The sequence below is a fragment of the Mus caroli genome, unplaced genomic scaffold (genome assembly GCF_978045245.1).
Source record: "Mus caroli unplaced genomic scaffold, Mus_caroli_1 scaffold_13, whole genome shotgun sequence".
Classification (NCBI taxonomy): domain Eukaryota; kingdom Metazoa; phylum Chordata; class Mammalia; order Rodentia; family Muridae; genus Mus; species Mus caroli.
This window is the reverse complement of record NW_028227268.1, coordinates 18145077-18433434: the sequence shown is the minus strand read 5'-3', so window position 1 is coordinate 18433434 and position 288358 is coordinate 18145077. Positions and strand designations below refer to the sequence as shown.

Sequence of the window (288358 nt, the reverse complement as noted above, 5' to 3'; positions counted from 1 at the left end):
CCTATTCAGTCAGCAACGTGCTCCTCTGCCGTTGCGAGTTACAGGAGGACTCCCAGAGTTATGGTGAAAGGGCTTGATGACCTGTGTTCAAGTTCTCCTGATATGACATGCCTCTGCCTTCACGTTTATAGTCCTAATTTTATATTTTAGCCTATTTCCTTTTATGTATATGGTGTTTTGCCCGTATTTCTGTGCACAAGCCGTGTGTGTGCCTTGGACCTTCCTAGAAGAGGGCACTGGATCTTCTGGAACTGTAGTGTGTAGTTAATATGGCTGTGAGCCACCATGTGGTGCTGGAAATCAAACCCAGGTCCCTTGGGAGAGCAGCCAGTGCTCTAACTGCTGAGCCCTCACCCCAGGCCCTACGTCCTTGCTTTAATTATGGGACCTGAACTGCTGATGCAACACAGTGCAGTGTGAATACCAGGCTAGCACCCTGGCACCAAATGACAGGCCCAGCCCCCAGTTGTTTCTAAGCCCTCAACTCTTCTGAAATGAGGTAGGTAGGCTACACTAAGACTTCACTGGAAACTTGCCAGTCTTGCTCTTTGTACACACATGCAGAGCTGGCTCCAGATTCTTCCCAATGCTATCAAGAGAACAGCTATCTAGGAGGTTGCGGCTCCAGCAAACACATGGCAGTTTACCTGGGAACCTTCAGAGCTGTTCTGAATCAGGTCTGGGATGTCTTTCACTCTCTACAGCTGCTTCTGAGACAGCTCCCTACCCAGCCTATGGCTCTGAAACAGTGTATATGAATGAATGCTCCTAGCCTAGGAAACAAAGGGGTAGTCAAGACAAAGAATGCCAAGTGCTTCTTTAAAGTTTCCTAAATAAACCTCAACTTTATTCAGCTGATATGTTCTGAAAACAAGGGGTGTAAATAAATTGCCAATCAAAGCTATTTAAATTCAACAAGGCAAGCTAGCTTTTGAGAAAAAGCTTGAAATGAAACCTGTAAAACCTGCTATTTACTTGGTCCTTAGATTTAGCATTCCTTCAAGTGGCCATACATGGAGAATACATCTATTTTCTTAGTCTTAGATTCCTTCTGGCACCCTACTTGCTTCAAACCCTGTCACTTAGACTACTGTACCAAGGTGCACACACCATCTGCTAGCTGCAGCTTCTGACAAGCTCTGCTAAGGATGCAGGCCTCCTCCACTAGAGGGCATCCCACTCAGGCTAGGGGCCCTTCCCTGCTGGAGCCTGTAAGGACAGTTTGCCCAATCAGGTCAGAGTCATCTCACAAGGCACTGAATGGAAATTTGAGGGAGGGCAGCCTGGGCAACCAGCTCAATGCCCCTTGAGTCCAGATCCTCTTCGTCCATTACCTGCCCCCAGGCAGTAGCGCTGACCTCACCACAAATTCATTCCAAAGGGAGACCTGGCTGCGAAGGTGGGACATCAAGTTCACTAAAGCCAAGGATTGCTACAAAGGTGGAAATCCATTATGTACTACAAAACACTGCTCCAACAGCCAATGAAGGGCAGGGGCTAGGGCCTTTGCTGCCCACATTTTGAGTTCAAATGGCTCAATTACAGCTTGTACATCTTCCAAAGCATGCTGTCTGGTGGGATCTTCAGGTGCCAGGGGGCACAGGAGTCAGGTCTGTGCAGTACAAACTCTATGGCCAGCCAAGAGCCCATGCCCATCTGCCTCCCCAAAGTGAGATCCAGGTGTGGAGATGCTGCAGGTCTCCTGTCTCTAGGGCCACTGTTTCCACTCTGCAGGACTAGAGGGGGCACATTCCACCTTTCTGACCAGCTATGGCACATTTAACCTAAAGGGAAAGAGCAACAGACACTGCATCTGACCAGAACTGAGCTAGTACCCAGGAAACTCAAGTTTAAAGTGTGTACAGTTGATAAAGTTCCCCAAAAGGATGCCACAGATGTACCCGAGAGACCAATACAGCTACACAAGGGGAGGGGTGAGATGTAACACCTACTGTGAAGAGGGAGACAGGAGAGGACGCTTAAGCAAACATAGGAAGTAGGTAGGGCAATCAAAGGAAAGATTAATACTGACCAGTTTCCAGTTCTTCGGAGTTCTGGCGTGGTTTTCCTACTAGGAGGCTACTAAATTTAGAACTGTTTGGGTGGACAGGGCCTGTGACTGATGAACAAATAAACTCACTAGATCGTTCTAGTACTTGCAGAGATTAATACAATGTGTGCTCAAGATACATTAGCTTTCACACAAATTCTGCATTGCGCCAGGTACTGACACAGCCTCAATCACGGCTGGGAAAAGTAAAAATGATCTGGTCCCTGAAAGTCTCACAAAAACACACTTCCCAGGGACATCCCCAGGGTGGCCTAAGAGGGCTGGGGAAAATGGAGGCTTAGCTGATTGATATATTGCTAATATGTTTCAAGGGGTAGATAGTCAAAGAACTTGAGAGGGCAGAACTAGATGAATCTGCAACTGACAAGTCGCCCATTGCTCATGGCTACTTTCAAAGTGGCAAAGGCCCATCCGTGAAAGCCTGGGTGCAGGTGCCAAACTACCGTCTCTGAACTGTAAGAGCCAACTGCTGTATTAACTGGGAAACATTGGTGACTCAGGGCTTCCGTGTCCAGACTGAACACTCCCTGGGACACTGCCAGCTTCACTTCAGGAAGGACAAACACCCAGCAACCATGGCATGGAAACGCTTGCATTATCAGCAGCAGCACTGATGTCTCTGCTTCCCTGGAGTAGCTGCTTCCAGGAAAGGGTGCTGGTGTTAGCAGTTAGTCACCTCCATGTCATGTTTTCTTAGGGGTTGGGGCTGGCCAGTGGCAGAAGCAATGATGTGAGAACTGATCTATCCCAGAGGGCACAGGGAAAGACCTCTCTCCTCATCTTCTCACTTGTGCTCCAGCCCACTCCATCAGGAGTGAATAGTGTGGACAGTCCAGTGTGCAAGCTTCACCATGCACGCTTTCCAGGGCAAGCATCAGCTATGTGGACAAACCACAAAACCCAGCCATCCCTCCCCGAATGAAAGCCAGAGAACAGGGTCTTGACCCACTTCCTAAGCACCACACATCTTGGTGACCCAAGGTCCTACTCCCCAGATGTCACAGAAAACAAAGCAGGTTTGATACTAAGCCACGATTAGTCCTGGGGGAGAGGTGTCTTCACAGTTAAGGCATACATTTCAAAAGGGCCTCCCAGCCCACTTCTTGCTTGCACATGCGCACTCAGTGGGAAGGCTGTCCAGTGCTGGGTACAGCTGGCTCATGTCAGGTACTGTACCACGAGGAACATAACTGCACAAGTGAGCAGCATCCCACCGATCATGAAGTACTTGTCCTGGAAGGCCCGCTTCTCAATCAGTCTCATCACTGTGTTGGACAAGCCCAGCATGTTAGCAATGTCAAGGATCTTTTTCTGAGTCCCCTGGAGAGATGAGAAGAGAAAGAAAAACAGAGATCAGCCTCACTGTCAAGGGTGGTTAAAGGTCACCACAAGCCAGGGTTTTACTAGCAGACACTGTCTTCTTGGTCATGCCGGGGGAAGAGGAAAGAAATCAGCATTCACCAGAAATAGACAGATTCATTCTACCACGGCCAACTAGTGTATGGTCGAAGGCTAAGAAGAAGCCTTTTATACAAACGGTGCTGGAACTGGCCACATAGCATAGACATGCAGCACCCATGTAGGTAAGTAAGTACAGTTCACGTGTCAGTAAGACAGTGAACCTGGATTCACACTGCATACAGAAGCTGGGGCTAGGAGATGGCTCCGCGAGAGGTGTTCTTGCTGTACAGGCATAAGGCCCTGAGTCTGGATCCCGGAATCCATGTAAAACACCAGGTGTGGTTACGCCTCCAGCCTCACTGCTGTACGGCACTGAGACAGGAGGATTGCTGGGGCTTGCAGGCCATCAGACTCAGTGATGGGCAGTGTCAGCGAGTGATGGAGGACACCTGTGCATACTCGCACATTATGCTACAGATACACGTCTTGGCAATAAAAAGGACCTAATTAGCATATGTGACCAAACATGTCATAACATGAATGAACTTTTAAAACAGAGGAGGAGGCACACACAACAGTATAAATACAATCATATAAAGTTCACCAATATTACAAGAATTTCTCCAACCTTTGAAACTACTTTTTTATACCTAGGTCAATTCATGACAACTGAATTGCATACATATACCAGCAGACAAATTCCTCTGCTAGTCTAAGATAAATTACACACAAGTGGTTTTTCTGGAGCTCATTAAACTTTTAGAGGCAAAGTGGCTCAAATGGGAACAAATACGCTCAGAAAACTACAGGGGAAAACTAAGCAAGCGTGTTAAAGATTACTTACACAATCCACTGCACCTGATTCTTAATATTATTTTTGCTTGTTTTCAAGCTAGGGTCTCCCTCAGAGTCCAGACTGGCCTGGAACTCATGGTCCTCCTCCCTCAGGCTCCCCAGTGCCAGGATTCTAGGCATGTGCTACATACCCAGCCTTTCCCGGCCTTCAAATATACAAGTGTCTACCATGTGCATCCAAATTAATATTCTTACAATAGTAAGTGAAGAGCTGCTTCAGACTGGAGCTACTGTGAGAGGAAGGGCCTGTGGCAGAGGTGTAAGGTGAGCAGAGGGCAGACGGCAGACTCCAGGCAGACCAGACAATTCAAGTCTTGCTAGGATCAGGTCACTTATTCTTTATTATGTTCTTTTTTGTTCCATATTTGCTTGCTCCACTATTTTGTAATTAAGGCCAAGGGGTTCGACTAGTCTAAGCATGCTAAACTACACTTCAATGTGTCTTACTCCAATATTCTTACTCTTCTGAAAATAAATACAACTAATCTTTCCATACAGTTTAAATATATATATTTATATATGTGTGTGTGCACCACATGCATGCAGGCGCCTGCAGAGGTCAGAAGAGGCACTGGATGCCCTGGAACTGGAGTTAACCATGACGTGGCTGCTGGGATAGCTCTAATCTGCTGACAGAGCTGCCCTACATACCATTATTTCTAAGATGAAGCATAAAGCAGCTGACCCTGGTCCAAGGATCGCTATAGGACTGATGGATGAGTTACTGAACAGTGGTGAGAAGCAGCAGTTATTATTAGTAGGTCTTCTCCAGAAAGGCCTGAGACCCTGCTGGCACAACAGCTCGAAGCAGGAATTGCCACAATAGAGATCTTCAACCATGAGCAGTTCTGTGGCTCACAGCTCCAAGCAGCTCCATGTTAGCTTTGTGATAATGTCTCAGGCCGCTCTCATTTACGTACAGTGTATAAGCAAATGCGGCAGAGTCGTTTTTGGTAGCACCCTTGCCTTATGAGCTGTCCTACTGCCCAGCCATGATCCAGCTGGGAGCAGTGCTGCCGTCAAGGGCCCAATTGCCTGAAATGTTCCATCACTACCAGTTTCCTAAAATCTCTGCAACGGGCGACACACAAACATTACCCAAACACACAAAAGCAACAACTGGGCTTGTGCTCACGAATCTGCCTGTGAACACTTGGGAAAGATCTTCTATGTTCTTAAAAGCTATGTGGGAAAACTTTCTCGGCTCCCTAGCTCCAGCAATCCTTGATAATGACCTGTCACTCCCTAGAGTGACTCTTTAGGGCTTCTACTGAGTAAGTTAAAGTCAGTATTCACAAGGGAGTTTCAAGTGGGAAAGGAAGCAAAGACAGAAGTGTGGCAAAGGCTAAGCATGGTGGTACATTCATTTAGACCTAGCAATTGGGAGGCAGAAACAGGCAGATCTCTCTATGAGTTCCAAGGCTAGCCAGGATATATAGAGAAATCCTATCTCAAAAAGAAAGAAAGGAAAAAAGAAAAAAAAAAAAAACAAAAAAAAAAGGAAGGAAGGAAGGAAGGAAGGAAGGAAGGAAGGAAGGAAGGCAGGCAAGCAAAAGAACAGAAAAAGCTCCTTCTATAAGCACATAAACACTGCCCTGTGCATCAATCCACTGTCTAAACCACTGGCCTGCTCGTTCTTGTTGCTTTCTAACTCTTAAGTGTATATTCAGTTTCTGATGAAGTAACAGAACGAGGTACAGGGTCAAGACACATGACACCCACTGTGCTTAGAAAGATGGTCCAGGGCTGGTGAGATGGCTCAGTGGGTAAGAGCACCTGACTGCTCTTCCGAAGGTCCGAAGTTCAAATCCCAGCAATCACATGGTAGTTCACAACCATCCATAATGAGATCTGACTCCCTCTTCTGGAGTGTCTAAAGACAGTGTACTTGCATATAATAAAAATAAGTAAATCTTTTTAAAAAGAAAGAAAGAAAGAAAGACGGTCCAGCCTTCAGCCCCACATTCATTTTCTAAAAGGAACACCCATGAATAAACTACTGAGAGTAGACATCAGCTGAAGGAGATGTAAAGTCACCTGACAAGGATCAACAAACCAACAAGCCTCATCAAGGATTCTGAGCCAGCAATGGTGGTGCACACCTTTAATCTCAATGTCTGGCATGCAGACGCAGGCAGATCCCTGTGAGTTTAAGGCCAGTCTGGTCTATATAGCAAGTTCCAGGCCAGCCAAGGCTACATAATAAAACACTGTCTCAAAAACCAAAGAAAGGAATATTGGGCTGGGGATGTGGCCCACTGGTAGAGTGACTGGTTAGCATGTATAAGGCCTTACATTTGGTTCTCTATATTGCAAATAAATATAAAATGGAGATCTCAAGTCAAATCGGTCTTCTGCCAGAGGAAAGTAGACAAAGTCTCATGAGAGTGAGAAAGTGAGAGATATGCTGTAAGATCCTGCCTTAGGACGGAGTACAGACTACTCCGTGGTCATGCCTTCCAAATCACCTCCCAGTGACCATCAACTCCACAAAGTACCTATTTCCAACCATAAAAATCAAAGTAATTGCACCAGGGCTTTCATGCTCCCCTGTTCCTCTCAAGTGGTTTAGGAAGAAAATTCCCTGGCCCAGGCAGGGAGAGATCAAGAGGCAAGATGGGCAGAAGGAGGAATGCAGAGAAAACGGAGTCAGAAATCATAAAGGTCAAGATCCACCAGTGAACGGGCTTCCCGGCAAGCCAGCTCTGCTAACAGCACATGGCTTCCTCAGTGACCCCGGCTTCTGGAGGAAGCTAACACTCCATCCAGAACCTCAACCGCACCAGCTCGGCATTCATGCCATACGCATGCCATATGCATGCCTTTTATAAGTCTTGACTGTCCCTGAGCTACAGAAAAGGGCAGTTAGTTCTCTACAAAAAAATAAAAATAAAAAAGGCAGGGAGCCCACTGCAGAGACTGGGGTAGACTTTCAGTGACTATTCTGAAGGGGGAGCACCTCCTGCGCCACTGCAAATATTGTGACTGTCAACAGGAGGTGCGCTTCAACTGTCCTGTCTCTTCCTCTCCCTGTAAAGATGGTGGGAGCTGCTCAGAAACACGCTGGAGTCCTTCGAGCAGACAACTGTGCTCCAGTGACAACTAAGATAACTGCCGCACTTCCAGGGACTGTTTCTCACAGCCCAGTGGCTGGCAGTGCTTCACCCTAGGGAACCACACCCTGATAACAAGGAGAGCCCACACCCCCAGAGCCATCAGGGCTGACACAGGAAAAGACTCAGGCTGAAACGCCATGACTGACAGCAATCTATACTGTTTCTGTAAACCACTCCCAGGGGTCAGGGTCTCAGCAGTACAAACAAGGCAGGCTTCTTGGATACCTGTGGCTATGAGAAGCATGTGGACCTCCCTGGGCACTCCACAGCCGAAATCCCAAAGAAAACCACCTTAGAAGACTGCCTTCTTAAAAGAGCAAATCAGGGCTACACAAAGAAACCCTGTCTCGAAAAACCAAAAAAAAAAAAAAAAGAGCAAATCTAAAGACGCATTTCTCAGCCTGTCATTGGTCCCCTTACAGCAAACTCAATTTCATGCAGAGTCAGTAGAAGGGCAAGGCCCTAGCTATCAAGAAATGCCCCTGCGTTTGTTACACACAATGGGCAAACGTGTAAGTTCAAGGGCTTGGGCTTACTGTCACATGGGGGCTGGGGACACAGAAACAATACAAACACAGAACTAAACTATAGGACAAGGACGAAATAAAAAGCCTTCTCTCTAGTCTCCAGCAGGGGCCCCACCTTCAAGGTCAGTCTCTGGGCCCTCAGTCCCTCCAGAATACTGTGCCCGCCTCCAATGAGGTCATCCATGCCGTGGTGAATGTTGTGGAGGGAGGAGTTAAACTGCAGTGATTCGTCCATGGGGATGGTGGTGTCAGAGTCCTGTGAAAGAAATGCAGGCACTTGGTTAACTTTGCTTGCCACTCAGCTCCTGGGGGCTGGGCAAATCTTACTACACTGCCTTTTTGGCCAAGGTCAAGCCAGAAGAACTAGAGGGACAAATGCAAGAATCAGAGAGTCCAACAGGGGAGGAAAGCAAAGCAAAGGTGTGTGTAAGGGGGCGGGGCCTGCTCGCACGGCAGCAGAAGAGGTAACGGGCCCATAACTCTCCAAATGAGCTCTGCTGCAGTGTTGCTCTGTTCATCTGCTACGACCCCACTGAGGAAAATCCGGTTATTCCTTCCAGACTTCATTCATTTCTCCTGAAGGTTTTTTCTGGCTCCTCTCAAAGACAGCTTCTCAAATGTTCCTTTACAGCAGTTCTTGCTCGTGCGCTTTTACATGTTTGCTTTTGTTCTTTAGCTATTTTATCTATAGCTTATCCCTCTAATTAGACTGAAACTACGGATCAAAGGGGCAGTGCTTTCTACTGAAGCCTGCAGGGTGTTCAGGATGGGAACAAAGTTCTGAGAAGGCAGGAAAAGGTTGCTAAAGAAAGGCAGAGGAAAAGAAAAGAGGACTACAGACTGAGCACAGTCTATGTGAGATGCCTCAGATCATAGACTTTGCAGACTCTGGAATGGATTTACCTACTGAGCACTCCTTTGGACCCTGGCCTTTCCGACTGAAGATGCCCTATCAGTACAGACCAAGCCCTTTTACTTCACAGGCACATTTCTCTAACTCACACAGCTTGCTGGGACTTTTCCTGTTCTCCCCATTTTGCAGATGAAGAAGGTGAGGCCCAGAGAGATGGAATAACCTGTCCAGATAGGTAGGACCCCAGGGCTGGGTGCACAGACAACTCTCAATTTCAACTACACTGTAGACAAAAACACTGAGAGCGAGCCTGGTGGCTCTAACCACACACCGATTGGGCTGGGGAGAGGACCAAGTCGTCACCCAGCAGTGATTGTCTCTCCTTCCTGCTGTCTGATCAGCACAACCTCCTGCCAGGCAGTGCCCCACCACCATGGAGGCCCCAATTCCCACTGGCAGGTGATTAACCATTTGTTCTGCTGCTCAAGTTCAGAACCAGCCCTAGGTGACAGTTTGAATCTCCCTGCTAACACAGAAGCTCCTGAAAGGAAGAAGCCATGTTTAGTACTCTTCTCAAAGGCTTTACTTGGTATCTTGGTGTTAACTCTAGTGTTTTAAGAGAACCGATGCCTCCCCTTTTCTGACAAGCACTTACTGAATGGCTTTACACAGAGACCTGCCTTGCCTTCCCATCTGAGAAGGGAAGGGTGCGAGTCTGCTCTCTTTAGAATGGGGAAAGTGACTTGAAGGAAGTTTCATTTGGTGAGTCAGTGCTGCCTGGTGAGTGTGGTGCCACATCAGGCTGGCAATCAACAGAATAATCCTGAGAGGTCATGTCTAGCCTACAACTGCCTGAATGTGATGTAGCATGCCGTATGCTGGCTTACTCAGAGGCTTACAGCACTGGATGTGTGAGCTGTTAATCACCACGGCCTGCCTGCCCACCTGCTCTACAAACACAAACCTGTGAAGCCCCAACCTGAAGCCCTGGAAGAACCGCACTGCAGCATGGCATGGAGCAATGGCTTGGTCATCTGCCAGTGGGAATCGGGGCTTCCGTGGTGGAGGGGCACTGCCTGGCAGGAGGTTGTGCCAATCAGACAGTGAAAGAGAGCACTCACTGCTAGTGATGACTTGGCTCTCTCCCAGGCCCAGTCTGTGTGCGGTTAGCCACCAGGCTCGCTCCAGGCTTGCTCGCAGTATTTCTGTCTATAGTGTGGCTTCACCCACATATTAAGCAAGGAATTCTACTAGTGGATTTAGAAAGTGACAAACTATGAAGCCCAAACCCACCTCGTTTGGTAGAACATACTATGTGAGTCCCTGAAAAGGGCCAGGAGGTTGTACTTGCAGAGAATGAGCCTACTGAGGTTAGGAGACAGGGCAGGGCTTCTAAGAGATCAAACATGCAAAACAACAGGCTATTCCAAAAAGACTGAAGTCAAGCAATCCATCCAACACATCTGTTAACAAATTCCTCCAAATTGCCATTCGAGCCAGGGGCAGAAACATTTTAATGCATCTAAGGCTGGAGACACACACACACACACACACAGCACAATGGCACGTGCCTGGAGGCAGCTTTCTAATGCTGTCGCCTCTCCAGATGAGTTAGGCTCTAACCACCTGTCTCTATCTGCTCACAGAAGCATCTCCCCCATGTGAACCCCACCTCTGCAGTGGACTAGTCAAGCCAGGGAATTTTCGTCTCTGCCTACTGCTTCAGTCTAACTGCTTCCTCCTCGGGTTTTTGTGTTTGGAGAGAAATCCCCCACCCAGGCACGATCTTAGTGGCAATGCACAAAGTCCCGGCATTTCCACTTGGTCTCCTCCTGAGTCAGCTTCAGGCACTCCGCTAAGAGGTGATGCCTGTTACCTGCATTCAGTCCTGACCTGCCAGGCGCCTGCCAACCCCCAGAGTCTGGCTTACGTTAGTGGTGAAGGTGCGAGACAGAAGCTCGTCTCGCTGTCTCTCCTGCTGCTCCCTGACTTGGCGCCGGTGCTGAAAGTTCCTGAGGGCAGTCTGCAAGTGCTGGACATCATACTTTAGCTGGTCGACACGGCTGGAGTTAATAGAGACAGAGATTAAATCCTAGGGGCTGGGGTAGGCACACTTTGAGGCAGCCTGGCTCTATAGTCCCTTCTCTCCCAGGGCCCACCCTCACCGAGTCAAGCGGCAGCCTGTGGTTATGGTGGGTAAAATTACACACAGCTCCAGCTTTACTCAAATGTCTGCTGGGCTCTGACTTCTCAGGGAACAGGTGACAGGAAGCAGGCTTCATGGCCCCTTCCTGACCTTCCGAGGTTACACTGTACTCCTGGAAGAAGCCCAAGGGCAGCTCTAAGGTAGAGCAGCCATGAGGTTTCATGACACTTTTGGGAGTAGGGGCTCGAGTGGTGGTGAGGGTGGTTTCCCTCTGAGTTTCACGGTGGAGTATCAAAGATTCCATCAGTACTTCATTATAAGCAGACTGATGGAAGCGATTAGGAAAGAGTGCAAGTGCATTTCAGCCCAGCAGACGCCAGTGGGAACCAAACAGCAGAGCCACACTCCCTGGCAGTCCTAAGCTTTCAGTGACCAGGGGTCTGGTCACAAAATGCATATTGTCAAAATTACCTCAGAGAGACAGTAGATTATAATCACTCCCAAGGAAATCAGGGACCATGATCACGGGTGCACATACTTTTTAATTTGGAGGGTCTATTGCTTACATAGTACTGTGCATTTTAGGGAAGACTTTATCTTCACACAGACTTCATTTCTTTAGTAAGTACCCAGATTTTCAGAATATTCTATAGCTTCCAATGGGAGAAACGTGTGCTTTAGGGGCCTGAGGTATCCGAGCTACGTCAGGGATCGACACTCACAGTTTGGCATTCTGCCTTCTATTCAAAGGCTCCTTGCTTGACAAAATCTCCAGGCGCTCCAGATGGCTGAATATTTGCTCTATGCTTGCTTGAATCTCATTTTCTACTACTGCACAAAAGAGAGGAGGTGGGGGGGAGAGAATAATTGCTAGAAAAAAAGTAATGAACTTAAATTAAAAGTGATAAATGGTGCCTGGCCATGGTGGCACACACCTTTAATCCCAGCACTTGGGAGGCAGAGGCAGGCGGATCTCTCTGAATTCAAGGCCAGCCTGGACTACAGAGCAAGTTCTAGGACAGCCAGGGCTACAGACACAGAAAAACCCTGTCTCAACAAACAAAACAAAACAAAAAATACCCAACAACAACAACAACAACAAAGTAAAAGTGATATAAACATGTTTCCATAACACAAACTAAACCAAATATAATCCAAAAGCAATACAATGTACACAAAGATGGCTCAATATAAGGTCTACTGTGTCTCAAAGCATGGGTATCCTTATACCCACACATCCCTATAGCCATACAGACACACACAGGCACACACAGCTGTTAGTTGTCCTGTTTTTTAAGTAGAAGGCATGTCTGTAGTCATAAACTCCCCACTGTTAGAAAATAAAATGAATATTTAAAGGTTGCCCATATAACTCTGTTAAGTTAAATTTTCTGATATAGGTCTATTTGAGATTGGTCTCAGATATGGATTATAAACCCCTAGGAAAAAGGTTGCCAACTGAACTCCTTATAGTAATGAGGCTAAAAGAAAAATAAAAGGCACAAAGGAAAGGGAAGGTTAGTATGGAGATGCCCAGAGGCTTTCTGAAGGAATGGGGAGGCTGAGCTGTGTTAGAACTCTCAAAATAGACCACATAGCAATCGGAAAGACCCAGGAAAGAACCCGCAGAGGTAGAAAGCATGACGGTCATTTTCCTTATCCCCTTGATAAAGCTGTCAAAACGACCTCTTTCCACTTCTAATCAGGCACCAGTGAGATTGCTGGGAAGGCAAACAAAGGCCAGTGGGCAGAAACTCAAGTGCGCAGAGCACGCACCCAGGCGGTTGCCTTCCGCCCAAGAAATAACAGCCCCAGGACCACCCTCTTCCTAGGCCCTCACACCTGCAGCAAACACAGACAGTTTAGATTAGAGCACTGTAGGGTGCAGAGCTAAGGGAAGAGTCATGCTGGGGAGCCAGGCTGGGGAAAAAGAGGAAACGAAAGAGGCCTGGCCAGAGCTGGGCAGTGAGGAGACAAGAGCTTCCTATAGGGCCAGCTCGGTAAGGGGCCTCTGCTTGGAACAAAACCAAAAACCCTCCAACCACAACCCACATGCTTCACAGAAGGAGCTGTGGTGTGGGAACTGAACTAATTAATATTGCTAGTTGTCTGAACAATCCTACTAAGAAGCCAGAGTTCTCAACTCAGAAGAAATGGCCAGTTCCAGGTCAACATGTCTGAATTTTCAGACTAGGTAATTAGATTAAGACAGATGGAGAGAACTTCCATTCCCATAGGGCCATGTCAGGTTGAGTGGAAGGGTAATGGGGGATAAAACTGGTGGGACTCCAAAGGGCACAATCGGGGAAATCTATTGGCCATGGGGTTTTTCTGTCCATTCTAACAACAACTCATTCCATGCTGAGTCATTAAGCCCCCAAGGCAGAATGCAGTCAGGAAACCCAGCCCATTAGCCCCGTGTCATCAGAGAAAGGCCTCTGCTCTCCCTGGTTAATTACTCACAGTGCACAGACTGCTTGTCTGCCCTCTCCAGGCGTCCCATGTGCGACTGGATCTCCTGAACCTGCCTATCAAAGGAAGAGAGGAAATGAGTGAGACAGGCGGAATCACTAGCACCTCACTCAGGAAAGACAACTTTTTCTAATGCCATCTTACAACTGAATTAGGCTGACAGTGCTACTCAACTGTAAAATGTCTATGTGGCCCTTTAGGCCACCCATTTTGGCATCATTTTGAATATCCTAAAGCTAATAATACTGCTAGCATTTGGTGAGTGCTTACTGTATCTGAGACACTGCTAAGGCAATAACCCCAAGAGGAAAAGCACTATCACTGTTCTCATTTTATAAATAAAAACTGAAACCCAGATAGGTCAAGTAAGTTGCTCACGGCCACACAGCAGAAGATAAACCTCAACCAGTATCCAGCCAATCCCACTCTCTGCTCTGTGACCCAATGTGCTGAGCACTGGTCTGCCTACCAAGAGTCAAAGGGCAAGGGAGATAGAATCCTTGCCCTGAGAAACAATGTAATTAGGACCTGACAGGCCAGATAGACATGAAAAATCCCTGAGCAGATTTACAAGGAACCCAACACACACAAGCAGAAGCAAACAGAACGCTGAGGGAGGAGTGCGTGCAGTGCAGCCAAGGAGATGGGAAGGCTGGGGCTAAGGAAGGGTAAACTGAAGTTCTGTGAGTGGAAGGAGTTGTGTTTGCTTGGTTTTCAGACAAGATCTCCTTTACATAGCCAAGGCTTGCCTTGAACTTGTGGTCCTCCTGCCTTTGCCTACACAGTGCTAGGATTACAGTCATGTATGCCACCATGTAAGATTTGAATGCAGGTCTGAGCATCACTTTTAAGAAGGTAGAATGAGGTTTGGTGAAGAAAGGTTGGAAGACAATGATCTGCAGAAGGCATGCAAGGCATTTCACATGGGATAAAAGCAAAATGGAGTGCTTGGAAGACAGTCAGGGGGAGAAAGAGCAGAGGGGACCAGGCAGTGGAAGGACCACTTAAGAGGATGGCCTGAGAGATAGGCATCTCCTGTTTTGTAAACATCTTTCCAAGACAACAGGAGGAGGAGTGCCACCTCGTCTGGAAATATAACATATCCCAGAGCACTCTCTGGAGACTTTCCAGGCCAAAGTCACCTTCCAAACTCTTCCTAGTGGCTCCCCATCACTTGTCAGCCCTTGGAATGCTGTCTATGTGGGCCACAATGGCCTCCTGTGCTTATACAAGTTCTCTACATAGGGCCTATGTGAAAGAGGCTCATCTCCAGCCCTTAAAGGAAACCTCAACAATCTTTCTCTACTGTGAACATTATATACCATGACCTCAAATTTTACCAGGGCCAGCCAGGTGCCCCAATCTGGTTTCAGTGACTCTCTAGCCTTTTCCATCGCTTTCCTGTAAGTGACCAGAGAGCCAATCCAGCTGTCTAAGACTTCCTGAATGCTACAAGGCAAGACCTGTGGTTCCAAGAAGCAACCAGAAATCACAGCGAGAGCCCAAGACCTGTCAGCTGCTTCAGGAAGGGAGATGCAGAATGCTTTGGAAAGCGTGGGGCAGTGGAGGCACACAGGCTGATACGAGGATGCAGATGGAGGTTTCTGATCTATGGAGGGTAAGAACAACAGCAGTGGACTGAGGGTTGATGGGTAGGAAAAGTATAATTCTTATTAGGAGAAAGAAAGAGAACACAGGCAATGTGGTAAATCTGCAATGGTAGCTTAAATCAGATCATAAAACTGATTTCATTATCCACAAGAAAAGGAACAATAAATATAAAAAATAAATAGAAGCAGCTAAAACAACAAGAAAAAAACATAACCAACACAATTCTGAACAAGTATAGGAAGCTGAGTCTCATACCCACTATTAAGGCTTACTACAATCTAGGCCTGATGATACAGGCCTGGCATCCCAGCTATGTGGGAGGCTGAGTTAGGAGGACTGCAAGCTCAAAGCCAACCTAGCTGGGGCTATAGCTCAGTGACAGAACACTCACTTTACATGTGTCAGGACCTAGGTTTAACCCTCAGCACCAATTACAAAGCCATAATCATTATAACAATATGACGGCAGTGCAAAGGCATAGACAATCTTACCCTGAACCCAAGAGCAAAGACCAGGGCCCAGAAGCAGCCACATACTTGGGGACTTGGAGATATAAGTCAACTGGAAATGAATTAAATAAATTCTGACAGTTCAATTTATCATCTGAATAGAGAAGACACTTCATGGAATCCATCCAACAAAAATTTTCAAGAAGGTTTAAAATAAACATAAAAAATAAAATCTTTGAGCTTTCTAAAAAACAAAAAAGGCTCTTTGTGTGCAAGCTATCTTTCCTGGATAAGTGTAGCTACTACCCCCTATCAAAGAAGTCTCTCTTTATAGCAAATGGAAAGCACCACAGAAAACCACAACTGGACACAATGCAGAGATCAATAGATCATGTCCCGATGGATACATCTACTTCACAGCCCCTGCATCTATGGCTCAGGGAACATCAAGGACAAGAACAGGTAGAGGTAGCAAGCAGAAAAATTATAGGAGCCGGAACACCAGGAAGTTGGCTGTGAAACAATTTCTCCTAAAAACGGCTACATGAACAAGACCGGAACAATGGCTATATAAATGGACCTGTTGACATGGAAAAGGGAAATCTGTGCAGGGCTCCACCCCTAGACAAAGAACTCCAAGCAACTAATGACTGCTGGAAGAAAGAGAGCTAGAATCTCCCAGGGATGAGCCCCTTACTGACTGCCCAATGCAGAGTAGTCAGCCTGGAAACCACACAGACACACCAAAAACAGCCTCAGCAGCTTGTATCTACAGATATTTGTGCATACGCACCCATACATTTGTATTTAACAATAGTAACGAAAAAAAAAGGGCATCACTTTGAAAGTAGGTCAGCATGGAGAGGTTCAAAGGAAAGTAGCAAGGCAGGGCTGGAAGGAGAAAAGCAAAGGGGGAAAATGATGTAATTTTACTTCAATTAAAAATCATATAAAAACAATAAGACAATTTTAAAGGGTATGCATAAATAATGCTGAGTTAAAGAACCCTTAAGAAAAGGGTTCTTTCAAACCCCAAAGAAAAGAACAAGTGAATATGACTACAATAATAAAAGACAAACTATACTAGATGCATCCATCCACAAAGAGCAAACACATCTATCTGTGGCGGATATCAGGATTGATGTCTGAAATATATATGTAAAGACACCCACAAACTAAGAGGGAAAGTTTAACAAAGCAAATTCAAAACTGGCCAAAGGGCAAATGACAAAAAAGGAAGTAAGAGAAAATAAATTCATAAAAAAGCTGATCAACGTCAATGGTAACTCTGAATCACATATTAAAACCAATGAGATCACACCCCCATCAGGAATCTGGGATAGAGACCCAGGTAGGGAAACCACACCTGCTGGTGAAGTACTTCCAGAGCTTTCTGACAACACCTGGTAACATCTCTGCATACACTATAACCCAGCATTGCACTTTTAGCAGCAAGTCTCACAGAGATTCTGGTTACCATCACCAAATACATGTTCACCAAAGCATTTCTGTACAGGTCTATAACCAAAGCCACATATTGATAATAAAACCTTGGAAGTGTGTAACAAACCAATTATGTGGTAAAAATTGATCAGATTTAAAGCTATGGTCTTTGTTTATTCCATGAAGTCTGACATTTTACTGCCCCTTTCATGTGTCACATGCTGCCCTTATGTTGAAAATGTTACATGACAAAAGGCACATGCAAAATATATATACATAATTTTTGGAGACCAGGTCTCTCTATCATATAACTCTGTCCTAGAACTCTCTCTATAGACCAGGTTGGCCTCAAACTCACAGAGACCCATCTGCCTCTCTGACTCCCTAATGCTAGGATTAAAAGCATACCTATATTACCATGTTCTTGCAACGTAACTCTTTCTGAAATATCTAAAAAAATTCTTCAAAGTTCCTTGTGTTAAAGGGATTCAAAGGATCATGGATCTATTCAGTGAGAAACATATGCATAATTTATGTTGATAATATAACTACTGAAGTGTTGAAATATCAAGAAAGACTTCAGTAATTCAGTATATTAAATAGAAGCTAGTAGGATTAACGAGCTAGCTCAGTGGGTGACAGGGCACACTGCCAAGCCGGCAACCTGAGTTTCATCACCAGAACTTACGGTGGGAGAAAATAACCAAGTCCTGCAAGTTGTCCTCTGATCTCCACACTCTGGCTTAACTACACCTACATACCTATGTACACACACACACACACACACTACAATAAAATGTTAATAAAAGCTTGATCTAGTCATACAAGTATGGACTTAAGTTTTTAAGAAAAGATGATATTAAACAGAAAAAGGAAAACCTAGTACATTAAGTATCTGATTTGGGTAAATTAAAAACCACATAAAATAAGTAGCATATATTGAAAATCACTAACAAGGAGGGTGAGTAACTCTAGGGATGAGAAAAAAAATGTAGGTGTTTTTGATTCAGCTTGTTTCTAAGTCAATAATGTGAAGCACATATATTAATATGAATCCTAATAATGGGTGAAGTTACTCATGTCTGTAATATTTCATAAAGAAAATAACTAATAATAATAGTTTTTTTTCCAGATGGTAATGTAATGGTTAAGTTATGAAACTCATTACTTAAGTTATTCATTCATCCTCACATTCAACAAACAAATGGGCTACATAATCACAGTAGTCCGTGGGAAAGCGGGAAATGAAACCTCAGGTCGCCTACAGTGGGAAAGGACACATTGAGGATTATAATTATAAATCTTGGTTGGTTTTTAAAGGTGTTGGTGTCTTCCATGGTGTCTATGATAAATGGAGCCTGAAGGCAGTACAGACTGAGATTTGTGGCAGGTTAAACAAGACACCAGAGGATGCTCTTCAAATATCTGGAATAGACAAGCAGAAAAGGGTTTGCCTCCTGCTTCTGCTTAAGGGAGTCCCCAAAGCAAAAGGTCCATGTTCTAAGACGCCACATTTCAGCTTTACATAGGAAACAAATTATAAAATTACTATCTGTCTTCTAGAAGAGGAGGAGGAGGAGGAAGAAGAGAAGGAAGAGGAAGAGGAAGAAGAGGAGGAAGAGGGCGCCCTACATGTACAACACCAGGTCCATGGACTGTCCAGCCTTACAAAGGTTTTAATGAGCAGAGACAGAACTGCAGTCCTTTTCAAGTCTGAGAGTCTCAAGGACAGGAGACACAGTAGTAATACCCCAAGCTAAAAAGGATAACTTTTAAGAAATTACTGAAAAACATTACTGGCTTTCCCCATTTGATTTTTATTTGTAAGTCCTGTTTGGATGTAAATGAATTAGAAAAGACATAATCAATAAAGGAAGTCCAGTCTCTACATTCCATTCCATTCTAAGAAATAACAGCAAACACCATGGCAGGTGTGAAAGGCATGGAGGGAGCTAGTAATCTGGCACTTGGAGACTCTGTTTCCATTCAATTAGGAACCAGACACCACCTACACAGCCACGTGATAGGTGATCCCCAAATATGACTTGGTGGTGTAGGCCTGAGAGAAAAAGGCATCTCTGGCCTGTCTAGCATGGGGTCCATCATGGACTTGGGTGGTAATATAGCCAGGCAGAGAGCTAGTATGTGGCAAGCAAGAGGCACTGCTGTTGTTGGGTTTTTTTTTAAAGCTTTCCTTATGTCGTAGGAAGACTATTACATGAAAGTGCTCTTTAAAGAAGTCAGTGAATCTGTTGGTGCCAGTGGTGGTGCTGTCTATAATCCCAGCAGGGAGATCTTGAATTTGAGAACAGCCTGGACCACACACAAGTGCAAACGAAGGTCATAAACCTATCCGCCTACCTCCACCACAGTCAGTCTGTGGCCCACTACCTCTGTCCACCACGGACAAGAAACAGGGTTTGGGAGTTAAAGGATCTCAGCTGCAAATCGAGTTCAACTATGAAAAGCTGACAGACAATTAGCAAGTCGTTTTACTTCTTGGTGCCTCCTTGTCTCAACTCTCCAACTGAGCTGCTATGGAAACAATTATCTGAGAGATTATGGAACCCTTTGCCATATGAAGCTATGTAACCCAAAACAGTAACAAGTTAAACTGCTGTTGCTTTTAAAATAATGAGAGTGGTGGTATATCCTTAATCCCAACAGCTCAAGAGACAGAGGCAGGTGGATCTCTAAGAGTTCCAGGCCAGTCTAGTTTTCATAGCGAGTTCCAGGTCAGCCAGGGCTACAAAGTGAGACTTTACCACAAACAAACAAACGGATGAAGAAAGAAAAGGACGAATGAACAGAGGAAGAGAGGGAGGGAGGTTGGTTGATTGGTTGGGAGGGACTGGACCAGACAGGATGGGACAGGACGGGAAGGAAGGGAGGAAGTTAGTAAGTAGTGGATAGAGTGGTGCTCACCTGTCATCTTAGCACAAAGGACAAAGAAGCAGGTGGACTGTAAGTTCAAGGCCAGTCTAAGCTACACCACAATTTATAGGCTAACCTCAGCTATGTAATAGAATCCCGTCTCGAATGTACACACACATGCTCTTATGCACACATGTACACACACCCACACAACACGTACACGCCCACAGTTTTCACATGCACTTGGTGATTGTCACGTCTTCCACTCTACCTCTATAGCTAGTCTTTACCTCCTAAGGCAAGCTGACAAACTGATCTTGAGATAATAGTTCTTAAAACTAACTACTGAGTAAAACACCCAGAAAAGCCTGCGTAATCACTCCAGAGCTGTTTGTGTCTGAGACCTACTTACTCCAAACTATCTAAAGATGAGTTCCAGGACGGCAGCTAGACAACACAAGGGACAAATGTATCTTTTATGAACATGAGTACCCAAAATGGAAGCCTACTGGATTCTCTTTAAAGCTCATCCTAGTAGAATACTGCTAGTGTAAAACATCCTGTTTTTCTTTCTTTTTTTTTTTTTTTTTTTTTTGTTTTGTTCATCCACTCAGTGCTCAGGACGTTTCCAGTTATATGACTTTAAATAATCGATTTTATGTCAACGTACCTTCACAGTTAAGAGATAATCACAGAATTGGTTCAAAGTTCTAGTGAGACAAGTGTGTTCTGACACTGTTCTGTCAATTCAGCAACTAGAAGATTAACTCAGTGATCTCCTAGGTCCATGTGTCTTGCTATGGAAAGGATCCGTTCTTAGTAAATGAGGGCAATTTTCTGCCTCATTCCTTTTCCACGTGACTCACAGGATAGTCTTTTAAAATCTCTTCCCACACTTTTTTTATAATATGCAAATTGTCATTACAATGTAGTTTATTTTCCCCCACCCAAATCAAACATTTTGTTGACAAAAGTAAAAAGAGGGGGAATGGAGAGATGGTTCAGAGGTTAAGAGCACTGACTGCTCTTCCGAAGGTCCTGAGTTCAATTCCCAGCAACCACATGGTGGCTCACAACCATTTGTAATGAGATCTGATGCCCTCTTCTGAGGTGTCTGAAGACAGCTACAGTGTACTTACATATAATAAACAAATAATTTTTTTTAAAAAAAGGTAAAAAGAGAATAACCACCATCTTATTTCCATTCTTTTTGTTATGAGTTTACTGGGGAGGCAGGACGACTAGTTTATGTCATTTTTCAGGCCCACGGAATAAGATTTTTTTTCAGTGCTGTCATACGATGAATAGAAAGTTCTTAAACTAACATAGGTATGGCCCCTCATGGTGTCCAGCTACATAACACAGCAAGTTCCCAAAACAAAGGACGGTATGGAAAAAAGGACCCACCAAGGAAACTTAGTTATGAAAAGCTAATCTAAGCCTAAATTTCAATTTCCTTAAGGCTAACTTTGTAATCAGATATGACTAACAAAAATAGTCACTAGTTACCTGCACGTCTTTGTGTCACAAAAATAAGTTCTTTAAATATCCAATCAAGTACACAAAACACTTCTTTCGTACAACCCCAGACACTCCCACTTAAGCAATAGATTCATAGACACAAGCCTCGGCAACAGTTTTCTCTGTTCTCTAAGCTCTACCAACCCGGAGGACTAAGCTGGCAGGTGCTGGATCAATTGCTGTAACCTAGGGGGTGCTACCTTCCCTTGCCAATAGGCAGTCACGGCTTGCGGCCAAGAGCTACGGGGCCCAAGCCTTCGCGCCCCGGCCGGATCCCCCGCGGCTAAGAGCATCCCGCCAGGGGCTAAGAGATGCGGAGCAGCCCGAGCGGAAACCTCCACAATGACAGTCCCCAGAGCCCCGAGCCCCAGGGGCCGCAGCCCGGGCCGAGCCCAGCCCGCTCCCCGACGCAGCCCTCACTTGTTCGTTTGTTGGTATAGGGGCTCCATGACGCCGGCCTAGCCGGCCTGCGGCTTCCTCGGAACACGTCCTCACAACCCCACTTCCGGCTTCCGGTCTCAGGGCCCGCCCTGCTGAGTAGGGCGCCCGCGAGTGTGCCTGTCCCGTGGTGGTTGTGAGGTCGGAGATGGGGTTGCGCCGAAGGAAAGCGGGACGCGAGGGATGGGTGTGGCTCCGGGCCGGACCTCGCGGAGAGCGGCGGGGGTGGGTTTTTTGCTAAAGTCCAGCTTCGGGATTGAATCAGGTAGCGGAGAGGACGGTCGCGAGGCACTGACGTCAGAGCCTCCCCGAGAAGTCGCCGGCGACTCTCTACGTCGCTCTCCGCCCCGCGGTCGGGCTTGGCTTCTCCTTGGAGTGTGTAATTACAGGTCTGGGGAATCTCACTTCCTCACGGCGCGTGCTTTTCCTGCCTCGAACTAGTCCGCCCTCTAGTCTTCCCATCTCCGGCTCATTTTTAGTAAACCCACAGTGAGTGAGTGGTTAGCATGTGTCCTGTGTGACGTGGAACAACCAAAATTTCCCTGTTCTTCAAGAGGTTGGACTAGAGAAGGAACTCCGATCTGTATACAAATAAACATTCCAAATAAGTACAAAGATAATGGTAGAACATCCTAATAAATACAAAGATAATGAGCTGGGCTGGGGTTGTGGTCAATAGGAATTTTTTTTTTTAAAGACATGAAGGGCGGGTGACATTTGGGTTAGGCCTTGGAAAGGTTCAATCACTTGTCTTCACCTAGGCCCATCTCATTTCCATCCATCTAGGTTCTTATCTACAGTTCCTCCCAAGGGAGGAGTTGTTCCTCTTCCTTTGGTGAGCTGAAACTTGGATTTTCCTGTATCCTGCATCCCTCCCAGTTTTATGTCCCAAGAGACTGCCCGCCCATATTCATTCTTTCCCTAACATTACATTTCCCAGTTCCACTCCCATTTATTGAACATCTACTATGCACCATGCACAGATATGTGGAATAGGAACCCAGGTAAAACACATTCCTGATGTTTCGCTGTCTGTTGAGAAAGTCCTTGTTTTAAAGCTGAATTAACGTTTAGGGTATGACTAAGGACCATTTGCCTGGAGAAGAGCAGTAGGGGTTCATGGATCAAGAAAGCATGGGTATAGGGCCTTCAAGAACCGATAGAGGGTTTGTGGGAACGGTGCACTTTAGCTATGGTTGAGTAGCGTGGGGGCGAGGCATGATAAAAGGCTGTATCCTTAGTTTTTTAGTACTTTGCTGGTGAGGGATGCACAGGGAAGTATGTATATGTGTGCTTGCGTGTGTCTCAGTAGAATTGTCTCTAGCTTGTGTGAGGTCCCAGGTCAAATCTTTGTGGGTCTTTGCTCTATAGGCATTTTGATTTTAAATTATATTACAGATTTATAAGAACAGGAAAAATAAGTAATAGGAGGAAAGTGCCAGTCTTCTCCTTTGTTTTCTGCTCTGCTGAGGTGCAGTGAGTAGCTGCCTCCATTCCCAGCACCATGAAGCTGCCTGCCACCATGACTTTGCTGCCAGGATGGATAGTATTCATTTTTATAATATTCCTTTTATACAGCAAAGATTCCTTATACTATCTACTGTGGGCCCAGTAACTATACCTGTTCTTGTCCTTTATTTTTGAATGTGCTATTTCTGACCCCCATGAAAAACAAAAGAAAACAAAACTGTTATTATTTATAATGCCACAGGTCTTCAGGACCTGAATGCATCAGTCTCAGTAACTTTCCCTGCCTTTCCAATTCCTTGTGCCATTTGCTAGTGCTGACTGTGTTGGCACCCAGGATGCTGTGCACACTTCCCACTGCTGGGGATTACTGACCCAAACCATTGCTGTGCTTTGCTAGTGAAGGTATTGCCTGTACTGTGTACCGCGTCTGCTGGTGGCTTCTCTCCTCACTGTGACTCGGGCCTGAAGAGAAGCTACTTAGGAGAGAAAGAGTTTCTTCTGGCTCACAGTGTGAGAAGATACCATCCACCGTGACAGCAAAGTCATGGTGGCAGGCCACTTCACGGTGCTGAGACTGCAGGCAACAATTCACTACATCACAGCAGACCAGACAACAGAAAGGAGAAGACTGGCACTCTATTGGCTTTCTCCTTTTCTGTCTTATTTGGTCAGGGATGGAACCCATGGGATAGTGACACCCAGTGAGTATTCTCCCTTTAGTCAGCCCTTTTCTGGAAATACCCTAACAGATACACTCTAAGGTGTGTCCTCTGTGTTTCCTTTTTCTATGTGTCTATGTGTAGCTATGTGCTCTTGAGTGCAGATGGAACTCAGCTGGGTGCTGGGAACTGAACTCGGGTCCTCTAGGTGAGCAGCAAGTGATATTAACTGCTCAGATATCTCTCCAGCCCTCCCGGCTGTTTGTCCAAGTGGACCATCTAAAATATGCTACAGCAAACATTCACAAAAAAAAAAAAAAAAAGAAAGAAATCAAGTTAGGAATTTTGTAGGCTTAGTGTGCAGCAATATAGCATCTCCTGCATTCCTAGAATGTGGTTTTTTTTTTCCCCCAGTGTTTACTGCACCCTGGCTCCACACACTGAAACCAGTTGGTAGAGGCAGAGGGGGTGGATAGAGTGGCTCTGGAATAGAAGTCCCGTTCATGAAAGGAACACCTGGCTCTCAGCTGACAATTTGAGACTGACCCGGTAGCTCATGAAGTCATCACATTGATCATAGGTAGCAAAGGAGATTGACTGCAAAAGCCAGTCGGCCTTGGAAAGTAATAATATCGAATGGAGTTAGTCCTGGCCACTGCTGGAGGACTGCCAGCATGTGGCTTAAAGCCACAGAGGCCCTGCAGGCATATACACAAGTCCCTGTCCCGTGACACTAAGGGATGCAGTGGAATGGATGTTGTTTAAGCTGCTACATCCTTTCTAAGAAGGGTAGGAAGTGCATTGAGACAGTGTCGCATGTCCAAGATGGCCTCAAACTTGCTATCCTGCCTCAGTCTCCTATATGCTGGGATTAAGGGTGTGAGTCACCACATCTGGCTTAAGACACTATACTTTTAAGTGGTGGTAAAATAGATACTTGGCCTGAAAGAATTGATCTGGTCAGGGTGAGAAGGATCAGGGCTTATGAAAACCTGGTGATGCATAATAGCACCTAAATATGCCATGGGGGAAAAGCTGAGGAGGCAGCTCCGTGGCAGAGCACCTGCCTGGCAGGCATGTTCCTTAGACTCAACATCCAGGACCACAAAGGGAGAGGTGGTTAGAGATGCTGCTAAGGAAGAGGTGGTCTCAAACCAAGAGGCTTTCCAGAGGGATGGGAATTCAGCAGGACCTTAAAGTGCATAGACAATGTGTCATGGTGAGGCAGGCCAGGGTATCTCAGCAAGTGGAGAGGTAAAGTAGGGAAGGCCAGCTCAGGTGATGGTCTGTGAGAGTCCCTTTGGCTAAAGCAGAGGGTTTCCAAAGCAGAGAAGGCTGAGGTTGCCAGGAGGTGGGGGTGGGAGAGTTGGTGAAGCTACAGTCAGGAAAAGTGTCTGCCTTGTAACCTGGAGACTTCTGGAGGGTGTTGGGCCTCAGACAGGATGGTGTGGCCTTCATACTTTCAGACTTCTTCTCTTTGAGTCTTTGGAAGCTCACAGCTCTCTGATTGCCAGATTTCAAACACCCCTTGACACTTGGCCTATTTGTTCTCATTTGTGAGGTGGCAAACTTGGGGTATAATTATGCATGCCTATATGCACACAATTCAGGAAGCAGCAGCAGAAGGAACATAAGTTTGCACCAGTTTGAACCATACTGGGAGATCCTTTTTTGAAGAACCAAAAGCAAACAAACAAACAAAAAGATTTCTGGTCGGGCATGCTTTTATCCCAGTACACATTCAGGAGGCAGAGGCAGGCAGATCTCTGTGAGTTAAAGGTTAGCCATGGCTACATAGTGAGATCTTATCTCAAAAATCAGCCAGTCAATCTGGTCTGCCGTTCATTTTACCTCCAATGTGTTCTCTTTACCTCTGAAACCACTCGATTTTATATCTCTGGCTGTCTCCATCAGACCACATAGGATGATTCTGTTATCTTGTCAAGCCATCAGCACCTTCTCCTCCCTCTGTTTTCTACAAATCTTGTGTTTCTCAGAAAACCTTTCCAAAGCCCAGTTGTAGTGTCACACAGCGAGCCTTTTGATAGCTCCAGACTGCAGGACTATGTCTTCTTCCTGTCATGCAGGAGCCCACCTCAGCCTCATCAGCCTCATCCCTGGCCATGTGGTCACTCCTGCCAACTGTGATCATCACAGCTCTCCCCACAAGGGCCTCTGTCTTCGGCCCTTTGCATCTACTATTCCCTGTGCCTCTAACTCCGTTCCCTCTGCCTTAGGCCAGATCAATTCCCACTTCCTCTTTGAGCTCCAGCAGTGCCTTCACCTCCCCTGGAGAGCACCTTTGAAACTCAGGCTGTGGATCCTAACCAACCCTGCTGTTTCCCATGGTACCTTGTGCTTCCTCTTGGCACTCAGAGCAAGGGTCCACCATCCTCAGGGCAGATGTGTCTTTTGTCCCTGCTTGGCTCAGCCTAATAAGAGACAGGTGCTTATTAAACATCTGTCCACCAGCATAGGGTTGAGCACAGTGGTAGACTATCTGCCTAGAATCCCTAGTGTCACAAAAACAAAGTCACCGTGAATAGATTTTACTCATCCACCCAAGTAGTTTCCATGGCTCTATATTCCAGAAACTGAATTATTTGAAAATTGACTTTTAAGTAATTTAAAACTGTCCATGTCACAACGCTCTGGCTCTGCTCTGGCACTGCAAAATAAATAAATAAATAAACAAACAAACAAATAAACAAAAATCAGCAACCACAAAAATCAGCCCACAGGAGGAGAACCATCTTCTGTGAAAAGTCAAAACGTAAGATTAACACATTCTCACAGACTTCTCATTGTGTGCTCTCATCCCCTGCTGGGAGGCAGAACCAGCATCACCACCCGCTTGTCTACACAGAAGCATTGAGCTGCAGGGAGCTTAACCTGGCCCACGCTGACTGAAGACAGAGGAGGACCAGACTACAGTCACATGGCACCCTCCAGGCAGCTGCTGGATCATCGTCCTGCCTTATTGACTCGAAGAGCTTGTCACAGATAAACAGGTCACCTCTGGATCAGGTCTGCTTTAAACAATAGCTTTCATCAGCCCCCTCCTAAGCCTGAGAGACATGGCCTGGCCACCTCTGGTTTTGCTCTGACCCATTGGATTGAAGCTGAGCAGACAGTGAGGTTTGACAGATCTGACTTTGGGAGGCTGCAGTGAGCTCAGAAAAGCATGCATCCTCTCTCCAACCGAGGGCCACCAGGTGAAGGGGATGTTGCCCCGGGTGCTATGGAGGTGGGATGAAGTCTCCAAGGAAGCTGCCTTCTATGGAGAGTCTTCCCCAGATTGTCTCAGGTAGCCATAACAGCCAGAAGCAAGGCAGAGAGAAGGGAGCTGTCTAAGGAAATCCAGTGTATTGTAAACAGGATAAAAGGCATTGGGAAGCCCACTTACCACAGGCTAATGTGTCCCCAGGTCATCAGAGAGAGAGAGGTGGATGGCCTACCAGGAGCCCTGAGTGAGGGAGAGAAAATTCCTGATGAACCTGCTCACCTGTGTACAGGGCCAGGGCAAAGGTCTTGCTCTTTATTTTGCTAAATGATTCCCATGGCCCTTTGGCATTCAGAGGGACCACAGCTTCTAGGAAGAGTCCTCTCTTGACTAGAGAAATGGCCTCTGGTGCCTCCTGGATCAGGTAGCTATCTATATGGCACTCTTGGAAGGAATGCAAGTCTGAGGGAAGAAGATTTGACTTAGACTCAGGAGACTGAATGAAAACTGCCAATCAGAGGGCTTAGGAATAATGACTTGGGCCTGGGGAGTGGAGCTTAATGATAGAATATTAGCTTGCACATGGCACTGAGGCTGATCTCCAGCACTGGGAGGGAAAGCGCTATCAGTGCTTTCCAAATCCTTATTGTTAGTGTATATATCTCAAGGAAGAAGGCAAACAGGTTCAGAGGGACTGAGCAAGGTGTCCAAAATTGTTGATCTCGTGGCCTAAGGAATATTGCCAAATATTCCAGCTAATGGCCACAGGCGGCTGCAGAGCACCTAACCCGTGACTGGCACAAGTCACAAACTGAGTGTGTTTTCCTCCTCCTTCCTCCTCTCCCCACCTCCAGGAATCAATGCTAACCCCAAAGCCTTCCTCATTGCAGGGAGCAGAGGCTCTACTTCGGAGCTCCACCGCAGCCCTTGCTTTCTCCAATCTTCTTCTCTTTCTTTTTTAGAAATTTAAGCATACAGCCCGCATTTGCAGCTCCTCCAGCTTCCGTCAGTCAGTGCTAGCCTGGGGCACATTTTGTTTTTCTTTCTTAAGATTTATTTATTTTTATTTTATGTGTATGTGTGTTTTGCCTGCATGTATGTCTGTGCACCATGTGCATGCCTGGTGCCCACTGAAGCCAGAAGAGGGCATTAGGTCCCCTGGACCTAAAGTTACTGGTGATTGGCAGCCACCATGCCGGCACTGAGAACAGAACCCTGGTCTTCGGCATGAACAGCATTTTCTCTTAAAATGCCCAGCCAACTCCCCAGCCCCACCTTTGGCTCCTTGAAGGCATAATGCTATCTGTCTTCCTCCTCTCCTGCTCCCTCCTTCCCGGACTCACTGAGTCACAGGCTGCCCTCAGATCTTCAGACCCTGCAATCTCTGCAGAAGGCTCCTCTGAGATCAGGGTGGGGTGGGTGGACAATCACAAAAGGTTTCCTGTTGAACATGAATAAGGCTTCAGGACAAGATCCAGTGGAGGACACCCAAGGGCATAAAAGTTGCGCTCAGTTTCCATTGGGGTGACACAGGTGGCATGGGCGTAGGAACCTCTCTTCCCTCTCCCCAATGCTGTTCTTCTTGGGTTTCAAAATGGCGTTTTCAGTGACTTCTGCTGCAGAGCTTCAGAGTTAAACTAGCAGTCCCAGGGTGCGCCAACACCCCTGCTTCTGGGGCAACCCCCTTTCAACATCCACAGAGACAGCTTGTGACCCCCTCCCCAACACCCAACCCCAAATAAGGCAACCGCAAGCCCTGGTTGAGAAAGAGAAGTCTTTTTTCTCCCTTGCCCCATGCCCAGATGCCCCTCCAGGAGACAAGCTCCAGTAATGGCCATAATCTTGCAGCTTTGAAGGACGTACCCAGGACCCCTGAGGCATGAGGCCCAAAAGAAGCCCTCTGAGGAGAGGGCCAGACAGCAGCCATCCCTCAGAGGCCTCCTTCTCGCTGCAGGCCATGGGGCCAACATGTCCCAACACTGCCAGGCTTCCTTGCACAAGTCAGACCTCACAGAGTGAGGGGGACATACGAGGAGGGCGACACGAAGCTCGACAGGAGGATTGGGACTCATCCATCATGAACCGTCAAACAGCAGGGCCATAGCCTGCCTGAACGCTTGCCTAGTTAAAGGAACTTCTGCAGCTCACCTACCCCCAGCACCTCAGCCTCCCAGAATCAAGCACATTCCACTAAGGGGGGATTAGAGGGTCAGCAACCCAGACTGGCCCCCAGCCTGCTCTCCCACAGTGCTAGGACTGAACATCCTATACCCCCACCCTTAAATGGAGCTGTAGTTAGGAAGCCCAAGGCAAAATAGAAATTGATGGGGCCTTTCTGTCTGTTCCCTGTTTTAAATAGCATACTTTGAAAGGTAATCTTTATTACCATTGTTGTTGTTAAAATCAGGAAAGCTGAGTTCTGCTGAGGGTCTCCGAACCTTGTTTATGCCAAGGGCTGGGGCTGGAGGACAGGAAGATTATCTTACATAGGAATAGACAACAGAGGACCCGCTGGGGTGTCCTTCCCTCCCAGTCCAGCACCTGGACCTGTGGGCCTCCTGTTGCGGGCAGCCAGCCACAGATGCATGGATCCAGGCCTGTTTTATATGCCATTCCCCCTGCCCTGACTTCAGTTACACATGTACAGACACGGCCACAAAATAGTAAATGGAAGATTCAAGAGATAATTCCTGCTTTAGTTCACCTTTATTATAGTATATCGTATTGTTCTACTCTATGTTTAGTTATTGTTCATCACGTAATAGGCTAATCTTATCAATTATACTTCACTCGGTCTCAGCAGAAAGACAGTTGTAAGATAAACTTTACAATGTGTAACTTAATAAGAGAAGATACAGCATGTATAGGTTTCGGTACTATCTGTTTCAGGCTTCCATGGAGAACCCTCCCTGCCAGGTAAGACGGGAGGAGCCTTAACTAGGAATATGCCATCCTTTGAACAGCGGGGTCCCGTGCCCACTACTTGCTCACGGTCATCAGAAGGGTCTTAGGTTCAAATCCTGGCTCAGCCTGATGCTGTCTGTTGACCTTGACAGGCTATTTGGATTATCTTGACCACCCTCAAGCCAACAAGTGTTTCTAGTACATTCCTGTATAGAGGAGAGCCACCTTGCCTTGCCTTGCCACCAGAGAGATCTGAGTTGAACCAGGGGCTCTTGGGACATCGTTAAGCAAGTTTCATGACTACTCTTAAAGATTCCTTTTTATTTTGTGTATGTATGTATGTATGTATGGGGAGGTGCCCATTGAGACAAGAAGAGGGTTTAGATCCCCTTAAGCTGGAGTTTCAGGGGGTTGTAAGCCATCCAACATGGGTGCTGAGAAGGGAACTTAGGTCCTCTGGGAGAGCAGCAATTGCTACTAACCATCAAGCTATCATTAGTCCCTACATGACTACTCTTGAAGAAATTATTCCCCTCCACACTGTGTGTGTGTGTGTGTGTGTGTGTGTGTGTGTGTGTATGTGTGTGTGTGTTTGTGAAGGAGAGAGAGAGAGAGAGAGAGCTGAATGAAAATAAGTATTGGACAATATTCATTTTGATACAAGAGTGATGAGACCGAGATAGGTCTCATTCCTCTGTCTCCTGCCTCCCTCCTCCGTTACTCCATTTCTCTTGGAAGTTTCACAGTAAGAGTACCAATGATTCTCAGTGCAGATGTAGCTCAGGCACAGTTACAGGTTCATCTCCCAGGTAGTGGAGCCCAGGAGGGGGGGGACCCCATGATAGCCTGGCACACCCATGGCACTCAAGACTGCTTTTGGAAGTGAGGCTGCATAGCCACCTATAGCATCGATGCCATCTCTACATCCAAACCTGGACCATTCCACTTCCTGGACAAATGACCTCAGACAGGCTCAACATCCTCATCTGTACACTGGACATGATAATTGCACCTTCAAGGAAGGGCTGTAAGGAAGTCTATAGTCATTAGTACACAGCACACCAAAGATGTTCATTATCCTGGCAGGCCTTTTGCTTACCCTTTCCTATTAGGGAAGAGAAGCCCTTGCTTCTGTGTCTGTGTTCTTATGGGAGAGGCAAAGGAGCCATACTCCAGAAGGGGTATGAAGGTCAGTCTCTGGGCCTGGTCTACTACCCCACCCATTAGCTCTGGTCCCACGCCAGGCTTGAACTGGCCTCTCAGGAGTGGGGGCTGGGCTGGGCAAAAGGCACTGCTCAGGAAGGGAACGACAGGCAGGGAAGGATTTGTAACGCCCAGTGGCAGCACAAAGGTGGCGCAGGAGGAGCTTCCTCTTGGGGAGGAAGGGAGAAGGTCGGGACCCACATCCGGCCCTGCCCGTTCCTCCCTGAGTCTGTGGAAAGATGGCCTGGCTGCTCCAGTCACCGCTGGGCGGGCCTTTCCTTCACACTGGAGCTAGTCCCTTTGGAAGACCCCTGTAGACAGGCTGAGGCATACACTCACAGGCTCAAATCCTGTCCTCCCTCTTGCTAGCACGCACATGTAGACACATGCACACAGCACAGGGGCTGCAGGATGAAGCAGTTGATGAATGACTTGGCTGACCTAGGCTGCAAATACTATCTGGAGGTACAGAGGGCTGCTGGGATGATGCTTAGCTGCCAGCGTTCACTGTCCTAAAGTCAAGGTCCAGGCTCTATCTCTCAGTGTTTAGCATGTGCAAAGTCACCCTGCAGAACAATGATCTGGCTTCGAGGTGTTGTCCACCCTAGCTGGAGTCAAATATCCAAGTACAATCTTCACAGGGGACCTCTGGATTCTGTGACACAGGCTGGCTAAGCAGCCCATTCCATTGAGGCCAGTGAAACATCCCTCTTTATCCCATGTAGAAACAGGCTTTGGGACAGTGTAGAACTGTTGCAAGACTCCAGATCTAGATTTTTTATAGTGGGGTAGCATCTATTTTGTGTGTCAAGAAGTGAAGGTTTAAGGAGAGAGTCTCCAAGGTGATGGCAATCTGAGAGAGAGGCAGAGTTCTACAGGAGACCCAGGGCAAGGTGGTCTTTATGAGATCTTTGCTGGGACCTAGTTTTCCTATCATGTCCAAGGGAGGGGGGAAGCATCCCTCTGTTTTATGGGAAGGCTTCAGGCATTGAGTTTGGAACTAAATAACCTCCAGTCCACTCTGACTTTGATCAGAGATATAATGAGAACCTAAAGAGCAGATAATAGGGCTGAGTTGCTATAAGAGCTGGTGAGTTTTATTCACCCATCCACACATGCACCCACCCATCTTTCAATCTCTCCATCCACTCATCCACCCATCTACCCATCCACCCACCCATCCATCTATTCACCCATCCACCCACTCAGTCATCCACCCATCCATCTATCCACCCATCCACCCATCCATCATCCATCAATCTACCCACCTGTCCACCCGTTCACCTACCCACCAATCCATCCATCCACCTACCCATCCATCTATCCACCCATCTATCCATCATCCATCGATATATCCACACATCCACCCACTCAGTCATTTACCCATCCATCTATCCATCCATCCATCATCCATCCATTTATCCACCCATCTATCCACCTATCCATCCATCCATCTACCCACCCATCCTTCAATCTACCGACCCACTTATCCGTCCATTGACCCATCCAGCTACCCACCCATCCATCTATCCATCCAACTATCCATCCATCCACCACCCACTCACCTATGCATCCACCCACCCATCCATTCACCCACTCACCCACCCATTCACCACCCACCTACCCATTCACCCATTCACCCATTCATCCACTCATTACCCACAAACAACCTAGTTTGTTGTTGAGGGATGGAGACCCAGAGAAAAGAAACCTATAGTCCTTACTTTCCCAAGGATAGAAAATATTGCTTAAGATGCAATGTCTGAGGTGGCTTAAAAATAAACATCCTTCTATCTTTTTTGCCTGACTACCCTCTAAGTACTGGCCAGGTTGTGTCATGGTGTCAAGGCTACTGCCACACATTTGGAGATTCTAAGCCAGTGCTGTAAATAACGGAAGCATTAGAGGTAGTTTCTTCTTGTGACCACCTTCGAAGAAGTGTCTTTCTCACAGTCCCCTGCAGGTCCTCCATTAGCCCTCTTTGGCTAGAATGCTCCATCTGGCCATTCTCAAATACATCTTCTTGAAAGGAAAAAGGATGGCCACCTGACTTCAGTAAGTGGTTAGGGATGTGGTCAAACCCAGGATTCTTTTTTTTTTTTTTTTTTTTTTTATCAAGAGTGGGGAGTTAACTGTTGAGTTGGCGACTCACAGTGTCTGTTGGCATCCAGACACAAGATTGATGTGTTTTGTGTTTCTTTCCTGCCTCAGAAGCAGCATAGCTCACACATCCCTCACTTTCTGGGCCCCTACTCTTGATGTTTGTTTTTCTCCAGGAAGGTCTGCTTGGCCACAAACTGCTAAGTGTTTGTTGTTAAAACTTGGCCAAGTGAAAACTTCCTGCTGCAGCATTCTGTCGCACACACACACACACACACACACACACACACACACACCATACACCTCCCTCACCTACATGTCCACTGCATCACTAGGACCCCTACACTTTCTAGGGAAAATAAGTTCTGTGGCATAGGCTCTTCCCACCACAGATCTCCAGATCCATTCCCCACAATGTTTGTCAGAGTCCGTGTCTGAGAATCTCTTTCTCCATAGATAAGCTACTACAGAGACCAAGTTTGACTTCAGGGTGGGCAAATGGCACCCAAGCTCCTGTGTTCCTATCCTTGCCTGGCACAGGTACAGAGGCTTACAGCTGCACAGCATAGATGGAGCATAAAGGCCTGTGGGAAGTGATTGGGCTTCACTTGGGGGGCCTCTGCATGCAGAGCTACCTCTACTAGTCACACCCCTTGGGATTCTGCAACCACTATCTCCCCTATAAGCAATCTAGGAACACCCTATTCTGCCTGCTGCACCAGAGCTGAAACTAAGTCCTCAGTGCAGAGCTGCTGGCTCTGTGTAACAAGCCTGGCACATGCTGTTTGCTTCCCCAGTTGCTCCAGCCCCACTGCCTGCTTGCTGTGGTTTAAGTGGGCTGGCCCTATTCTCCAGACCCTTCTACTTCACCCCCTTCCTCCTGTCTTGTCTCAGAAGTCAGTTTGTTCTGTAAAGCTTTCTTTGAGGCCTGGAAGGCCTCCTTCCTTCTTTATTTGAAGTCTTTTCATTTCATCTTACCTGAGCAGAAAATACACTGTTACAAGCTCCTTCCCCAGGACTACATTGCAAACCCATGGAGACTTTGGACTGTCTGGATCCTTGGTGGCCCCCAGAGCCAAGAGGACAGAGTTTGGCTCAGAGATGGTGTTCAGTTATAAATCAGTTAGGGAGTTTCCAGCCCAGGCCACTTTTCTAGGATGACCTGGGAAAAAGAGCTCTAGAAAGATCTGTTGGAGATTAACTGGGAAGTCATATTTCCACCCACAAAGCCGAACATGCCAGCACTTCAAAACTCCATACCTATTAACAACCCTCTATTCCTTCCTCCCCAAATGCTAGGCAGACACTTCTCTATTTTCTGTCCCTAGGGGCAATGTGGATGCTGGTGAGTTGATGGCATTAATGATCGTCCCTATGGTGCCATTGCCTGGCACAGGGCAGACACTGGAGCTGGATGTAGGAGAGCGGAGGAGGCTGGATTGTCTCTGGGCTCCTGAGCTGAATCTCGGAGTTTTCCTGGATCTTCAGTTAGCTCAGCTCTGCTTTTTCTTCTTTGAAGTTCTTTGTCTGTGGACTGCCTCCCCTCTATACCAAGCAGCTGTAGGTGTTGGGCAGTCTCCTCGGAAACTTCTTTGGGAGTCGGTCTGGAGCATTTTACTTGAAGCTGGAAAGCCAAGTGAGGCCAAGAGCATCCCTAGCAAAGGGCCCGGCTCTTAGCCAATTCCTGGACCACATAGGATCTGATAGGGGTGGTCAGGCCCATGTTATTCGTCGTTCCACACACTGTCAAATGGGCCCTGAAATCTTGAAAGAATCAGAACCAGGGTTGCCTTACAGTGGGAAGGATGTCATCAGGAAGTCAGAGGGTAGGGAATCTGGCAGAACAGGTACTCAGACAGCAACCTGTCTGGCTTTTCTGCATCCGCACAATTAACCAGGCATAGTGGAGACCTGATTGCTGGATGCCCCTACCCCTCACCTTCAGGCTTAGGTCAAACCCTGCCCTGTTCCCCATCCTCTTCCTCAGGCACCCGAGGATCCAATGCATCAGGGAGGAGCATTGGGCACTCTTTGTGTCAAGTATTAGAGACTCCTGTGCCAGATGGGAACAATGAGACCTGCTCAATGCATCAATTCCTTATTAAGAAAATAAGATCTGGAGCCAGCAAGATGGTTCATTGGGTAAAAAGTGTTTGCTATGTAAGCCTGGTGACCTGACCTGAATTCGATACCCAGAACTCACCTAAAGAGAGAGAGAGAGAGAGAGAGAGAGAGAGAGAGAGAGAGAGAGAGAACTAACTCCATGAAGTTGTCCTCTGACCTTGACACATGTGCTGTGGCTCATTCTTTCAATTTCATCACTTGGGCAGCAGATCCAGATAGAACTTTGAGTTCAGGCCTGCCTGGTCTACATAGCAAGTTCCAGACTAGCCAGGACTACGTAGTGAAACCCTGTCTAAGCATATCTAGGAAAATCACAACCTTCCTGAATATCTACAGTGCAAATACAGAGGCCTATTAGGGTATTAAATGCACCATCCAAGATCAGAACCAAGAGCTGCAGCCTGCAAGGTGGGTACAACAGAGGCTATTCCCACCTCATGGCTGAAGAAGCCATGGTACAGAGGTTCCATGTCTTATAATACCCTATTTGCTTGAGGTCATTCCATCTCAATAGCTTGCATTGGTAGATCCCCGAGCTGCACCTAGTGCCTGGCTGAATTATTTGGCAGCACTTTGTAAAGGACCGGCTGTGTGTAGAAGTTAGTTATTATAAGTCGTTGATGGGGTGGGGAGCAGGGTATCCCAGTCAGCAGCCTTTGCATTGACCGATGGCTGAACCCAGTCTGGGCGCCCTGCCCTGGAAGCAGGGTGGTGTCTGGAGATGGATGGCCCCATGTCCTCTCGGCCTGGTCCTGCGGAAGCCTAAGGCCACCTTCCCGTGGGCCCGACTATAGTACAGGAAGGAGTTGCTACAAAGAAGGTGAGATCCAGCAGGTCCAGGCAGGTCTACTGTGCTGAGGCCCAGTGCTACTGGTGGCTGAGACGTCCCACTGAAGGCAGGCAAGCACATCCTGAGCCTAGGCTCCTGCCCGGGAGGCCCTGCTAATGACCCTGTGCATTCCGGCCTGCATGGCCCGGGAATTGGCTAAGGGCAGAGCCATTAGCTGGAATCCTCCCAATGCTCACACATCTGAGTAGAGGGGGAAAAGGGAAAAGTTGAAAAAGAGCTAATTATCGCTTTTATCAGAGCGGTGGGTTGATGGGTCCTGCCCGAGGGCGCCTGGAGCTGCATTAAAGATTAAACGCCAGGTGAGGGGGGGAGTGGGGCTGTCATTCCACAGGAGGGAGGCCAGCAGGCTGCCCCATAGAGACCTGGTGGCTTTCGGCAGCCTTAGATCTGTCAGCCGAGCCCTCTGTCCCAGAGCCCACCACCTCCACATTCCATCGAAGGACCCCCACGGCGCTCAGTGCTTCCGCCACTGTGAGAAGGGCGGCTGAAGTCCATGTCTGCTCCCTCGAGGGATGCAGGGTCGGGGCAAGCCTAATTACCCAATTGGTAGGTTTCCTGGCACTTGTCTTGGGGGACTTAATGACTCCTGCACGTCATCTAGTGACCTTGTCGGTCAAACCTACATCAGAATTGTATGGGGCCTGAAAAGGACCCGAGGACAGGTGGTCTGACCTTCCTTGTTATTACAGAGTACTGTGGTCCAGAGAAAGAAGGGTGTGGGTCAATCATACAGTAAGGACTTAGTCCCGAGAGGCTCTAAATCACTTAAGGATGGGGCTGCACCTTTGTTCTGCAGTTCAGTGAGCTGAGGTGATGGAATTAGAGTGATCAAGGCCAGGGAACCTTGTTATACCATTACAGCTTAGCAGTGTTTGTGGACACTGGGTTTTCAGTCAGTGTTTCTTGGTTGTGTGGGTGATCTTGATAGTTAAGAGAGCAGAGCAAGTCTTCGCCATATTGGTCATGAAGAATGATAAGGAATCAGGTGTGTAAGGCTCTCCCTTAGTCCCAGCATTCAAGAAGCAAGGGCAGGAGGAGCTCTGTGAGTTTGAGGCTAGCCTGGTCTACCTAGTGAATTCCAGGCCAGCCAAAGCTACACAATGAGACCCTACTTCTTCTTCATTTTTTTTAAATGAAGAAGAAAAACAAAACAAAACAAAACCACAAACCAAAAACCACAAGAAGAATGGATGGGGGAAGGGTATCATAATTTTAAACTCTCAGAGTGCAAGTGGGCACTGGGCTGACCACAGAAGGGCGGCATCAGAGTGCTGGCTGTGATGACCCACCTGAGTTAGTGTTCACTGTGTACTCAGTGAAGATGTCCACCAAGGGCTGGGGATGTAGCTCAGAGGGTAGAGGGCTTACCTAGCATGACAAAGCTCTGGACTTGACCCTCCATGTCACCTAAAACCAGGAGCAGTGCTGCATTTTTACAGCCCCAGCATTTGGGAGGTGGAAACCAGAGACTAAAAAGTCCAATATCACCCTTGATAAATAGAGAGTTCAAGGCCAGCGTGAGATATAGACACATGAGAGACAGACAGACAAACAGACAGAGATGTCTACATCTACAGAGGCACTTAACACTGGCCCCACTGGAGACCCAAGCTCTGCCTGGCTAACCCAGGCAGTCCTTCTGAAGGCCCTGCTGTCACCGGGAAGGACAGCCAAGACTCCTCTTCTTGTCTTGCTGACCATCATGCCAAGCTCTCTAGAAGCCCCTGGAAGAAGCCCAGGCTTGTGTCATCGATGATCTGGGGCTTCCAACCACAGACCAGAACTTAAGAAGAAAAGTTTTAATTTATTCTTTAAGAGTTATGTACATCTATCTATCCCCCATCATCTCCCTCTAGCTACCTTGGGGGTGTTTCTCCACCCAGTCCACACTCTCTTCTTTAACAAAACAAAACAAACAAACCTACCTAATTAACACTACACATAGGTGCACAGGTGTGTGTGCTGATTACCAACAGCTCCTCAGAAAGGGGTGGAGCTTTGCAGGCTCCGCCCCGTCTGTGCTGCAGTTGCAGATCTTGTGCTGGCAGCCAGGGCTGCTGGGAGTGCATGAGTGTTGCCGCATGTCTGTTGCAGAAGACAACATTTCCCAGGACTCCTTCCCATCTCCTGGCTCTGACAGTCTTTCCAGCTCCTCTTCCACAATGTTCCCTGAGGGAATGAGGGGATAATGATGTCACATTTGAAGCCACCCAGTCACTTATTCTCAGCACTTTGACCAATCATGTGATTCTGAGCTGACTGTGGCATACTGGGGGAAAACAAAGGCCTCTGACCAAGGGCAGCACAACTCTATGAGTATAAACATAAACGTTTAGAAGGCAGTTTGATAACATGCACCAGTCAGAACTTGATGGATTTTTATCCCTCCCCATGGTGACAATAGCACTGATGCCTTGTAGTCAAATCCCTATCTAGGACAAGAGGATCCTGGCCTTCCCCACCTCCTCACCTATACTGTCCCATGCTGATCTGACCTAGCCCAGGAAATGCCTGTGAAATCTTAATGAGTAAGGAGAGACTGTTTTTAAAAGGGATACTAGCCACATGATGGTCAGGGAAGTCATCCAGTATGATGCAGAAGTCTTGGAAAGTCTTGCTTTCTCATGAGCACGTGTGTGAGTCCTGGGCTGTACACTTTAGCTCCTGTGGTCCGCAGAGAGCCTTCACCACACAGGTAATTAGCCTTTTAATTGCACATATGATGACTTGATTATTCCCCTACTAGACTATAAACACCAAGAAGAGTTTTGTTTACCCATACGTCCCCAGCATACCGAAGGACAGAAAAAATATTAATTGAAGGTTAAAAAGAGAGGAGGGAAGAAGAGAAGGAAGAAGAAAAGGAGGGAGGAAGCAGCTTTTGAGGAATTGAGGCTGATGTGAGGCAGTCTTGTGGCAGAGAGGAACAGACCATCAACAGGCACAACTGAGACAATGGGCAGTGTAGGCATAGGGGAAAACGGCTCTGATGGTGGAAGCTTGGATGAGGATGCCTGTCTCTCTGGGGACAGAGGGGACATTCTCTATGACTGGGTGCAAAAGGCTTATCAGGAAGAATCAAGTGGAAAAGGGAGGACTTCATCTTCAGCAGAGATGACATAGTGAAGGCACAGAAGTATTGGAGATGCAGGCTTGGAATGCTGGCTGGGCAGGCAGGGCAGGCAGGGAAGAGCTGAGGTGCTGGAGACAAGTGATGACCAGCAGGAGTGTGCCGTGTCTAGCTACCAAGAGTACAGGGGGACTTTGAAACTCTGAGGCTGGGTGTGAACTTCAGTAGAAACAGGTGTTTTTCGATTTGGAGCCAATCTCTGAGTTCTCTGAAGTCCCTGTAGAGAGTAGTCCTCCAGATGACATGATCAGGGCTCAGAGAAAGACTACCACTGGTAGGGTTAGATCCTGCCTTGCGGAAGACATTACTGGCCATCAGGTTGGGTGGCATAGGAACACATCTCAAGGCCAGCAATTTCTCGGTTCTCTGTACACGAAAACTGTCAGTCTCTCAACTGAATGGATGACTTTAGAGGGGAGAGATTTGGGGGGCCTAGCTGGTGTACCTCCTTCCTGCTCTCTCTCTAGCTTGTGACTTTAGGCGTGGCATAGCGTTTTTCTGTGTTACATTTCCCAACCTGTAAAAGGGTGACAGGCAGATCCACCTCAGAGAGCTACAGAAAGAATTCAACAAGAGGAGGTGTGCTGACATACATACAGATAAAACACTCAGACACAGCCGGGCGTGGTGGCGCACGCCTTTAATCCCAGCACTCGGGAGGCAGAGGCAGGCGGATTTCTGAGTTCGAGGCCAGCCTGGTCTACAAAGTGAGTGCCAGGACAGCCAGGGCTACACAGAGAAACCCTGTCTCGAAAAAACAAAAAAACAAAACAAAACAACAACAAAAAAAAAAACACTCAGACACATACATTTTCAAAATATATCTTTTTAAAAGAGGAGGCTCATATAGTCCTTAATTCACTGGTGGGTCTATGAGATGGTGGACCACTGGGTCCACCAATGATAGCTTGTCTTTGTCCAGACCTCACATCCGATGCCCTCATTCTTTCTCTCCCTGTGAGATTACCCTGAGGTTACTTAGGGAAACTAAGGCCAGCACGATTGTGTATTTCTTCACATGTTCATGTACATGTGTGGGTTTATATATGTGCATAGCATGTATATGGAGGCTAGAATGAGATCTCTTTTATTATTATTATTATTTTTATATGAGCACACTGTAGCTGTCTTCAGACACACCAGAAGAGGGCATCAGATCCCATTACAGATGGTTGTGAGCACCATGTGGTTGCTGGGGATTGAACTCAGAACCTCTGAAAGAGCAGACAGTGCTCTTAACCACTGAGCCACCTCTCCAGCCCCAGAATGAGATCTCTTACATTCTTCAGGAACCATGCATCTTTTTTATCTGTTCATTTGATTTTGATAAAGAATCTCTTTCTGGCTAATTATACTAGATGGGTGGCTAGTAAGTCCTAGGGTCCTCCTGCGCCTACCTCCCTAACACTGGGATTACAAGTTTCTGTGCCTGGCTTTTCATGTGGGCTGTAGGAATCGGACTCAGATCCTTACACTATAAGCATTTTACCAGACGATCTATCTTCCCCAGATCCCATGACAATGCTCTTGAAGCTTGGGCCGGGGGAAGGCAGGCTTTAACAGAATCTATAAGGACTCACCATGGACAACATGTCCAAAAGAGATGTCACATCTGAGTCTTCAAGAAGCAGCCTCAGCTCAGGCCCTAGGCCCTGTGGTTTTGCTACAAGTCTCCCCACAGAATTCTACAACCTGGTACTCCTTTTAGACTGAGTGTCCCAAGCATGGTCCCCAGTGGGATACTGTCTAGGGATAGTGTCTGCCCAGGACAGGACAGGCGCAGGAGGACCCTAGGACTTACTAGCCACCCATCTAGTATAATTAGCCAGAAAGAGACTCTTTATCAAAATCAAATGAACAGATAAAAAAAGATGCATGGTTCCTGAAGAATGTAAGAGATCTCATTCTGGGGCTGGAGAGGTGGCTCAGTGGTTAAGAGCACTGTCTACTCTTTCAGAGGTTCTGAGTTCAATCCCCAGCAACCACATGGTGGCTCACAACTATCTGTCATGGGATCAATGCCCTAAGGATGCTGTGATTCCCTGGGGCTTTCGCTCCTTGTTCTCAACCTCAGCTGCTGTTGGCCTTCTGTGGAGGATCTGACCCCAGGGCAGCCCCTGCTTTCACTGGGAATCTCACTAAGCTCTCAACCTGAGGGTCTTGGACACCTTTGGCAAACCTCTGTCTCCAAAACCATTCACATCATGATTCATAACAGTAGCAAAATTACAGTTATGAAGTAGCAATGAAAGCAATTTTATGGCTGGGGTCACCACAACATAAGGAACTGTATTAAAGGGCCGCAGCATTAGGAGGGTTGAGAACCACTGCACTCCGGGAACTCACAGATCTGCATTCTTGCTCTCAAATCGCCCTCCAGCTGGGCAGCCCCTGCCCCTCGTGGAGTTCTTTAAGCAAAGATAGGAAACCACAAAAATGTTAAGCTGAGATGAAGGAACGTAATGGGCTCTAATCTGAACTGACAGCAGCATTATTAGCCAGCAAAGAGCCGCAGGAGCAGCAGGGATAGGCAGGGAGGGAAGGGGAGAGAGATGGAGGAGGGATGGGGACAAAGACTTGAGGATGAGGCAAGACTTTGGGGGACAGGGGTGGTGGTGCAGGCGAGGTTGTGGCTACTACATCTGGCCAGGAATGATGCAAATACTAGCTAAGAAGCTCCATTAGAGAGAACCATGTGTCTGGCACCATTTGAAGCCACTGTACTAGCAGATGCAATTTGCATGCTATAGGTGTTTGTATTCATTTCCATGTTTCATAAACGACAGAGAAAGCAAGATAGAGGGACCCAACGATAAAGAATGATGATTCAGGTGTCAAGGCTAGGGGCTGGCTACTCACACACAGTCAAAAACAAAAGTCCCTCTCGGGATTCAAGAAAATGCACAGTGTGTGCGCATGCATGTGCGTGTGTGCACATGCGTGTAGAGACCAGTAGTCCATGTCAATGCTTTTCTCTTCACTCTCTCTCCACCTTATTTCTGGCAGTATCTCTCACTGAACTTGGAGCTCAGCTGTTTAGCTAAAATTGGCTGGTTGGCCACCTCCCAGCGTCCACCTCTCCCCTCTGCCCAGCTCTCTCTGGGTATAGATGTACACCCCACCCAGATCTGACCTGGGTAGTGTGAACTTAGAACTCAGGTCTTCCTGCTTGCCTAGCAAGCATTTTTCTCAGCTCCAAGTAGTGCACTCGTTCAGAACCAAGGTGGGTTGAAGGAAGGGCTAGATGAAGCCCCTGTCTTGCGTTCTAGAAGGAAAAAAAAAAGATGCCTTTCCTAACTGCAGCTAAGTATAGCTCCTGGGGTCAGGAACATAGGGGTCAGAGGGCTCAATTAACCTCTTGGAAGACAGAGGTCAGAGGTCTCGCTTAGTCTTTTAGGGATCAGAATTCCATTTAACCACCAGGATCTAGAGGCCACGGTTACTAATAGCCGGCTGATGTCTACAAGGCTAGAAAGGAATTCTGAGTTAAGACACTACATTCACTTGGTTCCAAGAAGAAAGGGGGTGTTCATGTCCATCAGCCTTTCCTGCTGCACAAAGGTGGTCACAGCCTAGAAGCTGTGATCCGAGCGGGGAAGGACCCTGCTCAGTAAGGAGCAACACTCTCACCACCACACTTTGGATGCCAACACCTCCTGACCAGGCTGGCTTCTGGCTGCCGTCAAAGCTGAGGGGCTCTAAGCCCGGGACCCTAGCTACGTCTTTCTCTGTTTCTGCTGTGGCGACCACTCCTCAAGGGATCTGTTTAGGAGCCAGGAACGCAGAAGCCTGACATTGTGACCTTACAATGATCCCTTCACTTGCATAGGCCTCAGTTTCCTTATCTATAAAGTGGGGTGTGGCTGTAGTTTGGTGCCCCTGGTAAGTGATTGAAAGGTCTCAGAACCTGTCTGTAGAAAGCATTTTTGCCCAGCAGCACCAGGGTCTTTCCTGTACTCTGAAATTGATTTTCATGGCTACTTGTCAGGCCTGCAGCAGGGTGGTCCTGCCCCTTCCAACAAGGGGAGCCTTTTCACTTGATGAACAATCATGTGACTGAGGGTTTGGTCCCATGCTGGATGGAACACTGTTTTTAGAAGGACCAGGAGCTCCCGTGACCAGGACATCCTGAACTCCTATCAGCCTTCCTGTGCCAAGGGGTACATGTGTGGAAACTGCCCATGCTACACGGTGATGCACACACACCAGGAATCTGTCCATGGAATTAACAGCCACGTTTGGGCCCCTCCCAGCTTGCCCCAGCCATTGCCAATGACAGAAGCCATAACTAGGGAATATTAATTGCACTGGCCACTATACATGAAGGGCATCCTTTGTGCCAGACACTTTGTAGAAACACAGTTTATTCCCCTAGTGACCCCGCCCAGTTGGTTTTATCATCTTCCACTTTCTGCCTCTATTCCTCCTCACCCCCACAGCTCCCTACCTAGCCAAACCTTCCCACAGCTTCAGGCAGTGACTGGGTCCTTGAACCTCTGAGAACCTATTTTGACTTCCCTAGGCCCGTTCTGCACACCACTTTCCCTCCAGGGTTCCCATAGCCCCCTTTCCTCCTTTTGTTAAAATCCACTATATATGTCAGTAATCCCAGAACTCAGGAGGCTGGAGCAGAGAGATCATGAATTCAAGGATGAAATGAAAAAAAAACAAAACAAAACTCATCAGCCTTTTTTTTAAATCACTTTATTTTATAGTATGTAATCTATTCATATGGTTTGTGATTTCAGCGAAATGACAGGGGACCCTGTGGAAGCTGAGGCTCTGCCAGCCTCCTCCCCAGCCAGAGTTCTGTGGCCCCAGGTGCCAGGCTGTCATTTTGATTACACTGGTTAGTCTTGATTTGTTTATCTGTCTCAGTTCCTCAAGAGAAGGAATCGAGCTTGTCCCATTGACGGCTTCATCCCTCATACCCAGCACAAAATAAGCACACCACGTATGCCATCTGTTCGTCTGTTTATTCATCCACCCATCTGATAGACTCATAGAGGGAGAGACTGAGGCTGGGGGGATCATAGGACACCCTTGCTGCCATCCTCAGCTGTAAAGAAGATTCAAGGCCGGCCTGGGCTACATGACACGTTTTTTGGTTTGTTTGTTTGTTTTTTAATGAATGAGGCTCTGCGAAAGTAACTTACCTGCTTCACTCTAACTCCCAAGTCTATGCTCCCTGAGGAGTGTTTATCTGACTACGAAACCTATCCCAGCCAGGTATGTGGTGCACACCTTTAGTCCCTGTGCTTAGGAGGCAGAGACAGGCAGATCCATAAGTTCAAAGGCAGCCTGATCTACTGAGTGAGTTCCAAGGCAGTCAAGGCTATACAGAGAAACCTTGTCTCAAAAAAAACAAACAACAACAACAAAAACAAAAACCCTGCTGGGCGGTGGTGGCATATGCCTTTAATCCCAGCACTTGGGAGGCAGAGGCAGGAGGATTTCTGAGTTTGAGGCCAGCCTGGTCTACAGAGTGAGTTCCAGGACAGCCAGGGCTATACAGAGAAATCCTGTCTTAAAAAAAACAAAAATGAAAACCCTGCCCCATCCTCTGGAACATTTGGTCATCCCCTGTGAACTAGACTCTGATTTCACTCTTTAAGTGTGACTTTTAAATTAGGAATGTCACAGTACCCTTCACTGATTACTATAATGTGGAGAGATAGACTATTACATCGCCAAAGGCCTCTGGGACTGCCTTATCCACACCACATTTCAAAGGTGCCACAACATAGTATACTAAAGATGCCGTAGCTGCAGCCAGGCACCTTCAGGGCCTCCCTCTCCCGTCATCTCGTGGTCTCTGGAGCTGTGAGATCTTCTCTGGCTTAACCCCTTCCTGGAGAGGTCTCTGTGCAAGAGACACAGGTGCCAAAGCTCTGGGCTAACACTAAGGCTCAAGGCCAGTAAATCAGGGGAGCCAAAGGATGAAGGCTTCCAGACTAGCTCTGTCCCAGGCCAAGTAGTAAGTGCACCTTCCCGTAGGTCCTCTGAAGGACCTGTGGAAGGGGCAAAGGGGAGTCAATAAATCCTATGGAGGCAAGAAAGGCCGAGAAGCAGAGACAACTTGAATGGGGTGTCTCTCCTCCCCTGTGTCATCGCTGCTAGGGGCCCAGCAAGCTGCTTTCTATAGCAACACTCCCACCCCAGTGTGGGCACTTCAGGCTCAAGTTTTGGCCTGGCCTTGCTCCTGGTGCTGGAAAGGGAAGCAAGAGGGAGCAAAGGGAAAGGAAGGGGGAAGGGACAAGGACAGGGAACATGGGCAGTGAAGAGCCAGCATGTCAGGTGGGAACAGGGTGTCAGGTGGGAACAGGATGCCTGGTTTGCCTGGATGCTGCTAAGAGTTAGTGTGGGTAGAAAGACAGTATGGAGAAGATTCACACGAGTGCATGCATATGTTTGCCCTTTTAGTTATTCACCTTTTACAACGGAGAATGCCAATATGGAGAGACAATTGCTCACTGAGACATGTGCAAAAATGCTAAGAAATTAGAAGAGAGAGAGGGAGGGAAGGAGGGAAAGAGAGAGAGAGAGAGACAGAGAGAGAGAGAGACAGAGAGAGAGACAGAGAGAGAGAGAGACAGAGAGAGAGAGAGACAGAGAGAGAAATGAGTGATGGAAAAGATAGACAGAGACAGGAGCATTCCTGAGCTCACTGGCCAGTCACTTCAGCAGAAGCAAAGAGACCCAGGCACAGTAAGAGACGCTGCCTCAAAAAATGAGGTTTGGGCCTCCACATGCAAGTGAATGCTTGTGCATGCTCATCCACCCGTGTGCCCCCCTCACTCACACACATAAAAATGGGAAAATAAGATGGAGGGCAACTGAGGAAGACATGATGTTGACCTCTGACCCTCACGTGCATGGGTACATGCGTACATTTTCATAAAACATTACACACATACACATGTACAAAAAATTATTATTATTATTTTAAAATTATTATAAAGGGCAATATTTTAAAATATTAGAAACGTGCTGCAGAGATGGTGCCGGTCATGGAAGTAGGTACATTTCACTGGAGATGCTTAAACCAAGACCAGAACCGAATACAGAAGCAGTTGCTCTCTAGGGCGCCTCTAGTGGCCATTTGTTGCCATCACTGGTTTGAGCCCTAGCCTTGTCACACAATATTGCTGTGTGACCTCAGGGGAGTGATCATGCCCAGCTTTTTCAGCCGAGGTAGGGATGATTCCAACTTGGAAGGTTACCATAACCTGCGAACACAATAATGTACCAGCGGGGCACCTTGCAAGGCGCTTGGCATCTGCACAGAGCATGCTCAGAGTCACATCTTGTTGCTACTGTCAGCCGTAGCCACAGCAGCAGCTTCACCAATAGCTTCACCCGAAGACTAGACAGGCCTCTAGTCTTCCAGCTGGAGAAGAGCTGAGGCCGTTCGCCAGCGTCCCCCAGCCCTGGCCCCCCAGCCCTTGGAGAAACATGAGAAGCCGTGCTTGAGGATCTTATGTATGCCCCCCCTTAATCCTTCCTGAACTTGGGGTGGGGGTGGGGTGGGGGCGGCACCACTACCACACCTGCCTGACTCTGACAGTCCCGCCTCTGGGCAGAGAAAGCAATTTCAGAAATGACATGTTGCCAACAAGCAGAAATCAGTTTGTGAATTAAAATGTGTCGGCGTCAGGTGACCTCAGGCTCAGAGGGCTGGCTGAATGAAGACAGCTGGGATTAGAGGCTGTCAGCCAAAGGAGGGGCTGCCGAGGAAGGGTGCTGAGACCCGGGGCTACCGTTACTCTCCAGAGCCCTTGGCTGCCCTGGACTTGTTCAGACAGCAAGGCAGGAATCCGGACACTGGGCCAGGTCTGCCATGCATCTGACTAGCCCCTCTTTCTCAACTAGCCACTCTTTAAGGTGAAGGCTAGTGGGGATGGGGGCGGCATGGGTCTGGCTTGGTTCCCTAGTGCCAGCTCCAGTATAAACACACTAATATTAGGGCCTGAGAGAACTGGGGAGGAGCATGGGTTCCATAGCCCCGGGGGTATTTAGGAGGGGTGAGTGAGGAGGAAAGAGACAGAAGGCAACCAGCTTGCGCTCTGCAGGAATGCGAGCAGAGAAAAGAGCCCTGCAAGGGTGGAGGAAGGTGCTAGCAACTAACTGCCTTGAGTGTTCGCAGCTCCCTGATGCTCTTTCTGGTGCTCCAGGTCCTGGCTCGGCCATCTCTGCATTCCTAAGGCAGAGAGAAGCTTCAGCCCTGTTCTTCATTGCGGGACCTTGCAAAGGCATGGAAAATTTCTAAAATTCTAAATTCAGTCTCTTAACAGTCGTGTCCAATCTGTTGGCTGCATACACCCCAGAATGACTATCAGTATTTCCCCCAGCTGGCGATGAAGCACGTGGGGAGATTGCTCTGTGCATCTTCAGGATGCTGGGAAGTAAAGAAGTTGACTTTGGGGGCATCTCAGTAGCTTAAGGATTTAAGGTCACCATGGTGATGGGCACCAGCCTGAAGTCTCTCGAGTGGGACACAAGCTGATGGAGAGCAAGCCTGGCTCCTGGGTTTAGGGAGCTGTGTCCTTGGCACAGCATCCCAGCAGTTCTCCCTGTCTTCTGCACCTGCTACTGAAATCCCTTTGGGAATTCTTGCCCCATCCAGGACAAAGTCATCTAAGAAACTGGGAAGATTCCAGAGGAACGGGCTCAACTTCAGACATGAGAAAGGACCAAATCTTGGCCCTGACAACTCGGTCAACAAGTACTTCAGCTTCCCTGAACCTCAGTTTTCTAAATCCGTAAAATGGGAGGGGTAGTTTGTTTTGTTTTCTTTTCTTTTGCCCCACGGCGTGACTGTGGCGTCGAAGAAGAATGTCACACTAGAAGGGGAGAATGGAAAGCCCTTCCTTCATTATAAAAGGTCAGCTAAGGGCTGGGGAGGTGGCTCTGTCAGCCAAGTGCTTGCCATGCAAACACGATGACCTGAGTTCAATCCCCAGAGCCCACACTTAACCTCTCAGGAGCAGTGTGTCTTGTCTTCCTGGCACTGGAAGGTCCCTGTGACTTGGTGACTAGCCAGCCTGGCCTACTTGGTGAGACCATCTCAAGCAACAAGGTGAATGAATAGCTCCTGAAGAATGACATTTGAGGTTGTCCCCTGGCCTAAATGCATATGCATGTGCACGCTTGTGCACATTGGGTAAAAATGTCATTAGGGCTGGCAACGTGGCTCAGTGGGTAAAGGCACTTCCTGTCAAATCCGATGGCCTGAGTTTGAACCCTGAGATCCACCTGATGGAGGGAGAGACCCACCACCTGCAAATGGTACCCTGGCCTCCACATATATCCACCCCACTACACACATACAAATAAATAATTTTTTTTGAGACAGGGTCTCTCTGATAGCCCTGGTTATCCTGGAACTGGCTTTATAGACCAGGCTGGCTTTGAACTCAGAGATCTGCCTACCCTGCCTCTGCCTACCTAGTGGCAGGATTAAAGGCATGTACCACCACCCAGCTAATAAATGTAATTTTAATAATTGATTTTTTATTTATGTGTATGTGTGCCTGCCTATCTGTATATGCACCATATGCTGCAAGTACCCTCAGAGGCCAGAAGATAGGCTGGATCCCTGGAGCTGGAGTTACAGGCTGTTGTGAACGTCCCTATGTGAGTACTGGGAACTGGGAGCCAAAGTTAGGTCCTCTGTAAAAAGCAAGTGCTCATAACCACTGAGTCCCCCCCCACACTCTGTGTGTGTGTGTGTGTGTGTGTGTGTGTGTGTGTGTGTGTTCACAATAATGTAATTTTTGAAAAATGTTACCAGACATCCCAAGAGTCCCACAGCCTTGAGCCACCTCCTCTCAGAAGAATTGTGAACTTCAAAGGGAAAATGGTAGCTTCTCACTGGGGAGCACTGGCAGAAGCCACACAGTGAAGTGACAAGAGTGGAGCATCACCAGCCATGAGCAGAGCATCCGCTGGCAGCTCCTGACAGCATGGACAAGGAGAGGCACACACCACCCATGAAGCGTGGTGGAGGAAGTTAGCCTGCACCATGGGTTAGGCGACAATCACACCTCAGCTGGGAGATGGAGACAAGCAAGCAGCTTTAGTGTTGGTATGTAGGAGGAGGAATGATCAGGGTCACCAGGAGCAAGCAGGCAGGGAGTGCACTCTAGAGGACAAGGCTGTGGAAACCCTACTCGGAGTACAGTGCCCGAGTCTTGAGTGTATGCGGGAACAGGAAAGCTGTGCTATAAGTGACACTTGAGGTCCATCTGAAGAAGTGTGAGAACAGATGGTGTCCTAGATGGTATCACAGCTCTCAGATGTGATGCTGGTCTTGGGCGAGCTGGGAATATTGGAGTATCTTGGTGACTGCAAATTTGCAAATGAGTTGACAAAATAAACACACACACACACACACACACACACACACACGCAAACACACTCACGCACACAAGTGCAGGAAAGGATGTTCATCTGTATATTTATTTATTTTGGTGTGTTTGTGTGAGGGGCTGTGTCTTAGTTAGGGTTTCTATTCCTGCACAAACATCATAACCAAGAAGCAGTTGGGGAGGAAAGGGTTTATTCAGCTTACACGTCCACACTGCTGTTCATCACCAAAGGAAGTCAGGACTGGAACTCAAGCAGGTCAGGAAGCAGGAGCTGATACAGAGGCCATGGAGGGATGTTACTTACTGGCTTGCTTTGGGGATTACAGTTAAGTGATTGGATAAATCTCAGAAGAAACTTTGAACTTTGGACTTTTAACATTGTTGAGACTGTTATTGACTATGGGGACTTTTGAAGTTGGACTAAATGTATTTTTGCATTGTATTATGTTTAGGTATGGCCCCCATGGACTCATATGTTACAAGCCTATGGGGGCCAGGGAGTGGAATGTGATGACTTGTATATGTATGGCTCAGGGAGTGGCATTATTAGAAGGTGTGGCCTTGTCGGGGTAGGTGTGTCACTATGGGTGTGGGCTTTAAGACCCTCATTCTAGCTGTCTGGAAGCCAGTCTTCTAGAAGCCTTCAGATGAAGATTTAGAACTCTCAGCTGTGCTGCACCACACCTGCCTGGATGCTGCCATGCTTCCGTCTTGATGATAATAAACTGAACCTCTGAACCTGTAAGCCAGCTCTAATTAAATGTTGTCCTTTATAAGACTTGCATTGGTCATGGTGTCTGTTCACAGCAGTAAAACCCTAAGACAGGAGGCACATATGAGTGAAGGGACCAGAGCGGGACATTGGGTGTCTTCCTCTATCACTTGTTGTCTTAAGACAGGGTCTCTCCCTGAACCAGAATCACCATTTCAGCTAAGCTAGTTGGACAGAGAACCCCAGGATCTGCCTATCTCCATGCCTCCCCCAATACTGGGGTTTTAGACACATGGCACTATGTCCAGCTTTTAAGTGGGTACTGGAGATTAGAATTCAGGTCTTCATTCTTGCACAGCACATGCTCTTACTCACTGAGCCATCTCCTCCACCAAGACTAAGAGTTCTGTTTTGTTTTTTAAAGGGAGGATATCCTGGGTAGGAATTCCTCTAGTGATTTCACTCAACAAGCCCTGGTCCCCTAGTTCCGTAGAAAGAATGGTGGCTTTGGATTCAAAGGGCTGAAAATGGAGAGCCCCCAGGGTCTGGTTTGGACTCTGTCTGAAGTAGGAGCAGGAAAAGTCTCAAGTCGGGTGAGGAGGCAGAAGGCAACATGGGGCAGAAAGGGCAAAGAAGACAATGAAAGGTGAGTCACCTTGGCAGAAGGAACAGTTAACCACTCCAGCCTCACTTCTCCTGGCTGTGAAGAGGGATGAAGCTATGCACCAGGTGGGGCTCGGGTGAAACAGATGATAAAGCCCTGGACAAACTAAAGCCTGCTTACTGTGTGTGGAGCCTTCTGTCGTTAGCTCAGAACCAGCTGGAGTCCATGCCCAAGAGCACAGGGCCTCAAACATATTAGGATGGGGATACAGGGAGAAACATGGCTACCCTCAGGACTGCCTCCCTCCCTGAGAACCCTAGGGGCCTGAAGACCTGGGACAGGGCACAGGGTGGGTCTGAGCTCAGAAATAAGAGCTCTCTGCCCCGACTCCCTGCTTCTACCTCCCTTGTTCCAGACCCCCAGGATGCAATGGGACTCTGGGGCTAAAGCATAAGGGACCCCATCCATTATTGCATCTCTGTTCTTTTTGTTTGTCATTTCAGGTCCCAGATTCCTGAAGGCTACAGCTTTGTTTTCGACTACTTGCATTCTCCCCATGTGGCAAGCTGCAGAGTGGGGCCTCTGCTCATGTTTGGCCTAGTCTGATTTGATGGACAGCCTGGGTTGGGTAACCACTTTACACTAGGCCTCATTTACCCAGAATTCACAGCAAGGGGTGCATTCCTGCCCTACTTACCCAAGAGGAGACGTGGAGATGAGAGAAGGACCCCTGTTTTCAGTCTGGCCCTGTGGCCTGCTAGTGGCCCTGAGGAGCCTTCCCACCTCACGACCTTTACTCCTTAGCCGGGGCAGGTGGCAGCCTCTACTGGGCAAAAATATTGCCACAAGCCAAGACAAGAGAGAACAAATAAGACTGGGAGATGGCCCCATCTGGAAAGTAGTTATCGTGCACATACAGGACCTGAGTCCAATCCCCTGAACCCACATGGAAAAGCCAGGTGTAGTAATGGTACACACTGGGAAATCCCGCATGGAGAGGCCAGCAAGCATGGCCTACTTGCTGATCCCAGGCCAGTGAAAGACCGTGTCTCAAACAAAACAAAACGGGGGCAGGGGGGGCATCTTCTAAAACCTCCATGTGCACACACACCCACAGCCACGTACACGTGCACACACATGAACACACACATTACCCAAACAACAGCAATGAAAACGGAAGCACAGATAACCAGTGCATAGTTTATTGGTTTGTTGGCTTTCTCCTTGCCAGCATGTAAGCCCCTGAGGCTGGGACTTGCTCTTAAGTACTTCTGCGCCCTAGCACCCAGAGTATTCCCTGGCATTATCAGACACTCCCTAAATAATCAACGGGAGGGGGGATGGGCATTCCAGCACTGAACAGTGAGCTCCACTGGGGTTCTCCTCAGTGCTCAAACAGGAAACATGGACGTTTATGGGTGTTGAGAGAGGAAGCTTTGGATAGAAAGACAGCCTCGGTGTGGTAATCTGTCTGCCAGACAAACAGAGGGTGGCAGAATGGCTGGATTTCTCTAAGACCAGGAGACAGGTTCTCCATGCTCATGAAAGTCACACGGGAGCTTGTGTGACTTAAGGAAGGGCCGGGGGACAATGGGCCAATTGGGGATCCCCGTGCACTCTGTTTGGTGTCGCTCCCGATGCAGGCAGCCAGGTCAGGATGCAGGTCCCATTTGCCAGTGAACTGATTTTCAAAGAGAAACTTAGAAGTCCAGTGGGGACAAGTCACTTTGAAAAGACAAAACACAAAAGCGAAGAAACACAAATTATCCACAGGCGGCGGGAGGTTGGAGACCATAGCCTGGTCGTGGAGGTCAATGAGGGCTGCAGGACACCCTCCCTAAGAGTGACATCCACGGAGTCCTTGTCTCTCCAGGCTTCTCAGGAAGTCCCAGTCTTTGGGGACATGAGACTCAGCTTGCTGGAGAGACTAGCATGCCATCCATGGGGGAAGACCAGCGTCCCACACAGCCCGCACTCTTCCTCAACCTCTGGGTTCACACCGAGAGTGACTGGCTTTGACCCTCAGGTTGAGGGTAGGGCCACTCCTCCAGCTCCTGGGACACGCTCAAGTCGATATTCACTCATTGTTCTCTTCTGTGTGACTTCGAGCACAGGCCTCCGTCTCTGGGCCTGGGACGTGGTAACAGTGGCATGACCTCATAGGGAACCGGGGGAAACCGAGGGAGAGAGGAGAGAGGAGTGTTTCTAAAGATGGAAAGTGCTTTACAAATCCAGAGCTGCTCATCCTTTTTGTCTTTATGAGTGAAACCCTTGCGCCAGAGCAGAAAGGCCTCTGGGGCCAGAGGCAGAGAATCCACAGACTTCACAAGGAAGGCCCTGCTTGGTGTCACAGGGTTCATCTCAGGAGGGACATGTGCTTCCAGAGCTCCAAGACAGTGAGACACAGGAGCTGTGACCTCTCAGCTATGCGCATCCAGCTCTTCGAGGCCCCAGGCAGTCCCAGCCGTGTTTCCTCAGAGGCTTCTGGGTAAACACACAAACCCCCCATATGGTGCCCAGGAAATAGAGAAGCTATATAAATAACATAAATACTTTCCCATATATCTTAACTATATAAATTATTTTTTTTGAAAGTTACATGTATGAGGTAGGCAGAAATACCCTGTGAATATCTCCCTTAAAGTTCCAGTGTGGGGGTGTGGGGGGACCCAGCATGGCTGTGGTGGGATTTTAGGGGGAACGGGGCCTTGGAGAAAGAATGGAGAAGGGAGGGAGAGGACCTGACTGAGGGTGCCTTAAGGCACCGGTCTTAATGGTTGGTTAGCCTCAGCCTCAACTTCAAGTTCATCTTTAACCCTCCTCCACCCCTGGCCCTCCTGGCCATAGAGTCAGAGTACAGGTGATTTGGCTGTAGGTCCGGGTGTTCTAGTCCCCAAGTTTTGCCAGGCTCCATTCTTGCCTTGTACCCTCGAGCCAGAGCAGGATTAGGGTCATAGAGAAGGATGCCTTGGGTTGCCAAAGAACACATCTGCCTTCATCAGGGAAGTAGAAAGCAGCTCCCAATCTAGTTATCCCTCCTGCCAAGCTGTGGGTGGGTGGGCTTCTTTAGTCAGCAAAGTCGTCCCAGAGAAGGGTCTCAGGTCACAGTGGCTCCGCCTCTGGGCTTTCCGCCATCAAAGATCTTCCCAGCATGCTGCCCCGAGGCACTGAAGAGAGGGTAGCCCCTCCTGGCCCACAGACCTCTCTGCCACAGCGTCTCTTTCCTGGAGCTGGCAGGGCCGGTAGTGCCGAGTACCTGCTGAGTCCAAAGCTTCCCGTTCCCTTAGAGAGAGAGTAACCCCAACAGATTTCAGGGTGGAAGGAAGCTCACAGGAGGGTGCAGCACAGCCAGCCACATGGCCAAAGGCTTCCCAAAGGAGGTCACTTCCTCCTGGTTGGCCTTGGGCCCTGCCCTGGAGTAGCTCACAGCCTCCAGAAGTGACCCCAGTGAGGTCTTTGCCCTGGGCTGGAGGGACGCTGCACCGCTCCTTGGGATGTCTGTGCCTGGCCAGGCTGAGTGCGTGCACATGTGAGCCTGTACCTGTACACTACTTCCTCTCCTCTCACAGAGGGCCTTGATGGGGGCATTAAAAATGACCAAAGGATTCACCAGCAGTCATTTTGTTCCCCTGGTGGGAGCCCAAGTGACAGGCCATTAGTAAATGAGTAAGACCATTGAGGAGGCAGACTTGGCAAAGACTTAGCAATGGCAAAAAAAAAAAAAAAGCCTGTAAAAGCATCTTTGAGAGCAGGGGGTGGAAGCAGACGTGTGGCCCATGAGTCACTCATTCTTATGTGTCACTAACATGGATGGGGGCCTCTCCGTTCTTGGGGTCCCTGGTCACAGGAATTGGTAGGACACACTCCAGAGTGGTATCTCAATACAGAGCCTGTCATATCTCTTCCAGGCATATGAACCCTGCCTCTCTCCACCTCTGGGCTGTGATTAAAGGTTCCTTGGACCAAGGGAAAGAGAAAGGGTCACTGTCTCCCCACCTCAACCCTAGTTACGTTTATCTGAGTCTCACCGAGGAGACTGGCTCCTGCACCCTTCCTATACATATTAGGGGTCTCGTTGAGCAGAGCTCAATGACTTTGGGGGACAGGGGATCTCAAGACAAGGAGACAAGGTGACAGCCCTGAGTGCCAGGACGTAAGACTTCAGGGCATGGGCTCTGTGACCCAAGCCTGAAATGCATCCCTTGCTCCTAATAAACATTTCGAACAGTCTCCAGTGCACAAAGCCACAAGAGCAGGGTAGGCATGCAGCACCCAGAGCTCTCTGCCATTAGAGTGGGACCACAAGAGATCGGCCACGCCCAGATGGATGCCCTGACCCCACACTCCGACTGGCTCCCTCTTCCCCATCCTCCCAGTTTTTGGCCTTGAGATAGGAGGATGTTTCTCTCTTCCCTCACAGCATCATTCCTGCCCTACCCTGGTCCTCAAAGATTCCCCTTCTCAGTCTGTTCTCCGGCCCCAAGTCCTCCAGCAGGTTGGTGATCCTGGAACCAGGAGGCAGGGCTTTCTTTCTCTTTGCTGAGTGTTGAGGAAGGCAGAAGGGCTGGCCAACCATCTGTTGGGGAAGAGAGATGAGTCGCACACTCTTGCGCACGGCAGGTGCGCAGGTGCGTCGACAGGTGCGCGCTTGCGCGCTGTTCTGCGGGATTCCTGTGGAGGCCTAGCGCTTGCAGGTATACACGAGCTCCTGCTGTGCACACTGCTGGCACTCCACGTAGCAGCACCACTGCACCTGACAGTGGCAGGAGAAAACCACCATGCGGCTCTGGGTGTCATAGCCTCGCCCACAGCATAGGCTGCTGCAGCTGGAGTCTCGAGAACACACCCTGCCTGCCGTGCCCGGAGAGTACTTGCTGGGCCGGCAGAAGCTGGGAGAATCTTCCATGTAGACCAGGTCCCCCGGACGAGGAGCTAGGCCCTTGGCGGGACCACCTGGCTTAGCGGGGGCCCATAGCTCCAGACGACCCAAGGCCTCGTTGGTGGCACTGGACACCTTGACAGCTGTGTCATAGCGTAGCTTCAGCACCTGACCAGTCTCGCGAAACGGGGAGAGCTGCTTCCAACAGGTACGCACAGCACAGGAGCCTGACACACCATGGCACTTGCAGGTTGTTCTCAGGCCGCTCTTCACAGCCTGCAGGGAGAGCCAGAGTAGGGGTCTGTCAGTGGGTTTAAGCAAGCCGGGTTTGCTGTGACAGTTCTGCCAAGGAGTGTCAACAGAATAAAGAGTCAGGAAGACCCCCGTGAAGGTGACAGCACCAGGGTCACAATGACCCGGGATCCTCAAAGTATCTTTGTGTAAAATTGGAAAAGTTTTCCCTTCCTCTAAGCAGTGCACACCTAGGCAAGGGTAGTGTGGGCCCGATCTCAACCAACAACAGCTCTTCCCCTTGGCCCAGAGTTCTTCTGGAGTGTTCAGCCTGCACAACTGAACACAGCAGCCTGATTTCCTAAAAGAATTGGAGCTCCGACCCTTCCCTGCCCTCTCACTCCATAGACCTAGAGACTCATTATCTCTCATGGCTATGTGACCTCAGCTAAGCCCCTCCCCTTTTCTGGGCCTCCTTTCTCCTATTCACAAAATGGAGGAAGCCTGGTCATTGTCATATCCAAGTTGTCAAATGATGCTGGCTTTGTCCTTGGAATGGGGACACCTTTCCAAACACATTCCTATCCTATCGTGGCACGATGCCAAGCCTGGCTCAACCAGGATGATACCCAGGATTCTGTGCTCCTAGTGCTCAGGAATACGCAGAGAAGGTTCACAACGGGGTCTGAAGTTCATCCGTGTGTTGGGTGCAGGGCACTGGCCTCCCGTGGATCTCCCTGCCTTGGCACCATCCTTTAGGCACTAGGGAGGGTATTTGCTCACCTTGATGCCCACATGGGTGTTGTGGGCGTCAGCCCTCGCCCTCAGGTCCTTGCTTCCTCTCTTGGGCCCCAGGAAGTTGCTGAGGAACTTTGTGCTGTACTTCAGATTGTCACCACACACCCCCCACTGCCAGGCCTGCCGGCTCTCCAGGCCTGGGGAGTCGTCACAGGTGCAGCGCTCCATGCGCCCAGCACTGCAGGCCCTGGCCAGTGCATGCGTGAGGGCAGCTGCAGACACTGCATACAGGAAGGCTGTCTCCTTAAAGCCTGTGCAGGAGGAAAAGAAGCTTAGAGGCCATCTGCAGCCCTCCGAAGGCAGGAGTTATGTGGCATGTATGGCAAAGAGGTTGACGCAGTGTGAGCCTAAAGGCCCGGCTTCCTAAAGGCTATGTAAGGCTTTCCCTGTTACCTGTCCCTCAGACCCAAGCTGAAAAGCTGCCCCTTAAATGGCCTCCAGATTTACACCGAAGCATGTCCTCAGAGGGCAGCAGGACAGAGCTGCTAATCTCAGTAATTTATGCAAAAGAGCAACCTGGGCACCTGGGACGGGACCAGGATGAGGCTGAACAGTCATCTTGACTTCAGGTGCTTTTGTGACAAGTTGGACGACCTGTCTCTGTGGATCTCTAAGCTATCTAATGTCTCCCAAATGCCCTCTGCCACCATCTGTAGATGACTGAAAGGCAGAAGGGTCTGGGGGGGGGTCCTGCCTGACATCTACCCAGTACTGGGACCACCACTGTGCTCACACTGTTGAAAGATGCCCCAAACACGTTTCCCTCAGTCCCCCACTCTCAGTGGATCTGGGGCACTGAAAAACTGACGGGCCAAAAAGAAAGGGGAGCAGGCTGCTAGCTCTCCCTCAGACCCTCCTGCAACGGAGAGCTGGCCTAGAGTAGGGCTGGCCATCCCCGAGACATCACCACACTGTGATGTTTCCACTGTGCCTCCAGGTATGGTGGATGGCTCATACCTTGAAAAATTCCAGCACTCAAAATAAAACAAATTTCTGAGCATTTGAAGCAAGTTAGTTCCAGGCCAGCCTGGGCTACAGGAACTGAGTCCCCCCCCACCCCCCCAAACAAGTGACAGTAATAGAATACCACACCCCTCCCACCAGACAATGAAGTCACAAGCTATGACCCATATTCATTTCTAGAGGATGCACTTTCCAAGGGCGACTGGGTTGTGCTCAGCCTCTGCCTCCAGCCCCTTGTGTCGTGCCTGGCTCCTTGTGGGCCTCTGCAGATGCTTAGCAGATGGATAGGCAGGGGTGGAGAAGGATGAGGAAGGAGGGGGAGTCAGGTGGGAAGGAGGGGATGACACATCAACAGATGTGATGAACAGTGACAGATGAGCGTGTGGACAAAGGAATCTGCCTGACGTGCACATTTGGACCACTAAGTAGGTGGCTGGGGCCACCCACCTCCTCTGTCATCTCTTCCAAGAACGCTGAGTCCTTTCCTCCCTTGTGTTTCCTTTGTTCCCCTCATCTCCCAAACCGCCACCTTCAACAGACACTACTAACTCCCCAGGTCCCTTCTCAGTTGGGACTGTGCCCCAGTAGTCAGCACAACGAGGCCTGGGCATAACCCTCTCACCACCCACAACCTCCTGCCAGTCCTCTTCCTCCCTCGAAGTCCTCCCTGCCCTCCTCCCTACCTCTCTGGAGCAGGCCAGTCCTCCCCTCCAGGCTGCAGTTCCAGCGCTCCTGCCTGAACTGGAACTGACATTCCAGCAGCCCCAGGTGTGCAGCATCCCTCAGAGTCTCAGCCAGGCCAGGCTCCCGCCTGCAGAGCTGCTTCTGCCGCCTGGACAGCTTCAGTAGGTCACACTGCTTCAGGTGAGCACCAGCCTGTGCTGGGGCTGCTGCCGTACCCAGGCCTGGGAAGGGCGTCAGGACCTCACGACCGGTCAGGCTGGAAAGGGTGAGAAGGAAGATGGTGAGCCTTGGGGTTTCTGCCAGTGGAGGACCCAAAAGCTGAGCATTCCACAGGGATGGAAAGTGACTGTCTTCATTTTTGCCCCCTTGGGTAGCAGGCCAGTCCCACAGGGGTTATGTCCCCATCTTACAGAGTAAAAGACCAAGGGACTTATGTAGCAAGGATTGGTTACAGACCCTCAAGGCCAAGTTCTCCAGATTCTGCTCTGCCTTCCTTATCTACCCTCCTTTGGCAACTTGCCCAACTGGAAAAGCCACCCTGAGTGCTTAGTAGAAATACAGAGCCAGGCTGGGTGTGGTGGTGCATGCCTGCAATCACTGCACTTGGAGGGTCCAAGGCAAGAGAATGCTATGAGTACAGGGCCAGCCTGGGCTACACAGCAAGATTTGTTTCAGATAAACACAGATTTCTAAGACCCGCACCTGAGTGTTGTTTCCATAAGTCCATAGCAGGGCCTGGAAATCTGTATTTTTGGCACAACCAGGGAGCTGCTGTGTTGTGCAGGCATGGGAGATGTTGCAGGTAGCATTAGTCGATTCCTGGAGGGGAGTGTCACCTTGCTACTGGGGTTAAGCACAGGGGATGCAGACAGAATAAACACCCAGCCAAGGTCCCTGGATCCCTCTCTTCCCCTTGTGTTCTGTCGTTGCTCAAGTAAGCCCATGCCAGTCTAGCTTGTTCCCGGGTCCCAGGTAGATCATCAGCCATCTGGCCATGTGGTGCTTGGCACAAGTAGAAGTTTGGGAAAAGGAAGAACAAGAGAGGGAGGGAGGGAGAGAGGAAAGGGAGGCTGGGATCAGACTTCATGTTCTATATTCAAAGTCATCAATTCTAGAGTCAGGCTGCCAAATTCTAAGCCTAATCAATCCTGTCACATTCTAATGTCATCCTTGAAGCCTTGGCTTTCATCCATGACCCTTGACCCCCAGAGGTGCTATAGGGACTGCATAGAAAGCACAGAGCCAAGCCAGGCAGGCAGGCAGGCAGGCAGGCTTGCCTTCCCACCGGCTGGAGTTTTCTTCTCTTCAAGATGCCTTACGTTCTGAGTCGGCAGTGTCTCCCTTTATCTTGACAGGCATTGGAGGCTTTGTGTGGAGGTGATGAGGCGTGACTGGTCAGGGGCAAGGTGTGGTCCAGAATAAGAACTATATGCTCTGTCAGAATCTCTCTGTGACAGTGTGAGGTGTTTGCTGTCCCCGGCCCTGCTTCAGCCCCTTGTGGATGGGGTGTACACCGTCACCAGACCCAAGCTTGAGAAAAACCGCTTCTCTCTGGAAACAGTCGTCTCTCAGCCAAAGTGGGACCAGATGGGGGCTGTCAACATTTCCACTTGGATGTGGAACTTGCCATTTTTGTTCGTGTGCCACTGTAGCCAAGCCCTTGCATGGCCAGAGAGGTCCTTATCCCACAGGGTTCAGGGCACACGGCTCTGCCGCTGGAGTCACCTGCCTGAGCCAGGACATTTGGCTAGATGCCATAGCCGCTCTGTCTGCCTGGGAAATAGGAAGCCTCACTGGAAGGTGGAGGTCCTGGTGAGGCCCCAGGTGCCCCTGTAGATTCCAGGTCCATCAGGTGCGCCCAACCCGGCGTGGAGCCTATCTCCGAAACATTGAGCACAGACAGATGCTATCGGCTCCCCCGAGCACAGCCCGGACTGGGCTCCCCTCCCAGACACAGTGAGCACAGGGGCCCGTTAAACATTAATCAGGGGGCAAATGGTTAAGTTTCCAGTCCAGCAGGCCCTTACCCAGACTCCTCCCTGCAGCCTGGCAGGAAACCCTCGGAGCCTGACCCTGGGCAGGCAAGGATTGAGCAGAGCCTGAGGTCAGCTCCTGCTGGGGAGGCCCCACCTTGAACGGTTTCCAGTGTGGAGGGCAACTCCAGGACTGCTGAGAACACAGGTCAACAGTCATGCCACCTCCAAAAGACTCTCTTCTCCACACCAGAGGCTGGTATGGGGATACTCTGGCTCACACAGTTCCTGGTTCAGAGATTGGGACGTCCCTTGTAGAAGATGATTGACATTCCAGAGAAGAAAAGGGTATGGTGGGCATGTGGGCCAATGAGACTGCACATCCTTTTAAAACCTGTTTTACAGTCATTAAACAAACAAACAAACAAACAAAGCCCAATAATAACAACAGAGGTCTGAGGAAGTGGCTCGGTGAATAAAGTGTTTGTCGCAGGATCGTGAAAACGTGAGTTCAAATCCCCCGAACCCAATCAAAGCCAGCCATGGCAGCACATATGCAATCCTGGTATTCCTACAGTGAGATGGGAGTTGGAGGCAGGAGAATTTTAAGAGGCCAGTGAGCCTGGCACACGCAGAGGCAAAGAACGAAGACTGTCTCAAACAAGGTGGAAGGCGAAGACCATCGCCCAAGGTTGTCTTCTGACCCCCGTGTGTATACTTTAGTACACATTTGCCCCCCACCACACACACACACACACACACACACACACACACACACACACAAACAGGCACATACACACACGCACACACACACACACATACACACACAGAGTTAGGTCTGGGGATGTGCCCCAGCTGATAAGGTGCTTGCCTGGGTCCAATCACCAGTACTACAGAAACAGCTTTAACGTGGACATGGTCCACAGTCATCCTGAGCTACACAGCAAGTTGTAAAACTGACGTGTAACTCAGTTCTGTGGCAAACCGCTTACCTAGCATGAGCTAGGTTTGATTTTCAATATTCTAAAAAAATTAATTAAAGGAATAGTTATTATTATTATCTTATCGTTACGCTATTTTACACTATAACATATAATGCATTAAAATAGTGCATTCATTATATTGCTGTGGTACACATATGTGGTACACATACACATACATAAACATACACATAAAACACACGCCACTTTTTGAGTGCCTACTACACTTACATTACAGACATGTGATTGGGCTTTCGGCCACCAGTTCCTGCTGTGTACCATGATTGCCGTATGGTCTTTGCCCATAACTGTTTCACGTGACCCCGATGCTCTGGCTGGTTAGATCTGGTTAGATCAGCGATGAACTGATAATCCTAGCTGTCTTTTTTCTGGGAGTTTGGCATTTGGATAATAAGAACACACTCTCGCTTTCTCTTCCTTTCTCTCCTTTGCATGGCTGGGCTTGAGACCCAGAAAAGAAACAGAGGAAGCTGAGCCAAGAAGGGAGAAAGAGGAACCAAATTCTTTAAGGTTGGCAGAGGTGAGAGTGTAGGGAACACTTCCGGTCCTGGTCCCAGCGTCTCCCCAAGGGTCACCCTGCTCTTGCCTGGCACACTTTACACTGTGGAGTCATGGCTGGGAGTTGCTCGGTCTCCCTAAGGTTGTTGTCCTTTGTGGTGGCATGCTGTGGCTGGCTCGAGAGTAACACAATTCCACCGGCAGCACTCGTGGCTCTACAATGCTCCCACTCATCAGCAGGCACCTGCTCTTTAAATTCCATGTAATAGGCCCTGAGATTGATGGCTCCAGACGCTCAGTATAAAGTCCGTTAATTTTATTAGCAGTAATGACACTTAGTAGCGATTAATGATCGGGAAAGGCAGCCAAGCACACAGAGGCCTCCGGCCCTGTTGAGCCCCAGTCAACCCAGAGAGACTCTGGGAAGAGGTTCCCCAGCATTTTCATGGGGTCCCCAAAAGGGCCTCGGAGGGCACCTAGAACTCAGTGTCACTTTTTATGTGGTTTCTATGTTACATTTTGGAAAACAGTGCCTTGGAAGAAGCAGTGTCACCTTAGCAAAAGGAGAATGGCTTGTCTCTTTCCTTACAGGGTCAGTAAGGTCCCCTCTGCTCACCTTTTCCATTGTACCCAGTGTGGAAGGTTCTTCCTGACCCTGCAAGAATCCTGGGCATTCCTGGGCATTACAGATTACAGTCTTTGCAGTAGCCAGCTGCTGCAGGATCTGGCACACTGAGTTCTAGGCCTCCACCTTCCGACCAACCACATGTTAGTTGAGACATTTGGGAGTGAACTGGACAACTGAAGAGACTAAGGCCAAAGGGGTTTTGTAAGGACGGTGCTGACGGTATTGATCAGAAACTCACAGACAGGGAGTAATCTCACCTGTGACCAGAATTGAAATAACAAGAGGGGCTTGTGGAGCTTATGAGCTTGCTAAGTAGGCTTTGGGACAGTGGCCACAGCAGTTCCTTAGGACCTCTGCCTGACTCCGTGCTCCTGAGTCACTGGGGCCAGGACCCTGTCAGGCTGTCTGTGCTCTGGCCCAGCTGGGCTCCCACTCCTGTCTCCAACCACCACCCTGGCTCCTGACCTCTCCTTTTCCTTACAGAACAATAGCCCAATGACCAGTGTCCTGTTCATCATCAGTGCTGAGTCCCTCGGGTCATGGCGCAGGTCCATGGTTCCTAGTACTCTCACTGATGATAGACAAGAAGTATCCTTTGGCTTTGACTTTTAGGACATTCTCTGTCTAGCACTGGCCCTTTTGGTCCCTCTTCCTTTCACACTTTTCCCATCCACAGGTTTGGTTAAAGCTGCCCCATCATGATGTCCCTTCAGGAAGCAGCAGAAAACTACGAATAGACCCCAGGGGCCCCTCAATAGGCTTCAAAAGAAGTAGAATGCTCATCAGCATGGAGAATCCCAGAACCTCATGTCTCCCCAAAACGCTCTGCCCTGAGGAGTCTGGTCCCCGGCTTTCCTCTCATTCAGAGGTGACCTCGGGGATCCCATTTCATAAGCAAGCACACATGCTGACAAGGCCCCTGTGCCTCTGGGCACCTGGTCTGTGAAAGGAAGACAGTAGCAATCTCTATCTCTCAGAGTGGTTAATAAGATCACGCCATTTAATGCCTGGGAAGTCCCTAGAACAGTCTCTGGCACACAGTAAGCCCAAGATAAGGTTTTTATTATGAAGCACCAACTGTATACATAGTGCCAGATCTAAAAACATGGTCCTGCCTCCCAAAAATTCACAACCTGTAAGGAACTTGGTTGGACCCAAGAGTCACGTAAACTCTCTAACAGTCCAAGGATCCAGAGAAAGCAGTTTTGAATCATCCTAGCTGCCCAAGGAACGAAAAAGTAGCTGATCTCTCTCAGTGACAGCCTGACCTTGCCCAGGTCTGTCTCGCCAGCTGCAGAGGGAGGCAGGGGCACTCCCGGCTAGGGAAGACAGCTGTTCCTCCAGGTGTTTTCTGCTCCAGATGATCTATGGGTTCCACTTGAGGCTGCCCCAGGAAGTGGGTAGCTAAGTTGGGTGGGGAGATGCAGTTGGTGCCCACAGCACTAGATTAATGCCAGGGTATCTAGTTGGAGGGGCAAGGAGCTGAGCCTGGTACCAGGGCCCATGCCAACTACAGGTCGTTTTCTGCCTGAGAATCAGGAAAGCCTGGGCCGCCTGGGGCCTTGGCCTCAGCCCTGCAGAGCCCCATTAGATGGTCCTGATAACAGCTTCCGCTGTGGGGCCCTTTGCATGGTCAACACTCCCTTTGTGCTTTCATCTTGAGCATCTGGGGTGGGGGCATGCTGGCCCTGTCTGAGCCTCAGCACACTCCCACACCCCTGGCTACACCCCCATACTTGTGCACACTATCCCCCCCTTTTCCTCTTCCCAGCCAGAGGCAACTTCATGGGACAGCACCTGCCTGGACACTGGCCAGTCATTCTTAAGAGAAGGTATTCTAACAGCCACCTCAGGCTTCTCGCCTCCATTTTCCATGCCCTCCTGGGCAGCAACACTGCTCTTCATCTTTGGACCCTTCTGAGGCTCCTGGGTCACCTTACAATTTCCTCATGAAGACATCTGTATTTCGAAGCCTATTGGTGGGCACTCTTCCCACCTCTACGACAGTCTTTCTAGCCTTTCCTCCTGTGCTGTCTCATCCTGTCATTCACCAAGCATCCTTCCTGGTGGGCACAGACACAGAACCACTCATTATGCTTCCTCCCCCCCCCCCACTCCATTCCCTGTACTCTACACAACCTCACAGCCCAGAAGCCTAACCCTAGGGAAGAGAGCTGGCCACAACCTCCTACCTGGAGCTCATACTGATCTGATGCCTCCTCAGAGAGAAGAGAGCCTGACCCAGCTGTGGGCTTTGTTTCTGTACTTCCTGTCTTCCAGGCTGTGAGCTGAGGATGGCAACTGAGAGCCAAGAGCCACTGTCGGGGCTGAGTAGTGGCAGCCAGTCACAGAGAGAGCATTCTACATCTCTCTCGGTATCCTGACTTAAAGCCGCTGGTTCAACATCTGCAGAGGAAACACTCCCACACCCCACTCATCTCTCTGCACATCTGGCATGCATTGCTCAGGTGGCATAGTGGCCAGAGAGGTTCCCCAAAGCCAGTCCTGGGCTTAGGATCATTGGTCTCTGAAAATCTGGAATTACAAACATTTCACGGGGCTTTGGCTGGGTACAGTCTGACATCCCTGAGACTATGACATAGGAGGTCAGGAGTGCCTTCTCTGGCCCATATGTTTTGCCCTGGAGACTCCTGGGGGGTGACAGAGTCTAAGAGAGAAGGAAGGTCATGTGCCCATGGAAGTCATGTAGGATTTATCATCCCAGGTGTCCACGGAAAGGGTGGGATGTGACGCATTTCTTGGAAGTTTCTGCCTGAACATAGAAAGGTTTCTAGGAGGCAAAACTAGTCATTGTTGTGGCCAATGCCTGAGATGCCGGGGACACAAAACCCAAAGTGCTAGGTGTTTGAGAGGAAGGCCTCTCAGTACTTGGCCCGAGCCTCCTGATTAGTTGGGAAGACTGGGAGATAGGATCTCGATTAGGGAGAGGAAGACCCTCTATTGAAAAGGCTACTTTACTGGTCTGAACTTGAGTCTCATCAGCGGCAAGACAGAAATAAGGCTTAGAGCCCAGCAGTGGCGGTGCACGCTTCTGATCCCAGCACTAGTGAGGCAGAGGCAGGCCGATCTCTGTGAGTTCCAGGACAGCCAGTGCTACACAGTGAAATCCTGTCTGTAAACAACAACGACAGAAGAAATAAGGCTTAGCAGAAGTGTCCTGTGCATTCGTATTAAAGTGAGAGAATGTAGTGCTGGTGTATAAGAATTAAATTTTACAGGAGATGGGGAAGAGGGAGAGAGGGAGGGAACAAAGGAAGGAGGGAGGGAGGGAGGGAGGGAGGGAGGGAGAGAGAGAGAGAGAGAGAGAGAGAGAGAATGAGAATGAGAATAAATCCAATCTTTAGCGTAGCTCTAGAGACAAGCTTCCACAGCCCCAAAACATCTTTTGGGTTCACAGGCCCCAAACATCTCTGGGAAGAGCAGCATCAGAGATGCCCAAGGTGGATGCTATGGGGGAGGGGCAAGGATGCATCATCCCCTTTCCCCACCTCCATCCTAACTGTGGCATCCTGGCTCCCAGGCTGAGTGGCCCAGCTAGAGCATCCTGACCCCCTCATTAGCTTGGCAGGCTCCAGAGTGTTTCCTGACTCTGGCTGGCACCCTCTTCTCATGGGCCAAGGCTCAGGCTGGGAAGACCCATGCTTTTGAATGCTTGCTCTGGGTCAAGGACCGTCTTCTCTCTGTGACCAAGCGCTCAGGCTTAGGTGTCACTTTCCTCTTGCAGGCTACGGGGATACCTATAGCTACTACTCACTTCTCCAAAAAGGGGAGGAGCACCCACACCTGGCCAGATAGGCCCCCTAAATACTCAAGAAGAGCAAGAGTGGCCCTGGGCAGCCTGGAGGGGGAGGGAGCCCAAGATGTTCCCTTGGGAATGGAGCAGAACCCCAGGGGTGAAGCAGAGGGCCAATCCCCTTGGACCCTGATAGGCTCTTCTCATCCTCCTGCCAGGCCTGTCTCAGTCCTGCTGCCACATCCATCTTCAAGCTATCACTCCTGCCTGCCAAGACCTCGTGTCCCCTAGAAACTTTTCTAGCCACTGCCTTTGAAAAAACTTGATTCGATAAGGCAGGAAGTGGGAAAGGTGACCCCTGGGCACTGTGTCTCTCCCTAGCCAGGAAGTCCTTATTTGACAGTCCTCTCTCAGTTTCCATCTTTTCTCACAATCACATACATAGTGCCTTCAGTTCTACATGGTTGGTTTGCCAAGTTGTAGGTGAATTCCTTACTGGGGGCTCGCTGGCTTCTGGAGCCTCAGAGGCTATCCCTAGCTCACCTTTCCCTCAGTTCAGATGATTTTCAGACTCCTGCTGGCTGCATTAGCCCCTGTTGATCAGTTTGTGCTTCCTGTCAGACTCCCCAGGACTCATCCTAATGGCTTCCCCTACAGCCTTGCTCACAGGTTCAGGAGCACCACCTCTGAATTTGCAAACCTTCAGGGAAGACATTGGAAAAGGGCAGGGCTCTTCAGGAGCCTGCCAGCAGCCATACCCATCACCCCCTGCCCTCACCCTTGTTACTGTTGCATCCTCTGGCCAGCAGCAGACTTCAGGGCCTTCTGGCTCCGGCCACTCAGGCTTCAAGTGCAGACCCTGGGAGGTCTCCAGGAGCTGGGCCAGATCCCTCTGAACTTCACATCTTGAGGTAGATATGTGCTTGCATTTCCTTGGAAACCTGCCGAGGACCAGTCAAGAAGCTGACCCATCTCTTTCTTTCTTTAAAGCAGCTTGTGCAACCTCTTATGGTGGCGTGGTACCATGGGTTCACAAACCTTTATCAGTAACCCAAACTCTAGAAAGCTCAGTGAAACCCAGGGCCTTTGGCACCCTGGGGTAAACAGGCCCATCCCAGAGTTCAGACCAAAGAGTGTCATGGTCTTTATTTATCCTAACCTACTAGTAATCTCTATGAAAATTAACCAAGTGTCTATCTATCTCTAGGTGCTGGGCTCTATAAGGGCAAGCACACCATATGACCTCTGTAAGCTCAGACGTGTTTTGAATTAAAACTGTACCTGGCCTAGAAGCTATTGGGATGTCATAGCAGATCCAATGGCCTTGTTGTCCATCCAGCCTCAGAGATTCCAGCATTGACCAGAATATGCTGGCCAAAGTCTATCCTGGCTCCTTCAGTCTCTCCATCCTCTCTTCAGTCTTCATTTCCCCAATGAGGGGTCCCAAATGGAGGCAACCACTGGACAAAAGTTCTCCTCCTCCCCCAGCTCAGCCCTGCTGCTCACAAACTTGCCCAAAGTGGCTGACCCAGGAGCCTGAGAAGCAAGGCTTGCCTCTGTTCCTCTTCACATCCCATGCTGACAGAGAGAGGTCAGGGAATGGTACAGGGCTTAGTGATATGCAAGTGTCTATAAATGAGCAGTTGTAGGGGGTGCAATGGGAGGGGGACCAGCAAGAGACAGTGAGCACTATCTCCCTGGACAGCCACTGTAGTTCAGGGCTGATGTCAGAGACTATAAGGACAGGACCCAGGATCCTAAGGCCTCTGGCCACAGGGTTCTCTGGGGGGAAACTAGAGAAGTGAGTACAGGGAGACTTGGATAGCAAGAGCTGAGGGCCCAGTGTGCAGAAGGTGTGGCACATGAGAGTGAAGGACAAGAGCAGCGGTGGAGGAATGGGTGGAAAGGTACCAGGCCAGGGTACAGGAGCTGCTGGGTGCAGACAAGTCTACTGAGCGGGAAGAACGAGGCAGAGGCAAAGAGGTCACCCAGCATCCCCACAAACTAGACGGACTTCAATCTTGCACAGCTAGCCATGTGCTGTGTGACTTTGGGCAGAGCACTTGGTCTCTGTACGCTGTCTCCTTTGATGATATAACCGGCCTGGCACCTCCCTCCTGGGATATCGCAATGGCAACATGACATCATGTGTGGAAACTGGTGAGCATGGGAAAACGTCAGTTTGCTCTCAGTTGTAGGACAGCTGGGAGAAAGAGGTAGAGAGAAAGGAACAGATGTTGCCAAAAATGTCGCTTAACATGGAATGCTGTAAGGCAGGCCATTCGGATTCTTGCCTGCCTTCTGTCAGGTGTGAGGTACAGTAACATTTCATAGCACTTTATATGCTCCTTTGAAGGCAGGCAATGTAGAGGAATGGAACCCATGGTCTTGGCAAGTGCTCTACCATCATGTGCAGTGGTAGAGCAGCCCTGTATGCAATAGTTAACCCCCACAACAACCCAGAGAGAAAAAAAATCAGCCCATTTCCCATACCGAAGTGAAAATGGTGGACTCGTCCTATGTCATTTAGTAAGTTTCCGTGGAGGATATGAAGGTTGATCTGTCTAGCCTGGAGTCTAGTAACCCTGGCTGGTCTGGAACTCACTATCCTGACCCAACTGGCCTCGAGTCCACGGAGATCTTCCTGATGCTGCCTCACAGGTGCTGGGAGCAAAGGGGTACACGGCACCACATCCAGCTAGTCCAATACCCGTTACACTAGAGCAGGGCTTCCCAACCTTCCTAATGCTACGATCCTTTAATACAGTTCTTTATGTTGTGGTGACCCCCAACCATAAACTTACTTTCATTGCTACTTCATAACTGTAATTTTGCTACTGTTATGAATCATATTATAAATATCTGCATCTGCTGATGATCTATGAAAGGGTCATTTGACACCTAGCATAGAGTTGCAAGCCCCAGGTTGAGAACTGCTGCACTAGAGCCCAGCCTTGACCATTCTCATCTTGCTCAGGTTGACACCAATCCTAGCAGGTGATCTGGGCCATTTCCTGAGACCAACTCTGCCTTAGTACATGATCCCTAAGGCACGAATATCTCCTGCTCAGACGATGATCTTCCAGTAGGGGAGGATTCCTACTTTGCTTTCCCCCAATCCACTTCTCCCTGGAGAAAAGTTACCACACTCGCTGAGGTGCCTGGTTTGACCCAGAGCCCAAATCTAAAGCATTTGTCTTCAGGGATCACAGCTCAACCAGGGGCAGTCGGCCTAAAGTCCTTCCTTCAGACACCGTGATATTATCGGGAGGGTTGGCCTTTAATCCACCATCCCGCAGCAGGGGGATTTTCTTTAACTGCTTTTCTCTTGCCCTGTTTTACCTAGGACTCAATCCCACTTCTAAAAGTTTGGTAGAGGAACTGAATAAAAATGACAGTATCTAAACATGAAAAACACTTTAAAAAGATATCCGTAAGACCTAAACCAGGCATGGTGGTACTGGTCTGCCATCCACACACTTGGGGAGTAGGGGGATGGGAGGCAGAATTTTAACGACACACTTAGGGATATAGTAAGTTTGAAGGCAGCCTAGGCTACCTGAGACCCTATCTCAACCCCACACCCCTGTTCCCCACATAAGAGAACATTGCAAGATAGATATACACTGAGAACTACAAAATTAAAGCCCCACGCAGATGGACAGGATTGTTCATGAAGCAGCCCACCCAGTCCTTCGTGCATTGACTTCTAGACTCAGGGCAGTCACAGTAAACATCCAAGCAGGCTTTTGCATAGATGTTGGCAAGCTGATGCTAATGTGAAAACACGAGTAGCTAGAGCAACCTTTGACAGGAAGGATGAAGTTAAGGAATTTGTGGCACTTCGCCTCTGACTTACTATAAAGACCCACATGGGAAGTAGTGAAGTAGTGTGCCTGGATCCCTACCTCACATGGGGCACCCTAATTCATAGGTTTAAGTGTAAAGGAGGAGTTTGTGGAGCATCTGAAGAGAACATAGGAAGAAAAGGCATATGAGAAAAAGCTGACAGTGCACTGGGTGTCGAAGAACACCTAGACTTGGTTGATAGAAAAACAAACCAATTTAAAAAAATACATATTCTAATGATCATATGAATAAATGTTCAACACACCATTCACCAACGGGACAACACAATGAGACACCAGTACAGACCCAATAAGATAGCAACAATTGAGACTGATGAAGGCTGGCAATACGGAGCGACTAGAACGCCCATACAATCCTATGCAAATGGCATAGTCATGTTGGAAACTGCGCCCCTATCCCCTACAAATTAAAAATATTCCTACTAGGTAATCCAGCAATCCAGTCCCCCAGACAGTTACCAAAGAGCAAGGAAACATACGTACAGTCCACAAAAGGGGTGTACACAGATGCTCACACCAGCCATGTTGGGAATAGCTAAAAACTAGAACTAACTCAAACATCCATCAATTGGGGCGTCAGTAAAAAAATCTGTGGCATGCCCATATAATAGAATACAACTCAGGAATAAAGAGGAAAGAGCTATTGACATATATAACAATACTGATGGACCTCAATAAACATGATCAACAAATATATAGTAATTGTGGTCACTCAAAGTGATTATAAAAGTGTAACAATTTGAAAGACCTTGACAGTGTTTTTAAAATGAGTGTAGCATATATGTAATGGGAACTTGGGGGGAAATACAGGTGGTATTTTATTTATTCCATAGACCCACAAAGGCAGTACCTGAACAGCCCAGCAGAAAAAGAACCTTTAAACTGGCCCACTACTGATCAGTCAGGCTTTCCCAGGGTGCTGTGACAATCGGGGAAGGACGGAGCTCAGAGGCCAAGTTAGTCCTGGCTCTGAGATGTCCATTGTACCATTTTGATCAAGTCTCTTGTCTATAGAGTCCTTAGCACCTAGAGATTCCAAGTCTCCCCTCCTTGACAAACCTGGAAGTTCCGGTTTACCTAATGGTGTTTTACCTTAGACTGGATTGACAGACCAGCATACTGCTTCTACCTCATGGGTTCTGCACCTGCTAGGTCATGTCACCCAACTCAGTCCTGAGGTCACTAGAAGTTGCTCCTGTGCATGCTCATTTACAGAGGCCAGAGGGATGACTGTGGGTGCCGCCCTTAAGAACACTGTTCATCTTTGAGATATGGTCTTTCATTGGCCTGAAGTTAGGTTAGACTAGCTGGCTCAGTGAGACCAGAAGCCTCCTGTCTCAGCCTGTCCAACACAGATGGGACACTCCAGCACACGTAGTCTTTTTACATGAGTGCTGAGGTTCAAGCTCAGGTTCTCATGCTTGCAAGGCAAGAACTTTACTGAAGAGCCAGCCATCTCCCTACCTCGTGGATACAGCTTTCTAACTAACGTGTGGTTGGCTTTGGTGGTCCTTTGCAAGTGTGCAGCCTCTGCACTGGCTTCCTCTCTTCTCTGGGGTCAGATCAGAAACGGCTATGAAAGCAGAGCCTTTGAGTCTCAGGTCTGAATCCTAGCTTTGCCTGCTGCTGGCTACGTGACTCCAGGCAGATGTTTTAATCTTGCTGGGATCGATGATAAAGGACATCAGGACCTTGTCACTGATGGCAATGCCCATCTAAAGGGCAGGTGTGCAGACTGGGCAGTGAACGGTCCAGCAGGGTGCCTGTGCTCAGGATAAGCTTGTTCCAGCCACTTCCTGTCCCACTACTGTCCTTTAGGAACCCACCTGATGGACTAGAAGGTGCATGGAACCCTGCCCCCTCCCCCGTCTCACTGTTGAGGAAGGTGTGGCCTCGCTCACTATGGCCAAGAGGGTCTGAGAGAATTCATCAAGCAAGAGAAAGAGGCCACTCTCTAAGGCCCACCCTCTGCAGCCACTGCCTCCCTCAGGCATAACACAAGGACACCTTATGAGGCTGTTCCCTATACAGGATGGAGAACACACAAGGCCTGGCTTCTATCCTGTCCCTCACCAATTTGCTGTGTAACACCCAGTGACCCTCTGGACCTTTCTGGCTGGTTTTTTTTTTAAACCTACCTCAGAAATTGCTTTGAGGGGCCTCTGAGGGAAGGGGCTTTGTGCAGGAGGGATTTATAGACATCTGCTCTGCTTTGTAAAGTCACCATGGCCACCCACTGAACCAGGCTGTAGGCAGCAAAAGCCACTGCTTGCTCCCTGTGGCTTGGGAGGGGGACACGTGGGATCTGAAAAAATGGGGATAAGATGTGACCTTTTTTGAAGCAGGGGGCTGGTCATTCCTCACTCTGAGGTCTTTGACTGCAAAGATCCCAAAGAGATTGGTACCAAAATTGCTGTCACCTGTTCTGATCTCTGAATTTTCCTTTCATCAGGAAATAAAAGAAAGCATTTCATGTTATACTTAGAAATGAGACTTCAAAGGCGAGTGACCTAAGGAGGGATAAGCACACTGCTTCATGGTCTCACTGAAGTGGAGATGACTGGGAGCAAACACTGGTGCTAGGCTGGGAAACCTGGGCCAACTAAGTCACAAGAGAGTTTACCCCTGATGAGTCCTGCCCGTTCCCTGAGCCCAAACAGTTAACAGCATGAAGCCTGTGTGTGTACCCTTTCAGCTCTTTCAAGGAAGGACCCCAAAATCAACCTCTCTCTCTCTCTCTCTCTCTCTCTCTCTCTCTCTCTCTCTCTCTCTCTCTCTCTCGTGACATAACTAACCATCTCCCCTGTTACTTTCAAGATTGTCCCTTGCTCCTCAGGCCCCAGCATACCAGCCAGTGTGGTCCAGGCCTCCTGGTACCTCTCTCTTCCCACATCATGGGACCTTCACTCCTGTCTCCAACCATAAAACCCAAAGAAAGAAAAGAATCATGGCAACAGTCTGGGGTCAGTTGCTCCTCTATTCCAGCTCAGAGAGACTCTTGGGTCTGGGGTACCCAGAGCCCTCTTGGTTTCCTACCAAGCATTCCTCAATAGCATTACCTGAGTTTTTACTACGTGCTAGCTACTGTTCTAAGAGCTTTCTATGCGCTCCCTTCAGACACTCTTATCCACATTCTACAGGCCAGACACGCAGTGCCGTGAAAGTGGCAGGACTGAACTCAGAGCTTGTGTCCTCTCCCTTCAGTCATGCCCACTGGGGCAAGTTCTTGGTGATGAATATGTCTGCTGTTCTGGGCGTGGGTCAAATGGAGATACTGAGTCCCCGGGAACTGAATGGTAGTCCCAGATCATCAGCAGGGACCTCCACTAGGACTGAGACTGACCATCCCTCCCCATATACTTCTGGGGAGGTTGCTGCTTATAACCCAGGTACATTTTAGCCAGAGGTCATGACCTGGAAATTAGCCTACATCCCTTATTCCAGCCGGTGAGGTTGCCCCTGGACCCTCACACCCTGCGGTGGTTTCCTGACATCAGCCTCTGCTGTGCTTGGACTGTGAGCCTTGCCTGACTAGGGATGTAACTGGGAGAAAAAGGCAATGTTTTAAGTTAAGCATTTGGAGCCTGCTTTGGGTTGAGGTGATTTTTAAAATCCATGATCCCTACCATCACCGCCATGCCCAACCCTCACCAAGTATCTTCAATCCAGAGTCAGAGAAGACATTTGCAGACAAATGCCATTTTGCTTCCCTCAATTATTTCCCTTGAGGCTCCTGTCTCACTCTCCAGGTATCACACCACAAGCTATTGTTATTTTTCTAACCATGGACACCCCCAAATGGGCCTCTCTCCCTCTCTTTCCCATAAACCCTATCCATGTCGGCTCTGGGGGTTTAATTTGGTCGCACTTCCTCACCGTACAGTTCTTTAAGCATCTAACTAGTGTGCCCCGCGGTCCCGGGATCTCCCACAACCTTGGATCAACAAAACTCTCAGCTTCCTCCCCGCCGCTACCCACCAATCCCTCCACCCAGCCAGGTGTCCGGGTCCCAACTCTGCAGGGAGAAAGCAAAGGATACTGAAATCGTAAGCAAAAAATATAGCTGGACCGAGTCCAGGATGGGGACAGAGAGGGTACCGAGAAAGATCTGAAGAGGACATGAGAGCCCAGGACCGACGCTTGGACCGGCGCGGAGAAGGGCGTATCAGGGGTGTCAGGCCAGGATCCCCTGCGCAAGCGGAGCTCCAGTCTGCAGTTTGACAGCCGCCCGGCAGAGGAACCGGGAAGCGCAAGGGACCTAGACTTGGTAGACTGGAGAAAGGGAGATTAAGTCTGAGCACAGAGAGCGAGGGATGGAGATTTGGGAGCGAAATGCGCCCTCAAAGCGATCGGGGTCCACCTGAGCAAAGGGCTGAGTTCGAGGCCTCCCAGGGACCCGAGCCGGGGGCAGGGCATGCGGAGCGAAGGGACGCGACGGGCACTGACCCGAAGTAGGCGGCGGCGGCGGCGGCAGCAGGCAGCGCCAGCAGGCAGAGCGCAGCCAGGGCCAGCGCGGACGCGGGGCGCATGGTGCAGGCGGCCGGTGCACTCTCGCATCTCCTCCCGCCACTAGGCGCTCGTTGCGCCGCCACCAGACGCCCGCGGGGCTTTAAACCCGGTAGGGCGGAGCGCGAGCGGCCCGGGGAGGGAGCCTCGCAGCCGGCGAGCCCCTCGCCCCATAGGCTCCGCCGAACTCTGCCCGCCCTGTTGTGGGAGGGGCCAGCAGCAGGCCCCTCCCCTTCTCAGGTGAGTGCTCACCTGGAGCCGCGCCAACTCCGGCAAAGAAGGAGGACCGTGTGGGACCCTGGCCCTGGAGAGGATTGGGGTTCTGGGGACCTAGGAGGTGCTGCCTCAGAGATTCCGCCTCTCCCGGGAGAGATGCACGGGTGCGCGATCTCTGTATAGCAAAAGTTCGTGGTCGTCACTATTCTGTAGAGCGAAGTTCAGCTTTCTTTGCTCAGGGATTCCGAAGGCTGAGAGAGAGGTCCTGCGCAGAGTCCTTCCCCAACAGCGGGAGAAATTCATGTCCATTGGCTAGGAGGACTCTTGGACATAGAACCTCATACAGAGGGTACCTGCTCTTAAACACGAAACTGACAGCCATCGGCGGAGGTGTAAAGGGCTCTCATATGACGACAACGCTATTACTGGTCAAAAATTCACACTGAGGAGTGAGGCAGAGCCACAGAAGGAGGAGGAAGCGGACTCCCTAGATGCGTAGAAGCCAGATCTCCATCATATAAAACGTGAATCTCCTTAGTGTTGGGCCTCAATGCTCCCTGTTGCTTTAAGAAAAAAAAAAGTTTGACTCCAATTCTGACAACGAAGCAGGGGTGACATCAGTCTAGGAAGGAGACATACAACCAAATGAGCTTTCAAACGCCTTTGGGCATCTTGAACACTGAGCCAAATCAAGCAAAAAGCCACAATCTGGCTTTAATGAATGTCAAATCTTGGTGCAAAATGTCAAAGAGAGGCAGGAAGGAAGGAAGGAAAAGAAAGAAACTAGACATGGAGTTAGAACATTGGGTGACAGTGACCTTGGCTTTGTGGAGGATATCGGCCTGGAATGAGGAAGATTTATGCCAGTTCTGACATCAAGCTGTTGCAACAGAGGAAACTTGGCTATGGTGGTGAGCCTCTTTGAGCTGTTTCACTGTGGAGCAACCCAGTAGCCACATGGCCCTTTGCTACCACAGCTCTGTGGTCCTATCAAATCTGGTAGTCCTGTTTACTGAGGCTGCAAGGCCCAACATAGGCTTCAGAGACCTGGAATTCAACCACGTGAACTACGAATTCCAGACGTGAAACAGGGGGGATGACAAAGAACTGACAAGATTTTTGTGTAGATGAGATGTCAGAGAGGAGGTAGCGAGGTGTGGGTTTGTTATGCCTGCAGGCAGGAGCCCAGCCCCGTGGGCTGATGTTTACTCTGCTGGGGGATGAGGGATTGCTGCGTGATTCCTGTGCTTCGTTCATTGATTTCTGGGCTGTGGATGCAGGTGTCCCCTCCAAGGCTGATTTTAAGCCATCGTTATGGTCATGTGTATGACAGCATGGGGGAGACATGTGCGCGGTCATCTCAGCAAGCTGGCAGAATCTGGCTCTGTCTCCTCTATTATAAAAGTGTGACAGGGGGATCCAGAAGGCTCAGAGGCAAAGGGAGCTCAGAGGGACCTGTGTGAGTCCAAGAGAGTGCCGAGGACTAAGCTAACAGGAAGATATCAGCAAGTCCCAGCGGTCCCCACGGGCACCCTAGTGTTGGCAGAGGAGGAGGGAGGGAGTTCACCTTGGGTGGCTCCGACTGCCCTTCCTGTCCTAAAGCCCACAAGTACACATATGCACAGAGAAGACAAGATGATGGGAAGAGGGGACAACTATCCCCCAAGTGACACAGCTGCCTGGTGCTGTCAGGCTGAACTTGAAGGAGGTTGAAAGGAAAGCTAGATTCAACCCAGACCTTGGTGGTTAGAGAATGAGGCACAGGAAGTGCTCATTCCATGATCTTGAGTCCCAACAGCCAGGACAGTGGGCCCCCGCCCCAAGGCTCCTTCCTTCCCAAGTTAGGATCAGATCAGGGCTTTGCCTCCTAGACGGCTCTGAGCAGGAGACCTCCCAATGCTGCTTCCACTTTGTGGCCCCCACGGCTCTGCAGGGCACCCGAGACAGCTTCTCATTGCTGGCAGTAGGGATTCCCACAGCAATCCCCCTCCCTGTGTGTACATGGGACTCCCTGGGTGTTTGAACCCCAGCCCCAGCCGTGGTCTCGCAGGAGTCTCAAGTCCCCTGGGAAACAGGGGTAGTCATTGTCCTCAATGCATACATAAGGGTAGCAAGGCTTAGGGCACTGAAATAGCCTGTGCGGATAGCCTCGGCTATAGGAGTGGAGGCAGGAATGGAGTCCAGCTGTGGGGCGACTGCCAGCATTTGCTGTGGGTCAGGATGGCTGTGGATGACTTAGGAATACAGGTACAGCCTGATTCTCAGCAGCCTTTGAGTGACACATGCTTTCAGAGTCCAGTATGGGCTCCTAGGAGCTCACCCTCGAAGGAGACACACATGGTCTGGAGGCAGAGATGGGTGGTGAAGCAGATCACCTCACAATTGCAGCATTGAGAAAGGACCTTGAGATAGACAGCATTGTGCTGTGAGTGGCTTGTTCCTCTGCTCCCACCTGCAGCCCTGCCTTGCAAACTCAAGGGCAAAGTTGAACTTCAATCCCCTCTCCATTGTCCTCAGAACTGGGCACATGATCTAGCAAATATGTGCACACAGTGTCACTGACAGCTCATAACCTTGGTTCATGGGTCTGCAGCTTTTTTAAGGAAGCTACAGAGATAGAGAGCATCATGCTAACACATGAGTAGCATGCTAACACATGCTCACAGAAGCACTCCCTCCTTTACTGACACATGTTCCAGTGAGCATGCCATAAGCGCGCGCACACACACACACACAGAGGCATTCAGTGATACAGACCCCTTCTCCTACATTCACCCCACACATGTCTAAATTCCTAGGCAGACCTACAGCTGTTCTTTGACCCACACACGTTCACACAGGAATGCAAGAGAGGCATTCTTACCCATGCACAAGCAGCTACCTGTTTCTATGATCCAGCCCAAGGCAGCTACCGCTTGGATGGAGTATTCCCCTCCCATTGGAAACGTGCCGTGCGCGCGCGCACACACACACACATACATGCATGAACACACACACAACAACAACAACAACAACAACAACAACAACAAAGCCCTGGAGGTGAAAGCACACTACAAAGTTTTTCCACTCTACATTAAACTCAGCTGGAGGGGGCAGGGACTCTTCGGTTTGTCTTCCTCCTTGTCCCACCCTCCTTGCTCCAGGCAGACCACCTTCCTGAAACAAAGCCTCAGGAACCACCCGTGCCTGGCTCCCTAGCAAGAGCTCACCCAGAAGACCCTCTGAGCCCCCGCCAGGTCCTGAGCAAGCAGAAATGCAGCATCCCAGGTAGCCTGCTCTCTGCAGCCTCCCTCTCAGCAGCTGCTCTGGAAATGGACTCTGGATCCACAGTCACATCCAGAGCCCAACTCAGCTGCCAAGGAGACTGGTCCCAGGAGGTCCAAGGATACTCTGTGGCCTGGTCCCTCTCCTTGTCTTTTCCCCACCCTCCCAGTACCCTAGCCTCTCTGCTGGGGCCTCACTGTGACCAGTTTTGTTTTGACCATTCCCACCAGTCCTGGCCCCACAAATCTGAACTGCTTGGGCAGCGCCCTCGTGACCCCTCTCTTGCGTGTGACTCTGGGGCATTGTGAGGCAGCCCATGTGTCATCGCCATCCCCGTTATATGGATGAAGACAGAAGTCCAGAGAGTAGCTTCCTAGAGGTCACAGAACTCACTACTGTTTCCAGAACACCTGCCTGAAACAGGACCACAGCTAAGTGGGAACAAGGGTATCAGAATCCCCACGTAGGACACCCATACTACATCCTGAAAATGTGCCCCCCAAAAGGAGAAAGGACAGAGAGAAAGACCAAAATGTTAACGATGGCTGTGTTGAAGATTGGGGTATGGTATATGGATTGTATTCTCCAAATGTTCTATTGCAAGTATGGTTGACATTTATATTAAAGCCAAACTCCTTTACAAGGAGGAGGTGAGTTGGGGGTGTGGCTTGGGGGTGTGACTGGGGTGGTAGAGTGCTTTGCCTAGCATGCATGAAGCCTGGGTTTGATCTCCAGCACTGCATGGTGGTGGCACACACCTGGAGTCCCAGCATTTAGGAAATGGAGGCAAGTGAATCAGAAGGTTCAAGAGCATCTTCAGCTACAGCTATACAGAAGCTCAAAGCCAGTCTGGGCTATGTGAGACCTAAGATAGAAACAAGGAGAGGGGGAGAAAGAGAGGAGGGAAAGGTGTGGGGGGGGGGTCAGAAGGAATTGGTGGCAGTAGAACTTTAAGCACTGGCGAGAAAGTATTTGGAAAGGGCCAGTGCCGTGGGGTTCAGTCATCAGCTCTTCAAAGAGTCTTGTCCGTTTTGGAGGTGCTCCATCTTGCACCTAGCAATTTCAACTGGAGATCTTAGTACTTCCTTCTCTTCTGACTTGTTCCATCTAGATCATCATTCTGGTGTGTGTGTGTGTGTGTGTGTGTGTGTGTGTGTAGATCAACACACAGGCCCTCTCTCACTTGCCTGAGACGTGGCTAAATCTTTACCCTTAACCAGGGAGGGCTGAATGTGGAGGGGTGTCCTTAAACACCCCAAAATGGGCTGCTTCCATTGACTGGGCTTTCTCCTGGAAGCCTTGACCATTCTAGCCTTGGCTTGCTTGTCACTTTGACTTGAGAAACTTTATTGATACATTATAGCAGTGACCACCCATGCAAGGTGCATGGTACCCTTGAGTTCAGATGTTTACTATTCTCACTAAGCTGAAAGCCTGGGCCTTGTTGCTTTTCCCTTCCTTCCTTCCTTCCTTCCTTCCTTCCTTCCTTCCTTCCTTCCTTCCTTCCTCCCTCCCTCCCTCCCTCCCTCCCTCCCTCAATGCTAGAGATCAAACCCAGGGCCTCACATACACTAGACAAGCACCCTACCACCAAGTTGCACCTTGAGGTTCCTCCTATTTCATTCATACCCACAGCTCCTGTCAAGGAGGGTATGCACTTTGGCTTCAAGTCAAGGGACCTTTACGGATTAGAACAGTGGTTCTCACGCTGTGGGTTGTGACCCATTGGGGAGTCACATATCAGATATTTATACATTATGACTCATAACAATAGCAAAATTACAGATATGCAGAAATAATGAAATAATTTTTTGGTTGGGGTCACCATGAGAAACTGTATTAAAGGGTTGCAGCATTAGGAAGGTTGAGAACCACTGGGTTAAAATGAATGAATGAGCTGGGCAATGGTGGCGCACGCCTTTGATCCCAGCACTTGGGAGGCAGAGGCAGGCAGATTTCTGAGTTCAAAGCCAGCCTGGTCTACAGAGTGAGTTCCAGGACAGCCAGGGCTACACAGAGAAACCCCGTCTCGAAAAACAACAACAACAACAAAACATGAACGAATGAATGATTGAATGAATGAATGAGTGATCCTGAGCTGTCAAGTTTGACTTATGAATGGTTAGAAATTCTGCCCTAGCCAGGCATAATTGTTCTGACCTTAATCCCAAGACTCAGAAGGCAGAGGCAGGCAAATCTCTGTGAGTCTGTGGCTAGCCTGGTTTGCATACGGAGTTCCAGGCAAAACCATAGCTATATACAGTGAGACCCTGTCTCAAAAAAGAAAAGGAGAGAGAGGAGGTCCTGCCACGGTCTTGATGACATGAGCCAGAGGTCGAGCCCTTTCTTCTGACACAGTGAGAACATTCTCGGCAGGCCAGTTCTGTCCTCAGGGACACACATGGAGGTAAGAAGTGACCCGCAGGTAAAATCCCAGTGTTAGAGAATCTGCTCCATGGTTGCCAGTGGACTCGTACATGACAAGTGATATATATGTTTGGTCTCTGCCTGGCTACTGTGCCCACTGTAGATGAGTGCCATACCCCATCCCTGGTGGTCACTTTCAGAAGTGTCAGAGCCCTGCAGGATGCCTGGACAGACCGCATGCACTGGGGGCCATCTGTCCTTCACCCTAGCAGAGATTCTTCATGCAGGGCACTGTCTCCCACTCTGCCCACAGAAGGAAAGAAAACTGAAGGAAAGGCGAGGAGGAGAAAGGCAAGGACACCAACCACCTAGGAAAACAGAAGAAAAGGGCCAGAATGTACCAGAATCACCACCAGGTGATTCTGCACACAGGCGTCCTCTGTGCAAAGGACAGGTGAGAGGAAGAGGTCCCATGCGGATGCTCAGAAAGTCCCTGGAGCAATGCACTTCCTTCCTGCTTGCCACTAAGACCATTTCTTCTAGGTCATACTATCACATTGTTATAACTGCAGGTGCAAGTACATTTGCAAGAAGTGTTGTCAGCTACCCTGGCTGGTAGATGGCTCACACACATTCACACACACACACACACACCCGCCAGGTGGGCCTATGCATACCTGTAATCCTAGCACTTGGGAGGCAGAGGCAGGCTGATTTCTGTGTTTGAGACCAGCCTGGGCTACATAGTGAATTACAGGACAGCCAGGGCTACAATAGAACCTGTCTGAAAAATAGTACATTTCTGTAATTTTATGATGTATAATTTTAAACATTGTATATATAAATTTGATACTTTGTGTGCTTATGTATAATTTGTAACATTTACAATGGTGAGGTGTGACCCATCATGTACATAGTTGTTATACCATATTGTTTAAGAAAGAATGTCAAGCTGGGGGTGGGGGAGGGTGGTATGCATGCCTTTAAGTCCAGCACTGGGGAGGTGGAGGAAGATCACTTTCTGTTCAAGGCCAACCTGGTCTACACAGTGAGTTCCAGGATAGCCAGGGTGATATAGTGAGACCTTGTCTCAAATTTTAAAAATAAAAAAAAAGGAAGGAAGGAAAGAAGGAAGGAAGGAAGAAAGAAAAAAAGCCGGGTGTGGTGGCACATGCCTTTTAATCCCAGCTCTCGGGAGGCAGAGGCAGGGGGATCTCTGAGTTCGAGGCCAACCTGGTCTACAGAGTGAGTTCCAGGACAGCCAGGGCTATACAGAGAAACCCTGTCTCAGGAAACCAAAAAAAAAGAAAGAAAGAAAGAAAGAAAGAAAGAAAGAAAGAAAGAAAGAAAGAAAGAAAGAAAGAAAGAAAGAAAGAAAGAAAGAAAGAAGAAAAGAAAAGAAAGAAAAGAAAAGAAAGACAGAGAGAGACATTCAGCATAGATGTTTTAACAATGTTTCCTTAGTCAAAAATCTCCTGCTGAGCAGTGAGTCAGAGGAGGTTAAACCCATGATTGTCTTTTATGGATTACAGTCAGTTGAGAAGCTTAATTAATTAATTAATTAATAATTAACAAATACTTAACAGCAGCTGGCATTTCTATATAAGGATAACCTAATTTCTATATAAGAGTAAATGTGTTAGATATATTAACTTATTATTATTTTTTCTTTTGAGACAGGGTTTCTCTGTGTAGCCCTGGCTGTTCTGGAACTCACTATGTAGACCAGGCTGGCCTCAAACCTAGAGATCTGCCTGCCTCTGCCTCCTGATTGCTGGGATTAAAGGGGTGCACCACCACAGCCTAGCTACTATTAACTTATTTAATCCTCACATTTAACACACAGGAAACTGAGGCTCAGGTTGGCTTGTTTGTTGGCCTAGACCCAGAAACCTAGAACCCATGGAACTAGTGTCAGAGAATGTGTTTACCTGCTACAGTAAAGAGAAGAACATGCTAAATAAGATGATGGGACCGTTTACCCACTGTCCCGGGGAGGTTGTACAGGGCGATACTGAGATGCTGTTGTGTTTTGACCTGGATTTTGCAATGATTTTTCTGGTCCTTCTTTTCCTTGCTTTATCCACGGGGACAAGCACTTTGCCACAGAAGTGCTTGAAACACAACAGAAGGTGAGACTCTCGATCTGGGTTACTGAAAACCAACCTACCAGTGTCCACAGACATCGCTGTAATCCCGCATGTCTCCAATAGGAGTCGCTGACTCCAACGGGATGAAGCCTGGATTACACGGAGAGAAACTGACATAAACTCCAACAATGGATCCTTCTGGGATCTCAGTTTCCCCACTCATTAAGTAGATTCATCTCCCCAGTTCGCCATCCTTAGAAAAGATGGGGGAGAAATTTAAGGACTAATGCAACCGCTTTCCAACGTGACCCTTGTGTGTTCAAAACCCCATTACTTCCAACGTTTTGAGTATCACTCACAGTTCTAGAATCATTTCATCCTCTGCATAAAATAACTAAAACAAAATAATATAGACCAGCTGGTACTCTGACAGTCTCGGCAGGCTCTGGCTCGTCCTTGTGGGAAGTAGAAGCAGCCGCTTTCGCCCTGGTAAGGAAAATGATTATGAAGCAGCAGCATTGCTACCTCCTCTCTGGGTGAAAGTCTGTCACTCATACTTACTTGGTGCATGGGGAAACTGAGGCACAGAGAAACAAAATGACTTCCCCCAAGGACCTAGAGTCAGTAATTTCCTAGCAAACTAATTCCAAAACACGCAATTGAAAGGGAGAGCGTGAGAAGAAAAGTGGCCCGAGTGGACTGGGAGGGACAGGGAGTGGGTGGGAATACCTTTTCTGTTCTGACAACCCTGCAAGGAGCTGAGAGCAACAGTTGCCTAGGGCAAGGGTGGTCAACCTTCTGCAGGAGCGCCCCCTGCTGGTCAGCGGGGCCCGTGGCTGATGGCATGGAGGTAGATTCAGAAACACGCTTAAGGGCAGAGGTGGAGGGATGGATTTAATGCCTTCATTTTGCACAGGGCAAAGACAAAGCTTTAGGGGAAGTGACCCACTTAAGGGAAAGCCAGTACATTTGGGATCCCCCCCACACAATGCTTGTCTCACACTGTAAAGCGCCTCTTCCCTATTCCCCTCTCCAATCTCATAGTCTTTTTCTGCTAACAGACTCCTTTCCTGTAATCCGTTTAGCTTCACCAAAGACCCTCTTTAAAATGCTGTCTTCAACAGGAGGCATGGGGTGGAAGGGTAAAGGCATGAAGGCTCTTACCAAACAAAGAAGGTGTCATTTAGGAGAGGGAGCAGGCCAGAGAAGCCAGTTTCCACTCTGCCAGGCTGGCTTGCTCCCTCTCCTATATGGCAATCTCCTCTTTGTTATATGTGAGTCTTCCTGCCACAGTTGTACTAACCCCCTGGCTCCCACTGAAGGCAGCATCCAGGAGAGGGTCATGGTATCAGGGCAGGACCACAAGAAAGGAAGAGGCCAATAGCAGAAAGGGCTACAGAGAGAAATTGGGCCTCACCGTCAGCTAATGTCTCTGCGAGCATGACTTTCAGAGTCTGGCTCTCCGATTTGAGCCAGATTTTCAGCCTGTGCTTTCTAGACAGTCTCCCTGCCTCCACTGCTACTTGCATCTACTCCCTGTTTCTTTGAAGTTGCAGCCTTGGGTGGCTTATCAGAGCCACTCTGGCATCCCATGCCACAGCCATTTGTTTTGGGGGCTCAGTGCATCCCGATACATATGACTAAGAGGAGAAGGGACCTCACGCGTGTTGTTTGGACCTGTCAGATGCTGTTGGGCAGCTGAACAGTGGCTTTGGGAAGGTCACCTGTTCACACCCGCTGCAGGGGACTGTGGCCATGGGGACAGGGTTAAGTGCTGTGAATGCCCACAGACATGTTTGCCTAAAAAAATAAATGTCTGGCCTGCCTTATTATAAGCAATATTTGAAATCCATAAAAATCTACTTGAAGTTCTTTAGAAAAGAAAATCACCTTTGCAAGCTGGTAGGGTTGGTAAATAATGCCCTTTTGCCCGGGCCTCTCTGCCAAATTGTCAGTGTCAAACACAGAGCCCTGAGTTCAAGCCCTACCACCGTGTAAACCAGACATGGGGGCATATACCCGTAACCCCAGCACGGTGGAGACAGAGGCAGGAGCGGCATAAATTCAAGGCCAATTTTGTTGTTGTTGTTTTTAAACATTTATTTTCAATGATGGGTATGTGCATAGTAAGTCTGAAGCCTGGGCTAGATAGCCTACCTATAAATAAATACTGGCTGCGGAGATGGGCCAATCAGTGAAGCACATGCTATACAAGCCCTGGACCTCCAGCACCCACCTAAAAAGTCTGGTGCAGCAGCGTGCCTGTGTAATCCCAGGACTGGTGGGGTGTGGACACATGAGGATCCTTGGGGTTTTCCTTGGGGTTTTCTAGCTATGGATTGGTGAGTGCCAAGTTCTGAGAGAGCATGCCTCACAAAATAAGGGGAAGAACAGCCAAGGAAGAGACCCAATGTTAGCCTGCAGCCTTTACACACATTTGCACATCCACGTGAACACGTGCACACACACATACAGAAAAGATGGGGTTAATCTCCCACTGCAAACCTGACAGATGGGTTGGAAGAGGGGCTACTTTTGTTCCCAGAGTGATCTCTGAGATAGGAGGGGCTTTCTGGGGTTTGTTTGTCTGTGTGCTTGAAACATAATCTCACCATGTGACCTTTTAATCTTCTGACAATTCTCCTGCACATGGAAATCAAATAGATTTTCAGTCTCCTGGTATAGGATTACAGGTATGTACACTAAGCCAAACTTCTGCAGGTTTTTTTTTTTTTTTTAACATTTATTTTCAATGATGGGTATGTGTATGTGGTATGTGCATGTGAGTGCATTGCCTTTGGGGTCCAGTAGAGGGCATCAGATTCCCCCAACGTTGGAGTTAAAGTTTAAGTAAGCCCTTGGCTGTAGATGCTGGAAGTTGAATGAACTCTGCAAGAGTGGTATTTGCTCTGCATCCCTGAGCCTTCTCTCCTGCCCTCCTCATGCTGTATTTTTTTATGTGGTCCCTTGTGGTCTCTCCATCCGCTCCCTGGCTCTTATCTCCTCTCCCATATCTTACTTTCAATCACCAGGCTAGTCTTACTCTTTACCTCTGAGAAAACAGGCCAGGGCAGTGAATGTGGCAACTGTGCTCCTATTGTTTCTGTGATGGGTTTGGTGGGCTTTTGTTTCTTCCTTTGGTTGGTTGGTTGGCTTGTTGGTGTGTTTTGTTTTTAAAGATTTGTTTCTATTTTATGTACATGAGTGTTTACCTGTGTGTGTGTGTGTGTGTGTATGTGTGCCATGTGCAGGCCTGGTGCCCATAGAAGCTAGAAGAGGCTATTGGATCCCTTGGAACTGGAGTTACAAATAGTTGTGAGCTACCAAGTGGATGTTGGATCATCTGCAAAAGCAGAAAGTGCTCTTAATTGTTGAGCTATCTCTCCAGCTGCATGCCCCCACCTCTTTTCTTTTCTTTGTTTGTTTGCTTATTTATTTATTTTTGGTTTTTTGAGACAGGGTCTCTGTATAGCCCTGACTGTCTTGGAACTCACTCTGTAGACCAGGCTGGCCTCAAACTCAGAAATCCGCCTACCTCTGCTTCTCAAGGGCTGGGATTAAAGGCGTGTGCCACCACTGCCTGGCTTCTTTGTTTATTTTTAACATATGTTTTATATTTCCTTATTTTATTTTATTTTATTTTATTTTATTTTATTTTATGTGTGTGAGTGTTCTGCCTGCATGTACCTGGGTGTCCGGTGACTGCAGAAGCCAGAAGAGGGTTCAAATCCCTTGGAACTGTAGTTACAAAGGGTTGTGAACGGTGGTAAGGACGCTGGGAACTAAATCTGGGTCCTCTGTAAGAGCACCGAGCTATCTCTCCAGTCCTGTTTTTGAGACAGGGTCCATATAGCTCAGGCTGGCTTCAAACTTATTATGTAACCAAGGATAGCATTTCTTGCATTTCTGATCCTCCTGCCTCCACACTGAAGGTGCTGTGATCACAGTCATATGCCACTGTGCCTGGATTGTGAGGTCCTAGGGATTGAGCTCAAGGACTCATGTGTGGTAAGTGAGAATGTTACCTAGTGCTACCCCCTCCACCTCCTCTGATAACTTCCAAAGCATCAGGAAAGACTTAGAAAATGAGATCTTTTTTTTTTTCTATCTTCACCACAGCACAGGGAGTTGGAGCTATGACTTGCTGTTGCTGGATACATGCCCTCTCCCTTGGATGGAGGCAGATGTGTTTCATACACATGGGTGAGGCTGGTAGGACCCTACCTTCCACTTCACCCCTTGGAGTGATTCACAGGCAGGCTTCCCCTCTAGGCACTCCATTTCCTAGTGACAGATGATGGTCATCGCAAGAACATGCATGTGGTGTGCACAGATTCTTCTCTGTGGGGCATCTTCAGTGACGCAGAGCTATATGTGTCTACTCTAAAGGCACATGCCAGCTCTGTCTTCTGCAAGGTGAACAGACCATTAGCTGGTCCTATGCATATGCCCAGAAGGAGGCATCAACACCTTCCCGGAAAGCCATGTTCTGCCCTTTGGAATGACCCCCCCACACACACACACACACCCCAGCTTTGAAGGTCTAAATTCACACCTCAGCTCCTAAATGTACTAGGACTATGGCTTTAACCGGCCCTGTAGTCTCCCTGGGCCATATTTGTGAAGTACAGTAGCATGGATTATTGGGAAGCAAATATATATATATATATATATATATATATATATATATATATATGGAGAGGTCAGAGCCCTGCTGCCCACTGAGGCCCTCAGCTCATCCCTCCTCCAAGGTATTTCCCCCCACGATGGCTCCATGCTCCGTCTGAGGGATGTTGGGATCCGGCACTCAGGCATCGAAGCAGGGTTTATCCTGTATCAGAGGGGAGGATGTTGGAAATGGTAGCACTGTGACACCCTGGCAAGTGTCCTTTAAGCTAAGACATCCCGAAAGCAGAGGCTCTTTCATTTACTTTGCCACAAATGCGTATGCAGATGAGGAAGATGGTTCTTTGACAAACTCTAGCCATCATGTACAGAAAGATCTCTTCACCCACACATCCAGTTCTTAAATCATTCCAGGGGTCAACAAGCCACCCGCCTGGGTGTCGGGTAAAGGCCATCACTGTATCGCCCTGTGGTCTAGACAAACTCGCCTCCAGCCTGGCTCACAGGAGGAGGCCGGCCACTCTCCCCAAAGGCTCGTGTATATGTCAGGTGTCAGACAGGGCGCTCTTCATCTGTTTGTCCCTCCTGCTTCCTGAGCAGGTGATAGTTTTAATCATTGATGTCTGTTATGTGACAGGATTGAACTCTGCCCTCCCCTTATCGGGGCAATAAAATACAAAGCTATACAAAGCGCGTGCCAGATGTGTGTTTGTCCTTTGCCCTCAAAAACCTACCAGACACACAAAAAAATACAAAGAACAGCTGGTCCTACTTCTGGGAACATGACAAGGCAACGTGGTTCCTGAAACTCTCTTTCGTGACTGAAATCCAAACACAAGCAATAGGTGCAAAGGACAACCAGGGACCCTGCTTTTCCCTGGACTCCAGGTACCTTTCCCTAAGCACCCACCTTTCCTAGGTCTTTCCCTAGGATCCAGGGGGAGGTGTTTATTACTGGTCCAGTCTCTCTCGTTGCTATTTCTGTATTCTCCAGCAGGTGGCACTCTCATCCTTACCATTCACCCAGACCTCAGGTCCTAGGTCTTTCTGGGTACAATTCCCAGGAGACCTATGGTGGTCTAGAGCTGGGACCTTGTCATACTTCACTGTCTCCCAGGATCACTTCAGGGAAGGGCTATGGTTCAGAGAGGGTGATTCAAGCTTGCTGTCTCAGTGATATGAAGAGAGCATGGTGAAGAAGGAGATTGGCATCAGTGACCTACACACTCCCTTCCTGCTACCCTAGGTGGGTCTCTCCATCCTGTATTAAGAGACACTCATTGCCTCACTCCAGTGATTCCCAGCCCTGAGCTTTTTGGGTACAAACCTTGGTGACTTACCAGGGTCACTCTGGGTTAGTAAATCACTAAAGTGATGTAGATTTGAAAAGCATAGAGAGGGTGGCTGAAGTCAGGGAGGCTTCCTAGAAGAGAAGACTTTCATCTCAAGTAATAAAGCCATGATCCCAGCCCCACTTAAGACCCAGAAGAAGAGGGATTGGAGTGTGTGGCTCTACTACAGCCTTTGCCCAGCAGAGATGAGGCTATGGGTTTAATTCCCAGAACATGACAGGAAGGGAGGGAGGGCGGGAGAGCATGCACAATGTCTGATTTTGTTCAGTACTTCTCTCTGCCACTTTTCCTGACTCTTTCCCCGACGCAGCAATGCCTGGGAATAGCCAGAGCAACTGGGCAGGGGGAGGTGGCTGTGCATACAGGGATGCCAGCTCATGGCAGCCTCCAGTCAGCTGTGCCCCTAACAGCTACAGAGACAGCGGTGGCGGCAGTGGCAGAGGTTCAGCTGGAGAACTGAGAAGACAGCTGTTTTCTCCCAACACCAGCTCTGAGTCTCAGGGGGATTGGGGATGAGCCCAGAATGAGATTTGGTCTCAGCAGTCTTGGCCCAGGGGACTTCGGCTCTCACAGAAACCTGGAAGGGCTCTCAGCCCAGCTTCCACATGTTGCTTCAGGCCTGCTGATGGCCCCTCTCAGACCCAAGAGCCACAGCACCTGTCCCAGCTCGCTCAGGTAACGCGTCTCCCATGAACAGGCCAGGGTCTAGATCCTTGAGTTCTTATTTTCTCCACAATCCTCGTCTGTGTACCTTCCTGGCTGTGGGGTGGATCCCATCTGGCCACAGACCTGAGCACTAGTAACTACAGTTACAGTCTCCAAGTAGCTTGTTTTCTCCATGAATGAGCATCCCTGCTCCAGGACGCAGCTCCTGAGCCATCCCTTCTGAGTTCTCCTGGAGTTCAGACCCCACCCCACACACCCCCTCCAAGCCCCAATGTTTCACCCAGAACCAACAGAAATGTCTTTCCATGGAGAAACCATGTCACATCCCTGGGCTTGATATCCTGTCAACACTGCTGGCTTCCTGGGGCCCTTGCTGGTATGTGTCACCTCAGGAGTGGCTGGGGCATTTAAGTAGCTTGGACCATCACCTTCGGAATATCTCTCTCTCTCTCTCTCTCTCTCTCTCTCTCTCTCTCTCTCTCTCTCTCTCTCTCTGCAGGTCAGCCCCGTTCATCTGTAACCTCCACGAGGGGGAGGGTTAGGGGCACAAGAGGCTCTTGGGCAGTGGCGGGGGTGGGGGGGGCAGAGGCTCCCCTAACTGCAGAGGCTAGCTTTACACACCCAGCAACACATGTCCCCCTTTATGGCCCGGGTTTTCTCTCGGTGCTTAAAGGCTACTGAGAAAAGAGCAGGGCTGATTCTGGCTGCCTGGCCGTCTCCTGGCAACAGGCCTGGCAGGAGGTCTTTCTTTCTCCCCCCCCCAACCTCCCTTCTTTTCTCCACCCACCCCCCTTTTCCCTTTCCCCCCTGTGTCTTGTGTTGTGTATCATTAAAACTTCCCTCCCAGCCACTTGGCTGCCAGCAACCAGGCCCTTCTGGGGCCAGTTCCCTCCGGGCAGATAGATCAGCTGGCCCCAGGGGTGCAGGATCCGAGGGGTCAAGCCCCCAGAGTGGCAGCTTTGTGTGATGGAATGAGGCTTAAACTCCAGTTGGCAACCTTCAGTACATTCATGAGGGCAGCCACCACTGTGTGCACACAAGCAAGCACCACTGTGTGCACACGAGCAAGCACCACTGTGTGCACACAAGCAAGCACCACTGTGTGCACCCAAGCAAGCACCACTGTGTACACACAACCACCACTGTGTGCACACAAGCAAGCACCACTGTGTGCACACAAGCACCACTGTGTGCACACAAGCAAGCACCACTGTGTGCACACAAACAAGCACCACTGTGTGCACCCAAGCAAGCCCCACTGTGTGCACACAGGCACGTGTGCATGCTGCACTCCAGCTTTCTCTTACCCACTCCCTTCTGGGACCCTGGAATCTCTGTGACTGCTTGGAACATGCTAAGAGGTCCATGGACACCACCCAGCCCTGTGAGTAGTTAAGTACCTCTTGGGCTAGATATGACCCTCACCTATAACTAGTGTCCACAGAAGGCTGAGGTAGCCACTTCTAGGGACCCACAGCTGAGTTCCTGTTCAGTGCCCTGGTCTGTCCTGCAAGGTAAGGACATCAAGGATAATGACCATTAGTAATTGTGGAGAAATAAAACATCTAGTCTAGTTAGCTGTCACGACCAAAAGGACTCTTAATTAGGCCACATTAGTCTATAAGAAGGGTCATAGTCAAAGAGGGTAAGTGAGCCTGCAGCCCGACGACAGAAAATCGGCCGGGGACCCCTTGGCTCCCCACCCACATCCTCCCAGCTCTCACATTCTGATGGAGGACAACAGGTAGAGACTAACAGCTTTTCTGGGCCCTGGACTGTCTACCTTGTCTGAAGTCTACAGTATCTGAAGTAGGTATCTGAACTTGACCCAGCCCTCTTCCTCGCCTTCCTCTTCCCACTCCTGAAGAAAGCTTCTCACAGACCAAAGAAGTGATCACTGGCATCGCCAGGCTCCTCTGGACAGCTGAGAGGCCGTCACGCTTCTGCCTTACTGGGAATATCTGGGTCGCAGAGGCCTCCGTATGACCCATACTGTCACCCTACTTACTCGTAAGGCTGGATTGCTGTCCCCAAATATGTCCAATACTTTGAGACAGGGGGGAGGGGGGCTCATGGCCATGGAGATTCCAGATGCAGAGGAGGGAACTCAGTGCCACCCTTGGCTGTAAGGAACAGCCTCAATTGGGATTAGGAAAATTACACCATCTTGACTCACAAATAAATAAATAAATAAATAAATATTCCAAGACGGGATAATCAGGGCAGTTAATGTCTCAGCAGTGGCTCAAGAGACTCAGTTTCTCCCACCCTGGTCTAAAGTCTCTTCTTTGGTCTCAGTCAGTTGTTCTCACAGCATCCAACCAAGATATAACAATGCCCCAAAGCAGGGAAACTGGACAGCAATTTAGCGGACTGCTCACGCCCCTAAATACTTTCTAGAAATCACAAGTCCTTCAGCTGACTCCCCTTCGTGTCTCCTTTGAGTGGGTGTAGCCTAAGCCCTTGCAAATTGACTCAGACTCGTCAACATTTATCTCTGAGCCACGTGGGGGAGAACAAACTTGGTTCCTCCTGTGCCTAAATAAAGCCTCTGCCTTCACATATACTTTTATATACATATACATGTATATATATCATCTTAGTCAGGGCTTCTACTGCTGCACAAAACATCATGACCAAGAAACAAATTGGGGAGGAAAGGGTTTATTCAGCTTATACTTCCACATTGCTGTTCATCACCAAAGAAGTCAGGACTGGAACTCACACAGGGCAGGAACCAGGAGGCAGGAGCTGACGCAGAGGCCATGGAGGGATGCTGCTTACTGGATTACATCTCCTGGCTTGCTCACCTTGCTCTCTCTCTCTCTTTTTTTAATATATTTATTTATTATATCTTTTTTTTTTTTTTTTTTGGTTTTTCGAGACAGGGTTTCTCTTTATAGCCCTGGCTGTCCTGGAACTCACTTTGTAGACCAGGCTGGCCTCCAACTCAGAAATCCGCCTGCCTCTGCCTCCCAAGTGCTGGGATTAAAGGCATGTGCCACTATGCCCGGCTTTATTTATTATATCTTAAGTACACTGTCGCTGACTTCAGACACACCAGAAGAGGGCATCAGATTTCATTACGGGCGGTTGTGAGCCACCATGTGGTTGCTGGGATTTGAACTCATAACCTCTGGAAGATCAGTCAGTGCTCTTAGCTGCTGAGCCATCTCTCCAGCCCCACCTTGCTCTCTTATAGAACCTGGGACTACCAGCCCAGGGATGGCACCACCCCCAATGGGCCCTTCCAGCCTTGATCACTAATTAAGAAAATGCCTTATAGCTGGATCTCATGGAGGCATTTCCTCAAGGGAGGCTCCTTTCTCTGTAAGAACTCCAGCTTGTGTCAAGTGGACACAAAACCAGCCAGTACATTTACTTGCAACCATAAGTAACTCCAGTTCCAAGGAACCTGACCTCTGCAGGCATCGAGCATGTGGATGCTATACATGCATACAGGCAAAACACTCGTACATGTAAAATAAGATAAATCCAAAATAGTTAGTAATAATAATAAAAAGTAACTCAAAAGAACCTTCCTCCTCACTCAGTTCAGCTGCTGCCAGGAACCATTTCAGAGCCAGCAGGCATCACCACTGCAGGCGAGGGAACAGGCTTAGAGAGCATAGGAAACATGAAACATGCCCAGGGTTGTACAGTACGAGGCAGAGCTGGGCTCTAAGGCAACCACTCAGACAGTGTCTCCCTGGACAGACATCCGAAATCCCATAGGACAGATCCTGAGAGGCCAGCAATGCTAAGCAGGGTTTGCCCAAGGACCCCCCACACACACATACCTGTGACAGCTATAAACACCTATTCCAGGCTCTTTGCTGGTGAGGTAGCGAGGGCCCCGGTGACTGTCCACTGAACCATCTACCTGTGTTCAGACTCTTAACACCTAGAGCTCATTTCTGGTCCGACCTCAGTTTCCCGCAGTGGCTGCTGTTGGTCATACTTGTCCATGAAGAGATGGTTGGGGGCAGAGATCTGAAGGGTGCAAGCCAGGCATGATGGGAAATTGTCTGCCCTATATCCATGGATAAGACCAGGCTTACTCAATCCCCCCGTTTTTTTTTTTAATACTGTCCCCACCAGACTCTTCTCCCAGGAGTCTGTCTGGCTCTTAATTTTGCTGTTTAGAAACATTTGATTTTCTGAGGTATGACTCTTCCAGGAGAAGGTAAACCTCATAGACTCAGAACCTTGGGGCTCAGGCTTGCTTACCTGGGGGTTACCCACACATTAATCCTTCTTAGTGAACAACTAACTACACAGAACAGCTATGCACAGAACAGCTATGCACAGAACAGCTATGCACAGAACAGCTATGCACAGAACAGCTATGCACAGAACAGCTATGCACAGAACAGCTATGCACAGAACAGCTATGCACAGAACAGCTATGCACAGAACAGCTATGCACAGAACACCTGGGACCTCTGTAATGGCATGCACATGCGTGCACACCACATACACACACATGAGAGAGAGAGAGAGAGAGAGAGAGAGAGAGAGAGAGAGAGAGAGAGAGAGAGAGAGAGAGAGAGAGAGATCTTTGTGGCTGGAGGGGCTGTCAAGTCTCAGATGCCTCCAGATGTCAGTGACTTCCGGTCAGGTTGCTATGTTCTCATCTCAAGCCATCAGGAAAGGTGGGTGTTACCTTGAGGAAAACTGAACCCAACCCTGGGGTGGACAGGTCTCCAGGAAGCATTAAAGTGCCTTAAAATACCACACGGAACATAAACCCAGGGCCCTCTCATCTGGGATCTCAACACCCTCTCTAGGTCTGTCAGCCCATTCGGTTCTTGGTGCCAGAGTTCTCCTGAGTCCAGTTTGATAAAGGGCAGCACACAGCAGACAGGCTTAGGTGTGCCATGTGTTAACTCCATGGCAGTGTTAGGGGCTTCTTGGGGGGAAAAAAAGCTGCTGGCCAGAGCCATAGGGTAGGGGTTGGCCACTGATGGGGGTGGAGAGACTCTCCAAAGAGATGCTGACGTGGAAGTCCTACAACGGGGTGGGGGTGGGGGGGTGGGGGTGGGGTGGGGGGGGGTGGGGGGAATCTGGCCTCTGATACTAGGACATGTTAGGGGGAGAGGAGTGCCCTTGTCACAGAAAAAAGAAGAAAGCCAGTGTTTTTTTTAACCATCCAAGTCAGCTTTGTGTGGCATTAACATCTAATGATAAGGACTCCCTGTGAGATAGCTAAGTCCTATTCTCACACCACAACTGAGGGTACACTCAGGGAGCAGCTACCTCCTCTGGCAGTGCTGGCCTTCATTTCTTCTTCCAAAGGACCCCTTCCAAATTACCCTGGGGACCTGGCACTGCTGTTGGAGGATCACTGGAAAAAGGGGACACCTGACATCTTCAGGTCTGGCAGACCTAGACCTAGAAAGGATACCTGTTCTGGGTGGAAGGCCTTGGGGTATCACAGGGTCCACTCCCAGAGATGCCAATCTGTATCCCATAAGCCAGTCTGCTGACTGTCTCTAGGGCCTGCAAGTCCTCCCAGGTGACTCAAGGGTGCCTTGAGCCTCTAAGTGGAGCACACTTGATCCCCAGGTAAGCTCCAAAATTGCACAGTAGATTAAGGGAATTCACTCACAAGGATGCCTCTTTAGCTGAGATCCCCAAAGATCCAGGCTGCATAGGACCTGAAGGCTTGCTCACTTCTGCTTTCCAGTCAGCAGCAATGTAGCAATGTAGGAGCCAGGCAGCACAGGGAAGGCTCTGAGCTCTGGGACAGACACCTGCATCTCTTTGGGTGCTTGGATCCCCCCACTCTGTGGCCTTTCTGCAGGCCACAGGCTTCGACTTCTGAGTCTTCACTTAGGATGATGAGGCCTACCTGCATGAATGGCATCGTGTCTAATTTTTGTCTCCGCCAACCCCTCCATGATCCTCCTACTTCCAAGGCCACCTTCTGCTGTCTGGTCTCCTAGCTGTCTCCAGGAAACTCACCCAAAATCGTTCGAGAGGCTCCTAGGGTTGTTAAGAGACCCTTAAAAGCTCCCTTCTCCTGGTCAGAGGCCTTGGAGTCTCCCGTTCCCTCTGGTGTTCTGAGAATCTCTGCTTCCAGTCCCTTGACCTTCCTTGCTTTGCCCACAGAGGTTTTCCTCCCTCCATTCCTACATTAGGCTAGATTGGTTCTGAGCCCTCACCCCCATCCCACAGTTCCCAGGGGGAACAGTCCCAGCAAAAATACATGGAACTCAGTGCCTGGGTGGGAGATTTCCCCCTCCCTCCTCACGACAGACTGGCAGCCGTATGAGGGCGGGTGGGGGTCTGGCGGCCAAATTCTTTGTCTTCGAGGTGCCTCAGTAGGGGTCCGGTGGAGCAGCGCAGAATACACACAGCCTCTGACCGATAACTCCTGGAGAGAGCGCACTTCAAAAGGAACCTCCGGGCAGCTACTGAGGTGGGGGTGGGGGTCCCCATCTCGGGTCTGAAGTCCCTGTCAGTCACACACAGCACGCAGGCTTCCACGTGCCACATCTTTTGCTGCAGGTCCTGGGTCCCAGATGCCTTCCCCTCCCTCAACCAGGAGACCACCCTTCCTGTCCAGGGCGAGCCTCATATCCACCCTCACTAGCTGGTTTCAGAGTAAAAATAACCCTTTCCCGCCATGTGCAGCCTACCCTGATCTGATGTTGGTGCCTATCAAGAGAGATGATGTGTCTAGGAGATACTCGTGGCAAAGGGGCTCCCTCATTGCCTGGGCAGGGTCCATTCCTGCGTTGCCACCCGCAGGCAGGAGGAAGAAAATTAAGCCTGTGTTGAAGGAAGGACACCTGGCAAGAGAGACGAAAGGACTCCGGAATCCCCTCCTCTGGGGAACTTTCAAGTGGGGGGGAAATCCCCACGCAGGCCTCTACTCTGCGGCAGCAACATGCGCGGCCACTCCCCGCTTCTGGTCCCCTCCTCCTTTTCTTCTTGCACCTTTGCCTGTTTGTTTCCTACCTTCAGAACAGCACCTGGGGCTGCCTCGGGCTCTGGGATGCCTGTAAGAGGCACCTGCATACACACAGCCCTTCAAGGGACGACCAGTTTTAGCCACACCAGGACAGCTTCCCACGCATCTCTCAGGCAGCCAACATCTCACCCAAAGCCACCAAGAGCCTTTGCCCCGCTCTCTTGGGCTGGCACCTGTGGAATCTTAAAGATCTAAATGACCCCCAGAAGCCCTCCAGATTAGCTCTTGCCTCCACACCATAGCAGTGTGTTGGAGGCCAGAGAAAGCAACGTCCCTGTTTTCAGAAACACTAATTTTGGACTGCCCCCCCACGCCCCCCACGCTCTGATGCAGGACTAGAGATTTAATCCGCATAGATGTTCAGCGGCCTATGGGGAGCCCCCATGGGATGAGCAGCAATCAAGATCTCAGCTAAAGGCTACCTAGTAACCCAAAAGCCTGTGAAGCAAGCTCCTTGACAGAAGCCTAGGCCCCAGGCTTTGCATTCCCCAATAGTGGCCAGCCCCCCCTCCCACTGCCCTCCCAGGTGAATCAGAAACGGGGCCTCAGAATCAGCCGTGCCCCTTGGGGAGGAATCTTCTGGGAATGCCCGGCCCCCGGGGGCATTTCTAGGGGTGCTTATCTCAGTACCATCTACCAGCTCTACTAGTCTTCAGCAGGTGGGGGATTGCCTGCTGTTCCTTAGCCCTCCCCACTTCTCCCCTTCCCCTTTCTCCCCCCACCTCTTCCTCTGTCTGGGAGTTCACCCCACCCCCGCCCCTGTCTCAGTGTCTCTATCCACTTGTCTCTCTCTATCTCCCCTTCCTCCCCTCTTTCATCTCTCCCTCTACCCCCCTCCGGAGAGCCGAGGATCGGGCTAGGAACTCGCAGAAGCTGTGACAAGCCCAGGCGGCTCTCTCGACCCTTGGTGCCCCCAGGGGCCAGTTCCTTGCTCTCCTTACACCAGCAGAAGCCATTTGCCGAGAACAGACCAGCAGGGGCAGTGGATCCGAGCTGTGGGCACCAGCCTGCCGGATCAAAGGCTAGGAATGTCTGCTCCCCGTAGGACTTCCCTCGATCCCATCCACCCCTAACAGCAAGAAAGCCCGCCATTCCTGGCTAGGCAGGTTTAGGTGGGCTCCTTCTCTTCACCATCTAAAGTCCCACCATGGCTTCTCCTTGGGCTTGCTTTCTAGGTCCCAAGCAAGGAGCATTTCAAGGGCTGAATGTCTTCCGTGTCCGGGGAGAGAGGCTGAGGTACCTAGGTAAGGGGACTGAATCCTAACAATCTAGGTATGATCGGGGCTCAGACTTAACTCCCAAACTGTGGAGACCTGGTAAGAAGAGTGCCCCTTGGAGGCCTGAACACTTCCGCTTGTATAAGAGCTTCAGTAGGTCGTAGGGTGAATCTGGTGTCTGCACGGGACAACGCTTAAACACCAATCGCCAGGTTTTAGTTTCTCATCCGTAGAAGGGTAATATAGGTCAGAGACCTGGACATAGGGGAGGTAGATGTTCCTGAAGAGCCCTCGCCCCCAACCACTACTAGCCAGAGCTATACCGTGTTTCACTCGTCCCAAATGCTTCCACCCTAAGATCCAAGAAACTGCAGGTACTGCTGAGGTCCGGCCAGTACGCCTGCAGGAGGAGAAAGTGACCGAATCCTCCCGCAGGAAATGCAAACGGCGGCTGGTGTCAGTTGCAGGAAATGCAAAGGCTGCAGGAGGTCGCGATACCAATCTGACTCTTGACAAAAGACTCAAATGACACTAGCTCTGTCCCCCGGCGCCGCCGGCTGGCAGACCTTCAGAGCCTCAGCGGACTCTCCCGCGCGCCCCGCGGACACCCTGGAAGCGACCTGCAGCCGGGTGGCAGGGGCCGCCAGCTCGCGAGCCCGAAAAGGCTGGAGACTGGGAGGGGTTGCATTTTTCTAGCCCCTGATCCCAGTCGCGCGATCTGGAAACAACCCCTTTGCTTTCTAGTCTCGATTCCTTACGGGCCCAAGTGCCAAGGGATCACTGTTACCCGACAGAAAAGGGAGCCACCCATCAATGCCCAAGCCGACCCCTTCACCACGTGAACGCCGGGTCAAAGCTCCAGCTCCCTAAACCTGGCTCGCGTGGACTGGGAAGGGGGTGTCCCAGGCCAGCAGAGAATCCAGCGTGCCGGGTCCTCCCGAGGCCTCCGTGCGCCCGGGGCGCAGGCTTTGCCCAAGTTTGCCGGGAGATGCCCTTCCCAGAGCCGGAGTTGTGGGCCGGGCGGGAGGGGCCCGTGATTGACAGGCTGAACTACAGACTCATCTCTTACCTTAGGCCGCGGGCGCTGATTGGCTGCTCGCTGACATCCTCAAACCCGGCTGCTCGGCGCTGGGCTCCGGAGGGGGGCGGCTGCGGGTGGAGGTGCGCCTCTGACAAGCCCGAAAGTCATTTCCAACCTCAAGTGGACTTTGTTCCAACTATTGGGGGCGTCGCTCCCCCTCTTCATGATCGCCGGCAAACTTCCTCCTCGGCGCTGCTTCTAATGGAGCCCCACCTGCTCGGGCTGCTACTCGGCCTCCTGCTCAGTGGCACCAGGGTCCTCGCTGGCTACCCAATTTGGTGGTAAGACTTGCCTCTTGTCTGCCTGCGGCCCCGATCTCTCGGCCGCGCCCGGGGACGGTGGGAGGCGCTGGCCGGGTCTGGGCTGCAGCAGGCCTGGGGCTCTTTTCTCCTTGCTTCCCGTTAGCCCCCCAGCCGTCCACCCCTCCTGGATCTTATGCTGGTGTCGCCTTCCGAATCCAACTCCTGGCTTCTCGGATAATCACCATTTTCCCTGCTACCCGCCGCAGAGGCGGGAGGGCTCTCCCTACCCCTGAAGGTCTCTCGTTCTTAGTCTTCACCCTCTCCCACCCCAATTTGGGGGTCCCGAAGAACCTTCGTTTGCTCACACTTGCATTTCTGTGCTGTCCCCGCGGCCCGGCCACTCCTCTTCTCCATTTTAGGGTCTCCGTGGGTAAAATTATCCTGTCCTTTTTCGCCACCGCACCTCTTCGGTGTCTCGGTCAAGAGATTTCCCACACACACAATACTCGCGTTTGCCTTCATATTTGAGACCCTAAGGGCTTTGGGAATCCCAAGTAGGGGACTTAGGGGGTATTTCAGTAGATTCTCCCCACTCCGTTCTAGATTAATTTTGTGCCTCTGAAGTGACTATAGAATTTGCTGATCCTAGATGCCATTGCTGATCCGGGTGTATTCGTTCCTTGCTTGTCCATCCCGGAGAAAATCGAGGAGGGGGCTCTTTGAAAATGTACTTGTTTGGGAGGGGTAGGCTTGCTGTTTTTTTTGAGCGAAAACCTAGTTCTCCATGTCAAATTCGTTGCTTTTGGAAGACGGGGAAGCTAGGAGAAAGGGCGAGGGAAAGGGGAATTCTGTCCCTGAGAAATACGGATACAAAAGGCATTTTAGTAAATAAGGCTGGGCGAGCAGGCGGAGTACTTGGAGCTGATGGGTGTGTGAAGGGATTCACTGGAAGATAAACCGCCTTTTGGAAGCCCCAGCTCCAGGGACTCCCCTGTTTTCCAAGCCTCATTGCTGCTCCTCCTCTGTAGGTCCTCCGGTGGAAGACACTAAAACCAGTTTTCTAAATTACACCCCAGCCCTCTCAGTCTCCAGCCCCCTGCATTCCGGAAAACTTTAATAAAAGAACCCTCCCCTCCTGGATAGTGGCTAGAGGCCTGGGGGGGCGGGGGGGGAGGTGAGGAGGAGGAGGAATTTGGGACCTCTCCATAAGAAGGAGACTGGCCCCTGGGGTGAAAGTTAGAAGTGCTACCAGGGTAAAGTGCTGCCTACATGGCCCCCTCCCTGTCTGCTACCTGCAAGCCTGCAGTATGAGGCTCAGAGCTTATAAAATACTGGGCCACACCCCAAGCCTTTTTCCAGATGCTTTGGGGTGTCTGAAGGCCAGGGGAAGGGGCAGTCATGAACCCAGGCACCCAAGCCATGGCCTGCCCAAGGTTCTGTTTAGAGGGTCCAGGCGTTGCTCCTTAGGTTGATAAATACGCCAAGGACAGACCATCTTTCTTTCCTGTGTACTTGGGCTGGTCTGGGGCTCCTGTGTGGAGTATATAGAGCCTGTGCATGCTGGGGTCAGCCAGGGATTCCCGAGTGAGGTTCTGCCAATTGGTGAAAGGTTGTCTCCGGACGGACTCTCCTTCCCCCAGCCAAGGCCAAACTCTGCCTTCTCAGGGACCCTGCGGCGGGTGCATAGGAAGAGGGTACCTGGAGCCCTAGGGATGGCATAGAGGAAAGAGGAGAGAGTGGGCTTGCTAGTTCTGTGAACTGGAAGAGAACACTTCCTGGGGCAGTACCAGTAGGTTAGATGGTGGTAGCAGTAGCCTCGGTGTGTAGTAATGTCCAGGAATATCTAGGTAAGGTCCCCATCCGACAAGAAATATTAGGAAAACCTGGAGGGCAGAGACAGGCCCTAACATAACATACATGGCCTGTTTGGGGGTTGAGGGGGGACCAGATGGCTGCTTTTGTCTGAGCCATAGAGAGTATGTATGAGTATTTTTGAGATGGGTGACGGTTGGTCAGTGCCTGTGGCTACTACCTCTGTGTGTGTAATACAGTGTGTGCTCTAGGTCAATGTCCCTAAGTGTCTGTGTACCTGTATGTCTCTGTGGGTAGAAGCTGTTAGTGCCTGAGACCCAGGCAAGTGTTTTGTGCGAAATCTTTTGGTGTGTGCCTAGGGGATCTGCGGCCCACAGCAGGGTATGCTGTATCTGCATACAAGTATCAGCAAGTGGCTGGTTCTGTGATGTGACACAGAAGTCCAGAAGTATTTGTTGCTTGTGTAAAGGGGGACCTCCTAGCTTTTGCCTATGCTACTGGACATGGCGGTATTTGTGTTTGGACTTGTGTGCTGTCTGTGCATGTGTCTGTGTGTGTCCCTTCTCCCGCGCATGCCTTCCTGACAGCGTAAGGGGGAGGCCCAACAAATGTCTTTGTGCGTGAGATCGGTGTTCGTGGCATGACCAGCCTTGGTTGGAAGTATGAGAGTGAGCCTTGTTGATACCTGGCTGAGGGCTGTGTCCAGGCCCCACTTCTGATCGTGTCCCCAAATGTCAGTGACATAGTTTTGTGCCAGTGGTTATGCGTCTGTGGTCATGTTTGCTGACACCTGACTTGTGGGTGTGAAGAATACCTGAAAGGGGTGCTTGGTGGACATCAGTGGCCCTGAGGGGAAAGACAGGCAGGAAGTGGAGGTCGCAGAAGGTGGCTGCAGACACAATCGGTCTGGGATCCCAGCTGGGGTGGGGGCAGGGCCTTCCTTGGCACCATCATGCCTTGCCTGCTTGAGGACTGGGGCTACGGGCCTTCCCTCTTCTAAGGTCATTTCCCTTTCGTCTTGGAGCTGGGGCATGAATCACTTTCATGGGGCTGGAAGTAGAGAGTGGGTAGGCCTCAAATTCTCGATTCCCCTCCTCTGCCCCGAGGCCGGCAGATTCCAGTCCTTTTAGCGTTTGAGTCCATGACTGCCTGCCACCTCTTTGGCCCACCCGGCTCTCACAGTCACCCAGAGGGATTTACAGGGGAAATGGCTTAGCTGGGATTTCTGTCCACATCACCTCCAGAAAGGACCCCTACTCCTAGTAGCCCGACCCTGCTCTTCCTTGCAAGGGCCCCAACTCTGAGAGAAGGTGATGAGGAAGGGGCTCTGAGGGGCCTCTTACTCTAAAAGGAAGCCCTGTACTGCAGAGCCTCCCAGCCTGGCAGTGGCTGCATTGGAGCAGGACCAGTGACAACCAGCCTGATTTCTAGAGCGCTCCTTCTTAGTACAGGTTAGCTCCTGGTAAAGAAATCTGTCTTTCTCTTTCTTGAGGAATAAGGTCGTCCTATGGCCTTGCCCTGTGCCATCTGTGCTCCATAGGAAATGCCCTGAAAAAAGAGGCCTGGTTGGCTGGGTGGTGTTTGGCAGCTCACTTCACACTGTGTGGCTGAGGACCGGTGATTCCTCCCCACCCCACCCCCTTTTGGGGGGGTCACTTTTCTCACTTTTTACCCCAGGGGGGGTTACCAGCCTACCCAATCTTGCAGTTTAGAGGGGAAATGTTTTGCTGAGGGCTCCAAGCCTGTTAGGGCGCCTGGGTTCTCATTGCACCACTCCAGAGCCCATCCTCCACCCAAGCACCTATCTTAAGCCCTGCCTCAGTTTCTCCATGTGTCACATCCTGCTACCTCCCCTGCTTAACGCCCACCCAACAGCCTTCTCTCTGAGGCTTGGGAACGAAAGAACGTGTTCAGTCAAACCCCCGTGGGGGTCAGTGGGCTGGGCCCAGGGAGGCACCTGGAGACTGTGGGGGAGGAAGGCCCCAGGCCAGGTGTTAACACTTGTAACAGGCAGGAATTACAGCTGGCTGGGGCTACGGCTGGTGAGCCGAGCTGGCTGGAGGCTGTTGATCCCACAGACAGTCAGACAGACAGACAGACAGACAGATGGGAGATACCAGATCGGATGGCCAAGCTTTAGCAGGGTGGTCGCTCTTCCAGAGAAGATCTTGCCGTGGGGGAATTCGTCTGGGGGGGAAAACGAATGATGGGCCCCTTGAAAATGAGTTCACAGCCCACCCCTATTGTGGGCGGGGCCTTGTGCTACAAAGGGAGCGCAATTTGGTGGTAGATCTGTTGGTATCCTTCTAATGGCGTCACACATTGCCACACAAACAACAAACAAGACAACTGGTGAAACGTCAGCTAGTATCAGGAACTGTGTGTGTCCTTGAGAAAAGCGGACTGGACTCTATAGGGAGGAAGGCGTGGGGTTGGGGTTGGGATAGTGGTTGAGGGGGGACACAGCTGTCAGAGGAAAGTCCTCCCCTGCACCCCCCCCCCAAATCTCCAAGTGTCTTATTAACAGCTTTGGGACCAAGAGGTAAAAGCTGGGTGTGGCCCACTTCTTAACACAGATTCTGAAGTCCTGGGGTTTTGGATGTCTAAACTGCAGTGAATCCTGGTGTCAGAAGAGGTGACCTGGGAGCCTAGGCCTTCACAAAGCTGGTACCTGCTGCTGCTACCCCACTGTAAACTCAGCTAGAGCTCTCCAGGGCCCACGCTCACTCACTTCTGGGCCTCTGCTCCAACCTCCATTAAAGAGTCAAACAGAGGGCCCCAGGTAAGAGTCCCCAAGGGACAGACTGGTCCAAGGAAGTTTTCCCCACCCTCTCAGGGCAGAACTCACTGCTTGCAGGAGGACGCAGTGGGCTGGAAGGTTAGAGCAGTATTCATTGGCCTCCTACCAAAACCGCTGAAGAGAAGGCCATACCCTACATTTACCCAGCACCCCCTTTTTTGTTTTGTTTTGTTTTGTTTTGTTTCGTTTTGTTTTGTTGAGATAGGATTTCTTCATGTAGCCTTGGCTATCCTAGAACTTATTCTGTAGACCTGACTGGCCTTGAACTCAGAGATCCTCCTTCCTGCTTCTGCCTCCTGAGTGCTGGGATCAAAGGCACCTGGCCAGCACCCTTCTTGAAGGCTGGGCCACCACATGTTCTGTTCCTATATATTCCCTCTGGGGAGCTAGAAATGTTTCAGCCTGGAAGTGGAGTTCTGAGCTTACCATCCATTGGCTGTGTGACTGAGGGTGATTCTCTGTCCTTTAGCTCCCCACCTCTCTCTTGACTATACTAGGAGGTGTCCATTCATCTTCTTAGAGCCTCGGGGATATGATGGGGACTCCACAGCAGATACTTGGGACCTGCCTGAGTCAGCGCACCCCTTGATTTCTGTGACTTGGTGTACCTGCCCTAAGCCCCACTTTCTACCCAACACTGCCATGCCTTCTTAATTCACTTCCAAACCTCACGTAAGGACTCTCTATTCCTCTATCTCTGGGCTGCTGGCAAAATGACCTCTCCCAGTCTCAGTTTCCCCATAGGAAAAATAAAGTTATGGCCGCTATCCCATGAACATCAGTGATCAAATTCAGGCCCCAGAATGCTGCCGGTATGCAGGAAGTACAGTTCAATGTTTGAACCTCGGTCTGGCCCTGAATCCAGACTTGTCTCTTCAAATAAACCCTCCGAGATTGGCCCCCATGGCTCTCATTTCTTCTTGTTCCATGTGCTTGGCACTGGTGCCCACAGGCTTTTAACTTCCTTCAAAATCAGAAGTTCAGCTTTTTAAAAATATTTTTTATTGTATGCACGTTAGTGTTTTCCTACATGTATGCCTATGCAAGAGAGTTGGATCCCCTGGAATTAAAGTTACAGACAGTTGTGAGCTGCCATGTGGGTGCTGGGAATTGAACCCTGAACCTCTGAAAGGACCAGTGCTCTTAACCACTGAGCCATCTCTCCAGCCCACTGAAGTTCAGCTTTTTTTTTTCTGCCTAGGGGAGGAAGGATAAGGTGGACAGAGGTGGTCTGGGGTCTCCCCTAATCCTCCTGATACCCCACAGTCTTCTAAGCTCGGAAACCTCTGTCATCTCCAGCTGGAACACAGAGCTCACGGGCCTGGTGGGGAGGGGTAGGCTTGGGGCCCTGACTGCTGGAGCAGCCCCAGCACGGGGTGAAGTTGCTTCTGGAGCTGGGGGATGACTCAGAGGGTGATTTATAGACGGAAAGCAGAAAGCTTGGCTCCTGGCAGAAGCCTGCTGCTTAATTACATTCTTTGGGGGGTGGAGGTATGTGGGGCGACAGCAAGGGAGAGACTTCTACCTCGTCCCCTCCGGGCCTGGTACCTGTGATGTCCTAGCGCCAAATAGGGTTCTTCTTAGAGAGTGCGTCCCCTGTACTGAATGCATGGTTAGCCACCGAGAAGAGGAAGAAGTGGGACAGAATCATCGGAAGGACAGAGTCCCGAGGGGACCACCCCAGGGACAGGCTGATGGAGCTCACGGGAAGAGTGGGATGCTGAGAAAGATCACTGAACCTCCACCCTGCTTCTGCTGAAGAATCTCTAAACCATCTGGGCCTCTGTGTAGCCACTCTCCACTTCCCCTTCGCGTGGTTGCCTGTGAAGACCTTCAAGTTGGCTTCTTGTCCTGTGGCTTGGGTCCTGGTAACCCATGGGTGCAAGAGACCAGGCCTGGAACTCAGAGACTAAACTCTGCGTTAGATGACCTGTTGCGTGGAAGTGTGATGACTGCTGCAGAACTGCAGAGGTTCTGATAGCATCAGCCTCGTGCTGGAGGGAAGGAACTCCACTAGCCCTGCCTTAAACTAACTTCTCCGGGAGCCCTACAGCTCGCCTGGCTGCCTGGTGACAAGCTTTTGAGAGGGACTTCTGTCTGCCCATCCTGACCAGTGTAGTGACTCCAACACAGCCCCAGATACTGAATTTCTGGGTCAGGGGTCCCAAAAGGTATAGGACAGGCAGGGGTAAGGATGCCAAGGTCTGTAGCACCTGGCTGCCTGTTTGAGCTTGGTTAGTACAGCTGGCAGGACTTGGCAGGGGTCAGGATGGGGACAGCAGACGGCTCTCCGGTTCCCCCTGAGGCAGGCCTTCTCAAAATGGCCTCATTAATGCATGTGGAGTGAATTCCAGAAATGTCAGGTATACTCACACATCTAAAAGAAGGATGGAGACCCAGAAATGTTCTGTGCTTGGAGAGACAAGAGGAGTCAGAGTGAGAGATGGTTTCCAGGTCCGGGATCCAGGGGACCTGAACTGTTGGACATGGTTTTCCTATTGCAAAGTGATGCTCTGTGCTCAGGACAGTGGATGTTTGCGTTTTCTGTGCCTAGTGGGAGACTGGGAACTGATTCCAGGACGGAGTAGAGACCATAAATTTTATATGTGAGCAGCTTTGAGGTGCAAGCTGAATTGCCAGCCTTCCCAGACCTCAGTTTTCTCATCCACTAAATGGGCAATAACATGCCTTCCCTGCCCATGGTACTAATGAGAGCAGACGGCTCTCATTGCCAGAGTCAGCTCAGCAACTACCATTGTTAGAAGAAGACCAAGATCCCCACCCCCTACCCAGAGGAGGTACAAGGGTATCTGTAGTGGATCCCCAATCTCTGAGTAGAATCTCTGGGGAGCAGAGCCCTTGCTTGGGTTTAAGACCCAGTGAAGGCAGGTGTGCTCCAGTTTCCGCTCTGGAGGTCCACGAAGAGCACACAGACCTGATCCCCACTGAGACCGGGTTAGGAGGTCTGGGTGGAGGTGACGGCAAGGTAGGCAGCTGGAAGCATTCTCTCAAAGCCTGAGGCCATCAGGAAATCCAAACACCCCCCAGGGAATGCCAAGGAAACCCACAGCGGCATAGCCCTGTTCCCTAACTGAGCTAGAGAGACATGAAGAGAATGTCCTGTGTCCCTGTGTTGGCAAGGGGGGTGGGAGCAACAGGACCCTGTGACCAGGTTTGTTGGGAGGGCCTTTCTGCCAAACCTGCCCCTGAGCACAGAGTCCCACTTATCTGTCGGAGCCAGCCGGGATCAGCAAGGAAAACCAATCTTCCAGAGCCTGCTATGCATGCAAATGGGAACTTGTGACCATGTGAACCTGCACACCGCCTCTCTCTAGTTCCTCCACACTTCATAACGTGGCTTTCCAAGGGTGTCATTCTGTCCCTCTGAAACCTCTCATGGTTCTGATCCAGACCCCCTTTGTTTTATTTTGGCCTCTACCTGCCTATACAACATGCCTTTCAGAACCCCTCTCCCGCTCCTTCCTCAAACCGAACACAAAATAGAACAAGAACCTCTGCATGCCTCCTTCCTCTGAGCTGGGGAAGGCAGTAGGACTTGACCCCTAGGTTGGCCAGGGCTTATTTCTGCTCTGCCAAGCACAGGACCTGGCTGGCTTGTGACATGTAGCTGACAACCCTAAACTGTGAAGGGCCTTCGGTGTCTCTAAGGCAATGGGACCCTCCTGAGCAGACTGTCGCAGCCGTGCTGGATGCTGAGATGTCTCCACCCTGTCCGTTCCCTTGGGCTTTGTTGTTCCTTCGCAGCCCAGATTGAAGAATCCTATGTATGTGTAAGTGCTCCTTCTACGCTCACCCAGCTCATGCTATGCATATAAAAGTGGTAGGACCCAGGAGCAAGTGCCCTTGCATGCTGTGTGGCTGTCTTTAGAGACCTAGAAGATATTCTTCCAAAACTAACGGTGAGCAGCTGCTTTGCACAGACCACACGTGGTGGGAGAAGACGAGAGCTCACTACACTTTTACCTCGAGAGCTGTTCCTTCGAGAGTGTGGATCCCACTCTGATGAGTCTAGGAACTCCGACTGGGATCTGGCATCTGTCACTGGAGCTTTCCTGCAACTGGTCAGGTTGTCCTCGACTTAGGATGGTGCAGTGTGGCCATGCAAGTTTTTTGCTGCCCTTGGACCAAGAAGGGCTAGCATTGGCCGATCATTGGGCCTCTATGCTCTTAAATGGTAAATAGACAATGACCTATAAGGTCACTGCCTACTACCCGTGCCCTCATCCTCTGGGGTTCCCTTTTCTCCTTGGCATCTGATCTTCACCGTGTGTGTGTGTGTGTGTGTGTGTGTGTGTGTGTGTGTGTGTGTTGGGGAGAAGCTATGTATGCATTTGTGGGAAGGGGGTAGCTTATTCATGTGTGCATTTGAGCATGGAGCCAGAATAGAACCTATGGTGTCATATCTTGGGTACTCTGTTTAGCTTTGGAAACAGAGTCCTCTCACTGAGACCTTAGGTTCCCTGATTAGTCTAGGTTGCTTGACTAGTGAGCCTCAAGGATTTCCCTGCTTCTGCCTCCCTAGCTCTGGGATTACAGGCACACCACCATACCCAACCTTTTCCCTTGGGTTCTGAGGAATGATCTCAGCAATTAGATAAGCCATCTTCCCTCCCCAGCCTCAGAATTCATGCCCATATTCTAGCCCTGAGTTGGTGTTTCTGGGCTGTTGAGTCTTTCCTTGACTTTCACAGCTAGACATTCAGCACTATTTCCTGCTGAGAAGCCAGAATGCTCTCTCCTTTCTTATAAAGCATATTTCCTTTATGCATCAGCCATTTAGGAACCCCAGAGCTAGACTTGATACTCGATGTTTGCACCTGTGCTGACCTTGGGTGACACATTCATCTTCTCCTTTGCCTGATCCAGGGTTTTCATCTCCATTCTGCGATTCATCCAGAAACATTTTGTATTCTAAACTCCTTGCGGGCAGACCCCATGCCTGGAGCATCTAGAGTTCACCATGCTTGGTCTCTGTGTAGTGGCTACTGAAGCTCCATAAATATGTTTTGGCCATCAGACAGGACGTTGGCTGCCAGCTGTGCTGAATTCTTTCTGAAAAGAGGCAAGGCAGAGGAAAATGAGAACGAAAAATTCATTTTGTCAGCATGGCAGCAGTATGCCTGTGATCCCTGCACTCCAGAGACTGAGGCAGGAGGATTGCAAGTTTGAAACCAGCTTGGGCTATACAATGAGATTCTGTCGCCACAAAAGAAAGAAAGAGGGAAAGGGGTGGGTGGGGGAGAAAAAAAAATGGCTGTTTCTGAGAAGCGGCTCTGAGCTGACAGTTTTGAGTTGGGGGAAGCGCATTCTGTGTCTTCCCCAGAAATGTTATCTCAAGGGATGCTGTTTGCAGGGCTGACGTGCTTTAGTCTAAGCTTGAAGGTGTCATCCCACCTCTTGGGAATCTCAAACATTGTAGCCAAGAATGACCTTAACCTTCTCCTCCTCTTTCACTGCCCCAGTGCTGGGCTTAGCCCGCACCACTGTGCCTGGTTTTATTTGGTGTTAGGAATTGAACCCAGGGCTTCATGCATGCTAGGCAATCACACTCTACCTGAGCTACGCCCCAGGTTGGGGACTTTGTGTCTATGATGACTGTGCCTTCTCTTTGTTTGCCACCCCCCCATACCTGTCTGTGGTGTTCCCCTTGGGAGATAACTAATTGATGCTCTTGATACCACTTCCTAGGTGACACACAAGTACCCAAGTGCCCCCTTCCCTTCTCGCCAGCAGCTATTGCAGAACTACCACCCTGGAAAAGTTCAGGGCGGCATGTGGATGAGAGAGAGAGAGAACACAGGAGACCACACTCAGGACCACACAGGGTGGCTGGCCTCTCTCAGGCCAGGCGTTCCCATTGGCAAAGCTGTGGGGAAGACCCCAAGTAGAACTGGATTAAGCCACATCACTGCTGTGGCAGGAGCCTCACAAGAAGGAGAGGAGAACACTCACTCATGCATTGTGGTGCCTTTGACCCCAACACTTGGGAGGCTAAGACAGGTAGATTTCTATACCTTCAAGACCAGCCTGGCCTATGCGGGAAGTTTCGGGACAGTCAGGGTGATGAGAGACCCTGTCTCAACAAACAAAAATAGAAGTAGAGAGGAGCTTCAAGGTAGGGGAGCGCAGCCCGCTGACCACCTGGCAAGGCTTCAGTTCACCTCTATGCTCCTGCCCTTAGTTGGCCCTAGACCCATCCCAGTCCCTTGACTTCAGCCAAAAAAGCATCCAAATCTACTGTAGGTGGACCTCCATCTCAGAAGCTTCTGCTGGGTGAGAGATTCCAGAACTTTCCAAGGATGACCATGACTCTGGCATGCCTTTGAAACTAAAGCTGCACCCTGTCTCCAGAAAGTGGGCAGCCAGGGAGCAGACTTTAATCATCAGCGAGGAATCTATCTGTCCTTTCTGAGGTTCCTGCCTCAGCCTGGTGTGCACAGAGGGAACACATCACCTCTGTCAGTCTTAGAAGCATGCTCTTGTTCTCCCCATTCTACAGGTGACAAACTAAGCCCTTGAGAGAACCACTTCAGTGCCTAAGGCTCCTCAGGCTGTGGACTGCAGCTCCAATTAGATGCTGACTGTAGGAAGCCAGGCCCTCCAGGGTTTACAGCCCCTCACTGATAGCCAGGAAGCTCCCTCGAGGTCTATCTGGACTTAGTCCAAGCCCAGACACTTTCATTTGGTCTCTGGGATGTGAGCATCACTGAAGGGTCTTAATCTGCCCTTGTGATTGGATATGTTGTTCCTGGAGTCCGGGGCAGTCCTTTGGAGGTAACCTGAAACTGCCATTAGCCCAAGGTCCTGCCCAGGCCTTTGGGGCAGAGGGCTCTGCAGCACTGTCTGACAATTGTGCCCCTTTCTCTGGGGACAGGAATCTGAAATCCCAGGGCCCACACCCACCCTGGTGATGCTCCAGGCATCACCACATCTGGGGAATCCTTCCCAGATGACTGTAAGCCTCCTGAGCTCTGTGGGTTTCTATTTCCTGAAGTCTGTTCTATTAGAGAAGATGACAGTACTGAGGACCCAAAAAGAGGTCAGGGCAGGGCATTTGCAGGGGCTGTGGGTACCTGGAGGGTTAGCATGGTGAGCCCTGTAGAGGCTGAGGGCTATTTCTGCCCATGTCACCATTTTCTAGAATTAACTCCTTGAAGAGACTGATATTGCTTACTATTTAAATTTTGTATTAGTAACACACACACATACACACACTTTCTGGAAGCACATGGCAAGACTAAAACAAGAAAGCACATGTATCCTGTGAAAGTCCAGGACAAGGATCTCAGTAGAATGAAGAATATTGACATTTGTTAACCTGAGGTGAGGCATTTAAGTCTCTGGTACCTGACAAACACTCAGCCTTCATTTAATAATCTCATCCCACACACTCTGGCCAGGATGAAGGAGTTGGATGGGGAAATGGGTCTGTCTAGGTTCTTCTAGCACAGAATCTCGGAGAAGGCTTGACCATCTTGGTGTCCCCTGCCCCCAACCCCCTCCAGCCTTGCAGCATGGGCTCACCCTAGCAGGAGAGGAGTCCCTTGTTTAGCAGCTGTACCGGGGACTGTCCCAGCTATGTTCCTCTCACCTTCAGGACCCTCTTTGCTTCAGGGCCTCATCTTGCCACTCTCAGTCTCAGAGGACCTTCCCTGTGCTTGTGGCTTTAGATGATGTGATCAGAAGGGCAGCAACTGCATCAAGGAACACACCCACCTGACTGTACTGTTCTTTAACCCCAAGGCTGACCTTGACCCTGCACCTTTCAGCCCGGACCTGGCTCTCCTCCTGGCTACTCTCATCTCTAGGGTGACGGTCCCGGGCTTCCATCTATGTAGCTGGGTGACCTTACTTTCTCTGAGCCTCAACTTTTCCCTCTGTAAAATGGGGATGGCAAGGATTAAAGGATGTAACATTATATGAGACAGACAAGGTCTGGCGTCTACACAGTGAGTAATGCTCCCATTTGCCATCATTAATCTCGCTGTCTATTTTGTTGTTCTCGCCATGCATCACCGCTCTGCGCTTTTGTGCTCGCCCCTGCCTCCTTCTGGGGAGGTTCTGAGGACTCCTGTCCACTGTGTGAAGTGAGGTTGGTACCACTGTCTCACCAGCACCTGCTCCACCTGAGCTCCTCCCGGGGTCTCAGTGGGACTCCTTCAACTCTACCCACCATGCCAGGCAGCACAGGACACCAGGCAGCATCTGGGGACAGGTCTTAAGCTGAGGGGCAGTGCTGAGTGTGCCCTGCTTGGCAGAGGCCCAGTCTTCCTGCTCCAGGTGTCTTCCTCCTCCCAATGTCCTCCCCCTCCTCTTCCTCAGGAAGACTGACTGACACTTGTTATCTTTCTTGACTTCTCTGTCACATCTCATTGGCATCTATCTTATCCTTCCAAAGAGGGGACCAGCTCTTGAGGACATGAATTCTGCTGTGTGTCTTGGTGACCCAACTGAGCCTCATATAGTAACTCTGGGGTGCAGAGCACAACTGGGGGAGCACTGTCGTTCTAGCGATTGGTGAGCCGGTGACTCAGGACCCTTCCTCAGAAGCTCCGGTGCGGGTTTTCGCTGCTTCCCGTGAACTGGATAGCAGCTCCCCCTCACCCATGATCTCAGCAGGGCCCAGCCTTGAGCTTCTAGCCTTTCATGGACACATAGCTCTCGCGCTGCATTTGAAGAAGAGCTGTCTGTGGAAAATGGCGCGTCTCAGACTTGTTGGCTGGTGGCTCTCAGACTTTCAGAGCCTCCATTTCTTCTATGTAAAATGGAGGCGGGGGTGCCATGTTGTCAGGGAAAGTTGTAAGGTCCTGCTACATAGGGGCTGGGCTGACAGGGACTGATCATGGGTGGTGTGCAGGTCATTCCAGTCAAGCGAGGGTTGTCCAGGGACTCAGTACCGGGAAAGAATGCAGGTCATCCTGCCCTAGAGAAAGGGCCACGCTTGGGGAAAGCTATACACCTTGTGATGGTGTGCCCCAATTATCACCTTATTTGAAAACCAAAATGGGAGTGGTTCAGGGCAGGATGCAAGTGATTCAGTGAGGACCCTGGTCTGACCCTGTGTCCTGGTGTCCTGCTCAGCTCCTGGGAAGAGGTAGGCAAGTCAGATGTGGTGGCTTCAGGGAGTTTTACTGGGGCTCCTGGGCTGGCCTGTGCAGGTTTAATATGGCTGAGGCATCGGTCATTTCAGCCCTGAGAAGGGTGGTGAGTAAGCCTTGCCTGGGAGGCTGGGGCCGCTGTACACATCTGTCTTTTAGGGCAGAGGACCCTGCTGCGCTGCTTAAAGTGTCACAGACAAGAATGGGTGGCCTGTGTATGACTGATATGCATCCTACACAGACACCAGCTGTTCTGCTGAGAACTGGAGAATGAATATGCTTTTTATTATATAGTACTTTATGCACACAAAGCAAACGCATCATCTATGGGATGTCATAACAAGATGAAACCTTGTGCTTCCCCACACCCGGAAGAACCAGAACATCAGCATCTGTCCTTAGGCTTCTCCCTCCCCACCCCATCTCCATCTCCTTCCACATGTGACCACATCCTGATTTTCGCCTTTTTATAAAGAGAGAAGGGAGGAGGGGGAGGGGCTGTGTCTCTCACCCCGTCTGGAGCTCACTAATTAGGCTAGACTGTCCAGAAAGTCCCTAAAGATTCTCCTGTCGACCCTTCCCCAGTGCTGGAGTGTTACCACCACACTTGTTTGCACGGCTGCTGGAAATGGAACTCAGGTCTTAACTTACAAAGCTTACTGATGGAGCCACCTCCTCAGACCCTGCACAGGGATTCCATGACTGAGATAAAAAGCCGCTGGATGTATGGGCCCACACCTTTAATCCCAGCACTGCAGAGGCAGAGGCAGGTGTACCTGAATTGGGGTTCCAGGACAGCCAGGGTTACACTGAGAAACACTGTCTCAAAAACAAACAAACAAACAAACAAAAACAAAAACCCAGCAACAATAACCAAAGATAAAATGTAACCTGAGATAACAATGCCCACAATACATTTTTCACTTTGCTTATTTTTAAAATAATAAAAAAAAATAGAGATAGTTTGTGTGTGGTCTTCTGTGGTTTCCTCTTCTTTGTCTTATTTTCAAGATGGGGGGGGGCGTCTTATGATATAGACTTAGCTGGTCTGGAATTCACTATGTAGACCAGGCTGGCCTCGAGCTCACAGAGATCTCTGCCTCCCAAGAGCTGGGATTAAAGGTGTGTGCCACCACATCTGTCTTTGTTCTTTCTATATTTTGTTTCTAAGTTCCTCATTGTTCCTGAGTCTTTCTGTATTTCCTTTATTTTCCCCACTGTAGAGTAGTCACTGTGTCTGCTTCCTTCTTTTTGTGTGCACAGGAGTCTCTCTGTGCCCATGGAGGAGAGCTCTCCCTCCATACACTTGCCTTGGAGTGGAGCAGTAGGTCCTGGCTGTTGAATATTCTTAGCCTAGCCATTCCCAAACATGCTCCCATCTCCTACCCAGTATTCCTCTCTCTGCCCATGATCTTCCAAAGCTGTTTCAAACTCAGAGCTCCCCTTGTCCCAGGTCTCTTACCAGCTTGGCTTCTGCCTCCCCCCAACACTGCACATCCTCCAGCTCTTCGGAGCATCATTTGGATGGAGCACTATGTCTCAAAGTGTGTCTCATCACACTGGTCTTATGTGACCCTGCTGGGAAAGGCTTCTAGGGACAAGTAAATTTAGAAGTTAGCCTTGCTTATTGGAATCTCAATGCCACCAGGTACAGCACAGAGGTAACCCTTGCTTTCATTTGTCTAGTCTTTCTCCAAAATAGCTAGCCCAGGAAATCCTCCTGCCCCTTTCAAATTTCAATTTGGTTTTTATGGTCTTTATTTTCCCAATTGGGAGGCTGTAATTTTTTGCAATATATATTTTTTAACATTCTGCATGAATTGAGAAAGTTTAGTCTAGTATCTCCATCGCTTGGGGGTCTCGAGACGGTGAATGAAAAAACATAAGCGGCGAATGAAGGCAGCAGTTAGAGAAGCAGTTGGCTTGTTGCTCTGTGGTCCAGCTGGGTCTCTTGTCCTGAGGAATCAGAAGCTATGGACAACTTGAGGCTGTTTGGCCCGTGTCCAACCCTGCCTACAGTGTTTCTGCCCAGCCTTCCTCCAACACCCACGTGGAATGAGTCACCCCCATTAAGCCTCCTGTCACTGGTTTGGGGGCATCTGTTTCATAGGGAGGCCTGAAACCTTGCAAGGGCAGAGGCTCTGTTCCATTTGCCCAGCAGGTTCTCAAGAGTGGCTGCTTACGCTCTGGCTGGTGGATGAGTGCAGTCTGAGGAGGTCTCCTGTGTCAGGGACTGGAGGGTACTATGACAGTCTGCAGGCTCTGGAGTCAGACCAGATGAGCCCTCATAGACCTGCCAGTCTCCACGCCTCAGCTTGGGGACTGGGCAACTCCTCTTCTTTCCACTCACAATTACTCTACTGACTCTGGGAACAGGGTCTCACTTTGTAGCTCTGGCTGGCCTGAAACTCATTATGTAGACCAGGCTAGCCCCCACAATTATGACAACCTCCCACCTCTGCCTCCCAAGTGTAGTCATGTTCCACTGCCCTGGCTCTTTGTTTGTTGGAGTTCTGTTTGTTTAAATTGAGACAAGGTCTCATGGAGCGTAGGCTAGCCTGGGACTCACTATACAGTGGAGGATAAACTCTGATCTTCCTACCTCTCTCTACAAGTTCTGGGATTAAGGGAGCACACTTAGTTTATGTGATGGAAGAGACAGAACTCAGGGCTTTGTGTGCATGAGGCATGAATTGAGCTACAGCCCCAGACTGTTTGTCTGTTTTGAGACAGGGTCTCACTATGTAGCTCTGGCTGCTTGCCAAGTAAATAAGACTTGCCTTGAACTTGTGGTGACTCCCCTGCTGCAGCATCCCAGATACTGGGATGGGCAGGTGTGCACCACCATGTGTGACATTGCTGGGTTTTATTTTGATCCTTTGTTCATCCCTACAAACTAGAACCCATAACAGTGCTTGGTTGTTTTGGGGCTGGGGAATGGAGGGAGCGAACCTATAAGTAGGAACTTGGGAAGCTCAAGGGTAGCCAGGACTTTCATGACTGACCCAGGAAGCTCAGTATCCTGAGACAAAGATCTCTTTAACACAGCGTGGCTAGAGTGTCCTGTGCTGTAGCAGTGTCCTAGAATGGAGGGCTCACAGGGCGTGGCTTACTGCCGTGGTCCTCAGCCTCCTGCACAGGACGGTGTGTGCTGGGAGATGCTTGCACACAGAGCATTTGAATCACTTTCCCCTGGGCTTAGAGCTCCAGAAGGTCAGATAGCAGGGCCTGAGGCTGCTAGAGGCCTACTTACATTCTCAGGCATACACCACTTGGCTTTGAAGTCGGGGAAGCTCCTCAGACCTCATTACCCCCCTATTTTTAGGAATAAAAGAGAGCACCTGCTCTCTTCTCTTTGCACTGGTCAGCCTTAGTTCTAGAACTGTCTTCCTTCTGGCCTCCCAACAGAAGAGATAGATCGTGGGGTACTGCAGACAGGCTGAGGGGAACGTCTGATGTGACACACGGATGCCAGGGGATGTTCACTGAGGAGCAGAGAAAGCTGGGCATTTATTTCATTCCAGGTAATGAGCTGTAGTCCCCTCCACAAGGGAGAGCAGAACAGGGTGGTTCAGAGGGGTGGAGGCACGTAGGTGAGACTGCCAATTGGGTGTTCCAAGAGGCAAAGATGTCATTGAAATGACAGAGCCAGAGAATCTTGTAGAGGGAGACTGAGATCTTTGCGGCCAAGGAAGGAAGACATTCAAAGCAATTCACAGACCACTGGTCTTCTGAGAGCTTGGGTAGTGTGAGAGGGGAAGGGGAGATGGAGGTGGTGGTAGGCTTTATCCTTTCTGCAGCGGTACAAGCTAGAACGCGTGGTAACAGGGTGGTCTGAATTTCCCAGAGGTGTGGAAGGCTTCTGATCGGTCTGATGCCTCAACCTCGTGAGACACTCCATCAGTTGGACCTGAAAGTACTCAGATCCCTGCCAACCTCCTTCTTTCAGACTCACAGACAGTCTCCACATTGCTGCCTGAGGGATCTGAACTCAGTAGCTGACTGTCACCCCTGTCTCTGTCCACCTTGCCCCTGTGTGTTGGTGTCCTACTTACATCCCTATGTCCAAGGCTCTTTCCTTTCGAGAGCAGAGAAATGCACACAGATCATCCCCCTTTACCTCCTTCCTTCCTGGTCCAGGTCCCACCCACTGGGAATACCCTGGATACACCTCTTTTGCCCCCAGTGTGTGTAATACATCAAGGGTTACACTCGGTTGGAAGGAATAAATGATTTTAAAGCAATAACAACAACAACAACAACAACAATGCCAAGTGTGGTGGTACCTACCTGTCATCCCAGCATCTTGGAAGCTAAGGCAGGGTAATTTCCATAAATTAGCACAGCCTGGTCTGCATAGTGAGCTCCAGGCCAGCCAGAGCTACACAGTGAGAACCTATCTTAAGGTAATATAATTTAATACAATATATCACTTCCCTATGGGTTTTGCAACCCATCCTGCCATGTGGTCCCTTTCTGTGGGTTTTCTCAGCTCTGCTTGGAAGTTGCCTGTGTCCTTGTCCTGTAGTCCCTGTGTGCATAGCCCTGTTATTAGATTGTACAGTCCTCCAGGTGAGGGGCCACGACAGCGTTGAGTTAGTGTGGGACACACTTTGGGTGCAGAATAAGTGAATTCTGCCAGAATGAGTTATTACCGGAGAGTGGATGGAGACCGTTAGACACAATGGCAGCAGCATAGGAGGCAAGATGAAGCCATTCAGACCCCTATACCTTCTGAGTCTGCCTTCTCATTGGTGCAGTGCATTAGTCTGAACCCCTTGGAGCTTTTGAAAGAATAAATCTCAATGAGCAGGTTCTGGAAAACAGCTTTGCAGTCTCAAAGGTGGCCAGCTCCCCTGAGAACCCTACATCCACACTGGTTCTGAGAACCCTCACCTCTGGGCTTGCTATCTTGGAAGAGGCCCAGTCACCTAGAATTCTCTGTGGTTATTTGAACCCATGTGTCAACCCTTCTGATTCCGGGACAGAGCTCTTTTGTCTCCTGAGGATGCCTGGGACATGGCCCTGCTTTGATACAGAGACATATACTCAAGGGTAGGAGATCCACATCAACATTCAAGAGAGAAAATACCAGTAAGAAGGAAGGCTCCAGTGTGAGTCCAGCACTCAGCCTGAACAACAAGACAGGCTGGGTGTCTCAGCTCTCCACTGACACACTGTAAAGACCCCTACCCCAAGAAGTCCCTTCTTGCTTTCTTAGCAGCCTCAGTACCTCCATCACCAGCTGTATGATCCCAAACATATTACCCGGCCTCTAGAACCTGTGTCATCACCTGTCAAGTGGGGATAATAACGTCATTGGGTTCCTTGGCAAATTAAAGGATGTATTTCATGTGCTTTATATGATGCCGGGCACAGAGTCAGGGCTCAATAAATGCTGGCCTTCCCTTCACAAATAATAACCATTGTGAGTGCCCTGGAGATGCCCCCCCCCTTCACTCCCTTACACCAGAGCACAGGAAATCATTTCCTCACGGCCTTATTAACAACTGTCTCCCCAGATAAGTGCACCCTATATTATCTTATTCACCCTGAGTGTGCACCTGTAAAGCGGGCCCTTTATTCCATTTATAGCTCTTTCCACAAAGAGGCCCCCATTACCTCATCTCCCTCTGTTTTGTGGGCTCCTCCTGTCTGTGGCCACTCAGGGCCAGTGTGGGTTCTGAGGGAGCCTTGGCCACAGGTCTGTGTTGACATCTGCCCTCACGCGGACACACACCTTTGTAGAAAAGTCTATAATTTCTCCAAGCTTTGTGGTACATGCCTGTATATCCATCTATTCAAAAGACTGAGACAAGAGGCTAGAAAGTTTAAAATGAACCATATGTCTTTAATCCCATCACTGAAGAGGCAGGTGGATTTCTGTGAATTCAAGGCCAGCCTGGTCTACATTGTGAGTTTTAGATCAGCCACGACTATATAGCACACAGTGTCTCACCAAAGGGGGTAAGAAAATGAAAGCTCAGAGTGGGTCGGAGAGCTTAGTAGGACTATCTATCTCTATCTCTATCATTGGAAAGGGCTGAGGAGGTATAGCTTTGCAGTTCAGTACTTGCCTAGCAGTGTGAAGTCTTGGGTTTAATCCCCAGTAATGAAAGAAAAAAAAATCTATTAGAATTTCTTTATTTAAATGTGTGTGTGTGCGTGTGTGTGTGTGTGTGAGAGAGAGAGAGAGAGAGAGAGAGAGAGAGAGAGAGAGAGAGAGAGAGAGAGTCTTTTGTATACAAAGCTTGTTCTTCTCCAGAAGAAATACAACAAGACATCAGACTATAGAAGCAGAAATGCCTGAGGTATCAGCTGGGCCTTGCAGCCTTCTGGGGTGACAAGATTGGGCACAGCAAGAGGACATGGGTGAACAGGGAGCGCTCAGCCTGCAGAATGTACCCTTTCCCTGCTGGGTTATGCACAGGAACTCAGAAAGATGTGGGTCCCTGTCGGAGGCACGTCTGGAGACCTTGAACCCAGAACTTCTGTGGACACCCAGCATGTCTGGGAGCTCCTGTTCTCACCGACATGTAAACCCCAAGACTCAGCAATCTGGGTGTAGAAATTAGGGGAAGGGAAAACTCTCGGAGGAATGTGGGCAAGGGGGTGGGGTCCCCCAACAGTGCAGAAGACAAGGTTTCTTTTGAAAGTTTTTTCATGGTGACCTTCCTTTTCGAATGGATGTTAGTTAGCGAGCGGTTAGCAGTGAGGCTCTTAAACTCCAAGCTTGGAGCCGCCTGTGATTTATACGTGGCCTATGTAGATGAGGGACATGCCCAAACACTTTTCGCTCATACTGCTGATCAAAAACAGTTTGGCTGCTGCGGCTGTCAAGATGGAGGCTTGAGAAACCTGGAGAGCTAGAATGAGGAAAACACCAGGCTTGGGAAGAAAGGAGGCTGATTCTGGGTACCAGGATGTACGGCGTAGGGCGGAGCAGATAGGGCCCAGCGCTGGAGCCCCATGAGTGGCCCTAGTCTCCTTTGGCTCCTAGCTTGCTCCTTAAAATGAAGCGAAGACCCACTGAGCACTCAGACCTCTCCATCCTACGGAGCAGACATCAGACTGTGAATTCTGTGTGTAGCCAGCATTGAGGCTGAGCTGCCCTTCTCTGAGAGCTGGAATACCTAGCGGGAGTCCTGCTAGCAGCTAGGAGTGTGGAGTGGGCACTCACAAACCCAGAGAAGAAAGGCTAGGCTCGGTGGAGGAACTGGAAGCAGGAGCCCAAGACTGGTGGATGTGACCGTGTGGGTGCGGGGCAGGGGGTGCGCAGGAAGGTGTTGAGGCTCGCTCCCGGGAATGGGCCCGGGAGGGAGGAGCAGGCAGCGCTTTGAACTTGCGCGCAGCCTCCAGAAGGAGGGCGGGGGAAGTCCAGGTGCCGGCCGGGCTGCTTTCACCTGCGGATCCTTGGCGCTTTGGGGGACGAGGCGCAAGGAAGACCTCCTGGGAATGCAGTGGAAATACCCACCTTGAAAGGCAAGGAGCGGGAACATAGCCCTGAGCGCCGGGTGTGGCGCTGCTCCCGCCCCCATCCCTACCCGCCGCGCGCTGCAGCGCGCACCTGCTGCTGGTGCTGGTACTGGTGCCAGTGCCCATTCCAGGGCCTCCCCGACCTGTTGGTGCTCCCAACATCTGAGCCATCAAGGTTCCTGCCCACAGGTTTCATCTAGAAGTCCCCACAAATGAGTTGGGAGTTTTCTATTGTTCTTTAAACTTTTATTTTGACAATCATTAATGAGGGCTTTGGATCTTGCTTAGAGATTTAGGGCTGGCAGAGCATGCTACAAGGGCCTAACGTTCGTTCATTATCACAAAGCAGCCGGGGAAGTGAACTAGGAAAGTCGAAAGGGGGGCAGGAGATGTCGCTCAGTTGGTGGAGTGCTTACCTCAGCATACCTGAGGCCATGGTTTTGATAAACCCCATCCTACTTGGATGGGGAGCCAGAAAGGTTATAGCTAGTCCTGGGTCAGCTTATTCTACATAGCAAGTTCCAGGCCAGCCAGAGCTACATAACGAAAAGTAGAGGAAAATAATACAAGGAGCAAGAGTTTACACACCTTCTAGTGCCACCATTTTTAAATGTTTTACACGTGCAGGTTCGTGTCAAAAAATTGCAAAGAAAATTCTATTCAGCATGAGCTCTGAGATTCCGATATGTAAGGTTACCCCCACCCCATCAAACCGCCATGCTGGTTAACAAAACTTCTAAGAATTCCCGATGATTGGTTGCCTAGGTGTCCTCTTCGCTGCCTTTACCCTAAGGGTTTTCAACGCAGGCTCCACTCATTTCTTTTCCCTTGTCTTCATTTTAATCTCAAAGTAATTCTCCTTATGCCCAATACACTGGCTCTTCAGAGAGCTATGGTCTGCAGTCTTTGATCATGTGACCTATTCTCAGCTCATCTGCTTGCCTCTTTAGAGTCATATGACTTGTGCTTCTGTCTCTCGTCTTCCTGACAACTGAGGGTTACTTAGGCGAACTGTCTTTGGCTGGTGAGCTTTATGGAGGAGGTTGGGTACCCCACATTGCGCCATCTCCAGTCATCCAGCTCTCCTGCTCCTTTGGAGGTGTTTAATAGGGTTTCTCGGTCTCTTTCCCAGATGGGCTGGTCCAGCGGGTTAGGACTGGAGTCCATGTGTCTGGGTTTTGCAAATCTGCCCCTAGTAAGCTGACTGTTTAAGTGTCTCACCTGCCTTCCTGGCCTCAGCCGCCAGCTGGGCAGTGCTCATCCTGGGCCCTCCAAAGGGCATGGGGAGGGAGGTGTGGGAAAAGGTGAGTTCTTATGGCTCTGGCTCAGCAGATCTGAATGTCTGGATCTGGGAGTTGGTAGTTCTTATAGATTATAACCAAGCCCATGAACATCTGTATGCTCTCAACATCTAGCACACAGCTGGCCCAGTGTAATTGTCCCTGAAATGAAGATGTCCACCAGGCTGGTGGCCCTCAATGAGCCTCTAGAAAGATGGTTTCTGGTGTGAACTTCCAGCCAATAAATAGCTCAGCTTTTTGCATTTGAAGACTCAGAGAAAGACTTCCCCAGGGTGTGTAGCAGTTGTGAGAAAAGTCCAGAGAGCCAGCAGGGTGGCTTCTGCTCTCAGCTTGTCATGGTGGTAGCCTGAGTGGGGAGGAAAGACTGGGGAGGTCAGTGGGAGACTCTGGGTCCAGTCCAAGTGGGTCCTGTGCCCATTAGAAAGGCAGACTCTCCACTTAAGTAGTCATCAGTGAGGGAGGGAAGTTGTCCCCTGAAAAACCTCACCTTTTAGTGGAGAGATGGGCTCTGTAGACAGCTCAGTAGAGAATGCTCAAGATCTATCTTCTTCTGACAAGCTGAAGAGATGGCCAGGAGGAACAGTTTCAACTGAAAGCAACCAGAGGGGACTTTTTTTTAACCTCAGATCTTGAGGGGTGACTAGGAGCTCACAGTGAGATGAATGGCCAGGGAAGCTGTTTTGTCTTTTACCAGAACTTGGCTTGAAGGGAAAGCTCTATGAGAACTGGGAACGGTTCTGACCTAGGTACCAGCTGTCTGCTTTCCCAGAACAATTAGCCAGGCCCTGCCAAGCCCTCACTTCACTGCACGTGGGAGACTGCCCTGCAGTCTGTAACTCTGCCTGAGAGGGTCAGCAGGGAGGAAGTGGTACACCGCTCAAAGGAACTAATGAAGCACACTGGGTTTAAGGAACGTTTATAGTTCTGATTGGCAGGTCAGTAGGCAAAGAAATAAATGGCGGAGCCCAGAGAGAAAAGGATGTGGCCTAATCAGGCTGAGCTTGAATTTCAAGCCGAAAGCACAGGCCAGCTCTCGGCCTCTCTCCCCTAGGCACTCCTGGATTTTAGAATTCCTACCCCAAACGGGACTCCTCACACTTGGTCAACTACAGATTGCCTCTTCTATGTAGAATGGGAGGCCCCATCCAATATATACGGAGCAGGAGCTGTGCTGGTAACAGAAGGAGTCCCAGTGTGCCGACGGAGGCTCGGTGAGGCACAGAGGAGGTTCTGTGAGGTACGAGGAGATGGAGCTCTGGCTCGAGGTTCAAAGGCCTGGACCATCCTCCTTTCACCTTGAACCAGTGAAGGACATTGGATGAGTTACAACACTTAAGGTGGGGTGCACAGCTTCCCCGGAGAAAAAGAAGTTAATTGTCCCACCAACCTTTGGCTTTGACATTTTACGACTTGATGCTTTCATGAGTAGCCTCTCAGGCAGTTGGCTATGGGACCGTTTACAGGAGGCTTCGAGTGGCTTTCCAGGGCCTCTTACCTTCTGTCTCTCCTCCAGCAAGGCATAGGCCAGCCAGGGACATTTTTCAGGCAGAAACTTCTCTGTTCAGCAAGCCTTTATTATTGATCAACCTTCACTCAGAAACCCCCGCTCTAACTAACCATCGCTTCAGGGAGGGTGGACATGTCCCCACTAGAAAAGACTAAATGCAGTCTGGCACAGCCATTTGCAACTGCAAGCAACCCAAGCAGGCCTTTGATCCTTGATCATCTTCCCTGTGAAACCGAGCCTGCCTAACTGTGGCCTCTGGGGCCACAAAGGCAAGGACCCGACCTGCTCAGTGGGGGTGGGGAAGGGAAGAAAATGGGGACTCACTTGGGAACTGCTTGGTTAGAGGAAATGACTCAGTTCTTGCCCTGACCTTCTGGAAGCCCTGTCTCTGAGACAGCTGGCACTTCTCAGAGAGACCTTCTTGGGGTCTGAGGTGAGAGGCCCCTGACCTGGACCCGCTATCTGGATGTTCTGGGCTGAATTTGCTTCTGGTAAGTCTTTCTAGAGAAGGTAGACTAGGCCAGGCTGCAGAAGCCCCTGTCTCCTTCTTTTTTGCCTTCCACTCTTTCCCCTTCCAATTCTCTGGATCTCTCCCTCTCTTCGTACAGTTAACTCATTCCCTTACATCCTCTTTAGGACCCACCAGCCTGCTTCAGGCTCCAACCCCTAATTTAGCCAGGAGGGACAGTCCTTCTGTCCCCGCCGCCTCCGTTCTCCACTGTGATCAACTCCCCCTTCCTATGAAATGGGGTGGGGGTGGTGGCTCATGCTCAGTACACCTCAAAAAAACAGGTTTCAACATTTCACAGGTTTCAAGATTTTTCAGGCGGACTTGTCACACATCTTATCAGATCAGAGCCTTGCAAGCCCTCTGCGGCACAGAGTAGATGCTGGTACATTCCAGTCAGGCTGGGCTCCCTTTGGTGGAAAGGGTCTACCCAGCTTCTTAGATGGAGGTAGGATTGCTACCACTTCCCTCTGATAGGGTCACCCCTAAGAGTGACCCCTGACTGCATGTTTCTTTCCATATCATCTTCTTCCTCCCATAGATGCCCAGAATCTAGTCTCTTTGGGGTCCCCAGCAAGTGCACTGCTTCCTATAAAGGTTCCGCTTGAAAGAAGCTTCTAGAAGTATCGGGTGAAGATGAGTCTCTGGAGTTACTTCCAGAGTGTAGACAGTCTTTTGGCCAGCAGAGCCAGTAAGTTCTGTTGCTTGAATTCCACCGGAACCTCAGGAAGAGAGGAAGAAGGCCACCCTGCCCTGCTCCATGGCTGCTTCCTTCCAGAAGGAATGGCTTTGACATTGGCTTTCCCTCTTCACGCCTGAGAGCTTTGCCCCATGATGTGGGTTGCCAGCCTGGTATCACCCTCCCTTCATGTCTCCAAAAGACTCCGCTTCCCTGCTCCTGCCATAATAATGATAGCCTTGGTGACATGGCGAAGACGAGCCAAAGCCCAGAGGCTCAGAGCTCAGTCTGAGAAGCGCACCCGGAGGCTGGTCCCTAGGCCACAGAGAGCGGCTGTAGCCACTCTCACTGGGTGGGAGGCCACCCTGGGGGTAAACTCCTCTTTGTTTGTCAGAAAGGAGTCTCCACGGGAGGACCTGGCTGTGATGGAAAGAACTCTCACCTAGGGAGGAAACAGACAAGGAACAGAGCAGAGGGAGAGACATGGTGATGACTGACCACACGTGCAGGCTGTTTGCCTCTGTAAGGACTGATGAAACGGGAGCCAGGAACACAGGCTTCAGCCCTAGCCGTGTGAGGTTTGGGCACATCAGGCTGTTCCGGCGTTGCTCCTCCCTGCCTGGCATATGATATCAGCAGTCCCAACCTGAGATTTCTAGCTAGCTCAGCTTTCCCGGGGACCTTTTGGAATCTTGAGGTCTAGAGTGCCTTTCCACTGTACCTCCTGAGCAGCTATCCTCAAGAGGAAATGCCTGCCTTCTGGGTTCCTCTTTGGGCTCTGCACTTGGCCATGGTCTTCAGCTGTCACTGTCCCCAAGGATTCCTTTTCCCATTGTTTCTAGCCTCTTACAGATGCCATCTCCATGGTCACCCTCGTTCAGACCTTCTACACCCCGTCTCTTTGTCCTTCTCCACAGCCTTCTCTCTGTTCCCTGAAGCCTTCATCTTGCAATGGCCAGTGGGCCCATCCACTGCCGTAGCCTGTTAGCCTCTCTGGCTCACCTGAGGCCAGTGACACCGAGGCCTCTGGTGGTAGCGATGTGTTGCCAGGTCCTCGAATCTCCTTAGTGCCAACTGTCACACCAGCCTTCCATCTGTTTCCTAGCTTTTGATCTCTAGTGCTGCCCTTGTCCCATTGTAGGTGGGAGATAGATCAACAAACCAAAGTCCAGCTCTGGATGCTTTGAGCTCTGCCAGCTTGCCCAGAGTGATATAAAACCTGGCAGGTGGGGCCCCTTGCCATCCCCCCCCAATAGTCCAAGACGTCAGGTGAGAGATAAATGGTAAACCTGGGTACACCAGCTGTTGTCCCCAGCCTTCTAGTTCGAGGCTGCTCTCTGTTCCAGGTGCTTAAGTGAGCCCAGCTTTAATCACCAGGTGTGTAGCTGCTCCTGGTCACAGCAGTGGGGACTTACTGGCCCCACCCTGGGAGACTCAGTGTTCTTCCCTATGCTACGGTAACGATGACTGAGGACATAAGTGACAAGTAGCCAAAGATCATCTCCTGCTCACGTGTGGCATCCACAGTACCCTGATCTGGTAGGTGCTTGAAGAGGGCTCGTTGGCCTGCCGTTGACAGATGTCTCCTGGCCTGGGTGCTCCTCCGTGGGGCTTCATTCATCTCTGTGTTCCTAGCACCTGGAGCTCTGCCAGGTTTGGAGTCATCTCTCAGTAAGCGATGTTGAGTGAGCAGTCGCTGAGTGACTGTGTTTACCAAGGAAGGACTTGAGCCCAGCTGCCGAGACCAAACCCTCCAGTTGCTTATCCTCGCAGGCCCAGACTCAGGCAAACTGGAAACTCAGCCCTGCCCTGGGCTCCACCCTTTTCCCTTCAGCCCCTGTAATGTGAGCTAAAGTTATCTCTGTTCCCACTGGATCCAGAAAGGCAGATAGATATAAGGGATGGAGAGAGGTCCGAGGACTTCCCATGACTGTGAAGGGCAGCATCTAGGTTCCCTTTGTGAACTGACAGCCATGGTGTCACTCGGAAACAGCCCCTCCTTGGCCATACGGTGCTGGGAAAGGTGTAGTTATGTGCAGAGGGCCCTGTGTGTTCCAGATCAGCATGGATTCTTAGGAAAGGTGGCGGCAGATGCATCATGGGATTTCTCCCTCCTTGCTCTTTATGGAAGCTTCCTGCCATGGTGCCAGGGCTCATGCAGGGCCCGTAGAGACTCTAGGAGCTGAGAGAACCCTGGCCCACCAGACTCAGCTCCTTCCCAGTCCCGAGCTTTGTCCTCTCCCTTGTAATAATCAGCAGCTCTAACTTCCCTAAGTGGAAAGGCGATACTTTGGGTTCCTTTTGTCCATTTCTCACGATTTTCTTCTAGCTTCTAGAAGTTTCCATATTGCCCAGGAGGTAGAGTTGGACCAAAAGTGGATTGGGCTTCTGTCTAGTATTGCCTAGAAGTCAGCAGACAGAATACCTGGCTCTGTGCCCTTATGGGGTTTTGGGAAACCCTCTACCTTCGTCTCTCTCCCAATGGCTGGGCATTTTATTTCATGAGAGCCTAGGCTTTTGGATCAGAATCTCGTGGTTACCTCTGAGGTCAGGTGGGTGGCTACTTATCACTGTAAGAAAGAGAAGGGCAAAGAATCCGATGCTCCCAAGAAGAGCAAGACTCATCCAAACTCATCCGAAGGCTAATAGCTGAGCCAGGGACCCTCTCCCTGAGCTGTGGCCTGGAAATACACTCTGTCCACTCTGCCAAGTCCCAGAGAAGCTTTCTGAAAATGTGTCTTTATCACAGCCTGGGACTCACAGGAAGGGACAGAGAAAGAGCTTGTTGGCATCGGGGCAGGGGTCGTGGCCATGGCTGCTGACCTTTCCAGTCAACTGAGCTTCCCCGTGACCCTAGCTCAGCCCAGTACCTTTCTGAAAGTTCTCTGAAATGAAGTGATTCAGAGCTGAAGAGATGGCTCAGGGGTTGGGGACACTGACTGCTTTGAAAGAAGACCCAGGTTCAAATCCCAGCACCCACATGGCTCACAGCTGTCTGTAACTCCAAGACCTGACACTTTCACATAGACATAGATGCAGGCAGAACACCAATACACATAAAATAAAGGTAAATAAATGAAAACTTTTATAGAAAAGAATTGAGGGATTCAGGTAGCCTCGGTCCTGGTCATTTTAGCTATTACTAATTGTATAAATCAGTGCATTAGGTAAGTTCCAATGTCAGGTGACTACCACTATTATTTCTAGAACATTCTCCTCATCCTAACAGCCATTACTGTGGAGTCTGAGCCGACGCTGAGACTGCTGGATCCTGTGGTATGTAGCAAATTCTCTTTTTAAATGTTGTATATAGAGGGAAAGGAGGGAGTTTGTGCTTGCGTCCGTCCGTTTCCAAACAAAAATAGTTAACCATTAAGGCAGCCTGAACTTGGTGACACCCCCACCAGCATTCACCATCTCCCTAAGCTCTAAGATCCTGTTGAGAAGTTCTAAACTTCAAAGCAAACAAAACAAGCTAGGCCTGGATACAGGGAAGGCTCCCTGGTAGGATGAGCCTGGTGTAAGCAGACAGAGCCAGCCTGATCTCAGCAGGGACTCAGTCATGCAGAGGGATGGCAGAGTCTGTGGGTCTCTAAGGCTCCAGGACACTTCTCTTTGTAAGTCCCTGCAGCAGCTAAGCTGCCCTGAGTTCTCTGACGGGGGCTAGAGATGCTGGTAGACTGCCTTCCCAGCAGGCACAAAGGCCTGAGTTTGATCCCCAGTACTGATTTAAATACCATAAAATCGTGAGAAATGGACAAAAAGAACCCAAATATTGCCTTTCCACTTAGGGAAGTTAGTACTAAACTGGATGTGGTGGCCTGTGCCAACAATCCTGGCACTCAGGTAGAGCCAGGAGGTTCAGAAATTCAAGATCATCCTTGGCTACGTAGGGAGTTCAAAGCCAGCCTGGGATACATGAAATTCTGTTTCTAAAACAAAAACAAAACAAAAAAATTCTGTATTTCATGAAAAGTCTTATATATGTATATATAATTCTACATTTGAATGAAAAGTATTGACAAGCCACGTATGCATTCTTTGGGAACTGATGCAGATCTTTTCTCCATTTTCCTTCTAATTCATTACATCTGTAAGGAACCCATTGGAATGGTTGTGCCGAGGTTGGATGTAGGGAACACATCTGCAGTCCTGGTACTCAGGTGTCTGAGACAGGAGAATTGCAAAGCCAAGGCCCGCATGAACCACAGACTATGGCCATGTCTCAGAGCAACAATATCTTGGGCTGTAGTAGCTCAGCAGTAGAGCCCTTGCCTTAGCATGGGGAAGGTCCCAGGCTCCCTCTGCAGCCAGGAAAACTGTCTGATCTTGTCACCATGCACACCCACCCACAGTCCTTTGCAGAACAGGTGACAAAGAACTGGGTGTCAGTGGGAAGCTGACAGGGCCATGGGGATATTTACAGTCTGGCTTAATTGGACAGTGGCATTGGTCCCTATCATAAGCCTAAGCCTTCCTGGCATCTACGGCTCATCCACCTGGCTGCTTGCGTCTTGCGTCTGCCTGGGCCTGGATGGTAGGGTGGTTGGGATGAAGACGAGCTGTCCCTGGGACTGAAGACAACAGAACCTTGGGTAGAGCAGGGCAAGTTGGGGACAGAAGCTGGGTATAAATAGTCCCTGCCCAGCTCGGCAGGCCTGGCAAGCCCTCTGTCCTCCCCCTCACCAGCTGCCAGTGCCAGCCATGCCCCGACCTCCTTTGGGAGCCTGGTCACCATCTCAGATCCTCACTGGAGGAAGTCCCTCAGCGGAACTGAGGAGTCTTGTCCTGTGTGTGGGTGAGACCTCCGGCTGCCCGAGTGGGGGCATCAGGCAGGCTCTTCGGGGTGTCCTCTATCTCCTTAACTGGAAGGCCAAGTGTGCTGGTGTATGTGTGTGAAAAATCAATAGCTATTCCCCTTTTTTGTGTTATGCTGCAAACAAATGAGCCAGCCTTCCGTGATGAGAAGGGGAGAAGATGGTACGGGAACCCTCGTATTATCAAAGGTTACTTCTAGCTTGGGAGCTCACAGAAGTCTTTAGAAGTGATTCAGGGAAAGTTTGACTTGGGTATGGGCTGCAGAGAGGCACTCAAGGAGAGGGCTCAGCATGCGTGAAGGGTGTGAAGCGGTTTCAGCTGGCCTCAAGGTAAATCTAATCAAAGCCTCTCACAGTGGGGAGATGGAGACCAGGAGCCTCCCCTGTTGACTCTCCCAGGGGCACAAGCTCTTCTGTAACGGGGACAAGAAGTGGGTTACACTGATATGTCTGCAGCGATGGAATGTCAGCCATGCTGTGTGGGCACGGCTCAGGGCCGGCAGGGCATGTCAGGGGGGGGGGGGACAGCTGTCCTGCAGAAGTCAATCCCAAGGCCACAGCCTCAAGGCTGTCCATAGATCTGAGCCCTGTCCCCAGAGGCCCTGGCTAATTACCACAGGATATCCAGATAGAGCCTGTTGAGACCTCTGACCAGAGCATCCTGGAAACCCTCCCATACCCCTTGGTTAGTTTGAACATGCATCCAAGTCACACATGGCTTTGCTCCGCTCAGCCTGTCGGTCACAGAGGGATTTGCTTGGCCAGCCCTGTCAGGACTGCTGGTAAAGAGACTCTGCTGTGTCCTGGGACCTCCTCCTCATGCTTGATGGGAAGTGGCTTTAGAAATTCTGATGTGCTGTATCAAGTCAGGGAACTGAGGCTCAGGGAAATGAGGTTGGCAACACGGCAGGGACCAAGTCCTGAGAGCATGGAACCTGAGGTGGCTGCCATTGCTTGAGGGATCCTGATGTGCCTGGCACTGAGCTGTACATGTTTATTCTTCCCGCAAGCTCTGTCTCACAGTGGAAGAAAGTGTGGTGTGGAGAAGTTAAGGAAATCGCTTGGATTGGCAGCTTGAGACAGGCAGAGCCCGATGTGAGCTGGGGTGAAGAGACAGGTTTGGAGGGAGGAGGGAACCTAACTCTGGGTGACAAGTGTCTACACTGAAGCCCTTGCCGGGGTTTTCCTTTCTAGTGTCAGTAGGGCTTAGGGATGAGTGGGGTCTGTAGGGAAGGAAGAGAAGAGACAGAGAGACAGAAGACATGCCAAGAGGGAGACTCAACTCTGGCACTTTACGACCCACAGGTCCAGACAGCTTAGTTAGCTCCCTTGCCTCTGTTTGCCCATCTGTGAAATGGGATGATATTGATGATGACACTCTCTTTACCTCATAGACTGGTTGCAAGGATTAAATCAGTTAAAGACTTAAACATTTCAAACTGCCCACCTCAGGTCAGGCATACAATCTGTGAAAGGTGTATTTGCGGGGCTTCCCCCATGCCTTTATGTGCTGTGTGGCTTCAGGCCCTAGGCTCACCATTGTCTCTCACTCAGACGTCAGCCTACCAGGGGGTAGGCAGGCCAGGCCTGAAGCCACCCAGCTCCCTAGGGACCCAGACAGGCATTACCCATGAAGCAGAGGGAAGGCTTGCCTGGGAGCCAGGTAGCCTAGTTTCTAACAGCAGATAGAAACTCTATAATCTGGGCAGCTAGTAAAGCCCCCACTGTGTGCTGGGTTGTTATCAGGCAACTCAAGGAAGTTAGTGAAGAGTTGGTAGTGAGCCGTGATGGTGGGACACTAATGCTTCAGTGGTCACCTCATTCTTTTTCTCTCACTCTTGGCCAGTCCCAACAGGAGACAGTCTCTTGTAGCCCAGGCTAGCTTGCACCTCCTGACCCTCTTGCTTCTGGCTCCCAAATGTTCAGGGATTACTACCCACCTTCCTAGCTTTTCCTTTTCAAAAGGGCCCAGGGCTCTGGTTGGGGAGAGCTCAATGGGAGATCAGTTACCTGGCAAGCTTGAGGCTTTAAGAGGTGGGGTTGGGGACTCTCAGCTCAGGACATGGCTCTTCAAGGCCAACAATTCAAACCCCCAGTTCTGCCTACTCCCACTCTCTCTTCCCAGCGGGGAAACCTGGACTTCATCCCCTGACAGATGAGGCCAGAGGCTGCTGCAAGTGGTGGTGCTGTGTGCCATGCTCTGCTGGAGCCTTTGAGCAGAGCAACCGAGGCTCTGGGTGTTGAGTGTGGGGGAAGGGTGTTGGGAGGCAGCTCACAGCATACTCTGATTAGACTCTGATTAGCCATATACCTGTTCCCAAGAAGCCTAGGGCAAGCTAGTTTGTTCTGGAAACCCAGATTCCTCATCAGGGGACAGAGATGATCAAAAGCTGATCAAGTCTGTTACATCCAACGTTCTGAGCAACTAGAGAGTCCCTCAATGGCCGAGTTCGGGTCACCCATGCCAACGAAGCTTTTGTGTCTCTTCTGACCTACCCCAGAGTTTGCCCCTGACCCTCTTTCCAAGATTCCTGCATCCAGGACTTGACCTTAGCTAGTGCCTAGGTCTCCTTCTTCCAGGACACTCTGCTCTTTATTATGAGCCTGGAAGAGGAAAGGAAAAGGTAGAGTTTCTGGTAGTACCTTGATTTTTCTACAGTAGTTAACCCTTTCCCCCCGAGTGTACTTACCAGCGCTGTAAAATCCCAAGGGTTGAAATGTAAGAGGTGCAATAATGGGGTGGCTTGACTGAAGTGAGAAGGTTGGGGGGGGAATGCCTGCTGAGAGTTTCCTTTTGCTCTTGAGTTAAACTAGTCATCAAACGGAGCCTCTGTCTCTAGTGAGAGGGGAGGTGGCACGCTAGAAACTTCTAGGGAACTATAAAGATGGTGGCGGAGGCCCTTGTAGACAGAGCACTTGATGCCATCAGAGACAAACAGGCTCTTGGTGTCCTCCGTACTCTTGGGGAAGAGACTAAGAGGGCTTTGTGGTGGGGGGGGGGGAGAGAGAGAGAGAGAGAGAGAGAGAGAACAAACACTCTGCCAAGACTTATGCTCCCCCCCCCCCCCCTTAAGATGGAGCTGTGATCACAATGGCCTCTGCTTCCTTTGTCCTTTACGTTTGGATTCCTTCCCATGAATGGCTGTTAGTCTCCACACGGCCCACGAATCCTGGAGTCCCTGGGAGATTGCTCTGCAGGAGCCCTGCCATCTCTACCAGGGCACCGGGGCCCAGGCACTGGGCAGAACTTGATTCCCGCTCCAATTCTTCATTTCCAACCCAGAGTTATTTTCGTGGCACAGTACAGACCTACAAAGTGCCCCCTCCCCCAGAGGCTCTGCTGCTCCACATGCCCATGTCAGAGGGACACTGCTTGAACCGGTGCCGTGCCCTTTGTGGGACACCGTGTCCCCAAGGAAAGTCAGAAGCAGCACACAAGGTGCCAGGCTTCTCAGAGCCACGGATCATTCCTCCCCCACCCCAGCCCATCCTCTAGAAAGAAGTGACATCCATACTGGGCCACGTGTTCTGTGTCTACAGTGCCATCTCCATTGTCTGCCTGCAGGTCCCTGGCCCTGGGCCAGCAGTACACATCTCTGGCCTCCCAGCCTCTGCTCTGCGGCTCCATCCCAGGCCTGGTCCCCAAGCAACTGCGCTTCTGCCGCAATTACATCGAGATCATGCCCAGCGTAGCAGAAGGTGTGAAGCTGGGCATCCAGGAGTGCCAGCATCAGTTCCGGGGCCGCCGCTGGAACTGTACCACCATAGATGACAGCCTGGCCATCTTTGGGCCTGTCTTGGACAAAGGTACTTGCCTGAGACTGGGTGGGAGGTGGCTGGAAGACTGGGGGTGGTGGGAAGGGTCCTGGGATCCTGCCCCCTTCCTCCCATTGTGGGAAACCCTGAGTCCAAGTTCTCCCTAGGAGGGTAATAAAGCTGGTGGAAAGTGGGTGGGGTCCATCTCTGGACAGGTCAGGCTGTGTCCACATAGGCTACATCTTTTCTAGTGCTACAGGGGGGTGGGTAGCCCTGAGGTGCCCCAGGGTCCTGAAATTGGAGGGCAGGCACCAAGGAGCCCGGAGCCTTCCTTCCCTGATGACACAGTGGGGGCCCAGTCTTTGATGTAGACATGTGTGACATTTCCCTTATGCTGTGTTAAGTGCTATGCAAATACAGCTTTGGGGTGGGGGTGGGATGGTGCCAGGCCTAGGTGTTGTGCCATGGAAAAAGTTTCCATGCTCTGTCAAAGCTGTCTGGTGCTGGTAGCACTACATGACCCCCGAGGGTCGCCTGAGAGTTCCTGTTGGTTCCTATATCCTGAAAGCAAGACATGTTCATAAACCCTGATGGCCTGTGGCTCACGCTCGGTGATCTTGAGACCTGGAAGTCTGACCAGCTGTGACCCTAGTGGATGAAAGTCGGCTTTTGACTTTGAGCATGGGGCATAGGAGAGGGTTGAATGGGGTAACTGCTCCTAAGAAGGGGACTTTGGCTCTAGAACCTCTCCTGTCCAGGAATTTAACGGCCTTAGCTGGGCTGGCGAGCCTGCTCTGAGAAGGATTCGTAAAAGCTGCATTCACAGCCAAAAGGGAGGAGTCCAAGAGCTAGCTGGAGGGTGGGCGCAGAGTTTGGGAGAGGGGAGCTATCCCCCCTCCTTTGGAGAAAGCCCCCTCCCCCTTTACCTGGGTTTCAAGTGCAAAGTGTCTGTACAACCTACGGCAGAAAACGCAGGCTATTGTCGTGGGACAGGAGGGCAATTAGTAAATCAATGGATGATGATTCTGTTTACGCTTCTATTACCAAAGCTAATTATTCCTTGTTTACATAAAAGGTTTGGCCTCTAATTGGGGCCAAGTGGCGGCGGCGGCTGGCTTTTCAAAACTGATCTCGCCCGCCTGTTGGTCTCACCGCCTTCCGGCGCCCCACCTTAGTCCAGGTAGCGTTTAATCAAACTGCCAGGCGTCCCGACGCCTCCCCCAAAGCAACACTGGCATTCTGATCACTCCTCCCACCCAGGATAGTGTCCATCGAGACCTTTCAGCATGATACCCGCTCGCAGTGGGTCTGATGTTTAGATTCGCAGCAGTGGGTTGTGCCACATGCCTCCGTCCCACAGCAAGAGGGCAGTTTGTGTCCCAGTGTGCAAGGAAATATGGGGCTGAGACAGTGGGATTTGATGAAGGCAGTGGGGTGAGGTTCCAGGAAGATGTACCCGCGCCCCGGTACCCTGTGAGCAGGCGGTGGGTCCTGGCCACTTTTGCGCACGTCCTAGCAGGTGCGGGGTGGGCGGCCGGAAGGCGCAAGGCCGCGGTCCTTCGCGGCTCCCGAGGGTTCGAGCGCCGCCCCCCGCCGCGCGCCCGCTGCGGTCGCCGCGCCATTCACACGCCCTCTGGCCGCCGCCTCCCGGGGATCGCGCTGCCCGGCGCCGGGGCTGGGGGCGCGGCCCGGCCGCGGGAGCCGCCCGTTGCTACGCGGTGGCGGCCGGCCCGGCGGCCCGGGCCCGGCGGCCGCATTATGCGGGTAATGCGGTGTGACACCGCGCGAACAAAGGCGGATTGAGCGGCGCAGCGGGTCCCGCCGGACGGGGACCGGCACAGCGGGGCTGGCAGCGCCGCTCCCAGGCTAATCCCCGCCCCGCCCCCGCCACCCCCACGGCCCGGGCGCTGGGAACTGAGCGTGGCGGGGCCGGGTCGCCGGAAGCCAGGGGCGCCCTCCCCTGGGGCGAGAGGGCCGGGAGGCCTGGATCACCGCCGTGCGCAGTCCCCCGGCTTGGCTGGACTGCTGAGCCAGCTCTCGTTCCGCGCTCCCCACCGGGCTGCGGGAAAAGTGGGACGCGCCCCTGCTGTGCAGGTGGCGCACGAGGGCTTCTTGTCTGCAAAGGCTGCTGTGGCTCTGAGTATCTGGTTCCCTGCATATTCAGGACGGGTCACGACCTAGGAAAGGAGATCCGGCTCTGACCACCTGTGCAGTATAGCACGACCCGCTCTGGGAACCTATAAAAAGAGATGGCCCGGGCCGCTGGCCTCGCTGGGCCCTGTCTGTAAAATAGGGTTTAGAACATTGTAGGGAATAAAGCACAGAAAAGACAGATCTGCGCGTATGCAGCACTCAGGGAGTGGCTCTCATTGTAACAAAGCTGGTGATGCCCGCTGAGAATCTTATCTCTGAACCCTGGGTCTGAGGCCGAGAAACTGCCTTGTCTCGACCCTTGTGGCTTCGTAGAAGGAGGACAAGAAATGGGCAGCCATGGCTGAAGATGCTGCACCTATTTTACAAAGTGTACTGTGAGGCACAGATGAGAAATCTGCCTACGGGGAACTGAGGTTCGAGTGGAACGAGTGGATTAATAGGTTTTAGGCTGCAGGTTCCAGTCTCCAGAATGGAGGACTCAGAACTGTTAGGAGTGTTTGTGAATGTGCGAGGTTGGAGGCCAAGAGCCCAAGGACAGGGCGTGGCCAACCTAGTTCTTCAGAGAGCATTCCGGTCCCACCATAGACCCCTCCATCTTAGTAGTCCTGCAGCCCTGAACTCAGCTTGCCCATTCACAAAGAGAATACTAACTAGGGTCTGGACTCTTTAGAGCAACAGAGGGCACCTGGCTCTTCCCCCAATGACTGGTGAGCCTTTGAGCTCTTCCCCAGCCCTCGGGGCAAGGCTGTGTATGTACCCTAAGGCTGAACATCTTCTCACGCCATCCCTCTGCAGCCACCCGTGAATCTGCCTTCGTGCATGCCATCGCCTCGGCTGGTGTCGCCTTCGCAGTCACACGCTCCTGCGCTGAGGGAACCTCCACCATCTGCGGCTGTGACTCACATCATAAGGGGCCACCTGGAGAAGGCTGGAAGTGGGGCGGCTGCAGCGAGGACGCCGACTTCGGGGTGCTGGTGTCCCGGGAGTTTGCGGATGCGCGGGAGAACAGGCCAGATGCCCGCTCAGCTATGAACAAGCACAACAATGAAGCAGGCCGAACGGTGAGACAGCGACCCACAACTCAGGGGCGGGAGGCACTCCCTGAACCCCTGCCTTCACGGGCCAGGCTCCCATCCACACCCCATAGTAACCCCCTGACCACCCTCCTTCCTCTCCTCCAGCTGTCCTTTGAGTAGGTTTTTAAAGTATATTTACTCATTATCAGTGTGTGTGTGTAAGTCAGAAGGCAACTGTAGCGGTCAGTTCTTCCCACCATGTAGGTTTCCAAACTCAAATCATGTTTGACGCTGTTCCTGGATCTTTTGAGAAATCTGCCAAGGAGTGCAATATGGCTGCCCCATAGGAACAATACCCGTAGGCTATACTACACTGGTTGGCAGGCTGTGTCTGTGTATGTCTGTCATGTGGTTGTGGGTTGGGGACTGACTTTGAATCCAAAAGAGGGTTTCCATAGCATAGCCCTTCCTATGCTTGTGGAACACTTAGCTCTCGGCCTCAGTGTTTCCATCTGTTCAATGGGAATAACAGTCCCTAGTTTGCACCACTTCTATGGATGAGGTGAATGTGAAGCCTGCTGGGGCTGGGGGTGTGACTAGGGACACTGGTTTCCACCCATTCTTCCTGGCACCAAGTAAGAGTAGAGGAGGGTACAGAGGGGGAAGGTTCTCCAGGTGTGTCAGTCTGAACTGGCTGCTGCTTCTCTTTCCCTAGACCATCCTGGACCACATGCACCTAAAGTGTAAATGCCACGGGTTGTCCGGCAGCTGCGAGGTGAAGACCTGCTGGTGGGCCCAGCCCGACTTCCGGGCCATTGGCGACTTCCTCAAGGACAAGTACGACAGTGCCTCTGAGATGGTGGTGGAGAAACACCGTGAATCCCGAGGCTGGGTGGAGACCCTGCGGGCTAAGTACGCGCTCTTCAAGCCGCCCACCGAGAGGGACCTGGTCTACTATGAGAACTCTCCTAACTTTTGTGAGCCCAACCCAGAGACAGGCTCCTTTGGTACCAGGGACCGGACTTGCAATGTCACCTCCCACGGCATCGATGGCTGTGATCTGCTGTGCTGTGGCCGGGGCCACAACACGAGGACGGAGAAGCGGAAGGAGAAATGCCATTGCGTCTTCCACTGGTGCTGCTATGTCAGCTGCCAAGAGTGTATTCGCATCTACGATGTGCACACCTGCAAGTAGTAAGCCAGGTAGGGCGCAGGGCGGGGCGTGGGGCTGCCCTCTCCTCCTGTCCTGCTAAGCCTGCCCTTCTGATTCTCAGCTTCCCAAGACGAACAAGTTCCCAAAGCTGAAGTCAGAAACTAGGCTTCCCACGCTTCCATGGGAATGGTCTTGGGGAGCGACTCGGCGGATTTACACGGGGCTCAGATAATGACTGAGGGTGTGCACGTTAGCCACAAGCAATTGATTAAAATTCTTACACAAATTAGCGGTGATGAGCCAGACCAGATTTGTTCATGGCTGCTGGCTGTCGGTAGTGAGAGGTGTTGAGGTCTGGTCCCAGCCATGCCCTAAAAGTGTCATATCTCAGGGCCTCAGTTTCCCTATTGTCTAAAGGAGAGGTTCAAATGTCAGAAACAGGGACAGGGTATGGTGGCACTGGCCTTTAATCCCAGCACTCAGGAGGCTGAGGCATCTGGATCTCTGAGTGTGAGGTCTGGCTGGTCTCCATAGAGACTTCTAGGCCAGGGTTACACAGTGAGACCCTGAGACAGTCATCTAGAAAGTCTCTCCTAACCCTGGGGCAGAGTCATTTCACATCACCCATGAACTGAGAGGGCAAGCTTTGACCTAACGCAAATCCTTCAGAGCTTGGGAAGGTGGGTGGGGGAAGCTAGATCTGAAGCTTGGGTGGAGCGGGAGCACTCTCACTAAGTTTATGGAGGGAGACAGGAAAGAGGAGAGCTCCCAGTTCAGAGCGGCTGGGGTGAGTAACCGTGGGATAAAAGCCTGGTGGACTATGCTTCCAAGCTTCCCAGAGGTGGCCTGCATGCGTGGGAGGACCCCAAGAAAGGTCAGCCTGGAAGCAGAGTGATCCTAGAGGCTCTGGCATGGGCCAGTGTGACCCTTGTCTCTGTCCCCTCCCCTGAGAAGGCTCTGCTAGTAAATCTGACTCTCAACTGGCTTTTCTTATTTGTCAACCAACAACTCTGGCTTCAGCATCTGTTACCTTCCCCAAGCAGCTGTGAGGAACGTGGGAAACCACATTGGGTTCCTGGAAGAGCAGCTTTCTGTCCATCTATGGATGGCCAGCACAGTGTGTTCCACCCAGGGACCTTGGAGCTGGTGACACACCAGAGCTGGTGGCTCATGTCTGCGCTCTGTAAGGGTGGGAGGTACCCGACATCACAAGCCCATCTAAGAAGTTCCTTGTGGGGCTTAGGTTCCATTCCCAGGGTCCCTCTAGAACCATACAGGAGGCGTGGGTTTTCTTTATCAAGGTCAAGGCTGGAAGGAAGACAGCGGCGAGCTTTAGCACTTCACATGCCCACTGCTGAACCTCACTCCTCATCTATGCAGTGATGGCATTATGGGGATCTTGATGGATTTTTACAAAGCTCAAGTTAGTGGGTGTGAATGCTGCTCTAAGTGTCAGGGTTGCCATCAGTGTTAGCGCGGGGTTGCTGCAAAGGAAGGTCTCATGGGCGTTCTTTCTGCTTTTCAAAAGGATGGGAGAAAAGTCAACAAGTAGGAAGGTTGAGGTGGAAGGAAGCAGACCATGATGGCCTTCTCTGGTATTCACTCTGACAAGAGGTAGCCCTGCACCCCCCAGTATCATATAGTACATACATAGCTCTGGCCGTTTTGAGGAGCTCTTGGTGTGGCCTCTTATCCGTCAGGTAGAAGGGCCATTTGTCTTGACCACCCATGTCATTGAAGGTTAGACTTCAGTTAGTGGCCTAGATAGACCCAGGGGTCTGCTTCCAGAAGCTTTCTATGTAGGCTTGCATAGGCCCCAGCATTGCCAACCCAAGCTTGATACATGGGGCAGTGTGGGGCCAAGATACAGAGCCCATGACTCTGTCCTTGCCCATGTGGACAGCTGAGATCTTCCAGGCAGGGAAGGAGGTACAGGGTTAGCCTTTGTTGTCCACCAAATCGCCCCACTCCAATCCTTGCCTAAAAATGATCTCCTAAGAAGAATTGGGTATAGCTGGGTAGTAGAACACTTACACCCCTGAATCAATCTCCAGTACTGGGGAGGGGGGAAAGCAACTCCCTTTCCTCACATTCCTACGGTAGACACTTGCTGTTTTTCTAGTAGCATGCAGACATGTTTTTAAGAAGCTATGCCCACAGAGTTCACAGCCTTAATCCCTTCCCATGGGGCGGGAGGCGCGGGGGACGGGACTCTCAACTTCACACTTCCTGATAAGAAAGATCCCTCCCACTGGGATGTCCTTTGCCTCTCTGAGCCCAGGTTTCCTCCTGTGTGAAGTGATAAGGTCTGTGCCCTGCAGGGCTGCCCAGGAGCCAGACACAGCCATAAAGAGCCTGCTCTGGGCTCCTGGTTTGGAGCCATAGGCCAGAAGGTGGTTGAGATCTAGTCCCTTCCTGTCCTTTCACCCCTGAAGGTGCTACTACTGATGGAACCCAAGGGACAAATGGGCAGGGAGACAGCAGGCATAGAAGGCTCTGGCTTTTTTCTTGCACAAAGGAGCCACAGAGCAAAGCCCAGCAGGCCACATGCCCTTCTCTGAGAAGAGTTCAGCACAGTGGTAGCATCCCATCCTCCCTAAGCGGGGAAGACACCTTCTCCATTGCTTGAGGTTTGTCCACTGTCCCCACGGAGCCACTAGCTTGGTATCTGAGTGCTGGTAGTTTACAAATATCTGATTTATTCTTTTTATCCCTATGTCAGAAAGGCTATGAATCTAGTCACCCCCTCTAACTGGCCCTGTGTCCTGGGTCTGTCACTAGTCTTTTGTGGAACCTTAGGCATATCCAGGTCGTCTTGCCATGCCTGGTTCAGCTCTGCCAGCAGCATCAGAGATGAGGGTTGGCTGGGGGGGGTGGGGGGGGTGCCTGGGGCGTGGCTCAGTACCTCACATCCCACGGGATAGGGTTGTACAGGAAAGCACCCTGGGAAGGAGTTCACCACAACTAGGTAGAGTCCGTTTCTTTTGGACAATTCACGGCACTTGTGCTTCTGATGGCAGGCCCTAGCCCTGCTGTGACTGGTGGCTCAGACTGGCAGGCTTTTCCGTCTCCACGTAGGGCAATGCTGCTTTGGTTACCTACAGTGGGCTTCCTCAGCTAGGAGGAGGTTTGAGTTGTGTGGATGCAGGCTCTGTTCTTCCAGAGGATGGCATATCCTCCCTCAACAGCAGGCTCTGGGGCGAGGAGGGAGGCAGGGCTGGCAGCGTAGGCAGCCTGTGATCTTTGCATCCCAGGGGGTGATGTTGACAGCAGTTATGAGGTTTCTGATTCTTCCTGTTTATTTCCCAAAGGGCACTGGGAAGGGGTAGATTGTGCGGCTGGAACCATTCATCGAAGTCCCATGGGAAGCAGGATCTAGATCTGGGCCAGCCTTCGGCACTGGCCAGCAAGGAGCATGGACTGTTGCCAGCTGCATGTGATACACGACCTGGACCCAGCCGGCCTCGGACGGACGGGCGGCTTCTTTCTCAACTAACGTCTCTCCCCCTGCTCTGGATGGTGTACGGCTTTACAGAGGGGCTTTCTTTATGGTTTTACCAGGGTCTGCTGGGGACAGACTCGAGGCTTACCTTTGCACATGTTAAAGAAAATAAAAATGAAAAAAAAAATCTACCGCAACAGAACAGGCTGGGCTAGTGTGAGCTCTCGGCCTGGTGGGAAGGACAAGACCATGGCGAGATTCTGTGTCCAAGCTGCCTCTACTCGTGACATTCCAAGATGCCTCTGAGGTGGGAACTGTGAAACAGGACAGAGCCCTGCAGTCCCCTCTTGTCCGTCGACTCCCATTTAAATTGGACATACCTTGTCATTCTGAGAAAAGCCATAGATAGGTATACCCGGGATGTAGTGATGGGGAGGCCCTTGGCCAACAGTAGGAGCAGGATCTTGAGTTTTGAAGACCTCAGAGTTCTGGGTGGCCTGGGAAGCCATCTGCAGAACAGAGTTCCCGGTGGGCTCCTGTTTTTCTCTAGCCCTGCTCTGCCCTCGAGCGACAGTCAGATCTCCACACACCCTTTTCTGTTGTTCTACAGTGTCCACCTTTTTTTTTTTTTTTTTTTCATGATGACCTTGTAAATAGGTCAGATGTGGAGGCAGGTCTCTTCTGGCTTCATCCACCATCCGCAGAAAGAATGGGCTGCTCTGCCTTTCTCAGCCTTGCTAACCAGCAGACACCGAGGAGAGCAGCGGGTACCTTAGAGTGCAATCTAAACATGGTTGGCAGGTGGGGAGGGTTAAAAGGCAGACCACCCTGCGTCCTTTTCTCCCATTGGCTGAAGTAACCAGAAAGACAAGAGATCCTTAACAAGCCCTTCTTCCCACTTGTGAAAGGGATAGCCTATCTCAGTTCCCAAGGATCTGGATTAGATAGATATTCAAAAGAGGCAAGCAGTGAATGGAGGCAGCTCCCAGCTCTGTTCCCGATGCATGATGGTACTGGCTGGGTTTAGTAAGGTGGGTGGGGCTGCACGGATCAATTCATCAACTCTGTCTTAAGGAGAATCAGAAAGAGGAGATAAAATGGGGGGATGGGGCAGAACAAAGAATTTGTCCTTTCCCGCTTCTGTTTAGGGTCTGCTAATGCTGACTTGATGAGGGGTCAGCCACTTCTTTCCTGTTGTGCAGTTGGCTTGCCAAGCAGGCTCCAGTAGACCCTTGCCTGCACTCTCTACCATGTGACCATGAGCACTGCTCTAGGGACACCTCCCATCCCTTCCTAGCACCCCAAATGCCCCTTCCCATCTCTCCTTCCAGAAGTTGGAAATCAAGTCAACTGGATAACGCTTGTGTGAGGACACTTGAGCAGAACGGATACAACAATTTACAAGTCTCTTCATATCTATGTATTCTATATTAAAAGTGATAAAGTCATGTTTCCGGGGCGTATTCAAGTAGCTGACAAGTAATTATTTAATAATAGTACATGAGCGCATTGTAATTATCCTCGCCATAGTCAGGTAATAGCATCCAATGGGAGTTCCCTACCAACCTGCTGTATCCAAAGTTTTGTAAAAAGTTGTAGAAGTTGTTGATCTTTTTGATTTTATATTCAAAAAGTCTCTTTTTATAAATATTATTTATTATACAATGTATATACCTTTGAGTTAACTAAGATTATATATTATATAAATATATATATATTTGGAGAAAATCTATTTCATCATGCAGTTTTTTTCTGTTAAATCATTAAAGAGAAGGTAAACTTCAAACGGACACATTGTACGATGTGTGGAGTCTCCAGATTCGTCCTTAGGTCAAGGGTATTTGAATGTTGTGCTAATTAAATGGCCAAATTTACGGTCATTTCCTCTGCTCTCTAAGCAAGATGAGGTATGATGGAGAGCAGATGTGACATGATCCTTAAAGCATTACTTGATATTAAGTCAATATCAAACAAGGAATTGCCAACTTGGGGAAGAATAAACCTGGTCAGCAATTCATTCATAGACTTGAAAATTTTCAACAATGCATGTTGATGTCTCAGATCTTTCTACTAGGTTCAGCCCAGGCCAGTGGGTCACAGGGCCTGCCATTGTCTTACTCCCTTTCTCACTACATAACCAACTCCAGTTGTTGGGGAAATAGGAATTGCTCAACTGTAAACAAAGCTGGACCAGAAACGGCTGCTCCTCTGCCAGAACCGGATAACAGCTGAACTGTGGAAGATGTTGGTAGGTAGGTTGACCAGATGGTGTTCTGCCTGTGCTCTGGGCCAAGTGACAATGGAATTGTAGGTTGGTTTAGATAGGTTGCTGGGCAGTGCTCTGGGAAGGGCACTCTCTCCTTGGGCTGGAGTTTCAGTGACTCACCCGAAGCCTTTGCCTGTCATCTTGATGCTGTGCTGTAACTCAGTTCTAGGATGATCTGTGGTCCTTCAGTTCTCAGACCTACCTCTAAAATATCCCCTTCGGTGTTCCTTTCTTCTGGTCTACCACTATTAGAGATAACGTATTCACACTGACCATAAGAACATGAAGCAGTCTGCTTCTGACGGTGGGGACTGCCAACACCTGCTGGCCCTCGGTTGACAATGACCGCCTGAGCTTCCATTTGGTGCATCTTTTGCCCCTAGAAATCTTTTTCCACCTATGTGAGCCCCTTGAGGGTAGAAGCAGAGCTCCTGGCTTCAGTGCTGGCCATCTTTGACTGCATTTCCCTTGAGCTGAATACTCGTTTTTCTCGCAGCACTCTGGATTTAAAAAAAATTTTTTTGACTGTATAAGGTTGCCAAGTATTTAGGTGGTCCCTATCATACTTACCAAGACCATTTGTCTCCCATGATCATTGTATTCCATTAAAGAGAGTACAATTTATAGTTATGCTTGAGCACTAGCTGGAGACACTGGAAAGAACAAGTTTCAAGTTGTGCCTAAGCAGTGTGTGCACCTTTAATTTCAGCATCTGGGAGGCAGAGACAGGTAGATCCCTCTGTTCTAGGCAGCCAGTGCTACACACCAGACTTAGTGGGTCTTTAAAAAAAAAAAGTTTTGAGAATAATTTGAGAGAAGATAAAGGGATATGGTGATGTTTTATTGAAAGCAACACTATTCTGAAGGCAGGCTGTGGGTAAATGGATGGGCACAGAGATAGGAAAAGGAACCAAGGAGAAAGAGAGCAAGGGAAACTAGGCGAGGCTGTTCTGGGTGGAGTGCTGGTCGACCTGTGTGGTGCTGGGCATAACAGCACGTAACATGGGTGGTGTGGGTCTACATCAGGAAGTGAGTTCAGCAAAATGTATGGTGTTAAGCCTTGACTGGCTTAACAGAACTTGGGAGGCAAACAGCTATCTCATCACTAATCAATCAACAAATGTTCATTATGGAGACTGTGCTGGAGAATCATAAATACAAGTCATTACAATTTCTTGTTTGGACATAGCCTCACTTTGTAGTGCTGGCTATCCTGGACCCATGCAGAACAGGCTGGCCTCAATCTCGTGCTGATCCCCCTGCCTCACTACCTCTGGAATTAGAGGTGTGCACCCTTGCTCCCGATCTTGGGATTCCTGCAGATCACAGGTGTTATCCGTGCTCTGGCATCATGACACACTCACACCCCCTGGGCTGTCTGTCACTGGGACTCAGCCTCAGCAGTTGTCAGCAAATGAGTGGCTTTCATCTTGCAATAACTTTTAAAATTTAAATGCTGCTTTTGAACTCTTAGCAAACCTTGCCTGGCTTCACTTATTTGAAGGCGGCAGGCAGCCCAGCTGCCAGGCAAGCAAACTGAAGTCCTGGCCTTGCCTTCTCTTTGGCCAGGTGGATATTTATAGCTGACTCTGCTTCAGCAGGCCTGTTGACCAGGCTTTGATTATTAAATGATAACTGAATGTCCTCCATGATTCTGTAACATACGGTGGGAAATGTAAAGGCTGCTCACTAATTTTTAGGCAATAAAAAGACAGCCATAAAAACACATCTTAGGCTTGATAGATGCCCCAGTGTAGGGGAATCAAGGGCGGGGAGGTGGGAGTGGGTGGGTGGTGGAGGAACACCCTCATAGAAGCAGGGAGAGGGAGGATGGGATAGGGGGTTTCTGGGAGGGGGAGGAAAGTGGAAAAGGGCTAACATTTGAAATGTAAATAAAGAAAATATCCAAGAAAAAAGAAAAAAAGTATTCAAAATATATACGTATAAAAAACCACATGAAGCCGGGCGTGGTGGCGCACGCCTTTAATCCCAGCACTCGGGAGGCAGAGGCAGGCGGATTTCTGAGTTGGAGGCCAGCCTGGTCTACAAAGTGAGCTCCAGGACAGCCAGAGCTATAAAGAGAAACCCTGTCTCGAAAACCCCCCCCAAAAAAAAAAAAAAAAAAAAAAAAAAACACATGAAGATTTAGTATTTCCTGACATCCGGGTGGGGGTGGGGGTTCATCAGAGCCCTCCACACTGTTCACAGGGCTATGCTGTGGGCTGGAGGTAGGAAGGCCTTTGGGGAATCTTCCCAGAAGTGGAGGTGGGGGCAACTGCTGTCCCCCAAATTGCTGGATATGCCTCTCTACACAGCATCCATTTCTGGGCTTCCTGGTGCAAGGACTGGGGCTGTGGCATCTAGTATCTGAGAGATCCAGAAGGTATGAAGAACAGCAGGGTGAGCGCAGGGGTCTCAGTTTTGCCTGCTTCAGAGAAGTCGCTGTACCGCGAAGCAGCTTCCACCCAGCTCCTGAACAACCGAGCTCATGGCTGCAGTTCAGACTTTTTAAGGTAAAATAGGTATCAAACTTAAATATGAAGATTCTCGTATATTAGCATATACTAATGAACTTTTGAGGGTTTTGTTTTGTTTTTGGAGACAGGGTTTCTGTGCAGCTCTGGTTGCCTGGAATTCACCCTGTAGACCAGGTTGGTCTTGAACTCACAGAGACTCACTTGCCTCTACCTCCAGAGTGCCTGGATTAAAGGCACATGCCACCACTGCCCACTGAACTTTTTTTTAATATTTTTGTTGTTTTTTGAGAAGAGTCTCTCTGCATGAATGGTCCCCAACCTTCCTAACGCTGTTTGCCTTTAATGCCGTTCCTCCTATCATGGTGACCCTCAACCACAACATTGCTTTTGTTGGTATTTCATAACTGTAATTTTGCTCCTGTTGTGAATTGTAATGTAAATACCTGTGTTTTCTGATGGTCTTAGGTGTAACCCATGAATTGAGAACTATTGTCCTCAGGGTCTTGGGACTCACTATGTAGAGTAGGCTGGCCTCCAACTCAGAGATCTGTCTCCCAAATGCTGGCATTAAAGGCATGTGCCGTCAGCTTGCATGTATATCTGTGTGCCATGTGAGTTACAGTTGTACACTGCCATGTGAATTCTGGGAATTGAACTGAGTCCTCTGGAAGAGCGGTAAGAGCTCTTACCCACTAAGCCATCTCTCCAGCCTCCTTAATGTTTTTCTAAAGAGATTTAAAAACAAAACAACAAAAAAATCCCCTATGCTGTAACAAAGCTAGGAGGGGTTTCTCTTCTGCGGCCACTTCGTCATGCAGCCCCATTAGTGATTGGTCCTGTTCCATATAAAATACTGGTCTATACAATACTTCAAGTATATTTACTCTTTATTGCATTCCTTCAATTTGCATTACACAATATAATATCTTTTTCAATATAATTTTGGACAAAAACACAAGACATTAACTTCGTTGAACAAGAAACATAAATTAATCCATGTACAACTTTGTTGGGAGGAGAGAGGCAGAACTTCGGACAACAGGGACCATGGAGATGGACAGGGAACCACGGTACTAGCCACGGGAATCACAGTTTCACAACACAATTCACTCTTTCAAAGCCACAAAATAAGCCAGGGATGAAAACCCCAAACAAGGTATACAGACGGCAAGACTAGGAGATGATTTGCCTTCTACTGTGGGGACAGTGTCAGAGTTATCACCCAGGTGCCCCTGCAGCAGCAAGCCTCCCGGGCGGCTTCTGATGGCTGTCTTTGTGTTTGAAGCAGCAGCGGGGAGAGTGGCATGCGCCCTAAGACTCATCTCCACGAATGACGTGACGACCTAATTACATTCCTTCTAACCCACTGATTAGGCAAACCACCCTCCAAAGGGCTCGCTGAGCTCCTCTTTGGGAAGAGGTGTGTTGAGTACACTGGAATGGATATTCGAGGGCTGAGGGAGAGGACCAGGGGTGGCTTGTTCTGCAGGAGAGTAGTGTTTTATTTATGTGCTGCAGACATTACAGATCACTTGAGATACAGGGAGGATGAATTGTAAGTCATCAGGCTGAGGAAAAGGAAGACGATGGCACTAATGGGCCTCTAACGTCATCCTAAGGAACTGACCCACTTAGAGCCGGACGCTAATTAGAATTGAGAGGCTTGTAAATTATTTTAATTTTTTTTCTGTTTAGGGATGTACAGATTTCCATATGTATCTTTCATAAGGTTTTAACGGCATCTACCAAGTGGTAATGATTAGCATATCTCTTACCACAGAGCAAATTAATTACACTCAGGGCATATCACAGCCACCACAGGAATGATTTGACTTCTGATTAGAAAAGCTCTCCTGATTGCAACTTGGAAATATCTCTGAAAATGATTGAGAACAGCATCTTAGATATTCAAAGCCTACTTCTTTAGGCACAGACAATAACCCAATCTGTGGGATACACAGCTGTTAGCATGGGGAGTGCCAAGGGACTCCCTTGGAACCTCTACCTTTGCTCTTGGTCTCATGTAGAAGCCGACCTTTGGGTAGGTGGTAGGGATCGCGGTGTGGGCAGCGTGCACGGGTGTGACATGCCTCCCACGTAAGCAGGAACCATCTTAGCTAGCACGGGAGGGAAGCCCAGCAGTCCAGGGAACACGAGAACATCTCAAAAGCACGAGGGAGTTCACTGCACTAGTCATGCAGAGCGAGTGTGTGGAGGGAGGCGGACACTTCACGTAGTCCAGTGTCTTGAGTGTGAGGAGTGACGATCCCAGGCCATCTTCACCTTGGTCGCTTCCCTTGGTCACTGTTGTAAACAGTCCGTTTTCAATCAAAGTCCAGGGGACTACTGCAAAAGAAATCCCAAAGCACACACTGAACTGTAAGCTCTGCAAAAACAAAACAAAACAAAACCCAAAAAAACAAAACAAAACAAAAAAAACCAAAAACCCCCAACCCTATTCACTAAGAAGCACTCGAGGCTTCCTGTTCTCTCTACATTTTCCACCATTTGTTTGCTATTTGATGGGCACTTTCTAAAAGAAAATGGTCACATTCCAGGCACTTAAAAGCAGGTTCCAGTGAATCATGGACCATCAAGTTTTCTCTGCTCTGTGACAAGGAAGCCTTGTGAAGCAGGCCAAGGAGAGCAGACCAACCCAACAGCCTGCTTCCTTGCTTGGTCCCTCAGACCCACAACACAGCGAGGGGCTAGTGCGTGAAAACAAGGCTATACAGGAAGGAAACCATCAGCAGACTCATATGCGCTGGGGAAGACTTGGGACCTCGCAGATGGGTGAGCACTGCGTGTACTTACGCGCCTTCTTCTCTCATGAGGGCCAAGAATTTCCTCACACGGTACTCAGGATCCATCTAAAAAGCATCGGAAGAAACAAATCAGACACGCGAAGCTGCCTTTTCTCCACAGTGTGCTTCCTCCGCACCAGGGAGGTGCGTGGTCATGTGCTTCCTGGGTCGTTCAGAACCACGTCACCTATTCCCTAGTTGTTGTTTCGAAGCATAATAAAGTGGATTATGTTATTTAGAAGCCAGTGGAACTTTCCAACATGGAGAAGCTACTGGTCACTCGCAGGCACCTCAGCCAAGCACCCCCTGAAGTGTGTTGGTGTGAGGAGGAGAAGCACACCAGCCAGGTGTCACCACAACACTAGATGGTGGTCACTCATGGAGGGGTCCAGACACACCTGGGTGCATTCATGGTGCTATGAATCGTGGGAGTTTAAATGCTAAAATTCATATATCTTATTGAAGGAGGAGGATGGAACCTGAGAAACCAAACTGAGGTTGATTAAGTGACCAAAATACAGTTATGACTTTTTGTCTTGTTTTGTTTTGTTTTTCGAGGCAGGGTTTCTCTGTGTAGCCCTGGCTGTCCTGGAACTCACTCTGTAGACCAGGCTGGCCTTGAACTCAGAAATCCGCCTGCCTCTGCCTCCCGAGTGCTGGGATTAGAGGCGTGCGCCACCACTGCCTGACCAGTTATGACTCTCACATACTCACTGAGCTGGCATTCTTAGCTTTAGTGCCCTTCTGGAGACGCTGCCACACCTAAGAGAGCAGAGAGTGCTGTTGGCCTCTGCTTTCAGTACACCTGGCCTCTGGTAGCCCGAGAGTCACAGACTCAAGACCAGGTGGTGGGGTTTGATCCGGGTGCTGGTTCAAGTCATCGTTACTAATTATCTCTCCTAGCTGTCATTCTGTATCCAAGTTACTTCACTTCAAAGTGTATCATATTCTTAGTGGCCTGACTAGGGTGTGTGGGGATCTGGAAAAGAATAATCACAAACAAACATCTCTAAGTACTCACTATGAGTTTGTATTGTAAGAAACACCTCACTTTTAAAGCATGTTGCAGGGCAGAAGTCTGTTGGCAAGCGGGAACTCCCTGCCCTGCAGGAGTGGCTGGGCTCGCAAGGGCTCAGCCGCGGGCAAGCGTGCACTCCGACTTCCCTCCAAGCAAGCTGGAAAAGCAACTGCTGTCCCAGCAAAACATGGAATGACCTAAGTTTCAAACGTATCAAAGTTAAGGGGTCAGACTGCAAAGAACTAAGAAAAAGTGTGGACAGCTAACAAAAGAGCCATTTTTCTTTTCCCTCTATGGGACTAGAATTACACATGAATCAATTGTCAAAGCTTTTTCTAAAAAATGGAACTGGCTGGAGCTCGCTGGAGTCAGTACATGCAGGTCTTCGCCCATTAACTCTATTTAATATGTGTGAGGAGCGACTTACTGACTTGCCTGTAGCTATGGAATTAAGAGTCAAGAGAAAAGGGAGGAAAAAAGTAACCTAGATAAATGACTTTATTCCCTCAGGTGACATCCAGTCAGAGCAGATCCTTAACACCGAGCAAGTTTTAACAAAATCGAGTCCGGCGAGCAGAGCGAGTGAGCATGGCTTCCATTCTGCTGAACGGCATGCCTCTCCACTTGGGCTCTGCCCCTGCTCCTGAGGCAGATCTAAAGAGAAGTCACTCAGCTGCTCGGAATCCATTTGACGTGAAGGGGTTCAAACTCCAGGCCTATGAAGTGTCAGTCGCTCAAGATTAGGCCGAGCGCCCCACTCTCACTTTCTACCTCACACACATGAGAAGTATTAACTTGATCACTGCGCCGCCGCCGCAGGCATCAAAGGGAGAGGAGGCAGGGGGTGGGGAGGAAAACTCGCATAGTTTCTTCTATGCAATTATTTTAAAAGATTGTACTGAAACTGGAAAAAGAAGGGCAGAGCTGACTTCTGACAGATTTATCTTTTTTCGGGGACAGAGCCAATACACCTGTATGTATGCCTTCACCAGGAATAAGCCTGAGCAGGGTGCTTAGTCTAGGACAATAATTTACTACTCATAATGGAAACTATATAAATTGACTTAAAAACAGTTGCTGGAAGCTCGGGAAACTTTTGGTTTGTGAAAAACCACAAAAATTTAATTTTAAATTGAGTTTGTCAGAGAGATTTAAGATAATTCTCTCCATATTTCTTATTTATTGGCTTAAGAGCTTCCTTCAGATGTGAAGCTGGGGAACCCCGCTGCTCACATTGGGCGCGCAGGGCTCCACAGTGACACATCTCCTCAGGTCTGGGGATGGCTCACTCCTCATTCATTCACTTCTGCTCCTTTCATTGTATCTAGTGAAATTTATTGAGCTAATATGTGCTGAGCTGGTCCAGGGGCCAGTGACAGTGTGTGGCAGCCCAGGGGTCTGAACACACGGAACTCAGTCTACACAAGCGTATTATGTACATGTGTGTGTACACGTGTGGACACACAGAGGCAAGGCACTCCAGAAGGAGAGAGGGAGGTGCAGTCCACACGAGAAAGTTCCAAACCAAATCAGTCTCATCTGCCTGTGCCTAGCAGCAGGCTGGGAGTCAGTTAGTTTGAGATTTCTAGGGAACGGGGCATGGCGGTATGAGCCTTTAATTCTAGCACTTGGGAGGCAGAGGCAGGATGATCTCTGAGTTCGAGGTTAGCCTGGTCTGCATAAAGAGCCCCAGGACAGCCAGGGCTACACAGAGACACCCGTCTGGAAAAACTAAACATTTTTTAGGAGTTCAGTGAGGGGAAACGCACAGTCACGGCCGATCTGCACAAGTCAGCCGCATCCACTCTTTCACATCTCCCAGACCTCTTACCCATCAGTGCTGTCACATGCTCACCCTGAAGGATGGCGCCTCAGTAGTGAGTGAGATCGGGGCAGACTCACTGACAGACTGTGGACATGGCAGTTGTAGTTTTAAATTCGCTTTGAAGCCCTTTCTGATTTTGAGACCTAATGACTCTCTACATTAAGATTAGAAGTCACGCTCTGCTCTGCTCATTTATTTCTGAAGAGAAAGAGGAGAACACGGGTATTCCTGAGGCCTGGGAGAGGAAAGCAGGCCCTCCTGGTGTGCTACAGCCATTCCTGTGACTCACCCAGAGAAGGGATCGCCTTACCTGCAGGGACATCTCAATCAACATTAGTAACTTCTTGATTCCTATCCAGACTTTTTTCCCTTTGACTTGCTGAGCAATTGTGGTGCGTTCCTTATCTTTGAAGTTGCCCAAAAGCTATAAAAGCAATAAACAACAATTAGACACTTTTATGGTGTGCACACCAACATTCACCCTTAAGTGAACAGTGGGAGGAACTACCTGACTGGATCAATTAACCCACCTAGTCCTGTATGACCATAAAAGACAAGGTCTTATTCTGTAGCCCAGACTAGCCTCCAACTCATGGTAATCCTCCTGCCTCAGCCTCCCTGGTGCTGAGACTACCTCATCTAGAAGAGATAAAATCTTATGCTGTTTTTCTAGGGACCATCACTAAACTGAGAGACGTGTTTCCTAGGGAAAACAGCTCCAATCTATGATAAATACAAGTTAAACGTGTTAACATTCCTTCCTAGGCACAATTCATATGTGTCTAGTAGTCTGGTCTTTTCTCTTTCCCAACTACAACAGGATGTTCAGACAGGTGACCCAGGCACACTTCTCATGCAGTTGGCGTCTGCTCTGTGGGGAGCCCACGGCAACTCTGAAGTTGTGGGGCCTTTAGGCAGCCACCCCGACTCGACCACACCGAATAACTTACATCACCTTTTCCATCAGATCCCATCTAGTCATCTGTGCACATTAATATTAATCAACACTCACTCGAAGACTCACTTTTTTTAATTAAAGGCTTTATCATCTTCAAAAAAAAAAAAAAAACCCAACTAAGGAAACATTTCCACATTATAATGTTGTGAGGTTTGGGTAGCTTTCTTTTCTTTTTTTCTTTTTGGTAGTTCCAAAGGCTTTAATCATTTTTCTAGTTTATTAAATGCAAAGAAGTGTGCTGCCAGCCATTGTGAAGAAATAGTGATTATGCCACACTGTGTGGATCCCAGTGAGCCCCTGCAGTGTCGCCTGGGAGTTACCAATGCATGCTGGGAAAAGAGTGAACAGCCCTTGCAGTACATGTGCTGCCCACACCAGGAACAAGAAGTTTATCTGTTCTCCTTTGGATCCTCTTTTCTTTCTAGCTTCTGAGAAGCTTTGGAGGGAACATCCCCTGGGTCCCACACTCTAGCTAAGTGTGCTGCTAAGTGACAGCTGCTTTGCCAGGGGATCCTTCTGAGGTATCTCGGGCCTCAACTCCTTTCTGATACACAGTTCCAAACAGTGACTCGTCTTTACCTCCAAAGCTTCCAGCAGCTGCTCTCCTGTGGCAATGTTGGGCACGTGGATGGTGGTGCTGAAGGCGTTCAGCATCTCCATTTCCTGCAGGACATCTTTGCGGCTGGTGGTCCCGATGATAAGAAGCTTGCGGCCCTGGTCATTGAGACAGATGAGTTACATACAGAAAAACACTAGTGAGGAGACCAGAGGAGGCTTGACTGAAATGAGCAGGGTCCACTTATTTGTGTATGATACAAAGCAGGCAAAACATACAAAAACCAGAATTTTCCAAATTAAACTCTAAACAAGGCATAGATGACATAACAGAAACAGAAACAATGAAGCAGGCCTTTTCCCCCTGGTCCCAGACAACAGGGGACCAGTAGAACTGGAACACCAAACCAAAGCCAGAGACACCAAATGTACACTACAGTTCAGTCCTGTGATGGGAAGTAGGTCTTTGTTTTAGACAGGGTCTCTTATATAGCTGTGGCTGGCCTTGAACTCACAGGAATCTGCTTGCCTCTGCCAGACTGGTCTTCATAGTGTATTCCAGGCTAGCCAGGGCTTCCTAGTGAGACCCTGTGTCTAAAACCCCTCATGCTCCCCCAAAAACTTTCAAACCCTCCAGTTTGGGCTTTGTACACATTATGTCGCTAATTGTCAGCAAAGCAAGGGTGCTTTCCTCAATCTCGCTCGCTCACTGTTTTAGTCTATCGGGTGCCAAGCACAACCATGCACCACCTCAAGGAGGAGGCGGGGCTATGGGTCACTAGGAGAGCACCTGCCTAGCATGCATAGAGACGAGGTTCAAGTTCTAGCATATTCACGTGTGTACACATAAACCCCACAGCACAGACACACAGGCAGAATCCCTCTTGACACTAAGAGCTCCTTGGTTTTACAGATGAATGTGCAAAGATTCCAAGATAGAAATTTATTTGTGATGTATACAGATTAAAGGCTAATCATTATTGCTAGTCAATAAATCAACTTAAAAAAAAAAAATTAACCAAAAAGGTCAAATGCTTATCACCAGACGTTTGGCAAGCTCCTGAGTGACTGCGGAATGACCTTGACCAGAGAAGTAAGAGAATAAAGATGACAACAGCAAACCCCAAAGACTGTGCTGCACAGAGAGGAGGCAGCCTACACCCAGGGGAGGGGTCTGCTAGAGGAAAATGCCATCTCTGCAGGGAGGGAGCCACAGGCCACATCTTTCCTTTCTTGTCTGTCTTTATTCTTTTCTTTCTTTCTTTCTTTCTTTCTTTCTTTCTTTCTTTCTTTCTTTCTTTCTTTCTTTCTTTCTTCTTTGTGGTTTTGAGACAGAGTTTCTCTGTGTAGCCCTGGCTGGCCTAGAACTCAGAGATTCACCTGCCTCTTCTTCCCGAGTGCTGGGACTAAAGGTGTGTGCCATCACTGCCCACCTATAGGCCAAGTCTTGTAAAATGGGTAAGCTGGTTTAGAAGATGGCGAGGGCCTAAGTCAGAGTGAGCAAAAGTCCAAAGGCAAAAATAAAAGCTGGGTGCTGAGGTAATCACTCACACACACACACACACACACACACACACACACACACACACAGCATTACTACTATAACAAAAAAGGCTTTTATACTAAAAAACATCTTATACTAAAAAACAAACAAACAACAATTCTAATGCTAACTTTGGAACATGGTCTCTAGCGCTAAGAGATACCAATGCTGCGGCAGGCAGTTTTTATTACAATCATTACAGTTTTGACAGTGTCTGGCCATATGCCAAGGCTGGCCTTCATCCCTGAGCTCTGTGATGCTTCTGTCCTGGTCTTCTGGCTCATCACAGCTGAAGAAAGTGAGCTGCTTCTCCTTCCCATTGGGTTCGAGCATCCTTATCTCTCTCTTCTCAGAAAGAAACAGTGGCCTCCCTCAAAGAGCAGCTCTGCACAAACTCCTGGCTCACGACAGAAAGCTGGACTTGTTTGCATCCACCACCATCTTCCTCAAAGAACTTTCTCCTACAGCGACTTCAATGTCTTCAGAGTGTTGAAAGATTGGGAAGTGTGGGGTAACTTATAATGGAGACGCTAATTTATGTTTTGCCTGTCTTCTTGTTTAACAAGACTGCAAACACTGTGGTGAGGTCACGACCCAGGCCAGCTCAGGCCTTGACTTGTAAAGCATCATCTTTAAGAAAACACTGAAAAACATTACCAAATCATTAAATTGTGCAGGATTGTTTTACGTATTAATTAGTGGTAATGTGCAACTGGAAGCGTTCTTATGGAAAAACAGTTGCGGATGTACCAACGCAGGGAACCACACTGGGTCACATCTGGAGGGCAGGAACCGCCAGCGGCATGTGATGGGAGAGCGGCTTTAGAAGAGGCAGTTTCCACCCAAAGCGGAACTCCATCTTGCTAATGTGTGGCTACTGGTTTAAAGTCCACAGTGCCCAGACATACCCCATGGAAGAAAGAGAGAAGAGAGAGAGAACAGTAACAATAACCTATTTAGGGGGCAGGGAGTTGCTCCCTCGCTCCCTGGGCATACTCTACGGAGATTTGCTGGTCCCGATGGGACACAAAAAAAGGCTGAAATAAAATGACTATTTGCCAATCGGATTATGATGAACATTGTTCCAAGGTTAAATAAGTATTAGTTAACCAAGTCTTAGTGCTCTAAGGAGCAACTCAGGTGAAAACATTACCATGAAAAAAGGCAGGGCTCGGTCAGGTGCTGATCCTTCAGAGACCCACTTCTTTACAGGATGAAGAATGGGCAAGCACTGAGCATCATCTAAGCCTTTTGCCACACAAAGGGCTAACCAGATAATCCACACCCTTTCAGAGTTCTGCCATTGATTGGCCCCAATCAACTGATTTGTAACAAAAGTTCATGCGGAATAAAGCTTTTTTTTTTCTTTTCCTAAATAAAAAAATGCCACTAATATAATATCTGCAGTGAAATGGAAGGGCTGGCTTCACCCCCAACAACAGCGAAGCCAGCTATGCGGGAGAGAAAGGCCTTTCTTACCATTGAATGCAGCAAATGGAACACACCCTCGGTAAGAAGAATTAACCCGGAACAATCAGAAACCCTGGGATGGATTAAGGAGTGAGTTTGAAAGCGAGGTTCAAAACTGCCATGTGTGATGGGCCTTCCACTGTGTTCTAATGACTGCGATCTGACATTTTTGTAAAAGACTGAAGGGTTGGAATATTAAGAATTTTGTAAACCCAGTGAGTAAAAGGTGAAATTAACATTTGCTAATTGGAACATGAACAAGAATACGTGGATGGTGAAATTTAGTTTGCACCTTCAGAGTAATTTTAATTTAGTTGGGACACTGGCTGGTCAGCACCCGGGGGGGGGGGGAGGGGGGCACTACCAAGTCACATACCAGCAACCATCAAGTGGCAATGGCTGTGGAGACCTTCAAGCATACAGAGGGAGCATCTCCAATTAGGGTGAGCTGCAAGGCCAGTGACAGGAGGCACTGTGGCAGGACAGATCGCTGATGCCACCACACATGTGGTTGGTGGAAACAGCTATGCCACAACAGCAGGTCTCTCTGGGGACAGGAGGGCAGCCAACAAAAGGCAGGCTCAGAATGCTATGGGAAGGAAGGAAGTTTAATATAAAAAGCATCAGGAGAAACCAAAAGCAGGCCCTAAGGAGAAAGGACTGTGGCGGAGAGAAAGACTCCTGGCTTGTGCCCGTGAGATGCTCTCCTCTTGTGGCCTGGGATAAACCAGCCACAGGGATGCCATGTCAGTTCAGGGTAAAACTCCCCAAGTAGGGTCCAGCACCCATTTAGCCCATGGCTTATACATCCTGGGGTGCTTCTGAAGCCAGCCTGGGTGGGACTGGGGGAGAGGAGCAGTGGAGTTCTCCTGAAGGCTGAGGAGCTTGTGCAGGAGAAAAGGGACAAGAACCTATGTGTAAGATAAAGAATACTGGGGAGGATGCTCTCCGACATCACTGTCACGACAGACAGGAAGGAGAGAAAGCAAGGGCATGCAGGGGTGCTTCCGAGGGGGTCATGTTAGGTCAGGCAAGTGAACAGTAGGAAGGACAAGGTTAGTTTCCAACACTAGGGACTCCAGCGGTGACTTGGGACAAGCATGCTCCCAGGCACCAGGCTTGCTTTGCATAGGTGGGACAGGGTCCCAATACTCAGCCCGGGGTGCCAATGAGGCTCAGGCCACACACCCTCCTGGTAAGAGTCACTGCAGTGGGGTCTGTGAGAGCCCACAGAGGGTGAGGGTGAGCACTTAGCTCAGGTCAGCAGGAAGCTTTCCCTACAGAGTGTTTCCCTCTTCCTTTTTCTGGTTTGTTTCTTGGGCAGGGAACAATTTTCATTTTTAGCTAGCTTGTATTATTCGCTACTGAAACCTTAAGAACAATCAATTCTGCCTGCCCCTATGGCTTCCTTCACTGAGCCATCTTACAGATCTGGGCCCTCTATGCTCATGTGCCCAGTCTCTGAAGCTCTTGGGCCCAGCTGCCTGGCACACGCAGGTGCACTACAGGCCATTTCCCCTCTCCCTATCAGCATGGCTCTTTCCCTTGTCAAGGGCTTGCTTGAATGCCAGCTTTTCTGGAGTTACTCAAGCTCCACACCCATCACGCTTCCTTCCCCGGGCTCCTTTGTCCCTTGATCAGATCCTCGTTTATACATCTACTTGACTCACTCCTGTGTTTGCCTATTATTGCATGTCTCACGAGTCTTTTGTGAGACAGGGCTGAGGTTTAGTGTTACTGAACTAACCAGGGCTAACACGGGGCCTTGTGCAGGGGGCAGTTAATAAATATGTGTTGAATGAATGAATGAGGCTCCCAGTTCAGTTTTTGTTTGGCCAGCCTGCATTTGGGATCATGGCTCAACCATGGCTCCTTTTCTTTGAACTCTTCTTCCCTCTTTTATTTTCCTTTTCCTTCTCCTTTAGTTAAGCGCTGAAGTTGAATACCAAAGGAAGGATGTTCCGAATAAATCATGCTGTAACTAGGCAGACAGCTACACTTAAGTTCTCCATTAGACTTTACCCTGGAGCAAATTCTTTGCCTAGCCCTTTGTAGCTGGCCTGGTGCTGTAAAGCAGAGCAGGGGACAAAAGGAAGGCACTCACACTCACGGGAGTCTCAAGTGGGCAAAGGCAGACTACTCTACTTACTCAAGAATCCCTGGAAGCGGGCTGGTGAGATGGCTCAGTGGGTAAGAGCACCCGACTGCTCTTCCGAAGGTCCAGAGTTCAAATCCCAGCAACCACATGGTGGCTCACAACCACCCGAAATGAGGTCTGACACTCTCTTCTGGTGTGTCTGAAGACAGCTACAGTGTACTTACATATAATAAATAAATAAATCTTTAAAAAAAAAAAAAAAAAAAAAAAGAATCCCTGGAAGCAAGTCACAAGAAAGACCCGGCTCGCCCCATCTTACACTTGGAGAAGCGGCCTTTCGTCAAGTTCCTTCCGTCAGTAGCCGAGGAACCTGGCGGGGAGGTGATATGTCTGGGCTCTTAGCTCCAGAAAGGGCTGGCCCAGGGGCTCAGGCTGGCTAATTTTCCTTAACTTTATGGGATCTGTTGTTGACTGCTCATTTATTTGTTTTTGTGATTGGGAATTAAACCTGGGGCCTTCACAGTTAGAAGTGCCACCATGAGCAATTTTGTTTATTTATTGGTTTTTTGAGGCAAGGTTTCTCTGCGTTGTAGCCCTGGAACCTGCTTTGTAGACCAGGATGGCCTAGAACTCAGAGATCCTCTAGCCTCTGCCTCCCCAGTGTTGAGATTAAAGGGACACGCACCACCACACCTGACACCATGTGTGATTTTAAACCCGTGTCTAAAATAGCTGTCCTACTAATTACAAGTTTGGGAGATAGATCTCCTAGAAATGATGGGCTCTGAACTCTTAGCAGAAAAGAATAAATAACTCAAGAAAATAAAGTTGTAGTGACCATGCCACACTGTTCTTAACGCCAAAAGCAATGGTTTGTGTAGATACTTCTTCCCGAGGGTGTTGAGCCAATCCAGTTCTGGACCCAGGCACCCAGCTCAGCTTCCAGCGTGGTATTTGTAAGTTGCCTCCTCCACCTGCCCCCTCCTCCCCTTCCGAATGCACGGCTGTTCTTTCTAACCGTACTTCCACCTCTGTGGGGCTCACTCTGGGAACCTCTCTCTTTACACAGCTGTTGGGATTTTCATGCCAGTGTGTAGCTGCACCACGCCTGTATCTCAGAACCTTTCTTCCCCCGTACTCTGTCCTCAATTAAGCACAGAACATAATCCAGTGTGTCTAGTAATAACACCTCACCTGTGAAGAGACAACCTGCTAAACAATTTCAATTCCTCAGAACTCAAGAACTAAGAGTGTCTGGGGCTGAATGTGAGTATAAGGTTTAGTCAGCCTTACAACTTACCTGTTAGGCAGAGGAGCAGAGGCCTCTAAAGACTTTGAGGGGCTCATTTACATTTTTTTTTTTTTTTTGGTTTTCCGAGACAGGGTTTCTCTGTGTAGCCCTGGCTGTCCTGGAACTCACTCTGTAGACCAGGCTGGCCTCCAACTCAGAAATCTGCCTGCCTCTGCCTCCCAAGTGCTGGGTGGGATTAAAGGCGTGGGCCACCACACCTGGGTAATTTTTTTTACAATTAAAAGTGGTGGATTCTTAGGTTGACTATGGTGACACATCCATCTTTATAGCAATAATAAATAAGACTCTAAATATTTACCCATGGACAAAGCTCCCCCTGCCTCTAACACCAGAGCCTGGTGACTCTTGCTGTAAGACATTCCTGAGCCCTATTGGCTGTCGCTCCTTAGTTCTCTCAGACAGAAGCATCAAACTAGTGAGCGACTTTCAGAGACTGGCAGGTGACTTCACTGGAGACCTGAAGGTAGCAGCTATCAGCAATGTCACCAAGGAACCAGGCATAGGACCCTTAACACACAGGGCACGTGGCTCTCCCTGGTGACTGCCATGTGCAGTCTGAATATGCCAACATACCTTGCTGAGCACACCTACACATGGTGGCAATGACAATCCTTACTGTCACCAGTGTCATCCAAGGTGTTCAGCATATTTTACCTCAGATACCAAAAATATATTCAGCAAACATTTCCTCTTAAAATCTTGTTTGGAAAGTCTGAAAGTATAACTTGGTTTTTGTTTTTATCAAGACAGGATTTCTTCTGCATAACAGCTGTGGCTGTCCTGGAACTCACTTTGTAGACCAGGCTAGTCTCGAACTCACAGAGATCTGCCTGTCTCTGTCTCCTGAGTGCTGGGACTAAAGGTGTGTGCCATCGTCACCCAGCAAGTATAAATAAGAATACACTTTGGGTGCAGGAGATGATGGCTCGTTTGTTAAATGGCTGCTCTTACAGAGGACCCTGGCTCAACTCCCAGCACCCACAGCTATCTGTAACTCCAGTTCCAGAGGATCTAGTGCCCTCTTCTGGGGACAGTCTCATGTATTTCTGGGGGCACCAGAAATACACGAGATCAAAACACCCACACACAGAAAAAAATATGCTTGGGTTAAAAAATTGAAGCCCTTGCTTTCTTATGAATTTTGTTCTTGTCTCCAGTAAAACTGAACAGGTCACGTGAAATCTAAGATGGTTTACTGTACTCAAAACATATCTTCACATTCCCACACATCTTTGTATGAAAGGCTACGACACCCTGCTAACTTGGGCACAGGTACATCTTTGCCACTATCCAGTGACAGGGGCACCAGCCTCTGTGTGAACTGGAAAACCAGCGGCAGGGACAAGAGCAGTGAACTCCTGAGTACAGAGACTGGAAAGGACAGCCAGCGGGGTCTGGGCAAACCCAGCGCACTTGCCCCTGCTCTCCTGCTCTCCAGGCTGTCGCCCTGTGTGAGGAGGCAAGCACCTTCCTCTTCCTCAGGTTTGGGGTTGCCATGCAACCCCCAGGATAAGTAAGCCTGTCCCATACATGGGATTCTGGGACACTGAGAACGTGTTTGATATCTTTTAAAAAAAAAAATCAGATTGAAGGAAGCATCCTGGCAGCCACCCCGAGGACAACCTCAGCCCCGTGCCAGGCTAGACAGTGGGTGCCACTTGCATTACATGGTACGCACCTCACCCTCACCCCACAACTGAGCGGAGCTTCCTATGCAGCCTCCCTTTCTATACTGCAGAATAAATAGTCATCACCTGTGCACTGGAACAAAGTGGGTGTTCCTTAAGGTAGTGTTCCAACCTTGCGTGCCTAGAGAAATGCTACACACAGATGGAAAAAGCATCCTCCCCGTGTTCATGAGACACAACAACTGTCACTTATCTTGGTCACCTTTAGCTATGTGGGTGTCAACCATCAGCCCTTCGGATGGGAGGCACAGCACTGAAGGAAGCTAAGGTCAGCTATGAGAGTGGAGGGTCCTCCAGCCACCACAGAGAACCTTACAGACATTATAACATTCATCAGAAAGGAATGCAAGGGTAGGGATACGCGTCACACACACTCAGGCCAACAGGCCAGATGCAGCTGCTGTTGAAGGCCATCCTGAGCTACAAAAGAGCCTAGCCAACAAAGGAAACAACGTAAACAAAACAAAGGCGGCGGCGGCGGCTGCTGGCTAAAAATGAAAATAGCTATCTATAAACTTTAAAATGTTATTATTCCTAAGCCAAGTGGTGGCAGCACACATGCCTTCATTTCCAGCACTGGGGAGGCAGAAGCAGGCAGATCTCTGGGTTCGAGGCCAGCCAGGGCTACAGAGAACCCCTATTTCAAAAAAACTGAAAACAAACAAACAAACAAACACGAGGCAGAAAAAGCTCTCTGCCACGTAACCATTGGGGAGGGTAGCTGTGCTTAGGATGGAACGTAGAGTTTCCGTCACCGTACGGTAGAGTTTCTGTTATCGTACGATATTGCTCTTTTGCTGTTTTACTGTGGACACCGTCTCATAACGTAATGCTTGTTTGAAAATTTAGGGGAAAATTAGCCCAATTTTTTTTGTTTGTTCCAGTATGGGCATGTATTCAGAAAAGTTGGAGGCCAACTGATGGAAAGGCAATTATGACAGACAGTTTGGGGATATGTGCTCCACCCCTTATGATTTATTTTATTTATTTATTTTTGAAATAGGTCTTACTATATAGCCCAGGCTACTTTCGTGTGCATGTCTGTGTGTGTCTGTGTGTGTGTGCATGTATCAGGTAGATGGCAGCCTGGGTCACACCCAGTGAGGACTCTTTGTCCTCCCCAGTGTAACCGGGAGAGCTGTCAGTGTGTGGTTTACAAACACTGTGACTTAAAACCTCAAGTTTCAGTTCTATTTACCTTCCAATAAACACCAGGAATCCTGACAGACTGTCCTAGCCCTTTATAATTATAGTTGGCTCTTACTCAATAGCTGTTCAGCACACACTGCATGGCATGAAGCCCCAGGGATGCTTGGAGATCTGTGTCCTGGTTTTAGGCACAGGGACACATGAGAGAAATCGATTTGCCATTTAATTGTGTTAGGAGCTGGGAGAAAGGTCACAGCCTCCAGGGGCCTCAGGAATGGCAACAGGTGGGTCAAAGCAAGTGTAGCCAGCAGTGTCCTTGGGCCTCGGTGACTAGATGCCTGCCAACCCAACTCCCACCCCTGCCTTATTGAGTTCTGAAATTCTTGTCTCTATATGTCTTTTATAACAAAAATCTCTAATATTCAGACAGATGCATTTGTCTTAGGACTTAGCTTACAAATCTTACTGAATGTGGACAGAGGCTAGAAGCCCGCCCATTTCCCTTCTGAGTACTGCACAGGAGGGGATACAAGCTGGAACTCTGAGCTTTCTCTCTATGGGCATTTCCTCTACGTAGCAGGTGCATTCCCCAGCTGAAGAGGTCCACAGCATACGGACCTTCTTTGCTTTAGTATCTTATATGGTTACAATTCACACATTTACAAAGGCCTTCAGTATGTAATATCTTAGTTGACCCTCTATAGGATAGGAAAAGAGTAAGAATTCTTTCTACTTTTACAGATAAAGAAATATGTACAGAGAAACCAAGATGCCAGTTTAAGGCAATAATGCCAGAAGGTGTCTGAGCCAAGACTTGAATTTAGGATTTAGGACCCTAACCCTGCCACAAAGGGTGAGTTCTACAGAGAAGGTGCTCCGAGGAGGTGAATGGCCCCAGTGAACGTTAGGTGCTGTGTACAGCCCCTGCAGAGCCGGTGCCATAGCGGGGCATCTGGGATGAGAGAGAGTAAGGCTAAGTTCTGGCCATGAGGCACATTTTTCATTTACATTTCTCTGCTGATAAAAAAATTTACATATTCTGAGTTATTAGAATAAATTTATAACACAAGCATGTGCACATACATGCTCACACACACAAACATGTTTTCTCTCTCACACACACACATGCACCCCAATACTGATTTTGGTATTAACTAATGCCCACCATAGATGTATTATTCCAAAAACAATTACAAAAAAAACCCCTTTGAGATACTTGCCCAGCAGATATTTGTAACAATGTCTTATAAAAGGGTTCATCAAACGGTTTTACTATTTTTGATACATTTGAAACTAATCTATACTTAATATATTTTATTCAATGTACATGTAGCTTTCTAAGAAAACCTACTATTCTAAGAAAAGTGCATATAAAATAGTTTTATAAAACATAGTAACTACATAATATCGTTGACTTAACAAATGGAAAAATTAGGTCACTGAACTGTCAGTCATAACTCAAAAAAAAAAAAAAAGTCCACTGTAGAAGTCACCCTGTCAAGTAGTTACAATGAATGTGTCTGGCAAAATGACTACACCTCTTTCCTGGAGTGGTTACACATCTTATTGAGTCATACTGTAGTCATTAGCCAGAGTTAATTTTAAACAGATAGATAGAAAGACTCTCGTGTTTAGGCCTGTAGGGGTTGGAGTCTTCCATTATCTGTTTATTCACTAAAGCAACTCAGAGCCTGAAGAGTTGCCTAGTATTAGCAAGACCTCCCCAATATCACAGCTATGGCAAGACTGTACCGAAATGTCCCATGAGAACTACATAAAACCAGTGCTGTCTATAGACTGCTGCTGCTAAAATCAAATTCACAAGAAACACAGATGCTGATCTAGAGAGCTATAGTTTTTTTTTCCTTTTATAAAGAATATTTTATTGAAAACTCTTCTAAAGAGTTACTGTAGATTACTGCCTGCCTAGCTATAGTTTTTTCATTGGCCCAGTTATGCCCTGACCAGATCATCCCCTTCATACCTTTTTTTGGGAAAGGAACTCATGTAGCCCAGGCTGATCCGGAACAGTCTACACAGCTGAGGAGAGCCTTGAACTTGTAGTCCTCTTGCTTCTACCTCCCAAGGGCTAGGATTATATATGTGTGTATATCCCACCACACCTAGCCTTTTTTCTTCTTCCTAAGACAAGGTTTCACAATGTAGCCCAGGCTGGCCTTAAACTTACAATTCTCCTGCCTGTTTCCTTGAAGTTAGGAGTCTAAGAGTGCACTTGCACACCCTGCTTGCTTACAACAACAACAACAACAACGCATTCCTAGGCTTCAGAACAATTGAGTTCTTATAATTGAACTCAGTTTAAACTTTTAACTATTAGGTCTGAGTTTTACTTCAGTGATACTGCTATCAATTTGGATATTCTTTTTTATAGTTTATAGTTTCCAGAGATTATACTATTGATATGACACAAACAAGTCATATGTGAATTAATGTGTTGATGCCCATCAGCTGAGAAGGCAAAGAGTACCTGGTAAATGGGCCCTGGCCAGCTTTGAGTGTTCCGTGGCAACCTATCCACATGTACAATTCGGTGCCATTTTCTATATGCTATAATAAAAGAAGTTTGGGGGTGGTGGTGGCGCACGCCTTTAATCCCAGCACTTCGAAGGCAGAGGCAGGTGGATTTCTGAGTTCAAGGCCAGCCTGGTCTACAGAGTGAGTTCCAGGATGCCAGAACTACACAGAGAAACCCTGTCTCGAAAACAACAGCAGCAACAACAAAACCAAAAACAACAACAACAACAACAACAAAGAATGTTGGGAGGCACTGAAAAAGGATTGGTTCTCCAGGCACATCAAGGCTATTCTATCTACTCTCTATTCTACGCTGTTCATGTGGGGCTTCCAGCATGACCCCAAACATCAGGAACACCCAGAATCAAGAAGCCAATTAATGACTCAAATGCCCTTGGACTTGTTGAGGAAACCGGGGAATCATGCTGTTTTACGGCTTGAAGAGCCCTTTGGGTTCTTGTCTCCTAAAGGATAAAGCTATTGTTTTAAGTGTAGTACCAAGAGACCCAAGAGGAAAGGTTAAAGCCCCGGCTGGCCGGCGGGGCTGAGGGCTGCTGGTGCCGGCAGTTCACCTGGCCTTCCCTCTTTCCTGGAGCTCCTTCCTGACGTGCAGACCTCCGCTTTCATCCTTCCGATCTGGAAAAGCACCCCCCCCCCCAACTTCCATAAATCTGCAGACCTTGAAAAGAGCCCCAGTGTCATGGAGTAAAAGCCCAGCATTAGGATCTCACTGCAAGGAGGGCCGGCTTCAAGCCTCTCACTGCTAAGCCGGACATTTCCTAACACTGGACAAATTGTACATCCAGCCCAGGGAGGGTGAACTGCAGTGGTCTTTTACCCTCCAAGCCAATTGTTAGCTTTTCACAGGAATCAGCAGGGAGGCACATGTGGAGCCTCTGTGTGCCGGTGAGCGCCCCCATGCCTTGTGTGACTCTGCATGTAGATGAAGCCGGCTGGGAGCTTTCAGAGCTGCTCTGGCGGAGTTCTCAGAGAAGCCTTTTCTCCAGCTCGGCTCCCTGCTGGGACAGCCCTTTTCAGCCTTTCTATCCCGCCTCGATCTCTTCTCCCGCAGAACACAGGGGAAACTTGATTGAAATAAAGACCTAGGGAACATGTTTTATTTTCTCCTGTTCAATCCATTTTAGAAAAGCTTTTAATTGGTTTTAAAAAGATGCTAAACAAAATGTGATGATGTTTCTCAGTTTTCATCAACTACTGATACCACTTTTTATACTTTCAAAGGACTAATAAATCAATCATGGTAGTAACTGTCCAGATAAATTTAAAGCAAACCCACTGGATACCAGGTTCATTAAAAATCTATGCATTTGCTTAGAAAAAAACTTAAATTCAAAGAAAATTATCCTAGTAACTGAAATCTGCCTTGAATTTTTAGTTCTACATAGAAAATCCAAGAACAAGGCGATCACAAAGGGAAAAAAAGGAGGGCTTGAGACCCAGTTTTAATAAGCCAATTTACAAGAGGGGAGGGGTGGGGGAGGGGAAGTGGAGAGGGAGTATCTGGATACAGAACAACACCCGCCCTGGGGGATTCTTTCATCGGAGCATGTGCACACACGCACACACAATATTTCTACGAGAAAGCTGGAATGACAACAAATGGGAAATCAAGGCTCCTGCGACTGCCACGATGGCTGTCTGGTAAGATGCGGTGCTCTCTAAAGAAGGCTGCCCACAGCTTCTGTCTTCTTGCCAGGAAGAACAGCTTTCTGTGACCCACACTCTCTACCTGACCCTCAGCCTCTAGCTTTAACATTAAATTGAAAACCCCATGGAGCACTCACTGGCTTGCCCAAGTGGCTGTCACCAGCATTTCCAACACTGGAGCAGCTTACAAAGCGGTTTCACTTTCTTGAGTACAATGTACAACGCATTTACAAAGCGAGGTCATGCAGACCAGGCATGTTTTTATTCTGTTAAACTTGCGCCAACCAGAAATATTCCCAATACTAATGTCTTTCTGCCACAAATTCCCTGATGCAGCAGGTCACCTGGCAGCTGGGGTCAGTCACCAAATTCTGACTAATGACAGGCCAGTGTTTCCTTAAAAGAGAGTCCCTGCCAGTCCCTGTCACTAAGGCAACCAGGTTTCTCACTTCTTACATACATCTTTACTTCTTAGAGAAATCTATTTCACAGTCCTTTTTAATGATCCGGTTGCTGGGTGTAAGAGTGCTCCCAAGCTGGGATTTCTCCACCTACCCTGGTGGCTTGCCCTTTACTTTAACCCTCTATAGAATTCTTCTTTCATCCTTTACATAGCTTCAAAATGTGATCATTTTATTGGATATAATTTGTAAAGCACACAGCTCAATAACTTAAAGTGCATAAATCAACAGTTTCCAGTTCGTTCACAGATGTGAGCACCTGTTACCACACTTATCTTAGAATATTTTCATCTCTTCAAGGAGAATCCCACACACATTAGCAGTTGCCTCTAATTCTCCCAATCCAGCCCCCCACCCCCCATCCCTGCAGCAACCACTGATAATGTACTTTCTTTTTTTTTGGTTTTTCGAGACAGGGTTTCTCTGTGTAGCCCTGGCTGTCCTGGCACTCACTTTGTAGACCAGGCTGGCCTCGAACTCAGAAATCCGCCTGCCTCTGCCTCCCGAGTGCTGGGATTAAAGGCGTGCGCCACCACGCCCGGCTGATAATGTACTTTCTATCTCTACAGAATGGCCAACTGTAGACACTTCATAGAAATAGGGGCTGGAGAGGTGGTTCAGCAGTTTAGGGCCCTGGCTGCCCTGATTGAGGGCCCAAGTTTGATTCCCAGCACCCACATGGTGGCTTCAACCATCTCTAACTCCAATCCCAAGGGAACTTCTGCTCCCTTCTGGTCTCTGTGGGCACCAGTCACAAACACAGCGCACAGAGATGTGTATTCAAAGCACCCATACATATAAAGTAAAATAAATAGATCTGAGAGAGAGAGAGAGAGAGAGAGAGAGAGAGAGAGAGAGAGAGAGAAGAAGGAGGAGGAGGAGGAAGGAAGGAAGGAAGGAAGGAAGGAAGGAAGGAAGGAAGGAAGAAAGAAAGAAAGAAAGAAAGAAAGAAAGAAAGAAAGAAAGAAAGAAAGAAAGAAAGAAAGAAAGAAGGAGGAGAAGGAGGGGGGAGGCGGGCACATTTTCAAGGTCCATTTCTGTAGAAGTATGCTCTGAGTGAATGTTCATTGCTGAATAATATTCCACTTCATAACTATAGTAGGTTTCATTCTACTTAGACTCATAGTGGTTTCCCTTTAGGTTTCTCTGAATCATCTTGCTGGGAACAAGCAAGTCTTGGGGCCAACGTGTGCGCTCATTTATTTTATTTGTATTCTAGCAGTGAACTGATGGGGCACCTCACTTCACGTTGAACCTTTTGAGGAACTGCTAAACTTTCCCAAAGGCAACAGATCTTAAACCTTATTAACATTTTGTAAGGTTTCCAATTTCTTCTAACTCCTCACTAACACTTATTTTTATCTGACTTTTGGATGATAGTCATCTATAATCCAAAATACAAAGAATTTCACTGTGTTGGTCTTGATTTACAATCCTTGATAAATGATAATATGAATGATTTACTCATGTGTTAAGTAGTCATTTGAATTTCACATAAATTTGAATTTCACATAATTTTTTTTTAAATGAAGGTGTGTGTATGTGTGTGTGTGTGGTGTGTGCATGTGGTATGCATGTGTGTGCACGTGATGGGGGAGACTGTGTACCATGGGTTATAAATGTAAGGTCAGAGGACACCTTTGTGTAACTGGCTTTCCCCTTCGACCTTGTCGTGGATTTGTGGGGACTGACCTCTGGCTTGCAGTGCGGTCCCTCTATCTATCTGACCTCTGGCTTGCAGTGCAGAACCTCCATCTGCTGAGCCATTTGCTGGCTCCTAAAGTTTGCTGGTTTGAGAGGTGGTTTCTCTGTGTGTAGTCCTGGCTGCTCCTGGAACTTGCTTTGAGATGAGGCTGGCCTCAAACTCCAGAAATCTGCCTGCCTCTGCCTCTTGAGTGCTGGGATTAAAGGGTGTGCCCCCACCTATTTTTAATGTTTTTCCATGAATTATATCTTGTTTTATAACCTAAGGCCATCAATGCAAGACAATGCATACACAGCTATATGCATGTGCTCAGTGTGTTTGTGGAATGAACTAGGAAGGGTGTGTGTGTGCGTGTACGCTGTGAGACTTAGAAGTGTAACATACATTTCCCGCCCTTAGAGTCTTACAACTATTGTAAGAAACAGAAACAGTGACTCTTTATGCAGCAAGAAGGCTGGGGTAAAGGTGCTTTATAGGAAGCCTTGTGGCCCAGGCTCAACCCTAAAAACCCATTTAAAGGCGAATGGAGAGAACTAAGCCCAAAAGTCTGTCCTCTAGCCTCCTCCACAGGGCCCTATGGCCTGTGCCCCCAATTACATGTACAATGAAATGATATTTAAAACATTTAAAACCATACCATTTGTTAATATTTTTCTACTTATATCATTTTGAATAGGAAAAGCTTTCAGGGAAGGAACGTATATCTTTATTTAAACTAACATGGATAGCATGTGACCAGGTAAAGGAGAAATTTTAAAATAATATTGGAAAGCTATTAATTTTTCTCCTAAGTGAATTTTCACATATTTTTAAACAAAAAGCTGAACATATAATAAAAATATTTAAATGCCTGAACAATCTCTCCTATTCTAAAAATTTTAAATATGCTAGCTCCTTAAAAAGCAGTGAGTATATAGAAGCTATTTGTTTTAGCAACTGTAGTCAGATGCATCTATTTAGAAATGGGAGGAGTCTAGGGAAGGCAGAAAATACCTCCCTTGACTTCAGCCTTAGCAGAGGGAAAGCTTCAATAGGCTAAGGCAAGAGAGTCATTCAAGTCCAGGAATTTGAGGGAGTCTGGGCAACACTGAGAACCCCATCTCAAAATCAAAAGAGAAACTATTGATTAGTGGCAGAGAACTTGACTAGTATGCAGGGAGCCCTGGGTTTGATCCTCAGCACAGGAAAAACAAAAAAACAAAAACAAAAACAAAAAACCTTTCATATTGCATATAATGAAACAATTTGAGGCTGTTATGTATCTTTTATGACTTTAGAAAATTTTTAAGAAGCACTAAAAACCTAGAAAATCGAGACCAGTCTTCAAGCACAAAATATGGATGTATATTTTCTACTGTTAAATTACATATTAGAGTCATAATTTAATTATTTCTTTCTCTGCATATTGCATATGAGACTTCCATATGGACACTAAGATGTTTTCAAATGATTGCTTACTCTCTTCCTGTCTCCCTGTGACTGGCATGTCTCAACATCCTACCACATAGAGCCAACCTAGAGAATCTGTCTTGTGGCACAGCCAAGCTTCTCTGGAGACCTCCGTAAGTAAGGCCTGACCCTCACAGGATGCTTCTGTATTTGTTTAGGCGCCGGAATCACCACCTCCAGCAGCCACATCAGTAAATATGTGATCAGATGAACAGAGATGCCAGCTCTGTTCCTTAAGGGCAGAGCATGAGAGGAGAAACAACTTCAGGTCACCCTCTACATCTGCATCACCATCTACCTCCCTCTGGAGGTGATGACTTAAGGATGCAGAAGGTGCTGGGGAATTCACAGAACAAGATTTAACACTAACGGAAACTGTCGGATCCTGATATTTTCAGAAAAGGAAAAGAAAAAAACAAACAAACCTCTGTTAAGTAAACAATTTACAGGCTGGAGAGATGGCCCCAGGTTCAATTCACCAGCACTCACATGGTACCTACCTCAGTTACAGGGGATCTGATATCCTCACCCCGACATGCATGCAGCAAAACACCAATGCGCATAAAATAAAGTAGAACAGCTGTTTGTTTAAGAAACACAATTTACCTTAAGACAGAAGGCTAGATCAGATGGGTCTTCCAGAACGCTACAACAGAACTGTAGTCTATGATAACCTACATATTCGGAGTGTCCCACTGTATACGCTTTACTGAGGAGTCTGTAGAAATCTTGTTATTACTAGTTTACCTGAGGAGGCGCCTTTTTCAGTAACACAAGAAGAGCCTGCAATACCAGGTTGGAGAACCGGGGGCCAATGGGGACATAATCTGAAAGAGAAACATGGCTGTGGTTGAGGGATGGAGAGCTTGGGGCACACATCCAAGCATGCTGGGTAAAATCAGCTCTGCCACGAGAAAAGACACCTTCATAATCTACATTCTCAACAAGGTACAGAAGGATGTGTCTGTACATTTAAAAAAGCTAAACTTCCACTTTGGTTCCTGTAGCCGTGCTTTCTGGTCTTCAGAGACCATCTTCTAAAGGAGAGAACATCCAGGTGTATTCACCAAGCATTTCTAAGAAACTACCACAAACCACCATGGCGCATTTACATATATTACGCTGGGGACAAAGTTTGACACCAACCATAGGTAGAAAGGGGCTGGGACGTGGCTTGGTGGTGGAGACTCCAGGAGGAGAAAAAGGTGGAGCTGAACAGGATATGAAAAGAAACAATAACATAACTTCGGGAGTGGAGAGTGCTCAGGTTGGCCTTCTGAGAAGGCAGAGCAGGCAGTTAGAGAACTTTCTACCTTGGGACACGTCGGCCTGAAGCCACTTCCCTTGCTCTTTCTGCCTGCCCATCTCCTGTACGTGGAGCCCTGCAGGCATCAAGCCCGCGAAGTCAAGGTTTTTCTGACTTTATTTTATTATTATTATTTTTGTCAATGTATGTTATAAAGGTTAGGTAGTATATTTTACTGAGATCCTCCTAGAATGACACCAGTCATTCTAGCACAGTGCTAGCACTTGAATAAATAAACATACAAGTACAAAAAAAAAAATAACTTCATAAAGTGAAAATCTTCTCAGAGGGCACAAACTCTTGGCAGTGTGTTACTATGACCACTTCTGCTGACTGCTCAGATAAAGGGATCTACACAGAACAATGAACATGACTAACGTTCTCAAAGAAATCATCCTATAGAATGAACCGAGATGGCCCAAACATGGCGCACCTCCAATCCTGGCCATTAGGTAGACACTATTAGTTTAAAGAGGCCTCAGAGATATATATACTTGCTTTGTTTTACATTAAGCATTACCAAAACTTAAGAAACAAAAAGCAGATGCGCCAGTGTAAGGCTGGACACAAGGAAGCAGGGAGCAGTTAATCTGAGAGCATCGTGGCACCATTAGCAGCAGCCACTGCTGGGCAGTCTCCTTGGTGTTTATGAGGTCCCCGGATGTTTCTATTTCAATGGTGTCTATCTCATTCTGATCTACTGTCATCATGATACATAACAGACTGACTGAATTCACAGTGAACAAAATGTGAAAGTAACAAGCTTTCCTGACATTTGCTAGAATATTTCTTCTATTTTGGGTTGGGAGCCCTGCCTTTAACGGCTGAGCCATCTCTCCAGCCCTTGCTAGTATATTTCTGAGTTGAGCACAGGGACTAAGTTTTCATCTTTGAACCCACTGTACCTCAACCTCAGATGTTTAATAAGTATTTTTTTTTCATTTTCAGAACTTCAGTATTTATTACTCTACATTGCTCATTTATTATGGACAGGACACACTGGAGAAAACATGGCAGCTAGCTCATCCTGACTGCTGATGTCATATAAGAGACGCTGCTATAGTCCCTGTTAGACAGGGACTTTATCACATGGCCGAGTTCAGACTCACCGAGCAGCCTCTCAATGTCATCCACGACCACACAGCTGAGCTGAGATTTGTAAGCATCATCAAAGATCTGGAAGAAAGAAAACCATATATGACCACCTCGTTGTCTTCCACAGTAAGGGCAATCCAAAGAAGATTAAGTTTGGTTAATTTTTTTCCCCTTTTTTTTTTTTTTGACATGGGAAACTCACTGAAGAGACCAGGCTGGCCTTGAACGCAGGCATTCACCTGCCTCTGCCTCCTGAATACTGGGATTAAAAGTACACCACAATGCCCTGTTAAATTTGGTTAATTCTTGAATGACACCTGAACAAAACACAGCGTGGTACTAATGCCCAGGCTAAAATACATGAATAGAGTACAGGACTGTAGAACTTGAAGAACACTCGGCAAACTGAAAGCACTTAAATGACTTGCTTGGGACAACACAGTAAGGTGGACAAAAACAGTCAGCGAATTAAAGCAGCAAAGGAAGTGGTTATGCCCTGGTGACCACAGAGTAGCAGTTTCAAATCAGAAGAATCTGTTGATGTGGAAGGCAGAGCTAAGTGCCCATGGCCTTCAGGACAGCCTCTTAGGAATGATGGCAGGTCCCTTTTAGACACTGTGAATGGGGCACGGGGCACCAGAGTACAGATTGATCTCCGCAGCCCACCTAATCTCTCTGGTTGATATGTATGTAACCTTGGTGGACCACGGTGGCAGAAAACGGCCCAGCCCCAACACATAACGCTTTAGGTGGCACAGTAGTTCATGGTGGGTATCTTTAAACCAAAGAAGATTTAGAATTAAGTATAGAAATTAAGTTAGTTAAACTAATACTAATAATTTTCATTTTAAACTTAAAACTAACCTGTATATCCTCGGTCCTTACAGAACCCTTAACAGTTAAGAAAGGCTACCGTGGAGGTTCTGCTGTCAGCATTTAACACAGTTCCTTGTTACCTCTACCATGGCATAAACACAAACAATTTCCATCTCCACATATTTAGTCAGATCAGCCCCTCTAGTAGAAGGGCTTTCTGTTGGACCATGCCCTTTACGCTCCCTACCTGTCCTGTCTCTATCTAGCAGTTTCCTTCCAGGCTGAAACACTCCATTCTCCAGAGAAGCTTCTTTTTTTTTTTTTTTTTGGTTTTTCGAGACAGGGTTTCTCTGTGTAGCCCTGGCTGTCCTGGCACTCACTTTGTAGACCAGGCTGGCCTCGAACTCAGAAATCCGCCTGCCTCTGCCTCCCGAGTGCTGGGATTAAAGGCGTGCGCCACCACGCCCGGCTGAGAAGCTTCTTAAGAAAGGATATAAACGACTCAACACAGCCTTGTGAAGTCCCTGAATCTGACCAGCTCTGCTAGGCCCCTTCCTCCAAAAGACCATCTAAACAGGAGACAACTGGTGATTTTGATTTTCACAAGCCGCGCTGCAAAGAGGATTCTCAGATAAGCAACCTTCCAGGAGGCAAAGAAGTCCCACAGCCTGGAAAAGGCTCAGCCCAACCAATTGTACCACCTGGAAAGGACTGCAACCTGTAGAGCTGCCTGCAGGCTGTGCAGTGTGCCCCAGAACTGCAGGCCGTGCAGTGTGCCCCAGAACTGCAGGCCGTGCAGTGTGCCCCAGAACTGCAGGCTGAGCAGTGTGCCCCAGAACTGCAGGCCGTGCAGTGTGCCCTAGGCCTGTAGGCCGTGCAGTGTGCCCTAGGCCTGCAGGCTGAGCAGTGTGCCCCAGAACTGCAGGCCGTGCAGTGTGCCCCAGAACTGCAGGCTGAGCAGTGTGCCCTAGGCCTGCAGGCCGTGCAGTGTGCCCCAGAACTGCAGGCTGAGCAGTGTGCCCTAGGCCTGCAGGCCGTGCAGTGTGCCCTAGGCCTGCAGCTATGTAGTGTGCACAGGCGTCCAGCTCTAGGGAGCTGTCACCCAGGCTGAGGTGGCCTTTTGATGATGTGGCTGTTGTTGAGTAATTTCTGCTCTTGAGAGTAACCTGTCATCGACACTCCTTTAAGTAACTGCAGTAAAACTCACCTGTTCATCAGTGTGTGTACACACGCATACGTGCACATGTGTGTGTCTCCCCAGGAAGAGCCTGACACGTAACATAGTCCCGTGCTGTGTCACAGTTCCACTTCCTCCTTAGCTACCAGTCTCCTCACTGGAATGTGAAGTGGGTAAAAACATTGCTCTGTTCATAACACCTTTAGCACCCAGCACAAGACGGTAAAGATGTCTGTCTGCTCGGCAGATTCACAAGCTCCGAGTCCACCTTGTCCGCATCATTTTCTTTACTCTGTTGCCTCAGCATTTTATATACTGTGCATGTATTGTGGACTCACTACAGTTTCCCATATATTATACTAGGCTGTAAAAACCCAGAAAGCAAGTATGTTTCATTAGCTCTAGATCCTCTATCAACTAATATAATGCTCGCCAGAAAAATAACAAGTGTTTGTTAAAAAGTAAATTTATAGCTAGGCTGTGGTGGCTTATCCCTTTAACATCAGCACTCTGGAGGCAGAGGCAGGTGAATCTCTGAGTTTGAGACCAGCCTGGTCTACAGAGTGAGTTCCAGACAGATAGTGTTAAACAGAGAAACCCTATCTCAACCATCAACAATTAATAATAATAATAATAATAATAATGGTAATTATTTATTATTATTATTTATGCTTTAAAAATATGCAGTAGAAATATCAAGTAGGTAGTTGGATGTACAACTGAAGTCAGGCTGAGGAAATGCTATCAGGATAGTGGCAAGTGAACGATTGGCTAGATGGGACTTTCAGGAAAAGGTGGCAGAGGAAAAAGAACACAGTACGACAGAGGCTGTAGTAGGAAGTGTTAACATTACAGTCATTCAGTCATTTCAGTCACGCACAACAAATGCTTGTTAACTCTTTCATTCGCCAAGTGTTAATGAAGCCATGGGAGAGAGCAGTGAGGCAGATAAGTGCCCTGTCAGAAGTTAGAGTGGGGAAAGGGGAAAGGTCCTGTGTACTGTGAGGAGGCCTGTCTGAGAGAAGGCTTCAGAGAGAGTCATGCCATGAGACACCATAGTCCTTCTCCTATCCTGGATGCCACAGAGCCCCACATTACCAACTCGGTTGAGTCTCTGAGAAGCTACAGTGAGCGAGGGTCACCTTCTGAGCCATGATGCACACATCTCCTACACGGATAAGAAACACAGTGCACTGTGCCAGGGCATTGAATTTGAATAAGGGGGTGCTCCTTACTGCAGCAGAGCTGAAGCTATCCCAAGCCACAAAGGTAGGTAGGGAACAAGGGTGGGCTCCCAAATTAAAAAAGAAAAAAGACATTTAAACCCAAATCTAAAAACACAGAATGTATTATGATTACACTGACTGTCATGTCCAGAGAAGACAAAATTCAGGAAAGCTAGCTGGGCAGTGGTGGCGCATGCCTTTAATTCCAGCACTCGGGAGGCAGAGGCAGGCAGATTTCTGAGTTCGAGGCCAGCATGGTCTACAGAGTGAGTTACAGGACAGCCAGGGCTGCAGAGAGAAACCCTGTCTTAAAAAAAAAAAAATCAGGAAAGCTGTTATAGCAACCAACTGGTGTGTAGTTGATGAAATGGAGACGTGACAGACAGTATCGATGTGGGTGAGGGATGAGGCACAGGAGGGACTGACAAATGGACGCCCAGCATCTTTCAAACCACGAAGCAAGACATAATCAAACGGGATGTTACCATGTAGCCCTGGCTGCCTTGGAACTCAATATTTAGACCAGGTTGGCCTTGAATTAAGAGATGTGCTTGTTTCTGCCTACCGATGCTGGGATTAAGGGCATGTGTCAGCACACCCAGCTTGACCTAGAGGACCTTAAAATTTTCTGCAAGCTAAAATTTATTGTACAAGCAATTTTAAAAAAATCCACTATTGAGATCTAAAGCAATGCGCCGAGATGTGAGTTTTACATTTTAGGAACGTTTTCCAGTTTGGGAATATGGAGTGTCAGGCGAGAGATGGTGTGGGAAGTCGGTGTATGGAGAAGAAGGCAGATGCTATGGTATTTGGGGGTGGGGTGGGGGGGAGCAGAGAAGGGCTGAGCTGAGGATGAGTGCGGTGATAAGAGAGAAATGGCTGTCAAAAAATCTGGTTGTTTTGGGAACGGATGCTGAGTATATGTGCACGAAGGCAGAACTATTCAGCTAGCCTGCCCCATCCTAGCCAGCTAGGGTTGGGGGGTAATGGGATGAAGAGGGCTTCGGCTTTCTGACAGTTACTTCTTTCTGGCTTGGAGTGAGTGAGCTCCAGACTACAGAAAGGCTTGGTAGCAGCGGTTCTTAGCTATTTCCAAAGTCTAGATTGGTATTAAAGCCACTGTAGTATTGTGAGAACTCAGGGGATCACTAATAACAAAACTTTGCTTGGCAAACATGTTTTCAGAGATCTACTAAAGGTTTAGAGGCAGGAAAACAGGTCTATCGTTCAAGCTATGAAATCACAGGGTAAGAGTGACAGAAGCTTGGGGAGGAGGGGGCAGGGCCTGGCTGGCTGCTGCCGCTGCACACTTTCTTTGACTCGGTGCTTCTCCTTTCTCAAGGCAACTTGTAACTTATAGAGCAAACTTTACTACAGCAAACTCCAGGCATCTGTGGGCCTGGTGTGATGGTGCCCACCTGGGACCCCAGGCCCTGGGAGGTAGGGTCAGCAAGTTCAGAACTAAGCCAGTGTCTGCCACGCCATATCAGAAAGTCTGAGGCTAGGGGTTACATGAAGGCCTCTTAAAAATGTGTGTGTGTGTAAACAGATGTTTTTTTTATTATGTAGTGGAAACAACTTAGGGACGTCACAGTTCATTATATAGGCTGCCTGGAACACTTTAGAAGAAAAAGACCAATGGTATTCATTTAACAGCAAGTATACCTATATTTTTAGAGGAATGACCAGCTTTCAATGTCAGTGTTACACAGAGGAGCATGCACGGCTGTCTTGACGATGTACTCACGCTGACAAAGGCCGTGCCAAAGCCAGTTGTAACTTGACTAGTTAGCTCAGACTCCTCTGTTCTAATCTGAATGCGCACAGCACACACCCTTTCACTTCCTGCAGTCACCTGCAGCCCCTTTTTATCTCCTCACCGGTCTAAACTGAGGTCCCCTCCTCGTCCACTGCACCATGATTTATGTGTACTCTTCTCAGAAACTGTTTCCTGGCCCAGGCCCCAGCCGAGTTCTCACTAAGATGAGACTCAGGCTTGACGGGCAAGCACAGGAGATTAGCTGCCAGCCTAAATCTAATGAGATATTTACATATTGAGCTGGAAAGTTCTACTGTAATTTTATGTAAATCAATTCAAAAAGGAGGTGAGGTATTGGAAGAAAAGATACAGAGAAAATAAACTCATGTAAAGTGTCCCAGTTAGAACGGTGCCCCAGCCTGCCCTCAGTACAACACACAGCGGATGGATGCATGCACAGGGCACACAGCAGTCAGCAGGAAAGCTGCAGCTAGGAGTTATATATATACCTCAGAGACTCCAAAAACACTAATCTAAGGAACGTCCAGTCACTCTAGAGTCATCAGGGAGAGTCCTGCAAAGCATGTGAGGCAACAGCCTGCAGAGACAAGGTCTAGTCAGCTGGGGAGCCTGAAGAAGGGCTGGAGGGAGGTCGGCAGGACCAGAGGGAAGGACAGTCTCGGTTGGTGTGCAAATGATGAGATTTGCTCTGAAGGATAAAGATAATCTCCAGAAAACAGATTCCCAGAGTCTATCCCCAGCTGTGGACAGAACAGGCTGCACCACCTCTCTTGCTTGTAAAAGCAGAGAGTACAACACAGACCTGAGGGTCATAAGAGACAATCAGACCACGGACGACCTGGGCTCTAAGACAGGATGCTGGAGATATCACATAAGCCGAGGAACGGGGACTGGGGCAGGCTGGGTAGGGGGCAGGGCACCACAAGAGCTCAAGGCACAGAGCTCACTCAGCCTTGGACTCCACACACAAGCTAGAGCCACCTGTGAGGAGAGGCGGGGCAGCAGCTGCTTCTCTGGCCGACTTGAACGCTCCAGGGAGGATGCCGGCATTATTAGCTCCATGTTAATCCCAGCCTTTCAGAGTCACAAGCCGCAGCAAAGTGTGCTGTAAGGAGCTTCTATCCTTCCCCTTCTATAACCTCTTTAGTGCACTTAAGGAGGTAAAGCTAAGCTCTCTCTGGCGGAGACTGGAAGGGTTCCCTTCAATTTTGGAGTACCTGGCGTGAAGCACCTCAGCCTAGTTAGCAGAAATCTAATGACAAGAGGAAGCTAATGACTTAGAAAATCCCCGATGCAGTAAATCTGTCAGCAATTAGTGGAAAGCACACGCTAATCATATTTGGTAGCATATAAAAACGTAAATGAGCAAATTTAAATTGGCACTATCAGTAGTAATCTCTGGTCTCTAAAAATAATTTGGGAGCAGACCAAGCAAAAATCAGCTGTCTTCTGACAGGAAGTGGACCTCAAGTTTCGGCAAAGCGCTGAAGCTTTTGTGATTGACCTTAAAATCCCTTATTTGTTCTCCTCGCTTTTCAGGAAAAAGTCTTACATTTTTCACTATCCTGATCCAAGAGAGGGTGTACTCTGTGCTCTACCAGCTAAAAGTCACGTGGCCCCAAAGCTCTACTCTTCCTCTATATACTCCGCAAAAGACTGTGTGTTCACCCAAAGCCAGGAGACAGCCACCAGGACCCTTGGACACTTCTGGAGTACCCCACGGCTCAACTCATGCCTGCTCAAACTCCACTGAAACGGCTCCATGATATATTAGGATGTCAACCCAAAACATCCAGATTCTGTTGCTTAGTAACTGCTGTCGGGAGATCCAGCTTCCAGCTTTGCTCTTTGTACGGACTGAAGTGTGAGAGGAGGGGGATTAGCAGCACGGCCGTTACTACAGTGCAGACTGCAGTCGGCAGTGGATTTACAGCAGGACATTCACAGAAGATTATTTCCCTCTCGCAAAGCTAGTGGGAAGGAAATTTCCTTCTGTTCATTTGCAAACCTTTGAAAATAAGAAGTATCGTGTTATTAATAGGAGGTCCATAAACATTATTTAATTTTGTTTAAAAAATTTAGTGATATCTGGCTTGTGTATTTTATATTGGTACTAAATGCATACACAGAGGTATCATGACTACATAATTAGGTAAAGCCAAATTCTATTGCTGTGTTCTTTTCATCCGATGTCACTAACAGTCAGCAAAATAGATTTTTGCAGTATAGATGCAAAAAAAAAAAAAAAGATGGAGACAAGAATGAAAATTTTAGAACAGAATAAAGTTTGAGAAGCAAACATAAAATAGGAGAAAAATCTGTAAATCTGTCAAATCTCTTATTGGAGCGTATGGCGTTCCCCCCAGCTCTCAACAAGAGGATAACACTTCATAAATGCTTTGACAGTGCTCGGTTTATCCATGCAGAAAGGATTTATTGAAGAAGGTTACAAGGTGAAATTTAAATGAATTGAGAATAAACGATGCTCATGTATTTTTGCATTCATTTTGGGGAAGAAAGTAGTAGCGCAATTATGGTCCTCTTTCCTCATAAAAACTATCTGCTACCGCATCCAAGTAATGAAATGGTAACAAGATACGGGATGAACGGATTCAGACTGCTCTATCTAACAAAGCTAACTTATGTTATTTCTGAGCTTATAAACTATTATAACTATAAAACATTTGGGGAAATACATGTGTACACACACACACACCATTAAAGACAGAGCACCAGGCCTTGTAGGTGCTAAGGTAGGTAGGTACTCTACCAGAGTCATTACGACAGTCATTAAAATGTAGCTAGAGAAATAACTGGGGGCTGGTGAGATGGCTCAGTGGGTAAGAGCACCCGACTGCTCTTCCAAAGGTCCAGAGTTCAAATCCCAGCAACCATCCGTAACGAGATCTGGCGCCCTCTTCTGGAGTGTCTGAAGACAGCTACAGTGTACTTACATATAATAAATAAGTAAATCTTTAAAAAAAAAAATACCATAAAAAAAAAATAACTGAATGCCAACTTTTTACCTAACAAATTGAAAGAGAAAAATTTAACAACATTAAGTTGAGGCAGAAGTGCAGACAAACTCATTCTTTTCAAGTGTAGATGAGCAGAACTTTCTGAAGGGATGGGCCACGGAAAATCAGTAGTCTCTTTACATAAAAGATCCCATAGCAATACGCATAAACAATCTTGACAAAGTTCCCCGCCCCCCCAGAAAAATTGTGTCTTCTAGAAATGTCAGAGAAGCTAAACCCATCAAGCCTCACCAACATGGCTGCCTACACCTGACCTGAACAAGGATGACAGCAACAGACACGCTCACGTGGAAGGAGGAGAGCTCATGGGCGCAGCCCTAGACGAAGGACTATGGGCAGCTAAGGAATGCTGAGATAGTCTTCACCGGAAGAGAACGCCAACTGGTTATCCAATACCAGTCAGCAGCCCAGAAAACACACAGACAAGCAACACTATATGCACTGAGCAGGTTGTGTTTATATATTTAGGAATATAGAAGGATACACACACATCAACAATTAAAGAAAAAGATGTTGAGAGAGAGAGAGAAGGGGGAGGGAGCGAGAGCGCATAGGAAGGGAGGAAATAGAAGAGGGAAATGGTGTAAACTTATTATAATGTGAAAACTGAAGATTTATAATAAAAATAGTAATGAATATTAGCAATCTGAATCCTAAAGAAATAAGCAGAAACTGTATGATAATAAGTAAAATTGCCCACCATACTTACTGAAGTGCATAGTCTGTCCCAGAAATGCTATTTTACTTTAAATAAATTGCCATCTCATTTAGTTCACACACTATCTCTATGTGGCAATTCTCCTGCCTCAGCCTACAGAGTTCTGGGATTCAGGTATGCACCAGCATGCTCTAAACAAACCTTCATATTATAGAGAAAAACCAAAGGCTTAAAGGCTTCTAGAGAAACTAATTTACTCAAGGTAACAGAGACCATAAGTATGACAGAGATGTGATTCAAATTTGGGTCTATTTGCATTAAAACCCAAGTATTCAGTCATGTGATGCTAATCAAACTAAGAAAAACCTAAAAAAAAATGTGGAGCAGTGATTTTTCTAGTTTGGTAACTCTATAGAATACTATTTATAACTGTGAAAAAATTAAAACAAAAGTGCTTTAAAAAATATTCATATTACTTTTAAATGATGTGTCTATGTCTGGGTCCATGAGTGGAGGTGCCTGTGGAAGGCAGGAGCATCAGGTCCCCCTGAAGCTGGAGCTGGGGTTACAGGTGATTGTGAGCTGCCTGCTGTGGAAGCTGGGGACCGAACCTGTGTCCTCGGGAAGAGCAGCCAGTCTCTTACCCACTCACCGTCTCCAGCCCCCTCTGTTAGGAATGGTACTAAGAATAACTATGTGGAGACAGGACCCGTAAAAGAAAGAACTGGTTTTGTTTCAGAATAAAGCATTACAAGTCACTTGTGGTCTGAAAAGAAAGCGAAAACACCCCTTCTCCTCCTCACATTAAAACTGGGGGTCTGGGGAAGGATGGCGTTTACGGTTCACTTTCAAAAGCAACCTGGGAGACCTAGAGCATTTAGACCGGTGTGAGCCCTCGGGCATTGGTCGGCCCACCGTTAGGTAACGTGAAAACTGTGTGCTGGCAAAGGTTTGTGATATTTCTAATAGTCTATGTTTCTAAGACATCTATGCTTCATTATTTTCTCTGTCCTAAAGTTTAGTGACAGAAATAATATTTCCCCCACTCCAAGGAAAACTAAAAGTCTAACGTAGAGTTATGACTAATCTGCTGGAGCAGATATTTTTTAATTTTAAGTGTACATGGATGATGCAGACAGTGAATCATAAATCAGAATGATTTTGAATAAGCCGGTATGGACTCTTACTTTTATATTCCTTAGCATTCTGCTCATCTAAAATTCTACCTTGAAAGGCTTCAGCAATTTAAAGATTAAATCATAAGTTATTAAGTCATTAATTTAACCATTTAAGCCTCTAAAATCAGCACATATTACCTTCCCCCCTCAAGTCAATTTGCAAGAGATTAAAATAATAAAAATGATACTATCTCACACTCAGCAAGGTGGCTTTGATCTGCAGAAGCCTAAAGTACTTTAAAAAAACAAGGAACATCCACCCACATCTCAGGTAGGAGCCGGCAGCAGCAGAAAGCAATGGAGTCCTTCGCTGTCTGCACACACTCCTGGTTGTGAGCAGGTACGGAGTAGATGGTTTAGGACAATCAAAGTATTGCTCGTTTTTCCGTGAGGTATGAAGTCCAGTGACTCCAGATTCCAAGCGTTAAAGTTCCAACACTGGTGGCTTGGGGGGTGGCCTGTAGAGGGAAACCCAAGCCTGAGAGAGAGAGTCAGAGGTAGAGCATGTGCCAGACTCACTCGGACAAAACAAGGACCAAGAGTCTGCAAAATCAGACCGTCACCATCAGCAGTGGCTTCTGGGCGCGTGGAAGGGTCTCAGCTCTGACTTTTAAGCACACTCGGGCGGTTGCTGTAGAAGGCTGACTTGGTACTTGCAGGGATGCAAGTGAGGTGGGCCAAAGGATTCCAATGCTACTCTGTGCCACTCTAACTCCACCAATGGCTCAGAGGTAACAAACACTTAAAAGGAGAGGGGTGAGGAGGCGTTGGGTTTAAGGAAGCTCTTCTCAATAAACAAATGTGGGAGTTTGTGGGAAAAGCTTCCATATTTTAATGTGTTCTCTTCCAAACTATAGTCAATTTAATCGGAGCCGAATAGTTTGGTTTGCACATTGATAAAGAACTAAAGAGACGGGCTGGTGAGATGGCTCAGCGGGTAAGAGCACCCGACTGCTCTTCCGAAGGTCCAGAGTTCAAATCCCAGCAACCACATGGTGGCTCACAACCATCCGTAATGAGATCTGGCGCCCTCTTCTGGAGTGTCTGAAGACAGCTACAGTGTACTCACATATAATAAATAAATAAATCTTTAAAAAAAAAAAAAAAAAAAAAAAAAAAAGAACTAAAGAGACAAAACAGAATTTGTTCTGTTCTAAATGACCTTCTCAAGTGATCTTTCTTTAAGATAGTCAAACCAATACTGACAAGAAGTGAAAATTGAGCCAGGCAGTGGTGGCCACACCTTTAATCCCAGCACTCACTCGGGAGGCCGAAGTAGACAGATCTCTGTCAATTTGAGGCCAGCCTGGTCGACAGAGAGTTCCAGGACAGCCAGGGGTTCACGGAGAAACCCTGCCTTGAAAGACAACACCAAAAAGAGTGAAAATTAATGTTCACATGTACTAAGACAGTGACATTTGAAAGGCAAAGAAATTCTCAACAAAAATGCATTAACGAAGTCTTAGAACCTGAAATAGTCACCACCTACTCTCAGGTCCTGGTGATAATTAGTTCTGTGCCACAGCTTTGTACCCATGTGTATGCAGGTACACACACTCATCTAGACTAGAAACTAAAATAACATCAAAATTTTGATACCTTCTTCATGGCCTGACACTTGGCTGTCTCAGAGAAGCCAATCATCTTATCAGGCGAGCAGATCTTGATGAAGGGGAAGTTGGATTCCTCGGCAATCTTTGCAGCGAGGGCCGTCTTCCCGCTGTGAGGAGGGCCTGCATAAGAAGACAGGCAGAGGAAGAGAGCCAACCTGAGAGCAGGGAATCAAACAAGTTTAAACTTTTATCCACAAGGTACTGAGGTCTCAACTAGTTGCTCATTAACATTTCCTGACCGTTTCGCGGCAGACATGTTTCCTTTTATTTATTAGCAACTAAACATAATGAACTGATTGGCATTTCTCAAAAGTATGGTGAAACGCATGGCATGCCTCCATGCTTTCTCACATGCCGTAATCTCCCAACCTTAACACAAGGACGTTGCTTCTGAAAAGAAAGAAAATGTATATAAATGCATATCAGGACGTGCGTCACTAATTCTAACAGATCTGGATTTTTCCTCTTTGGTAACAAAAAATATGTTTTGTTTTTGTTTTTGTTTTTTGTTAGTTTTTGGAGATGACTTTGGGTGCAGGGACAAACTGCTCTATTTGAGCAAAGGTGTCATAAGGCTATGGTGCTGAAGACTCATACATTTTTTTACAGAGGCAATCAAAGCCATAAAGTCACCTGCACTTAGACAACACCCACCCCGTGTATTTAGTCATTAGTTAGTGACAGTTCCTCTCTTTTAAGTGATAGCTCCCGGGCTGCTGGACCTCGCCTGTCACCTACACTTATCCAACTGTAGCACTTCTGCCCACACTGGTCAGGCTCCCAATTGAGGTCCCCAAACTCCACGCGGGTATTTTTCTGGGGCATTTGATGGAGCTCCTCTGTCGACAGCTGCTCTCTCCCTCCTCCTCCCTCCGTTATTCCTGCTTAGGCGCCCTTGTCTTTTTTCCTGCTCTATTTAGTCCTGAACTGTTAACGAGTTTCAGATAAAAGTTCCAGGCTCTGTCTGTATCTCAGCCACATCCTTTCTCTAAAGGACTGCTTCTACTCCTGGAACTGCTGGGGCAGATCCTGATCTGGGGCAGCCAGCTGGCTTCTGGGAGCTTCAGACCTGCAAATCAAACACGCTGGTAGCCATTTCTAATCTCATTATCCTACAGGAACTTGCAATTTAACTGCTCAAAAGTGAGTTTGTGATCTTTCTTCCTAATTTCTGCTTCTCTGTCAGTGATCTCTGATAAACAGCCCCATTCACCGGGCTGGGAGTCATGTTTGATGCCTTTACTCATATTTAGCTTTTTATTTTTAAGAGATTTATTTTCTTGTAAAAATCTGTGTGCATCTGTGTGTGTGGAGTGTGTCAGAAAAGGCCAGAAGAGGGTGTCAGGTCTCCTGGGGCTGGAGTTACTGGCTGAGGTGAGCTGCCTCAAACAGGGCTGGGAACTTAACTCAGGTTGTCTGCAAAAAACAGAAAGTGCTCTTAACTACTGAGCCACCTCTTTGGCCCTCTGCCAATGTTTAGTCTAACCAGTATTTCTAAGCTTCTGGTTCTCTGTGTACAGCACAGGAATAAAAACAATATCTAATGCTGGGCGTGGTGGCACGAACTTTTAATCCAGCACTTGAGAGGCAGAGGCAGGGGAAATCGAGGCCGGCCTGGTCTACAGAGTGAGTTCTAGGACAGCCATGTAGAAAAACTAATGATAACAACAACAACAACAACAACAACAACCAAAACCCAAAACAAACAGCACATGCACTCCCAGGCCTGACATGAGGATTAGATGGGCCAGCACCGTTACCCTCTAAGCCATCTCACCGGTCCCTCCCATCGACTTCAACCCTGGTTTCACCCATCTCTCTGCTTGTAGGTCTTTCCTGCCAAGGGGCTGCTTGCATGCTGCTCTCTCTGCATAGAGTATCTTTCTCGATTCTTCTGGCCTGGCCAGCTTCTACTCCTCCTCTGGCTCTTGGCTTCACATGCTTCTCTTTCTATTTTTAAAGATTTATTTACTTATTTATGTAAGTACACTGTAGCTGTCTTCAGACACCCCAGAAGAAGAAGGCATGGGATCTAATTATGGATGGGTGTGAGCCACCATGTGGTTGCTGGGATTTGAACTCAGGACCTTTGGAAGAGCAGTCAGCGCTCTTAACTGCTGAGCTATCTCTCCAGCCCTTTAACATGCTTTTCTTAGAAGGCATCACCTCTAGACCTTAAGGGAGCTGGGCTCCCCTGTCATCTGGTTTCCCTGAACTTCTCTGCTGTCATACTAACATTAAGTTAACTGGGTGTGAATGGAATGCCCTTCCCTTGTCTACCTGATAAAATCTGAACTGGCCCTGCAAGGCCTGAATGGAGCATCACCTGTAGTTCGCTCTGACCACGCCTGGGCACAATGACTGGCACCACCCACACACAACTTTATGTGTGCATGCGAAAATTAGGAATTTTTGTTTGTTTGTTTGTTTTTCAAGACAGGGTTTCTCTGTATAGTCCTGGCTGTCCCGGAATTCACTGCGTAGACCAGGCTGGCCTCAAACTCAGAGATCTGCCTGATTGAGGGCATGTGCCACCTCTGCCCGGCAGGATTTCTTTACAAGTCTTTTCTAGGACTGGATTGATGCTTGGATGCTCTGCGTCTACATCAATAGTTCTTGCACTGAGCTGTGTAGTATCAATACATTATTAAGTACTAGAGAAATATATTCCTGTAAGAAATCTGGTTGCTGTTACTTGTCAGATACATTCTACCCCCCTAATTTTAATCTGTCCTAATATAGATGCATAGGCTAGGATTTGTAGATCACAAACAAAGTTTAGAACAGAAAAGCATTTACCATTCTGAAGCATGCTAGAGAGCTTTTAAAAATGAATGCTTCCTGTTATGTATGGTGCAAACCTTTCGGGCCGTCACCTCCTTCCTTCCCCTTACCTTCTAGGAGGACACTAACGAGTGGTGTCCGGTCACTGTTTTTCGTTTGCTGGACCAGCAGCTCTCCGTCATCTAGAACTCGGGTCACGGGGTCACCCCACTTGATGATCCCATTCATAATGTAACTTGCATAATCCTCTTGGTTTGTGCCGAATGCCTATTGAGGTAAAGGACACTTTGAAGCATTTTGGTCAATGGGATTGAAACTAAACTATCGCATCTCTTGGTGTCTCTGTCACTGTGTTGTTTGGGTCACACAGCCCATTCCTTGTTATGGTCTCTTCAAAGACATTTTGAATTAAGTGATGACTGACCAAGAAATAAAAAACTCTCATTCCCCAAAGACTTGGATGAAAAGTGGCAATAAAATCAGATGTAACTCTATGAAGCCTGTGGAGAAGAAGCAAGCTGAGGGTGGAGCTACAGCTCAGTGGGAGGGAGCTCAGGCAGCCCAGGGGAATAGCTTTGCTTTGTGGAGGCAGAGGCAGGCTGATCTGAGCTAGAGGACAGCCTGGTCTGCACCAAGAAACACTGTCTTGGGAAGGAAGGAAGGAAGGAAGGAAGGAAGGAAGGAAGGAAGGAAGGAAGGAAGAGGAAAGGAAAGGGAAAGGAAAGGGAAAGAAAAGGGAAGTGAAAGGAAAGGGAAAGGAAAGGGAAGGGAAAGGAAAGGGAAAGGAAAGGAAAGGGAAGGGAAAGGGAAAGGAAAGGAAGGGAAAGGAAGGGAAAGGAAAGGACGGGAAGAAGAAAGCAAGCAAGCAAAACCTAGAAAAACAAAACTCAGAAAGTCTCAAAATTGATAGTAAGCTTTCTACCACATGAAGTGTTTGGGTAAATATTGGTCAACTAGCCAACTTCTGCTGATGTGTCTACAGTGAGATTCTCTCATGTTAGGAAACTACAGAGGACAGCCCATACATCAGGAGGCCGACCGACCGACCTAACTACTGACCGGTGCTTCCCCTCCTTGATAACACAGGCATCGTTCGCTCTGTGGGGCCACACCTCACTCAGCACACATACTCACTGGTTTGATATCGTTCTCCAGGGAAGCAAGGAAGTCCCCTCTGGTCACCTGCAGGCTCTCTGCCTTCTCCATGTCTACTTCTACTTTGGTGCTGGCCTGAAAGAAATAAAACAAAACACAAGAGTTGAAGAAGACTTAGCAGTATTATATCAAATTCTCAAATGTCTGCAAATCATACATGCTAAAGGGATTAATGGCTAGAATATATAAGGTGCCTAAAACCCAACAAGAACTAAGTGCTTGAACAGACATTTATTTCTCCAAGGAATGGAGACAGTGGGGGACCAGCGTTGGCCAACATCAGTGTCCTGCAGAGTTTTTCCAGACACTCTGTGAATGCCCAAGAGCACACGAAAAGATGGCTGACATCACTTGTTCTCAGAGAACTTCAAAGCCAAGTGTGGTCCATGCCAGCGCTCAGGAGGCTGAGGCACAATGGTGGCAAGTTCAAGGCCAGTATAAGATACACATCAACGCACTGTTTCAAAACCCCCTAATAACCAAAACTACAATGAAATTTTACCTCACACTTAAAGAGCAGCTATGACTGCAAAACAAAATGAAAACAAAAATACAAAAAACCCCAACTGAACAAAAAGGTCAGAAAATAAGCAATAGCAAGGATTTAGAGAAACTGGAGCTCTTGGGCTGTTGATAGGGATATAAAATTCAAAAGCACTCATAGAAAGAAAACTAGGACTCAGGCCAGCCATGGTGATGTAGCTCTTTAATCCCAGCACCCAGGAGGCAGGGGCAGGTGATCTCTGAGTCCAAGGCCAGCCTGGTTTACAGAGGGAGTTCTAGGACAGCCGAGGATACACAGAGAAACCCTGTCTTAGGAAAAGACAAAAGGGAAAAGAGAAAAGACAGAAAACTGGAATTTCCTTATGATCTAATGATGTCTCCTTTGATATCCATCCCAGGGGGCAGAAACTGGGGCTTAGGAATTTTACAGCCATGTTCACAAGAGCATGGAACAAAGCACCCAGTTGTCCACCAACAGGGGAATGAACACAGCCATGGTGTGGCCACCCTAAGAAAGAAGCAATCTGGGTACCACACCACATGGATGTCCTTGAAAACACTATTGATGGAGGCAAGCCAGTCACAAGAAGACAAACACTGCATGACCCCACTTGGTGACATCTTTAGGGTTCTATGGAAAGTAGGGCCGTGGTGATCCTGGGCTGGGAGAAGATGAGAATAGATGGTTACTTTTTTTTTTTTGGTTTTTCGAGACAGGGTTTCTCTGAATAGCCCTGGCTGTCCTGGAACTCACACTGTAGACCAGGCTGGCCTCGAACTCAGAAATTCACCTGCCTCTGCCTCCCAAGTGCTGGGATTAAAGGCGTCACCACACCAGGCGATGGTTACTTTTTAAATGGATACAAAGTTTCAGACTTACAAGATGAAAAGAGGCCTGCCAAAAAAAAAAAAAAATAGTAAGACAGCCGGGCGTGGTGGCGCACGCCTTTAATCCCAGCACTCGGGAGGCAGAGGCAGGCGGATTTCTGAGTTCGAGGCCAGCCTGGTCTACAAAGTGAGTGCCAGGACAGCCAGGGCTACACAGAGAAACCCTGTCTCGAAAAACCAAAAAAAAAAAAAAAAAAAGAAAAGAGGCCTGAAGTGGAGATGGCTGCACATTATATATGCGTTTAATGTCACTAAAATGTACAATTGAAGTGGTTAAGGTTACATCTATTTTAACACAACAAAGGGATACCTGGGGGACAATGGTGTCTAGCCTTGGGTGCACATCAGGATACCCTCTAGAGTCCTTCCCGACTTGCAGAGGCCAGCCGCACCCTCCAGGGTGCTGAACAGTGCAGGGGAGGGTCTAGGCACCTCTAGTGGCACTGAGTTGTGTTTAAGAACCATGAGTTACTCCAGAGAGTAAGAACCTAAAACTTGGACTTTGTGCTAGCTCCAGTCTGCTCACTGCACCTGGAGCTGACGCTTGCACATCTGGACCAGCATCCAGGCCTCTATCAGCACTTGGACCTGCCTGGACCTGATGAGTGATTAAGATAGCAACACATTTTTTTCTTTTTAATGTGACTGGGCTCACTCCCAATAGCACAAAACAAGCGAGTTTCATCATTTTTAAATCGATATCATGCCTTTTTTTTTTTTAAAGAGCATCTTAAAAAAAAAAAGTGACTAAAGCAAAACTATGTGCAGCACATGTCAACCTTCCACTGATATTATTAAAATATGAGTCATGTTCCTTCAGAAACAGACTGCTGAGACAAAAAAAAAAAAAAGACATTTAAAAAGAAAAATTCAGCCTTCAGGGATAAAAAGAACTATGTCAGGAAACTGGAACATATGTATTTATTTCCTTTTCAGTTCCCAAATCCCTACAAATGGCAGCGGCAGTAAGAAAGAGGAAAACCATGGAAAACCTGCCACTAACCTGAAGTCTTAGGAGCAGAGGACAGAGCGACTCACTGATACAGAGGCAGCAATAAAAGGGGAGGGGAGCGCCTCCAGAGCCGAAGAAAGGTGTGTCTCTGCAGTTCAGAGAGTGCTGATCGGGATCCATGGAAAGAAATCCCGATGGTCGAGACTCACTGCTGCAAACCCACTGGACATCAAAGACGAGACAAAGTCCCAGAGCCTTTCTGAGACACAAAAACAAGCCTACAAGCCTGGAGCTGGACTGGCGTGATCATTCTCACTGGCAGTACTAGAACTCGGGAGACAATAAGACTGATATTCACAAACACAGCTAGATAGCCATTCTAGAAAATGCCTCTCTCGTTGTATATGGAGGCATAGGTAAGCACTGTCCCAACAGCATTGAAAAATAGCAACAACCAGAAATAATTCCATGTTAAGTAAATTACCAGCATATTCATTCAGTATATTATCCAGTACCCAAAAAACTAAAAATTAAGCACGAGATAAAAATGTGAGTGGCCTCCAGCTTCACGGCTTGTGCTGGCTGGCCTCACATTCCTGGCCCAGAGTGGACTTCAGTTTTTTGTTTTGTTCTGTTTTGTTTGTTCTGTTTTTTGTTTGTTTGTTTTGTTTTTAGAACTTTACTGGTCTTTTTAAACTAATTAATTAATTAATTTATTATATCTAAGTACACTGAAGCTGTTTTCAGACACACCAGAAGAGGTCATCAGATCTCATTATGGATGGTTGTGAGCCACCATGTGGTTGCTGGGATTTGAACTCAGGACCTTTGGAAGAGCAGTCAGTGCTCTTAACTGCTGAGCCATCTCTCCAGCCCTGTTTGCTCTGTTTTAAGACAGGGTTTCACTATGTAGCCCTGGCTGTCCTGAAACTCACTTTGTAGTCCAGGCTGGCCTCAAACTCAGAGATCTGCCTGCCTCTGCCTCCCAAGTGCTGGGATAAAAGGTATGTGTCCTGCCCCCACACTTCCTATCTTAATTTTCTTCACTACCATGCCCAGTTTATCTACCTTGTGTTTTATGTGGCAGTATTCTAGACTACTTGTGCATCAGTACAAAGTAATGTAGGGATCTTCCAAGTACTGACATGAAATGGGGCCCAAGATATACTGGACAATGAAAAATACAAATCTCAGTACAATTATACTTATGCCCCTTTCGATAAAGTATGCGCGCCTATACATATAAATCCGGAGAAAGCAAACGACAAGGGTATATCCCAAATACTGGTTGACTCGGGGTGGGGTGGGGGGGCTGTTAGAGCTTTTCTCATTCTTCCTGTATGTCTGGCATACTTGAATCCTTAATACCTGACACAGGCTGGCTTTATAAGGTAAAAATGTTACCAGTCTCAGTTTAGGATGCTGAAAGCCCAAACAAGCTGGTGTAGGCTCTGGCAAGGGCCCTGGAGTAATGACATGCGTGGGAGGAGACATTCCCATCTCCAAGCAGGAAGCTGGAGGGCTTGCTCCTCTAAGAACCCTCTCTAATGTACTAACAGGGCCCCAGAATGCATGACTCAGCTATTCCTAAAGGCAGGACCCCAGGGATAGAGCCACTAAGGAGACGGAGGCAGGAGGCACTAGAGTTTGAGGCCAGCCTGGTCTACTACAACCTTGCCTAAAAACAAAGAGAATGGATTACCAGGGGCTTTGGGTATGAGGGTATGGAGGTATGGAGAGGATGTTTACCAAGGCTGGCAACAGCTAGTGCAGAGATGCTGAATGTCCCCAACCCTGGGGCATGAGTATGCCATTTAGTCTAATCTGCACATTATACAGTGCACACATGTATTAGAATCTAGCCTATAAATATGGCTAATTGTTTTATATGTCAATTATATATATTTTTTAAAAAATTTAAGTCAGACATTGTGGCTTATTATGTGCAATCCCAGCAGTTGGAAGGCTGGGGCGGTAGGAGAGAGTTCTAGGCTAGCCTGGGCTACACGGTGAAGACAGAGAGGAGTTCTAGGCTAACCTGGGCTACATGGTGAAGACAGGGAGGAGAGAGTTCTAGGCCAGCCTGGGCTACATGGTGAAGACAGGAAGGAGAGAGAGAGTTCTAGGCCAGCCTGGAATACACAGTGAAGATAGTTAGGTCTACACAGAAGATCCTGAGTCAACCACAGAAGGCTATAAATGAATTAAAATGGCTACGAGTTGAGGGAGGGAAATAAGCTGTTTTCAGGCACTCCAGGAATTAATTATTAAAGTTACCCAACTGTAAATAATATTCTAGTGCTAAATTACTTCTTGTTCATTAGAATAAATGTTGAGTTTTTCCTAGCTAACAGTTACTATTTTATCAACATCAATACAATCTTACTTTTAAAAAAATCAACAATTCTGAACTTCTATTCATTTAAAAATCCTTTTCTCCATTTGGTTGAGCTGACAAGCTATTTTCTGCCTTTTTATTTGTGCCAGCTGATCAATACAGAAACAGTGACACCTTCCAGCTGAGACACAAACTCATAAGCTCGTATTTCAACACCAGCAAATATCAGTGGTCACCCTTACGCTTCGAGACCTTCTAAACCTGACCTTTCCAGGCTCTCGTCATTCCTCTGAAATTAAGGGGGGGGGGGGGACGACTTTAATCAGCTAAAAGGTCTCTGGAAAAGAAGTCATTTTACTAAAGTTCACCAACACAGCTAAGGGAAGAAATCTGAGTTATGAATCTTCTCTACCTGTAGCAGAATTCCTCTCAACATAAAACCAACCAGATGTCACATGAGTTTTAGTTAAACAAACACAGGTTCAAGTACAACAACACAAACACCAGGCAGTTCATGACTATGCTTCCTGCTTGTTACAAAAAACCGAAGACCGCCATCCACCAGGAAGGCCCCACTTGTCGACCTAGCTCAGTCTTTGCTTTGGCCCAATTGTTTTGAAAAGGAAATAGAAGTAAAACCAACATTTTTTTGGACCTTGAAAACAGAATATCATAATGACTTGCTGGTTACTGTAAATGTTTTAAAGTTCTAAAATCAACTTTTAAATTTTATTTTTTATTTATTTTTATTTTTTTTGGTTTTCTGAGACAGGGTTTCTCTGCATAGCCCTGGCTGTCCTGGAACTCACTCTGTAGACCAGGCTGGCCTCGAACTCAGAGATCCACTTGCCTCTGCCTCCCGAGTGCTGGGATTAAAGGCATGCGCCACCACCGCCCGGCTAAATTTTATTTAAGTTTATTAGTATGCTGGGTGGCAGTGGCATGTGCCTCGAATTCCAGCACTTGGGATGGGGGAGGCAGGTAGATCTCGGAGTTGGAGGCCAACTTGGTCTACGGGGCGAGTTCGAGGATAGCCAGGGCTACACAGAAAAACTGTTTCTGATAACAACAACAAAAAATGAGGGAGGGAGAGAGGGAGAGGGAGAGAGGGAGAGGGAGAGAGGGAGAGAGGGAGAGAGGGAGAGAGGGAGAGTTGTGTATGTGTGTGGATGCAGATGCACGGACTGTGTGGGTTGGGGCATGCCTGACACTATGTGCCTGTGGAGGTCAGAGGACAACTTGGAAGAACTACTTCTTTCCTACCAGGTGAGTCCTGGGGTAGAACTCCGGTTGTCAGGCTTGGCAGCAAGCACCTTTACCAACTGAGTCATCTCGCTGACCCCTTATTAACACTGATGTGCAGGCCTGGAGACCTTAAGGCTCCCTGAGCCCACAGGAAGGCAGAAGAAAACCAGCTTCTGCAAGGCTGCCCTTTGCCCTCCACACAAGTGCCCTGGCGTGTGTGTACACTGCAAACTTCCCCCTTTCTCATACACACATACTAAATGGACGACTTAAAAACAATACACGTGTAGGCTTATCGCTTTACAAAACACACATGGGTTGGGAGATGACTCCGCAACTAAGGACACTTGCTGCCCACTGCCCATCCCCACCCCCAAATAAATGCATAAACTTAATAAAAATTTAAAAACTACATGTACATGCTCAGTGTTCACCCTCTGTGAACTGTGGGATATTCCAGGATGAATAAGATGTGGACTTAAAGGTTAGAATATTGATGGGCAAACATTTTCTGAACAGCCTTTTATAGGCCACATATTCTGCAGCAAAAGAAGCTCTGCCATTACTGCATAGTCACAGCCACAGCCACACACGGTGATGGATAAGACTGTGTACGTTTGGGCTGGTGAGATGGCTCAGTGGGTAAGAGCACCCGACTGCTCTTCCGAAGGTCCAGAGTTCAAATCCCAGCAACCACATGGTGGCTCACAACCATCTGTAACGAGATCTGACTCCCTCTTCTGGTGTGTCTGAAGACAGCTACAGTGTACTTACATATAATAAATAAATTTATAAAAAAAAAAAAAAAAAAGACTGTGTACGTTTAGCTTTATTCAGAGAACTCGTGGTGGCTGGGTCTGACCAAGTGCAGTCTAGAACCAAAGACAGGGAGCCCCCAAATAATGGAGACATGCTCAACCTCAGGCCGTTATTTCCTGTGTGATCTGTTCTCTTGTCCCGTGTCAGCAACTCCGCTCCTACTTGGCACGGCTGCAGAGGGATCTTCTGTTTGAACGCTCTGTCTCTCCTGTTCTCAAACCTCTGCACCTCTCCGCAGAGAGCGGAAGGCTCTTTGTGCTCATCCTCAGCTTTGGCTTCCGGCTTTCCCAGCACTGCCTCTCTAGCAGCCCGCCTCTAGGGTCCACGCTGAAACGATGGGAAGTTACTCTAGCCCATCACTCTACTTGTGTCCCTGTGCCCCTGCCGATGCTCCTTTTATACACGTCCTTCTGGAAGATGCCTCTGTGAAGGCTTCTCTGCGCCATGAGATGACCACACCAGCTCTTTGTCTCTTCCTGTACTGTGCATTATTATTGCTTCCTAACCTTGTGTGTGAAGGTGGATGTGTGCTGATTAACAGTAGGCAGCTACATTCTTTGCAGTTACAGCTTCCACTCTTTGTACAGTACATGGCATGTAGCTGGTACTAAACCTGTGTGTGTGTGTGTGTGTGTGTGTGTGTGTATGTGTGTGTTTGTGTTGGAACAGAATCTTGCTATGTGATCCTGGCTGGTCTTGTACTTTGTACCTCAAGCAGTTTTTAAACTTAAAGCTAACTTTTCCTCCTTAGATGCCAACTACTGAGCTATAGCCTGTATCAGCGGGTCAGTAATAAATCCATTTTGTAGTTACTTTTTTTTGTTTGTTTTTTGTTTTGGTTTCGTTTTTTGGGATAGACAGCCCTGGCTGTCCTGAATCTTACTCTGTAGATCATGCTGGCCTTGAACTCAGAGATCTGTCTGTCTCTGCCTTCTGATTGGTGAGATTAAAGGTTATGTGCCACCACTGCTTGGTATATCTATACTGTTTTAGAAATTATTGTTTATTAGTGTGTGTGCGTGTGTGTGTAAGTGTGATGGGGAGGGCAGCATGTGTGTGTGCGTGTAAGTGTGATGGGGAGGGCAGCATGTGAGAGAGTGCATATGGACTTTGTGGAGTTAGTTCTCCCCTTCTGCCTTCACATGGGTCAGGTGATTACTCAGGTCATAAGGCTCGCCATACTATGCATCTTGACCCAGTGAGCACCACAACAGCCTGATAAACTATTTGTCAAAGTCAGCCAGAGTTACCCCACATGCTGTGTGACTACTTGAGGAAGGAAGACAGCACAGCATTAGGAAAGGAGAATCAGCCGGGCAGTGGTGGCACACACCTTTAATCCCAGCACTTGGGAGGCTGAGGGGGGGGGGAATTTCTGAGTTTGAGGCCAGCCTGGTCTACAAAGTGAGTTCCAGGACAGCCAGGACTATACAGAGAAACCCTGTCTCAAAAAACCAAAAAAAAAAAAAGAAGAAGAAGAAGAAGAAGAGGCCCTTCCACCCCCTAGCAAAACAAAACAAAATAAGCAAGAATGGAGAGTCTGAAAACAAAATAAAGTTTGGTGAGTCTTTCAGTATTCAGAATACATGGAGATAGACTGGGAAAATGTCTGGAAGGGCCAGTTAGTTGGATCTGAAGGACCTAAACCAGGCAAGGCACTATGAACTTGCTTTGCAGACATGGCTGACATGAAGGTAAAATGATCTGAATGAGGACAGTTAGAGCATAGGAAGCAGGTGGCGACCATGACTGGAAAAACACTGATCCGGGACAGAACCAGTAGGATGAACACATGAGCTGACGTAGGACACAGAGGAGATGGCTCTGCAATCTTAACCTGGGATGTTGGCATAAAAAGAAACAGAAGAGGAAAGGTGTTTGTTGGATCTTATATTTGAGATCTGAGAAAATACCCAAGTAGAATTACTATATATGAGTCAGAAAGTTAGAAGACAGGCCCTGTCAGGGATGCGACAGAAGCCTGGGAGCTAAGGAATTAGAGGGACAACTGCAGCGTGAGGAAGAACCACCCGCACTTATGCACCAACATCACTGATCCAAATACAAGGCCCCTCAAAAGTATTCTTACCATAGTATAAATGATACTAAACCCCGCATGGTGGTGTACGCTGGGGATTCCAGCCACACAGGAATCTGAGGCAGGAGCATCACAAGCTCAACACTTACCTGCAATACATCGCCAAGTTCAAGGCCAATTTGTGCAAATTAGCAAGACCAACATAAAAATAATCAAAAGGGCTAGGGCTGTAGCCCAGTGGTAGAGTGTTTGTAAAACATGCATTAAGCCCGAGTTTAGTTCTCAGCAGCACAAAGACAAAGAAATAAACAAAAAAATCAGAACCCCCCCACCCCCCACCACCACTCTGTACTAGCCCATTTTCCTGACTCTGAACCCCTTGAGGGAAAAGAGCAAGACTCATCTTCACGACTAGCCCCAACTTAAAAAGTAGCAGCTATCCAGTGCCTGCTGCACGAAACAGCTCCCGGATGCAAAAGACTCAGCTTCTTATAAGATCGAAAACAATAATCGTCAAGTCCACATCTGTCAGGTGGGAGCGACCAAAGGCAAATAAACCGGTGGTCACCACTGGGCAGACTGCTGCTTGTCCTTCAGTGGACAGCCATCCTTACTTACTCTGCCTCTCTTGGCCATCAAGAGCCAGCTTACTCTCATTGGCTTATGTGGTAGAGAACGGGGCCTGGCCTGCACGGGCCGTGTGTTCTCGTCTGTTCATTGAGTTCCTGACCTTGATGTGTCTGTTCATGGCTGTGGACTGCGCTGCTCGCACCAGACCCTCCAGCTCGGCGCCACTGAAATTCTTAGTCTCCACAGCCAGTTCCTTAATGTCCACATCTGCAGACAGTAACTGGTGCCCTCTCATCCTTGCTGTGTGGATATGAAGGATCTGGAGTCGACCCTTCTCATCTGGCAAGCCTGATGAGACAAAAACAGACATTTTCCTAGTCTTGGGGATCCACCAGAAGACACAGTCACAATCCTCGCAGTTTTCTTCTAGGCAGGCCAGCTGTGGGCAGCTGACAATGAACATTACTTAATATGAGGTTGCTATCATTAATAGACTCTGAAGCCACATGTGAAGACACGTGTGCACAGACACACACTCATACACGTGCACATAAACATGCACACGTGCACACACGTGACCTACTTCACTTACCTATCTCCATTTTAACTTCCAGTCTTCCGGGTCGAAGGAGAGCCTCGTCTATCAAATCTGGTCTATTGGTCATTCCTGGATGCAGATATTAAGAGCAGTAAGCAAGTGATCAGAGTTCAAAAGTAAGATAAAACATACTTTCAGTTTACGTAAACAATTGCAACCTCACTGAGGACCTTTTACAAAGTCAAACACGAACCCAACAGCACTAAACCAAGAACAGCATTGTTTTTTTTTTTTTTTTTTTTTACCTAGTAGGAAACATGGAAAGACTGCAGTGAAATCTCTATTTAAAGAGCAAACCTAAGGAGCAAGTCCGCAGCTGAAAGAGACCAGGGTGGTCTTTCCAGCTCCCCAGGCTCCTCGCTTTTGCATGCAGCAATTCCGATGTCTGTAAGAACCAGTAACGTTTTTCCTTTCTAGAAGGCATCCTAAGGAGCAGCAGCTCTGAATATACAACAGCTAAAACTTTCTGGGAGAAAGTGGCTCAGGCCTGAAGCCCAGCTGCAGGAGAGCCGGCAGCTAAAGTGTACGCATCTTCGCTGAGTATCCTTTATTTTAGACATACCGATAACGAGGATGTTGTTCAGCTGCTCAACGCCATCGATCTTGGACAGCAGCTGGTTGACCACAGTGTCATGCACTCCAGTGCTGCCGGCCATGCTCCCTCTCTGCTTGCAGATGGCATCGATTTCATCAAAGATGATGATGTGCAAGCCACTGTTAGCACCAAGCTAGGAAGGAAGGAAATTCTGCTAAAGGTCACAATCTGAATGCATCAATAAACTAATCGAGAAATGCAAAACAAAGCATCCTACAGGTTCGCTTTGCTGCATTTTAACTAATATAAGTATAGATGTATATAGTGTAAATTAAATCACGGATGTTGCCCTCTCCAAGATATTGGAATTGCAAAATAGCTAATAATATATTAACTTAAATTAACATGGGCTTTCTAACAATTTATATCTAGTAATTATGCTTCCCAAGAGGGGCCAGAGGGAGCGAACTAGAAAACTTAAGACAGTAACCACATGGTTATTATGGGGTGCAGTGACATTGCAATGTGTGCACTGAGTGTGTAGCAATCAGATAGGGTAACTGACGTATCAAACATGCAACAGGTCTTCATTTGGGGGATGCTCAAAATCCTCTCTACTGTCGTGAAATATAGACTTAATTGATGTCAATCATGATTCTTTTACTTTCTATGTTTAACACCAAGGCGAACAACAAGGAATAATAAAACAGAATAGACTGAATATAACATAAATATGAAAATTTATAAATATAAATTAAGTGATGAGCATAGGGAACCTAAGGATTAGGTATGATTAGAATTCATTAATCTCTGATGAGTGCTGGGATAAAAGGAGTGGGCAGGCACACCCGGTCTATAACGATAGGATCTTTCAAAGAGGTTAAGGGGGCCACTGAAATGGCTCTGCAGGTAAAGGCACTTGCCACTGTGCCTGATGACCTGAGTTCAATACCTGAGACACACAGAATAAGAATTGATTGCCACTGGTTTTCTTTTAACCTCCACATGTCATAGTTCATACATATCCACAGTCATACAGTTACTTTTACATGCACAGATACACACATACACAATTTTAAAAGAGAGGTTTAAGGATGCAAGATCGGTCAAGCCTGGTGACCCGAGTTAGATCCCTGGAATGTATGATGGAAGGCAGCTCCCAAAAGTAGGTCTGTTTCCTGATTTCTGTGTATATACATGCACACAAACCCAAAATAAATTAAGAGATGTAGTCTTAACTTAGAAAATGTGTTAACTTAGCAAAAGTTGTAAGACAATTTAAAATAAAGTTAAAACTACCCTTATCACCTAAAGATAAATGCTATTGATATTATAATATTTCTATTTTTTAATTTTACAGTTATTTATGGGGTGTGTGTGTACACATGTCTGAAAGTCAGGGCTCACACATGGAGGTCAGAGAACTTGTGGGAGTTGGGTCTCTCCTTTCACCAGGTGAGTACTGGAGCCCTTTACAAGCTGCTGGAGCAATGAGGAGGAGCCAGTGCTGCAGAACCCGATCAGGGAGCTCGTTATCGCCATTGAGGGTGAAAACCTGAAGCATGGCTGTGATGGGACCCATGGAAGCTCCGAGGGCAGACCAGGCAGCAGTTGGTGGCAGGGGTGTGTGTGTGAGGTCTGAAGAGCCTGCAGAATCCCCAGAAAAACTGGAGAAGGGCAAGTCCTATGGAAACATTTTTAAAAAGTGGACTCATGAAACTGGAAGGAAAAATGGTGGAAGAGCCACGTGTGCAAGGGAGAACAGCAAAACCACAGACCCAGTGACAAAGGGTATGGAAGTGACATGGGCATCTGTGGCCTGTGTCACCACTGAAGTCCATGGGGATGTCCAGGGTCTGTGCTGCCCTCTGAAGCCACGGGGATGTCTATGACTCATGCGGCCACTACAGGCCATGTAAGTACCGTGTGGCTGCTGGAGCCCACGTGGATATCCGTGGCCTGCGCTGCTGCCAAGAGCCATGATGGTGCCGATGGACTGAATTTCAGCCAAGGGCATTGTTGACGCCCATGGCCCATGTTACCACCAAAGGCCATGGAGATATCTGTGGTCTGTACTGTGCTGTAGCCAGAAACCATGTGCAAGTCTATGATCCTTGCTGCTGCTGACTATAAAGGGCAAGAGAGCGTCTTTTCATTGGTCTCAATGACTGCAGACTCACAGTTGAGAATGAGAGGCACAGAAGGCTTCTGAGACAACTTCTCTTCCACCTCCTCTCCTATCTGTACAGCCTAGAAAGGAAGGCATTGAAGAGAACTCTCAAAGACTGTGATAAGGCTGCTGAAATGTATGCAGCTTGTTCCAGTCTGTGGCTTTTGGTGGTAGTGGGTCTCATTTTTAAGGGGCTGGCCACTGAGTTTGACCATGCTCCAGTGAGTATAAGAGCAATACAAACTGAACTTGGTATATTTTTTTTTCTCCTTTTGTTTTGGGGGAGGTCACAAGGGTGGGGTGGAGTGGACCTGGGAGGACTGGGAAGTGTGATTGTGAAATTTCCAAATAATCAATAAAAACAGTAAGTTAAGCAAATGGGAGCTCGTCATACTTTGTCTTCTCTTGAATACTTATTGTTCTTTGAAAGAAGTCCAAATGGCTATTTGTTCTTAATTGTTTTTTTAAGTAAAATATTTTGCTTTTATTTATTAAAATTGTCTTCCTGTAAAATACTTTGATCATGTTCTCCCCGCCCCCCAATCCCAACCAGATTCTCTCCACCTCCCTATCCGTCCAACTTCACATTTGTTCTCTCTCTCAAAACAAAAACAATACCAAAAAAAAGAGAAAGAAACAAGTCAAAACAAGCCAACAACAACAACAAACCCAAAACCAATAAGGCAAAAATGCCAAGACAAAAACTACATGTACACACAAAATAAAAACAAAAAACAAGTCATGGGGTCTACTTCACGTTAGACTAACCATTCCTGCACATGGGGCCTGCTCTGCAGTGTGGCTACTATATCCAGTGACAGTCCACTGCAGTAAACTGATAGATTGCTTCAACTGCAAATAGCTTCTCATTTAGGGGTGGGACTCTGTGGCCTCTTTCTTCTCTCCCGGCTGCAGTTTTATCGGGTTTCAACTTGAGTAGGTCTTGTGCATGCTGCCATGGTCTCTGAATTCATATGTGCACCAGTCCTACTGGGTCTGGAAGAGGTTCCCTTGGAGTCATCCGCTACTCTGGCCCTTACACTCTTTCTCTCCAGCTCCCTGACACCTGAGGGGCGGGGGTTGATAAAGGCTTTTAGGGATGACTACTCCAAAATCTCCCACTCTTGCTAACTGCAAACTAACATAGTAGAAGAAATGTGGGAAAACATGGAAACAGAAAGAGCTCATGAGCACTAAAGGCAGCTAACCAAAACAGAATCCCACAGACTGCTCTGCAGCATCTTAGGCTGGCTTGTTTTTCCAGCCTAGCTATTACCTTATTTCCTCTTCTAGAACTACAATATGATTATTAGTAGCTCTCTTAGTCCATGTGCTCTAATTCCTTTCTGTTAGATATTTAATTATTTATAATTATATATTTCTAATTATATATTTGGCTGCAATGTAATTTTTTTTACCTAAATCCTTGACAAAATACATAATTACTTCCTAAACACAACTGTTAGGTTAAATGGTATACTGAATATTTTAAAGACCTTAAAACAGAGCGTCAAATGCTTTTCTACAAAATTTTGTCTCTTGCTATTTTGTAGTGCTGGGGATAAATCTAGGGTCACATCCTCAGCACCTCCCACAATGCATGGCTGTGCCTATCTTGATATAGTCTCACAAATAAGGAAAATAAAAAACCACTAAAAACCAATTGCCAATGGACAAATCAATACTACTGTCTTTCTGTGCATGCTTCGGTCGTTGGTTTTAACGGAGCTGATTTTCTGCTTCTAAATCACATCTTTCTAATTACTGAAGGTGCTGGCACATTTTATGAATTATATATATTTGAGTGGAAGAGATGGCTCAGCTCACAAGACTAGACTCAACATCCAAAAACATACATTATATATTTTTACCATTGCTAATTTTTCTTTTATATTTGATAAGCCTCCCATGTGTTTCTTTTATTGGTTTATAAACATGCTTTTTAATTAAGTCTATTGATGTGTAATTGTAAAAATTGATCTCCAGCACCCATGTAAAAGTGGTCAGTAGTGTGCACCTGAAACCCCGGAGTTAGGTGGGCAGTGACGGCAGAGCCTGGGGGCTTGGTAGCAAATCTAGCCGAACGGCAGCCATGGGTTCACTGAGAAAATTTGTCTTAAAAAAAATAAAAGGGAGAATAGTAGAGTTAGGTGCCAACTGTGACCTCTGGCATGTACACTCAAGGCACGCTTGTCAACACACCAAGGATGAAAGAAAACAAATCCAAGCATTAATTAGAATTACATTAAATCGGGCTGGAGAGATGGCTCAGCGGTTAAGAGCACTGACTGTTCTTCTGAAGGTCCTGAGTTCAAATCCCAGCAACCACATGGTGGCTCACAACCACCCATAATGAGATCTGGTGCCCTCTTCTGGTGTGTTCGAAGACAGCTACAGTGTACTTATGTGTGATACTAAATAAATCTTTAAAAAAAAAAAAAGAATTACATTAAATCTGTAAATAAATAAACTGAGGGAATACTAACGTTACATCCCAACTTTAGTGGTAGTTCCACAAATTCATAAAAGTATATGGTAGAAGAGAAAAAGTCAAAATTGCTGGATACTCATCCAACAGATAAAATGCCTTAGGGCACTCCTGTTCTCACATGTAAAGAGCTGCTTGTTCTTCAGCCCGATTCTATATTGAAATGATACCCAGGTGTTCTTCAAAGTTCTTGGAATTTAAGTTTTTTTTCTCTAAACAATCAAAATTATTCTCCTTCCATAAAAATTTTAAAAATTAAATTAAATTTATAATTTTTTCATTTCTCAGTGTCACTGTATATAATGAATATATATTATACATTTGTCTAATGTCAAATGGTACTTAGACTTGTAAAAACAACAACAACAACAACAAAAAGCCCCATACCCAAAAACTGTTCATTGATCAACTGGCAGAAAAACTGGAACTTCAAACTTTGCCAGAGAATACTACATAGAGCTATAGTTAACTCAGTGCAAAGCCAGGACACTATTGTTCGTGACTGGGAAACTGTAGGATTTTTCATTTTCAAAAGGTATTCATAGCCTGGCTAAACACAGGAGGCAGAAGCAGGTGGATCTCTAAGTGTCCAGTTTACTCTGGTCTATATAGTGAGACCTTGTCTGAAATATAAAAACATGTCAACATAAACATTCATGGACAAGAAGCAGAAAGGAGCTGCAGTGCCAGCATGTTTGTCTGGTGCCCTGAGCCGTGTGGTATCACATCTCCATCTACACCTAACCCTTCTATCCACGAGTCAAGAAGGATGCCAAAGACTGCAAGATGCTTTTTTGCTGACTACAGGGGTGCTCTGTGCTAAGCACATCGGTACCATTCCGGCCTTTTCAGAGCTTACAGACTTGGGTCCTGCCAGCAGCACCCTCTCCCCATTTAATCAGCACAATAACATCAAGTTTCACAGCATGTCAGTTTAAGGCAAGCTCACAGTATAGTGAATTAGGAGTCAGATTCGCAGATTAATATAACGGCGACATCAGTTAACGTGTGCCAAAGGATTGGACTCCACAGTGCAACCCTCTTCAACATACTGGCTCCTGTCTCTCTCTGCTTCTACCATTTGCCATCTTTCCCATAGACACAGGGCTGATGGCTGCTCTAAATTTATCTAGTTGACCTATATGGAAGTATTCATCTCTTTTGGCCAGGTGTTGAGAGTCACAGAGAGGCGCCTTTTCTTTATTATGTAACCCACATTACCCTCCATGGGGTCATTAGCTGGTCGTGCCTGGATGTGACAGAAGAGACCGAGTATGACTAATTTCTATCTAGAAATTCTTTTTTTTTTTTTTTGTTGTTGTTGTTGTTTTTCGAGACATGGTTTTCTGTATAGCTGTCCTGGAACTCACTCTGTAGACCAGGCTGGCCTCGAACTCAGAAATCCACCTGCCTCTGCCTCCCAAGTGCTGGGATTAAAGGCATGCGCCACCAAGCCCGGCTTAGAAATTCTTTGCTAATGCAGTTTCTTTTCTTTTCTTTTCTTTTCTTTTCTTTTCTTTTCTTTTCTTTTCTTTTCTCTTTTCTTTCTTTCTTTTCCTTCCTTCCTTTCTTCCTTCCTTCCTTTCCTTTCTTTCCTTCCTTCTTTCTTTTGATTTTAGAATAATTTAATATTTTAACCTCAAGATACAACTCTATTCCAAGACCATTATTTTAAAGGAACGGATCCTTACAAGACCAAAATAACCCACTATAGCACGAGGTTGGTTTAGCCTTTCTTCTTCTTTCAACAAACGTGCACCACAATGTTTCAGTAGCAAGGCCGATGCCATGGATATGAGAGCTGTGATTTGCAGGGATCAACCACATCTAGAACCGGGGAGGCCAATCAGACGGTGGGTTGGGTGCCATTCTACCTAAGTCATCAGGTGACATCACAACACACTGGGTGCAGCCACGCAACTGTCCATTAGGTTTCCTTTTTCCTGATGATCAGAGGTCCCACATTGTCTCCAGTCTCTTCGTTGTGCTTTATGTGAGCCCCATCACAGAAGGGGAACTCTTTAAGACCTCCAGCATCAGCAATACACGGTCTTATCCCCCAGATCCTCCATGTCGAAGGCATGCACCACCTTCGGGTTGTCTTTCTGGATTTGAAGATTCACCAGAGCTTTGGTGCGATATTCTCTTTAGCGTAGAACTTCTTGTAAGCCAGGTAACCCAGAGCGGCTGTGCCAGCGATCCACTCAACTCGCACAGCAGAGTTGGAGCTGAGGCCCATGGCGCGGGCAGCAGGAGGGCCGTGGCAGGACCTCTCGAGCAAGCACTGGGGACCGCGGGGACCGTGGGGACCGCAGAGACTCGGGCAAGACTGCTAATGCAGTTTCATCGTTAGTAGTCTCATGTTTAAACTGACTGAGTTTAAAAACAGTACCAAAGTAAGTTATCTTCGCAGTTACAAGGAAACTCTCACCAGTGAGCTTTTATGAGCTGTTTCTCTAGATGGCGTTTCAACTCCTCTTTGTTTAGTGTGTAACTATCAGGGCCCATTAGAGTGTTTTACTTCTTTAGTTTGTTTTGTTTTGTTTTTGTTTGTTTTTTTAAAGCAGTTGCAACTATTTATAGGGACTGCTGTCTCATGCTTTTTCTTTTTTCTAAGTTTCCAAAGAAAAGAAAAATCAATTCTTAAAATACACTCAAGCTCATTTTACCATTCCTTCACCACATACATCCACCAGACTTTTTCTTTTTCTTTTTTTTTTGCTTTTCGAGACAGGGTTTCTCTGTGTAGCCCTGGCTGTCCTGGAGCTCACTTTGTAGACCAGGCTGGCCTTGAACTCAGAAATCCGCCTGCCTCTGCCTCCCGAGTGCTGGGATTAAAGGCGTGCGCCACCACGCCCGGCCACCAGACTTTTTCTTAACTCTGAGATGTATTAAGCTATTTCACCATCTTTGAAATCACAGCATCAGCAATTATTTCCACCTGAGTTCAAGGTGGTTGCAATGGCAACCACTGTAAGAGGAAGGATGCTGCAGTTATGTGACAAATGATGTACGAATCCCCCTGACGTCATTCTTGGCCATATGTGGAAAAAACAAAAAATCAACAGAGAAGAACCCTCCTCAACCACTTCACAGTAGGACACAGAACTTCATTCAGATGCTAAAGTGAACGAGAGATTCAGTCATTTATTTTTGCAGCGCTGGGGACTGAACAGTGCTCCACCATGGAACTGCACCCCTATATCTCATGAAAATTTTAAAAACTTGATTTTTCTCTCAGGCTCTTAAAATGTCATTCTGTGGCTTCTAGCTCCTTTGTTTCTGTTTAGAAGAAGCCAGGTGGCCTCTGACTGGATGAGTTCTGCTCACACTGTGAGGACAATCCACTTTATTCAGCTTACCTATTCAAAGTTAGTTTTACCCAGAAACATTTTTACAAATATACCCAGGGTGTACAGTTAAACATCTGGGCAACTTATGACCCAGTCAAGATGACATATGAAACAGCTGTCACAGTTAAGAAACTTGGTCTGGTTTTCAAATAATTTTCCCCACCTAAGGCCCAAATCCAGCTTTTGAGGTTTTTTTTTTTTTTTGGTTTTTTGTTTTTTTTTTTTACTTACTTCTTTTATATTATGTGTATGAATACGTTGCTTACATGTATTTAAGTGTATATGTGTGCCTGGTACCACAGGAGAGCAGAAGAGGACATCAGAATACTTGAAGTTGGAGTTATGGATAACTATGAGCTGCTATATATGAACACTGGGAATTGAACCTGGGTCCTCTGGAAGAACAGTAAGTGCTCTTAACCACTGAGCCATCTCTCCAGCCTCCCAGCTTTTGAGTTTTTAAACCTACAGTCAGTGTGAATACGGTCTCTGGAGCTCCAAATAACGTCCCCATTCCTCCATGTCATTATAGATGGGAATAATTGGTAATGCTGTAATTTAAAAGATACGAATCTACAACCAAGCTGATTCTGGGTGCTGAAGGGATTCTACTTCATGTGGAATTTGACACAGAAAATGCCTACAGTCTATTCATGGACTTAACTTCCCTCCTTTCCCAAAGACAAACTGAGCTTAAGTGTTTGGAAACAAAGTGGTCCAAAAGCATCACTTGGAAGTGTATTCAAGGTCTGTTTTTGAACATTGTATAGTAGCATTTCAAACCATGTTAACCCCATATAACCTCTAGGGCCCGGGCTCTCAAGCTGTGGGTCACAACCCCTACGGGAGGTTGAATGACCCCTTTCACATAGGTCACCTAAGACCATCAGAAAACACAGATATTACACTACAAGTCATAACATAGCAAAATTATAGTTATGAAGCAGCAATGAAAATAATTTTGTGGTTGGGGGTTCATCACATCATGAGAGGCTACATTAAACGGTTACAGTGTTAGGAAGTGTACTGGCTGGTTTTGTGTGCCAACTTGACACAAGCTGGAGTTATTACAGAGAAACGAGCCTCCCTTGAGAAAATGCTTCCATGAGATCCAGCTGTGAGGCATTTTCTCAATTAGTGATCAAGGGTGGGAGGGCGCAGCCCATTGTGGGTGGTGTCATCCCTGGGCTGGTAGTCTTGGGTTCTATAAGCAAGCAAGCTGAGCAAGCCAGTAAGTAACATCCCTCCATGGCCTCTGCATCAGTTCCTGCTTCCTGACCTGCTTCAGTTCCAGCCCTGACTTCCTTTGGTGATAAACAGCTGTATAGAAGTGTAAGCTGAATAAACCCTTTCCTCCCCAGCTTGCTTCTTGGTCATGATGTTTGTGCAGGACTAGAAACCCTGACTAAGACAGGAAGGTTGAGAGCTACTACTCCAGGGAAATTCCGCATATAATTATTGATAGCAACTGTATTTTAGCTGCAAGTTGTTTCAAACTAAAGATCACAGCAACAAGTGAGCTCCATATCACTCTTCATGTGAGCCATACTACATTTTCAGTAAGTTAGTCTTATGTCCACATACCCTCCTTTGCTCCTCTTCGGCATCAGCAAAGAGTTTACGAATGTTAGCCTCCGATTCTCCCACATACTTGTTAAGGATTTCTGGCCCATTGACCACCTTGGGCTCTCTCGCATTCAGCATCTTGCCAATCTGTCGAGCCAAGAGAGTTTTACCACAACCAGGGGGTCCGTATAACAGGATGCCTTTAACATGTTTGCAACCTAAAAAGGAAGAAGAGACAGTCTTACACACCAGCTCACTGCAATCGTGGAGGACATCTGAAGGAAGGCCTGCCTTCTTCACATGCCCCTTAGAATAGACCACCCATGTCACTTACACACAGTAATGTCCAAGTGCTGTCAGTAGACAAGGATGGAAGAGTCAAGCCTCTTATGTTGTTTTAAACAGAAAACCCAGAAACCAGGCCTCTATGCTGCTATATTTGAAGGGAGGAGGGAAGCTGCAAGTTACTGATTTTTGAGATACTCTTTATCACTTAGAATGAGCACTTTTACCCTGAAGTGTCTCTTTGACCTAATATCTAACCAGGAATTATTACTTGCTTTCTTGTCTCTTGCGATCAGGAGGAAAGTCTGCCTTGGAGAAATTCTAGTGGAAAATGCATCTATTACAGTACAGCAGGCTCTGAGAACTACATCTTAGTTACAAGGTAACATGTCAACGAATAGAAACAAACTTGGAGAAGCAGCAGGGGTGCCTGGGCTGGCTGGCTGGACACAGGAGAGGTCCATGGTCTAGATTGATGGCAACAATTTTACAAGTAAGGATAGATGTCTTCAGTGACAAATGTCACTTGACAAGTGGGTATGACTTTTTAGGGCCACCCAGACGGAAATGAAGTTTCAAAAATAGTTTTCAATTACTTGCCACTAACAAGCCAAATTAGCAAGACTGATGATCTGGGCTCCCCAGAGTGTCTCTGGGCTACTCTATAGGACTGTCTGTTCCATTTCTTAAGATGAAGATGACCTGTGACTTTTCTTCACTCTTCTGGGGACACTGACCTTCACCATGTCACTGCTATAGTCCATGGTTTCTTTACGCTACACTGACGCAGCACTCTGTGCAGTGACTAAGTACTAGACTTCAGTGTTACTCTCGTACCTGCAGGTGAAGAAACTGGAAATGCAACACACAGGGTGCTCTTGAGAAAACGACTTGTCCTTATCTGAAATTAGAGTCTTAAAGATTCTCTCTGTAAGGGGGAAAGTACAATGGTACCACTGACAACAAGTGGAAGAAATCACACAACACGACTACCGCTGCCAGAAGCAAGACTCTGAGGAAGAGGAAGAGCTTTGGGGTTGCCAGTGACATCCAAAGGTAACATCATTATGTCGAGAAAAGACACGTTAAAATTTCTGGAAAACCAGATCTGCACTCCTGGTTAAGCTTGCAGGCAGAAAGAGAACTTCAGTGAAACTCATAAAGGCATCCTTTTTCATCACAGAGTAAAGCTCTGCCCAAGAACCATAGGCAGTATAATGTCTTTGACCTTTGGCCCAGCCCTCGAGCAGAAGGTTTATACTGCATTATGGGTAAGGCTGGCTCTTCTCCTGGAGGTTAGTTCCACCAGTCACAGCCCATATCCAAGTCTTCAGGACAACCAGGCTTTGGAACCTTACTCTTAATCTTCCTCTTCAAGCCAGCAGTTACCATTTGACCATGTGCACAGACCATATGCAGCTGACTGAAGTGCAAGAAGCCGAGCGAGGGGCTCAGTGGTTAACAGCACTGGCTTCTCCTCTAGAGGATCTGGGTTCAGATGCCTGTGCCCTCGTGGCAGCTCACAACGGTCTGTAACTCCAGTTCCAGGGGACTCAATGCCCTCTTCAGGCATGCACATGGTACACCCACCTACATACATGTAGGCAAAACCCTCATATGCATAAAAATAAAGAAAGATAAACATGAAGAGCAAGAGGAGGAGGAGGAGCAAGAGCAGAGCAGCAAGGTTTGCAGAGGACCCAGAGTCAAGGCCTATCCTCATCTCAGCTAGACTCTCTCCAAGTTTGTCAATCTCCTCTTAAGGAGACCCCTCCCAGGCTAGGCCCTACTTTCTTGGAAAGGCTCTTCTGTTATCCCTGCCCTGTGAGCCCTGAGCACAATATGGCCATAGAGCAGAGCTGGAGCAAATTACAGCCGTGTGCTGACTGACGGCGGCGCCTCCTCCCCCACACTATCCAATTTCAGCTCGGCTTGTGCACGAGCGTGGGGCTCTGCTTTACTCTCATGCTCTCACACGCCTCTCTTTCTCGCCTTTGTTATCTCTTTTCTAATTCTCCTTATGAATTATTGAAATACTCAGTTCTTCTCAAGAGCTACCTCATGCCTCTAACTCTTGCAGATGACCTAGATTCCCACTCCACATATTTAAAAAAGAGATTATCTATCAGTTGTGACCTCCCGGCAGCTCTCTGCTTCACCAGCCACAGTGGCTGGCTGGCACATCCATCCCTAACCTCAACCATGGCTCTCAAAGGAGGAGGCTCCCCTTCTCATCTCAGAGGTTTATATTTCAGTCATTTGTTTATCTACCTTCTCTCAGAGGTGGCATGCTGTTTAAGGGGAAATACTGTTTTATTGATCTTGAATCACAACTGACCCAGCAGAATGTTTAGCCCAAACATAGCATGCACTCAAAAAAGAAGTGGGGGGTGGGGGTGGGGCAAACAGGTAAATTCTAGATTTCTTTTCTCCAAAATGCAGAGTCTGAGGGAGAAGAATCTGTTTTTCAAAATTACTTGAACCCTTTAATTTATGGGTCTCACTACTGAAATAATTTAAATCTGTAAAAGATTGTGTGTGTGTGCCGGCCTGTGTGTGTGTGTGTGTGTGTGTGTGTGCATGTCGGCCTATTCGCAGTGTCTAAGCCCTTTCTGATTATCAAAACAAACTGCTCATGAAGAGTAGAATCTGAACTTTGCAATTCTGCTTTTGTAAGTGAAAAATGCTTAGTTTAATGTGGTTTGAATTAAACTAACTCAGATCTTATAAATAGTTCACAAAATATTGCCATGAAAATTAAGAGAAAAAGCTGACGTGTGCGCTTATGAGACGCATCATATATAATTTTTGAAATGACAATACAGTCGGAGAGACATCGACAGGGTGTCTTAGTGGCTTCAAGCCGGTATCGGGGCGAGAATCCTTTCTAGCATATCAAAGAAATACGCACTGACAAGATGACTCTACCTAGAGACTCGGTTGTGTGACTAAGCGGAAGTGAGACCTTGCTATTACTATCATTACAGCCTTTCCTGACTTATTAAATCAGCACTGGCCTCTAATTTTCAGTGAATCACAACAACTGATTCCATGCAGCACAAACCTGGATTAAGTTCCTGCTGGGATGAAGCACAGAGGGAGGTGTTAAGGACACGAGACATGCAAAGAGCAGTCCCTCCCTGCATGGAAAGTCGGAAGGCGGGCATCTAGACTCTACCCTAACGTATCAGTGAAACGCAGGAAACATCTTAGGCATATACCCAAGAAAGACTGATTTTGCTGAGGTGATATTGGAAAAATGAGGAGTAGACCCAGAAACAAAGAGAACTTGAGTCTGGCCTAGAGGGATGCACAGGGGCTGTGCTTGGGCAGTGGGAAGGAAATGATACCATGAAGAGAGACTAAGGGGGCCAGAGGCAGAAAGGGATAGAGCACTATGAGGGGAGAGTCATGGGGGTGGGGGTGGGGAAGATGTGAGGAGCACAGACACTTGGTACCTGAGCAGAGGTAACCAGCCACGTGGCAGAATGTAGATTAGTATAAGTGGGTTATTAGCTATTCAGGATATGAACCTAACTCTATGACCTAGGTGTCTGTGAGTATGTTTTGAGTCTGAGTCGTTATTCCAGGAGCTTGTGGCCAGGAGGAAACCAGCTCATTACAGGCAGGATATTGGAGACCTTGTCAGGATGGATCTCCTTTTGAGACTAGTCAAGGAATTGGGGAAGTAGTCTTGGGCCACATTTCCTGGAGTCTGTTAACTAAGGAAATCAGGAGTGTGCCAAGCCATCAAAACTAAGGGACTAGAAAGGGGTTCTGGGCAACATAGAAAGGTTTTGGGGAAAAGGAAAACAAAAGAAATGGGAAGAATGTGAGGAAGGGAGAAGTGAGCCTAAGCAGACCGGTACCGCTGTAAGCTGGCTTGGAGTGAGACTCGGTCATCCTGCACGAGCCTCTCCGTTGTATACAGCTGCATAACTAACAAGGATGTTAGGCAAGGTGGCCGTTCTTAGTTCCTTAAACACAAATTTCACCTAAGCTGACATAAGAACCTCAAGCTTTCCTGGGCATTCCCCCCCTCCCCCCACACACAATCTGCATCTTAAAGATTACCATCATGGAGTAAATAACAGCGCCACATTCATTTAAAGTCAATGTATTTTACCTAACTTCCCAACCAAAAGTGTGAGATAAGCTAGGTGTGGTGCCAAACTCTTTTAATCCCAGCACTTGGGAAGCAGAGGCAGGGGGAAGAGCTCTGTGAGTTCAAAGCCATCCTGGTCTTTAGAGAGAGAGAGAGAGAGAGAGACCCTGTCTCAAAATACCAGCAAAACATCATGAGATAAGAAAATCTATGCTTCCAGCTCCAGCAAGCAGCAGAACTCGACAGCTTCAGCCATGTGGCTCTGTCTTTAGAGTCAGAGGGCTAAGATCATAACCATGGGATAATCAAAAGGGAACCTGGGGAAAATGACTGAAGTGATATGTAATTCCTAAGGACTGGATTTTGGTCTACAAGATAGAGTAGTGATCGCGAGCAGAGACCTATCTTGAACAGAAAGCTATCTTGCACAGAACACAAAGCTGTCAAAGAGAAAAAGAAAGAAGAAAGAAAACAAAAAGCAAATCCATGCTTAACTTCAGCTTTTTTTCCTCTCCATCGACTTTGAGGCTTTAACTTTTTTTTTAAATTTATTTTTTTATTAGGTATTTTCCTCGTTTACATTTTCAATGCTATCCCAAAAGTCCCCCATACACACCCCCCCATCCCCTACCCACCCACTCCCCCTTTTTGGCCCTGGGGTTCCCCTGTACTGGGGCATATAAAGTTTGCAAGTCCAATGGGCCTCTCATTGCAGTGATGGCCGACTAGGCCATCTTTTGACACATATGCAGCTAGAGACAAGAGCTCCGGGGTACTGGTTAGTTCATATTGTTGTTCCACCTATAGGGTTGCAGACCCCTTCAGCTCCTTGGGTAATTTCTCTAGCTCCTCCATTGGGGGCCGTGTGATCCATCCAATAGCTGACTGTGATCATCCACTTCTGTGTTTGCTAGGCCCCGGCACAGTCTCGAGGCTTTAACTTTTGTCTCCAAGTTATTCCCATCTTTTCTCCTTATTCTCTAATGTAGGTAAGTAGGCACCTACATTTATAGCTTAGTTATGTTTATTGTATGTACAGTATACATCTGGGGAAGATCCAGTCCAGGGCATGTATTCTACTACCCAGCTCCATCTCTAGGCCTGGTTACGTTCACTATAGGAGTAAATGGAGCTCAGGTACTGTGTCAGGTCCCTCGCTCAGCAGATAGCACGTAGTACCACAGAAGATGGGGAAAACCTCTGCGAGCTTCTGTGTTGTCAGTGAAATAAAGATGCTAGGTTACTGCCTGCTGCTGGGGACAGAAGGCTGGAGGAAGCTGTGTTAGGAGCTTGAGAGAACAGAAAAGAGCTAGTCATCTTAGAAACCAGGAGAGGACACTGCCTGAGCCAGGGATGCTTAGGAACAGGTGCCTGAGGCACAGAGCCTAGATTCAAAGTGAGACCCAACACCACAAGTGTGGTTTTTTTCTAAAGTCAAACTTAGCAGCCAGATGCTGGCCTAGGCTCGCAGGCTGAGGAACATCTGAGACTTTGACTAAGGAGCAAGGCTGTTGGAGAGAGAGTGATTCTGTTAAATCAGGCCACATAAGCACATAAGCTTCATAAAGAAGGAGAGGGCAGCTATTGCCGGGGACAAACTGAGGTTCCACTGGAATCTAACTTACTAGAGTTGGTATGGGGTATGTGTGTGCGTGCGTGTGTGCATATGTGTGCTACAAGAAAAGAGAAGACAAAGTTAAAAAGAAGATGGCAGGAAGCTCAAATCTGAGGTCCTCTAAAGTGGTTGCTGGTAATGCAGTCTTGGTTATAACCAACAAGCGTGTGTTTGAGATAGACCAAGAGAGAAGCTCAGTGAATTAAAACCACGTAACAAGGATGGCGACATTGCCAACAACACCCAGATAACTAAACCAGAGTGGAAACCACACTTAGGGGCAAGTGATGCACTCAGTGTTTGCTCCTCTCCAGCATGGCCACCTTCACACTCATTTTGTTATCCAAACGGTAGACGATGTACTGACCTTCACTGACACACATGCATGAGCTATTATGAAGATACAAATTATACAAGATAGCAAATAAACAGCTTGTCTTAGGGGTTTTATGGTGGTAAAGGGACACCACAAAGTGACACACTTACTCCAACAAGGCCGCACCTCCCAACAGTGCCATTCCTCACAAGCTGTTGGGGGCCATTTTCATTCAAACCACCACACAATGAATGACCACATGCTGCTTTAGTGAGGGTCTCAGTGATGAGACACTGAGAGACTGTCTAAAAAGAACCTAGGTGAAAACTGAGTGGCACCCATTCCAGATCCCTTAAAATAAAGCATTTCTAGACAGTCCCTAGAATCTGCAGCACAAAGCTGTATCTTAATTCTATTTCTCAAAAGATATTTGTCAAGAAGACTGAGGGTATGGGTTTGTTTAGGTGAAAGAAAGGTTTGACGGTTGACTGAACTAAATAGGAAATAAATCAAGAATTCTAGAGAACATTAAAAATTATTATACACTGATTTTTCTAGTCAGTTCTTAGACTTGGACTTCACAGTCTACAACACCAAACCAAACATGTTTTAAATGAGGTGAGGACCAGGTGTGGTGGTGCACGCCTGTGACACCAGGCGCTCAGAGGGCAGAGGCAGGGGGATGGCGAGTACCAGAGCAGGTTGGTGGGACAGACAGTTCAGGGAGTAACGATGTTCACCTGCAAGGCTGATGACTTGAGCTGGACCCACACTGTAGGAGAGGACCAACTCCTGCAAGTTATCCTCTGACCTCCACATGTGTGCTATGGCACGTGCACATGCACATACATGCACACACATGCACACAGAATGAATGTAGTAGCAGTTAGTAGCAGTAATAATGATAATAATAATAAATATTAATGGAGTTCTAGGCTGTCCTGGGCCATGTAGTGAGACTAAGACTCAAAACAATAACCACACCCACAAAAGAAAACAAAATGGCTTCCCATAAACAAGAGCCCCCTCCCCCAAAACTGGGGAGAGATGCTCTAATTGCGTTGTTTAAGGTTTTTGCTTGTTTGTTTTAAATTGTGTCAATTCAAGATTTCTTTTTTTAAAAAAGACATGTGTGCCTTCTATCCCAGGACCCTTAGGAGTTCAAAGCCAGCTTGGTCTATATTGTAAGTTCTAGGACAACCATGATGGCACAGTAAGACCTTGTCTCAAAAGTAAATAGGTATAAAATATGACCACTGCTTCATAAAAGAAAACATATTTAATAACAAAAGGGATGATAGAAGTGATCTTAGAATAATGGACATTCTTTTGTGTTAAATATATTGTTTCAAAGTAGGGGTTCTAAAAACGTGGGGGTTCTAGGGAGGAAAGAGAAGGGAAAAGTCATGTAATTACATTATAATCTCAAAAATAAAAGAAAAATTGAAAACAAAAAAAGAGAGAAAGTGCTAAGGAGGACAGCTGGCACTGGCCTTTGGCCTCCACACACATGTGCACCTCAGTCTATGCCCACACCCACAAGTGTGCACACAGCAGCAATGCTGGGATCTGCCTGTCTACAGTAAGATCCTGGTCTTCCTCTTAGCAGGTGGGAATCACAACAGTAGGCTGAAGGTCACTGTGATGATCAAGCCTGATACAGAAAACTCCTGCCGGTACCCAGTGACGACGGGAGTATCTGCTGCTGAGCGACATTAGCTCATTTTTATCATCTGGCTATGGATGAATTGTGAAGCAGAACCAGACCTTCAGTTGCCACTTAAGAATTAGATTGCATTACATGCAATTGTAAAGCTCAAAATAAATGGCTGCTTTGCTTCAGTTGGTTACTTCTGAGAGTGACGAGGTATCCATCTTGGGCCTTAAAACCTTCTCTAGTGCTACTGCTGCCTTGGAATGCTGAGAATTCTAGTGTCTGTTGCATTGATGAAGCTCAAGCTCCAAGTGAACACAACAGTCCCTACGCCACATCATAACATCTCAGCTTGCAGTTTAGTGAGGTCAGGATGTCCCACAGTGCTAGCTGCTCTTCCAGATGGACTGTCAGAATCGATTCTTTCGCTTCTCTGCGCCTCTAGCAGAGACCAGTCTGCCAGTTCTCAAGTTTTCTAAGCCCACGTCGTAGAGTCAACAAGGAGCTCCCTCTGTAGAAGCCAAGCCAGCACCACGATCAACACCACTTGTGCACACTTCTCTTTGCCCTCTTAAAGTGTCTACCAGCATTAGAAAGCTGACACTGGCTCTTAGGGGAACATTCTTTGTTCTACGTGCATTCACGTGTCAGTATCTCATTCTGCCAAGGAGCACAAGAGCCATGTCTCAGTATTTGCCCCAAAGTGGAGAACTGCACTCTAGACTAGCATAGTGTGTCTTCCCCTTTAGTTTGAGGGGAACCAGCAATGTGTTATTCTCCACCCCCCTCCCCAACTATGAGTCTCTTAGCTGAATCAACAATCCTTCCACAACATACAAACCCAGGATACCCAGAGACACAGACAGGCATGCATGTGCATACCTGTAAACTTTCTGATGGCGTATATATCCAGAGATGTTAAGGTGGACATTACAGACAGCACAGAGACTTCTGGTCTAAAAGTCTACACAGAACAGGGCTTTACCACAGTGACAGGCATCACCAGCCCCACTGGTGAAAGTAGCACACACAATTATTTATAGGGTATCTAATAAGTTTGTTATCATTTTCTTAAAATAGCATTATAAAAGTTACATAGCCTTAGTTCTACAAGCTCAGGGATAAACAGTAACACTTGCTGTTTATAATCTTTGAAAATACTGTCCAACATGAGACACCTTGTGTTTGCCAAGCTTTTCTTTCTTAATGTGAGTTAAACAACTGTTTGGTTTTTTTCCTAGGTGCCACCAGAGGCCAACTGCATCAAGAAAAACTGTCAGCAAAATTGCATGTATTCAAAGGGGGAAACTCATTGTCAAGATGTCAATAAATTAGAACCGATCTCTATCAAATTAGCATTGGGCTAGGAGTGCCTAATTCATTTCAGGGGTGGGGGAGGATGGGAAGGATTAGTGATCCTTAGAAGGGGAACCCCAGTGGCTTCCAGCTCAGACACAGACAACACTGCCTGCCAAGGATGAGTCTCTCGAGGCCAGTGCAAGTCGGGACATCGTCACAGGTCTCGCATGCTTCTCTAAGCAGTTGTGCAAACCAGGTCTGAATGCCTAACTCTAAAAAATGCATGGACTTGTACACGCAATAGCTGGTACGGTCCTAGCAATTGCTAGTACTTGATCTCTCTAGGTTTTCATAATTTCAGCCTGCATTTCTGAAAAGTATTAACTGAAACTAACAAGTACTAGGTCTGCTTAAATTCCTCTTTTCAGAGTACAGAACGCTTATGTTAGGAAACAGGCTTTTTTTTTTTTAATTTAAGATTTACTTATTTATACTATTTATTTTGAGACAGAGTCTATCTACGTAGTCCTGGCTGTTCCTGGAACGCCTCACAGAGACCAGGATGGCCTCGAACTCACAGAGCTCCACTTCCCCAGTGCTGGGCTTAAAGGTGCATGCCACCACACCAAGTGAGATTCAATTGTGTGTGTGTTGTTCCTGTATATGTGAGAGCAGGGCTGGCGGAGGGGAGGAGAGGGCTTTAGATCCAGGGAGCAGGAGTTCCATGCCATTGTGAGCTGCAGGGTTAAGAGTGCTGGGGACCGAAACCCAGGCCCACGCCTTAGACTGACCACTGAGCACCTCTCCAGCACCACTCTGCTTTTTCCTAGCTACGCAGGAAGGGCTTAGAGCATGGCTTTCATCAACTTCTGTTTCAAAGAGTGTTCACTGATGAGCGTGGAAGGTGGGTCACCCGCCGGATCCCATCTGTGTACTTTCTAAACCCTTAAGGAGACGTTCAAGATGAAGATCACTCGGGTGCAGACCCCAGTCTCTTGACATCCTTTTGTTTAGGCGAGGAATGCAGTGTACTGAGCTCCACGGTGAATGCCTGAAAACGACCCATGCCCTGATCACGGAGCAGCTGTGCTAGCTGTCTACCACCTGACTGGTCTATATCCAAATTAGTCAACTGAAATTCACATAGATCTTCTCATCAGATAGCCCAGAACGAGAGATGGGATGTGTGGAGCAACGCTCCCAGCTAATCTTTGCTGACACCCCCACCCTTCTCCACTCCCTCCTAGGGTGTTGCCTGGTATTTCACGAATTCTTGATGACAAAGATCACGCTGCTTCTGTAGCAGGTCCTGCCTTGCTGTCACCTGGCATCCTGTGCTTTCAGGTTTCAGCAGTCGCGGGTTGGCCCTTCTACTTCAGCTGAAATACACTGCTCTGCAGACGATGTATGGCTTCTTCCGTTTGCAGGGAGCCTCTAGTCTAGTTTATGTTCTTCTGTTCCTCAGAAATCACAGCCGTAAGCCAGGCATGGTGGTGCACGTCTGTAACCCTAGCACTCAGGGGACTGAAGACTGCAGTGAGTTCAAGGCCAACCTGGGCTTAACAAGTGTATTTAAGGCCAGCCTAGGCTACCAAAAAAAAAAAAAAATATATCACTCCCTTAATTAAGACTATCTCTTCAATAATTACAGTAGCAACTCTCAAAACAATGTATCAATGTCCTACAGGGTTTATTTAAATGCCTATTTCCGGGCATCACTCCAAGAAACGGAAACTCATGACGTCTGGAGGGGACCTGGGGTGGGTGAGTATTTAACATGTGCCCCTACATGTCTCTAAAAGCAAGCCAGAGGACAAATGATGATGGACTCAGTTACCTAAGCATCCTTGAGTTTTTATTTCACTGAGTGTGTATGTCTGTGGCCCCCACTGAATCACAAACTGGTAAGAATACATTTCTTGTCCTTGGACAGTTGTGGGTGATTGAGCAAGTCTAAGGAGACCAAATTTATCAGGTGTAAGGCAGACTGAGGCTTTCTAAAAGTTAATACAGTCTCAGCTTGCACTGGAAGACTGATGTTTTCCTAAAGGACGGTGCTTGTGGCTAACAGACCCACAGTCGCAGTACTCCACTGAGCCCTGGGTACCCAGTTTAAAGTAACTATAAACAGACATTTTTTAAAAAGTTCAGATATGCGGGGTAAAGGGCTAAAACAAGACTCCAGAAGGCTGCGGAACCAACCCAGCTGGAAAATGAGCCTTAGAGAAACAATGGTTCTGAGGAGAGCTGAGGTCAGTGGAACTGCTTTCTTCACACACTTCAAGAAGTTTCATGAGGAAAAAGGAGGTGTGTTCTCCTCGGTGATATCAAGAAAACCAGAGCTGATCACAGACATGCCTCACCCTAACCTAGGAGCTGTCACCTGGAGAGGCAGAAGTCACTCAGGAAAAATGGAGACGATTCGAACCCAAGGCAGGTGTGTAGTCTAGCTGAGCGTGGGGACCCAGAGCAGTGTGGAGATCACTCAAAGCTGACAGTCTCCGATGGGCCCAGCTAGTGCCAGAGGGATCTAAAGTATCCCAGGATGGTGTCTGAGTGATCAAAGACTCAACACACACAACTTCATGGAAGAAGCGTTGTTTTGGGTCACAGTGGGTGTTTGCTTTTGTCACTCTCTACCTTGTTTTGGTAACGATTTATTTATTTTATGTGTATGAATGTGTTTGTCTACATGTATGTATGAGCACTCCCTGTGTGCCTGGGACCTGAAGAGTCCAGAAGAGGGTATCAGACGCTCCTGGAACTGAATTGCGGCTGTAAGCTGCCATACTGGTACCGAACTGGACTGGGACTGTAAGACCAGCAGGCTCCCTTAATCACTGAGCCATCTCTCTAGCTCACTACCTTATCTTTTGAGACAGGGTCTCTCACTGAACCTGTAACTTACTGATGTATGTGGCTATAGTGACTGAATACTGAACCCCAGTTAACAACCTGACTCCACCCCGTATCCCTAGCACTGGGGTCACAGAGACTGCACCCAGCTTTTGCACAAGTGTTGGGGGGTCTCAACTGAGGTTTCCATGCTTGTTTGGCAAACATTTGACCAACTGAACTATCTCCCTGACCCCTATTTTAAGCATTTTCTAAGTCAATTCAAATGGAACTATTAAACTTCACCTGTTTGACCTGCACTCTGATTGGTCACTGGGTAGTAAAGGAAGTAGAAAGAAAGGGAGTGGAAAAGGTGCATGTGTTTTTCATTAGATAAATTCAGACCAACGCATTCTGTAAGCGTACTGCATTAGTAGTGGTATCTGGATAAAGCACAAACAGGTCCTCAATGCTGAGCTGTACCCATTTTAAATACAAAAGGCAGTAGAGTGACAGGCTTGGAGATGTCCTGTTAAATTAGGAAGGCTTATTTTCTGGGAATAACCATTATTAACTGACTCAAGCTAACACAGCTCTGCACTTTCACACTGAATGGAGGGAGAGGGAGAAGACAGGCAAGGAGACAAGCTAGGATCTTCACATCCAGAGACGCTTTCAAATAATAACCTGTTTCTATAGACATGATTTGCTGTGGTAACGTGCTTGTGTTTATCAGCCCTGATTTCACAACACAAAGCTTTTAGATGTTTACAGGTGATAATGTATGGTAGGAGTGGGACTAGCAAACTCGACAGACAGCAAATTTGTTTTGTGAAAGTTAATAGAAAAGAAACATCTGGAATGTGGCATTGTTAAACCACCTCTGAGCCGTGTTATCAATACTTACTAGGTTGTTAAGAAGTAGAGATGCATTCAGATACGTCCACGTTTACACTGTGATTATAACCACTGATAGGTGGTGCCTTTCTTTTGGCTGTAGTATAGGAATGTGATATTAAACAATTAAATGGAAACATTGTTTATATAGATATTATGATAGTACAAATCTGATACTGAAGTGTGTAAAAAGTTTCCACTCTAGTGCCATGTGCCTTGTTTTAAATTTGGCATTAAGTAAACAGTATGTACAGCTACTGATCTGCCAGTAGAAATCTCCGAAGGCTTAATGGCATTTTGATTTTAAGGTGCTAGTACAGTGGTTCTCAGCCTGTGGGTCACAAGCCCTTTGGGGGTCACATATCAGATATATTACAATTCTTAACAGTAGCAAAATTACGGTTATGAAGGAACAATGAAATAGTTTTGCGGTTAGGGGGTCACCATCGCATGAGATCGCATGAGGAACTATATTAAAGGGTCACAGCATCAGGAAGGTTTGGAACCACTGCGCTAGGACATAATCAAGAACTGTGCTAAGGGAAGGTCTTTCAGGACACAAGACAGTCTGTGTTAGAAGTAACTCTATATTAAAAATCAAAGATGCAACTGTAGGAAACAAACTTTTAAAATGCTGTGAGGAGCCAGAGGGAAAGAACTACTCCTATCTGGGACACGTCTCTGTGGTAATTCTTCCAAAGAGAGCCAAGCTGTCCTTGGGATGAGCACACACAGCACCCTCCCGGGCAGAGGGTGTACGTATGGCCTCCACAGCCACAAGGTTCTGATGCCCAAGAATAAATCTCAAACTAACCCAGTGTCCCACACTGTCTGTCAGTTTCCTGTGACACTTTTAACATTATTCCTTCTTTTCTAGTGCCCTTCCATAGTGTCTGCTTTCATTTATAAGACGTTTTGACTGAAAAAAAAGACATCTAAAGTGATGATGATGGTGGTGGTGGTGGTAGTAATAATACATAAAAAGGAAGGCTAGCTTTTGGCATAACAAAAATGGGTATAATTATTAATGATCTCTGACTCAGCGTTTCCACTCTCAGGAATTTATTTGAAAGAACTATGGTTAGGCAGCAATATATAGCTCCAGGGACGCTCGGCACATGAGGTATATAATCATGAAAAGCTCAAAAGATTATAGGGAACTGAGTAAATAAATGATGGTATGATCATTTTATGAAATGGAGTATCATCTATTTTTTAAAAAGTAAACTTGTGTGGGCATAAAACCAGTTACAAAATTAAAAAATAAATTGTGTAAATACACACACCCACACCCACAGAGAGAGAGAGAGAGAGAGAGAGAAATAGAACAAAAACTAACAGAATGATACCCCCAAGAATACTAATAGTCACTTTTTCCTTTTTAAAGTTATCCTCTTTCTTTTCGTCCTAGTGATCCATGCTGAATATACACTCCTAATATGCTCAGGAGTCAAGATCTAAACCATTCACGGAAAGCAAGGGACAATGACTACGTCTCCCCAAAACCTTCTGGGCCCAGCAGGAAACCTGCAGTGATTAGCAGAGGCAGGAAGGGGCTCTGCGTCAGCCATAGACTCTGAGGCTTGCTCTCAAGAATTTCTCAATCAAGTTGTGAAATCTGAAATTTTAAAAAAGCCAACAATAAATCAGATCATTTACGTGTGTGAGTCACAGAGCCTACAGGGCACCAGACTGGGGGGTAAGGCAGCCTAGACTCTCCCTGCCTGGGACTTTAGTCTAAATAAGGTAGGTGTTCGGTCTCCTGGGAGCTGGGTGCTCTCCAGTGTGAAGAATCAAAAGCAGCCCTTCTCAGCCTGGTGTTCTGTGGACCACTTGTGGGTGCATCCTCATAGGAACAGTTGCTAATTAAGGACATGCTAGACTAGAGCTCTCCGAGGTCCCCATCCTAACATAGTCTAGATCTGAGTCAACGATAAAGCTCCCTGATGCACCGAAACCTGTGTTTCACACATACATTCACTTCTGGTTTCGTCGCAGACACGAAGAGGAGTATTAAATAATACCAGGTGAGTGACAACCCACTTGAAAAAAATCCCACAGCTTGCCAATAGTGATTGAGAGCAAAAAGCCAGAGTTTACCAGCAAGAGGGCAAAACCCTGTCTGGTGAAGATAATAGAAATGATGAATCGAGGGCTGGAGAGATGGCTCAGTGGTTAAGAGCACTGACTGCTCTTCTGAAGGTCCTGAGTTCAAATCCCAACAACCACATGGTGGCTCACAACCATCTGTAATAAGATTTGATGCCCTCTTCTGGTGTGGCTAAAGACAGCTACAGTGTACTTACATAAAATAAATAAATCTTTAACAGAAAAAAAAAAAAAGAAGAAATGATGAATCTAAACAGTGTCTCATGTCCAATTTCTGTCAGTCCTTCCAAATCACATTTCTCTTCAAATTCTTTCATGATTTTCAAAGAGCAGAATTATTTCAACTTAAGTTCAACCTGCTTAATTTTTTAAAAAACATTGATTTTCCTTTTAGAATCGATATGGGAAGGGCTCAGTCACTGAACTACAGCTGTAAACTGTGTTCTCTCACTCTAAAGACTGACAGTACCCCACTGATTACCCCACCCATGACGCACACAGAGCTTCAATATCCCACCACTTCCATGGCCACCTTCTATCACGTGTGGTCAGCCTGCTACCACCAGACAAAGAAGAGCAGCTGTCGAGAATCTCTGATGCAGGTTGATAATCCTGACCATCTACCTCGCTTCTCCTAAGCACACCACAGCCATGACTGGTACCTGAATAAGATTCACAATGGAAGGCACATCATTTGGTAGTGGAGAGAGACGTGAGAGGTCACACAACGTGTGGGATGGCAGCGACCACTGACAGTCAAAGGCTCTGCGCCTAAGAGTCTCTTCTCACTGTAGAATTCTACACAGAATCTTTTAAAAAACAAAGCACTTTAAAAATCACAGAAATTGCCGGGCGTGGTGGCGCACGCCTTTAATCCCAGCACTTGGGAGGCAGAGGCAGGCGGATTTCTGAGTTCGAGGCCAGCCTGGTCTACAAAGTGAGTTCCAGGACAGCCAAGGCTACACAGAGAAACCCTGTCTCGAAAAACCAAAAAAAAAAAAAAAAAAAAAAAAAAAAATCACAGAAATTGAAGGCAAACTAGAATAAGCACACAGGTAAGCGGTGCAGCAGCTTAAGGGATAGATACGTGTGCCTTCATATGCACCACTGTTCAGTCACTGAAGCAGAAACAGGACCCACACTATGATTTGCCCCGAGAGAAAACGAAAGCCAGAGGTGGCGCTGCAGAACTCAAGAGTCACAGTAAATCTTTGAGAATTTGATACATTACTTAATCGCTTCTTTCAAGGTCAAATTACGCAATATTTATAAAATGGTGTGTAGAGGGATTTACCTGTCTAATGTCCCTAAATCCTCCTCTGCTCCCGCCCCTAGCATTGCATCTCCTCTATGAGAGTCCTTTCTCCTTTTAAACACTTACTTAGCATGTGTGTGTGTGTGTGTGTGTGCGCATGCACACGTACTTGCAAGCACATGTGGCACTAACAGAAAATTGCTGGAGTTGGTTCTCTCCCTGTACTACTCGGGTTGCATGGATCAAACACAAGTCGCATGTTAATTCTTTAGGAAACATAACGAAAATCAAGTTCCTTGTAGGCATTTTTAAAGTATGAGAAGCATATTAAACATATCAAAGGTAGATTGCTCTAATAACAAACTGTATGAAACTTTTTGAAATCCTTATCGAGTTGAGGTGGTACTCTTTGAGCTAGCAGCTAAATTCCAGGTGACATTTGTTACCATGACTACTAATTCTTTCTTCTGCTTCTCTTTCTCCAGCACTGTATTCTCTACTGTATCTACCAGTGTCTGTTCCCCAGCTCAGTGTGTCACATATAAGGAACCGACAAGATTTATAGCAGCGGTAGGGCATTTATCAGTCCTCTGGTAGAATGTGACACAGAGCAAATACAAATCAGCCCAAGTTTGAGTTCACAAACAGAAGAGGATCGCCAAGTGTCCCCTTGACTACCCATCAACAAACACTATTCAGAATGGGTAATTACAAAACAGCCTGAGAAGATAATCCCGGGTGTTAACTTTTCTCAACAGCAAGGAAAGTTTAAGATGAAAAGGAAACACCTCAACACCCGATTAAAGGGATTGGCTTATACATTTTTGCCTTTTATAGAGCTACAATGTTTGCCAATGTTGTTATAGCAAGTAGAGCCCATGGAGTGTAAGCAAGATACCAGGTTAGAAAATTTTCACACTAGTGCTACCCTGACAATGAGCCTAACAAGAAATGCTTTTGTGGGTAAAGACACAAGGCTCAGAGTTTGGGGGGCTAGTGCCCTGAAGCAGTTCCAGGTTCAGGGTCACACAAGTGACAAGCAGTAAAGGAAGACTCTAAGCCAACCTTCTGTGGTACCTAAGGATTAACCACTAAAGGGCATGCATACACACAATCTTTCTCATGGGATTGTTTTTTTTAAATGAATAAATAAATAAAATGCTATACATGTTTTATCATGGGGGGAAAAAGGCCAAGATACATTATTTAAAACAAGAAGACACAGAACAGTAGTTATTTAAAAGAAAGAAAGAAAAAACGCCTCTACACGAGTAGAGAGAGCCAAAGATTCATGGGTGTATAAATATTCGTGAAGGGGTCTGAAAACACCCCCTGATGTTACAGGGACTATTTCTGATAGGAACTGGGGAGGACACAACGGAGATCTGACTGCACATAGACACTGCTTTCCGGGGATGCATGGCTTTTATAGTCTGTAACGCTCCAAATGCATGGATGTGCGTATGGCTAGTGTGCTGTGCCCTCCCCGCCCTGAGCGGATGTTGTGACACTTGAACTCTGTTCTTCTAACACACATACCCTCACCTCACACACACACACACACACACACACACACCACCTCCAACACACACACACATGAAAAGCCATTGCCAAAGAAATCAACAGCAGTTGAGCGATGCCTAAGGAAACTTGCCCCCTTCTCATTTCTGGAGTCAGACCCACCTGGAACGAATCCATGAAGTCTTTCCTAGGTGAAAACGGAATGGAGGAGAACCTCCTCAGACTTAGTGGGGAACCAGAGCCATCCTATCTCCTCTGACTTGTAAAGCACAGGGTTCCGCGCCGCTCTTCCTACGCATGTGTGCTTTACCACATGGTCTTCCTCACGGACCTGGCTCAATGTGTCTGTGCTTTCTGCACGGCTGCTCTGGGACTGGAAGCCTCTTGAGGGGAGAGCAGGACTGTGAGTGTTCTACTTAGTCTGGATTAATCAGGCTACTGGCCCTTACTCATTTCTAGAAAACATATGGCTATGTAATAAGCAACGTAACACAACACAGCGGTGCATAAAAGAACACTCGAGGTGCACAGGAAGCACGCTAGGACCAGAGCAGTCTGCAAAAAGTCAGATCAAAGCCGAGGCCTGGAGGATGAACAAGAACTGATGTCAAGAAACGATGGTCAAAACATGCCCCAAGATACAGAGGGAAGAGACGGTAGCGCAGCAAATTAGATGCACTGAAAATAGCGCACTCTGGCTGGAACCCAGCGTGTGGGGGGAGGGGTGCGGGCCCAGATGAGGCAGGAAAGTTTGGCAGCTGCCAGAACACTCAGGGCTTGTAAACTGTGCAAGGAGTTACGGGGCGCTGCTAAGGAGTTTGAAGCAGTGGATGGCAGGATCAGACTTGCCCTTTTATTAAAAAAAAAAAAAAAAAAGACTCTGGTTCCAGTGTGGAGAATGGATTAGAGAAGAGCAGGGCAGCTCACGGTGATTCAGGCAACAGTCCTGAAGGAAGAGCAGCAGGGTGAGGTGCGAGATGTGTGCACCTGAGACACTGAGGGGCAGCACCAAGGGCCTGTTCTATGACTGACTGGAAATGGGCAGAGGCGAAGGAGGGGAGCTGAAGAGGAGGTCCCAGCTCCGAGCTATCACACCTCCAGGAAACACACCTCCAAAGTGGAAGTATGGTGGGGAAGGAAGCAAGGCTGCAGTGAAAGGCGTTTAATCTAGGATTTACTGCACGGTGGTGACATAACCAATAGATTAGGTCTGTGAGAACCTGAGCTCTAAAGCAGGACAGAAAGAACCCACTTATTTAAGGGTTACAGCATCAAGACATTGATGAACACTTTTGAAGTGGACAGGATCCATCTTAGGAAGAACATAAAGAAGAGATCTACGACTGAGAATCCCTCCCCACCACCACACACACACACACACACACACACACATCTTAGGGAACACGAAGGGGATGGGAAGGGATGCAGGGAGGTAAGAGAAGCCAAGTTAAGGGCATGACAGTGCCAGTGTGTTAGTAATTCCTAAGTGCGTGCAGGCTGATGCTGGCCAGATTTAGTTGTCAGGAGATCTTCAGCTCAGCCTCCTGCTCTTTTTAGTGTTGAGAAGATGTGTCATGGCCTCTTCCCACTGCCCCACATCTAGATCCGTGTGACTTCCTTATTCCCACATCTTCTCACAAGACCCGAGTGTCACTTCCAAGACGGACACCCACGGTGCCTAATCACCAAGTTCTGCCAGCCTCGCCTTCCCAGGCTTCCCAGCTGTTTCTCTTCCCATCCCTGCTGGTACCGTTCTAGCCAAGGCTCTGCACACCACACCACTACATGAGCAGACGCCACGGTCTCCCAGGCCACTCAGCAGTCCCTTCCAGTGATCCGGTCGCACAGGAGAACCGTTAACAGTTACCCTAGAGGACTAACTTTAATTGACTTCCCATCACTGTCATTTGTTCAGTCAATCTCATTCACCTGATAAATGTCCACTTAGATGTATGACCGTGTTTCTCCCATCATCTAAACTACCTGGGGTCTACTAATTTCTTTTAAAACTTTCAACAATACTTTTATAAAATACAATTTGAAACATCATGGTGATGTTAAATCGCCACAAGCATTTCTAGATGCTTGCTTCCTCTTGGTCTCTCAATGTTTATCTTAGGTCAGAGGTGGTGGCACATGCCTTTAATCCCAGCACTCAGGAGCCAGAGGAAGGCAGATCTCTGTGAGTTCAAGACCAGCTTGGTCTACAGAATGAGTTCCAAGACAGCCAAGGCTGCACAGTGAAACCCTGTCTTGAAAATACAAAAATAAGGGGCTGGAGAGATGGCTCCGTGGTTAAGAGCGCTGGCTGCTCTTCCAGAGGTTCTGAGTTCAATTCCCAGCAATCACATGGTGGCTCACAACCATCTGTAATGTGATCTGATGCCCTCTTCCGGCATGCAGGTGTACATGCAGATAGAGCACTCACATACATAAATGAACAAACAAATTATCTTATTGTGGAGCAGTAACAGTGGTGGACTACACTCCAAACAGATGGGTGCAGACAACTCATGGCAGTGTGCCTATGGCCTTCAAGGCCTTTGAGCACTGAGAGGGGGGTTCTGCCGGCAGGCTGAGACATTCTTTAACTGACATGGGGTGGGGGTGGGGGATAAGGAAAGACTTTCTCAGGGGAAAGGTGCTGCTAAAAATCCTATGATATGTGATACACAGGGCAGGTTCCTTACAGCAAAGAATTACCCAGTCTGAAGTACTTACAGGGCAAAGGTTAAGGAAGCCTGCCTTAGGAGTGTGACCCAAACAATCACAGTATGTTAAGCTTGCCGGAGCAAGCTGGGGGTGGCAGCGCACGCCTTTAGTCCCAGCACTTGAGAGGCAGAGGCAGTTGGATCTCCGAGTTTGAGGCCAGCCTGGTAGACAGAATGAGTTCCAGGACAGCCAAGCCTACACAGAGAAACCCTGTCTCAAAAAACAACAACAACAACAAAACCCCAAAAAATAACAACAAAAAGAAGGGCAGAGCAGCTGGGTTTTAAGTACATCGACAGCCCAGAAGTAAAGAGGCCAGAATGTCCAGAAGGTTATGTAAGGGACAGAAAGGTTATCAGATTCACAGATTCCCACAGCCCAGCTTCAACGTGACACCTTGACTTTTGAATCTTGATATCCTTGCTCCGCACCCCAGGACTGCTAAATGCTCTGAGCTTCCCACTGTCTACCTTGCTTACTATGTTCCCCTTACGGACAGCAACACCTGCCTTCTGCCATCCAAGGCCTCTCGCTCAGGCTCTCACTCTCCATGGAGCCTGAGGTCACCTTCCTCGGGTCCCTGGTGACTTACATCCTCGTCACTTGGTTGGGACACAATCACACGCTGGCTGTGACATCCTTTAAGGGGTCTGTTGTTTAACTTGACTATGCTCTGCCTCTAGGTTGACTGCTTACATAAGACAACTTCTCTGACACAATGTAGCAATCACTTCCTGCACTATGCTACAACTGGTGTGTTAAAAAGCGGCAGTCTACATTGAGTATACACTGCAGTCTTTGTGTGTCCAGGTGGCGCCATCCTGAGCACACAGGGCTGCTAGAGAGCTGCGTACAGAGCGCAGGGAAGCTGGCTTCCCTGATGAATGATTATCTGAATGATTAACCATGCCAGGGCTGAAAGTGCTTTGGCTAATTCAAAGGCTGACTCCTCCAAACTGGCTTCAGGGAGACCCACTCCCGTGACTTCTCATGGTGGGCTTTCACTAAAGAACAACAACTGAGGCCAGAAGGGGCTCAAACCTGCCCCCACTGTTTACTGGGGGTCTTGGAGTAACTCCTTCTCTCTCTGAGCCTCAGTTTCTTGCTCCATAAAATGGGAACAGTACTACAGTAGATGCCTCCTAAGGTTGTTAAGAGGATTAAATACTTTAATACACAAAATACAAGCGAAGTACTCGGAACAGGGTCTCCCGCTTCACAAGCATGAGTTCTCAGCGGCGGTGGCACAAGACAGAAGAGACCCTGCTTCACTGAAGGGTCACAGGGAGCCGAGCCCTCAGGAGGCATCTGAATATTGAAGATGAATTTGGGCACAGTTTTGCAGTTGTCAGAAATTCTGCTCTCCCAAGCCATCCTTCTCCCAGTCTTTTCTCCCCCATGCTTCCTTAGCCAGCTACCTAAAGACCTCCACAAAAATATTTGCTCACCCATTTGGAGAGAAGACATAGGACTAACATCCATCACTATGTGGGAATTACTGGGAACAAGCAGGTGACAGGAAGTTATTACCCATCAAAAAACCCTTTCTCCTGACAGCAGAGCAGGACAGGGGTCTTGTCTGCTCTGTCACTCAGCCACCAGGATCCAGGGAATCTGGGCCTGGAACCCTATGTGCTTTGTGGAGGCCACACACGACAGTCCTGTGCTCAGATGCCTTTCTGTTCTAAGGGTCATCCTAAGAGAAAGCCTGTGCCGGTATCTCATCCTGGGATAGAGCCTGTGCCGGTATCTCATCCTGGGATAGAGCCTGTGCCGGTATCTCATCCTGGGATAGAGCCTGTGCCAGTATCTCATCCTGGGATAGAGCCTGTGCCGGTATCTCATCCTGGGATAGAGCCTGTGCCGGTATCTCATCCTAAGAGAAAGCCTGTGCCAGTATCTCTCTGCTAGCTTTAAAACTGTACAGTAGAGACACAAACTCCTAATAAGGAGGAGAGCAGGGCTGGGTATGGCGGCGCATGCTTTTAATGCCAGCTCTCAGGAAGGAAGGAAGAAGCAGACAAAGCTCTGAGAGTTCAAGGCCAGCCTGGTCCACAGAGCAAGTTCCCAGACAGCCAGGGCTACACAGAGAAACCCTGTATCAAAAAACAAACAAACAAATAGTATTTGCTCAAAATAAACACAGAAAAATAGAAAAGAAACAAGGTCTCTGTTTGGTCCTCATCCCTTCTAGAGGTAAACATTTCCTTCCCATTCATTGTGTCCTTAGGGCCTTTTATATTTCATTTGTTTTACTTTTTGTTTTTTGTTTTGTTTTTGTTTCTGGAGACAGGGTTTCTCTGTGTAGCCCTGGCTGTTCTAGAACTCGATCTGTAGACCAGGCTGGCCTCCAGTTCAAGAGATTCGTGAGCCTTTGGCTCCCAAAGGGGTGGGTGTGCCACCACTGCCCAGCTTGTCTGTTTTACTATTGCATGTCAGTACTTTCCAGGGCTGTGCTCCACAGCCCACCTAGTCAGTTCCTTCCTGGGGCACATTTGGGTCAACTTTTAGAAGATTTAAGACATTTGTTTGCTGGCTTGTCTGGCTGTTTGCTGCTATTGGGGATTGAACCTACGACTTGATAGCATGCTGGTCTAGCTAGCCCTCTCTCACTGAGCTGCATCCCCCAGAGATTACACTTCAGCTCTGTAATTACTCAGTTATTGGCAACACCACTGTAACCAGGAAGTCCGACCCACCATGTACTCTACCTGTGACTGCTTTGCCAAAAGATTGATTTTTCAAGTCTGTTTATAAACTTCAAAACCCTGGATGAATCGGAATACAGTCTGACTTGGAGAGACAGATGCAGCTGCATTGTTCCTATTCAAGTATAAATAGAATCTAAAAGTTAAAAATCGTAGGATTAGGTGTTGTGCGCCACGTCTCTAATTCTAGCACTCGGAAGACTGAGGTAGGTGGTTCACATTTGAGGCCAGTCGGCTGGCGCCACACAATCATTTCCAGGCCAGCCTGGGCTATAAAGGAAAGGGAAGGAAGAAGGAAGAGTGGAAAGGAGTGGGGAGGAGGGGAGGCAAACAATGGAGGAAAAAAAATCCAGGGTAAACCAAATTTCTACCTGCAAAAGGCTACTACGGCACCTCTCGGAGCTCTGTTTCAGGCACGTGCCTTTGCCTCTGGCCTGCAGTAGAGACGGTGAAGTTGCATGATCATAAACTATTTTCTTTTAATTAGAAAAGAAAAAATGAAAAACCTTTCTAGCGATCCTGACCCAAAGTGAGAATTAGTAAGTCTTGCATTCCTTAAATCCAGAGCAAAGGCTGGGAGAGAAATCTGCATCTCCCCACAGTAAGCAACTGCTTTCTCCTCCTCTGCTAATAAATTACAGGCAGACTTGAACAGATGTCAGGTTGGCATTCAAAACCTAAAATATAGCTGAAAAGCAAGTTATGACTAATACAAGGGAAAAAGATGAATGTCAGAAACCTTCATTTTTTTTCCTCCCCTTTTTTCAAATTTCAGATAAGCTCTTTAGCCTCAGGGCTCCGTTTACAGAGCCCAGGAGTTCGCAGAGATGTCTTAACCCCCATTTAAATTGCAACCTCTCCTCCTGAGTGCGGGTGTGAAATGCATTCCCAGACTGTCAGTGTTTATGTTAATCTTAGCGAGAACTCCCCTTCTCCACAATATGGCGCTCACAGAGCTCCTGAGCCCTTTCTTCCCCAATGTCTTATTTGTGATGTTCTTAGCATTTGAGAGATTCTGGGTGTGACTGACGGGCCCCTTACAGTCTCTCCTTCAGAGGAGCTGCAGTCTCACTTCCACCAGAGGGGAGCTGCTTGCCTCTTGAATTTCAAAAGAAATCTTAAGCATGAAGGTTGGAAATGGACTTAGTCAGGGAGGGATAGGGAAAGGGGGACAAAGAGAATGGATTCTAAGAGTGGGTCAGAAGTCCTTAGGAAAGGGCAGTGCCTCTATGACTCTGGGCCCCTACAACCTTTCACTGGCTCTCAAGACACAGCCCCTCTCTGTGGGGAGATGTGAACCTCTCCCAGGGTGCTGTTCAGAGCCGCTGGTGACTTGTTAGCTGATATTTCAGTGCTCCTAACGAGAATGTATTTATTCTCTGGCTCTAACATTTACTAGGTTATTGCTAGGGATGCTGAAAACGAGGTTTCTTTGTAGAAACACCCTGTGCGAACATAAGCGCTGCAATGACAAGTGAGGTGACTCATCACTCATTTATCAATCCATCCTGACTGTTCCCCACAAAACTGCATACAAGAGGTAAGCGCAGTAAATGTCTGAACAGGACATCTGAGAATGCTCATGGGCAGCCATTAGCACTGAGCTCACTCACCTAACCTTCCCAGGTTAGCTTCTGGTGTTCACACTGCTAAGCTACACGCTGCTATGGTGGTACAAATGGTGGCGCTGTTATCCTGGGTAGGAAGGACTTAAAGGACTGCTGATTAAGGATTTCCTTAGTTTGTGTGTGGTGTTGTTTGGTTGGTTTGGTTTTTTGAGAGAGGCTATCACCATGAGGCTGGGACACACTCTACTTGATCTTCACTGGGTGTCAGATATAGCTTTAGTTTCCACCACGTCCAAGAAAGATCTGCCCTGCTTGGGTCTGAGTGAGCCTAACTGCTACAGATGAGAAAGAAAAGGAAAAGGAAGCAGACTGACTAGACTGATCAGACAGTAACAGAAGGCTGATATTTGCCAGAGCTGAGCCCTCTCTATTCCCACACATGGCCGTTGTCCCTCAGGCTCTAGAACTTTATGTGACTTATTTTCTCTTTAAGGACCTCCTCTGTGTGTGTGTGTGTGTGTGTGTGTTGTTGTTGTTGTTGTTGTTGTTGTTGTTGCTGTTGTTTGTTTTCTCTGTGTATCAGAGCCCTGGCTGCCCCGGAACTCACTTTGTAGACCAGGTTGGCCTCAAACTCACAGAGATCCATCTGCCTGCCTCTGCCTCCAAAGTGCTGGGATTAAAGGCATGCACCACCAAGCCCAGCTAGGATTTCTTGAGTTTTAACTCTATAAAAAAATATTTTAGAAAGCAGGAAGGTATACTCCAAGATAAAAATGCTAGCCTGGAACCATGAGAGCTGTCTGCAGGAATATAACCTCACCTGCTCTCAGGCCTACCCCATAACTGTGTCTCCGCTTAAACCCGTTGGTCACCACAATAGTCTAATCTGAGGGTCTCTGTCATTTTTGTCTTAATCTCTATTTTCAATTTTCACTTTTTAGAAGAAAATATGAAATTTACAACCAAATGAAAGATATGTTACCTAAAGACGTAACCATCAGTGACACAATGGCCAGGAAAATAACTTATCGGCTCACTTTCTAAATTAGAAACCTTGCTATACATATAAAGTTGTGTGCACACATGCAAAACAAATCTAACTAACATTCTAATTACATTCCAGAGTTCACGGGAGAGACCATCTGTGGAGAATAAAGCTTTCAGTTACAAATGCCTGACAATCTACAGAAATTATGATTTACTAAATACTTTTTCCTCATTTGATTGATTTAACTCATCTTACCCTGTCTAGTTATTAAACCCACAAGATATATTATTAAATCTACTTAATGAACAAAGACTGAAAAAAAAAAATCAGCCAATTTTCTTTCCACCTCACAGAGGAAGGAACATAAAACACGCCTCCATGAACACATGTGACTTTATTTCTATTTGGCTTGGCTGTCATCGAAGCGCAAGTGTATGTTTGCTTCTTATGTCGAGCGTTTTAAGTTTGCCAAGTCAATGATCAGCATTAACCACATTCTGCTTGGAGGGCAATGGGAGGCTTTATTAATTCCCCCAAAATTTAAAGGAAAAGGGGAACCTCAAGAAATGATATCCACATAAAAGATAATTATTTCTCAGACATCAAACCTTTAAATTAAGGAGAGCAGCAGAGTTTTGTTGTTTTTGTTCCTTTTTTTTTTTTTTTTTTTTTTTTTTTTGGTTTTTGAGACAGGGTTTCTCTGTGTAGCCCTGGCTGTCCTGGAACTCACTTTGTAGACCAGGCTGGCCTCGAACTCAGAAATCCGCCTGCCTCTGCCTCCCGAGTGCTGGGATTAAAGGCGTGCGCCACCACGCCCGGCTCCTTATTTTGTTTTTAATTCAGCTCAAAGTCCAGGTAGCTTGACAGCAGGCTGCTATTTAAATTAAATGATAATTCGTGCTTCTTGATGGAAGAAAGTCATGGCAGGGTACTTTTAAAAGAATAAAACTTTGTGTGTGTGTATCTTAAAATAGTGTTAAGTGTGATAAAAAAAAACAAAAAACAAAAAACAAAACCATAAAAGAGGCTTTGGATAGCAACACAAACTTCAGATCCACAGCCCTTGTTCATTTCTTCTAAAACACATCAAAGCCAGATCAAATCCGGGGCAAACAACCACCTGCTTGCTTCAGTTACAGCTGGGAGGTGGCGCACCAGCACAGCATCCTCCCGCAGCAGCTGCTTTCCTGCTGGTTGGCTGGACCCCACAAACAGTAAGACACACAGCCCTTTCCCCCTCCCAGGTACAAATCCTCCGCAAGAATGACAACCAGCGGCAACCAACACGGAGAATCTGCCCACTGACTCCATATTACCTAAAATATATTTAAATAATATTTCCAAGTCTTCATCAAAACACCATAAGGATTTACTGAGCCTCAAAACACACATTATTGGGCAGTGAACTGCTATATTTCTTCCAACTTTCCAAATTAGAGTCTGGGTTTTGTTTTTTTTTTTTTTTCCTTTTCTTTTCTTTTTATGGATTTGGCCTTTGTATCTTCCAGATAAGAAGTATGTCACTGCCATTTCAAGGTGTATAAAACTCAGGTGATGAGGGTCTCTGTCATTTTGTCTTAATCCAATTCTAAACTCGACCTTTACCCAGCGAACAGGTGTGTGCTGTGCTCGTAATTGACCAGAGTGAGCAACCGGGCAGAAAAGAAGCCGACACAGCCGGCTACTGTGACCCGGCGCTTCGTGCCTGGAGAGCACCTCTTGTCCACCGTGATGAATATACTCTTATCTCCCGGTAGCAATTTAAAGAGAGAGAATGGGGGAGAGGGGAGCAGTACGTGTGTATCCCTCCAGCTTTTTGGATCCTGTTTTCACACTCAGTCTGCAAGAAGCTATGATAAATTCCTTTCTCAGATACTCTGCGGCTCACACTCTAATCCAACCAATGATATGGATTTGAAAACTGTCCTGAAGGTCTTTCTACTGGGCAAAGAAAATCACTTCATACAGATAAATTAAATAAACTGTCAAGAGCAAACTGACAAATGATGAGAGTATTTCTTCACGTGCGGTATGGAGACTCCCATATGTCTCCTGCATTTGTCTCTGGGCATCAGACTTATCTCATTAAAACCCTTGCCAATTATCCATTTACTCGAGGGAAGTGCTGAGCGCGACCGTAAGGCAGCACAACGTGGCAGCCAGCATCCGTGCAATGTCCTCAGCCGCATGGACCGTGACAGTATGTCAGGTAAACCTGACCCAGGGTGGGTCTTCAGAATGGGGGATCATTTCTAAAATGCCCACGGAAAACCAATGTAACCTACAGATACAATGGAGCAAGTGTAAGCACCATTTCTATTATTTCTCCCATGAGAGTAAATATTTTGAGTTTCTCGTGAAACCTAATGGTTTGGTTTTTTTGTTTGTTTGTTTTTTGTTTTGGGTGCATTTGAAAAGTCACTTCAAAACTCTTGAGAAGAGCATCTCATTACCTCCATGCTTCCTTGGGAGTGGAAGGCTTGGTCAGAAACTCACCCATCTGCTCCACGATCTCTGGGGGGAATACCCGAGAAGCAAATGCTCTTCGGAAAATGTCTGAGAACTCCTTATCCAGACCGCCGATCCCCATTTTCTCAAAGTTCCAGTCGGGATTGATGATGGACTGGCGATTTTCCTTGGTTTTAGCTTTGCCTGTGACAAACAAGTAGACCCACATTTGTGAGGGCAGCAGCATGGGTAAGCATAGGAAGGACAGACGCCCGGACTTAAGCGAGCTGACACATGGCTATGACGTCAAGGTGGACGGCACGCTCTTGGAGGACTGTCTAGTGGGAAGGGTAAGACCAGCTTTCCAATCTTGCCTGGTCACCATTCATGGTCAGTAATAAACTTCCAAACCCAACCAAACCGGTGCTCCCTCCTCTAGGCTTCCTGCAGCCAGTCCACAGAACTCCCTCTCATTAACCTTTAATCCAACCAAATTAACTGCTGCTGCAAGGAAACACCTCGTGTGCATCAGATAGAAACTCCACTAGCTCCACGAGTGTCACTGACAGCAAGTGCTGGCTCACAGCTCCTGGGAAGTGTGTGTGAGATACGCGCATTTACCTAGACCTCAGCCTATGAAGATATGTGGAATGAATCTGATGGCTTGTCACACGGAGACAAAAAACATTCCAAAGACTTTAATGACTGAAAAAGTTAGACTTACAAAGTCTCTCACGATACAAACTGTTTAATATAAATGTCAGACTGCCACCTAAAGTAACTCCAGAGAACCACGCCTGTCTTGGACACAAAGAACAAGATACCTTACAGCAGGCTCTAAACAAAAAAGAGGGAAATACGGGTCTTACAAAGCCAGAAAAGAAAACACCACACTAAAATATAAAAAATAAAAAATAAATTTTAAAAATTCAGATAATAATTTTCTGGTTAGAATTTTGTAGACTAATGCTTTCCTTTAGAAGGAGATCAAAAATATTTTGCTTATTCTCTACTGCCCTCTTGTGGTCAAACTTACTGTGAGCCAAATTACTATATAAGTTCATTTTCCAACCAAAATCACATCTTCATGTAAGTTACTTGAAAACACCTACACTGTGCAAGAGTTATAGAACTGCCCTGGGATAAGGTATTTTAACAAAAGGTGTACAAAAGTAAAAAACAGGAAGATCACATCATAAATATTCTGTGTCAGTGATAGAACATTATGATATGGCCTTCATAAAAATTATATTGGGGGCATTAAAATCATATTATAGAGATATATTTAAGATGCTTGAACATGTTAATCAAAAAAAAAAAAAGCAAATTAGGGGCTACTGATGTGGTCTGGTGAACTAAGGCTCTTGTGGACTGTCAGCCTGAGTTTAATTCCTGCCATTCACACAGTGTAACTGACTGGAAAGTTGTCCTCTGACCGCCACACATGTACCACACACATGCTCAGACACACACACACACACTAATTGTAGAAAATAAATTATAAATAATATACAAATAAAATCCAATTTAGAGTGTGAGGTGTTTTAGTGAACGCTTGTCCACAGGCATGTGGCTTGTGCCTTTGGTCCTAGCATTTAGTTAGAGCACAGGGAACCAGAGGTCTACAAGCTCGAGGTGAGCCTGGGCTGGCAAGATGGCTCAGCAGTTAAGATCGTGTTCTACTCTTTCAGAGGACCTTAGCTGGATTCCCAGCACTTAGGCTGGGAGGCTTACACCCACCACTTCCAGGGGATCTGACACTGTCCCTCTGGTCTCCAAGGACACCAGGACATAGTACACAAAAGTAAGAGAGAAATAGCAACAGAGACTGGTAAATTATTGACTAAAAAAACAAACGAAACAAAAAAACAAAACAAAACAAAAAAAAACTGCTCCCAAACTACATTTAAACAAAGTTAAGTAATTTTGGACAAGGCTGTGTAGCCAATGAAAAACCTTCTCTATTTTATTGGGATAGACATGAACATAAATTTGAGTTAATAAATCATTATTTATATGAGCTGCTATTCTTAGAGATTAAACTGTGTCGTTTTAATATATCAAAGTAAGGCTGGTGAGCAAGATCCCATCTGTTGGAAAGATCACAGTCATCATCGGATCACTAAAGAACAGTGACGGACGATTCTGCGTTTAACATGGCAATTAGCTGGGGGGCTGACCAGTGCTGAAGGTCACAAAAGATAATGAAATTCTGAGGAGCCGTCAGAGCCAGGAGAGGACTGGCACAGAGAAGCTATGTGTGGGGTGAGATGGTCGGGAATGAGACCTGGGAGAGAGAAAGGGCATGATGGGAAAGATGATGGAATCCAAGCTAAAGACAGGAGGCTGGGCAGCAGCAATGAACCCATGAGAATCTGTCTGGGTAACTGCACTGTATGAAACTGGCAACAGCTAATGGGATTCTGTGAGCCACATATACAAATCTTTTTTTTTTTTTTTCTGAGACAGGGTTTCTCTGTGTAGCCCTGGCTGTCCTGGAACTCACTTTGTAGACCAGTCTGGCCTCGAACTCAGAAATCCGCCTGCCTCTGCCTCCCGAGTGCTGGGATTAAAGGTGTGCACCACCACTGCCCAGCCACATATACAAATCTTTGTGAGCCCAAAATTATCTTAGAATTTCAAACCAAGAAATGTCGTCATCATTTCTTTTTAATTGTTTTAAGTCTGGCTGTGAGCACAGGAAATTAAAATGTGCCGATGTGTTTCACATTGTTACGGGTGAACTGGGCACTCCAGCTAAAGGCTTGAGACTGTGTCAATCAGCGCATGTGACAGAACAAGCCTGAAGGAAGGGTCTCCTTTCTCTATCACCTGAAAACCATTTACACAACTCATAAGCAATATCAGAGACATTGCCACTTCATTTGAAATTTTCTAAAACTGCATCTTACCGATAAGATTGAGCGACGAATTTTCTGCTTTTTCAAATGCAACTTGACTGTTTCCAACAACCAGGCCTACTTCAATCTGTACAGAAAGATGATAATTAGTACGCTATAGGCATTTCAAAGCAAGGCTATTAAGTTTGTCAGTACAAAGCAAACACTGCAACCAGTCATCTGAGTTACGTCTGCTTTCCTCACAGCCACCTCGCACAATCCCGCCATGGCAAGGTCTGCGTCTTCACAGCCAGGCTCTGACATCTACTAGATGACGGTGTTCGGCTAGTGCAGATTAGTAGATCTGCGGTTAGGTGTCTTTAGTTTCTATTCCAGTAGCAACACTGGCTACAGCAGGAGTGAGGAACTCAGAGGGAGAACACACAGTATTGAAAGCTACCCCAGGCGAATAGTCAGAAACATATCAGCCCGTGCAAGTCATGTCAAAAAGATTGCCTAACGGAGACCAGGAAAAAGGCTTACCTTCTGCCTTTTGCCTGATGCAGGCTCTCCCTTCAGGATGCTGGGATCCATGGCTTCAATGTCCTTCACCAGTAATCCAAAGAGCTTATCATTGAAGCTAAAGACAAGCTGTAGAGAGAAGGAAGGGAAGGAAGGTTGGCCCATGGTACAATGGCTTTCTACTACATCATCCAAAGGTGAAAAAGCAGTTTTCTTTTGAATGTCCTTCTTTGGTCAACTCCACAGTCACACCATCACAGACCCAGTGACAGGAAAAGGAAACTTGTGTGTTAGTATGATGGGAGGTGACTCAATCGACACTCACAAACACTTTGGGAAACTACTAGTAAGAAAACCGAGATCCAGCAGGGCAGTAATGGTGCAGACCTTGAATCCCAGCACTCGGGAGGCAGAAGCAGGAGGGTCTCTGCAAGCTCGAGGCCAGCCTGGTCTGTAGAGGAGACAGTCTAAGTTACACAGAGAGATCTAGTCTCAAAACAACAAAAACGGCTGAGATCCAGAAACAGACTATACAACAGGGTTCAGACACAGTAAATGACAGTGCTGAATCAGCCCTTCATATAAATAATACAAAATGCCAGCCACACAAGCACAGAGAGCCTTGCAAACCCAAGAGTTCATTTACCAAGTAGCTGCAGAGTGCCTTCTACAAGCTGGGCCTCCTCTATGGGTTGAGATGTCACAGTAAATACTCTGCCATACAACTGCTGCCAGGAACGGTCTCTTGGTTGGGTCAGATAGGTATGTATATATACATACACACAAGTAGTTTCTTTCATGGTCTTATGGATATCTACATCTTATTGGGTTTTTAATTATTACAAACATCAAAGAGTTTCAATTAAGTACCAAAGCTAAAGTCAAACGGTAAAACTCACAAGCTGAATACAAATAGGCTCAAAATTTCCAGGAATCCAGAAGGAATATAGCACAGCCAATAAAACAAAAACAAAAATAAAACCCCAAACAACAACACCCCAACAGCAATGGACAGTAGTCAACGAATGCAGCTGGTGGGCATCGAGGAGCCTTCTGGACGACCCAAGGCAGGCGGTAGCGGCTCGAGCACAGCCCCGGGGTCCCTCCACCTGAGAGCACGGGGCTCACATCTTCCTGCTGGTTCAGCTAGAAAGTTCTACAGCACCAGAAACAGCATCTTCTCTGTTCCCTGCTGATCTGCCAGGCCAAAAATAGTGACTGGGATATTCTTTATGCTATTAAGTATTTATTTGACTCTTATCTAAGTCCCTAGCTGTGCATCCATGGGCACATGATTTATCTTCTCTGGACCCAAACTTCTTCATCCGGGAGGAAGCCAGGTTCATTTTAATTCTAATGCTTTCTTCTTATTTAATTTTTTTCTTCTTTGTTTAGTTTGTTTGGTTTTTTTATTTGTTTTGCTTTTTTTTTTTTTTTTTGGTTTGTTTGTTTCTTTCTTTCTTTTTGAGACAGGGTCTCATTATGTAGACCAGGCTGGCCTGGAACTCACAGAGATCCACTTGCTTCTGCCCCCCAGTGCTGGGATTAAAGGTGTGTGCCACTACACTCAGCTAATTGCTAGGCTTTCTTTTAAAACACACTGTATTTTGTTCCTGTACATCAGCAGTTCAGGTTCTGCCTGTAAAAGTTTAATATCATAATACATGAATACTTTAGACTACTATCCTTTAGATTTATCAGGAAAACTTAAAAGTGGCACTACGTCCACTCCGATGCTCCTGCCGTCCACTGCTGCTCTCTCTCTAGTCATCTCCTGAGACAGAGACCTCAGGGCAACATAGACATAGCCTTAGCCATGGCAGTGCGGGCACTTGGCAATGCCAGACGCCTTGCTCCCAGGATCTGCTATTTACTTTTAAACATTTGAGGACCCAGGGAGCTTAGGTGGAATGCATTTACTGAGATTTGCCATTGTAGAGATTAGAGGACAAAAAGTTAAATGTATCCATTTAAAGTAAAATCACTTTCTAAGATGAAAAACTGCAATGGCAAAAAAAGGGGGTGGTAGCCCATTTCTGCAAATCGCTTTACTGCGGACGGCCAGACGCTCACATCTGCTCTAGCAGTCAGGGTGCCATACAATGTGTGGCTTCACACTTTCTTTTTAATTCTTTGGAGACAAGGTCTGGTGTAACCCTGGCTGGTCTTAGACTTCCTTTGTAACTGAGCATGGATAACCTTCAACTCCTGATCTTCCTGCCTCAAATGCCCTGGTGCTGGGATTACAGACACCCACCATACCTGGTTTTCTTTGGTATTAGACCTAGTGGTGGATGAGGGTTTCATGCATGCTGGGCAGCACTCTAACAGCTAAGCATACTTTATGTTTAAGAGAATGTTTTTCCTAGGATATCCATCATCTGATAGTAACTCAAGTGTAAAAAGAGGCAGTGCTGGTTAACACTGGCTGCCGAGAGTTTCCAGTGACACTAAGGCTCAGAGACACGGCAATGAACTTGATTTATATATACTTAATTTTCTTAAAAATCTCTGGAAGACCACCCTCCACCATGCAGGTGTGCATACAACACATGTGCAGACGCCAGCGAGAGATGAACCGCAGGCATTGTTCCTGCACTGGTTCCCACAGTATCCCTCAGCCCGCTTATTTTTGAGCCAGGGTTTCTCACTGAGCCTGGAGCTCACCAGTTTGGGTTACACCAGCTGGCCTGGGGCCTCAAGGGCTCCTGTCTCTGCCTTCCCGGCTGTAGAACTACAAGCACAAATACTGGACCACTTCTGGCTTTCTGCCTGGCTGCTGGGGGTCAAACTCAGGTCTTCATGCTTGCTCGGCAGGCACGTTACTGACTTATGAGCTATCTCCCCAGCCCTACCTTCTGCTTTCTACAAAAACATACTAGTCACAGAGGAAGACTTCCCAGAAACAAATCTCATGTCCCACGATGAGAAAAATGAAACCATTTCAGACTATGCCATCTCTATCAGGTTCCCAAATTTGCAGGGAGAAAACCTGCTGTGACAATACAGGACATCTTAACACAGTGTCAACGACTTTTTGAAAAATGTTCATGTCTATGTGTACGTGTGTCATGTGCGGCCCCTTGGGGGCCGGCCGGAAGAGAGCGCTGGATCTGAAGCTGGAGGTACCCAGCAGTTGTGAGTTGCCCCAAGTGCGTGCCGGGCACTGAACTTGGATCCTGCAGAAGAGCAGCCATCTTAACTGCTGAGCCATCTCTCTGGCCTCCTAAAGCTGTGAGGGCTTTTCTGAACAGACTCCTACAGGTGGTTCTGCAAACTCACTCCTTCAGTCTGCATGGAACTTCTTTCTCCTAGGAAAAGCTCCTCCTCTTGGCTCTTCCAAAGCAGAATCCTGGGCATCGGCACTCAGTGTCTACAAAGGGAAGGAGTGAGCGGCTGGGCCTACCTGCTGCCCCACTGAGAAGGCCTGGTTGTTGAACTGCTGGATGAACTCAGCGGCCATCTTGTCGGTGTCGTAAGGGTTGGAGTCGATGTTCTTCTTCTGCAGGAAGTCGATCTCAATGGTCATTGTGCCGATGCACTGCTTGGCTTTGTCAAACGAATACAAGGAAACTAGGAGGAACCACAGGGACACAGACATAACGTTTCTAGTTACAACGAGCTCAACTGAGCTCCACTCGGGCTTCCCCGGAGGAACACATAGGCACACACTTAAAAATTCAGTCAGAGACTTCCTTGCTCACCTGTATTAAGGAGAAAATATTAAATGATACTCTCCCTCACCTTTGACCCCTCATCTCTCCATGGGAAAGAAAAGAAAAGAAAAGAAAAAAATCACATCCCTCTTCACAGTCCTTGCACCGCCCTCCTCCTGATTTAACAGAGGACAATGTGACAGCGTGGGTGGCCTCAGTGGGTTTGGCACAGCCTGTGGTTACCATAGATGACTTTTGAGTAATCTAAGAATTTGCTCCCATGAGAGAGGTGGGCAGATTCCTCACTCTAAGAGGGTCGGCAAGAGGAAGTAATAAACGGGGTGGGGTGGGGGCGGCACCTGAGAAACGGTGTTTCCAGGGGTTAGTTTCCTGTAGTGTAAGCTCTAACTTATGCTTCTTTGTAACACTGCAAGTGTGTTTACTGAGCACCCGCCATTCGCCTACAACACACAAGACCGGCATATGTAAAGCTCTGAGTAAGAACACCCCTACGTAAGCCTTGGGAAGAGCTTTAAACTACTTGTTTAGGCCATAATGTCATAAACTTAGACATTAAAACATTACATATAATTTTATATTATATAATAGCTATTCAGCCCCAATGCTTAGCTGTACGATAGAAAGTTTACATATCATATTGATAGAAATGAGCATTAAAAGATTTCTCGATGATACATTGTACAGAAGCATTTTTCAGGGATTAAAAAAAAAAGGCTGATTTTTAAAAATCAGCTTGTATGTGTTAATAAGGCCTGCTTTCTAAACAAACTTTTAAAGCGAAACATATCACACTGCAGCATACAATCCTGGAAGCACCAGGAGGAGCTAAAAAGCACCCAGGAAATCCCAAAGACACTGTTATATTTGACTTTCCCCAACAGGGCAACTTGATCATGCGAGTAAGTGGGAGCCCACCCTGCCCAGCAGCAGAGCTACTGTACACACGTACTTGTGTCTCATGATGAGGCCTCTAACCACACAGCGCAAGTGCTTGTGAGCAGTTGCCCCTGGGCTGACTCAGCTGTGCCCAGCCCAATGCTCCCAGCCTGCAGGGCCCTAGGCTCTGGGGCTGCTACATGCCATAGGTTAGTTGTGCTCATTCTAATCTGTTAGTACTAGATGTGCTTGGTAGAGTGATTATACAATATAATTGGTTAAATGTGAAATTTAGACATTCTACAATTGTGGAAAACACTTTAGAGGAAGAGTTTGTTCTTAAAGATGAAAAAAAAATCAGCTAAGCATGAACAAAAAGTTAAAAAGTTTATGGATAAAATCCATAAAATCCAATGGAGGGACTGGGAGATATCTTAGTGATTAAGAGCACTTGTTGCGCCAGGAAGTGGTGGCGCACGCCTTTAATCCTAGCACTTGGGACGCAGAGGTAGTGGATTTCTGAGTTCGAAGCCAGCCTGGTCTACAGAGTGAATTCCAGGACAGCCAGGGATACACAGAGAAACTCAGTCTCAAAAAACAAAAGAATAAAAAACAAACAAATTTAAAAAAGCACTTGTTGCTCTTCTAAAAGGACCTAGGTTCAATCCCCAGCACCCACATGGTGGCTCACAACCATGAAACCCAGTGTCTGTCAGAGGATCGGTAGCCTCTTCCAGCCTCCATGGGCACCAGGCACACAGATATACATGTAAGCAAAACACCCGTATGCATAAAAGAAATAAAAAAGAACAACTTTTTAAAATATAAAAAGTATTTAAACATGTTCTCTCACATGTTTTAAAAGATCTAAGCTCTCCTCTAGACCTCATGATTGAAATGTATACACAGAAGACAGACAGTACTCTAGACCACAGACCAAATCCCCAAGAAAAGGCCTTTAACCAACCCTGCAATTGTCTTGTTTCCATTCCCCAAGTACATGTTTCTATAGTACTCATATGACAGGTGATAAAGGAGCTGGAGAAGGGGCTAAGCAGCTAAGCTATCTGCTTTTCCAGATCACTCGAACTCAAGTCCCTACCCCATATTGGGTGATTCACAACTATCTGTAACCCCAGCTCCAGGGGATCAAATGTGTCTCTACTGGCACCTTCTCTTACACGTACACACCCACACACATACTCATAGCTAAACATAAGACAGTCTTTAGGATTCACCCCCCCCCCAAGAGGATGGAGTGCAAAGAATGAAAGAGCTTTGAGGATGTAGAGGGGCATGGCAGAACAACATCTGGGCTAGCATGATGGTTCAGTGGGCTAGCGGTGCTCACTGCTAGGTCTGATAACCCGAGTTCAATCCTTAGAGCCAAATCGACATTAACACACCAATCTGTTATCCACATACGGGCTGCATAAGATTGGACCTGTCAGCTTTTCATCATGGGAGAGGGGAGGGTGCTCAGGGCCACACCCCTTCCTAGAGGGACTATGGATAGTTAATGATATCTGGAGAAAGGTATCATTTTCTCCAGTGGTATAGCCATGGATAAATTGCCCATGCTCCAGTAAATAACTTCCCACCCATACTCATGCAAACAGGCCTAAGTAAACTCGGGACACATGCGCACTTGCACTCGCGCACACAAAGACATAAAAGCAGAAGTAGTGCCGGGGAATAGTGGGGGGGGGGGGCACAAGAGGACACTAGGAGGACAACCATGACAAAAACGTATATACATGTATGAAACTATCAAAGAAGAAAAAAACAAACTCTCTAAGATTTATTTTATCGTGTGTGTGTGTGTGTGTGTTTGTGTGTGTGTGTGCGTGCGTGAGTGCACCAGAGGCCAGCGGTATCAGATACCCTAGAGCTGGGGTCCTAGGCAGCTGTGAGTGGCCAGAAGTGAGTTCTGGAAACCAAGCTCAGGTTCTCTGCAAGAGCAAGAAAAGCTCTTAAGTGCTGAGCCATCTTTCCAGCTTCAAAAAGTTAATCTTAAAAACATACAAAACATGGATTTTTACAATTAATTTTGGACAAGGGGTATGGTCCATTCACAAATTACACTGGTCAAGTAAAAACTGGACAAAAAACTCACTGTATGGCTTTCCAATAACTCACCATTATTCATGTCTGAGATTTCAGCGGGTTACAAAGATGTTCTCTTCAAAGGAATTCTTAGTCTGTATCAACAGATCCTTCTGGAACCTAAATAAATCATTTAATCTCTCTGTGCTTTCAACTGTCATGTGCGTCGTCATCAAGAAGACTGGATTAGGTAAGTCTTAGTGATCAGGAAAACTTCAAGTTCTCTAAACTTACTCCATAGATTACGGCCACTTGATTTGTGTACAAAGACTTCCTGCAATTCTCTGAGTAAGATTGCTTGTGTAAATCACATTTTTATCCTTTCACTTGGCATCTTAAATGGGGCAAAGGCATTTTAAATATTTCAAAAACAAAATAACAGAGACCCAGCCAGGACTGGGAGATGTACTAAAGATGAAAGAATAGTTTGGGCCTGAAGTTTTAGCATACTCTCTTGCCTCCCCCTCTGATGTTCTGTCTTCTTGTCACATTGCCTAGCAACTGTAGGACATAGTTAAAAGCTCAGTAACTTTTATGAACAAGAGAAATTGCTTTCCATGTAGTAAAATGCTTCTAGTTTGAAACATGGAGAGAATGGGTGTATCAGCAATTCTATTACATGTACCTGCCCCAGGCACTCGTCAACATTTGTCTAAAGAGAGATCCATAGGGAGACCCACTAGAGCACCATCAATGGCCAAGCACCAAGAAACACTGATCAGTAAAGGAACAGGGAACAAAATCCAGTAAACTCACAACATGGAACACTGTATACCAATTTTATTAAAATAAAAACTTGATCTAATTTAGTGAAAATAGATAAAATAGTTAATGAGAAAATATACTTCATAAGGTTTTGTACACTATGATACTATTCTGTGGATTAAACAATCCAAGGCAGTATAACACATATGTGCTATACATACATAACATATGTGCTATACATATATAACACATGTGCACCATCTTCAATTTGACATCTACTAGTGAGTATACTAAAATAGCATGACTAAACTGTAGTTATTAAATGCATTTAGTTTAAGGTCCTGCTCCTAAATAGCAAACCAAGCAGCTACAATGTCCGAGACTGCGGTCAGCACCATGGACAGTATCCTGCAAGGTCAGGACCATGGCCAGTCCCAAAATGGCTGAAGGTTCCACACAAGAACAAAGCACGTGTTAAATTTTTAAAATATTATTTTATAATAGTAGTAGTATATTACATCAAGTGACTTTGTCAAGTCTGGAGAGATGGCTCTGCACTTGAGAGCACTGGCTGTTCTTGCAGAGGACCAGGGAATCCAATGCATGCTGACAAAACATTCATATACATAAAATATATCTTAAGTGACTTTTATAAGCAAAAGCTAAGTTATAAACAACATTTTTGGATATGCTTAGGCCTTTCAATCATAGGAGGTGTAGAAAACATGTCAAGGAAGGTGAATTCAAGTCTGATAAAGTATGACTCTGTCAGACAGAAAGACACACTAGGTAATCCTTCCAGAAGACACTCACACTGAAATGACCTTTTACCTATAAAGTGTCACAGACAGAACTTCCACTCTAGAGTTTTTCAAATGCCATTTCTCCAAAGCACAGCTGTGTCACACTGATGCTGACAATCAGCCTCCACACTCTCCCCATCAGCCAGGCCCCAGTGTATCCTTCAGACATCTGCCCCACCTGCCTTAGTCCAGCCCAGTCACTTCACTTATAGTTTGAGCCAGAAAGTCCCCTTTAGAGAGTTCACCTCTCTAAAGCTCTGAATGGAGACAAGAAAGCCATTTCTAGTAGAAGAAAACTGGTTTTGTAACATATGGTCAGCCATAAGATACACTTTTTAACCCATGAAAGTTTGCAGTACACAGTCTTGGTTACCGCTTTGTTGCTATAATAAGACACCATGGCCAAGACAACTTAGAGAAGAAAGCATTTAATTTGGGGGCTCACAGCTCCAGAGGATTAGCATCCATGACCATCACAGCAGAGAACACAGACGCAGGAAAGCAGGTAAGACCTTGGACAGTACCAGGCTTACGTTCTGATCCATAAACATGAGGCAGAGAGATAGGTTAACTGGATTAGCATGGGCTTTTGAAACCTCAAGGTTAGCCCCCAGTAACATGCCTTCTTTAACAAAGCCACGCCTTTTAATCCTTCCTCAACAGTTCCACCAACTGGGGACCAAGCACTGGAATATATGAACCAGTGGGAGGCATTGGCAACCGAGCCACCACATACACCTTTTCAAATAGAGAAAAAAAAAAAAAATATATATATATATATTAAAAGTTAAAATTAAGGGCCGGAGAGACATCCCAGAAGTTAAGAGCATATACCCGGGTTCAGTTCCTAGCATCTAAACAGGGCAGCTGACAACTGCTTGGAATTCCAGTTCCAAGGGATCTAATGCCCCTAACCTCTGGAGGCACTAGCATGTGTGTAGATGAACATAAACTTACAAAGTCATGCAGGTGCACACACACACACACACACACACACACTAAATCTTTCAAAAGTTAGATTTAAAGACGCTCTTGCTCTCTTATTTAAACAAATGAATTTAAAGAAATTAGAAACTTGCCCTAAATTCAAACACACTGCCTCATTAAATATTTCGCAAGGTAGTCACTTTCATCTGTGCAAACAGGGAACCCTGGCCTCTCGCGCTGACCTACTTCACTTTGGCGCTAACTCTTCTGCTCTCCCAGCTCTATGCTATGCTTCAGGTGAGATGGAGAAGGGAATCACTTAGGTCAGTGTCTCCTAAAATGTGACTGAGAAGAACGGCTTAAAGGTGGCTGTTAAAAACACCCTCACGTGAATCAGATTCCCCCAAAGCCTGTGAAACCGTTTCTAAAGATAGACCATCCAGGTAACCCTTTCAGGCTCTTCTGGAAAGCTCTAACTGTGCATCCCTCTCTATCAAATGCCCCGGTCGAAACCAAGGACTTCCATCCTCACTCCGGCTTTTCTCAGCACTCTTATTTGCTTCCATGTTGAACAAAGGGCCAACTGAAGGTAAGCTCTGTGCCGGCCTCCCCTCCAACTCAGGGGGAACAAAGTAAGTTACTGAAGGTAAGCTCAGAGCCAGCCTTCCCTCCGACTCAGGGGGAAGAAGTAAATTGGTGTGTTTCTGGGCAGACACTCCCCCTGGGATTCTCTCCTAGTCCTTTGCCGTCACTTTTCTGAGAGCAGTGAACAATGTGCTGGCTGGCATTTTATCCCAACTTCTCTCAAATATTATCGCCTTTGATCCAGCTTAAAGCTACTACATCTGAGAATGTCTTCAGAGTCACTGGGCTGAGAGATAACGGTGGCCCCGTGACAGCAACGAGGACAACACACAGTCCCCCGGCAGCGGTCCCAGAACACCATGGGAACGGAATCATTTGAAAAGTGGTATGAGCATACAGAGCTCTCACTGCAGAAAAGGAGGGTGTGTGTGTGGGGGGGCGGGGGGGATGATCACAGACAAAGCCTAGGGAAAATCACCTCCCAAAGGTAAGCCGAGCATCGAGCAGCAGTAAAGCAAAGACCTGGAATTCAGCCAGGTATGGTGGTGCACAACTCTAATCCCAGCACTTGAAAGACAAACGTAAGAAGACCACTGAATTGGAGGCCAGCCTGGTCTACACAGTGAATTCCATCTAGCTAGAGCTGTGTAGTGAGACTACCTCAAGATAGAGAAAACAAACATAGGCTGTGGCAATCTACAACTCCAGGAACAGAGAAATCACTTGAAAAATAAATAAGACTAGAGGTAGCAACAACAGGGTTGGTGAGATGGCTCAGTGGGTAAGAGTACTGACTGCTTTTCCGAAGGTCGAGTTCAAATCCCAGCAACCACCTGGTGGTTCACAACCATCTGTAATGAGATCTGGCGCCCTCTTCTGGTTTGTCTTAAGTCAGCTACAGTGTACTTATGTATAATAATAAATAAATTAAAAAAAAAAAAAGAGGTAACAACATCAATCTTTTTCCTTTTTTGTTTTTGTTTGGTTTTTTTTTTTTTTTTTTTCGAGACAGGGTTTCTCTATATGGCTGTCCTGGAACTCACTTTGTAGACCAGGCTGGCCTCGAACTCAGAAATCTGCCTGCCTCTGCCTCCCGAGTGCTGGGATTAAAGGCGTACGCCACCACGCCCGGCTCTTTTTCCTTTTTTAATCAATGTTTTGGTTGTGAGCTTAGCCTTGAACAGCTGAAACATTTTTCTAACCCGACTGTTTAATATACATGGATGTTTTGTCTTTATGTATGGTCAGGCATCAGTGCATGCAGAGCCTTTGGGGGACAGAAGAGGACATTAGATCCCCTGGAACTGGGATTACAGAGGGCTGTAAACCTCTACCTGGGTATTGGGAATTAAACCCCGGGTCCTCTGGAAGAGTAGCCAGTGCCCTTATCCACTGAGCCAGCCCTCAGGCCCAAGATCAATTATTTTTGAAAACTCAGATAAATAAAGGATAGTACTTTGAGAAGTGTGGCAGTTGGGGGGGGGGGGAGGCAATTAGGAAAGAAAATTAAGGACCATACAAAAACAACAGAGAAACAGGCCATGCCAACCAACCTCTCTACTTCCTCTTCTACTTCATACCAAATTATCTACAGTAAAGATTGCACTTCTCCACAGTCACGGAAAAGAACGTCCTAGACTAATAATCTTATCTACAAAACCATGAGAAAGACACTTGCTTACAAAGTCACTATAAAAAGAAAGAAACATGTAACAAAATACTACTATTTGTCTTTCCCAAATATCCATGAAATTGAAAATACACACACACCCTAAATCCACATTTAAATTTAAATTAGTTTAAATTATCTATCCTTAGACAAATCTTTTGTTGTTGTTGTTGATTTGCATGCGTATGTATGTGCGCCTATGTGTATGTGTCTGGGTACAGTGTATGTCCTGGGGGGAAGGGGAGCATGTGCATGCACATACATGTAGAGACCTTCTTTCATTGATTTACTGATTCTGCCGATCAGAATACCCTAGCCAGCTTGATCTAGGGATACTATCTCTGCCTCCCGAATGCTGAGGTCATTAGTAGGCTACCGCACCCAGGCGACATTTATGTGGATGCCGGGGATCGGAATTCCTGATTCTCCTGGATTCGTGAGCACTAAGCCATCTTTCCAGCCCGTGATTTGGGGTTTTCTTGTTTGTTTTTTATGATCTGGGGATCCAATCTAGGGTTGTGTACACATGCATGTTAGGTGTGCCAATTAGTTTTTGTCAACTTGACATAAATTAGAGTAACTGGGAAGAGGGAACCTCGACTGGGAAGTGCCTCTATTAGATGAGTCTGGAGGCAAATCAGTGGGGGCATTTTCTTAATTAATGATTCATCCCACTCTGGGCAGTGTCACACCCGCAGTTGATCCTGGGTTGTGTAACACTTTATAAGCAGTCTTCCTCTACGGCCTCTGCTCTGCCTCCTCTGCTTGACTCTCTTCAGTCTTGGCTCCCATCAGGACACATAAGCCAAATGAACCCTGCCCTCCCCAAGTTGCTTTTGGTCATGATCTTTATCACAGCAACAGAGAGCAAACCAATACACGAGGCAAACTCTCACTGGGCTATGTATATCCCGGCCCCCTCAAGACTAAATCAGAACACCAAAACTTAGAACAGACATAAATACAAGACAAGCAATGAGTTTAGCAAACTACTCAAGAGAGAATATGTTCAGATGAATTTATTAAGATTCTGTGAAGGTGAGCCAGGCGTGGTGGCGCTCATCTTTAACCCCAACACTCGGGAGGCAGAGGCAGGCAGATTTCTGAGTTCGAGGCCAGCCTGGTCTACAGAGTGAGTTCCAGGATAGCCAGGGCCACCACGCCTGGCCAAGATTTTTTTTTTAAAGATAAAAATTAAATTATCAGGGGACATGGAGATAGCTCAGACAGTGAAATGTTTGCCACATACATATGAGGGTTTGAATTCCAGCTCCAACTACCACGTAAAATCTGATGAACTGTAGTTATTCTAGGACATACTTTACTGGGAAAGGAGGAAAGCCTACACAACACACAATGCCTCTCTGTTTGCACAGCTGTCACTGGTAATCAATGTTTAAAGTCCAATAATCAATAATTATAGAGATCTCAGTAACTGAGAATAATACAAAAAATCAGCTTTAGATAGCTACAAAAATAATAATAATACCTACCTTCTATGTCCTGCCCAATAGAAAGTCCAGCCCATTTTCGCTATAAAGTAAAAAGGACAGTTAAAATCAAGTCAGTATCAGAGAAATGAAAAAAAAATGGATAGCTATGAACTTCAGAAAGACTGTAAAACCAAGACACAGTATGTTGTTATGTGCGGAACTGTGACCCCCCCCACACACACACCCAAAATGCCAGTTTTTAGCTCCTGGATGTGTGATTAACTGCATCTATAATCAGGGTCTTTGCAGGCTGCATTAGGATAAGCCCTAAGCCAACGTTACTGGAGATGCAAGAACGCCATGTGATAACAGAGGTAGAAATGAAGTGATGCCGGCCACTGACTGCCAACACCCCATCGGCTGCGCACAGCCAGCCCTCCTGGAGCCCTCGGAGGCAGCTAGCTCTATGCTGCCTTTGCGAGCTGCCAGCTTTCAGAATACATGAAAAGTATTATTCATGAGAGAATAATACTTTTCAATTTTCACCCATTTTTGTATTCTTTTTATTATAGCTTAGATTTTCTATTATTTTAAACTAACCAAATTGGGGTTCCTTTTTACCCAAAAATGAATGTAGATTACATCTTATAGAAAATATACAAAGCTTGACTATGCAGCCCAGGCTGGCCTTATAACCAGAGATCTTTCTGCCTCCTCTCTTAGGATTAGCATGTGCCACCCAGCGAATGTCACCGTGCCCCGTGTGCCCTTCTAGAGCAAAGCTATCCATAGTGTGCAAAGTTTTGTACAACACAATACACCTCCCCGTCTTCCTCTGGCAGATGGTTCTGTATTAGTGCACAGCTGCAGTTAGCTGTGTGTGATTTGCTATAGCCACAAAAACAAATTAAATTCATGAAATTAAACTAAAACTGGTCAGATGATCCACACTGAAACGTTAGCTGGGACTTAAACCATGAACTGGTCAGGATTACTCTCTGCAATCCGGCCAAAGGATTTTTGGGTGCTTAGAGCCAGTCACCTGTCCTGACTATACTGGCAGGAGACAGGAATAGGATGCATTTAGGTAAGAATTCAGGGCTACCTTATCGGATTTAAAATCAGTTATTACTGATAGTGCTCCACAGAATTCTGGGGAAATGAGTTCTGGCTGAAAACCTACTGCTTGCCTGCTCGTGTGACCACAGTGGGCTCTAGGGCAGATGGGTAAAAGATGCTACACCGAAAGCAACGAGTGCTCCCTTTCCAGTTTCCTTCCCAGGGGTCACACTTCTTCCTCTGACCACACCCTCAACAGACCCTCTATAAAACGCACCTTCTCTCTGGCCAAGATGACATTTAGCAACGTGCTAGTCAGTCTAGACTTTGGGACACAAAGCAACTGGTTACACTGCGATTGATTCTGCACTTCACCTGCAAAGACGGTCTTTGGGTGATAGTACCGGTAATCCAGGGTTTGTCCTGAGAACTGAATCAGTTATCACATTCCACGATGCTTGGAGTGTATCTTGGGAGGATTCTGTTTTGTTTTTTGAGACAGGGTCTCAATTTGTGGCCCTAGCTAGCCTGGAGCTCTGTTCAAAGCTAGACAGTCCAAATGTTTTATTAAACTATATTAACTATTAAACTAAACTAATTAATTAGTTCATTTATATTTTGAGACCGGGCCAGGGTCTTGTACAGCCCAAATTTTTAATCTATAGAAACAAATATAAAATTTACATTGCTAGGAATGTGGGTCCTGGGTGTGAGGTGGCACCTTTGGTACTAGGGGTGAGCACTGGGCAGCATGACTGTGGACTCCTCACAATCGGCTCTCAGTTATGCCTTCCAAGCTCTAGAGATGCCCAGAAAGCCAGATTGTAGTCTAGACAACTACTCTCCACAGGTTAGGTCGGACAGCACAGCCTTATGGAACCTCTATTATTAGATGTCAATTTTATAAATAATATAAATGATGTGTCACCCTGGGACTCGGTGTTAAAAGAACATCACACTTTTTCTAGCAGCCAACTGATAATATCTCAGCCTTTTTTTTTTAACTTGAAAAAAACTAAAGATACTATAAAGGTATCACTGTAAATAGTTGACAAATTAAAAATGTATCTTTAGGGTCAGTAAAATGGTTCAGAAAGCTAAAGTGTCTGCCATCAAACCAATGACATGAACTTGAGCCCAGGACCCACATGACTCTAGCCAACTTTTCTCTGACCTCCACTGTTGCATGAGTGCCCTCCCTGTAAACAAAGTAAGTAAAATTGATGCTTTTTTTCAAAAACTAATATATCTTTAAATTCTGTATGCAACATCTAGGTGGTTTTCTTTGATATGAATCAATACAGTTAGAGAGCAATGTTTGCTTAAAATGAATTGACGCCTGCAACTTTTCTGCTAAGGAGAGCTCATTTTTGTTACCTGAGGTAAGCTGAACGCGATGCATCCTGGAACCACTGACGGATGGGTCCTCAGCGTAAATATGTACTTGTGATTGGGGGACGTCCTCACCATCACATGCCTAAAACACAGAGCACAGTCAGGGTGCCAATGAGAAATGGCTTCTATGTGTGTTCTCCCCATGCTCGTGTTTGACGGACACAGACAACACATAGGAGAGCCCTGACAGAAGACCACAAACTGGGCTCCCAAAACCTGTAACTCAAAATATCTTCCAGACGTAAAGACATCTAGGCCCACACAACATGAGCAGAATCCAGCCAAGTTCCAATGAGAGCATCCGATTCGTGAGGCTTCCAGTTTACAGGAAACTGAAGCACCGACTCAAAGTCCTTGCTGGTAAATATGATGAAGATGAATTCCCTTTTCTGAGGGTAATTTCACATATGCCAATAAAATAAATGTAGGAGAACCAAAGGCAGGAGAGCTACGACATATATATATATATATGAGCTAGCTGTTAGTTTTTAAGGTTGCTTATGAAATCTTTCATCAGACTCTCTCAGAGCCTGAACATTATGATAGCGGTTTTTAAAACAGATATTACAAATGAAAAAATTTGCCCAAATACATCAACTTCCATACAGAAGCCCAACTTCAAAGAACTCTGAACCGATTCATAAGTTAGCAGAAGTTATCCAAAAAAAAAATATATATATATATATACACACACACACACATATATACATATATATATATATACATATATATATACACATATATATATACATATATACACACACACACACACACATATATATATGTATGTATGCCATCTCATGGTAATGGTCTACCCCAGGAAGCCAATGAGTCCTTTGGGATAGAAACTTCGACTTTTGTTAAGTGTTTGGCACTATTTCTGTATATGAATGAGATGGGGGTGGGGAATGGCTGCAGAGCAAGCCCCTCAGAGCTGTTGGAGCCAGGCAGACCCACCTTGTCTTTCAGCAAACAGCTTTTTCACAGTGCTGCACGTGTTAATGGTTTGCCCCCATGTATCTGCTACATTTGAAGTGGAAAGTGCAGCGCGTGTGAAAGAATGTCATCAAACTCCCTCACTGATCAGCCTTATCTTCAGTTTGACAGCATAGAATGCTCAATATGCCTCCCTCTCTCGCTGAGGCTGATGCCACAGGGTCCCCAGACCTATGACGTGGATGGCATTGACCTTGCCAACAGTCTTTGGAAGGTCGGTAGGTGACATGAGTCAGCTAAGATAAATTACTGATGAAAGTGCTTTTAAAAATGTGAGGGTTTTGTATACCTTCAGCCTCCGCGTCTCTTGTATTACCATAGTAACAGTGATCACACTAGTAAAACTCTGTGAAGGGATCACGAGTATGCCAGGCACTGTTGTAAATGTTTTAATGAGGGCAACTTATCCCTCACAACTCCCCCATTTTATAGATCGGGACACAGGAACACAAAAGTGGCAAATGCCATCAGTTTGTGACTGTCAGCACTGGGATCCAAACTTGGACAATAAGGCTTCAAAGCAAGGTGACCACCAACCATGTTATGTGATACCTATACCCAGTGTGTCTAGCCTAAGAAAATCAGCTTTTAAACAGTCTATGAATAACGTATATATGCTGCATTTATCAAGGTTTGACAGAGCAATGACAGAAATACGCAACTCTCGTCTCCATTTTCCAGCTTGGCAAGAGTTAAAAAAAAAGGCAATTTCCAAAAGTTTTCCTAAGATGAATCTTTGGAATCATATTCTAAAACGATACCTAGCAAGTTAAAAGAATCAAGTCAGACAGCTACTCACTGGCCAGACTGGAAATCCTTCTCGTTCACAACCGCACAGTTGCTTAAAGATAATTCATCAGTAGGGCATCTCGCAGCTTGCATAGTCTGAAAGAATCAATGATTAGAAACATAAGTCATGGTTTCGACCGTAAAGAACACCGCATGCCTCCTGCTCATTGCTCTCCATCACCACAAACTCTGCAGTAAACACCCTTCCATCTTGACTCCTTCACTCGGGAAGCTGCCTATCTCTCATTTTCTGTGGCCTGTGTGACTGCAGGTAACTGCCTGTGTGCAGCCACGCTCACCCCTATCCCCCGTGTCCCCCGGCACCCTTCCTTACCACACAACTGCATAAAGGCTTTCTATTCTAAATGGCATCAACAGCACCCTACAGAAAGCAAAGGCCACAGACATCAGATACACACTTGGAAACACAGACCCAACAACCAAGTTAAAGTCCTTGAGGCCAGTCCGGACTACTGCTTAGAGCCGATATATTCTTCTGCTCAAGCTTATTTGAATTGATTTTCTATCTCTTTCATAGAAAAGAATCATGACTGATAAAATGCAATAAAGTCAAGTAGTAAATTTGATAAAAGGTGTTATGAAAAGGCATCTTTTTATAAGAAACCCCAAGTGACTACGAGTTGTATTTCCTATAGATGAAAGGAAATCATCTTCTGGCTTGAGGCAAAAAGATTACTGAAAGTCTGAGGCTAGACCAGACTACACAGCAAGGTCCTGTTCTCAAAAAAATAAAAAAACACACAAAAAGCTTCCAAACATTCCTCAACAAAAATAACTATAAGGTGTGCTCCCCAAAAAACCAGCAACCAATGGTCTTTTTGGTTACATACTAGCCAAATATTCTCTTAAATAATGGTACACCTCGGTATATAGTTCAGGCTAGCCTCAAACTCAATATATAACTTAGGCTTGCCCTTGAACTTCTAATCCTCTTGCCTCCACTTCCTGAAGTTCTGGCACTATGGGAGTGTGCCACTGTGCCTGGTTTAGGTGCTTCTGGGGATTGAACCTGGGGCTTCATGCTTGGTAGGCAAGCGCTCCACCAAGGGAACTGTATCCCAGCCTCATGGGGGTTTTTATTCAGTAACGCCGTTGTTCTCTACAGTCTCCGGGCCAGCTCTGACATCAATAGCCATTGTTCGAAGTGTTTATCCTTCAAACTTCAAGCCAAAGCTGATCATCCTTAAATTTGTTGCCCAAATACAAACTGATATAATGAACTTTAATCTTTTCTTGTATATGTGGTTGAGTTTTGGGGTTTGTTTTTTTAATTTTATTTTCATGTTTTGAGTATTTGAGACACCCTCAAGACAAGCTGGCCTTAAAATGATGAGCCTTCTTCCCTTGGCCTTGGGGTGTTGGGATCACAGGTGTGTATGTCCACACCAAACTTTGGGTTTTGAGGGGGGTTGTTTATTTATTTGGTTGGTTTGGTTTTTCAAGACAGGGTTTCTCTGTGTGTAGCCCTGGCTATCCTAGAACTGGCTCTGCAGACCAGGCTGGCCTTGAACTCTCAGAAATCTACCTGCCTCTGCCTCCAAGTACTGGGACTAAAGGTGTGCGCCTCCAGCACCCAGCTGATATTAGTACTTCTATTTACTTTATAGTTATTGAAGATAAGCTTTCCAGAACTAATGACATTTAAAAAAAAAACCCTCAAATCCTGTCAGGATTTTAAGTTTCATTACACAAGATGAACTTCTCTTTCTGCTGAAAGGCATGGGCTAGTTAATGCAACTAACTAGCCTTATCTTCACAAAACCGTATTAATGTTAATCAGGTGCCACAGCTGCTCTCCTAGAAGAGCAGACAAGTCCTGAAGTGTAGAAAACACTGGCAGTCGCTGCCCTGTTGACAGGTAAATTACCAACACAGGTTGGTCAGAACCAGGGGTGTGCAGGATGCCCCAGGAGGTCCCTGAGGCCTTTTTATTTAACAAGGGCTTTACAATACTGAATCTTTCCCACACGCCACATGGAGATAGGAAGTAGCATCATTTTCTTCTTTAAAAATTATTTTTATGTATGTGTGATAGACAGCACACCTGTGTGGGTGTCTGGGGGGGCAGAAGACAGTGTCAGACCCTGTAGCTGGAGTCACAGATGGTTGTGAGCCATGCAGAATGGGTGCTGGGAACCAGACTGGTCCTCTGAAGACCATCCAGGGCTCTCAACCACTTTCTCTTCGCCTCGCCTCGCCTCCTCTCCCCCTCCACCCTCTCCTCCTCTTCTTCTCTCTCTCTCTCTCTCTCTCTCTCTCTCTCTCTCTCTCTCTCTCAAGATCATATATGATTACTGGTAACTACAAAATATTTAAAAGAGCTTAAGGTGTTGTGCCCATCTGTAATCACAGCCGTCTTGACACTAAGGCAGGAAGACTGCAACCACCCGGGCAGCCTGGGCACCACAGTGAGTTATAGGCCACTTAAGGCACTGAAAAACCCTGTCTCAAAAAATGAAACAAAGAGGGGTTGAAAGCAAGAATAGTTATCTAAATCTTTTATTAACAAAACAAAAACAAACAAACAAACAAAACACTGAAAAGAGTATATTTAAGCCAGTGGCTCAGCATGTAAAGGCTCCTGCTGCCAAAGTCTGACAACCAGAGCTCAAGCCTCAGGAACCACAGACCTGACTCCTGAAAGCTGTCCTGTGACCTCCAGGACACTCAACCTAAAGACAAAGGAACCCCAAACCCCTAAGTGTGTGTGTGTTTTTTTTTAAAGTCAGGAAGAGAATAGTTTAAGCTTCATGTTCTCCGAGTGAAGGCTTCCAGGGGTTTTTCTGAACACATTTATTAGCGCTACGGAAAGTGTAGCGCATTTTAATTAATTTGAAGAAAAACAGTAGACAGATGGAAATGTACTAGCCACGTTTCAGTAAAACGTTTCCATAAATGCTGATTAGTTTGTTTAAAAAAAATTGTCATAATTTCCAAAGTACAGCCAAATTCCTTTACTTTGATCCAAGCTTTGATTGTCACTAAAATCAAGTGACAAAATAAGCTAAATTTGGGAACGGGCCTTTGAGCAGATGCATCGCAAAACAGTTAAGCAAGATGCCGAAGAACAATGACTCTCGCTTCGCTCTGGGATCACTGGTAAAGACATGAGAATCTACGTTTGATCACTGGCTGCTGCTGCGGCGGCTTTTTTTTTTTTTTTTTATGTTTGACTGTGTATATAAAATCTCAGCACATCAGTGAATATGCAATATGGACAGACTGGGACTATATAAATAACGACATGTGGATTCGTGATCAAGTGTTTGGAAAGCACTGATTTCCCATGACATGAACAGAGTCAAGGTCACAAGTTGGCCTTCCAAATGAAAGAGCATTTTGTTAGGGTCACACCTGGACCTGCCATCCATCAAAAACTTAAACAATTTAAAGTCTTCTATCCTCCTAGAGTCTCTTTACTTTCAAGTTTCTTCCCTGGATTATCTTTCCCCTAACCCTGCATCCCGTCCTTGGCCAATTCTTACACACTCTACAGTTCTCGGCTTAGACAATACTTATTCTAGGAGACATTCTGGACAGCTGCCCCTCCCCACGGAACTGAGAAGACATGCATGGAAGCCCTGAAGATGACCTTCACTGTCTGCCTACACACTTGAATCATACTTAGGATGACTCTTAAGGTCGGAGACTAGACTTTGCTCATGGCCATACTTCCGGAGAACTACTCCTGGGCCTGGTACAGTGAGTGCTTGTTAATCGTAGATTACAAACCCAATTCAAACCACCCAAAGGACAAGTGTCCAAGGCAGTATCCCTTCAAGGTCATTTAGGATACCACAGAATTAGATTCAGATGACTTGATAATCACTACACAACTTGGGGTTAGGAAGATAGCTCCGAAGGTAGGGACAGCTCTGAAGGTAGGGACAAGGGATCCACACAGCAAACTGGATGAGGAACCTAGCCATGTATGGGAGCTCTGAGTCTGGCCAAGAGCTGATATCTCAGTGGATGAAGAGGAAGAGTAATTGAGGGGTGATTTTTTTTTTTTAAGATTTATTTATTAGTATATGTAAGTACACTGTAGCTGTCTTCAGACACACCAGAAGAGGGCGTCAGATCTCATTGCAGATGGTTGAGAGCTACCATGTGGTTGCTGGGATTTGAACTCGGGACTTTTAGAAGAACAGTCAGTGCTCTTAACTGCTGAGCTATCTATCTCTCCAGCCCCGAGGGGTGATTCTTGACACAATCCTCCTGCTTTATATGCACACACAGAAGACATGTATGTACACAAATATGTGCACCTACACACATGCAAAAAACATACATCCACAAAGGCACACCACATACATATACATACTTGGAAAAATATAAATCAATAAATGGAACAAAATTACTTCCATGACAGAGCCAACACAATAGAAACTCTACAAAATGCTAGGTTAACCTCATTTGTAAACCTGTTTACCTGTCAATGTCCTTTAATAGGAAAGGGGTGGGAATCTGTGGCTATCATCTGGCCAGCCAATTTAAACAGATGCTACGAGGAAAGGGCCTCCCTATTAGAAGGCAGAAGCATCTGTGTTTTGGTGGTAAGCCAGGCAGGGTATCTCATTTTAAAACAAAGTGTAAGTCCCTATAAATAGTCAAGTTGTCTATTTACCATAGAAGTGCCAAGGAAAAATTCCATACTTTTTTTTTTCCTAAAACTGACTTTGCCTCTAGGAAAAAAATAATACAAGCCAACCACTACAGGCATATAGCCTTTTAAACATGAAATTATAATCAGTGATGGGTTGTTTTATTAAGGTGAGTTGTTCAAGTTACTGGAACACATAACTGCTTACGGATATAGGAGTGTCTTCATTGTAATTTAAAATGCCAAACAGTATGGTGGGCTATAGGCCACTGGCAATTCTTAAAGAATGTCAAGTTTATCAAACAAAAGGGAACTTCAGTGGAAGTAATTATGACATAGGCCATTCCAGGGCCTTTAAACCGCAAAGAATTTGCTTCTTTTCAAAGAGAAAAAAGGGGAGGTGGGAGGAAAGTGCAGGCTTTAAGCAGGATTTTCTGGACAGTATTTCAGTTTGCCAATTTAAATAACACAGTCTTTTTTTTTTTTTTTTTTTTTTTTTTTGGTTTTTCGAGGCAGGGTTTCTCTGTGTAGCCTTGGCTGTCCTGGAACTCACACTGTAGGCCAGGCTGGCCTCGAACTCAGAAATCCGCCTACCTCTGCCTCCCGAGTGCTGGGATTAAAGGCGTGCGCCACCACGCCCGGCAATAACACAGTCTTATGTAAAAGTTTCCTGAAGAAATTAGATTACTTGAGTGAACTTTTAAATCAAATAACAGCGCGGCCAAATAAAGAAAAATTCAATATGAGGCGGCGAGTGGTAACGAACGCTCCAGTAATCCCAGCACTTGAGGGGTGGAGGCAGGAAGATCAGGAGGTTAAGATGACCCTCAGCTACAAAGGGACTAAAGACCAGCCAGGACCACCAGAAACCCTATCCAAAGGGAAAGGAGAAAAGAAAATCAGAGTGTGCTAGCAGACTAGAAAGGGCTCATTACCAGTCAGTCCCTCCTACCCTGACTATAACCCTGAAGAACATGCTGTCTCTTCCTCAGGCCTCTAGCCTCAGGCCTTGGCTCCATTTCTCCAGAGGTTTGCAGATTCCCACAGGAAAGAGAGGAATATACAGAAACTTGCCCCAGGCCCAGCCTAGCTGACATGCCGCCACTCAAATATTTCTCCTAGGGGATCACTCTGAAGAACTAAGGGTTTAAAATTGCCCTTTCATGTGGGGCAGAGTGTGTGGGAGGGGAGGGGGCGTATGGCCCATGACTTATATCTGTAATCCCAGAATTGGGAAAGCTGAGGCAGGAAGAGGACAGCCACAAGTGTCCATGGCTGTTTTAAATGACTGAACATCTCAGAGGAAAAGAAAAGAAACCTTCACTTTGCAACAAAGTAACTCCCAGACCTAGGACTGGTAACATTAAAGAAAATTTAGAATTCCATTTTGGAGTATCACTATCCACATTTCAAATATCACAAGTGCCTGATCTCTACGATTGCAGATGGATCCAGTAAATACGATTGGTCCAGAGCAACATAGAAATGTCACCATAAATGGTCACCTGCAAGACCACAGAACCTCCTACACTATAAACTCCGATGATAGTTGTAGAGCATGCCTGTAATCCCAGCACTTGGGAGGCAGAGGCAGGCGGATTTCTGAGTTCAAGGCCAGTCTGGTCTACAGAGTGAGTTCCAGGACAGCCAGGGCTACACAGAGAAACACTGTCTCGAAAAAACAAAAACAAAAACAAGAAAAAGGGGGTTGTTTTGGTTTTGGTTTTTGGTTGGCTGGTTGTGTGTGTGTGTGTGTGTGTGTGTGTGTGTGTGTGTGTGTGTGTGTGTGTGGTTGGTTTTGTTTTGTTTTGGTTTGGATTTTGGTTTTTTGAGACAGAGTTTCAAGCAGCCCAGGCTGTCCTACAACTCATTATATAAACAAGGAAGGCTCTGAACTTTTAATCCCTCCACCTTTACCTCCCCAGGGCTTGAATTACTGATGTGTAACTACCACACCTGGGCTTCTTGTTAAACTTTTGAAGACAGGCTGGTGAGAAGCCTCAGTGGGCAAATGAGCTTTTCCTCCAAGCGGAGGAGTTCCATCCCCAAGCCCCACATGGTGGAAGAAGAACTGACTCCCACAAGCTCCCCACATGCAGGCCATGATTCATGCAGAAACCTCCGTACCCACACCCCCCACATTATTAAATGTAATTTAATTTAAAAAAAAAATTCTGAAGATGTGGGATAGGAGGCTGGGATTCGGGGGAGGGGGAAACAAGAAGCTTGGTGTGCCATAGTCATTTTCACAAGTCTCTTGGAGCATCCTTGACATTCCCTGACTCAGACGGATGCTGTGCACATAACGAGCGAACCTCTTGACACCTGTCGAGTCCTCAAGATTCTTTTATAAATGTCTATTTTAAGAAGCTTTCACTTTGATCTTTCAGGGGGAAAAATCCATGGGGGGGGGGGAATGAGAACATCAAACAGCAACAACATCAAATACTGGCAACAGTACAGAGCAGCTTCCTATAAAGGTTATATGGCCTAGCAAATACAGCCCCAGGTCTTTGGTCAGTCAGTAAACCGAAAACCTACGTCCACACAAACACTAAACAGAAAGGTTCGTAGCATCTGTATTCATAATAGACAAAGCTGGAAAGGTCACAAATGCCCTCCTGATGATGAATGGATAAACAACAGTGTTGTGGCCATAAGATGAAATACTACTCAGGTATTCAATAAAAATTAATCATCAGTGTATATATTTACCACTTACGGGCAGCGGGACCTGGGAGAACGGAGCCAATACGTGAGGCGAACTGAAGTTTAGTCAGAGCATCGGGCAATTTATACTCTGAGAACCAAGAGCAATCACCTGAGTAGAGTTCTCATGAGCTCCAGCCGTCGACAATCACAAGGGCAAGCTACACGTGGCAAAACCATGTTTCCACAGAGGCACAGAAAGGAGAGCTTAAACATTTAACCGAATAACGTCAGCAAGCAATAATGAGCAATCTGGAGAAAACTCCCTACTATCTGCTACACCTGGGAGGGGAGCATGGCAAGGCATTCTGAGATCAGTTCCCTGTTTTGAGGAAACTGGGGTTCACAAGACTCTTGCTGTCTTGGAGTTTTCTCACAAGTACTCAGCACGGTCCTCACTCACGTGCTTGGGCTGTGTTCCGACGGGAGTGTACGGGGTGAGTATGTGTGCTCGCATGTGTGCATATGTATGTACATGAATGTTAATGCTGGGTAAAAGAAGCTGTCTGTGAGAACGCAAGCATATGGTGTTTGTCCCATGTGTCTGGCCTATTCCACTCACTGCAGTGCTTCCCAGGCCCCAGCATGTTGCAGTGCATAGCCACATACACATTATTTTCTACAGCCTGGCTATGTTCCACTGTATGGGCAGGCCACACTTTATCTTTTTTTTTTTTGGTTTTGGTTTTTCGGGACAGGGTTTCTCTGTATAGCCCTGGCTGTCCTGGAACTCACTTTGTAGACCAGGCTGGCCTTGAACTCAGGAATCCACTTGCCTCTGCCTCCTGAGTGCTGGGATTTAAGGCGTGCACCGCCACCGCCCAGCTCTATCTTTTTTATTTTTAAGATTTATTTATTTTATTTATTTATATGAGTACACTGTAGCTGTCTTCAGACATACCAAAAGAGTACATCAGATCCTATTACAGACGATTGTAAACCACCACGTGGTTGCTGGGAATTGAACTCAGGACTTCTGGAAGAGCAGTCAGTGCTTTTAACTGCTGAGCCATCTCTCCAGCCCCCCAGGCCACACCTTATCATTTCAACCTCAGTGACTATTCAGATTGTTTCCACTTGGAGGCTTTAAGAAGAATGCTGCTATGAACAGCCAGGCAGCAACCGAATGTGGAGTTTGGGGGTGTTATTTGTTGTTTTGGGTTTTTTTGTTTGGATGGTTGGTTTTTGAGACAAGGCCTTGCTTACATAGCTAACTGTGGTCTCTAACTTGTGATTCTCTTGCTCCGTTTTTGGAGTGGCAGGATAACAGTGTGCAGCACCATGCCTGCACATGAACATACGCCTTCAATTTCCGACACATGCTCACCAGATACCTAATTTACAAAGTCTTTCTCCCGTTCTGGGGGTTGCCTTCACTTTCTTTTTTTTTTTTTTTTTTAAAGATTTATTTATTATATGTAAGTACACTGTAGCTGTCTTCAGACACTCCAGAAGAGGGCGCCAGGTCTCGTTGCGGATGGTTGTGAGCCACCATGTGGTTGCTGGGATTTGAACTCTGGACCTTCGGAAGAGCAGTCGGGTGCTCTTACCCACTGAGCCATCTCACCAGCCCGCCTTCACTTTCTTAATCATCTATCTCCTTTGACACACTAAAGTTTCAATTTTGTTAAAATCCTAGTTCTACTGATTGCTGACGATTTTGTATCACGTCTTTAAAAACCATTGCCTAATTCAAGAACGTGCATTTTTAAAATCTAGCCCTTCTTGGAAGGGTCACAGGGTTGGGTCCTTGAATTGTTCTTGTTTATTCTTTCTGATGCCAAAGCATAAAACGGTTTCCTTATTTCCTCTTTCAGACTGGCCATTGTCATGGGAGAGAAATGCAATTGGTGCTGGATCTTGCTTGCCTATGCTACGCTACAACTTTGCTAAACGTTGTTTCTAGCTTTAAATCTTCCCCTCCCCTCCCCCAATAGATAAATTCTTTAGGAGTGTCATCTGGGACTGGAGACGTAGTCCAATGGTAGAGCACTTACCCAGAATGCACTGAGTCTCTAGGTTCAATCCCCAGCACAACAGCAACAAAAAGGAAACGCTGCAGCACCGCGCTGTCTGCATAGAGTGGTGGTCACGGATGCCGTTTCTTCCTTTCCTGGCACAATGGCCCTACCTAATGTTTGCAATGATGTTGAATAGAAGTAGCCAGGGGACATCCTAGCCTCGGTCCTGAGCTCTGGGGGAAGCCTGTAACCTTCACCGTGAAGAAATACGATAGCACCTGTGGGTTCTTAGTTGGTCGGGTTTTATTTTGTGAGCCAGATTTTGACAGTGCCAGCTCATAAGGTTGCTGAGACTCTTAACAAGAAAAGTGTGTGTCTGTGAAGGTGTGTTCACAACTAAAATGCCGTCTCGTTTATGACTGTATTCCACAACAGAATTTTCTTACTCTGAACAAAGTTTCCTCTGAAGTTTCTTAAATAAAACAATTTGACCCCCAAATTTTCAAAAATAAACAAACAAAAATAAAAAAAAAACAGTTTTGCACCTAAGGACATCACAGACTCTAAGGTCTAATGGATACCATGTCTTCAAAGCAGCAAAATCCATTGACTTACACTGATGGGCCTCACTCTAATTATCTTAATTGCTGGTGTTGATCTGCACCCCTGTAATTACCCATAGACACACACACACACATTCACAACATATTTGTAACACCGAAAGATTTCTCACTTAATACAGCTTAATAACAAATACAATCATAACAATGGTATCACTTAGTTATTTTATAATTTAGAGATTACTTTTAAATACTTAGGTCAATGTAGCTGGTTAAAGGCGATTGGGATTACTAGCCTACTTCAGTTCCTTAGTTAGACAGGCTCTTTTGAGCAAGCTGGGAATACAGCTCAGGACTAGAGTGTTTACCTAGCACACCAAAAAATAAAATCAGACAACAAAAGGGAACGATGTCTGCAAGTGATGTGATGGCCACCCCGTGGCCACACAGATAAAGACTCGTTCCCCTAGTCCTCTGATCTGATGAAGGTGGTAGCAATTTTGGCCGGGAGGATAATGCAGACAGGGGCAGTGTGGGATGCTGGGAGGATCTCCTTTCTTAAACTGGGTATTGATTTCCTTGGATGAGTTCACACTGTAAATGTGGAAGGAATGCTGGGGGGGGGGGGGTGGCCACACGCCTTTAATCCCAGCACTCAGGAGGCAGAGGCAGGGGCAGGTGGATCTCAGAGGCTTGCCTCGTTTACAGAGTTCCAGGACAGCCAAAGCTACAAAGAGAAACCCTGTCTCAAAACAAAACAAAACAAAACAAACCCAAAAAAGTGGAAGCAAATACAGTGTACTCTGTGTGCAGCTTTGGAACACTGCAGGTGTTTCAAGGGGGCCGTACTGGTTCTTCATTCCTTCCAGCAGAGGACTTGCAGCTGCCCCACCGCAGCAGGGCACTGAGTGAGGATCTTGGGTCTCTCAGTCTGCTTCCTGGTGAGAGTGCAGCACAGCCTCCCAGAGCTTCAGTTCCTGTTTCTCTGAGGATGAATGAGGTCAAGTACAGAGCGAATGTCAGAGACATCATCTTTCTGAAAATGCCTGTTGGAACCTTTGCTCTATTTTTCTACTGGCCTTTCCGTTGTTTCTTTTTATGATTAATGGGCAAGTTTTGTTTGGCTTGTAGTCTCGGTGCAAGTTCTATCAGATGCATGCACTTTGTCTTCTTGCACTCCGCAGGCTGTCTTCCTTCTCTCATACGGCGTGTGTTGTCGATGACCTTTGGTCATCTCCCACCCACTCACATTTATATACCAAGGCACTAAAACCTAAAGCCTGCACTGCTAACCCACTGAGCCCTCTGGAATGAGAACCTTGATGGTAACTAAGGTTACAATCAAGGGGAGGGGGCTCTACTCAGAAAGGATTCTAACCTCCTAGGAAAAGACAGCTTTCTCTCCTCGACCCCCACCCCTCCCTTCCTCCCTCTCCTCCCACCCCATGATGCTGCTGCATCCAGTCCAGAAGAGATAATTCATCAGGTGGCACCCTGATTTTGAACTTCTGGCCTTCAGAACTAGGAGAAAATAGGTTTCTGTTGTTTAAGCCACTGCGTAAGTAGGACTTTGTTACATCAGTCTGAACAAAGTTCAAGGGTGCCCTTTGATGCGAAGTCTTTAATATAATGGAGTCTATTTTTACTCCATAATTATCTCTGTTTTTATTCTGAGTAAGAAATCTGCTGGCCCTTGGCTGTTTGGCCATTTTGTGGTCTTACTTCTAGTTGACTTGCACTGTGTTCAGTACAGGGCTCTGCACCTTGGGTGTGCTGCTCAACGTGTACCCTGAATAAGATGCTGATTTGAGCCATCCAAACTGGAGTAATGTGGAAACAGTTTTTGTGCTGTCTGCTCCAGCAGCCATTAGTCACGTGCAGCCCCTGAAATACAGTCAATTCAGCTGAGAAGCTGGATTCATTATTCTTTAAAATAAATCCCTCCCCCAACCCCAATACTGGGACTAAAACCCAGACAGGATCTTAATTACTGCAACCTTTTTGCTTCAGCTTCCCAAGTAGGCCCATGCCACCAGGCCTAGAGAGAAACTGGATTTTTCACTTCCTTTTTATCACTTTATACCTATAACCATTTTGTTTCATCATCAATAACTAAGAGAAGCCTGAAATTCCCTGCTATCACCATTTCTGTCAGAAGCAGCTTGATCAGAGGTGGTGCTACCCTGCCACTTGGAGTGGCCCAAGGAGTCTCTGACAGACCAGACCACTCCATAGTCAGGTAAAGCCAAGAGTCTACGCTTAGCAGCAAATAATAGCTTCGACACAGGTAGTATGAGGTAGTATTAGGAAAGGTTATTAAGACACACTTAAGCATGGGTGAGCTTTAGAAAGGGCACTGCACTCCAGTACTGGCATATGGGCTTCTCAGGAGAAAGTACGTAAGCTCTCTGTAACAGCCATACGTGCAGTTTAGGGGCATCTGAAGTTACACCTCGAAGGGTGGCAAAGAAACCTTTTCATGGTTTTTGGTTTTTTTTTTTTCCTCCTTAGTAAGTCCTTAGGAGTACTGAGTAGAACTGCAGCTGGTAAGGAAAAAGCATAGGTCACAAGGGTCATAAAAAATAATTCAGACACTTTTTAAAAATCATAAATCAGGGGCTGGAGAGATGGCTCAGCGGTTAAGAACACTGACTGCTCTTCCGAAGGTCCCGAGTTCAAATCCCAGTATCCACATGGTGGCTCACAACCATCTGTAATGGGATCTGATGCCCTCTTCTGGTGTGTCTGAAAACAGCTACAGTGTACCCATATACATAAAATAAATAAATCTTTTGTAAAAAATTGTAAATCAAGTGTATAGTCTTGTTTGTGAGATTCTCAGAAAATTTCAGGTTTATATGTGGGGAAAAAAAACAGAGCTATACTCAAAGGCCACACCCTCTTAGGCATTATGCAAGGTTCCCACAATATTAGCAGTATCTGTAATACCTCTATACAAAAAGCTTTGTCTCCATGTAGGCCTTTTCTGAACATTTTATCAACTGTGTTGAAATTCTTGCTGGTGAGAAAGAAGCAGACTTTGAGGTGAGAAGGCTCCTCTCTTGTCCCTGTGATTTCCCCTGTCCTCCTGGCCTGCTCAGTTCCATCGCTTTCTGGTTTGTATATGGAGGCAATTAGATGCACACACACGTAGAACTGTTTTATCTCTGGATAACTGAACCCACTGCTGCCAGAGGTCGCTCTATCCCTTCTGTTTTAAAGTTCATCCTGTCTGGTATTAGTGTAGCTATTTTATCTCTTTTTTGTTCCGGAATTATCTGATGAGACTTTTTCTTTTTTTATCTTTTACATTTTTGCTTTTTAGCTGTATCTTTAGTGACTAACCTAAAAATGATGGCTGGGAGCCAGGCCCAGTTGATGCATGCTTTTCATCCCAGCAGTGGGTGGTAGTAGCAGGCCGATCTCTGTGAGTTCAAAGCCAGCCTGTTCTACATAAGCAAGTTTGAGGTCACTCAGGGCTACATAGTGAAACCTATTTCAGACAGACAGATTATAGATTGACTGATAGATAGATAGATAGATAGATAGATGATAGATAGATAGATAGATAGATAGATGAGAAAGTGAATGGATGAATGAATGAATGAATGAATGACTAAATAAGCAAATAGTTGTTGAGCTTAGAATTTTTTCAATATACTCTTTAAGAATCTAAGATGAATTCTTTTCTTTTGAATGAAGCATTTAGTCCTAGTAGAATTTGTTTATTTATATTTTGTGAGTATTGTTTGACACAGGATCTCGGTACATAGCCTAGGCTAGCCTCAAATTCTCAATCCTCCTGCCTTAGCCTCCTGAGTGCTGGGATTATAGGCACATACCACCACACCTGCATCTGCTTCTGTTAATTTTATTTTTATCACTTTGACTCCTCTTGATTGCATTTTTTCCATATTTATTTTTCCACTTTTTAAAATCTTTTTAATTTAATTTCCCATTATTCATATTTTTATTACTTCTGTGGTTACTCTGGATATCTATCTATCTATATCTATCTATCTAGACATTTATATATAGATAGATAGATATACATATACACACACACACACATATATATATATATATAACCTAAAGCTATCCAAGAAGCTCTCACTTCTTTCTGAGGAGAGCATCATAAAGTGTTTTGAGTCTACACCTACCCTCACCCCATTCACTCAGGTGCGGCAGCCATCGTATGCTTAGGTCTAGCCGCTAAAACGTCCACACGACCCCACTGACTTCTTTTGATTACTAGCACTGCCATTGCTCTTGTTTTGAAACAGAGTCTTGCTATGTAGCCCAGCCTGGTCTCAGAGTCACAGCAATCCTCCTGCCCCCGAAGCTAGGACTGGAGAAGAGCCACCACACCTGGCTTCTTTAGACTTTCTGAACGGGCAGACAGATAGGTTCTCTGGCCGTCTCTCTTCAGATGATGGCTTCCTCACTGTTCCTCTCCAGGGGCCTGACTAGCCTGAGCGCCCTTCTCTGCCTTCTGTGTTCTCAGGACCTTTCCATTACTTTCCACAGCCTTGGAATCCCAAATAAATTTTTTTTCAAATATTTTGTTTTTCTGGCCACAAGTAGTTAGCCAATACAAAGTAAACTCAATTGTATTTTCATTGACTTTTTTGTCTAATTTTGGTTTTTTGGTTTTTGGTTTGTTTGTTTGTTTGTTGCTAGTATATTTTTACTTCTGGGGGGCAGTTATGGGGGTTTGTTTTGTTTTGTGTTTTTCAGTATGTTCCTTGGTTTTGTTTTTGTTTTTTGTTTTTTTCCCTGGGTCTTTTTTTCCTTCCATGTTGCTGATTCTTTTCTTTTTTTTTTTATTATGTATTTTCTTCAATTACATTTCCAATGCTATCCCAAAAGTCCCCCGTACCCCCCCCCCCACTTCCCTACCCACCCATTCCCATTCTTTTGGCCCTGGCATTCCCCTGTATTGGGGCATATAAAGTTTGCAAGTCCAATGGGCCTCTATTTCCAGTGATGGCCGACTAGGCCATCTTTCGATACATATGCAGCTAGAGACAAGAGCTCTGGGGTACTGGTTAGTTCATCATGTTGTTCCAACTATAGGGTTGCAGATCCCTTTAGCTCCTTGGTACTTTCTCTAGCTTCTCCATTGGGAGCCCTGTGATCCATCCAATAGCTGACAGTGAGCATCCACTTCTGTGTTTGTTTGGCCCCGGCATTTTGTTTTCTAAGGAGAGTGTAGAGTTTGATGTGTGGAGAAGTGGAGAGGATCTGGGAAGAGTTGACAGTGGGGAAAGTGTGCTTAGAATATATGGTATAAACATTTGGGAGACAGAGGCAGGCAGATCTCTGGGTTTGAGACCAACCACTCTGTAGACATTACAGAGTGAGTTCCAGGACAGCCAGCTAATTTCAGTATCTGAAGCCTTTAGAAATTCCCAGCTCCTTTTTTGTTTGTTTGTTTGTTTGTTTGTGATAGCGATAGTTTGGGGTTTTTTGTTTTGGGGTGTTTTTTGTTGTTGTTTTGTTTTGTTTGCTATTTTGAGACAGGGTCTCACAATGTAACCTTGGCTGGTTTGGAACTCACTATGTAGACCAGGCCAGGCTTGGACTCAAGCATTCTCAAGAGTTGAAGCCTGCCTCTCCCTATCTATTTACTATGTGCACCTCATCTTGAGGAGGTCAGAGGACAGTCACATAGGACTCGGTTCAGTTCTCTCCTTCCACCATGTAGGTCCTGGGGATCAAACTCCAGAGCCATCAGGCTTGGTGGCCAGTGCCTTAACCCATGGAGCCATGGCATCAGCTCTCCAACCCATCTCTTTACTGCTTCTGCTGACTTCTCATTTGTGGAGTCTTGACTATGTCATTTGTGACTCTGTGCACATATGTGTGTGTGTGTGTGTGTGTGTGTGTGTGTGTATGTATGTTTCAAGTTCCTTTTTAGGAACTTTCTGAGTCCTGAGGCTCTTGGAAGATGAGTTCTTCCAAGCAGCTTTCTGCTCACTGCTACTGGGCGGGGCATGGAGGTGCTGCCACTATTGGGCACACCTAATTACTAGCTTAGGAGTTTCAGACCAACCAAGTAGTATGAAATCAGAAGCCCAGACTTCAAGATGATGCAATGAGAAAGAAAAAAAAAAAAGTTAAGAGGATTTTGTTTTTGTTTGACCCTACCCAGCACCAAAGTGCGACAGGAAATTTTCCTTTCGTTTCCCTGGATGGAATAAGTTAATTCCTAACTGACATTTATTATAAGGTGTATTCCCTGGAGGTACAATCTTTACTAAGAGGATTCTACCAAAATCACCAATGTTTACCTCCGGTCTCCAAGCTTCTCTGGAGGCAAAGGCACTCGGTGTCTAATCCCCACTCGCACATAGGTTCTGACCTGTTACTCCTTAAGCTCTAGCCAGTTACAGCTTGAATTCAAGTATTTTTAAGATTTAGTCTTATTATTATTTATGTATATGTGTGTGCCACATGTGTACAGGAGTCTGCTAGGGCCAGAAGCAAGCATCAGATTCCCTGGAATGGAGTCACAGGCGCTTGTGAACTACCTAATATGGACGCTGGCCAAACTTGGGTCCTCCAACAGAACAGCAAGTGATCATAACCGCTAAGCCATTTCTCCAGCCCTGAACACTTTACCTAGCACTTAAAACTTTTTGTGTGGGAAGATGGATGGGAGGATCTAATTCAATATAGTGTAAGACATAACTACAACTTCTCAGCTATCTGAAAAGCTGAATGCCAGCAGAGAATTTAACGAGGAGAAAAGACAACCTTGAAGTTTATATATCAAGATTGAAGATACATTGAACAACAAAAAAGAAAGGACCTTCAACAATTCCCAAGGGACCACCTTGGAGAAGTAGGATGCAGAGTCAACAGTTCTCCACCTTCTCTGGAAGCAGAGCTACCTGGAGCATCTGCTGAAGGGGAGGGCGGAGTCTGGGACTCGGCCTGAAGCAAGCCTGAGGAGCTCTTTCTTGGCCAGTTCTCAGGTGATGCGACCACGCTGGTCTGCACAACACTCTGAGAATTGTTGTACTCAGGATACATAAACTGGAGAGATGGCTCAGTAGCTAAGAGCACTGGCTGCTCTTCCAGAGGTCCTGAGTTCAATTCCCACCACAGGCACAACTGCCTACAGCTCTTGAGGTGTTTTGAGGCCCCTCTTCTGGCTTCCCCAGGGATACATGTAGTGCACAGAAACATATGCAGACAAAATATATACACATAAAACAACACATTATGTTTTTTAAAAGCTACTGATACACATACAGACAAACAGGGACCATGGAAGCCTCCACAGGGCCTTCACAGATTCAAGCCAGACAGGTTCTCAGCACTGAGAGAGGGACGTGGACACAGGCTCCCATCCCTAACCAAGAAGCTGTTTTCAACTGACATCCACTTGCAAAAAAACAAAACAAAACAAAACATATTTCCTCCAAAAAAGTCTTAATAGATATATTAACCACACTTATAGGTAGACCCTATGACCAACAGCAGATGGCCAACACAAAGTGAACTCAATAGTATTTTTGTAGACTCTTTGTCTCACAGGGCCTTGTTTGGGCATTATTTGTTCTACTACCCATTTGCCATAGAATATATATATATATATATATATATATATATATATATATACATCACACACACATATATATATATTCTTAGTTTGTGTCTTATGAGTTTTGAGTGGGTTTTATTTATGTGTGTGTGTGTGTGTGTTTCTTTTCTTTTCTTTTCCTTTCTTTTCTTTTCTTTCCTTTTCGGTTTTTCGAGACAGGGTTTTTCTGTGTAGCCCTGGCTGTCCTGGAACTCACTCTGTAGACCAGGCTGGCCTCGAACTCAGAAATCTGCCTGCCTCTGCCTCCCGAGTGCTGGAATTAAAGGCGTGCGTCACCACTGCCCAGCTTCCTTTTTCTTTTAATTATGATTTGTTTCTTTTGTTTGCCTGTTAATTTTCTAGATAGAGAAAGAAAGAGTGTAGGGTTGGGTGGGTGGGGAAGATCTGGGGGAACTGGAGGAGGGGAAACCATGATCAAAATGTATTGAATTATTTCTCATACACACACACACAGACACACACATTAGAACACAAGCACTGTGTGTATAGTAATACTCAATATACCACATCACTTAATTTAGCAAACACGAATTAAACTTATATTGTTTAATTCAATGTAAACTGATTTGAAAGCTAAATAATAATAATAAAAAAAGACTCAATTTATCAACAGGTAGAGAAAAAGAGTTATATTAGAGTTAAGTAGTTGTTTACATTAGTTCTACGTTATGAACAGTTTGGATAATACAAGAAGCAACAGTATTACTTAGGAGTATCTGACGGCTCAGTGGAGGAGATAACAGTAATACTGAACTATACTTCAAAGGAGCTGGTTTGTTCTGCAATAGCTTACCGAGTGGAAAGCATCCATCCCAGGCTCTGTTCTAAACAGGGGGATCTAAACCCGCTCTTAACACAAAATGTCATCAGTATCATTCCTTAGGAGAACATGTCTTGGTAACGACAGCTAATTAAAAAAAAAAAAATCCCCAAGGAAGAGGGTCTTCAGAAGATTCAGAACTTGGTGACAATGCTGACATTGGTTGTCAAGTCACATATGAACTTACGTGTTCATAAGCTTCAATATAAGACCTCTTTACAAGAAGAACAAATCCCACCGGTGTCTCTGAAAAACATTCCATTGGCCCAGTGATCTCAAAGCCCACTATTCTTACCTGAATGGTTTTCCCATTTTCTCCCCTGTTTTGTGAGATCCACTGAGCTTGTTCTAAAGGAGCTGAGGACGGAGACACCCTGACACCCTGCATGGTCCCTAAAGAGCTGCCGCCATGTCATCTGCTTCCTGTGCACAGCTAAAAGTGGCGACAAACTGTATACTTTTTGCCTTAAAACTGAAAAACAACCCCCACCCCCTGCTCCCCACAAAAGATAAAATCGGTTTTAAAACGTATTTAGCTAAATTTGATTAGTCTTTGTAGCTATCTATATAAAACATGGGAGGATAATACAGGTCAAAGTCAATAGCAAGAGAGACAGAGTGGGACTCTCTTCAGAAGAAGCAAGGTAATGAGTTACTCCTAAAAGTTGCATGGAGATGGCTGAAAATGTAAAATGTGGAAAAAGGAGGAGGAGCCGGCTGGCGGGGAAAGATGGTTCCTAGGTAGAGTTCCATCCCCGAGACCCACACAGTGGAAGGAGAGAGCCGACGACTTTGACTTTTCACCTCCACACATACAAACATGCCTTGTACATGTCCAACCACACACGGACCCACAAAACCAAACGGATGCCATCTTTAAAACGAGGAAGAAGTACACTCCGTGAGACACCTAGGAGTCATGGAAGAGTAAAGTCCAGGCTTAGAACCCCACCTCCACACAGGCCATGGGTTTTGAATCAGAGAGAGCATCACAAATCAGTGTGGATAAAGGATGGACTCAAACACACAGCGGGACAACTGTTCTCGCAGATGGAAGGATAAAATTAACATCATAATTCACACCAAATACAAAACTAACTTACAGATGAATTAATCACAAAAATAGGCGAAGCAAACAAAACTTAAATAAGATCTTTATGACTTCAAAGGAAGCTTTCCTTAAAATGGGCAAATATAACAATGACATTTAAATCTAAGACCTTATAAATAAATGAAGAAAATGATCATCAAAAAGCTATCTGCAGGGCTGGAGAGACGGCTCAGCGGTTAAGAGCACTGACTGCTCTTCCAGAGGTCCTGAGTTCAATTCCCAGCAACCACATGGTGGCTCACAACCATCTGTAATGGGATCTGACGCCCTCTTCAGGTGTGTCTGAAGACAACTACAGTGTACTCATATAAATAAAATAAATAAATCTTAAAAAAAAAAAAAAAGGAAAAAGAAAATATCTGCAGCTAACAAATCTAAAGCAAGTCCTGCCCTCCTCAAAAGGGAAAACTCTACAAATAAAAAGAAAATACGAATATCCCAACTCAAGAGTGCACACGCAAGCAATAACGCATGGAGGAACTCTCCATTAACCAACTAGAAAAACGCCCAGCCTCTCTGCTAATCAGGACAAAACCAGAAATGACGTTGATGAGATCATTTTGCTTTATATTAAGTGTAATGTCAGCAACACAGAGTACGGATGTTTAGGAGCTGTGTTACAGGGCTGTGGGGAGTGGTACACAGCATTTAGTCCTAGTATTCGGAGGCACAGGCAGGCAGATCTCTGTGAATAGGTCAGTCTATTCTACAAGGTGAATTCCAGGCCAGCCTGGGCTATACTGGGAGACCGTCTCAAAAACAAACAAAAAACAACCAGCATTACAGCAAATGTTTGGTGTGCTACAAATACGAGTGTATCTAAGGGCTCAATCTTCTGTCAATTAACCATCTTTCTATAGCAAAATTATATACCTTTGGACAGGTGAGATGGTTTAGCAAGTAAAGGCACCAAGTCTAGCATCCTGAACCCAAGCCCTGGGCCCACATGGTAGAAGGAGAGACCTCACTGCACAAGTTGTCCTCGAGCTCCACACATGTGCTATGGCACAGACGTGCATGCTTGTACGTAAGCAAATAGATGCAAAAGCAATAATATACTTTCACCTTTGCGCCTTAAGTGCTTGAAAAAAAAAAGAATAAATTCATATGTTAGTGCTTTAAAGAATTAAATTTTATTTTCTAAAATGTATTGCACTTAACAATTCTTTTTAAATTTCTACCAAATTGATGCACAAACACAAGTGTATAAAACAGGTAATGAGTAAAATACCTAGCATAAATATCTAGAGCGGTCTCATAAAGTGGAGGCAAATAATAACACTAGCACTTTATTTTTGAGATAGGGTCTTATTCTATGGCTCAGGCCAGCCTAGAACTCAGTATGGACACCAGGCTGGCCTCAAACATACAGTGATCCTCCTGCCTCTGGCTCCCAAGCACTGGCATTACAGGCATGTGCCAACACACAGGATACAGCATACTAACATAATAGAGTCAGTGAGAAATAGATAAAGCTCTAAGAGAGGAACACAGGTCTTCAAGACGATGTAACAAAGTATCACAACTTACAGCCTGAGTAAGTGTTCCCTGAGAACACAGGCTTCCCAAGTGTTCTCTGAGTAGGCAGTAAATGGTTAAGGGCAGAACATTTACAAAGAAAGAGCCCAGCAAAGACCTTGTGGTAAGAGAAACAACTGAAGCTTCAAGGCATTGAAAGGCTTATATAACCTGAGCACAGACAGTGAAAGTGAGCGGAGGGAAACAGGAGCAAAACCACAAAGAGCCCCGAACGCCTTGTTAAGCATCTGATCTTCTCCCAAAACTAACCTGAGGATGGGTGTAAGCAGTAAGGGGCTGGGGAAGAGTAACCAGCATGGAGGATGGAAGAGGGGCAGAAGGCCAAAAGGAGAAGACTAGGAAACTTCCTGCAGTTATTCAGACCACAGAGAGAAAAGGGGGTGGAGACAAGGATGCAGAATGGTAAACTGACCAGGGAGAGGGGTACACCAACAGCAGCGAGTACCGAGGATATCTAAAGCAGCAATGCTCCCACGCCTACCTTTTTGGGCCCTGATTAAAAACAAAAAAAAAACAAAAAACCACTTTTATTTTCTTTAGTGTGCAGGAGGGAAGACAGTGATGAATTAATTATACAGGGGATGCGGCAAGAGGGGCAGACAATAGGGAAGAGAAGGCCTCCTGGATGAAGCACGTGTTCTGCAAGTGTGAGAATGTGAGTTCACATCCCGAGAACCACTGAAAAGCAGGTAGGATGGCTCACATCTGTAATCCTGGGTCGAGAGACTCCACAGAAGCTGGAAAGCCAGTTAGCCTGGCAGAGGCAGGGGCGAACAACCAAAGAAACCCTGGCTCAAACAGCGTGGGTGGCAAATACTAACCCAACGTTGTCCTTTGACTGCCACATATGGGTATGCATGTGCCCCTACCACCCATACACACACACATCCCATACCCGCCAGGTTTCCACTGGTGATGGTATCATTCAATGAGAGAAAAACAGAAAAAGTACCAGGGAAGTGGGCTTTGATCACAGCTTTGGGTTTAAACTAGAGTTCAAATAGTCTTGAATTAGTTATTTTATTTATTTACTCATTTATTTAATTTATTTGGGACGGTGTCTATGTACTCCTGGCTGTCTTGGAACTCACTATATGGACCAGGCTGGGCTCAAATTGTCAGAGGTCCTCCTGCCTCGGCGAGGATCAAAGGTGATCACCCATCCTTGTTCTTGATTTCAAATAGACACTTCCACACATCAATGTGGAATTTAGAGGGCAGTTCTGTAGAGGATGGATGGAAGCTGGAGAACCTCAGGCATACAGACAGTTGTAGCTTTGGCTCAGAAGGGATTAGCTGAGGAGATAAAACATAGTGTGGGATTTGAATGACAGGGAGGAGGAAAGTGACTCTGCAAGAGAGATGAGTCAAAACAGTAGCCCAGCATTACTGAAGCCATGGAAGAATGTCTTCCATTAAGGAGGAGACGGGCAACACTGTCAGACGCTCTGAGACATCACGTGTAACAAGGATTGGGAAATGGGCATGAATTTTAGGGATGCATTTCAGTCTGACTGTGGTGGGCCCAGGAGGTAGCAGGTGGTAAGCAAATGAGAGACAACACACACAGAAAATCACCAGAATTTGCCACTGGGAAAAAAAAAATTGGTTAGAGGAAAAGTGACATCTGTCGGGGCAGAGGGAGGGTTTAAGAGACCAGTGCGTTCCAGAAGGGCTGATGATTCAGGAGAGGGGCTCCTGAAGAGGCAAAAACAGACCCTGAAATGGTTAGAAGGGTCAGCTTGAGATAAAAGGGGAATTACGAGAAAAGGAAGAGAAAGAGATGGAGCTAGTCTGATGACCTCTACCGTCTCTTTGGGACTTTAGAATCTCATGACCTACAATTCTCTTTAGACAGGACATTTGCATATATGCATACATGTATGCAAACTTATTCAAATATTCAGGTGTAAGTGAATCAGCCAAGCACAACGTTAGTCTGTAATGACGCAGTTAATGTCCCCAGGTTTCGAACAGTGCAATCTCTGGGCAGGATCCATCCATCAGCGCTGTTAGCTCTGATGCCTACTGCAATAACAGCAGTGACCTGGCCCCATCTCTCCTCGCCAACCCCAATCCTACCCCGCCGTCCTACAAGCTTAATGAGGAAGTAAAATGTAAATCCCCGAGACTACAACACAGCCTGCTGCATTCGAATCGACTGTCATTTAGAAAAACAAAACGTGACACCCCAAGTCCATCCTCAGAAAGACATTGCTGCTTCACAGCTGATATGTTTCTTCCCAGGAGATGGTCTGAGGTTAGCCGTAAAAGTAATTTGCAGACCTCCCCTCCTCTTTTCATAACATTCATTTAGGAAGAACCAGAAATGGGTTCCCACACCCTCGCCCTGACTGCAGCAGACTACACCCCGCGGTTATCCGGCAGTGCCACCTCAGAAACCCTCGGAGGAGTGTGGAGGGCACACAGCGCTCGTCAGAGGGGGGGCTCCAGTGGCCACTACCCTCAAGATGCTTGAAGGACGAGAGAAACGAGCCCCGGGGGATGACAAGGGAAGCACGGGAGACCCGGGGGACGAAGAGACAACCCTCGGGGAGGACAGAGTTTCTGAGCAGAGCTAATCCCCTGCCGCAGCTACACTGTCTCGCCTCCAGCCTTGCTCTGACCTCCCTTCCTTCAGCGTTCCTGGGTGCTCAGCCTCGCGCCCCTTCCCCGGAGGCCGCGTGGACCTCGCAGCAGTCGCGACCTCGGGCGATCCGCTGCGAGCCCGGGCTGCCCGGCCGCCACTCACCCGGCCCGCCATCTTCGCGGACACGTCCGGCTCCCAGGTTGCAGCTCCGCACTCTGCTGAGCCCGCCTCCGCCGCGCGCGTGCCCGCCGGCAGCCCGCCCTCGCGCAGGCGCGCAGCCGCCGGGAGGCCGCGCCCGCGCCCGGCCGCGTCCCCGACGCCCTGCCCCATCCCGTGCGCGCGCGCAGGCCGAGCACCGCCATTTTGGCTGAAGACAAGCTGGCCGCCTCACTGCTACCCCATTTTCACAAAGCCATGTCAACTGGCCACGTGGCCTTTTAATGGACTTTTAGCTTTCTGCTTCCAGACCTCTTAAAACAGAATGCGCCGAGAAAACCCCGCGTGGTTACTGGCCTTTCCCCCAAAGGGGACTACCCCCACCCCCCTACCCCACCCCCGACCCCCCGCAATGGCTAAAAGCTGGTTCTGAATTCGGATTCTGTTCGAATCCGAGCTTTTCTTTGCAGGCACACTTGTTTTGAGAGTGAATCATAATTATATATGCGCTAGCTTTGTAGTTCGATATTTTCATTTATAAGCACAACTTATATCTTTTTTAAGGTGTTTGTTTGTTCGTTTGTTTTAACGTGCATTGGTATTCCGCCATCCACCTCTGCATGTTCAAAATTCTAGTATTTTGAGTCCTCAGAAAAAAAAAACAAAAAAACAATGCCAGAGAAAAACTAAAATGATTTGGATAAGCCAAAATACCAGAAGATAGTTCTATAAGCAGCACAGCAGTAAAAGTCTCATACAGGAAACAAGACAGGTGTACCCTGTCCTGCCAAGGCTGAAAGTAAGACTTTTAGCATGTAGCAGAGGACTTCAGGATTAAGGAGGAATGTTTGACATAGCTTCCTCATATCCGTTCCTTTACGTCCTCTTCAGCACTTTTTTCTAAAGTACTCTTGGGTCCCCTTACAAATATATAATGTCAATTAAAATGTATGCAATATGTAAAAATAAGATATTATATCTATGAGGATACATGAGCTTTTCAATAAGATTACTCCCTACAAAGGAAAAGTAAAGTTGGAGGAACCTTCTTAGAGGAAAGGATAACAGTCTCTGGGATGGAATGGGTACCTCTTCCTGGGAGCAAACCTGAAGACCATGAAATACTCTAAAAGGGAGATACCAGGGGTAGGGAGTGCAGCCGAATCAGTCCTGAGAAGCACCCAGCAGGCCCAGGGAACAGCAAACAAAAGGGTGTACACACCGACAGGGATAAAAGGGAGCTACAGGGATATTTCCCATGCTAGGGTGGTCAAGATAGGGACCAGTTTTTAGTAACTGGTAAGTCAGTACGTCAGAACCATTCACACTATCAATATCTTCACTGTAATGAGTGTCTCTAAGAGACAAAGGAAGGACTCAGAACTAAGCAAAAATTATATTTCCTCAAGAGCTGCCTCTCTTTCCAAGAATTCTGTACAGGATCTACATTCTTTTTTTTTTTTTTTTTTGGTTTTTTTCGAGACAGGGTTTCTCTGTATAGCCCTGGCTGTCCTGGAACTCACTTTGTAGACCAGGCTGGCCTCGAACTCAGAAATCCGCCTGCCTCTGCCTCCCGAGTGCTGGGATTAAAGGCGTGCGCCACCACGCCCGGCTTGGATCTACGTTCTTATATCATCTTAGTATTGAAATTCTACTCAAGTTTTGCAACCGAAAGATTATTAAATTCATTGATATAACATACCTAACAGTGAAACCAGTAAGACCTAAAAGAAACTGGGAGCTTGCGTTCTTAAGCTGAAGTCTGTTTTCTGTGTTTATTGTTTTCTAATACACATTAAAATAAATTCAACCAAAAAAAAAACAAAAACAAAAACAAAACAAAAGAAACGTGCATTGGTGTTCTGCCTGCACATCTGTGCCAGATCCTCTTGAACTGGAGTTACAGTCAGTTGTGAACTGCCATGTGGGGTGCTGGGAATTGAATTTGGCTATCCTAGAAGAGCAACCAGTGCTCTAAACCACCACGAAACTACCTTTCAGCCCACAAAATTTATGTCTTTGGTAATCTTTTTTCTAGTATTGTTCCATTATTAAAGTATTCTGAGAATAAAGTATGCCCTAGGTTCCATTTGTGTATGAGGAGTTATGTGTGTGTTTGGGCCAGAAGATACCAAGCCGTCTTCCTCAATCACTGGTCCACCGTATTCTCCAAGGACATGATCTCTCACCCAACCTGGAGTAGACTTTGCTGGTTAGCAATTTCCAGGGAATCCTCCTGTCTCCTCCAGTCTCCACCTCTACAGTACTAAGATTACAAATACCTGCTGTCATGGTCACGGATACCAGATATCCTGACTGAGGTCTTCCCCTACTCTGAAAGCACTGTACCCTGCCACTGGGCCTTCTTCCCAAACCCAAGCTCAGTCTTTTAAGCTCCGTGCTGCCTTCCGTCACAGCATGTCTTCACTGGACTCTCAGAAGGCCTACCTTCAGGCTGCAGGAAGAAAGCTTCTACATTAAATGTTTGTCAGTCCCCCTGTTACTGTTTCTTTTCACATTTTACCCGAGACAATAAGGAATATCAGGGGTTTGCCTTAATTTCTTATTGAAGGAAATGAAGACATGACTGCTCCGAGGTTAGGGAGGATGGTTTTACTGTAGCTATCAGCGAGAGCATAGTGAGAGGCATCTGGAAGAGTCCAGACTGAAGACAGCTAACAGAATAGGTTGGGCCGTGAGAGGGGAGAGAGAGAAGGAGAGAATGAGAGAGGAAGAGAAGAGAGAGGGGGGAGAGGGGACCAGGAGAGAGAAAAAACGAGAGGCCAAGAGTAACCATGAGCGCACTCAACCACACTAGCTGAATTATTTAGACATTTGAGGGTGGGGGGATGGAGGGGAAGTCCAGCCCCTGGGTTGGAGTGGTTCAGGGTATTGGGTACAATGAGAGATGCTGGGACTAGCCACAGGTACTGAGTGAGACCTGTCCCAGCTTTTCTTGGGACCCAACACTCATAATTCATTAAGAAAAGGGGGAATTTTTGTCCAGTCTGAGAGAAAACAAGCAAATAACTAGAGTTCAGCATGTTTAGCAATTTAAACTTAAGAACTGATAAAATCAACCCAGGCATAGCCAGTGCGGTCTTTTCATACCAGAAGTCAGGAGACACAGGCAGGCTGACTATGTGAGTTTGAGGCCAGCCTGGTCTACAGAGGAAGTTCCAGGAAAGCCAGGGTTGCACCTCTTGGGAGGCAGGGGAGATACACAAAACCAAGAAAGAACTCATAAAATCAAGGTGTGAGCTCACCGTGAACCAGGAACAGAAGAGAGAATTCATGTGGATTTTATAAACTCCCACTGAAGCTGAGTCCCTGGTGCTGTGTAGGACAACTCGGATGTGATAGCTAAGTCAGGGGCGATTGCAGGGGGTCTGAGGAAGGGGAGGAAAACAGTTGAATTCTGATGTTAAAAAGAAAGAAGGAAAGAGAAGTAACCTATAGGAAGTAAAGAACCAGGAGGCTTTCTTGTCCTGTATCTCATCTAGGTGAGCCTCAGCCCTCCTAATGAAAACTGAGCTGCTTGTAAATCCCCCTGAGATGCATAGACTGATAAACTTAATGATTGCATCCTACTTTTTTTATTGTTTTTTTGTTTTGTTTGTTTGTTTATTGTTTTTGTTTGTTTGTTTGGTTGGTTGGTTTTGGTTTTTCGAGACAGGGTTTCTCTGTATAGCCCTGGCTATCCTGGAACTCACTCTGTAGACCAGGCTGGCCTCGAACTCAGAAATCCGCCTGCCTCTGCCTTCCGAGTGCTGGGATTAAAGGCGTGTGCCACCTTGCCCAGCTTTATTGTTATTTTGAATTTAAACTGCAGAGAGTTTGGGGGGGCTGCTTCTAGAAAGCTGGCAGGAATTTGACATTGGGCTAAGACAGGGAAATAAGCTTAGGCAAGAATTTGACTTTGGGCTAGGACAAGATCTTGACCATCTTGACAAGTCCCTGAACACCATGGGGCTATGTTACCTTGTTTGTTTCTTATCCTAGGAACTGACCTTATTCTTTGCAGGTACTTAGGATGGTAGAAAAGCAGACTGAAAAACAAAAACCTGCTTCACGCTCAGCACTGGCTGGAGCCATGTTATAATCTTGTCTAGTTGTCTCTTTCTTTTCAATCCTCACTTCCTCCCCTTAGACCTGGTTGACTGACTGAACTGGCTTGGTCATTAAACTTATAAATCACAGCGATTTTGCCCAGTTACCAGGTCCAGATAACATTGACTCTCAGCCCAAAGAGCTAACATCAGTTTCAAGGCTAGTGTCCCTATCTCTACCACTGGCCTGTTCATCTTGTTTTGCTCAGCCAAAGGGATGCAAGCAGAAATTTCTTCCAGGTCTTTCAACAAGGACCAGTGTTTATCAACTTGGAAGGCCCAGCTGCCTGTGAATGGTTAAAAACTAAACAGATCCTGCACCCAGCCCTGCAGGATCTACCAGTGATGCCTCAGGCAAATACAGCTTGTACTTTAAGCAAGTGTCGAAGGACTCAGAGACCTTGCTCCAGGTTGCCCATGTGTCTCTACAGCCCATCTGTGCCTTGCTCTGGCTCATGTTCAAGGTCATCTTAGAAACAGAGGGGAGCTAATACTACTGCATTTCCTCTTCAACAGCCCTTGCCATGGTAAGTGATGGTCTGTCTGGCAGCAGCTTGCTCACGTCATGTGGCCTTGGAAGGATGCTCAGACAAGATGCTCTGCCCTCCCCTGGGCTGGCTTGAGCAAAGAACCCAAGTTCAGTTGATCAGATGCTCTCCCAAACAACTGCGGTGACTGTCCTCAAGAGGAAAGAGCCAGGGTTCCTTTACTGTCGGGATGACATTGTGGCAAGGTTTTCCAGCTAGTGTTCAGCTCCCTGGAGGTTGCCTCTGTTCTGCCTTCTGCAAAATGTGGTGTGTGTGTGTGTGTGTGTGTGTGTGTGTGTGTGTGTGTGTGTGCTCTAGAATGGAAATGACTAACCTCGCTTTCTACAGGCTGGAGGCGTTTTTACCAGGCCAGGAGCACCCTAAAATTAAGAATTAAGGATATGATCAGAGAGAAAATGTACTTGCTGTGAGGAAACACTCTGACAAGAAGCAAATTGGGAAGGAGAAGGTTTATTTGACTTACAGATTACAGTCCATCATTCAAAGATGTCAAGGGAGGAACCTGGAGGCAGGCACTGAACCAGAGATCTCAATAGAAGGCTGCTTACAGGCTTGTTCTTCATAGCTTGCTAAGCTTGTTTTCTTCGACAATCTAGGACCACCTGCCTAGGGGATGGCACTGCCCAGAGTGGGATGGACCCTCTTTCGTAAATCATTAATCAAGAATATACCCCAAAGACATGCCCAAAAGGCTACTCTAATAGAGGCAATCCCTCAACTGAGGTTCTCTTTTCCCAGGTGACTCTAGCTTGTCAAGATGGTAAAAAAAAAAAAAAAACTAACTAGCAGAGTAAAGAAGATGATAACAAAAGGCGTAGAAAAGCAGAATCTGGGCTGGAGAGATGGCTCAGCGGGTAAGAGCACTGATTGCTCTTCCGGAGGCCCTGAGTTCAAATCCCAGCAACCACATGGTGGCTTACAAACCATCCGTAACAAAATCTGACGCCCTCTTCGGGAGTGTTTGAAGACAGCTACAGTGTACTTACATATAATAAATAAATAAATCAAAAAGAAAAAAAGAAAAGAAAAGCAAAATCCAGAGTAAAGGATAGTGAGGCACAGGAAGTAGTGTGAGGGTTTGGCCACAGTCAGCTCTAGTGACCCAATGTGAGAGTGTTTTGCCGTGGTACCCACATACTTTCTCAAACACTACTCTAGTCTTTTGGGATGTGATTTACATTTAGATCTGTGGACTCTGAATAAAAAGATCGCTGTCCAGAGTGTTGATGGGCCTCGTCCAATCAGTTGATGGTCCTGGACAGAAGAAAAGGTCACCAATCCCCAACTAATTGTCTGAGCACTTACCTTAATTTAGCGAGGCCATGATTTTATTTATGATAAAATAATCTAAGTCTTTAAAAGATCTACCTTGTTAGGCATGGTGGCCCACACCTTTAATCCATCACCTGGTAAGCAGAGGCAGGAAGATCTCTGTGAGTTCCAGGTCAGTATGGTCTACATAATTAGTGCCAAGCAGAGCAGGGCTATCCAGTGAGACCCTGTGTGAAAAATACAAAAGCAATCCCATCTCCTTTAGACCAAGAGATAATTCAAATTACTGGTGGACTAGATCTGTGACTTTGCCTTGGGTGTCGAGCCTCTCCTGTCAGGCTTGACTTGGGACTTACCAGGCCTCCATAATCATATAAGACAATGGTAACCTTTCCTAGCTGTACACTCATCCTTTCAGCCTGTTTCTCTGAGGACCTCTCCAGAGTATAGCCCTCCAGCTAGTGACATGTCCAGAGAGAACCCTGTGACACGGAGTATATATTCACATGCTTCGTGGCAGGTCACCGAGGTAATGACAACCACGGCCCATGGATAGACATTTGTGTTCTAATTATGACCTCACACATTGTCCAGAGAGCAGTTCAGTTTGTGTTGAGGAAGGCTCTGGTGACATAGATTATGTTGATGGTCATTGTCATTGTGATGACTTCATTTCACAGGGGCAAAGAACCCTCTCCTAAGTCTGAAGGAGGTGGGAGGGTGATACTAAGGACAGGACTTGAGCTGATTCATTGTGACATGCGTGGTTCTGTTTTTCAGGATGCTATAGTTTAATACGTTCTTGCTTTCTTGCTTTCTTGCTTTTTTCTTTTTTTTTTTTTTAAGATTTATTTATTTTATGTATGGAAGTGCACTGTCACTGTCTTCAGACACACCAGAAGAGGGCATCAGATCTCATTACAGATGGTCGTGAGTCACCATGTGGTTGCTGGGAATTGAACTCAGGACCTCTGGAAGAGCAGTCAATGCTCTTAACTGCTGAGCCATCTCTCCAGTCCAGTTTGATACTTTCTACCCTACCAGAAGGGGGACATACTTTTGCTTTGTGGAAACTACAGAGTTAGAGAAATGGTGTTGGGGACAGAGTTAAGGGTCATAGGAGTGTATGGGTTTTGAAAGTCTTCCAGCTGGCTTATATGCAGATGATTCAGGAACTATCCTACTTGGCAAAATTTTCACTGCATTTTAATTTTCAGAGGTAACTGCAGTGGGTACCAGAGCCTGGGATCGGAGAACTCTCGCTGGGGTTGTTGTGCGGCAAAGGCAATATTCAGAGTTCCTTTGCATCCTCCCTCTGCGCCTCCCACCTCTCCCAAGATTATTCCACATTAGTAACCTAATGTACTCACAGGTGCAATTTAAAAGGATACCGCCAGGAAAGCATTGGAAAAAGCAAAGCTGTAATAGCAAAATGGCAGAGACGGTGACACCGTGTAGGCAGACAGCCTTATGCTTTGTCGTTCCTGTCCTAACCCACGGGTCAGCCTACCCCAGGAACAGCTTCACAGCCCCATCACAGCCAAGCTTGGGATGATGCAGTTGCCATCTGTCTGTTTTCTGTCGGTGAAACCTACTTCCTGGAGTGAGTGATGCACTGGGCTAGCAAAGGGAACAGCATGGAGGGAGGCTGTGGACTTTGTACAGCAAAGGAAGAACCACGCTGCAATGCAGCATTCCAGCTGTACGGGGATAGGCTGGGGGGCGGGGAGAGCTGCTCTCAAAGGAATGTCTTCTTTGCTCTTTGACAGATAAAGACGAAACACCTTAGAGCCGCAAACACCAATTCATTCTGGAAAGTCTGAGTGGGCTGGAGATGCCTTAGATTTTCCGAGGAAGGGAAGGACTGTTGCTATGGAAACCAGAGGATCCTTTTTTTTGTGATTGGAACCCCAGTGCACTTGCCAGGGCGACTCACTCTGCACATCCATGTTGTTGGGGCCAGAGAGCTGCCTGCATATCTTTCAAGGGAGTGTTCAAATGCTGCTCTCCTGAGCTTTCCTACATCTGGGTCAGAGTCTCTGGGAAAGGGGGTGAGTCACTTAGAGCCCTAAGACACCTCCCCTTGTTGACTGGGGTAATAGCACTGATTGTAATGGTTCTCAGAAAGACTCCTAGTGCTAAGCAAGCTAAGGAAGGAAGTGTCTATTCTGGCTCACAGTTTAAGGGATCCACTCCATCAGGGTGGAACGGCATGGTGACAGGAGCATGAGAATGGATGTTTGCTGCTCACATTGGAGCTGCAGTCAGTCAGGAAGCAGAGAGATACATGCTGCTGTGCAGGTGTTTGCCTCCCCTTTCCCTTGTTCATTGTTTTAGTTAGTGCTGCTATTGTTCTGATGAAACACCATGATGGAAAGCAACTTGGGGAGGGAAGGGTTTATTTCATTCACAGTTCCATGTAAGCAGGGACCTAGAGGTAGGAGGTGATGCAGTGGCCATGGAGGGATGCTGCTTACAGGCTTGCACATCACAGATTGATCATCATTCTACAAGAAGGTTCAGTATGCCTTCTTATAGAACCCAGGGCCACCAAAATGGGCTGCTCCCTCCACCCCATCAACCAGTAATTAAGAAAATGCCCTACAGGCTTGTCTACAGCCAAATCTTA

At 47.2% G+C, this 288358-nt stretch overlaps 4 protein-coding genes and 1 pseudogene across 5 annotated transcripts; 1 reads left to right on the top strand and 4 right to left on the bottom strand.

Annotated features, from left to right (window-relative positions):
* Positions 1–815: 815 nt before the first annotated feature.
* On the bottom strand, positions 816–21859 carry Gosr2 (golgi SNAP receptor complex member 2). Of its 2 annotated transcripts, none has more exons than XM_021177287.3 (6): positions 21760–21859; positions 13433–13497; positions 11692–11800; positions 10754–10886; positions 8086–8226; positions 816–3391 (listed from the first exon to the last, which is right to left on the bottom strand). In XM_021177287.3, the coding sequence occupies exons 1-6, from the start codon at positions 21786–21788 to the stop codon at positions 3230–3232; spliced, it is 639 nt and encodes a 212-aa protein (XP_021032946.1). In that variant the 5' UTR covers positions 21789–21859; the 3' UTR covers positions 816–3229. The 2 variants fall into 2 exon arrangements, with proteins under 2 accessions (XP_021032946.1, XP_021032947.1); XM_021177288.3 differs by having other exon boundaries at positions 11692–11797.
* Positions 21860–54061: 32202 nt separating this feature from the next.
* On the bottom strand, positions 54062–57269 carry Wnt9b (Wnt family member 9B). Its single transcript, XM_021178154.3, has 2 exons — positions 57020–57269; positions 54062–56281 (listed from the first exon to the last, which is right to left on the bottom strand). The coding sequence occupies exons 1-2, from the start codon at positions 57200–57202 to the stop codon at positions 55808–55810; spliced, it is 657 nt and encodes a 218-aa protein (XP_021033813.2). The 5' UTR covers positions 57203–57269; the 3' UTR covers positions 54062–55807.
* A 41684-nt stretch (positions 57270–98953) lies between these two features.
* On the top strand, positions 98954–140908 carry Wnt3 (Wnt family member 3). The gene is made up of 5 exons (XM_021176596.2): positions 98954–99049; positions 132595–132836; positions 135735–136000; positions 136671–137158; positions 140420–140908. The coding sequence occupies exons 1-4, from the start codon at positions 98970–98972 to the stop codon at positions 137148–137150; spliced, it is 1068 nt and encodes a 355-aa protein (XP_021032255.1). The 5' UTR covers positions 98954–98969; the 3' UTR covers positions 137151–137158; positions 140420–140908.
* Positions 140909–146162: 5254 nt separating this feature from the next.
* Nsf (N-ethylmaleimide sensitive factor, vesicle fusing ATPase) lies at positions 146163–279890 on the bottom strand. Its single transcript, XM_021176539.2, has 21 exons — positions 279807–279890; positions 256129–256214; positions 254316–254415; positions 251940–251979; positions 242505–242671; positions 239120–239227; positions 238649–238724; positions 235785–235940; positions 207440–207639; positions 197872–198037; positions 197304–197378; positions 196872–197059; positions 187337–187432; positions 186313–186469; positions 183405–183538; positions 171947–172013; positions 170279–170358; positions 152478–152612; positions 151251–151364; positions 148108–148163; positions 146163–147639 (listed from the first exon to the last, which is right to left on the bottom strand). The coding sequence occupies exons 1-21, from the start codon at positions 279816–279818 to the stop codon at positions 147618–147620; spliced, it is 2235 nt and encodes a 744-aa protein (XP_021032198.1). The 5' UTR covers positions 279819–279890; the 3' UTR covers positions 146163–147617.
* On the bottom strand, positions 204266–204741 carry LOC110304883 (CDGSH iron-sulfur domain-containing protein 1 pseudogene; annotated as a pseudogene).
* Positions 279891–288358: the final 8468 nt, after the last annotated feature.

Bases quoted from the DNA above. Each gene is read 5' to 3' on its own strand.
- Gosr2 (XM_021177287.3), bottom strand. From the start codon at position 21,788: ATGGAGCCCCTATACCAACAAACGAACAA. The intron at 11,801-13,432 runs GTGAGTAATTAA...TCTTTTGTGCAG, and splicing joins AGACAAGCAGTCTGTGCACT to TAGTAGAAAATGAGATTCAA. The intron at 8,227-10,753 runs GTAAGCCAGACT...TTTCTTTCACAG, and splicing joins CTCGCACCTTCACCACTAAC to GACTCTGACACCACCATCCC.
- Wnt9b (XM_021178154.3), bottom strand. From the start codon at position 57,202: ATGGAGCGCTGCACCTGTGACGACTCCCCAGGCCTGGAGAGCCGGCAG. The intron at 56,282-57,019 runs GTGAGCAAATAC...CTCTCCCTGCAG, and splicing joins ACACCCATGTGGGCATCAAG to GCTGTGAAGAGCGGCCTGAG.
- Wnt3 (XM_021176596.2), top strand. From the start codon at position 98,970: ATGGAGCCCCACCTGCTCGGGCTGCTACTCGGCCTCCTGCTCAGTGGC. The intron at 99,050-132,594 runs GTAAGACTTGCC...GTCTGCCTGCAG, and splicing joins GCTGGCTACCCAATTTGGTG to GTCCCTGGCCCTGGGCCAGC. The intron at 136,001-136,670 runs GTGAGACAGCGA...CTCTTTCCCTAG, and splicing joins ACAATGAAGCAGGCCGAACG to ACCATCCTGGACCACATGCA.
- Nsf (XM_021176539.2), bottom strand. The intron at 197,060-197,303 runs GTAAGTGAAGTA...TTGTCTCATCAG, and splicing joins GGAAGTTAAAATGGAGATAG to GCTTGCCAGATGAGAAGGGT. The intron at 152,613-170,278 runs GTAAACTAGTAA...CTCAATGACCAG, and splicing joins TGAAAAAGGCGCCTCCTCAG to GGCCGCAAGCTTCTTATCAT.